This window comes from Epinephelus lanceolatus, chromosome 21, assembly GCF_041903045.1.
Source record: "Epinephelus lanceolatus isolate andai-2023 chromosome 21, ASM4190304v1, whole genome shotgun sequence".
Classification (NCBI taxonomy): domain Eukaryota; kingdom Metazoa; phylum Chordata; class Actinopteri; order Perciformes; family Serranidae; genus Epinephelus; species Epinephelus lanceolatus.
In genome coordinates, this window is record NC_135754.1 from 13633850 (window position 1) to 13922207 (window position 288358).

A 288358-nucleotide genomic window follows, 5' to 3' on the forward strand; every position below is an offset into this window, starting at 1 on the left:
ATAAAGCAGTTTCATGAAAAAGAAATCAGTGTTTTTCCGATGCTGTTTGGCTTGTTGCGGAGGGGCTGCTAGCTACAGTGGCTGATGCAAGAACCCATTTAGAGCCATTGTTTGGTTTGTCTGTTCTGGGCTACTGTAGAAGCATTGCAGTGCAACATGGGGGACTCTGTGGACAAAAACCATAGAGTGCTCCAGGGATGACGTTTTTCTGTAGGCCAACGAGGAAGTTATATCGCCCTGGTTCCTTTGTCAAAAACCCTCTGGAATTTTTCCATTGGATTTGAACTATTGCAGCAAATAGGCTCTGTGGTAAATAAACATCTATGATACATTTTGTTTCAGAATGATAATCTGTAGTAGCGTTTCCCCTGCAGGCCTAAGAGTTACTGCTTACGTCACGGACTTTACATTGTGATGACATCACAAATTTTAAGTTGCTTTTTCTGTGCTTGAGGAAAGTTATACAAATATAAAACCTCCAAAGATCAAAATGGAATAATACAAAGAGTCATACTTGACCTTGTTTACAGCTTGAGGTGTCCCGTCAACAGTTTTACAGTGGTGATCTATGGGTAAAGTGCCTTTTTTGCCGCAGCTGAATTCTTTCACTGCAGTTTTGCTAGTTGCCACTGATGAAAAATTCAAAGCAAAGCTAAGCTGCATTCCTGGGAACTGACGAAGACCCAGTCCCTTTGTAGATAAAAGCGCCTCATTGTAAGGTAACAAAAACACAACAATCCTTAATTCCAGGTGATAATACACAAAAGAAAACGTCCTTATTACATTTCATTTCTGCCAGTATATCCCCCTAAATCCTACACACTGGACCTTTAAGCAGACTGCAATGAACTTCTCAGGTCACTGACCACTGATCAGGTTACATGATACCCATAACTGAGTGGTCTTGTCTGAATGAGTTCTGGGAAAAGGAAATGAAATGCCGCACATACTGTAGCTTAATGGCTGTTTACTAACCACAGTGGTTTGGTCTGCATTTGCAGGAACAAAGGCTCTCTGAGCTCACAGAATAATGTGTTAACACAGGAGCCAAAGTCACAGACATACAGCTGAGGATGATGGAAATGCCATTGGTTTTGAATGTATTTGCTACAAACCAATGTATCGGACAAATAGAAATTAAACCTAATGATGCTGCTGGATTCACTGGCCTGATCCTGATCCCACCCCCAGAGGTTGATTGACAAGCATCAGCCTCAAAGAGATACACCATGACATAAACAAAAGAAGAAGAAAACCTGCAGTAAAATGAATAAAAAAGCCAGCCATCAAAAATAAAAAGGTCTACTCAGAATATAACAAAGCATGTGAACTCCATCCTCCACTCCTTTGCCATCCACATTGACGACACTGACCTCAACAGCCAGGGCTCCAACACCCGCAACGTGGGCTGGACGAAGAACAATCACAGACTACAAAGATGAAAATCAGCAGTGCTGAGGCAATGTCTGCATCTTTCCCAGAGTAACTGAATAAGTTCTATGCACAGTTTGCATAGAACTTATTCAAACCGTTTCATTATATTTCTAAAATCCACAGGATGCTGTAGTGCTAAGTCCTGAAAGCGTATGAGGTAGGGTTTGCCCCACTTACAACTGTTGCCATTTTATTCTCTAAAAAGTTCTCCAAATCTAAAATTACTGGCATTAACCAGAAACTAATTTGATAATCAATTCATGACTCATTATTTACTAGAAAATGTGTAATTTATTGGAAAAATGCCAAACATTTTGCATGACATATAAGTGACATAGTGTATGAAAACAGCAAAAAGGCGGCACATTAACATTTAATAGAGCTTAACAGTGATGTCACTCACTCTCAAATGTTACATTTACTTCTCACAAAGATGTGCAGGAGGCTTCATATAGAACAGTGGTTCCCAACTGGTCCAGCCACGGGGTCCAGATTTCTCCTTAGTCACTAGTTCAAGGTCCACACAGTTAAATATATTCAGCATCATGCGTGTGTTTGCCCATGTCATGCAGCTAGTTTGCTGTCTCTGTTAAGTAGCTGTCCATTAGTCACTAACTCTGCAGCAGAACACGACACTTCAAAATAAAAGCTCTGTGCTGCAACCCACTTTTGGACCCCGACCCACCAGCTGGGAACCACTGATACAGAACAATCAAAACAACTTGAGGTACATGGATTTTAAGTTCTTGTTAAACTTCGAACTAAAAGTGATTCTAATGTACTTAATTAACGGACATTTGGCACAACTGAACACAAACAAGATCCCACATGAGGTAGGGTTTGTTCCATTTACACTTGCCGGCATTTTATTCTCTACAATTAATTGGCATTAACCATGAACTAATTCAACAATCAATTAACCATTTGTAATCTATGGAGGAAAAATGCCAACAATTTGGCTAGCATATAAATGGCGTAGTGTATGAAAACAGCAAAAAGGAGGCACATTAACATTTAATAGAACTTAATATATGGTAATAAATAAACAGTGATGTCAGTCACTCTCAAACGGAAAATTCCCTTCTCGCAAACATGCGGAGGGCTTCATATAGAACGATCAAAACAACTCGAGGTACGTGGATTTAAGTCCTTGTTATAGTTTAAACTAAAAGTGAGTCTGACATACTTCATTAACGGATATTTGACAAAACTGAACACAATCATGAGTCATGACCCCACCATCACTTTAAAAGCAACTACTGTGCACTCATTAATTTCGAAGGTACAACTGTTTGCTAGGTAATACAGTCACATGAAGGGAACCTTTCACCTTTTCAAGAATGTGATTTAAGAAAAACTTTTGCCACAAGTGCTGCGATTATGTGGCTCCTCACATCTGTCAGTTCTTGTAGGTTTTGACCATGAAGTGACACAACTGACCTGTCTCACACATATGTTGCCAACACGGGGCTACTGGTTTGTATGTCATCTTATATGCTTTGCTGTACGAGACAAAACAAGAATGTTTTTCTGCAGATCTTGACGGGTACATCTACTCACCAGCGTGGCTTTTCATGTGTCTTTTCAGGGAATTAAGATGTCTGAAATCTTTGACACACATTTTGCACTTATATGGTCTCTCACCACTGTGGATTCTCATGTGGCTTTTCAATCTTGCATTGTCCAAGAATCCTTTCCCGCAGGTCTTGCAAATGCACGACTTCACGCCTGTGTGGATTCTCACGTGGACTCTAAGGTCATGATAACATTTGAAAGCGCTGCCACATGTCGTGCAAGCGTACGGCCTCCTATCAGTGTGGGCTCGTATCATATGGATTCTCATGTCACCACTAGTTATGAAACCTTTTCCACAGTTTTTGCAAGTATGCGGTCTCTCACCAGTGTGGGTTTTCATATGCATGTTAAAGTTTGTATGGTGGGTGAATGTTTTCCCGCAGGTCTTGCAAACGTACGGCTTCTCACCTGTGTGGGTCCTCATGTGGACCAACAAGGTTTCCAAACGCGCAAAATCTTGTCCACATGTTTTGCAAGAATATGGCTTCTCACCTGTGTGGATTCTCATGTGGGCTGTCAAGTGAGTGCTACGTCTGAAACATTTCCCACAATCTTTGCAAGTAAATGGCTTCTCACCAGTGTGGATCCTTTCGTGTTTTTTCAATGCTGAAATGCGTGAGAAGGAGGTCCCGCAGGTCTTGCAAGGGTACGGCTTCACACCTGTGTGGGTACTTGCGTGGATTTTCAGGTCCCCACTAAGTCTGAAACTTTTCCCACATGTTTTGCACGTATACGGCTTCTCACCAGTGTGGATCATCATGTGCTTTTTCAAGCCTGTAAGGGCAAAGAAGCTTTTCTCGCAGGTCTTGCAAATGTGCAGCTTCTCACCTATGTGGATTCTTTTCATGTGGGATGACAAAGCAGAACGTACTGTGAAATCTTTCCCACATATTTTGCAAGAGAATGGCTTCTCACCAGTGTGGCTTCTCATGTGGACTGTCAATGTTGAAACATCCCAGAATTTTTTCCCACAGGTCTTGCAAACGCACTGCCTCTCACCTGTGTGGATTCTTTTAATGTGGACCGACAAGGCACCGTTTGTTGTGAAATCTTTTCCACACGTTTTGCAAACATACGGCTTCTCACCTGAGTGGACCCTTTGAGTGTGGACCTTCAGGGCACTATTTGTTATGAAATCTTTTCCACAGGTCTTGCAAGCATACTGCTTCTCACCTGTGTGGGTTTTGAGGTGTGTCTGCAGTCGTGAATTGAGCTTAAAATCTTTCCCGCACGTGTCACATTTGAAGGGTTTTTCATTACTGTCACTTTTGCTTTTGTGGCATCTCTTCTTTAGTTTTGTCTCCGCACTCCTGATTGATCCTGCGTCTCCATGCTCTCCTCCTTCCTGAGTTTGGCTCTCAGCTTCGTCAGAGTTGTCAGAGAGGAGCTGGTGGTCACTGTCTGCTTCTGATACCACAGATGTTGTATCCGGCATGTTGATGACAGGCTCTTCCTCTGTTCTGCAAGTGTACTTCTTCTTGCCTGTGTGGGTTTTGAGGTGCCTCTGCAATATTGAATTGTACTTAAAATCTTTTCCACATGTGTCACATTTTAAAGGTTTTTTAGGTGTGGGAGTATTACGGCGGATCTCTGACAAATTACGGCTGTCTACGTTGTTACTGTGACTTTTGGTTTTGTGTGAGTGTCTCTTCTTCGGTTTTGGCTTCGCACTCCTAACTAATCCTGCGTCTTTATCCTCGCATCCTTTCTGAGTGTGGCCCTCAGTTTCATGAGCGTTGTGAGAGAGGAACTGGTGGTCACTGTTTGCTTCTGATACCACAGAGATTATAACTGGCATGTTGAAGACAGAATCTTTCTCTTCTGAACTTGTGTCATCAGTACTAAAGTTCAGATTCTCATCGTTACTGTGGTCCCTTTCCTCATTTGTATGAGCCAACTTTAAGTCATCAGTCTTGTGCTTCTCTTTAACCTGTGGAGGCTCTGGGCCCTCCTGGTCCACAATGGAGCTCCTCTCCTGAACACACAGCTGCTGGTCAGTGAGACCCTCCTCCTCCTCCTTAAAGGCATGTTGCTGTGGGAGCTCTGGAGGGACAGAGAACAACAGGACTGTTAATGTATTTATACATAATACTGTGAGAGTAAAGAAGAAATAATTAAGTGTAGCCTCACCTATCCTGTGTAGCTTTATTTCAGGGTTCCAAACGATGTCCAACAGTATGCGCTGACGCTTGATCTCTTGCTCGTACTCGACGATAGTTTTGTTAACAGCTCTGAATATTTCTTTAGCAGCAGCGGTTAGTCGCTCGGTGACCAACTCTCTCAGACTCTCAGCTGAAGACATGCTTGTTAAATGACAGCTGAAAAAATTATCTGCGCTACAATATCGTCTTCTCGCTCATTCAAAGTATGTGTGCATGTAACCAAACATTGTTATATACAGTATCTTTGATGTAACTCGCTGCGGCGCTGGGTGTCACACTGTTAGAGTTCCGAAGGTGGAAGTGAGGGAGCTTTTTGTTCCGCTTTCAACTAATGGCAGTCAGCTATTTTACTTCAACTTTTTCCCGCTAAAAGCACCTAGCAACAAATTTACCTGCTTATAGACCATTTCAAACTGGACAACATAAACATTCTAAATGGGTCCCTTTGTATTTCCTGTTTGAATGTATGTTAAGATGTTAATATGCAGTAAACAGGGACCAAAGTTGTTGCCCCAGCAACAGAATAGCAATGAAACGGTCCATAAAATACATCTGGAAACTTTTAGCAACTTTTAAAAACAGACTCAAACCCTAAAATGTATTTATTTCAATACACTATTTAAAACTGATTGGTCAGAATGTGTAGTTTGACTGAGAAATAACAAAATAAACATACATTTATGATACTAAGTTTGAGCCTGATAGTTGATATTCAACAAAAATCAAAAATCGTCTAGATTTTGACAGTAAAAAGAGGGTGCATGTTTTTTAAGTTAAAAAAACAAACAAAAACAAACAAACAAACAAAAAAAAAACCGTGTAAAGTAATTTTTGTAACTATAGCTATCAAATATTTGGGGTCAAAGGTGATAAAGAATTACCATACTACAAATAATTATTCAGTCACAATAGTGATGTATTGTTGTTGTTGTTTTTCCTCCATTTTTCTATCTTGTTCATCAAACTGTTTCTAGATCAGTGTGTCAGTGTTTGAACTGATTGCTCACAAGGACAACTAACAAAAACAACAGGATGCTGGTCTTTAAAAGAATGCTACTTATCCACACAGCAATCAGTCGTACACATCACCCCACTAGCTTAACAGCCATTACTGCACACTCACTGAGACAAAAGTTATGTCCCATATCGCTGAATCGCAGCCAGAGTGATCCAATCTGTAAATTTACAATGTGGGAATTTTGCAAGTGGACATCCAAGACTTTTATTGGACTGCGACTGCTATATGGCTAATTATTAGCAGTACTCAAATACAGATATGCAGTACACACACACACATTCATTTCACAGTATGCATATCAAGCAGCTCTTCCAACAACTGTCACAAATGTCGTTTTATTAAATTTCTTAAATCCGCTGGATGTTACAGTGCTCAAGTCTGTTTATGAGGTAGAGTTTGTTCCATTTAGACTTGCTGGCATTTTATTTTCTACAATTCATTGGCATTAATCATTTGTAATTTACAAAGGAAAAATGCAAAAAAAATTGGCCAGACATAAAAGTGACGTAGTGTATGAAAATAGCAAAAAGAAGGCACTTTAACGTTTCATATATGGTAATAAATAAAAGGTGATGTTGGTCACACTCAAACGGAAAATTCACTTCTTGCAAACGTGACAACAATCAAAGCAACTTGAGGCACATGGATTTTAAGTCCTTGTTATCCTTTAAACCAAAAGTGATTCTGACATACTTCATTAATAGATAGACAAAACTGTACACAAACAAGATCCACTAATGTGCACTCACTGTGAAACTTAAATTTGTTCATTAATTAGGAAGATAACAACTGTTTCAAAGAAATACAGTTGCTAACAGAAATATAAGTGGTACAGTGAACCTTTACATTATGATATGAACATCTCCTCTTTGTGGAAAACATTTTACATTCAGTTACAGAAACAAAGCTACTGCAAAAGTGTATTACATTCAGGTGGTGAAGACGTCTCCACGGCAGTCTCAGCTTGATAGTCTCTCCTGTGTTTGTTGATCCTCAGGTGTTTTTCAAGGCCCAGTGACGATGAATGGTGAACGCACCGCCTCTCACCTATGTGGATTCTTTTGATGTGGACTGACAAGACACCTCTTGCTGTAAAATCTTTTCCACACGTTTTACAAGAATATGGCTTTTCACCTGAGTGGATTCCTTTGATATGGACCAACAAGGAGCTATTTGTTGTGAAATTTTTTCCACACGTTGTGCAAGAGAATGGCCTCTCACCAGTGTGGGTTCTCATATGGTTTGTCAACAATGAAACGTGACAGAATGTTTTCCAGCAGGTCTTGCAAGCAAACAGCTTCACACCTGCGTAGGTCCTCATGTGGACTTTCAGGTCAAAACTAAATCTGAAATCTTTCCCACATGTTTTGCAGGTATACGGCTTCTCACCAGTGTGGATCATCATGTGCTTTTTCAAACCTGAAAAATACAGAATCTCTTCCCGCAGGTCTTGCAAATGTACAGCTTCTCACCTGTGTGGATTCTTTTGATGTGGGCCAACAAGGCAGTACTTGTTGTGAAATCTTTTCCACATCTTTTGCAGGAATACGGCATCTCACCAGTGTGGACTCTCATATGGACTGTCAGTGCTGACACACCCCAGAATCTTTTCCCGCAGGTCTTGCAAACATGCGGCTTCTCACCTGTGTGGATTCTCATGCGGACCATCAAGGTTCTACTACGTTTGAAACCTCTTACAAGTCTTACAAGTATACTTCTCACCTGTGTGGGTTTTGAGGTGTTTCTGCAATCGTGAATTGTGCTTAAAATCTTTTCCACATGTGTCACATTTTAAAGGCTTTTAGCTGTGGGAGTATGATGGCCAATCTCTGATGAGTTACAGCTGTCTACGTTGTTACTGTGACTTTTGGTTTTGTGATGTCTCTTCTTTGGTTTTGGCTCTGCATTCCTAACCCATCCTGAGTTTTCATGCTTGCCTCCTTTCTGAATTTGGCTCTCAGCTTCATGAGCGTTATAAGAGAGGAGCTGGTGGTCACTGTTTGCTTCTGATATCACAGAGATTATAACAGGCATGTTGACCACAGGCTCTTTCTCTTCTGCACTTGGAGTGTCATCAGGACTCAAGTCCAGAGTCTGATCTTCACGTGGTCCCTTTCCTCATTTTCATGAGCTAACTTTAGGGCATCAGTCTCCTGCTTCAATACAAGCTGCTCTCCCTCCTGACTGCTGCAGAGTTTCTCCTGTTCCTCTTTAACCTGTGGAGGCTCTGGGCCCTCCTGGTCCACAATGGAGCTCCTGTCCTGAACACACAGCTGCTGGTCAGTGAGACCCTCCTCCTCCTCCTTAAAGGCATGTTGCTGTGGGAGCTCTGGAGGGACAGAGAACAACAGGACTGATATGTATTTATACATAATACTGTGAGAGTAAAGAAGAAATAATTAAGTTTATCCCCACCTATCCTGTGTAGCTTTATTTCAGGTTTCCAAATGATGTCCAACAGTCTGCGCTGACGCTTGATCTCTTCCTCGTACTCGACGACAGGTTTTGTTAACAGCTCTGAATATTTCTTCAGCAGCGGTTAGTCGCTCGGTGACCCACTTCCCTGGGGCATGGAAATAACACATTGGAATTCTTACTTTAGGTGGTGTTTCCATTTAAGTTCAAATATCTCCAGTGAGGAAGCTGTGAACAAGACAAGAATGACCATGAACACTTACATAAAAATATGTATATTTTCCATTTTAAATGTAAAGGAGGGTAAGATGTGTCAATGTTGTATCACCCTGTTAAAATGACAGGGAATACACAGACACATAGAGGCTAAACCTGAGCAAATTGGTGTGTTTTTTTCAAAAACACGGCAATAAGCAACTTGATAAGAAATGTCCCACAAATTGCGCCCCCCCCCCCAAAAAAAAAACCCAAACAAAAAACAAACAAATAAACAAAAAACAATACAAAACAAACAAAAAATATTACTACTACTGCTAATGATAGTAATAAAATAATAATTATTAAATGGATTTAGAAAATACTTAGATTTAAAAAATAGGGAAAAAAGAAAAAAAGGGGGGAAAACTATATCAATTATAGTAATTATTAATACATTTTTATTAATTATGTTACAGAATACAATGATAAATGCTCTTGTAAAGAAATAGGAATGTTTACTCATCTTGTCTGCCTTTTCTTTTCCCCTCCATTCAAGGTCAGTTGAGTGGAAAATGGATAATAAGACTCATCGATTTATTCCCACTGTAATGTGTGTGGCTGTGTGTGTGATTGTGTGTGTGTCTGGTGTCTGTGTGTCTGTGTGTGCCTTTGTGGGTCTATGTGTGTATGGATGGGTGAGAGTGTTTAGATAGCTCGGTGTGTGATTGTGTATCTCTAGGCTTATGCTAAGATACGCATGTATATGTGTAATGCATTTGTACTTTGTATTATATTGTCTCTGTTTTGTCTTCTATGTGTGTTATGATTTTTCTCTTGTGAAAAATGAAAAACAATAAAAAAAAGAATTATACAAAAAAAAAAGAATTATTATAATTTCTTTTAGCATTCTCTCTTGGTTATTTCCTTGATTTCCTTGTTTGTCATTGTTCTTTTTGTTTTATTTTATTTATTATTTATTTTATTTATTGTATTTATTTGACTTATTTATTATATTTATTTTTTTATTTTGTATTTATTATTTATCTAAATTTTCTTGTTTTTCTTTTTATTATTTTCTTGCTTAATTCTTTCTTTTTTTGGGTCATTTCGTATTTCGTTTCTCATTGCCTTCTTCCTATGTTTTTTTTTTTTGAAGAAATAAAGCCAATTTGCTGAGGTTTCAAAAAGATAAGAGGCTATTTTAGTTTTGTAGTTCCACAACACGTTTACAAAAAAGACTACAACTCCCACAAGGCCTTTCCTATCATATGATAGCTGTGTGTTTTGTCATGTGACCTTGACACCGCTCAGTCAGTACTCGGTTTCCCCTTTCGCAGTGCCACAGGCTCCAAACTGAAAACACTTCAGTCCTCCTCAAAACGGACCTCCACATTTTACACGTATGACTTCACGGCTGTGAAAATAAACTCCGGCTCGTGCTCAGTTGAGTTTATCTGCGTGTCAGGCTCCGTACAACTCCTCCATGTCCCACTGTGGTAGACTCACAGCCCCAGCGGCTCCCCGGCAGGCCTCTCTGTTCACCGTGTGAGCATCAGTCCTCACGCCGCGGTTGGGTGGGTCCAGCTCGGCCACAGAGGCAGCATGGGCCCGGTGCATCGCTAGCCTCCGCTCTGAAAGCTATCACACCGGTGGGAAGCAGTTTTAGCTTGGATGTCACTGCTACCGGAGTTTGTCTGTCAGAATGAACGGTGAGTTTTGTTGTGTCATCATTCTCCCACAGAAACACAACATGTCTAATGATGCATGCTAGAGGAGGCTCAGTCACTTGTTAGTGCTATCTGTGTCCAGACAGTAAGTTGGGGATTTCTGCTGACATGTTAACTGCACTGCAGCCACTTCCCTAATGTTATTATCCAGCAAATGGCCATTATGGTCTGTCAAACATTAGTGAGTTAGTGGATCAAAGAGAAAATGAAAGCATTTCAACAGCAGTCAACTGCAAATTGGAAAACACATGAGAGTTTGTCATGTTAACATGAGAAGCAGTCATGGTGAGGGTGTAAGCAGCCTTGAGGTTACACAAGTGTAGTTATGACAAGCTCATGTAAACATATGGGTGGAGTAAAGTGACTGCTCCTGCTTCCACCTGTCTACAGCTGTTTAGATGCCCTTCAGCAAAGCACATGGCTGGGACAGCTTGTACAAGATTGTCAGAGAACTAAAAAACTCCTGTTTTTATATCTACAAAAATATATAACAATATAATCAGAGAAATCCTGAACAGTAAACATTAAAATACCAGATGGTGTCACTGCAGTTGCTAATATGCATGAATGGATTACTGAATGAGCCTACCAGGCACAGGTCCAGTGGCCCAAAGTGTCAGGGCCCCCCCTTGGCCTTCACCTGCAAAATGTCAGTGAAATAGACATGTACCAATCAACGCGAGACTCAAAATGAACACAAAAAGATGCAAAGGAACTGCAAAGAGGCACAAAATATCTACTGAAAGGGGCAAAAAACCCCAAACCAAAACAAAAAAAGACACAAAATGACCCAAGAAACCCACAAAATTACTTCACAGAGACACAAAAAACTACAAATATGCTTCAGGACTACATAGAGAAGCAAAGCAACAACAAAAAAAACCAACACAAAATCTGTGTTTCTTGCACCTATATAGGAGAGGTGGTGGGGCCTTTTGCATATCTGTGCCCAGATCTGTGTTTCTCACAATCTGCCCTTGCTAACATGATGAATCAATCATTTGTCATGTCAATAAAATGTCAGCAAATGGTGAAGCATGTCCATCACTGTGTCCTCAGAGGCTTAAAGCTACTCTTACCTTTCTTGCATTTCACACAGCACTTAGAAAAAAATTGAACATCCACAACTCCCGCCTCCCTCCAAAGTCCCATCCCCCTCCTCCTGCAACTCCACCTCCCTCCAAAGGCCTACTCCCCCCTCCTCCATTATGTCCTCATTACGTCTATGATAGACGTAGGCGTTGGCAAGGTAACGTTAGATACACGTAAGAGGAGGGCGAGTGTAACGTTACAAATGCAAACCCGGAGTTTTAAAACTCAACCAGAGTCAGTGATGACTGATGAGTTTCAGAATAAGGTTACAGTGCTAACGTTAGATCGTAGCGTTAACGTTTCTAGTACGTGGAAACGCACAAGGAAGATAACGTTAATGTTTCAGAGGCTACGCTACAGTAGGCTAACGTTAGCTATTAGCAACTGGATGCTGTGTTGTCATATAATGTCCTGCACTGTCAAACACAACCCCCAAGTTTTGAAACTTATTCGGGGTCAGTGATGACTGATGAGTTTTATAATATAACGTAAACGCTAACGTTAAATAGTACTGGTGACTGGCAACAAACAAGGAAGATAATACAGAGGCTCAGACAACGTTAGGCTACAGTAGGCTAACTGGTAGCAACTGGATGCTGTGTTGTCATATATAACGTTATAGCTTATGTTATATTAGAGGGGGGAAGATGTTACGCGAGCGGTTATGTCCGTCAGAGGCCTCCACGTGGGGAAGACAGACAGGACGCTTGGCCAATCATTGCATTCGGTCTGAATGCAATGATTGGCCGGAGTTTTCTTAAAACCATATGAGAATGGTATAATTATGAGTTTTTATCTCTGGTGGAATTCACTTATATTTTATCGTGCCATCAGCTTATTAATAGCATTTTAACCTAAACAAAGAAAAGCATACAATTTCCAGAAAGGTAAGTGTTCCTTTAAGTGATGCCTTCAGATGTCTGACCCACGGTCTATGCTATTTATAATAATATCAAACAGAGAAAAACAGCAGATCTTCCCATTGAAGAAGCTGGAACCCCAATTATTTTACCAAAATTGTTTCAGATTGTTTTTCTGTACATTGTTTAACGTAATCTTATTGTAACTTTGTAACAGACTCGTCATAGAAGGTCACTATAGAAATACTATAACAAAAACAGAGAGGTACATACAACATACCTAAGCAGCCAAATGTATTTATTTATTGGTTTATTTATCAGGGACTCAGTCTGTGTGTTTGTTTATGTGCTGGATTGTAATACAGGTGAGATTTTTCATGCTGTAGTGATTCACAAAAAAAGGTTTCTCCCTTATAAACACACTGTGTTTATAATCAGTCTGTGATAGCCACGGCTTTCTTCAGTAGTTCATTTCCTCCCTCTCCTCTCTGGCATGCATAATTAATACAGGAACAAGCAATGACCGGGTAATTGATTTTCTTAATCCACCAACAAACCAAATTTGGGTCATTTCCTGTGTTTGTCTGTTTCCATCTGCAGGCACTCAGCAGAGTGATACAAAGAGACAGAACCTCCTGGAGAGGCTGCTGGATGCTGTCAAACAGGTGAGTCACCCCATGTCTTCACAGTCTGTAACATGGGAGACAGCATAGTACCAAACTTTATTGAAAAATCTGCTAGGGCCTTTGCATGGTCAAGAAATCAGCTCACCTCAGAAGCTTGTAATGTTGGCAATAATCTTTATACTGGAACAAGGAAATTATTTAATACTGGTTTGTGGTTTCAGAATACCTTCTAGTTCCTTTATCTACCGTGTACAATTTAAGGAAGTAAAACTGAGTGTTATATATAACTTTTCCAAGTTGATCTTTTGATGAATTGAGTGCAAATCTTGTGTGAAGAAGTACTGTGCCCAAATAATCAGGCTTGACTGTACTAAACTCCACATAGTTCCTGTTCAATCCTGACCTGAGCTTGACCCATGGCAGCAGATCTGGGCCAGATCACGATTAAGAACCCAAACTTCCTCGTGAACAATGAATAAATAAACTGAAAACACTTATTACATGCCAAAGTCAACTGTGATCTTTTAAATGTGGTAACAGACGCATTACACAGGCTATAAGGTCAGCAATTTAAAAAAAACCAAAAACCTGGTGAGATTCATGCCCGAGGAAATTTTGAGAAATTTCAGCCCACTCAGGTTTGGACAGACACCAAAACATAGAATTTCAGTGGTTTCAAAAAGTGAATAGGGATAGGAATTGATAAGATTTTGTTCTGGTCCTGTTGTTTATCAGTTACCTTGTTGATTCTTGATCAATTTTTTTGTGTGGAAATAAAGTAGGCCTACACAGGTTTTCAACATCAACACAGCTGTTTTATAATCTCTGTGTCTGGACACAGTGTAGCCGTTTGACGAGATTAAAACAGAGGATATTTACCCACGGTAATGGACGTGCTGCTCGGTTGGGAAGCAGTAGAGTGTCAAATACATGCCATTCAGCCCATGTTGCGTAGAAAGATGATACTTGAAATCTGACATATTACAGACATTACAAGCAGCATTTGTGAAAAAAAGCCATGCTTTGGACTGTTTCTTTCTCTTGGCCTTGACTCCTTATTGTGGCCAGTTTCAAGCAGCATAGACGCATGAGTATAATGTCATCGTTTTGCAGTTTGGAACTGTCCGAAAAACATGTTGGCATTGATATAAGGAATTGATAAGCTCCGAGGCATACAATCTAATGAATTGGACAATGTATAACCAGTTCTCGGATTCCTATCCCTATCTATTGTGCAAGGGAACACATAATTTACTGATGTGGTTTGACAGGATGTCCATACATAGAGGGAAAAAGACAGAAAGTAGGGACTATGTGTACAGAAGTGTGGCTGGCCTGTACTATGTATGATATGAACATTTAAAAAAAAAAGAAAACTTGAGCCACTCAGTCAGGAATATCCTCACAAATACAAAGCAACAAACAAACAAAATACATACACACAGAGAGGGTAGAGGGTGTACTGTTGGGTATACTTGTCAGTCCATTACAATCTACTACTCTTGAGGTACTCGAGTACGGGGCTTCAAGTTCTGACGAATATTTGAGTCTTATTCTTATTAGAGAACCTTAACCTTTCTAAGTACAATACATTCATCAAGTCTGTTATCCACACATCATATTTTGGTGCCCAGTCTGACTTCCACATAAGAAGAATAAGTTTGATTGCCATAGGTAACATAGTCATGTCACCTCGGACAGCGACGAGTGGTTTAAGTTCCCAGTTCTTCTCAAAGGCTTTAGAGAAACACTGATGTACACTCAGTTAAGGTTTTAACAGGAAATGAAAACTGAGATCAGTGCTGTGCATCAGAGACATTTTTAACCCTAAAGATTAAAAAGAGCCTCAAGTAACAGAGCCATAAGCTTCCAAATAGAGGCTTCTCATGATGTGTCAATGCAGGCTTTGCTCCTAACTTACCAGCTATTAGCCAAATGATAGGCTGCTAGGTCACATACATCAGTACTGTTCATAAAGAGACTGTGTTTATTCTGTGGCTACTTGAGCGATTTAGGCCCCTTGAAGTCTTAGAAATGTGCTCACTGTGCAGTGTGCACTGGAGTAAAGTTTGAACCTGGCAGGCAAACACTGGAGAAGGAGGTATTTCATGGGCGGCTATTATCATTCCCTTCATATCTTTCCAGTGCCAAATACGCTTTGGAGGAAGAAAGGAGATTGCCACGGACTCAGACAGCAGGTAAGCGAAGCTGCCTGTTACCAGGAAATTCTTAAGTTATATATCTGTGTTTATTTAGCACCCAGGAGGCTGTTTGATTCGTGTGTGTAGTTCCAGGGGACTTGATGGGGTGGTGCTTTAAGCTCTGGTATCTTAACCTTCTGCCTCCTCTGTACAGTGAGCTGGCGATATGCCCAGCTTGAGGATCGATTTCTTTCCTCTGCTATGTAATAAATGACCTTATTTTTCAGGGTTGAGAGCTTTACAATATTTTCCTTAAAATATAAGCAATAAGAATGTGTTTATGACAAAAAGGAAAAATGGGGTATGTATGAAAAATTATGTATCAATCTTGTTTCATTAGCGCTTTATGCTGTCAATATTTCATCAAAATTTCATATCCTGTGCTGCTCAGGTCTTTTTTTAAGGGTTGTAGCTACAGTTTTTAGACACAAGTTACCATTTGCTGTCTTGTTGATAAAGGGTTCTTCAGTGGCATTATAAATAATCATATGATGAAGCATATATTCATATTCAGAAAACATGATCGTGGACTGTTTGGAACCTAGTGGTTCATCTTTTATCCAGAACTCTAAATAATTATACTTCTATCAGGTTTTAAAGTGTGCCCATAAATTTAAGTGGCATATAAACATTTAAGGAGTTCACATACTCCACTAAGTATCTTGTCTTGGTCTCTACAGGGTGATCTGTCTGTGTGCCCAGTTTGAAGCGGTGCTGCAACATGGTCTGAGGAAGAGCCGAGGTCTGGCTCTCACCGCTGCCGCTCTCAAGCAGGCTGCAGGCTTCAGCTCCAAAACTGAAGCAGGTACGGTGCTTAACTGGCTGCATGGTCTGTTAAACTCGGGTCTAGAGTCGAAAATCAAGGCAGCAACTTGACTTTAACCTCCAGCCTTTACCTTGGAAAAAGCAGAGCTGGGAATGCTAACCTTGCTACAGGGGAGCTTGGCTTGTTATTTTAAAAGTCATGGAGGATTGGAGGACACAGGTGTGTCACCGGAAAGCTCAGAGCTGTAGGATAACCACATGCACACACATACACACAACCTGGCTGTGAGACCAGATGGTTAGACTACAGACAGGCTACAGTTCAAAATGACATGCACAGGAAGGTCTCTGCCTCCCTGTTTCACTCTCCCAGTTGTGCTCACCTGTCTGTCTTTAAACCTCTGTGTCTTTGTGTCTCTCTGTGGTGGGCGGCACACCTGCTGCGGCATGTCACTCATAAAAAGTACATGTTGCCATTTTAAATGCATGTTGTGTGCTCGAACATTATTCAGACGCACAGACGTTTGTTTTAAATTCCAGTCGACATCCTAGAGATGCCAAACAGCCTATGGCATGCTGAACCATGGGGAGATGAAATGAGAGCTGGTAAATGCAGAAGACATCTGGGATATTGATGTAATGGTGCAGCCATAAAAAGACAACTTGGCTGAATATTTCATTCAATGTAATATAATTGATATAGCTGTTATGAATAGTTGGAATATGCAGATAGATAATATACAGTATGTGATACAGTTGCACAAACAGGTAATCTCCTTTTTCCCTCTTCTTACTTTCAGGCTTCTTTTTTGACATTTAATTGAAATGTTTTGCAAGAAAGGAGTCTTTAGCTGTCTTTATCCCACAAGTTTCTTATTTTTATTTGTTGCTGCTGAGATTAGCGCTCCAATGCAGTCGTTCCCAACCCTATTTGTCGAGATGAATTGAGTACCCCTGCACTGACATCACCCATCATGTTACAAATCTGTGAATTTGAATTGATTTTGAACTGGATATTATTTAACTACTGATGATATAAAAGTTTATATAATAGTAGAGGTTACGATGAAATTTCCATACAGTTGAACTGACAATGTTTAGGTTGGTTTGGTTAAGTTTACATTTGTAATTTTACCACATGGTGTGGCAGAAACTGCGCGTTTTAATTATGAATCTATTTCTTCATTACTTTTTGCTAACTATTTCAACCATTTATTAATTACTTTTCGCTTAGTCTCGCCACCAGACAATCAGAGATCTCCGCCTTCTGATAGTCTGGGGACACTCCTTTCTAAAGTGTGTTTAAGAGGCCGTTTACACGTACACGGTGATTTTGATAAACGGAGACATCTTCCTTCGTTTGTGCCCTTCGTTTACACGCAAACGGAGATTTCTCCCCTGAAAACGAGTCTTTCTAAAAACTCCGGCCAGAGTGGAGATTTTGGAAAACTGTATGCACCAGAACTTGCACCTGTGTCAAAAGTGTGACCTATGTTGCTATGGTGACAATGGATACATGGAAGGCTTGAGCTTCTCGTTACACTGCCACCTACAGGTTTGGCATGCTCTTGGGTATATATACACGGGTAAGTGTAAACGAAGATCTTGTTGAAAATGCAGACGGTGAAATGTCCGTTTATGAAAATAGCCGGCCATGTGTAAACGGCCTCTCACACACCGGCGAAAACGGCCGGCAACAGAGCAGCGCCTGCATTTTTGAAAAGGACATGCCTTCTCGGAAATGTGCGCTCCTCCTTTTCTCGTCCGCAAGGAAACAAACACAGAGAGAGCTTGCAAATGGATGCCGAGAGATTTAACTCCGTTTTATCAAATCTGTGCTCATCTGTGAAGAAAATATTTTTTCCAGCGGATGTCTTAGTTACAACATGATTGAGGTAACTGGAGTAGTTTCATGTTGTATCCGACAACAGGAGGCTTTTAACAGATGATGTCCTGATGTTAGCTTTGCTGCTGCTGTTAGCTGTCCCTGTCAGCTGCAGCCACTGATGCTTTCTAGACATCGTGATTTCCCAAAACTGAATAAATACCACACATAGCAACACAAAACTGCTTTGCTAGCTCAATCATGTTGTAACTAAGATATCCGCTGGAAAAGATATTTTTTTCACGGACCGTTTAATGAGTTATTACCTATTACAGACACTGCTAACGGCTAACAGGGCTAACAGCTAACGGTTAGCCCAGCTAAACGTGCACACAGAAATAGTAATGTTTGTTCAATCATTGTGTTTATAGACTTTACAAACATCGGATTAGTCCAAACGGTGATACAGTGATGTGAAAAATGTGATATATAGGCTATATATATATATAGCTAAAAGCTCTGGTGGTTTTCTACCCGGAAGTATTTGTAAACAACAAGGTGATTCCCTCTATAGTCCGGCCGGACGGATTAGTCATGGCCTTGTAAACGATTGTTTGTTTCTTTTAGTTGGCGAGAATGTGTCGCCGCAAACGCGACAAACACCCGCTAACTTTGACGGCATTTTCTGCGAGCACGGCGGAGCCATTTTGTAACGCTACACGTGTTTCTAGTGGGACTATGTTTACAAGCACAAGAGTTCAGCGAGCCACTGAAGGACCGCCCTGCAGATTTACTATTGGTTCTGCGATGTAGGGAGTTTTTTTAAACTCTGAAATTGTATCCGCCCATCTAAACACAAAATCAGGGAGAAAATCATCAGTCTTTAGTTAAGCAAAGCGTCTTAAGACTGACTTGCGAGTCTACTTTTCGCTAGTCCAACCATTTAGTCATTATACTAACTATTTTAGCAATTTTTCTGTTACTTTTTGCGAAATTTCAACCATTTATCTATCAAGCAGGGCCTCTTTCAATAGTGCCACTTTTAGCTATTTCAACAATGTATTTCTTGTGGTAATGTCAACCGCATATTCATTATCCTATTTCAACCATTTATCCATCACTTTTAGCTAACTAACAATTAATTCATTAGTTTTAGCTAACTATTTTAACCATTTACCCATTTAGCTGACTATTTCAACCATTTATCCATTAGTTTTAGCTAAGAATTTTAACCATTTATCCATTTAGCTATTTCAACCATTAACCCATTACTTTTAGCTAACTATTTCAATTGTTTATCCATTACCTTTAACTATTTCAATTGTTTACACGTTAGTTATAGCTAATTATTTTAACCATTTATCCGTTTAGCTATTTCAATAATTTAGTCATTAGTTTTAGCTAACTACTTTAACTATTTATCCATACTTTAATTTATGTATTTCAACCATTTATCCATTCGCTTTAGCTAACTATTTTAACCATTTATCTATGTAGCTATGTAACTATTGTAACCATGTATCCATTCGTTTTAGCTAAGTATTTTTACCATTTATCCATTTAGCTAACTATTTCAATAATTTCATCGTTAGTGTTAGCTAACTATTTTAACCATTTATCCATTACTTTAAGTATTTCAACCACTAATCATTCACTTTAGCTAACTATTGTAACCATTGTCCATTTAGCTAACTATTTCGAACATTTATCCATTGGTTTTAGCTAACCATTTATCCATTTGTTTTTATCCAACTATTTTAACCATTTGTAGCTAACTATTTCAAACATTTATCAATTTTTTTTAGCTAACTAACCATTTATCCATTAGTTTAGCTAATCATTTTAACCATTTATCCATTACTTTAATCTATGTATTTCAACCATTTATCCAATCGCTTTAGCCAACTATTTTAACCATTTATCCATTTAGCTAACTATTTCGAACATTTATCCATTAGTTTTAGCTAACCATTTATCCATTTGTTTTAGTTAACTATTTTAATCATTTATCAATTTGTTTTAGCTAACTAACCATTTATCCATTAGTTGTAGCTAATCATTTTAACCATTTATCCATTACTTTTATCTATGTATTTCAACCATTTATCCATTCTCTTTAGCCAACTATTTTAACCATTTATCCATTTAGCAAACTATTTCAATTATTTTGTCATTCATTTTAGCTAACTATTTTAACCATTTATCCATTACTTTAAGTATTTCAACCACTAATCATTCACTTTAGCTAACTATTGTAACCATTGTCTATCTAGCTAACCATTTAACCATTTATCATTTAGCTAACTATTTTAACCATTTATCAATTTAGCTAACTATTTTAACCATTTATCATGTAGCTAACTATTTCGAACATTTATCCATTCGTTTTAGCTAACCATTTTAACCATTTAAATACATTAGTTTTAGCTGAATATTTTAACCATTTATCCATTTGTTTTAGCTAACTATTTAACCATTTATCCATTAGTTTTAGCTAATCATTTTAACCATTTATCAATTTGTTTTAGCTAACTATTTTAACCATTTATCCATTAGTTTTAGCTAATCATTTTAACCATTTATCAATTTGTTTTAGCTAACTATTTAACCATTTATCCATTAGTTTTAGCCAATCATTTTAACCATTTATCAATTTGTTATCTATTTCTCCATTACATTTTATTAACTATATTGCTTTTAGCTATTAATGTAAATTTTCCATTACTTCTTTTTGCAGCCATTCATCTGCTAACATTACTTTTTATTTTTATATCATATCATATATTTATATAGTTTATAATTTATTAAGCTAACTGTTTTTTATTGCTTCTCTGCTTGCTGACTATTTTTCATACACTGAGTTGCCACTTGTGCTGTAGGTGTTGTAGTTCATTCAATATATGGACACATAAATCAAACTGTAATTTCTATTTTTATCAAATTATGAGCTGCAGAAGTACCCCTAGGGGTAAAGTGCCCCTGACTGGGAGTCTCTGCTGTATCTACATGAGCAAATGAACAGTATGAGAAGCTTAAAGATTCAGTTTTATTTGCAGCCATCAGAGCTTATAAAGATATTACAGACATTAGTTTCACATTATACTAAATTGTTTCTACTGTGTCCTATTTAGTAACCTCATGGCTATTAATTCCAGATGGAGGGAAAATGCATGAATTCTGTAATGGCTACCACGTCATAACCATTAGCATTTCTGACGTTTTCCTGTATTTCACAGTCAATTAGCAGAAAGGATTGTGGCTGAACTCATGGATTTGGAGCTCCCTAATGAAGTCAAGCCCTCTGACAAAGCCAGAAATAGCAGCCATACTTTTAACACATTGTTCTGAGGTTATATGCTAATCGTATGCATTACACTCATTCCTATTAATTACCACACCTCAGAAAACTTAACATTGAAATAGACCCACATAAGTTTTTTGTCTTTTATCTGTGTTATGTGTTAAAGAAAAGAATAAAATTGTTTGTGTTGTGGAGAGACGACAGTTGGGAGGTCAGGTTGGTGCTGTATGAAAAAAGGTGTGGATATTTGTTAATGAGACAATGTGCTGACTCTCAAGACTCTTGAGCTGTTTTTGCCACTGCTTCGCTGACCTTCTGAACCTCCTGTGTAACTCAAGAACAGTTGTTTTTCCACAAATGAGGTAGAACTGATTCTCTCCTTCTTTGTCTCTTTTCTACTTCCTCTCTTTCTCTTCCTCCTTGCTCTTTTTATCCCCCCACCAGAGCTGACTTTCTGGTTCTACGTGAAGGAACATCTGAACCGCCATGAGCTCCAGCGGTTCTACTCTCTACGTCACATCTCCTCAGAGCTGGGCCGAGGTCGTGCCTGGCTGCGCTGCGCCCTCAACGAGCACTCACTGGAGCGCTACCTGCACACACTGCTGGCTGACCGCCCACGCCTGGGGTAAGTACATTGTATGTGTGTGTGTGTGTGTGTGTGTGTGTGGCTTATGTATGATTTCTTTTTTACTTTCACAACACTTTCAAAAACATTTGCAATTTCATAAAACAAAGTTAATTAAATGTATGCATATCACTGTGATCTTGCATGCATGCTCTTTTCATACATTACACTGAAACTCCAGAACCCATTCACCTCCACAGTTATGCTCTTACATCTGCTCAGGTATGCAGGGCTTTCTTCTCTTTGTCTTGATAAGAGATATTACTTCACCTCTTCTCTGTTTTCTAGAACCTACTATGAAGAGTGGGCTTTTATTCTTGATGAAGAGAGAGCAAGTATGCTCCCCACCATGGCTGCAGGTGAGTTTTTGTTTTAATGTTGCAGGCAATATAGTGCTACTAGAATGAGTCCTAAACCCGGAAATGAGTTGGCATTTTAGCCTTCCCAGTTCTCTTGTCTTGAGGTCAGTGGGTTTTTTTTTTTTAAATGGATTTTTGGGTTGATGCCTGGAATAAGGCCTGTGGTTACCACAAGCTGAAGAGACTTTCACGTTTTGTTCTACAACATAAAATATGTCAGTAAATACCCCACTTGTGAATTATAAAGTTTTTAGGTGCCTTAAAAAAGGCAGTTGCTAACACGTGGCTAAATGAGACTACAGAGGACTATGTTATCATGCCAAACACGGCTTTACAGGTGTGGTAGCGACACTGAGTCATACAGCTTAAGTGTAGTTTGTATAAAGCCTAACGTTAGTGTTTTACTTCTGGCAATTGCATTTGTGCTTCAAAAATCCTAAAAGTGTTGTTCATTTATAAAGATTATCTTGCTGAACAAAACAAGTATGCAAGGATGATAAACTTGTGTTTGCTACAGATCTTATTTTCTGCAATAATACAAAAATCCAGTGGAAACATCACATTGTCTTTTTGACGAGGGAACCAGGGCAATGCTAACTTCGGCTTCGGCCTGCAAGAAAACGTCAGCCCTGCAGCACTCTATTATGGATAAACCAGACTGTAGTAGGGACAGGATAAACCCGACTGTAGCAGGGACATGCTAGTGCTGTAGCTAAATGTTAGCATTATTGTAATTTGAAATGCCACCCGAAGAGAAGTGAACACCTTTTAACATGCTAACGTTGCATGTTATGCTAACATAGCATGCTAATATGGTTAGCAGTTAGTGTTGTGTTCTAATGTTAGTGTAGTGTAACTGTAGCATAAATATAGCATGATATCATGGTAATTTTAGCATACTGAAATGCATTCAGTTGGCATAAAATGTTGCAGTTAGTTTGTTAGCACTTAGCATGCATTTTAGCAGTAAGTTTAAAAGGCCCAGTGTGAAGGTTTAAAGGGAATCCATGGCAGAAATGGTATATAATATTTATAACTATGCCTTTATTATATTATAATCACCTTAAAATAAAAGTCTGTGTTTTCAGTACATTAGAATGAGCCATTTTCTCTCCTATGAAGTCTGCCATGTTGTTTCTACCGTAGCCCAGAACAGACAAACCAAACACTGGCTCTAGGTAGGGCCACTCGCATTTTTTGCGTCAACCACTATAGTTCTCCTACATGCTTCAGTTCTGCAACCTCACCGCTAGATGCCACTTAGTCCTACACACTAGACCTTTTAATGGATTCATGTCTGGCCAGTGTACATAGGGTCGTGTCCCCATGTTTTATCCATACAGAAATTGAATCTTGTGATGTGTAATAAGCATTACAGCCTCACTTTCAGTCTCATGGAAATTTAAACATGCTTCACACAAACGGAGCTGCTGCAAAAGCAGTAAATTCACTGACTTTACACTCTACTTGTTTAGTATGACTAGATATGGTGGGACTTAAAGTCCTAACCCTATTAGTGTTAATGGCTGTGCTCTTACTGTTGAACTATTGATGAGTGCAACTCAGATGAGGACAAACTCTAAAATATTAAGAATACAGACCACTGATCTCATGCCAGAGCTTTTCCTCTGTTCATACACAAGCAGATAGCCTGAGTTCATCTTAGGTTGCCCAGTCTAACTGTGTGCTCCCAGAACAGCTTACAGAGCACTCTGCAGAAGTTCAAAAGCTTTATATGATTTAACTAGACTGATCTGTAATAAATTGCATTTTGCCTCTCTCTTTCTGCTGCGTCGTTCAGGTCTGAACTCCATCCTGTTTGCCATCAACATCGACAACACTGACCTGAACGGCGGGGTGATGCAAAGAGGAGGCTCCTCTGTGTCCCACCTCCTTAAGGAGTCAACGCAGGGCATCGGCAGCCTGTGGAAAGAGTCGACTCAGGGGGTCAGCAGCCTGCTGCGAGAGATCAGCACTGCCACGGCTGTGGTGCCCGGGTTTACTCCTAGAGTGGACGGAGCCTCAGACCCGCTACCTGTCCTGCCACGTAGCAGCTCTGCTGGTAGGAAACAGCAGTCTTTAGTATAGACTTGTTTGTTTTGCTGCAACACACACACTCACACACACACACACACACACACACACACAATAATTCATAATACAATAGCCATGCAAGAACTACCAAGTAGCATCATTTTTTGCCTTTTTTCTCTCACAGATTACATAATTTAGCAGTTTTTGAAATTTATACACCAGCTGCACTGGCATAAGGAAGTTACGACAGGCCCCAGTGAACGCTATAATGATGGGCCAAAGTGCACACTAGCACCAACATTGTGTTTGATTGAGTTACTTACTGCTTTCTCTTCCTGTTTTTTTCCTCTCTTGTCTTTTCATATTGCTGCTTTTATGCTTTGCTGTGCTTGTTGATGTGCTCAGCAGACAGATCTGTCAGTCTTGACAGATTTTGTGCCTAAACTAGCTACCGTATATAGTAGCATTTCATTGCATGATGAAAGAGGGTCTTGACATTGGACAACATACCTAACAATCGTAAACAATTGTTAATAGTTTATGTATAGTTTTTACAGCTATATGTATATAACAAATGGCACAATTTTTTTTAATTTAGCTTGAGTTCCTTTTTGAACACAGATGTATTTCCAAGGTGGCCATCTAAATCACTTACAAGAGCCCACTCTCTGCTCTCTCTATGGGCCCGCCAGTGCAACTGCACTGCCTGCGCAGCCTGTATTTATGCCCCTGACCAGCAGCAAAAATCAAACATTTCCTCAGAATTTCAGTGTATTGTTCAGTGTAAGGTGTTTCTGTTATTTTGTCCACCCCTTGATGGACACATAATATATTTTAGTATTACAGCATATTGTATATTTAGTCCTAGAAATAGAAAAAAAGTGTTTACGTCACAAAAATGATCACAGAAGCAGCACAAACAGTAAAACAACATATGGTTCAGTCGGAGCATGTGTAATGAATGCACTGGTAGAACAAATCTAGTGGATGCAACACAAGGCGTCTGCAGCAAAGTGCTGCGGCGGTGATGAAATCCCCCGTGAAATGAGTAAACCCCTAGAATGTCAGTTCCTTGTTTGACCTCATTTGGCTGTCTGGCCCGGTCCAACCCATCAGGGAACTTACACCGTTTTCCCTCCCTCTGCTCAGTGGGATGAACAAGCTTTTAAATTTTAACTGTGTGGTGCTAAAACTTTTCACTGGACTGAATGTAAATGAAATTCTAAGCTGGAGTGCAAGCTCCTCAAAGTGGGAACCCATTCAGATCATTCACTGGCTGAAGACTCGCTAATGCACAGCCAGGCTTTTTGGCTCTGAAAAAGAAGAGAGTTGAACCGCAGATAGTCTTATTAGACATGCACTTTTAAAGGCTTAATTGAAAAAAACTTAAGATGCTGATGTCACCAGTACTAAACTTTGCTGGATGAACATTTGGAGGCAGCTAGTCTAGACAGGTGAAATGCACTGACTTCATTTTCACTTTGTACAAGGTTGAAATTGAGGTTTTGTTCACTTCTTTTTCATCTTTCCTCGTCAGACTCAGGGCTGAGGAAAGAGCGCCGGAGGAAAAAGAAAATCACCAACATCATTTCCTTTGATGACGATTTGGACGGAGGTGCGGAGGATGAGGAGGAGGGAGAGGACGACTCCCAGAAGATAGGCGCAATGAGGAAGAGCCACACTGCTCCTGCTCAGAGCAGCGTAGAGGAAGGCATAGATCCTTTGGAGCCGGCCTTCTCCGAGTTGCCCGCCCAGAATGGCCTGGCTGAGCCGGGCATAGTCAGCTGGGTGGGGTCCCCCCATCCTTCTCGCACTCCACCAACTACTACACCTCCTCTGCCTGACAGTAAGAGTATAGACAACGAGGAGGAGGAAGAAGAGGAGGAGATGTACAAACCCAGAGCACAAACCCAGGAGGAGGAGAGGGGCAGCGCTGATCAGTGAGTCAGATGACTTCAGTTGAATGTCAGGTTATAAAAAGTAGGAAGAGAAATATTTGCCATTTTTGATTTATTTTACAAAAGTCAATATGGGCTCGGGGCAAAGTACCCTCGGAGGCTGTTCATTAAGTGCAGGTGACATTAAATAGGAGACCATAAAAAATACAGTTAATTAAAAAGTGCTCATATTTCGTTTCACACTGTTTTTATTCTGCTACTGATAAACTTTTTTTATTGCTTTTCATTTATGGAAAGATCCCATATACATAAAAAAGTAAACATGAAAAGATCTGCATTGCCCTGTCTCCTCAAAACCTGTTTATTCCTGTGACATGGATACATTGGGTATGTCATTGCTCAGAATTTTGATAATAAGCATGTAACATTTCCCCAAAATGTACAATGTCAGGACAAAGCTGCACAGGAATGATCTTCATTTATTGCTCCACATTTTTTCCAGCACGGTTTGACAATTATTTGCACCTAATTTTGGGGGTTTTCTCCTGTTTTATCTGTTGAGTTTTCAAATTACAGGCTGCTGGAGGTGATTAGTAGAATCCAAAAATTAGTTTCCTCCAGGTGTCTTTAGTCAGACAATAGATGCATGCACAACCTGCAGAGGAACAAACTCAACCAACATTATGAAAAGGGTTGCATTACTTTGAGGTTCAGTTAAATTATCCCCACAAAGGACCAAAAGTCCTGAAAAATAAGAGTAAAGGACAAAACAATGCTATGAAGTTTTAAAAATTTCTCAAGCTGCAGCAGCAAAGTGTGTCTTCATCGTAATGATTACATTTTTCCACAGCTGGGGGTTGTGTTCATGTGTTTAATGTGGCAAGACATTCTTTGTAACATGGGTCAACATGTCACAGGAGTCACAGGACGCTGTTTACTGATTGACTGCGGGTATTCTCTGGCCGCTGTTCGCCGCAGAATTAAATGGTTGCAGCTTGCTTAGCTCGGAGTGACCACCGGAGCATTTTGTAGGCCATACATGGCAGCATTTTGCTGCTGCTTGGTGTGTTTTCAGCATTACTTTGGTCCTGACATTTGTTGATTACACAAGAAAGACTTTCCCAGCAAGGCACGGCGGAGAGAGAGATATGAGGCAAAGATGCTGTGTGAGGTGACAGGGACAGGTGCATTCCCAGAAGTTAGTTACTGCGGTTTTTGCCTCACTGATTTGGCCCGTTGACAGCAGTTTCAGAGTGACTGTGACACATAGTCAATGTACTTAAGCTACAGACACACAGACATGAGTCCAGCGTGAATAAATTTCCATAAAACTGCTCAGATCCTAAAAAAAATGCTCTTTATAACTCCAGAAAGTGCCTGAAAATTATCAGCTTTTTAAGTTTTCTTCTGGAACAAAGTAATTCAGTGACACATGTGCATATCTGTGGGCACACTGCACAAAGGAGCTCCTAATAGCTAATTCGGCATACTTTTAATGATGCTAGTTTGCTAAAATGTAAACAAAATAAGCCTTAAAAACTGGGCTCAAATTGTAGCCCACAGCGTAACTCACTGAAACCATGGTAACACTGTTTCCTGTTTACATCCCCTAAAACGGGATTGGGAGGCAAAGTTGTCTTGATTTCTTTCTGAGGGGAGACTCAAAGTGTCAGACTTTGAAAATCCTGGGACTAGACTACAAAATTTGTTGTGCAGCTGACCCTGGGAGTGAAATGTAGTCATTGCTCTGTAAAAAAGCCAAATTGACTGAGGTTGAAACTGTCTTGTTTCAGGGTGGTGGTTGGCAGCCTGTCCAGTGTGTCCACGTGGAGCCCTCTACAGGTGATGACTGACCACAGCAGTTCGGACATCCTCATTCCTGTGAACCCTGCAGACTCGCAGCCAGGTACTGTAGTCCTGAAATCATCAAACAAAAGCTGCAGACTTAATTCTGGATCATGCAACTTCGCATTTAATGCTCTCTGTTCCCAGATTAGTATATTTCTTGACAGCCTTTAGTTGACATTGCTGCACTGATCCCCAAACCAGCACTCTAAGAGTTCTTTCCCTGTTAAAGACTCTCCTGTTTTTATGTTTTTGCTGCTGACAGCAGCTGCTTATGGCTTCAGTGTAGGGATCAGATGTTTATCAGATGAATTCTCGGGACTTTCTCTGTAAGTCTGTACCTTCACTTTCACTTCTGTTTTGTTTCAGTGAGCTCTGTGGAAGACACAGCTGCATTTCCTGCTCAGTGCGAGTCAACAGGCCCGGCGGGAAACTGTGAGAGCAGCAGATCGCCTTTAACATTTAAGTAAGCTGCTATCATTTCAGGCGGGACTGATGTGCTGCAGTTTAGTTGCTATCAAAATATTCATCAGGTTTAGTCACAGGACTAAACAGGCAAGTCAAGTCTGTGTGCCTTTGTGCTGCAGCTTCAGCTTTCTTCACAAAGATGAATTATGAAATGTGTTGCAGTATGGAGTCCAGTCCACCGACGCAGTCTGCTCCACTCTCCAGTGTGCTGCCAACATCTGGTCTGCCAGAGTCCATGACAGTGGGTGAGTGTTGCTACTTTTTCTTCCTGTCTGACTCTTACTATTTTCACTCTCTCCTGCTCTTCTAGTTGGGTTTGTTCTCAAACTGGTTCAGTGTTATGAATCATCACTTTATACCACATGTGAGTGAGCACTGACAGACGAACAGCGCCTTTGAACGGGACGTCAATCAAAGCTGTTATATCACTTGAACTGCAAAGAATCATGTTGTTGGTATCATTACAATCACTGACTGCTTTGGAGTTCGTTACACTCTGAGGTTAGATTATCTTCTGATAAAACCTCAAGAGGACCTGGAGAGTCGTGCACTGCAGAAACTCCACTAGAAATGACACAGAATCCTCTATAAACTAGTAAAATTTGCAAAGATTTTCTTCAAACTGATGAACATGTAGCTGCTACAAAACCTCAGAACAAGTAAATAAGACTTATTAAAGCTTCATTTAAGGCTTTAATCACCAGAAATTAAAGTTAAAGATGCTTGAAACTAGATTTTTTCCTATAGACTGCAGTTACTTTGCACATTTCTGCTCAGCAAGCAGCAAACAGTGCACAGAAAACAGGTTAAGCGTAGGGCCTAATACAGTAAAAGTTTCATTTGGTGGAACTCCTTAATTTCTTTGCACATCTGAGGATAAATGATTTACATAAGATATGACAGCACAAATCACAAGTGTTGAATCACCAAGCTTCTCTTGAGGCTTTATAGGACGACAATCTAATCTCAGAGTGTTTTCCAAAGAAGTTTTGTGATGGTAATGAATCCTGTGGAAGTCCTGACATGTCTTTGTCTGGAAATCTCACCACCAGCTGTCGTCTGCAGCAAATTAAATCAGACTCGCTGATTAGTATTTTCAAACCTTGTTGTGTTTCTGTGCGGTTAAAGTAATCTAATTTCTTCGAGTGCCAAGAGATTGTTCAGTTCCATATTATTTTCATCATGGCAAATGGTCCACCAGGTGGCACTGTTGGTCCAGTGTACACACACATTACAGTCTAAACACACTTGTCTGCTCCCCTCAAAGGATTTTGCTTGAAAGAAAAAAATGGGAGAGTGTGACACAAAGTCAGATTGTGTGAATGCCTGGTGTATACATCAGCTATGTGATTTAAGCTGTGGATAAAACACAGTTGATGAGCACTTAAAGGTGTGTGTGACTCAGCACACGCAGGTTTTGCTCTGGCCTGGAGTGTGGGTGGTGTTTTGCTTGGTGCCCTGGAGCTAATTGGACCACAAGATGCTCACACTGATGCAGTTTGATTCCTTGGATTGTGTGTGTGTGTGTGTGTGTGTGTGTGAGGGGGTCGAGAGAGGGAAAGTGATGGAGAACTAGGGTAGGAAAGGTGAGTGGAGCTGCCTGTAAGCGCCTTCGTCCAATCTATTAGCCCTCGCTAAGAGGAGGTCGCAGCGCTACAGAGAGAGCTGGCGAAAAAAATCTCTGCTGTAAAGGCAGAGAAAACGGTCCTCTACATACGGAGCTCCAGGAGGCCGTAGAAAGATGTAAAACAGCAGATCACAGTCACTGAGCTTTTAGTTAAAAGTCGCCCTCACACACTGTAACATTACTGTAATGTCAGTTTTTTGTGTCAGTCCCCCGGAATCAAAGAGCAAAGAGCTCCTCTCCAGACTCACTGACATCCAACAGTCTCACAGGAAAAAAACCCCATCGCCACAGAGGCAGAGATACCAATTTTTTACGCCTACTGTCGGCTCAGTAGACCAGAATGCAATGCAGCCAAAACAGATTTTGCATTTTGACTAAAAGACCATGACTTCTTCTCGACTGGAAAAACCTCTCTCTCTCTTTCGCTGGTGGTGTTGCTTTTGCTCTCCCCGCCTACTCTCGTAACCCAAAGCAACAAGTACAGGAGCCTTTCTCGAGAGGCTGTGCAAAGTCATTGTGGAAAAACGTAGGAAACCACTGAGGAAGAAGAAGATGAGGCAGGTTGAGGGATAGTAACTTGGGAGAACAATTCTTGGAAAGCACCAAGTTTATTTAAATATCTCATTGTAGATTTTGCCTTTAAGCAGTTTAAACTTAATTTGCATTTGTCTAATCTGAAGCTTAACTTATATCTTCATAAAGGCCACGTTAAAGGGGCACTCCACGAATTGTGCATATGAAGTTCAGGTTGCTCACTAGGAAGAGTACTACTCAGCCTGTGAAAACAGTTGTATAATTTCATCTGTAGCTGTGGGGAGGCCTTTAGAAAAAATACTTTAGAAAAAATATCCCCGATGATGTCATTGTTATGTCATGAGGGTCATCTCAGCTTGAGACTTGAAATGACAGCTTGAAATGTTAACAGAACTCTACACTTAATCTGAATGTGAAGGGTTTGGAAGAAGTCGGTTGTTTGGAAGCACTGGAGACATAATAAAAGATGCTAATGAGATGCATTGTGGGGAATGTAGGACCTAGTGTTTTTGCTTCTTGACACATGTTAAGGACTAAACATCTTAGTCTTTGTTTCAAGAAAAACAAAGCGGATATGAGAAAGCAGACAATGGCAGACAGTCCAAGGACATGGACCTTAAGCTGCTCGAATAAAAATTCAATGAAATGAAAGTTCAGTGTTGATATTCTGGCAGTCACACACAAATAAATCAATGTTTGGGAAAAACTGCAAGCTTGATGAACAGGAAAGCTAGATGTAGCAGTTTATGTTTACTTCCAAATGTATTTTTTCCCATTGTATTGTACATGTAGTGTACATTATATTAAGTAAGTAAAAGTTTATTTAATATAGCACCGTTTACAGAGCAAGGTCACAAAGTGCTTCATAGGAATAAAATGATTACAAATAGGACCATAAAAACATTAGTTTAATTACCGCTTTTCTATAGAGTTCTAATGCTGCTGAAATAACAGCCAGAGAGATTGACTGGCACCTGATGTGTATTGTTTTTGGAAATATATCTCATTATGTAAAGTCTCTAGAAGTGTATTATTCAACTTTTCCCATGGGATAGTGTTAAAAAAGGGAACAAAAATCGCAAACAAATTGTAATATTGAATCGCAATACTTAAAAAATGGCAATACATATTGAATCAGCACCCAAGTATTGGGATAGTATTAACTCAGGAGATACGCATATCATCTCAGCTCTCATGTCTGGACCTCTGCTGATTTGATTTTGACCATTCTTTTTGTTGCAGCTCCTTAGCTCACAGTGTTGGTTGATTGGTTTGCAGTTCCACAAAAACTTTCCCACCTTTGGCAGAAAGTTTTTGCCCCAAGAGGCTGACATTTGGCACAGAGGTCAAGTATGTGTGTGTGAAGGTGGGTGTTTGTGTTCATGCCAGTTGGCTTAAAGGGTGGGTGGCCATTTGGCAAACATGGGCAACATGTGGACGTGTGTGGTCGCAGCGAATGCATATTTGCACTGGTTTAAAAATCCGACTCTTGTCAGTTGATGAAACGTCCGCAGACAATACGAAAAAGCTTGAGCATGTTGATTCATTCAGGAATCAGAATGAGCAGTTGATTGGCTCACATCCTGATGCAAGAGAATAATAAGACCTTCTATGAATAGAAAAATTTGCAATGTATCATTATAGCGTGTGTATGTTTAGTGCTAAAGAATAGTAAAAACAGCTAATGACAGTGTTTGCCCTTTTCATGATTAAGGCTTTGTGAAACACACACACACACACACACACACACACACACACACACACACACAGATGATTGCAAAGCATGCTGGATTTTAAAGATATGTGTGAGAAACTGAGAGGAAGAATGGTGTTGAGAGGAAGAAGAGTGTCGTGCAAGCTGTCCCTCACCGATTGCCACCCTGCCGACCTAACAGCGTGTGAGGCCAAGCCGTCCATTGATTGGAGAGTATGGAGTCTATAATTCACAAGGCACCTCGATTACATGGCCAAGCTCTCTGCTAATGCATCTATTATTGGAACAATTGAGTAAGCGCGCAGGTTCCGGTGGAAACAGACAGACAGACACACAGACACAGACACAGACACACACACACACACACACACACACACACACATACTCGTCCCATTAAAGATGTCTCTTATACACACGAGGACAAAGTTGCTCACACATGTATTTCCCCTCACACTCACACTTGTGCTGTAATTTGACCACATCCCCCTGCGAGGCCGGAGGGGCGTCTGGGTCCACTGAAGTCCCTAATGGCTTGTCTGTGGCACCCGCTGTGAACGCGTGGTCGGACGTAAGGTCACATTTATTCCTGGCCTGCTGATGTGGAGAGTGAAGCCGTGGAGATAATAGACTTCCTCTTTTCTCCTCTGCTCTCTGTTGCACTCTTCATCACACTCCTCCTCTTCTTCCTCCTCCTCCCCCCAACCTGGCACTTAGCTCGGGGCTGGTGGAGACCTACTTGTGTCTGGGGCTACGTCGACACCCTACATTAGTTATGAGAATAGGAGTCGTGGTCTCTGCATGTTGTGTGATGGTGGAATGCACAGTGCAGGGAAGATTAACTCCTTGTCTCGTGGTTGTTATTTTTGGAAGTCCTGGTAACAGCCTAGTTAGGGGCTTTGAAACCTTCATGTGCACCTCCAAGCGTAACTACGGAGATGACTCACTGTACCACCACACATCCCGGCCCAAATCTGTCCTTTACATCAGGATGGACATTAACATCAGCCAGCAGCTGACTGCTAGCAGACTTTGGCTGTAGCTGATACAGTTCAGCTGACTGTTGCTTTAAGGCTGGAAAAGATACTGAGGATTTCTAGACTGGAGTTGCTGCTGTCTTGTATTAAATTTGACCAGGCTCCACAGCGAAAAAATGACACTTAGTACTGCAACTTTTATCATCGTATTCATTGTTAATTAACATGTTAGTACAATACTTTTTTCCTACATAGTGATCCCAGAATTGTCAGTGTTTAGGCTTGTTCTTATTTTAGCCATCAGCGTGTCTGTTGGTCCACCACTTTGGTCCAGACTGAAATGGATTGCCATGAAATTTTGTGCAGACATTCACAGCCGCTGGACGATGAAGCCTAAGAATTTGGTGATCCCCATCCTGCGCCACCAGGAGGCTGAAGTTTTCACAAATCCTGTGAAATATATGGGGCTGTACTTGACTCAGAGTTTTGTCAGTCGAATCAGATTTGGCTGTTCAATACAAATATTTGACTATTTGTTACAGCCTCTCTAAACCAATGGTTCCCAACAGGTGGGTCACGCTCTTAAAGTGGGTCAGGAGTCCATCCTGAATGGACAGCAAGTGACTCGCAAACATGTCAAGGTTCTAAAAAAGGCACTTTATGTGGAAGTACGGTGAATTTCTGGAGCGTAGCTTTTATTGTCAAGTGCCATTTCCTGCTGTAAAATAAACGACTAATGGACAGCTACTTGACAGAGACAGCAATCTAGCTCGACGACATGGCCAAACACAAATATGACGCTGAATATATTAAACTTTGGACCTTGAACTAATGACAAAGGAGAAATCTGGACCCCATGGCTGGACCAGTTGCGAACCACTGTTCTAAACAAACCAAGGTACTACAAGAAACCGAACATACCAAAAAGAACGCCACAAACAGGGGTTGGAGATCTCAGCCAAACCAAACAAAAGATGGGGCTGGGCCAACCATTGTGTTGGCCGTCGCACCCAGCTCATCCCCCAAACCACACAAAATTCAGAAACTAAACTATTGGCAATCTCCATCCCACACTCCGCCCCTCAGCTCCCGTTTATTCTAGCCTGCCAATTTCTCTCAGGTGCAGCGCTACTGCTGAAGGAGTGAGACAAGTAGTGTGGAGTCAGAGAGAGAAAGACAGAGAGCAAAACAAGAAGTACACCCAGCGGTGCATAATACAAGATATACAGGGCCACACGTAACATAGACGATCATGCAAGGCTTTACTGAACTGCTGGATTTTTGAATGGAGTTCCACTTGATATTCAGGATGGTAGTGACGTTTACGTAATATGGTAAATAAGCCAAGTTAGCCCTCTGAGCTAATGCGTACTAACTATTAGGACCCCCTCGAAAACGAGATGATGCATCTCAAGGGGTTTATCTTACCCTACAATAAATTTCTTCTATGCTAACGATAAATTTAGAAAATGCAACATCTTTTGCCGACACTAGATACCAAACAGAAGCCAGAGACGGTATTAAGTTGTGTGAGCTGTAAATTCACCACTTCTGATAATGTTGTCTCTGAGCCTGACCGGGCAAAGCTTGTCTTCCTCCGGGAGGCTTCTTTTGTCTCACTCAGACTCACCCTGGGTCTGGGTCCACGTCCAACTGAAATTTTGTACAGACATTCATGGTTCCCACATGATGTCTCGTAATGACTTTGGTGGTCCCCTTTCTCGACCTCCAGCGCTTTTATGAGGTCTTTTAGTGAAATGTCTCGACTACTTTCGGAGGGATTGCCATGACATTTGTTACACACATTCATGTGCCCTTCAGGTTCAATTTTAATAACTTTGGTAATCCCGTAAGCTTTCCTCGAGGTCAACATTTTAATTTGGAATTAGACTGCTGATGCCTCGTAAAGACACCTTGAGAAAAAAATGAACTCTTTATGGACTTTCCAGAGTTTAAGTATTCAGCATTTCTTTTTTTCAAGATGGAAAAGCAGCATTTAATATCATCACATGATGCAATAACTCTCCATTATTGGGCATTATGGGCATTGTCAAGAAAACATAATTCAGTCAATAGATGACTGAACAAGCCGTCTGTAGAGACATGATTTTAATTTATTGTTTGTGGACATTCCATTATTTTTTGAAACAGCTGATCTACGGCATCAGCTTATTTCACCCACGTTCAAGTCAGAGTACTTTACAAAACATGAGCTCAGTAATCATAACGGCTTTAGAGAAATGTCAGAATCCATTACTCCGGAAATTGTTTTGGGTGACAGCTTTGTAACATGAACAATTTTGAGATATTGTTTAATATTTTATTTTGCTGTAGTCAGGGAGGAGCTGCCATTATATCAGAGATGGGCGAGAGTAACAGCCCATAATATGTTATTAAGGGCAAACATCAGCTGAATATATCAGTGGATTCATAAAAGGGCTATGGCTGATAACTGTCCTGAGTGGTTGTAATTGGCACTCTAACTCATTGTGTGTGGTCGAGCCATAAAGCTGAGGTACTGGTCCAATGTGCTATCTGATATGGAAAAAAAAAATGGATTTGGAACTGGAGATAAGGGACCTTCTGTCCCACATCCTGGGCCAACCAGGCAGATATGTAACATCAAAAACAATAAAGGGTTGTACTAAAATCTTACTTATGCTATGAGGAAGAACATTTTACTGCAGCAGATAAATTAAAGTCAGAGAGTGCTGTTTGATTTACTGCCATTACATGGTGCCTGCCATCATGCTGCAGGGATTTTCTTGATTGTTCTCATTGTACATTGCCATTGACTACATTTACATGCACACTAATAATTTCCACTATTATTCCTAATGTAACAATGTTCTGAATTTGACACAGGTCACATAAACAGCATACTCTGTTTGGATAATCAGTATTAAGTCTTTTTCCAAATGTAGCATTTTCCAGTTAAGACATGTGGAATTTTCATTCATTCATTCATTCATTCATTTTCCACTTATCCTGTTGGGGGTTGCAGAGGGGCTGGAGCCTATCCCAGCTGACATTGGGCGAGGGGCGGGGTACACCCTGGACAGGTCACCAGACTATCACAGAGCTGACACATAGAGACAGACAACCACTCACATTCACACCTACGGACAATTTAGAGTCACCAATTAACCTGCATGTCTTTGGACTGTGGGAGGAAGCTGGAGTACCCAGAGAAAACCCACACTGACACGGGGAGAACATGCAAACTCCACACAGAAGTGCCGCCTACATGTGGAATATACTGATGTAATTTGGATTTAAGAGTGCTCTTAAGGCATGTATACAGTGCTTTCAGATTTTGCATCACAACTGGGGTTTTACCACAGTTTGCGAGACACTGCCTCTTGCCTGTTTACAGTCAGCTCCGTACGTTGTCATGGTTATGTTTTACACAGTCCGACTGACTAACATTTTGCAAGGCTGAAGGGTAGAGATGCATGGCTGAAAGAAAAGCCTGTACCTCTGGTCAGATAAAGAAGCATACCTGTGTTTAAACATCATGAAAGACATGGATATTAACAGGTTCTTGGATAATGTGCAAATATCACAACACTGACTTGCAGCTACATGAGATGTTTCACCCGGCCTGACCTGGCTAACGTGCATTACGCGGTTGATGCCACAGCGTCCTTTGTTGTGTTCAGAATCAGAATCAGAATCAGAAATACTTTATTGATCCCCAAGGGGAAATTATTTATGTTACAGGTGCTCCTTGCAAGACAGGAAAGATACATGAAAATATGAGAAATTTAAACAATAGTATTAACAAATATATAGTTAAATAAACAGGAATTATTAACAAACATAAACGTAAATTGTATAAATTATATATGTGTGTGTATGTATGTATATATATATATATATATATATATATATATATATATATATATATATATATGTATATATTCTGTTTGTGTAAATTTTGTTTACAATATATATATATGTATGTGTATTGTAAACAAAATTTACACAAACAGAATATATACAGTCAGGGTGAACGGGGTTATTGCACAAGTTAAATTAAGTTATTGCAGTGTGTGAGGGCCACTCAGAGGGAGGAGTTGTACAGTTTGATGGCCACAGGCAGGAATGATTTCCTGTGGCGCTCAGTGGTACATCTTGGTGGTATGAGTCTCCCACTGAAAGTACTCTTGTGCCTGACCAGCACATGGTGGAGTGGGTGTAAGACATTGTCCAAGATAGTTCGTAGCTTAGACAGCATCCTCCTCTCTGACACCACCATCAGAGAGTCACACTCCGTTCCCACAACGTCACTGGCCTTGCGGATCAGTTTGTTAAGTCTGTTGGCGTCCGCCACCCTCAGCCTGCTGCCCCAGCACACAACAGCATAGAGGATAGCACTGGCCACCACAGACTCATAGAAAATCCTCAGCATAGTCCGGCAGATGTTGAAGGACCTCAGTCGCCTCAGAAAATAGAGACGGCTCTGGCCCTTCCTGTAGAGAGCGTTAGTGTTCTTAACCCAGTCCAGTTTACTGTCAATGTGTACCCCCAGGTATTTATAGTCCTCTACAATGTCCACACTGACCCCTTGGATGGAAACAGGGGTCACCGATGTCTTGGTCCTCCTCAGATCCACAGCCAGTTCCTTTGTCTTTGCCACGTTGAGCTGCAGATGGTTCTACTCACACCATGTGACAAAGTTATCCACAACAGCCCTGTACTCATCCTCATCACCCTTGGTGATACATCCAACTATAGCAGAGTCATCAGAAAACTTCTGAAGATGGCAGGTCTCAGTGCAATAGCTGAAGTCCGTGGTGTAGAGGGTGAAGAGGAAGGGAGAGAGGACAGTCCCCTGCGGGGCCCCGGTATTGCTGACCACTCTGTCTGACACACAGCGTTGCAAGCGCACATACTGTGGTCTGCCAGTCAAGTAGTCTACAATCCAGGACACCAGGGGGCCATCCATCTGCATTGCTGTCAGCTTGTCACCCAGTAGAGCTGGACGGATGGTGTTGAATGCACTAGAGAAGTCAAAAAACATGACCCTCACAGTGCTCGCCGGCTTATCCAAATGGGCGTAGACGCGGTTGAGCAGGTAGATGATGGCGTCCTCAACTCCAAGTCGGGGCTGATAGGCGAACTGGAGGGGGTCCAAAAGTGGCTTGACCATGGGCCGGAGCTGCTCCAAGACGAGTCTCTCCAGGGTCTTCATGATGTGGGAGGTCAATGCCACGGGTCTGTAGTCCTTGGAGCCACTGGGACGTGACGTCTTTGGCACAGGAACAAGGCAGGATGTCTTCCACAGCAAGGGGACCCTCTGGAGACTCAGGCTCATGTTGAAGACATGCTGAAGTACTCCACATAGCTGGGGGGCACAGGCTTTGAGCACCCTGGGGCTGACACCATCAGGGCCTGCAGCCTTATTTGAGTGGAGTCTCATCAGCTGTCTTCTCACATGGTCAGCAGTGAAGCACATTGTGGAGGTGACGACACATGGGGGAGGGGTGTAGTCCTCATGATGGAGAGAGCAGTCAGTCTGACCATGGGGGGATGAGGTGTGAGGAGGAGGAGGAGGAGGAGGAGGGGGGGTCAAGCAGGAGGGTGTTGAGGTGTGAGAGGGAGGAGTGGGGGAGGAGGGCAGAGTGGGAGATGGTTGACCAAGACAGACAGCAGAAGAGTCAGGGGGGGGGATGGGCAGGGCCATGTTGCGTTCCGTACAATAAACTGCAGGTTCCAGTTGCAAAACTATAAGTATTTATTCATAGCGCCAAACACAGGTTGAATAAATGTCCATCTTCAATGTTAATGTCAATGTCAACCTTTCATTCAAACTGAACACACAGCATGTTACACACTGTCCTGCACCACAGCGGTCAAAAACCTATTGCTCTTCCGGGTTGAAACACCTGATAGCATCAATGTTGTTCCTACCGTTATACCCTTATGTTCAAAATATCAACACAGCGCCACCCAGTGTGCATCCATGGTAACTTATGTTTCAGATCTACTGAGTGAATGACAGGCCCGTTTCCACTGAAGAAGTTCCTGGTACTATTTGCGGGGCAGGAACTTTACAGGAACATCCTTTCGCTCGGCCCTCTCAACTGCCGTGTCTCCACTGAGAGGGCGGAGTAGGAGGAAGGTTCCTGTAAAGTCACCGGACTCTGGATGTGACGTAATCGTTGCGTGACCATTTTGACCGGGGTGACTCCTTTTAAAAATGCGACTCCTCGTCTGCTGAGTTTTAAAAATGCTGGCTATTTTGTCGCTTTCTGTTGATGTCACATCCCGCCTTGAGTATATCCAATCAGCACCAAGTAAACCCCAAGCCCCACCCAGGAGTTTTCCGGGGCTGTCCTGAGTACCTACTCCGAGGCAGGGACTTGTTTAGCCCCTGTAAAAGTTTCGGAACTCTTTCCTTCAGGGGTGGTTCCTGCGGTGGAGACACGCACCAATGGCCCCGGCCCCGTAAAATTACCCTGAAGTTCCTGTGGTGGAAACAGGCCTTATTTGGCTCTTACTGACCTTTTCAAGAAAGTGGTTGAAGGAATGAAAGACGGAGCCCGTGTTCGCATGGTCTTACAAGTACTCCACTGGTGGAAAACTTAAAAAAAAAAATCCTATCTTTGACACAAAGACGCAAAATAGGACAAGTGGCTCCAGCTGTTATACTTTTCCAATATTACAGTCTTAGCCATATAAACAGCTTAGTAGGAATATTGTCTTATTTGTAATAAGGGCAAAAACTTGAATATAACAGAAAAGAAAACCCAGAATATTTTGTGCACGTAAACATAATGTGCATCATTGTAACTTCTTCGTTGTGTGTATGAATCTAAGCTGGTGTTCTTTTTCTTTTTGTTTGTTTGTTTCTATTATTTAGAAACTCCTGTAGATTTCATAATGTGTCCATCTTCTACTTGTCGTTAAAGTGAAAACTAGTAAATACATTGTCGAAAAAAAAGGTTTTGAGTGGTAACACAATAAAAATGGCTGGTGTTGGTGTTGAGGTGTATGAGCCAAAATGACGGGACAAGCGAATGGTGGTTTTCTTGTCCTGCCGTCGGCTGTGCTCAACTGTATGATCAGTTGAGTAGAATAACACTGCCCACAATTCACTTATAAAAGTTGTTTTGAGTTTGGTTTCATATTTTCTTGATACATAGTTTAATGTAAGTGGTAGCCAGTGTTTGCCTCCCAAAATTTATCTTGGATTAGGCTCTCTCTTCAGGGTTTTTTAGCAGCTTCCAGAAAATGTTTTACTGTAGCAATAAAAGTGTTCTCTGTGAGTCAGATAGATATTATGCATAAGTTCTGTCATCTTAAAAAAGTAAAAACCTGATTTTATCAAAGCAGTTCATCTTAAAGATGGAACAAAAGAGCAGCATTAAAAAGTTGGATTCCATTATTTCTACATTTGAAGACTGTACGTTATTAGTTTTTGCATATTGCTGTGTGTAGTGTCTGTGTGTGTTTTGTGTCTTTGAAGTAGTTTTAGTATATAAGTCTCACTGTGGTCTCTCTCCTCTGCAGTGGAGCTGCGTCAGGCCATTGTAGCCATGATGAACAGGAAGGACGAACTGGAGGAACAGAACACGTACGTTACGGGTTATATTCTCCTTATCTGCCGCCCGCAAACCCCCAAACACATACACACTTACACTCAGACTGGAGGAAGATATCGAATGACCTTTCTGTATAAATTGTGTCAGCTTGTTTTCCTTTTATCCTGAGACGAGAGGGTTTTTTTTGTGGTGACTTGGGGGCAGGAAACTGTTTTGTTGTGTTTTGTTTTTAGCATCAAGCCACCAGAGACTTATGATTTACACTCATTTAACAGCTGCTAAAAAGGAGCGTTGTGCAAACAGCAAAGCACAGTTCAATAAAAATCTGTTGTAAAGACCAAAATGCACAGTGATATGTTTACACACCTATGGAATTAATCATAAATAAATGTGAATCTTCTGGCAGGCAGTATTAAGATTTTAAAGATAAACTGCGATTTGTGCTCGTGGCTTTAAAATAACAGCGATGCAATCACAGATGTGTTGATTAAATGTTTTGTATCAGAGCTGAGTGTGACTGCAATTAAAGAAGCTTAATACTGTTTATCCAATCTACTGTTTATCAAAATTACCAGAATGTAAACATTTAGTATGTCTCAGTGTGGAGGATAAGGTCTGTGCAAGACGCATCACCTGAATGTAAATGGGACATAAAACGTATACTAAGATGTGTGATGTGCTTGATGTCTTTGACAGGTCTCTTCGCAGTCTGCTGGATGGGGAGATGGAGCACTCAGCAGGCCTGAGGCAGGAAACTGATCTGCTCAAGAGGAAGCTGGCAGAGCTGGAGGAGAGACACACAGCCAAGGTCCAGGCACTGGCCAGGTAAGACGCAGCTGGGATGTCTGTCGAACGAACATTATTACTGTCATTTCTGCTTGGAATGTGGAAGGTTAAAGCCGCAGTTGCCAAACTGACCCATTTTATTCACCATTAAAGTGACGATAGACAAGATTTTTTGCTTTATCTTATCACTGTAAAGTATACGCTGATAGCACAGTGTAATAGCTATTGAATGATAACACCATCACATTGAGATCGTTTCCCTATGTCTCGCTGTCACTATGCAGTACTGTCTGCCACCGGGTACAATCCCCTGGGAAAATAAAGGCTCAATTTATGGCACAAAGGAAAGTGCATCAACTATTGCTCAGCCAAAACAGGAAGAAGATAGCACTTTTTTCATTGGTAGCTATTGGCAGCTATCCCCAGTTACAAAGTATCAGGTTCTTTGCTGTTGAAGTAATTAACATGACAGTAGCTGCATCCTCATTGACAGTGTTGATCTTCCCAGTTTTTAGTATATAAAATTAGGAACAGGAAATCACACAAGCAACTATTTACATGGAACAGTGGGAGATTATGTTGCCAGCCAGGTCGGATAATGGAGTGAAAAGAAGTAATAGAACAAAATAAAATAGATTAAAGTAAAGTCTGATGGACCATAGGCTCAGATAAAGTCACCTCTGATAGAGGTTATATATGCGATCCATTTGTTCCAAATCAGATAGAATTTATTTTTTTGGGTTCTTAAACAATATGTTATTTTTTCCATTTTGAATATTTGTAAAACTATTCCAAGCCAATCGTCTATTGTTGGTGGTGCTGGATTTAGCCATCTCATAGTGGTATCTTTTTTAGTTGCCGTTAAGAGAATTTGTAGTAGTCTTATATCCTTCCCTTGGTCCAAAAAACAAACACGGCCCAGATACAGAGTTTCAAAGTCCAGAGGAACCTGTGTGCTAAAAGTTTTACCAAGAGAGTCATGAACGCCCTTCCAAAACAATTTCAGTTTGGGGCAGTCCCAGAATATGTGATAATGGTTTGCCAACTGCACTGCCTCCAGCATGGCATATTAGCATCGCTATATTTCTCTTGGTTGGGTGTCTTAAAGTACTTGATTATGTTTTCCAGCAGTGTTCTCTCCAGTCCATGGAGTTAGTTGAGGACCATTGAAATTGCCAAATATTCCCCTCAGGCCTCTTCTGACAATCTAATCCCCATCTCTCGTTCCCACTTCTCTTTAATATAATTAGTGTTGTCGTTCTTAGCATGAGATAGAGCACTTATTACATTTTCAACAGTGTAACTAGTAATCTGTTCTGTAAGCCATTACATTTAAGAAGTAACCTTCTGTACACTGGTTATACGTTTACAACAAATATCTTTGAGTCTATCTTTGAAAAAAAAAAATGCATTTGAAGATGAAACCTTTTAATTTTTAAAATAGGCTTCTTATATTTTATAGACCAAATGGTTAAAAGTTCTGTATGTGCCATTCATAGTATTATTATAGCAGCAAGCAACTATTTGCTATGTAAAGATAAAGTGGAATGATGGCATCCCCAGTAGAGAATGATGTGACACGCCCTCTGTGTGTGTTGTAATCTGAGCTTCTCTGTGGTTTGTTGTGGTAGACGGTCTGGCTGCTTGTGCATGTTTGTGCATATGTGTATCCCACTGGCTCATCACCACCTCTCTGCATTGTGCTCATGTGGTGTCTACTGCTGATATTGGCACAGTGGGGTTGCAGAAGCTTTGTGTCCACCCTCTGGTTAACACTGTTAGCTCTGTCAGCACCATTTCTTCTTTTTTTTTAAGATTATTTTTTGGGCTTTTTGCCCAAAAACAGGACAGTGTGAAACGGGGACAAAGAGAGAGTTGGGGGATGACATGCAGCAAAGGGTTGCAAGCCGGAATCGAACCTGCGACCACTGCAGCGAGGCATTGCCTCTGTACATGGGGCGCCAGCACTATCCACTACGCTACCGACGCCCCGTCAGCACCATTTCTGATGCTTCTTCATGGAGTTAGCACCATTAGCTACTTGCTGCTGGCTCAGCCACCTCTATGTTAAGAACTACCTCCAGACAAGAGCGCATTTAATTGATTTATCAAGAAAATAATCAGCAGATCAATGGATAATGAAAAAAGATTGTTGATTACCACTGCTGAAATAACAAGTCAAAAGGAAAACAAAGCTTCCACAGACCACAGGTCCCAGTGGACCCACTAATAATAGCTGAATATGCTGCCAGAAGATTTTCCTTCAGAGTTTTAAACAGACAAATTGTCTCCTGTTTCCACTTGTAGAAGCTAAAGCGTGAAGTTTCTTAATGTAGCTCCATATGGCCATTACTATCTTCTACTGTTATACATCTGCAACCAAGAAATGACAATGCTGAGAGTTATCTGGCACATTTTGCGGTTTCAGTGTAGGAGGAAATCCAGTGCAAACGATCTAGTGAAGAGGGAGCATATCTAATATTCAGTATTACAGCTTTTACTTTTTAGTCTGACTACCAAAAGTTACTTGGACGTCGTTTCCTCCCCCATCAGCTGGAAATGAGAGTAGGTGTGTAGTGCTGGTGGGAGGATTTTTTGTCCAAAGCAGAGTGCTGGAAAACATTTTAGAAAAGCCAGAATTCGAATCACTTGACATTGTAATGATTGTTTCATTGGTACTGACCATTAACCCATCAACCCCTTACAGATACATGATGGCTGTTTTGTTCTGTGCAACTTTTTACATCGTGCAGTCTTAATAGCTCGGCCATCCAGGCCATTTGAACAGACCTTCCTCACATCAGGCAATTTGACTTGTCACAACAGGAAACACACACACACACAGGTGGCACAAATAACATCAATAATTAACGATTAACACCCATTGTTGTAAGGTTATCACAGTACTTGCACCTGTGTCAAAGAGGACGAGCCAGTATGGGAAGTTTTGTCCGATGTATGTATAAATTGGAGCCAAAAAGTTTCAGTAGTAAACACTATGTAAAAGCTGTAATAGCCCAGAGGACCTTCGTGTCTTGTGATTAAAGCTGCTTTGTCGCTGCTGATTGTGCTGGGCTGTGCCTCTGTACCTACAGTAGCTGCATCAGTGTTTTACACATAATCACAGTAATTACCACCACATCACCTAATGGCAAAAGCCTTACTCAGACAGATGGAGGAACTATATTTGTGCAACTATCACTGTTAAGCCTCCACATCAAGTTTAGGCTGCTCATGATGAAAAGTCTTGGAGGACTACACTTGCCAACCCTCCTGTTTTCACCAGGAGTCTTTTAATTGCTCTCTCTCGGTTTCCTCCCAGGGTTGCAATTCTACTGTATGCCTCCTGATTTACAACAAACTTTCAAATTTATTGTACTGTATAGTGTGTATAAGCCGTATGACTCTACCCGTTAGCGCTTTCCCCTCCATCCATTCTTCTCCGACCCTCTGACCTTGCTCAAGTCAGGCCAGCTGCCGATGGACATCTCATCCCAGTGCTGGTCGTTACACATGTGTAAGTCCGATTGGATGTTCTAGCGGGGGGTTTTAGGGGTACCTCAGGGGTTAGAGAGGGATCCTCTATTGCTATGTCTTCCAGAGACTGTGAGCCTCTCGTTTCACCTGCACAGACATCCAGGACCCAGGAGTGTGTGGTCCAGGGAGACACTCTGGCTCCCTCCAATCCTCCTGGTTCTCTGTGGGGGTCCCAGGGTCATGAACCAAAAACTAAACCAAATTAAATGTATTTAACATAAAAATGCTGATGCAGTGTACTTATTACTTTGTTTTTAGTTTTAGTTTTTGTTCGTTAAAAGTCATCAGAATGCAGGTTAGGTTTCAGAATCCTCCGTATTTTTGAGGTCTTAAGGTTGGCAAGTACGGAGAAGACGATTGTGAGGAAAACTTTTTTCCCTCTGCTCTTTTATCCCAATAACTAACCACCTACAGTTTCCCCTGAAAGTGAATTGCGTCACCTCAGCATTGACAGTTGATTGCCTGTATGCCACAAGTCTTCAGTCGAGCCCTGAGCCCTTTAAATAGAGGATTAGTCATCCTCCAACAGTCTAAACAGAAAGCCCCAGCAAGACTGTGCTCAGATAGTAGCCTCCTCCAGTAAGTCAGGCCACCAGCTAGGATTGATTGAGTGACTCAAGTTAAGTGTGTAGGGACTGCTGAGGCTGATGGGTGTGCAGCTTGGCGAGGACAGTAGTGCAGCTGCTGATGGGGGCTTTTTAATGTGTTATCATTTTCATGTTCACATGGAAGGGTTTAATGGAGCTGAGAGGGAAATGGAAAGCGTGAACAAGGAACATGGGACGGCCTCATGACTGCCTCGCTCTCTCCACAGGTGATGGTGACATACAGTGTGCTTTTTTTCCCCCACACAACCAAATGTGCACACTCAGACACACAAAGCCTATTCTATAGTCGGCCGCTAAATCTCAAGTGCTGCTTTTCCTTCTCAGCCAAATCTGTCTCGATCAATAGCGGCTATAAATACCACTGAAGGAGCAGCTAGCCACTGAATGAGGGCTGGAAGCTGTCAGCATCATTCAGTGAAAGAGGCTACTGGCAACGGTTGCTATGAATCCCACAATTCTTTTCACTCGCACTAAGGGTGAACTGGGAGTCAGTAAGCCTGACATAAAATGTGACACCGAACAATAACAACTTAACATTTTAAAGGACAGTTGGCTCACTTGTTGACCAACGGCTCGCTGAAGTGCTTTACAGCTTTTAAGTTAATTGCAGTGTTATTGAGACAGATTGTTTAATCTGCTCTTTAAACTTTGACAGGTTTCACTTTGCTGAGTGCTGAAAATTTCCAGGTTAAATGTTTATCTTCAGCACCGGATGGTCCCGCTGTTTGAGGAAGATGCCGCCAGTCATCTGCTTATTTTTGTGCCTCTCCTAGTAGTAGCACAGCGCCCAAGCCCAAAGGAAGTGGCATGTGTGTGAATGTGTGTGTGTCTTGAGCCCGGCTGTATATGGGGGTGGCAGAGGATGAGCGAGCCGCCATAGATAGATTTCGGCTGACGTAGACTCCGGCAGAGGGGAGTGGGCTAAAACGAGCCCGCTGCTCACTTACCGAGTTACTCACACATAAAACTCGGATATACAGCAGGACCCTTACTCACACACGCATCCAAATATAACATGAGAATGTAAGACTCTCACTCACACGTTGACACATAGCAGCCCACATCCTCGCTCTCAACTTATACCAGACTATAGAAATCTGAGCGTACATGCAACGGTCCATATGTATGTTCGTATGCACATGGTGCCTTAAATCAATCTGCCAAACTGTACATGAGATCAATATTAGTGTTTTCATTACATACAGTACTTACAATGGGCTGTATTTAAAGATGGACGGAGCGTCTTGACACTTTGCTAAGTCCCACCCCAGGACACAGACTGGCTAATCATAAGATGGCATCAGGCCGGCTCAGACCAGGGTCTGACAACAACAGTCTTTTCGGATTTCTTTCATTTTCAGGCTGGTTTTGTGGATTTGAAGCTAAATGTTGTGCCTGGGGCACGTCGCGTATTAATGATACTCGTTACCTGGAGAGGTTGGAAAAAGATATACGTTTCTTCCCTGTTCCAAAATCAAACCCTGAAAAGTGTAGGGTTAGCTAGCTAGCTACTGAAGATTTAGCCTACTGAATGTATACACACGCTGCTTTTGCTTTTTAATGATTATAACAGTGAAAAAAAGACCGACCCTGCTGTACAGGAAGCAGGGAAACTTTGCTGATATTCAACCAGCTCTGTGTCGTCACATTGTGCACAGATGAATGTTGTTTGACTTTCCCTGGAGATTCCTGCCCGTCTGGCAGTGGAGGTCCCGGCGCTGGCAGTGGGTGAAGCCAAACACCATTCATCTGCACACACTGTGATGCCACACAGCTGGTTCACTATCAGCAAAGTTTCCCTTTATATTCATTGTCTTCTGTGGCGATCAGCAGTGATGTGGTAGTTCACTTTTACACTGTGATCTGTAGCCTATAGTTCGGCTTTAGCTTCTAACTATCTTTGTCTTTTTAACCAGTTGTTGCTGCTGAGTCAGTTTGACATCCTGGATATATCCTTCAAACACAGACTGTAGACCCCTCTGTCTGCTTCTCTCTGGAATCACTATTTCATTTTTCCAAAAACATGATAATATTTCTTCAGGGAGTGCAGTTAGTTACAGTGTGGGCTCCATGCTTACTGTGACAGCTTGGTGGACCATCACAGAGGGGCGGGGCTTAGCGAAAGGTCAATTATTCCCACCAAAATAGATAAAAAAAATTAAAAAATGGAGCCAAAATATTCTGGGTACTGCTGCCATTTTGCACTGGTAACTTGCACTATAAACCTGTCTTCTTTAATGTTATGTAGACCACCAATGGAATTTTAATTTGTAGAAAAAGAGACTATCTGCAATTGGAAATATATGAAGTCAAAATAGTGTCAAAGGTATTGCAGCTGAGTATGATTATACCTGAACTTGTGAGAACATTTTGTATTCAGCTATGTGAATGTGTAAAAACGTCTTGAACAAATGAATTCATATGTTTGAATGTGTATCTGAACAAATAGGTTTAATATTTGAATCCACGAGGAGAGCCATAGCTCGCATGACATTTTTGAGTAAATGAAAAAGATATGTGAGTTCATAAAGAAGATCTGCAGAAAGGTCTACAGTTACAAAAACGGTCTCCAGTCACACATCCATCTGTCTGTTGGTGATGGGAATTCACACAGAACTCAGCTGAATGTGTGAATCCTAGGTTTACAGCAAGAAATCATACCTACAGGTACAAATCCTTCTGTCTCACATCTGATGCTCCCTCCTGAACAGCCAGTGGTGAGGCTTATATTCATTTTTAACACATGAAACATTTAAATTCTTTGATCAAATGTTTTTACACATTCACACAGAATGTTTTCACACTTTCAGATATGATCATACACAGCTACAACACTTCTGACCCTATTTTGACTTGTTAGAAATTGACAAGTGTCCAACTTATCATTATGAAGTAAATATTGATTGCACAATGTAATGGCTATAGAATTCTTACATCATCTGAATTTAGATTGTGTGGAGTTATGGAGTTTTTGACCACTAGTAACACTAACGACCAATGTTTTTATGAATGGCTCACACTTTTGTGCAAGGCACAAACGCACAGGCGATGTGATACAAATCATTCAGCCCTATTTTAGGTTTAAATATCTTATGATAATCAAAATCCCACATGATCTGTCCTCACATCTCAGTGTCTTCATCAAACAACTCCTTTTATTGAGTCACTATCATTACTAATGATAAAAGACACTGAGTTGTTTGAAAACTGTCACTTAAAAATTAGCAACAGTCCAAAACCAAAATGGCCTTGCTCCAAAATTCTAACCCTCAAACTCCTTCCCTCAAGGATAGCAGTTAACACACACGCACACACACACACACACACACATGCACAAACTCTTTCCCCCACAACTACATCTTGTCCCCCTTTTTAGACGTCAGTTGGCAGAGCAGAAAGCAGGCCTCTCGCAGCATGAACACGGGAAAGCGGCCAGTCAAGTGGGCTCGGGCCAGGAAGTGGTACCTCGTCACTGGGAGAGGGGGCGGTTGGACAGGCGGACACATACGCGCACACGCTCACACACATGCACAAAAGAAACGGGAGCAGATGCCTTTTTCTTAGCTGGCAGAGCTGCCGTCTTTTCTCCAGGCAGTCTGGTGCAGCTGATCTAAGAAGTGGCAAAGCGAGCTCCTGTGAAGTTTGCCTAGTTTACTTGTTGGGAGTGTTTAGGCTCGCTGTTTTCTTTCTTTAGGAAGTCAATTATGTCACTCTGCCCAGAGGGGCCTTTTTCCTTCAGTGCTGAAGTTGTAACAACCCGGCCCTGCACCCTATTGCCTTGTTGTGCCTGAGTGTGGATATATATGTGCGTGTGTGTGTTTCTGCAGCTCTGGGCACTGAGCCTTTGGAAGTATGACACAAGAGTGCATGCTTGAAGTTTTTTTTTTTTTCAAAGAGGCTGAGCAGTAAATTGCACTCAGGAGTATTACGCGGCGGCTGAGCTGTCTGTCTCTGAAGGCGTCTTTGTACTTCTCATTTGCTGCTTCCCAACAAAACCAGATCATACCTGAAGAACAGCCAGTTTAGCTGTGTTTATTACACATTAAGATGACTACAGAGCACGAGGATGATAAAGGAAGGGGTGGCGGGGAATATAAGAGAGAGAGGGGAAAAAAATCACCCCAGGGCTTCTGTTAAGTAATTACTGCGTGTAGTTTAAGTTTAAGCTTACCTCTTGAGATACTTTTTGTGCTCCTTCTTCAGAGACGATAAGATCCTACATCCTTCCTCTCTTTCTAATAGTCTCTTACTGTATTTGCTTTATTTAAAACACACACACAAACTAAACAGTCGTCACAAGCTTTCTCTCTTGCCCACAAAATATTTGGAATATCTTTATCTCTCAAATGCACACTGTTTCCTGCTCTTTCACCATCTCCTTTATTTGCACACAGCTAGAATTCCTTCAAATCTATCTCTAAGGCAGGCAGCCTGTCTTACACTCCTTGTTTCTCTTGCACACAAAAACCATCACCAACTCTTTCATAAATCTCCTCATGCACAAACACCGCTCGTCTTCCCTGCTCGTCTCTCACATGCAAGGAGATGAGATGACTTCAACAGTTTTATTAACAAACATAGTTAATAGGCTTATCCTCTGAGCAGGCATCGCACTAACAATATTTCTGGGTCAGACTATTGCCCTTAATGAGAAAGCGGTTTGTGGCCGGTCCCATATCAGCCGGACGAAGGATGCAGTTTTCACAACAGAGATGCCGAGCAAGTACTTCACTTTGGACACACTCATTTAAAACTTTACTGTCCCTCAAGGCAGAGGAGACATTTAAGAGTTTCAGATGACTTTCAAACACACAGCATTTTCAGCGATCCAGCATTCACTGGAAGCAAAGCATCAAACAACTTAATGGATCGCTCTCAATTGGAAAGCATTAACAGACAGCCAAAGCTGCAGTTTCTTGCTACAGTTTCAGGGAAGAGAAAATTGGTCCAATGTTGTCACTCCCAGGGGGCTTTGTAGTTTAGATTTGTTTGGTATCTATCATTCATGGTCTGTCCTGTGGGTCTGAAGGCTGTCCACTAAACTGAGTTTGTAATGATGGACTCGCCAGAGGTGTTGAGGAAGTGTGTGCAACAGAAATTTGGGCCTAAGTGGGTATTTAATAGCATACAGCTATTCAAATGTATGGGCACAATATAAACACTGTGCGCGCAAGGTAGTTTACTCAATGGTTTCCATATATGAAGCAGAATTTAGCAGGGAATACAACAGAGAATGTTCCCTTTACTGTGTAAAATTTCAGTCATCTGTATGGTTAATGTAGAAATAGTGCTAGAACTTTTGGTCGATTTGTGGTTGACATGATGGGCTGGACCAAAAAGTGGTTCACAAGGTGAATGTAAGTTGTTGCAAGATGATTAACAAGATGCCATGCTAGCAGCTAGTCTCTTGGTCGGTCTACCTCTTTGTTCCAGACTGAAATACCTCTACTGTTGGATGAACCGCCATGAAATCTGGTACATACATATTCATGGTGCCCAGAGGATGACTCCTAAGTACTTTTGTATTTGTCTGACTTTGGTGTGACAACATCAGCAGGTCAACAATTTTCACCTCATCCTGTGAAATTTCTTAATGTCTAAGAGATGGATTGGTACAAAATTGTGTACACACTTTCATGGTCTCTTCACGATGTATCTTAATGACCGATTCCCTGGCTCCGCAAATTGTCAGTCACTGTTTTAAACATGCCCTGTATTAGATAATGGTTGTGATTGGCCTAGAGCAGGCCAGACTGGCTTGAAATGTGTCTGAACGGGACCAGGACCAGACACATTTACTAGTACAAATTAAGCATAAGCTTGCAGATTTGTCTGGGTCCCAGGCTAATCAGTTAGTTGATTGACAGAAAATTGATCACCAACTGTTTCAATAATCAATTAATCATTCAAAATCATTCAGTTCATTCAATTGTGTCCTTGTAAATTGCATACATTTTGGGTTTGGCCTGTTGATTGCACAAAACAAGGATTTTCAAAGATGTCACCTTCAGGGCCATTTTTCGCATTAACTGACTGAATCATGAATTGTAAAAAATAATTGATTGAAAATTACTCAATAATATATATAATCGCTATTTGAGGCCCTAAAGGGAAGTTAAATTAAATGGATGAAATGACATGCATTAGGAGAAACAGCCTGTGTCTTTGAGCTTTGATGGGATACATAATGTGGAGCATGGCATGCATTTTCTCCGAACAATGACCGAGCGCACACAAGATACATTAAGAAAAGTAATGTCTTGGATGTTGAGGCATGAGGCGGAGAGTTTTCTTGTCAGTAATGAGTAGGTTAATCGCTCATGGGGGAAAAAACAAGAAATTCTGTGTTTGATTTAGCATGTGTACAACCTGGGGGGAGTCGCTCCAACACAGACGGGACACAGAGGGTGTATTTCACACCTCCAGGTTGTGCTTTACCAGGCTGCTCTAAAATTGGACTCGAAAATGTACCCAGCAAGTGAGGCTCTTGTTAGTTTGATGTTTCCTCATAACCTGTACGACACTTGCTTATTTACATTGTCCCACTGACAGCTCCAGTAATATCAGCTGACAGCAGCCCGTGTACACTTCCCTAAATTTCACTCAAGACCGCTTATTTTGGAGATGCATGTCGTAACGTTGGTGTGATCTACACCTGTGTCAAGATTTTGTTTTGTGCAAGTGTGTCTGTATCCATCATCTGATGTAATGATGCAGAGAATTTTGTATTCTGGTTACTGTATTAGTACAACTTTTCATACCAGAGGTGGCATACTGGGAACATGCATATTTCTCTTTGCAAGGAGCCATGGGTATGGTTACATTTTTGCTGTAGGAAAGTCAGCTTAAAAATGTTTTAATAAATCTACGATTGGAGTCAATACTTAAAACGTGACCTATTAACAACAAACTAGGCTATGTCCGATCACTGATAATTCCCATTCAGTGGCCAACAAGGCAGAGGTCGGTCCAGTATATTGCACATGGTGACATTTTTCTAGTTTAAACCTTCCTCCTGTTTGACATATTGTCCATAGTCGACTGCCTTAAATAATGCAGAGAACAAGCACATTACACCAGCAGAGTGATCAATAATTTAGCAAACTGTGTTCATTATCAGGCTGTTGTAACCTGAAAAAGAAATTAAAGTATTCTTTGTTCAGAGAATTATTTATTCACAGCAAAGGAAGCTCGCTGTGAATAAATAATTCTCTGAACAAAGAAGACTGAGCAAACAGTAGTGTTGCTGATTAACTGAAGAGCTTTTGGGAAATGATTTCTGTTGGCTGCGTCTTAGAGTGTATTGAGTCATTACAACTATTGAAATCATTTAGGTACATAATGGACTGAAAACTTTTTAAAAACCTGGACTGATGGAGGAGGGTAGAAATGACTCATAGTACATAGTTACAACAAGTCAAAATGATGGATCAGTAACCCTGTCAACCCTGGTTTCTTATGCTGTTTGTTACTGGTATGTGTCAGCATTTGAACCTAAGAAAAAATACTTGAACAGTGCTATGTTATAGAGATATAATTAATTAGACTATTAAAAAATAAATAAAGCAAAAGTATTTAAATGTAAAATAGAAGCATGAGTAATTGTAATAGACTGTTTAATAGTGGATATTTGGTGTTTTTTCTTCCGCCTCTTTTTAATTTCAATGTGTGCTGGTTGTTTCTGCATTTTCAATTTGTGCTTAAAAAAAAAAACTCTGTGTGGTAACGCAAAAAAGAAAAAAAAATATTGCAACTTGTTACGCTCAGGGGGAGGTGAAGGAGTTGGTGCATCATTAAAAGTTAAACGCAATTAAGTGAAAATGAAATGAAATTAAAACAGAGAAGCAATGAAAAAACAGTGAGTCAGTGAATAAATGATGATATATAGTCATGACGCACTGTCATTGCATTAGCTAAGGCAACCTCTCTTTGTCATCTCTGGAAGGCTTTTGACACCCTTATGTGTGCACACAGGGCTGTTACCAGAACACTTTTTAAACCACATAGCTCTAATAGAAGTTTCTCAAAACTCCTAATTTCCATTGTCCAGTGGGCTTTCCATTATACATCCATTGATTTACTTTGTTTTAAGTTTTGACTGGTGCACTTTTATATTGATAAACCAAGTCACAATATTTGCATAACAGTAGTAGATGGAAAAGCACATAAATTTGCAGTTTCTTTTGCCCATTTTCTAAAACTTTTGGCTAAAATTTGCACTACATTTGGATGGAAGCTCAACTATTTTGACATGCTCTTGCAGAAAAAGCGGTAAGGTGAGCCAGCTCAAGACCCATTGTTAATGTTGTTGGTAACGCCTGTGCTTTTCCTGCTATGACAAGTCAAAATGTCTGCTGTGAAGCTGGTAAATTTTTATGTCTTGCCTGTGCTGGTTGTTTTGCTATTTTGGAGGCAGCAGAACAGGCTGTAACTACACCTTATTGGCTGATACGGCTAATGTGTTAGCAAAAAATTCCTTTTCAACTCATCCAGCAAATACAGAGCAACATTACCATGCATTCTGAGTCGTGCTTCTGGACACCTGATGAATATTAATCCAATATTTTGTGTCCTTTTATCTCTGTTTTTGGTCTCCACCAACCTCTGAGGGAACTATCTGTCTCTTCAGCAGCACTATGTATGCTAACTGGCTGTTTGGTGCTGCCAGAGTTGCCAGATTGGGCAGTTTTCCACCCACTTGGACTACTTTTTATTTGATAGGTTGTTGAAATGTTTAGGGACACACATTCGGTATTCGGTGGAATAAGTTAAAAGCAAGGCCGAATAATAGCGGCGTGTTTTGATAACACAATCAAACAGTGTGCCTTGACGGGTGGAGTAAAATGTCAGCAGTGTGGCGATCCATCCGTCACCGCACTCGCATTTGCGACTAAAAATAGTTTTGAGCGAGCAAAATAGGCTTAAATCATTCAGCACACTGTGCGAGCAGCCTACAGATTTCAACCACCAGCAGAAACGAAAGGCGAATCCCATCGGTTGTGGGTTGAACAGGGGTCACAGACATGGACAGTAATGCATTCCTGTCAATTACGGCGGCCATCGGTTTACCAGGCGACAGACAAGTCGGCTCCAATAATATCCTCTTCTTGGCGTGTGGGCTGCCCAGAAGTACCTGAACAGCTGAGCCAGCCGAACACAGACCATACGTGATGTGTCAGAGGAGAAACAAGCCATTCACAGCCCACAAACCTCACCACACTTTAGGGACTGTTCGTTACTTATGAAGGGACTGTCAGGGGAGGAGGGTGGCTGGTTGATTTTTATTTTATTTATTTATTTTATTTTGATCCCCCCTATGTTAATCACTTATTGATGCTGTTTTTGAAGTATGAATAAGTCAATAAGTAATTTATTCCATTGAAATATCATTGATGTATTATAAAAAAGTGATTTATCTTTTTATAAATGACAAAAGGCACATCTGCCTCATTTTCGCTGTGGTATCGTGATACTACTCAGAACCATAATATTTTCATTGGTATTGTACAGTGGGTCCTAATTTTGGTACCGTGACAACACTAATCTGGAGGGGGTTCATCTGCAAAAACTAATGAAAAACTAAACAACGATATTCGGTATTCGGTATTCGGCCAAGCGCTTAATATTATTCGGCTTCGGCTTCGGCCGCAAATTTTCATTTCGGTGCATCCCTAGAAATGTTATTTGGCGATTTGAAAATTTGGGCTTTTTTTTGTACGGTTGGGTCATTTCCCCAAATTGTTAGTTACACTGTGTTCCGCTGAATCGGTTCCTCCTCCTTATCTAGTTGGTATTATTGAGATTGGCTCATCAAGCAGTTACTGATATGACAGACAAAACCAAATCACAATAAAGGTCATTCTAAACTAAGCCCTTTACAAAGCTTACATCTGAAATTCAGACTTGTTTTTATGTTGATTTTGTTGTGTAAAAGACTTGGTGAAGACCAACTTTCATTATTGCAACCATGGATTAAAGTTTACTCATAAAACAGAAGACCAGAAGTGCGTCACAGGACTCGTATATAGCCACAGAGCTACGTATATATGGGCGGGTGTGAGGTTTTAATTGGGTTACTTAGTGTCAGTCAAATCTTGCCACTGAGTGTCGGGCATGTAGTGTATACTTAGTCTATCAGAGTTTCTTTTTTCTAAAAAGAGCTGCCTGCTGTGTCTTCGAATAGGGTTGATGTGAGGTCAATTCCTGAGCTGATAACGCAAAACTAAAAAGCTAAAAAGCTATGTAGACCTGAATGTAAGAGCAGAATTGGGTGGCAATTGTAAGTTCTAATTCTAAAGTTTGATTATTGCAGCTTTAATAATGTCTTTAATGGGTTGACAAACAAAAAGAGTTGAAGTAATCAAGTATTAATAGGCCAAAGCTCTACATTTGCTAAAAGTACGTTGTTTACCTGAGCGTCGAGTATCAGTGCCACTTCACTCACATTTTGTCAAATGCTGTAATCTGCCTGCTGGTATAACAACAGACACAAGACTCATTCTCAGTAAAATGAGACGCATCAGAATGTCTGCATATCTCCCAGAGCTCCTACACAAACACACACTTAGAGCAAGCGGCGTGTATTAGCTATAATTTAATCAGGCTGGAACAGCGTCTGGGCTGCGGGTGGTTCTGATAACAACGACGTGGACGGCTCCTCGGAGAGCTCGTCATGTGGATTCAGGAGGTCTCCCGGCAGGCGCCTCTTTTGTTGGTGGGGAATGAGGGCTGATAAGCAGGGCACCAAAAATCACCCATGGAGAATGAGGGGTGGGGGGACGGCGGCGGAGCAAGACAAAGGCTGTTAAATTTAACTGCCGAGGGCGTAAAGCCACACTCCAACTCTGATTGATTTCCTCCCCAAAGTCGATGATGTTCAACCGGTTAAGGCTTGTAAAGAGACTGCCTCTGTCTTTCACTCAGTTTCTTTATCACTCTGTCTTTGTGTTTGAGTCCTCATCTGCAGTCCAACACACACACCGCCACTGCTCTGAGCAGTACGAGTGTAGAACTGTGGCTCAACTGGGCCGTAACTCTGACCATTAACTTGTGTCTTGTTGAAATTACATTTACAAGAGCTCTTAAAATGCATCTTGGAGATACTGAACACTGAAATTCAGTTTTGCTCTCACTTGCTAAACGGAGGTCAGAACACACACTGCTGCCTCTTTTAATATCTGCATGGAGGCAGACATAGAAGAAGACTTATTCATAGAGAGCTTTCTTGGATACTGCACATACATTAACCTCCTTCCAGCCTGCAGATTTTAATATGAGCATTATGCAAGAGATGAAGTTTTTGCTTGGGTTTGTGCACTTTATTTCAGCTTCCCAGATGTTTGTGCAACATTTTGCTCACTTTTATTTATACTTGTATAAATGCATATTGTAATTATTATTTCCTGACTGTTTCTGTATGAATTGATGTTTAGTTTTGTGATATTTTGTTTGTGGAGTTTGTAGAACTACGATTGAATTGATATTTGAATGACTTAATTACGTGTAGGCTCTAAGGGTGTAACGTAACACAAACATCACGGTTCAGTTCATTGCCCAGTTTAGGAGTCATGGTTCAGTGAGAGTCAGGTACAGTGGGGAAAAAACCCAAATACACATGTTTGTTTTTAATGATTTTGAACAGACAAAGTGCAAGAGCAGCAGTCAGTCAGTCCATCACTTCAAACTAGGAAAGCCATTTCTTTTTATTGGCTTTTTAGGGGGATGCAAGGGGGTTTGTGAGAGGAATCAAACAACCTGGGATGTTGTGGTAACTGTACATATCTGTATGTACAGTATATATCTTAGCTACTTAGCCAACGGGGTGGCCCCATAAAACTATTTCTTTAGATTATTTTTTGGGTGTTCTTACCTTATTGATAGGACAGCTATAGATAAACAGGTGAGCTAGAGGTTGCCCTGGAAAGCCATTTCTGTACGGAACATGACATTGTGGATGAGGGAATGATCATTTTCAAAGAGATCTCTCCCAAACTGTCACCTCAAAGTTGGATGCAAACTATCTTAAATATCATTGTTTGTCGTCACACAAGATTTTTCTTAGTAGGAATCAAAAACTTCTAACAAGGACGAACAGCTACAGTATTTAAAAGTATCTGGACAGTAGTGTTCACCACATAGCGTACTTGTGTTGGACCTAATTCTTGATATTCACATGTTTTATAAAGCACAATTAAAACCTTGCCTTGCTTGCTGTTCTAACATCAGTATCTAGACAGACACTTTTGGACTGAAGCTGGAGCTCTGCTTCTACAGGATGCACCTAGGCGAACATGCATGGGGTCACTTGAAGATGTTTCTTTTGTACTTGTATAAACAGCTACTTTTATTTGGTCTCTGCTTTGGTGGTGGATCAGCCAATCAGCTTTCTTGACGCACAGGTTCACATCAGTCATGGAAAAGTAAAGATGCCACAGTATAAAAATACTCTGTTACAAGTGAAAGTCCTGTATTCAAAATCGTACTTATTTAAAAGTATAAAAGTATTAGCATCAAAATACACTTAAAGCAAAAATAAGAGTACTCATTATGCAGAATGGCCCTTTCCAGAATCATATCTGTGATATTACTGGATTCAAATTGGTGATGCATGCTCATGTGCCTGCTGGGTAGTTTAATCTTAGTGTGTCATAATTTGTAGTTGATTTATCTTTTGAATTATTAATCTGAATCTGCAAAGTAACTAAAACTTTCAAATAAATGTAGTGGAGTAGAAAGTACAATATTGGCTTCCAAAATGTAGAAGTATAAAGTAGCCTGAAATGAAGATACTAAAGTTCGTACAAGTTCCTCAAAACTGTACTTAGCCCACAGAACATTACACCACTGGTCTGCATAACACATTGTTGAGATTTGGAAGTTGTGTGTGTTGGCACTGCGAGCCCCTGTCATCTATTACCCATAATTCCCTTCTTTGCGTAGGCTCTCAGAGACGTGTGTCACAGAAAAGCATAATTCCAGTTTAATATGTTACTACCCAAACTGCAATTTCCTTACTATTGGACTCACATGCAGAAGTTATTTATCTGTTTGTGCAGCTCATCTGTATGTAGTCTAAAAATGTTTGTCCAGATATGTCTCAGTCCACCTCAGTATGTGATCTCAATGCATCTTTGGTGCATATCTTCCTGGAATTTCTGCCTTTTGTGAATAAAATCCCATTACAGTCTAACTTTCAAAGATCCTGTTACAGGAAAAGTTCACCCCAAAATCAAAAGTACATATTTTTCATCTCACCTGTCGTGCTATTTATCCATCTAATTTGTTTCTTTCCAAGTTGAGTTGGTGCATCTCCTATTAGCTCACCTAGCAACACTGAGCTAGCTAATGTTACAGCTCAGCTGAGGAGGATGCCATTAATGTTTACATCTCACGCTGTCATGAGTGGATTCATGTCTTTGCGGTGATTCGGTTGGCGGGTGTAGTTTGGAAGAAAGAAAATAGTTCCTATGTGAAACTGCTCACAACAAGGTCTGTGGATTATCGTAAGTAACCAGATCATGATTTCTGGAGAGACACATTGCTGTTGAGTTTTTCAAGTGTATTTTTTGGGCGCTTTGAGCACCACAAGCCGAGTGCCATCTAGTTCTATTATATTTTAGAGAAGGCAGACATCTTGGCTGATATCCCCAACACTCAGCAACTCACACCAAAACAATCTAGATTGATAAATAGCACTACAGGTGAGAGGAAAAATATGTATTTGTGATTCTGGGGTGAACTGTCCGTTCCAATTTCTGGTGTAAAGTCGGTCCACTTGTTACTGGCCTGACTGCTGTTGTCCTGTGGGTGGCCTGAAAAGCAAGCCGAGCCACATCTCTGTAAATATAACTCAGTCTGACCACCTGGATTAGATTTCAAATGTTTTTATTTTCACCGGACCTCAGGTGACAAGATGTCACAACAAGTTTCACACTGTCTTCCCCTACCACATGCTGTCATGAAAACACAGTAAACAACTTCCTGTTACTGGCTCGATGTGGCTCCCAGAGATGTTGGACAGAGAATGTACTGTGGTCACTTTGTGCATGGTAGCATCTTTACTGTGACAACCACAGCGTGCAGATGATTATTTTGTCTAAATGCACCAGTCTGAATGTAATCTGTTATGAGTTATGGCAAGGATATCTGACATTAAAAGGTCTGAAATGTTACAGTGTGTTAAAGTCATCCTTACTGTTTGTGTTCTCTGGTTATAAACTGAGTGTGTCTGTCTGTGCAGGGAGAATGAGGTCCTGAAGGTCCAGTTGAAGAAGTATGTGGGGGCGGTGCAGATGCTGAAGAGAGAGGGGAGCCAGGGCAATGATGGTAAACCACACACACACATACACACACACGCACACACACTCTGCATCATTATGACCTGAAATTAGATTTCATATCTGTGTCCCAGTCCATCTATTTTGCTCTCAAACAGAAATGCTTATAGATGAGAAATAAGGTCATCAGTTTCCTCCACATCCCAGATCAGTTCAGATGCATTTCTCAGGGGCTCCGATGACTAACCTACCTTTTCACGGTGCGAACCCTTCTCTCACCCTGACTTATCCTTCCTTTTAGTTTTTGCGTCGATTTGATAACTTTGACTTTGTTTTCGTGTTGCCAGGGGGATGTAAGCGGTCGCTCTGTGTAAAGACTGGCGAGATAAGCCCCAGCTGTATCAAAGGCAAATAAAATGAACATGGCAGATTATGGAGGGCCACATAATGGCTAATTGCATTTTGGGGGATAGAAAGGAGAGCGGTTATCTGTGACGCCCTGGAGGGTTTATGTGTTTGTGAGTTTTATTGTATGTTCTTTGTGAGACAGAGGTAAAGGGATACGTGGAACTTTGTAATATCAAGTTAATCATGTTTTATTTTCTTAAGAGGTCATAAGAACAAATAGCTATTTGGTGCTAAAAGCCTTTTTAATAACACAAGATAAATTCAGGGTAGAATTATTTATTTATTTAGGCGAAAGAATACATAGGAAGGAAAAATTCAGTTTTTGTCAGGATGCGATAAAAACACTGCAACACTGATGCATCAAACAGTGCAGGAAGCAAGCTATGGCGAGTATGGTAGGTCAAAATTGATACTGACATTGGGTGTGTACAGTTATGTAAGGTCAGGTGATATAGATAAAATCCTTTTGCACATAATGTGTACGTTCATGTCTTGATATCATGATTAAGATAGAGATATCTAGGCATAAATGACATGGCAAAAACTTTATGTCATCATAAATGAAAATGAAAATAAAATCAGTCACTCACTACATATGAGGGCTGGGTATCATTCAAAAAATTTACAATACCAGTATCCATACGGTGATACTAATACCCATTAAGTACTCCTTTAATACGTTTTTTTTTTCGACTTTATATGATACCCAATATGTGAATTGAAGCATTCAGTTGTGTAAAATGCCACCAGACACCACAGGCGTAAAGTAAAGCCATACTTTCAAACATTTTGATTTGCTCTCTGCAGGCTGAGCTGCCAACTCCGTAAATACACAACACTCAACTGTATGGCTTGTAGCTGCTGTGGCAGTAGGCCAATCACACGTCACATTCAAATGAGGAATGCTTGCAGTGATTGGCTGCCAGCAACACCGTACAAGGTGTACAGGGTGTATCCTGCCTCTCGCCCAATGTCAGCTGGGATAGGCCCCAGCCCCGCGACCCTCAAGAGGATAAGCAGTTACAGAAAATGAATGATGAGTGTTTCAGCTGACACCTTAAAGTTATCGAGTATTGATACCCAGCCCTGCTACTCACTGAAAAAGTAATAACATTACTTACTTTTTGTTATATTTAATAGTAGAAAAGTAGTATAGTATTCTAGTAGTAGTACTATACGTATGACACACTCTACAACTGAACAGAACCAGGTGATTCCTGATTGAAGGTTTACCAGCTGAATATAGGCAAAGCTATTGCGCCAGTTACTAGCTGGCAGCTAAGATGCCATGATATTTAACAACTTTCATCTCAGAATTTAAGGAGGTGCATTTCATCAGCCTCCTCAGAGGAGAAATTGATGTCAAGCCTCCATCAATCTCCCAGTAAAATACAGTACAAGCAGTGACAAGGTGTTTCTGGGATTAGCAATTATGATGTAATTATTTGTATTTAACTTGTAGTGGTTCACAATTCAGTTCAGTTCAATTCAATTCAATTCAAGTCAAGTCAATTCAAGTCAATAGAGCTTTATTTATCCCGAAGGAAATTCTTGTGCCAGAGAATGCTTCAAATCACAGTAACACTAAGTACAAGTACTACATTTTTAACGATTGACAACTGGTACCAACCAGACACCCAGTGGACTGCCCGGGTCAGGGTCGATCACTGGGCCCAGTTCTAGAACAATAGAGTTTTCAATATCTAGAAAAATATACAAATATACAAGATAAAAGTGACACTACAAAAACAAAACAATCACATAACTGTCCAACAGTGACCGTCATATCACCCAACCATGCTGTGATGATAGTTTGGGTCATCATTTTCTCATGTCTTCCACATAAGTTTGGTTAAATGTACAGTTTTGCTCCAAGCTTGTCTGATGCTCTGACTGCTCATGTTTGTTCCTAGATGAATAAAGGTGAATGCAATGGTATTATAGATTCAGGGAATGATGGGTGAAATAACTAAAACAAGATGCAATTAGTATGAAAGTGGACTTCCCATTTAACGTGCAAATTCACTACCAACCAGTGTCCAAAAAGCTGGGTCAGTGCTTTTTTTTACCTTCTTTTAGAGTCAGTTATTGTTCTCAGGTGCGTCGTCAACCCCCACTTGTTAACCAAGTGTAGGCCTGTGCATCTTCATCATGTTTAAAACATCACAACCGCCTCACATTTCACTCCTGTGGTTCCCAGCAATTACTGTGTTCAGGCTGTCAAACACGGCCACCTGGCCCGCTGACACTGGAGAGCACGGCCAGGAGAAACACTGAAGGGAGATGATTAGAGGTAGAGATGGTGATTCCCTCACACGTGAAAAGCCATATATATAATTAGGAAATAACCAGAATGTAAAGTCTTAACAAATCTGCTCTGGTGTGGTTTGTCATCAGGACCTCGATCATGAGTTTGTAGGTCTCCTCTTGTTTGTTTTTTGCCCTTCTTGTTTTACCGCCACTCATTATCCCTCTCCCTCATGTTGACTTTTTACTCTCCCATCATTTGTACCCTTTTCCCCTCTTCCTTTTTCACCCCTCCTTCATCCCTCTTGTCTTTCCCTCTCCTTCCATCCCCTGCTCCCCTCATCCCGACAGGCGTAGTAATTCCCTCTCCACAGCGGCGTCTAAATGATTTCATCCTCCCTCGCCTCTGTCTTCTCCTGCTAATGATGTGCCTCGTTCCATCATGCTTTGATGATGACTACCACAGTCTGCTGGTGTGTGTGAGTGTGTGTGTGTGTGTGTATAGGGAGTAGAGGAGGAGGAATAATGTGTGAGCAGTTTAGGGGGAGCAAAAATCAGGGTAAAAAAAAAAAAAAAAGATGGATGAATTTATATGCAAGCGCCCCTTTTTCATGTGCTGTCAGTACGTGTTCCCCGGGATCAGTGCGATGCCTTTTTGAAACCCCTCCTGTCTAATGATAGCGCTGCAGACGTGATCTCTTGAACGCTCCTCAGGCGCTGTCAGCCCCACTGACATCCCACAAAAGACGGTTCTTCTTTCTACTGTTTCAGAAGAGTGATAATTATTGTTGCATGATGTCATCAATCTCTGTTCGTTTGGGGGATTTCCCCTCTCCTCTCGAAATTTGCATATGAGAGATTAGTATGTGTGATCTTTATATCAACGTATATTACAATACTGCAGGAACACGTACTGCATATGTCCCTATAGTAGACGACAGGGTGTACTTATACTTTACATGCCACATTAGCGTAGCTCCAATTTGTGTACCGTCAAAGTGAACATATAAGTGCTCCAGATAGGTGTGTGTACGTACATGTGTGTCTATGTGCACTAGTGTATGTCATTAAGAGAAACCATTAGCCGAACCCCAGAGGACTTGTAGTGTTACAGTGACAGTCATGTTTACTGTAAAGCAGAATTAGATGAAGAGAAATCTCCAGGGAGAGTCACAGAGCAGCCCATCTAGAATTATCACACCCACGCTAACCCAGTTTTACACAGTTCCCATGGCTCTTGAAGATTCTTGAAGATTTGCACAAACATAATAAGTCTGAACAAGTTTTTGAACGTATATCGGTGGCCTTGAAAGAGCGGCATAGAGTATGCAAGTCACCTGCACACCTGCAGTATTCACTATATCTGTACAGATGTTTGCAGGAGGTTAGAGCTTTGCAGTGCATTTGGAATTAACTCTCCTCAGTGCAATCTGACATCATTAGCGCAAGTTAGTGTGCGCTTTGGTTTTAAAGCTTTTGTCATGTGACACAATCAACAACAGTGAAATACAATCTTTCAACAGATGCTGTGTGTTTGCAGCCAGTTTCATCATGTTGCCCTGGCTCATGCATCTTTCCCTGTCTGGGACCCAATCCAAGACGGACCTGTTGAAAATCTACACCGAACCTGACACGCATGAATTCACTTTCAAAAACTTAGAGTGCCAAAGTGAGTGCAGTCAGACTGACTTTGAATACACCCAAGGATAAGAAGTAGACAAGTGCAATCAAGTAAAATAAACCCAACTAGAGAAAACTCCAATGATAGTGATGACACGTGTAATCAGAGCTGAGAGCAGGTATGCTGGAATCCACTTGGGATGTGGTTCACAGTGGGATCCTACTCGACCCCATTTAAGCGGAAACAGACCGCTTTTCCCCCCCTAGTGTTTCCAAGTGGTAGTATTGCTGGTGCCGTTGTTGTTAAGACAACTGGATCGCTTTCTGTTTTCCCTCGGAGCCTAGCAGCTACAGGATTTTGTTTCAGTTGTTCCACCATCCACCATTTCTGTCACTGCATATAGTTACTGCGAAGGCACTATCCTCTTCCTGTTTTTGTTGCACAGTTGTTGATGCACTTCCTTTGCGCTGTAAATCAAGCCTACATTTTCCCACAAGATCGCACCCCGTGGCAGACAGAATTGCATACAGAAAGCAAGGCTACGTAAACTCCAGTCGTATCATTATTATAGCCATTGCATTGTGTAATCAACATTTACTTTGTGGGTTGAGTCATACTAGGAAATGATTGGACCTGTGAAGACCTCTACTCCATTTATCAGTGATTTACATCTTCAGGAGAACTTTGTGATGGACTTTTGAGCAACATCATGCCATACAATTAAAACAGGTAGGGTGGGTTGGGGAGACGAGGACTCTTGCAATTGCACTTGATGCAAGGCCCTGTTTGATCACATGTTGGCGATGCAATCTGAAGCTTGTGTTTCTTGGTTGCTGTTAGCATAAATATTAGGGCTGCCACGATTAGTCGACAAATCGATGACTAATCGACTATTAAAATAATCGGTGACTATTTTAGTAGTCGACTAATCAGTTTGAGTCATTTTTCATAGAAAAGTACTATAAAAGTACCCCAAAATACTCTTACTGCAGCTTCTTACGTTCAGATATTGGCAGCTTTACACACTCTCCCGTGACAGAGAACTAAAACCCTTTGGCGTGAGTATGAAACAAAACCTTAGATGATGTAATTTTGGGGTTTGGGCAAGACAGGCCGACATTTTTCAACATTTTAACACATTTTTCGATGAAATGATTAGTCGACTAATCGAAGAAATAATCGACAGATTAGTCGACAATGAAAATAATCGTTAGTGGCAGCCCTAATAAATATTGCTGTCTTCTGAGCTACAGTAATTCTTTTTTAAGATTTTTTGGCATTATTGCCTTTATTAGATTGGAAGGTCTAGCATGAAATGGTCTAGCGAGAGGGGATGACATGCAGCAAAGGGCTGGAGTTGGAATTGAACCTGCAGCTGCTGTGGCAAGGACATAGCCTTTGTACATGGGGCTCCTGCTCTACCAGGTGAGCTAGTGTGTTCCCCAGAGCTACAATCATTCTGACCTTGTCCAAAGTTACCTAACCTTAGCTCTGTTTGTCCATGCAATAGGGGCTACACATTGGAAAACCCTATTGATTTTCATGGTGTGTCTGATATGTGCTACAAGCATTATTAAAAGATGTTACAGTATGTTCAGTGGACCTGAATTTTCTGGTCAAAGCTATTCGACATCCTCAAGTGTAGCAGAACCAAGGAGAGAGGTGGTCAAGGAAGAAAAGGTGTAAAAAAAGGTAACAAGCTCTTGAAATCCTGGTACACACCACAAGACAGAAAATTATAAGGGTTGCAACTTTGTTATTTTTTAATTTTTTGATTAGTCTGTAATATGTCAGATGAAAAATCACAGTCTTCCGGAACCCCAGGTGACTTCTTCAAATGTCTTGTTTCGGCATTCAGTCTAAAACCTTAAGACAATTAAATTTACGGTGATATAAAACAGTATGGAGGGGGGTATGTTGAAGTGAATGTTGCAGCTCTGGATGTATAGCTCACTTTGAAAAAGACAGGTTCTAAAGGTGGCAGTCTATTGACTTAAGCCCGGTTAGTGTATGAGAAGCAGTAAAGGTTCAGGGCTGTGCGACTCGAGATGGAGCACTTTTGTCTGAAGCCAAGTGGTGCAATGATAGAGGGCTGGGGTTGGAAACAAGGGCACTGACTGGATAAGAAAACATTGGTTTTCCTGGAGAACCTGTGCTGTCTTAGTCCTCAGTGGAAGCTCTTTGTCTCTCGAGACATAATGTTTTAAGACGTTTCATTCTCCCAGGGGGAGGTTTAATGGCTCACTGGTTGACCGGCTGCTGTTTGACTGACCGCTTTACCCGGGGGATTGATTCCCCGGGGGATAGACTCCAAACCGGGGGAAACGGGTTTCACCTCCTCCCTCTGAGATGCCTGATCGCTTCACATGGTCAGCTGAAATTGGCCTGCCGTGCTGTATATAAAAAAGATTGGCCTGCCAGTGGCGGGATAGGGATCAGGAGTTATTAACCTGTTAAGTGCTGGCTGGGCACGCCGAGGACACTCGAGGAGATCGATAGCGGGTCAGAGGGCAGTTAGTCCGGCAAGATGGAATTCCCTCTCCTCCATTTTCTTGTCAAGAGCTCTTTGATACCTCTATTTCCACTCATTTTTATCCAGACAGCCCATTATTCCTTTACATTAATGCTATTTCCCCGTAGAAACAGTGAAAATGGAAAGGAGTGACCTTAAGGTATAAAAGGAAAATTGACCATGGGGGTTAGCTTTGTTTGTTTTAACTATTGCATTCTTTTTTGTAGCTTTAAAATAATATTAAAAACATGCCAGTCAAACTAAACCCCTCCTGTTTACCCCCTGCTAACTGTGTTTTCCAAGCCAGAATTAGATGTGAACCTGCGCTTTGCTTCATTTTGCTTTTTGCCTGTCACTGCGTACGTGTTTAATTTGTCCATAAATAAATCTGCCGCGGACGGCAGCTTATTCATCTCCAATAAGGAAATGGATTACATGGCCGTTTAAATCCCAATAAGCATCCCCTTGCTGCGCCTTGGTCTCTCCTGCTTCCTCTCGACAGCCAGTGGCCTAATGAGTGAATGAGAGGCATTTGTCACCGCTGCCTGGCCTAATAGGAGTGTGTAACTTATTCATTACACACATAGATCTGCATTTATCGTCCCTCTGTACGCTCCGCTTTGCCCTTGTAGGGCCTCGGGGAGGTCAGGGAACCTGCTGCGAGGTGTCAGCTGTGTGTGTGTGTGTGTGTGTGTGTTTGTTTGTTTATATGCACAAGCCTCCCTTCATATGCATAAAAGTGTGAAGTTGTGCTAGCATGTTAATAAAAAACTTTGTGTGTAGCTTTGTTGAAGCAACAATATGTTGTGTATGTGTGTGTATATGGAGGTGGATTTTAATTACTTGTTAACTCATGAGTATCAGAGTATGTTCAGGAGTTAGTGTGAGAAAAGCAGGTCATGGTGGCGATGGGTTGGGGGGTCATTATTAAGGAAATGTGTGTAGGTATGTGTTTTGTCAGGACAAATGTGCATAAGTGTGCACATTCATGTATTGCATCAGTGTTAATTGTCATTTTGTGGATGAGTCCCATGTCCCGCGAGTGAGTGAAGGTGAGACAAAGTGTGTACGGACGCGTGTGTGAGGCCTAAATTAAACTGTGCATTAGCGGCTGTAGGTGGGTATGAAACTGTTGTAACTGGTGTGTAAGTGGTTTATGTTATGAAGTTATTTACGTCCCAGTAGGCCGACTGTAAAAGAGCAAATGATGAGTCACTCTCTATGTGAGTTGAGCTTAATTGTGCCCACACGTTTTAGCCGCAGATCATAACAGCTCACATTGTTTAGCCTCTCAGGTCTTAATCCAACAGATTGGGTATGTTTACCAGCTCAAAGGTGTGAGGGACTTTCATTTGTTCAGCGGAGGGTGGTCTGTCTGTGTACATATATGACAATGAATGCAACGGATACTGTTTATTTACCTGGCACAAGAGAGGTGACACCGCGTATTGTTTGTCCCAGGTGGGGCCAGGTGGTCACCGTGCGTTGGCTTCTGCAGCGTCATATCTCGCAGGTTTCCATGTGGGCACAGCAGGGGTGTGTGACAGATTTCATCACCTGGACTGATCGGTGTTAATGAACATTTTAATCATCTCGCTGAACGCCAGAGCCTGCTGGGTGTCATCTCGTCCGCCTTTTCCCAGAGATAAATATGGAAAAATGCGGCTGAGGAGGGAAAGCACTCCAGCGGAGTGTAGATTCCCATCTGATGTATCTTTTGGCTCTCATGCAATCAGTGGGTAGCATTTGTTTGACTTTACTGCCTTTTTGTCACAGTACTTGGTAACACAAACATTTATACTCTCTGCCACTAAATCAGTGGTTTCCCAACACTTTTGCTGTCCTTCATAAGATTTTAGTATTTTCACAGACTCAGGGTTGGTTGACTTAGGTCGCATTCACACTGGCACCATTTGGTTCACTTTAAATGAACCCTGGTCCTCTGCCATGGATAGTTCGGTTCGTTTGGAGTGGTGTGAACGCTCATTCGAGCTCTGTTGCGGACTAAATGAGCAAACCCTAGTCCGCTTGAAAACTGGGAGTCTTGGTTCACTTGCAAGTGAACCCTGGTGCGGTTCGCTTACAGTGGGAAATGCAAACGGACTATCCAGCGAACCAAAGAGAGGATGTGAACTAAAGAGAGGAAGTGACGTAGAGCGCAAAAAGTGCGGTGTGAAAGTGAACCAAACCAAATGAAGGTGTGAAATTTTTCGGCATTCCTCGCCCAATCGAACCAAGACTCCCAGACTATCCTGGTGTGAATGCGCCCTTAGACTGTATCAGACGTGTATCAGCGTTTGTTTGAGATTGATTTGATTACAAATCTCTTCATTGCTTGCTCTGATACTCTTTGTACCTGGAAAACTCACAAGCCAGAAAGCACTGTAACCTTACAATGACACCAGGCTACCATGAGATGTCATATCACTGGCTGCTGCATATTTAAAATGTGTTTTTAATATGATAATTTTGGTCTTTGTTTGCTCTTTTCTTTTGATATGCAGTGTAATGTTGGCTCATCCTTTAAACATCCACTTTAGGAACCACTGCACTAAATGATGTAACACAGGCAGATACAGAAGGTTTGTAGTTTTATGCTTCTAACAGGAGCAGCTTATGGGAATGGGTAGAGTAAACTGGGTTGACCAGACGACTGTTGATGGCTTTACAGAGCTGGAAAAGAACGCCACCTAAAGTAACTTCATCTATAAAAAAAAAAAAAACAAAAAACAAAACCCAGTCAAGTAGATGTCACAGTTTTTATCTGTTGATCTGTTGTAAGAGGGATCAGCAGTGCAAGAAACATCCCAGCAATACCTCAGAATTTAAAGATGCCAAAAACAAAAACACAAAAAGCAAGAAATTCCACTCTGCAGGCAGCACTGTGTAAACCGTAGGATTGAAATCAGCGTCACGATATTAATAATATGCCAGCATCAGGTGGCTTTATTGACATTAAAAGCAGAAGCTTTGGCCACATTATAACAGGAGGTTGTAACCTCTACTGTTCAAAGGTTGTCTCTGGGCTCGGATCTCTCTCTCACTGTCTCACGGCTAATGACCTTCAACTCTACCTTGCCTCAGGTGATGATGTTATCTGTTTCTGGAGCTAATGTGGCCTCTAGTCCAGGGACTTTGCCATTTTTAAACCATAAAATTATCATATTGACGTATTAACAAGCAGAAAAAGGATAAAAGATATGAATTTTTAGGTAGTTACTTTAGCTGTAGCTGTCACTTTACCTTACCATTTGCAATTATTACCACAAATTTATGTTGCTTTATTTCAAATTGTATATATGTTACATTTTTTCTCTGTATTTTAACTTGCACTGTTTCATGTCAGTGGTTGTAGTTTTTCTACTGTTGTGATTTTCTTTATAAATATTCTGTGAGACCGTTGTTACAATGAGCCTGAGATCTACGGTTTTCATGGCCAACAGTGTTTTTTCTGTAATTGTTGTGCATATGACAATAAATAATTTGAAAGTTGGAAGAGGGAGAAATACAGCAGGTGTTTTCCCCGACAAAAAAAAAAAAGTAGTGTATAGTGTCAGTTGTGCTTTCTGCAAAGACAGTCGCCGTGGGCGGATTGTGAAATAATGGGTTCCTGGGCACAGACATGGAAAAGGCCCACACCACCTCTTCCACATAGAAGCGCCTTTTTGTAGTCATTTTGCATCTCTTTGGAGTTGTTTAGTGTTTGCAGGTGAAGGCCCCTGAGACTTTGGGCCCCTGGGCCTGTGCTCTTTCATTAATCCATCCATTACAGTTGCACAGACATGAGCTGACGCAGAATCTTGCCAAAGAAAAGTTTGGATTTTTTAAAAAGATTATTTCTGGGGCCCATTTGCCTTCATTATAGGACAGCTCAGGAATGACAGGATAGGGGGCAGAGAAAAGGGGGATGACACGCAGCAAAGGGCCTCAGCATGGGATTGAACCTGCGTCCCTGCAAGGACTCTACCAGGTCAGCCAGAGGTTGCTCCACATTAGGGTCTTTAAGTCTGTGGGGGTATTCTGAAAATGGCGTGTCTGATGGTGTGACCTGGGACCCTTGCAGACGTGTCAAGCATAACTCAAGCATAAGACCTTGCCCGACTTCCTTCCCCATTGCCTGCACTTGAATGAAAACCTGAGAGCTGTCGGGGAGTCTGTCACTGTCTCAGTTTGTCCAAATCCTTCTATGAATACATTTGCTGAAAGTCCCCTTGAACATAAACTATGTTCCTCACAATAGCCTCAACAGGTAAATGTAAGTGAAAGCTAAGATCTCGCACTTGTTTCAACTATGAAATCATCTTCAAAAAGGGATCAGCGAAGAGCTTATAGAGGTACCGAGAGGATTTTCAAGCATTCAGCCGAGCCGAGGCATTGTGTGCAAAATTTGAGAGCAACTCAATTTGAGGAGGATGTTTCTAATATTTGTGCTCGCTCAATCCTCTTGAAGCTTTGTAATGGAGTGAGACGTCTGTCTCTGACATGGGATTAAGTAAAGCGAGAGCTATGACTATGAGTCTGGAGACAGGGAAGACGGAGGCAGAGGAGGGGAGGGAGGGGAAGCCTTCAGGTGATGCATCTGGAGATTCACCTTTTCTCTTGCCTCAGGGTGTTTTGAATCCACACACTCATACACACACACATGCCTCCAGGCCATTACTGTACCTGGTACACAAAGTCTCCACAAGTTGCATCCCCACTGTCCCGCAACCACACAGGTTAACGTGTGTGAGACTGGGTGTGTTTTGCAAAACCACCTCTAAACTAGCACAACACACAATCTCTCTTTTTAACATCTCCTCTTTCTCCCTCCTCCTCCTCTTCCCTTCTGCCTCCTTCCTCTATCTTGGGAATGATTACATCTGGTCCCAGCTCGCCCACCTGCCTCCTAGCCAGTGTAGTTTAGGAACTGATGCTGTATTAGCTCAGAGCCAGGCTAGCCAGTCTTTTGCTGCATGGCTGCCTGCGCTGATGATGATAACACAGCACAGACCTGCTTCAGCATTTCGGCGGGGCGGAGCACGGGCTAAGCGGTCCGGGTTGTATAGACCAGATGTCGGGGACAGAGGGGCGACATGATGGCCGCTTGTCACGCCGGCTGTTGTTTTACTTTGACACATGTTTCTGCTGCGGCGGCGGGCGCGCGGCGGAGCTGCGAGGTGGTGTGACAGCCGGGTGTGTGTTTCACTAAGTACAGAAGGAGAGTTTGAGGTTAAGTGTGTGTGTGTGCTGAATCACAGAAGAGTGACTGCACACTTGTTTAAAGGGGGCGGTTTTTAATTACAACAGCAGCTGTATGTCGGGTACCTGCGGCAGTCCCACCGATTTTCACACCTCCTCTCACTGTTGTTGCAATGCACTCTGGGTAGGAGGTAGAGGCTTACAAGGATACTTCAGTGGCAGTGATGTCATTGGCTTGGTTGGACCGAGGGGGATATTAATCAGAGCTGATCGGTGCTCTGTGACAGCCAGCCTACGCAGCGTCCCACACACAGAGCTGATAATGAAATTGTAGGAGCATCTGTCTCTGTTGTCCTTTCTCCTGTTAGTGTTGTCTTCTCTTGCTTGTAAACACTGTGGTTGAACATGAGGACTGTTACAGGAAAGTTGTGGTTATTTCTCACCTTCTGCTTTTTATCTAGAAGAGGCAGCGTGTCATTTTGTGGCTTGAACTTAAAAGTGTTCATATGTTTAATTTGAATCAGCGGCATCAGAAAAAAAAGCCAAAACAAAAACAGACATCCTCCAGTGAATTTAAAATGAACCGTAAATGAACTGCAGCAGATGTTGCCCACTTTTCAAAAGTAGGGTGTGAATAAATTAGTTTGAATGTGGATGGTAATGTTGATGTTTATGACTTCAGACAGCTGACATCAGTTCAATCCCTGTTATGTTAAATGTGTCTTTCTCTTTCATTTTCACAATTTGCGGTGCCAGGTGGAAAATATCAGAACGGGCTGAACATCTTCAAACGCACCGCTGGTGTTGCCTCTACTTTTTATTTTCCCTGACATCATGATGGGCTGCTCTGATTAATTACCGCAAAGCGAATGCACATTGTGATCAATCGTTCATTGTTAGTTGACAGATCGTGACGCATCTCGTCCCATGATCAATTTAATTACTAGATGACTGTCAAAACAAATTCCTCACTCATTGAATATACGGCCTTTTTTGTTGTCATCCTGTTGATCTCCTTTGTCTCTCCAAAGGTTAATGTTATATTTCCTAAAATTGCAATAATTTCTTTTGATATTAATGGAAGCTGTCTTTATTTTAGACAAGGAGCCTCCACTTTAACGTGCTTCAGGAAAACACAAGAACATTGATGTTAATGTATTTTTACAGTCTGCAGTTCTTAGGTATGAAGAAAAATATGACTAAGGGGGTTACCTTTCAGCGTGTTATGTACTAACTTGCGTAGTGTGTGAGTTTCCATAGGGTAGTGTGCACTTCCTCTTCTTCTTCCTTTTCTTCTTCTTCGTCTTCTTTGTCCTCTCCTTCATAATGGCATATTGTTACCTGACAGAGCATTACCTCCCACACTGGACTGGGATTGTTGCCCACAAAATTATCAGCTGGCTTGTTTTTTACACCAGAGCAACCGCAACTGCTGCAGACTCCTCAGCCACCATTTTCACAACTTTGTAGCTGCTACGTAGCCAAGATGGCGACCAATTTTCCACACTGAACTTTTTGATTGTTACGAATACACCATTCGGATACTCCTAGTGCACTGCATTTTGCCATACTTGTCAGTGTGAAGCACTTATGCATTCAAAATAGCAAATTCATGTATGAAAGAACAGGAATTAAGGCACAGCGTAAGAATCTACACCCATGATAGCAGCGTTGTCGGACTGCACTTTTACATGGTGCCTTAAGATAAATGCTAATGCTGACTTGCTTACAGTGAGAATGCTATCATGCTGATGCATAGCAAGTATAAAGTTTACCAAGTTCACCATCTTTCCTTAGTGTATTAAAGTCCCACTGATTGTCACACACCTGAGTGTGTGAAATTTGTTCTCCGCATTTGACCCATCCCCTGAGGGAGCGGTGAGCAGCAGCGGTGCCACGTTTGGGAATCATGTAGTGATCTAACCCCCCAATGGGGGTGGGGCGGCATTAGCTCAGTCCATAGGGACTTGGGTTGGGAACCGGAGGGTCGCCTGTTCGAGTCCCCGTCCGGACCAAAATATGGAGCGTGGTGGCTGGAGAGGTGCCAGTTCACCTCCTGGGCACTGCCCTTGACCAAGGCACGACCCCCCAACCGCTCAGGGCGCCTCACGAAGGGCAGCCCCCTCACTCTGACATCTCTCCACTTTGTGCATGTATAGGTCCTGTTTGTGTATGTGTGTGTCTTTCGGACCTGTGTGTAATTGACAAGCAAGAGTGAAAACATTGAATTTCCCCTGAGGGGGATTAATAAAGTAAATAAACCTAAACTTAAACTTATAAACAATTGCAACCCCTGATGCTGAGTGCCAACAAGGGAGGCAGTGGGTCCCATTTTTATAGCCTTTGGTATGACCCCGGCCGGGGATTGAACCCATGACCTCCCAGTCTCAGGGCGGACAGTCTACCGCTAGGCCACTGAGCTGAAACCCTAGCATGCTAACATCTTTCTAATTAGGGAGAAACACAAAACACAACTGAGGCTGATGGGAAGTTTTGCAGGCATGTGAACATAAACTTACCTGGGTCCAGACCTTTAAATCCACGAGTTCAAGTTGACTGATTCATCTGGCATCGGGACATGAAACATAGGTTTCTTGATAAAAATAAAAGACGATCCAGTGAGCGCTGCGGAGGGACTCGACTAGTCAGTTAGTGCCTTGGGCGAGACTAATGCAGTTGTCAAGCTGTTGTCAGATGTTTTTTAAGCGAGCCCTGGAACCAATGAGAAGCAGTAACAACAAAGACGGGTGCTTTAGACAAGATAGACACAGCTATCGAGGCTGTTCGTATTGTGTTTTACTTTGCTCTGCTCCACTCTTAAACCCTAGCAAAATGGGTATGTTGGCATGGCTATGGATTTGTGTGAACCTAACATGACATTAGATTTAGTCAGATACGTTGGTCTCTTATGATTGGTCGGGAAATGTTGAATCCCCCTCTACCACAGAAATCAGTTAGAGTGGATGCAATGTCAGACTGAAAATGGAAACTAAGTGTATCAAGTTTGCAGTCCTGTCTGATATCAGGCAAATCATAAATCTAAGTATTGGGCAAATAGGAATTTGACTTGGTAATAGTGAAAGTCAGAGAATCACGTACTTTTTCAAATTCAACCTGGGGGCTCAGTAATGTTTGTAATTTTCACTCAAAACCAGAAATGTCATCCTCATGGTGTTGCTAGAGGAAAAGGGAGAGAATCACCAAAGGGATCAGGTTCATCCTCTCAGCACCATGGACACATGTACCAAATTTAATGGCAGGCCAACCAGTACTTTTTGATATTTCAGTCTGGACGCAGGAGGCATACCAACCAACCAACATCACCATCCTTGGAGCCTCTAGTGTGGCTAAAAATGGAACATTTTGATTTTCATTTTTGCTGTGTTAGACTTCTCTGGAGAGCGGTGGTCTCTGTAAATTCAAAGGGAAATAATTGTACAGTGACGTAAATCATGATTAGAAGTGACTGGTGTAATGGCAGGAACAAGGAAAATAATGGAAGTTTGAAAAAAATAATCATCCTGTTCTTATCCAGGGTAATTTTCAGCAAGTACAGACCGATGAGCTTCCGTTCTTTGATCAGCGAGATTACAAGCAGACAGAATAAGGACTGCAAAGGTCAAACCTACAATGCCATGACAAATTGCTGCAACCAGAGCAGGTTCAAGTAGCAGTGCTAAGAGTCGACTAAGTGCTAAGAAAATAGCAGAAAAAAGAGCCACATAGAGAAAGACATTCCAATTTATTCTGCTCAGCAGCATTCCTGTAATGATAATAATAATAATAAATTTCGTTTGGAGTGCCTTTCAAGGAACCCAAGGATGCTGCACAACACAAAAGAATCATTCTTCTTGTCTCGTCTCAGATTGAGTCTCCAAACATGTGGGAGTAATCTGTTTTGAGTGATATGTCTCGGCTTGATTATGAGTTTTCTTTTTCTTTTTTGGAGCACTGCTGGGATTTGGATATGAATATTTAGAGTCTTACACAGATAACTATCCACGCTCGTTTGGAGCCTTTTCATTTCAAACCCCATGGAGCCTTTGAGAAGCCGCCGCAACTCTCTCCTGAATAAGTGCCACCAGCAACCCAGCAAATCTCTATCTCTTTATCGCTGCCTCGCAGCGTATCTACCCCCCCCCCCCCCCCCCCCCGCACTGAATCGCTGCTCCCTCTAAGACCCCCCCACCCCCACCCCTTTATTTATGTGTGTGTGTTTGTGTGTTCAACTAATGTCTGAGTGTTTAGCTTGTTAATGTGCTATGTGATAAGAGCCCAGCTCTATAAACAACTTAATCCTGCATCTTATATGCCGGGGAGCACCGCTCTCTGCTCCTTCAAAGACCTGGAGGCTTAAGAGGAGAGGTGCAGGTGAGTGGGGGTAGGGGTGTGTGTGTGTGTGTGTGTGTGTGTGTGTGTGTTAAATGCTGTTTCGGAGGCTAAAGTAAAGGGAAACAAGAATTATTGCCTTGTGGTTGTTTTCCTCCGTAAACCAGTCAAGTTGCAGTTACAGTTTATATCTGTGTCTGTCCAGACTCATATCACTAACGTTAGTGCCAAATTTGAAGAAATTCCCTCAAGTTTGTCTTTAGATACTGCGTAAACGACAATGAGATAAACGCAAGGCCATGGTGACCTTGACCACCAAAATCTATTTAGTTCACTGTTGAGGTCAAGTGGACATTTGTGCCAGATTTGAAGAAATTCCATCAAAGTTTTAAGCTTAGGTTTTGATTATTTGTGCATGAGAATGGGACGTATGCACAGTCAACTTGATAACACGATGCCACCAGTGAACTGAAATTACAATACATTTTGGTCATAAGTTAGTATGTATGTCCTTAGTGTTTGTGTTAACTGGTTTTGGTCAAAATTGTAATTTTGTATGTAATCGTGAGAGTGTGCAGGAGCTGTTGATAACTCAGCAGGTGTTGAATTTACATGAACAAAAAGTAACAAGTGGTTATCAGGGCTAATTTTAGTAAGCTAGGCTAACTAGCTTCCAATTTCCAAGTGTAATACAAAATAAACAGCATGATGGGTCCTCCCAATAGTTGACCGTTGTAAAGGGACAGACGTCTTAATGGAATTGTTCACCTGAAAACAATATAAATTGTATATAGTACGCAGCTCCCTAGTCTCTCCATGGTTCCACAACAAAAATCTATCAAAAGGCATTGAGGTGAACGGGGCACCTGAACAATGAAAGCATATCAGTGCACACAGATGGACGCCAAATGAAAGACAATAAAAAAGTTAAGAAACGTCTGAAAATCTTTTCTAAAAAGATTGTGGGCTCATGAATTCCAAAGTTTTTTTGTTTAGAAAAATCTTTCTTTTTAACGTTTATAAACCAAGCAAACCAAGCAAGGAATTTGTTGTGCGCATGTATAGTTGCGTTTGGATTTTGATGAGCCCACAAATGGAGACGAGACACTTGGATATTGCTGCACAATGATTTTCAGAAAGTTTTCTGGATGTTTTACAGTGTTATTTTATTTTTTCCTCTGTCTTTTGTCCGGCTTCAGTCACAGTCTGTTTGCACTGATATGCTTTCATTTTTTGTCCAGTCTGCTCTCCTTAACACCGTTTATAAAACTTTTCTGGGAATCAGGAGTTGAGCACAATATGCAATACTATACATTTATACAATTTATATTGTTTTTGGGTTAACTATTTCTTTCAATAACTTTCATACTTAACCAGGGCTATGTATGCTTGTTGAAAGAAAGTCTTGTATCAGTGTTTATTGGCTGTAAAAAGCTGACATGTTCCGGTTGGTGCTTCTCCTAGCAGAGCTGGACCTCACATGTCTCAGATGCAGTGGAAAACGCCCACCCAGAGGCTTGAAACTTAGATGCTCTTTCCACAAATATGCCCAAAATGATTTTCTCCTCTCCTCTATGCACAAAAGCTGTAGTTTTGTCGACCAGTTTAAATGTACTGGAATTCAGTTAAAGACTTTTGGGAATGTTCGATATCGTCACGATCTCTGGTGCTTTAATGCCACTCTGCTATTATTCAGTGTCAATAACACTGGCGCTATGCAATCTTTGTCAAACAGTTTCAATACATCGAACATCTAAACTTTAAAGCTTCTACCAAGTGTGCTCCTGAAATAGAATTAAACTTGCAGCACACATTTGCAGAAAGAATCAGTAGTGTGTAAAATTGAATATTGTATTAAATTGTCTTCAGCAACATCAGAGTAGTATTGACATGCCACTGCTCTTGACTATGCTGGAGGAGGGTAGGGGGTGTAGGAGGATGATGAGGGATGCTGCGGAGCTTCTTACTCTAACGGCTTCCAGAAGCTCTTTTTATATTGGTCAAATACCTGTGCAGAGGATAAGGAGAGCTCTAAAGGCCTTTGCTGCACTTCCTCTCATTTCCTTTCCCTCCTCTGGGACGGGACACAGGCTTTACCGCTCTGTCCAACCAGCTGTACCACACCGGGCCCGGAATACTGATGAAGAGGTGAAATGGTTCGTCTGCTGGGCAGCATATTCTGCAGCAGCACACGATTGAGGGAAGGGACGAGTCATTTACGGGTAATTTATGTTCTCCTTTGACTCTAACATGCGTCAAGGGTAATCAGATTCTAATTTGCGAGCTCAAGAATGAATAAAATCCAGGTGTAAATGCACCCAAGATGTATTGAAGATCGGGTTATCTACTCAGCTGCAGTGGATTTGACACGTCTGAAAGACACAATTGAGACAGAAGTAACAGTGCATTTTCTGTTAAAGTCAACAGCCAATATTTCGGTTTTGGACAGCCAACACTGATACATGATTCATCTGAGCTACTTTAATCGTGGATCTGAATATATTCTGCTTTGAGTGTACTGTTAATATGATTGAGGTAAATATAATTTTTTTTGGCTCCAGCTGATTATGATATTAGTTTAAATCAACGGGTTTAGAGATGGTGGGGTTTTGAGATTAACTTGATCCGCGGTTTGTTTTTAGCATGACAATTAAGTCCATGTATTCTCTGGGTTCTAGTATTCAAAATCGAATTCTAATTTTTTTTCTTTCACATCTTGCTCCCATCTTACATCATCTGTGTTAACATTGACATGCATACAAATGCAAACAATCCTTTTTTCAGCTTCATAATTGCATTACAGATACGGTTATGAGATTGATGAAAAAACAACAACCTAAAAATAAGCATAGATATTCAAATTGTGTACACTCTAAAAAGTAAAAGTGCCTCTGGGAAACCACTGGGGATCCTCATATTGTAACCACATAAGGTTACAACGGACAAAGTCTTTACTTAAAAGCTTCACGGCCCCTGATGAGATGGCCATCAGTCTCAAATGCTGCTGGAGTCAAAGGAAGGAATAGTTTGATGTTTTTTGAAATACAATCATCAGCTGAAAACAGTGTCTGCAGATAACTTTAAAAACATATACCACTAATTATTACTGAATACAGGCCTGGAAATGTAAAATGTTAATACCTTGGACTACTTCTGAAATACTTCAAAATTGTCCTGCTGAGCTCATTTGTCTTATATTTCCATGCCAAAAACACACAAAAATGTCCTGGCTGTGCATCTCCTCTCCCATTGTTGTGTGGCAGGTGCACTGCACACACTGTATGTTAAATTTGTTAACTGTGCTTCATATGAACTTTACACCATGCACAAAAATCAAGTGAGCATCACTTTCTGTCCACACTGAATCTGTTAAACATGTACTTTTGTTGTGTCATGTAAACAAACTACTTACCTATCAGCTGTGTGCTTAACTGCAGATGTAACCACTTAAAAGATTGGTGAGTGCTTGCTATCTATCTAGGTTTGTACTTTTTAAACAAAAATCACATGTTTTATAGTGTGAATTTACTGGAAATGACATAGCTAATATAGCCAAAAGCAAGAAGGTTGTTGTTAGCGATGATCATTTACCAGAAACTTTCCGTGTCTTTGCAGTCTCCCTTCAGCTGGTAGGTACCTTGTTTAGGTTTAATAAGTGAAATGAGGTTCAAACCCTGGGTGGGGAGCCCTTCTGTGCAGAGTTTGCATGTTCTCCCTGTGTTAGCATGGGATTTCTGTGGGTACTCCAGCTTCCTCCCACAGTCCAAAGACATGCAGGTTAACTGGTGACTCTAACTTGGCCGTAGGTGTGAATGTGAGTGTGAATGGTTGTCTGTCTCTATGTGTCAGCCCTGCGATAGTCTGGCGACCTGTCCAGGGTGTACCCTGCCTCTCGGCCAATGTCAGCTGGGATAGGCTCCAGCCCCCCCCCCCCCCGCGACCCCTAACAGGAAAGTGGTTATGGAAAATGAAAGATTGAATGAAGTGAAATGAGGAGGTCACATATAGATAAATCCTCTTTTCAACTTCAGGAATCAGCCCTTCCTCGTGGCCTCGTCCACTGAGGAGCAACAGGAATGAATAGAAAAGCTCAGCTCAAACCACAAGGTCTAGATTTGCCCTTAGTCATTAGGTCAAGGTCCACACAGTTTACTATATTCAGCGGAAATTTGACACGTTCGCGAGTCAAGTTGTGTTCTATTTTATGGAACTATGTACTGTAACCACTGCTAGGCTGGGCCAGTGATTTAATGGAGTCTTAGAAAGTTAAAAGTTAGTAAGCTTTAGAGTTGCTGGTAGGTGTATTATTTTGTTGTTTTTTACCATTAGACAGAGCCTGACTAGCTGTTTCCCCCTGCCTCCAATCTTTACCCTAAGCTAACCTAATTGGCTACTGGCTGTAGCTTCATATTTAATGGACAGACATGAGAGTGCTGTTGATCTCCTCATCTAACTCTGAGCAAGAAAACAAAAAGGCATATTTCTCAAAATGTTGACTATTCTTTAGGTGTTTATTGGCTCTCATTAACAGGTATTAACTGTTAAGTAATGTATATAAAGTAATCCTCAAGTAATGTTGGATGTTAGATCCTGTAAGGACTCCAAAATAACCCATACAGGAGGTCTTTTCTACAAATGAGCTGCTTCAAGTGCTGTTAAATTTTTACTTTATGATGAAAGAAATAATCAGACTCTTTCCCTTAGCTTGTTTTAGTTCCTTGTATGTAATTTCTACAGGCTTTCACAATTTTACACCACATCCGATGTAGACACTTTGGGTTCATTAATGTGAAATGTCGACTGAATTCAAAACCAAAAGCTTCATTATGGTGTTATCCTCTGCGTGCCCTCCTGCTACTGCCCGTCTTGTCTTTTAAATTGGAAAACTCCGCTGCACTGATTAAAATGAGTCCTCAAGAATTAGCGTGTTCCCAGCACTTCATATACATGCAAAACTCATGGCATCTTTTTATCTTGGAATGAGAACAAAACTGCTGAAAGATGAAGAAAAAATAACTTTCTACAACATAATGAAGATAACTCACTTGGAGAATCCACTTAGTGAGAAAAGTTTTTTTTTTTTTTTTTTTCCTTCAGAGCATTTTTTTGGAGTTTTTCCCTCGGTGAATCCCACTGTGCTGCAGCCAACTCAAAGAAATGCTTGTTTTGTAAAAGTCCTTTGGAGTCTGGATCAAAAGCATTTTCATAGCAACTCAATCTGTGATTGAAATATTTAATGCTGGCACAGAGCCTCGCGCAATCGCTTTCTCTCTCACGCCACCTCTTTCTTCACTCACTATCATTTCCTTTACGTTTCGTTCCTCCTCAGCTGTCCCTCTGCCTCTTATCCTCACTCGCTCACATTTATTCTCTTCCTCACAACCTACCGTGTTGTATTAATAATCCACACTAATGCAGAGTGGATATGGAGATATATATATAAGAGGCTCTATGTATATTTGATCGTCTTCCAGACCTTTGACCTCGTGTAGACAGCAGCTGTAGCAGCTGGCATCAGAGCTGCTGCCATATCTGAGCTGCTGAAAAAATAATGGAAGTATTTGTAGAAAAAAAAATGGAAACACAAAAGTACACTTTAGAGAGTCTTTGCTGCACTCTGCGTCCCTTTCATCCTCCTGCATGTGTGAGAAGCTTCTGAAGTGCTGTTTTTTTTTTCTTCTCTCCTTGTTGTGTAAATATGAATATGGAACGAAGTGTCAGGATGTTTTTGGGGGGGGGGGGCTGTTGACATCAGAGAAGTTGCAGACTTCTTCCTGGAAGATCACTGCCTAATGATTGTCTGTGTACTTTGCATATGTCAGGGACAAGACAGGTGATCTGTTTTGTGTTGGAGAAATCGCGGGCTTAATGCAGCTCCCTTGCATCAACACTGCAGCAGGGGTCATTTCTGCGTTTCACAAGCCCGCAGACTTTTATTTGTTCCCCCTGTTGTCTGCGGGACGACTCTTCTGATTAGGCTCAACCAGGAGAAAGCTTGGATGTCTGCAGATAAGTCAGCATGATTAGAGGCCACCTGATAAACTTTGACAAGTTTTGGTGTCAGAACTTATTAGCGGCAGAGCCCTAATCGGTTTGTGGTAATGAACGAGCCAGGCTTCTGACGTGCATGCAGGGTGAAGTTTACAAAAACAAAATCTAGCACGGCACACAGTTGTTTTCAAGATGAGTGACAATGAGTGACGAGCAGGTGGTGCTGATTGAAACTTGCTGTCAACTCCAGTGATTAGCCACGTCTCAACTTCAGTGTGTAATAGCACCCTCATCTCCTGCGTAATTGGCTCTCATATTGATTAAATAACATATGCAGTCAGTAGTGTTTGTTTATGAGTTCAGGAAGTTGAAGTTGTTGAACTTTTGTGTTTGAAGTGTTTAACGTCCTCTCAGACACCGGGGTTCAGCGTGAGTGGCAGAGAGTAACTTGAGGGTGTAAGCAGGAGGGTGTGACTCTTTCCACTTCAGAGAAAAGTAAATGTTGCACCACTAAGGGCTGAACAATGGTTGAAATATCATCATGATATTAGAAATGTTTTACAATATAAGTATACATGTCACAATACTGTACATGCATTCAAAACCAGACGTAAAATAATATTGGAAGTAAAAAACTGTGTATCACAGTTATGCAGTACATGAGATCAATCTCTTTTACATGTGTCAAACAAATACAACAATTGTGTACATATCGAATATGATGTGTTGATGTGTTAGTAGTTGTTGTTTTAAAATAGCAGCTTTGTGAAGAAGCTGTTGCTCCTCAAGTCAGAGAAACTGACACCAAAACCTGTCAATGCTTCAAATTGCAGAAATACTTTGTTATTAAATTCTGTTTTAGCAGGAAGTTGAAATGTTGCTGAAAAGGGAACTCTGCTTATTTTACACTTTCAAGAATGTTTACAGGTCTCGGGGAAAACTACTGCATTTGTCAAAAAAATGTTATGTAAAGCCTTTTGTGGCTTCAGAGGGAGCTGTGTAAAATATAAGAAATAGCCTCAAGTGATGTCATTTGAGTCACACTACTTTATGTATTTGTCTTTGGCAGCAATTTATCCTATTTTAGCACTTGAGTATTCTTTCAGGCAACTGTTGAATATGAAAGATGAAGATCAAATACTGTATGTGTGGTTCATTACATAGGGAAACTTTTTATCAAGCCTGTTGTCATCACAGAGTGTGCAGGTGAACATTGTTTGGCTTCCCCCTGTGCCAAAACACCCGGAACTCCCTGTTCATTTGCTGGCGGAGGTCTGTATTTTGCTGGCTGGCAGATGAGCAGGGAGATGCGGGCACTCACGGGATGAGGTGGAAGCTAAACAACATTCATCCGCCCTCACTGTAATGACAGAGAGCTGGTTTAAAATTAGCAACGTTTTATTAAAGTTTGGATGTTTTCAATTGGATTTCTGAAGCAAAAGCTTCCCTGGCCCTCTCTTTTTTCCTAGACTTAAACACAGTGACTTGTGACTTCGCTTGGACTTGAGCCTTTTGACTTGAAAATACTTGATACCTTCCCCCAAACCCAAAGAATACAATATATTTTATAGGGATGCACCGAATATTCGGTAACTGAATATATTCGGCCGAATATTGCAAAAAACCACACATTCGGTATTCGGTGGAATAAGTGAAAAGCAAGGCTGAATAATAGCGGCGTGTTTTGATAACGCAATCAAACAGCGTGCGGTGACGGACGGAGTAACATGTAGGCAATGTGGCGATATTTTACTCCGTCCGTTACCGCACTCGCATTTGTGACTAAAAATAGTTTTGTGCGGGTAAAATAAATCATTCAGCATGCTGTGTGAGTACAGATTTCAACCAGCAGCAGAAACTAAACGGCGAATCCTGCCAGTTGTGGGTTGAACGGGGGTCACAGACACAGACACGGACAGGAGTACGTATTCCTGTCAAATACGGCGGTGCATGATAACGGCTTACCGGCGACGGAGAAGTCCGGCTCCAGGTGAATAACTTGTTGTCATGACTGCCCAGTAGTACCTGAACAGCTGAGCCGTGGCGGCACACAGTATGTGGCATATCAGAGGAGAAACGAGCCATTCACATTTCTCTCTTTTAGTCTTTCAGTGGCAGGTAATGGCCCACAAACCTCACCGCACTTTAGGGACTGTTCTTTACTTATGGAGGGACTGTTCTTTACAGGGGAGGAGGGTGGCTGGTTGATTTTTATTTCATTTATTTATTTTATTTTGATCCCCCCTATGTTCATCACTTATTGATAATGTTTTTGAAGTATGAATAAGTCAATAATATAAGTAAATAAAGTATAATATAAATAAATATAATATAAATAAAAAAAGTATAAGTAATAAGTAATTTATTCCACTGAAATATCATTGATGTATTATAGAAAAGTGATTTATCTTTTTATAAATGACAAAAGGCACATCTGCCTCATTTTTGCTGTTTAGAACCGTGATACTTTCACTGGTATCGTACCGTGGGTCCCAATTTTGGTACCGTGACAACACTAATCTGGAGGGGGTTCATCTGCAAAAACTAATGAAAAACTAAAAAACGGCATTCGGTATTCGGTACTCGGTATTTGGCCAAGCGTTTAATATTATTCGGCTTCGGCTTCGGCCACAAATTTTCATTTCGGTGCATCCCTAGTATTTTATTTAAAAAAATGATCCTAAAAATTAATTTCTGACAATTAATTCACTCATTTCCCCAGCTTGTTTGAACCAATCTGACAGCATCTAATCAAGTTGCAGGGAGAGAACCGTGAAGAACTTTAGGTTACTTGCGCAACCCCGGTTCTCTGAGTAGCATGAGTGAATGTCTCACCTTGGTAACACCTCGAATGCTGTGAAAGAGAACTAATGTGATGTTACTGCCAGTTGGAAAAATTGATTTCAAAGATAATTTTGTTTGTGTACAAAAACTACGCTGTGGTCAACAAATAAATAAAATAAATAAATAAATACAAAATTTAAAAGCATTCATGATTTTTGTAAATTTAATATATTATTACCCTCTTGTTGAGATGGCATTACATTTTCTGAAAAGTGCATTATGACTGTTTAGGACTCGAAGCTCAAAGTTTAGGACTTAAGACTTGAGTGCAAAGGCTTGAGACTTGCAAAGTAATGACCTTGTCCCACCTCTGCTTGATACCTCTTTTGAAACTACAGCAGAAAGAGAAAAAAAAAGCACACAAGACACACAAAAAAGATTTTTTTTTGTGGTTAACAACCTGCACTCAGTGCTGGTACAGAGAAAGTCACTGAACACAAAGGAAATATCAATACTTTTGGCTCTTACTCTGTAGTCCACTCCTCATCTCTGCTTGAGGCTAATGGCTTACAGCAACATTATCCGCTACTAGAACACACCCAAACCCCCTAAGCGAACTGATGGTGGTTGAATTGCATTGTGGGTAGTGTAGGTGCCATGGAATAAGAAATACAATACCTCCAGTTCTGTTGCCTTGAACCACAAGGTGTGTTCTGTATAATGACCTCAACAGAGGAGGCAAATGCAGAGGCACATTAGTCAAAAAACTATTGACAATCTGCACCATGAACAGCAGTCGTGACAGGAAATATCTTGATGGGATGTCTTGTCAGCTGGTTATTTTAGAAGGCCTCAATTTAACATTGTTTGGGATTATCGGATGGATTATTTCTGTAGTTGTGATTTGGCTGGAGATTTTGACTTTAATGGCAAGCTGTCACAGCAGATTTACTTGTTTCCTTGCAACAGCAGATAAGATACTGCACCAGCAGAACAGAATAAGGAGTAAAATCCTCAACAGAAGAGAAAAGCACAAAATCTCTAATCCACTGTCATCAGTTTTTCTTCTTTTAGCAGCTAAAAACACTAATGACAAAACAAACTCTTTTCTCTGTATAGTGCTGATAATATCTACTGTGCTGTGTGTCTGCATATACACAGAACACACAGACTAAATATTTAATTCCAGTGTGACCTACAGTACGATGAAAATGCAGGTAGGAGCTCAGCTATGAATGTTGATTGCTTTTCATTAGTAGAACGTAGATGCACCAGCTCTCTCCAGGCCTGTATCTTTTACCCATAGATGGCAGTGTGTCCATGAGTCTCCAGCATGGCGTCTGTGTGTCTGCTAGTCTGTAATGGTGTGAGGAGAGGCAGACGGCCACTGACAGGCCTCCGTAATGCAGATTTACAGTAATGGCCTGCAAGGAAATGAGATGTACACTGTTAAATAGTTTGGAAAGACATCTTGCTCCGCTCTGCCGTGGCCTGACCTCGCTCTACGAGCCAGCGAAACACCAGACCAGATCATTGATTTGACAAAGGCTTTGACTAATGATGCTGGGAGAGAAGTGGGAAGAGAGGACAAAAGAGAAAAATAAGACGTCCCGGTGTGTCTTTCTTTTTTATCTCCGCTCTTCTGTCAAGACGTGGGATGAAGTGATCCGAACCTGTTGATAAGGTCACGGCGGCGGAGGGGTTGTACATTAACGAGTGCCATTGGCACATGCTCTCACCCCGTCTGCTGTGAATTCACCACCTCTTTCCTCTGCCACCTCCTCTTTCGTCCTTTTACTTGGATCCCTCAATTAAGGCTGCCTTTTGTTCCGGAGGCTCATATGGAGCCAGTGGTCTGTGTCATTCTGCTCATCCATTATGGATCAGCACCAAGAGGAGTAAGAGCAGCGTTTGGCTGTTATAATAGAAAGATGTCTTCCGTTCTTGTGGAAGCGTGATAGACTTGATTTCTTTCCTGTGATTGGATTATTGTGATGATAATGATGAAGTTGATCATGGTGAAGATAATGACACCTTTCGGCATACATCTGTGTGTTAGGTTGAAATTGAATTAAAGTCCAGTTGATATTCAAAAGCAAAGAAAAAGAAAGACACAGTTGGCCGGTTTCACAAAGATTGGCTTTGACCGTGCCTTAGATTTTAATGAGTCAGACTGCAGATAGATGTCTGAATTCACCCGTTGCACAAAACTGTCAATTTCATAACAAGTGGCAACAGTGTCCAAAATTAAGTGATTGACTCACTGACCAAGGGGACTGGCGGATGAAAATATCCAGAAGAGGCCAGAGCTAAATTTGAAGCTAAATTATTTAATATATTAAACAACTCATCACCACAGCCTCAGCCTGTGAATTAGTACACTCTGGTAAGCAGAGATGCAGTGAATATGTTTCAGGCTTTTTTTTGTGAAAGGTAAGAACAGAAGGAGTGAAACTGTGATGCACTGCTGTTGATAGTGTGGGAGGCAATAAAGAGTTTGCAGTCTTGGTTCAGACTACATAGCCTTCTTATTTTATTAACTTTATTGTATGTATTGGCGCAATGGTAGCTAGCAGCAGACCAATGGCAAGAGATAGTTTAGCATATCCGATGATGTCCGGTACTGTAAATGGTGCAGCAAGACAAGGGGCGCTCGAGACATTCAGTTTCGCACCACCATAAAAACATCTGTTGTGTGTGTGTGTGTTTTCTAGAGACTTAAAGCATAGTTTTTATGACATAACTATTTTGGCACAAACATTTTCCCAACAGTGTGGTGATAGCCTTTCAACATTTACTCTTCAAGCAGAAAATCTACTTGCATTTAACGCCTGGTGGGTGTTCATGTCAGACCCTAAGTAGCAAAACTAAGTCAACACAAAGAGCCAAAAACTGCAATTCCTCTAATGGCCACTTGAGGCTGGCTCCTAAAGTAAGTCAGTCCCCAGAGACCCCTCCTCCTAATGCTGTTTTCGGGTCACCTCTTGCTCCAACATTCCAAGATGGTGACAGCCAAATGCCAAACTCAGAGCTTCAAAACGGCAATCCACAAACCAATGGCTGGATACCTCCATTATTTTCATACAGTCTATGGTTCTTGACTATCTTAAGTAGGATTATTTGCAATGCATTATGGATAAATTAAGCCATTTTTTCAAACTAAAAAATGTGACTGACTGAACAACTGTATCCACCCACTCAGCTCTGTTTCACCCCTAGCAGAAAAGATTTGCAATCTACATAAAAGTCAACAGTTACAAAAACATTTTAGTGCGAAAATTGAGAGTGTAACAATCCAATAAAAGAAAACTGGTTTGTGAAAAAAATCCTACGACAGGAAATGGTTGACGCAGCATGAAAAACAGTTTCAGGATAGATGTCACTGCTGCACTGTACATTTAAAACAGGTTATTGCGTCTTTTCAAAACTCTTAAATTAAGTATTCCACAAATTCTGAGTCATGTTTCCTCTTTTCAGTCAGTCAACACCACTGGTCAGTAAGTGTCAGTACTTGTTACCATGGAAACATGACTCTTAGTTCTGGGTTAGCCTGTGGGTAGGGCTCTAAACTGTCTATTTTACACTAAACTAATCTAAGAGCAAAATTAAGAACGTCCTAACACTAAAGACCTGTCTGAAGTCTTTGTGAAACCACACAGATATGTCTTGACATGTCTCTTTAGCTCACACGGTACCACAGCTGAAGCCGAGGCATTTTTGTGTCAGACAGTTTCCCCTGTCCTTGAAAAGCCATAAACCAAGTAGTGTTTATTTTACAGCCTGATCTCAGTACTTTTGGTCAGCTCAGGTACAATCATCTCAGACTGAATTGAGATCTGAGATGTATCCACGTTTCCTTGACCTCTTTTCACAGTGACAAATCTTGTTGTTGTTTGCTGTGACAGTCAGTATCTCTGACTGCTGTGTACATGGAAAACTTGTGCGCCAGAAAGCACATTTATTGACAACGACAACTGGCAACTGTGAACTGTTGTCATCCCTCATAGCTGCACCATTAATTTAACAATATGCTGGTACAAAAAAATGCAGTTAATGTAAATATTGCCTCGCATTATTGATGTGGTGAAACATTAAGAATGTAAAAAAAAAAAAACTAAATCTGGAGGCACTCACTATAGGAATACACTACTGTGTGTTTTTTTTTCTGCTACTCTCTGGCAGCAATTTATTGTGGTTTAGCATGTGAGTCTTCTTCTAGACAACCTTTAGATATGAAAATTAAAAAAGATACAGATCACATACTGTATGTGTGGGTCTTTACTTCACTTAGGGAAACGTTGCCAATTTTTAACTGGCTCTGTGTCATTGCAGAGTGTGCAGATGAACATTGCTTGGCTTCCTCCTGTGCCATAACAGTCAGAACTCCCTGCTCATTTGCTAGCGGAGGTCTGTATTTTGCTGCTGGTGGATGAGCGGGGAGATGCGGGTGCTCATGGCACGAGGTGGAAGCTAAACAACGTTCAGATCTGCCCTCACTATGATGACAGAGAGCTGGTTTAAAATTGGCAAAGTTTCCCTTAAAGTTTGGATGTTTTTAATTGGATTTCTGAAGCAAAAGTTTCCTTGGTCCTCTCTTTTTTTCGGGCTGATTTTTCCCTTATCAATGTGTGTGTCTGTATGACAGTTTCATGGCACTGCCTTTTCAGGTAACACTCATAATAGCCCGCTGATAGTGTCAGAAACAAAGACCTCCTGGCCGATTTTGATAACAACCTCTGTCCTGTTGCTTTCTCTCTCTGCCTCTCATTTTCAGTCCCTTATATCTCATCATCTCTGGCTTTTGGTCTAATTCTTCCTCTTTCATATCTCCATCAATCTGGGTAGCCTCCCTCTGTCACCATCCCTCTGGCTTTCCCTCAGCTCTAAAATAGGAAATGTCTAAATTACACTTGCTAATAGGTTGCAGCAGCAATGGTTTCTCTCCCTCCCACCCTCTGTCTTGTTCTTTTTATTTTAGTGATAGGAACAGAACACATTTCATTTCATACTAAATGAAAGGATATCAACCCTTGAAAAAAGAGGGTAGGATTTCCTCTCCTCTCCTCTCCTATCCTCTCCTCTCCTCTCCTCTCCTCTCCTCTCCTCTCCATCTCTCCAGATGGGAACATCAATTCTTAATGCTCATTCTGCCATGCTGGTACCCGTCTCCCCCCTGGGCGTACAAAACCAGAGCACAGGGCACCATCTCAAATGCTCAGTTGCTCGCTTCGCTCATCAGAAGCACCTACAAGATGTAGTCTTCTCTTTTTAATAAACACTCTCAAGACACCTGAGCCAAATCCTCATTAAAAGTGCGTCATGCAGCGCACACACACCAACAGATCATTAACATATTAATATTGAGACATAACAATAACTACTCTCAACAAACGAGACAATCACTGAGAAGTCTGGCAGCCTGCTTTGGCCTTTACAGTGTGTTCTTTCGTTTTGTGCTGATGGGTTTGATTTTGTTGGAGCTTGGCTTTAATTTATTAGGGTTGAGAGAAAATGTGTTTTTGACACAAAAATGAAAAAGCACAATTTCTCAAGCACAAATGGAACTGAAAGTCTGAGTGGCTTAAAGTGGCAGATACTGAGAGAAGTAACAGAGAAATTAGTTTTGACATGTTCATCCAAAACCAAAGAATTCCTCACAGTCTTGAGGAATGTATCACAAAATGAAAGCTGCAACTATCAGTTGTTTTCATCAAAGAGCAACGTAACACTAAGTGAAATTATTGTTTTTGCTAATCCTCAGTAATTTAAGTTCTCACATTGCTGTATTTATGTAGTTAGTTAATTCTGTGACATCACTATTGGGTGCAGTCAAAGGTGCCGCAGACCTGATGCTTTCAAAAGGCAAAGGCAGAGAAACGTCTTTTAAGATACATTTTTTAGTTTTGCTGTTAATGAATTATTTTGTCGATCTGAGGTTATTCGGTTTCATGATAGTTAACTCTCTGACCTGTTGAAAGTGAGCTATCTGAGTTACGAAATGATTCTGTGCAAACTGTTCTTCTATCTTGTTGCGGCTGTCCTGTTGCCACATTTTATTCACTGATTCTTGGTCAAACATCTCTAAAGGCTCTGATGGATGCGAAAAACAAAGAAAATCAAACGTGTTCTGAAGATTTTAATGAGGGACGAAAGTTTCAGAATCATTGTGCAAATATGATTGACACAACATGGGGTTGTATTTATTTTTAGATGGCGCAATTTTTGGACGAAAAAAACGACTCAGTATGCAAAGGCTTTTAGTTGCAGGTGATTTTTTTTTTTTTTCCATTTTTCATCTTGTGCCACCATCAGGTCAACATTTCAGTTAATCTTAGGGTGGGGCCACACATGAGTGAAACTAAGGGCCATACATCGGCCACACATCTCAACGCGAGTTATCGTGACGCGTGCGTGAGATGCAATATTGACATGACCGCTAGAGGCGCTCATGCGAATGAACACGGTGCACTGACCAACATACGGAAGTATTCCCGGTGTTTCTCCTCATCGATCGTGCGCATCGGTAGGACAAGGGAAACAAATTACCCATTCTCTCGACTCTCTGATTGAGGGGCCACACGTACCACCTCTGATGGCGACAACGTTTTTTTTCTGCTGCAATCGCAAAAGAAGTAAAATTATAATTTCTTCTTCCTCATCAAGCATATCAAGGGCATCCATGTTTGTTTACAACACCCGATTTCCGGGTTATATTTCTGTTGCCTGCCCCAAGTGGAGACCACCAGTATTGTGCGTTTTGGCTGCGTATTGCTGCAGCAAGTATATACACAGACACGGCGCATTGTGAACTCGTACGTTTGATCAAGCAGCAAGTCTTCTATGGCCCTAACACTTGCAAATTTTTGCTTCCCGTTCAATTCAGTGCCAGCAGAGTGGTGGATAAAACATTTGCTTCAAGTGGCAAAGCAAATTCACATCTTTGCATCATGTGGAGTTCATTTTGGTAAAATCTGCCCAGCGAAGTCACAGCTTCAACCAATAGCAAATGAGTATGTGTAGTTGACTCCGCTTGATGCCAGGTCTAACTAGCCAAAATTATATAATGTTGGCCACGAAAATACAAACTGTTGCACACGAGAGATGCTGCCTGGCTGGTGGTAAGTTTGGGAATGTAACACAATAAAATAGAAAATGTACAAATACACTGTCACGTCCGACACCATGTTAAACATTTTACCTGCTAAACCTCCTTTGTTGGCATTGTCATTGTGAGCTTGTTAGCATGCTGATATTAGCATTTAGCTAAAAGCACCACTGTGCCCAAGTTTAGCATTTCAGAGCTGCTCCTAAGGCTGTAAGAATGATTCTTGTTACTTTATAAATGGATTAAGTGATGAATAAGTCATCAGAATTGTCATTAATTTATTTTCTGCTGATCTGCTAATGAAATTATGAAGTCATTCCAGTGCTACTAACAACACAATAATAGGTATTAGTCATTTCTGCCATAATTTCATTTATTTATCACAGTTATGCCAATGTAACACAGTCTGCCAGTCATGTCAGACTCTGCTAAAATATTTATTTTTTTCCACCAACATTTCCTGGACTCACGAGTGTACTTTCATTGTATTTTCTGTCAGACTGGCAGTCGAGTGTGTTAAACTGGCAGTGGTTGAATCACAGTAGATGCTGTTACCTCAATGTATGCTTGGGCAGCGATCCATGGCAGACAGGATGGCTAGACGTGCTCATTTGTTACTATGGATTCATGTTGCCTTTTAAGTGCGCAAGCAACTCAGCCGTTATCCACCTGTAAATGTCAGGGATGGATGTTTTCTGGTTGCACAGTTCCATTTTATTCTGCCATGATGATGTATGGCATGTGTTCTCACATTGCATTTTGTATCCATTTTCTGTCTATGCAGTATTGCATGCAGAGACAAGGAGAATCACACATGCAGTTACTGTGAGAGCAAAGCGGCTGCACTGACCAGAATATGAACTCTTCAGTCCTTTTCCATCCTACAAGTATTTTAACCTTTATTCCACCAGGGAAGGCAGGCTGAGCATGGACAGCTCTTTTTTTTCATAAGCTACACACTTACAGCTTTTACTGCGTGATGCTTTCTTTTTTCTGGCACTAAGGGCACCTTGACAGTACTTTTTGAGAGGTGAGATTGGCCTCCATTAACTTTTCCCACCCAGATTTTTCCATTCTGTCCGTAAACCCAAATATCCTCAAGTCAAATTTTCTCAACTCTCACATGCTTCCTGTACTAACCATCTAATTGTGGTTTAGAGGTTTTGCTACGGAGGAGTTACCTAATGTAGATTGTTAATAATTTGACCCCTTTAACCTTTCTCATTAGTCATCATTGCTAAATGGTGGTTGGGCAGTGGGCGGCTTCAAACAGCCAGAGCTGCAGAGAACAAATGGTCTGTGTCATTAAGTTGAATGTAAGCAGCGCAGGTGCCCTTTAACAGCGCAGAGACTATTAACACAATAACCAAAAAGCAATTAGATTGACTTTCTAAAATGGCAGTCAATTAGCAGAGCTGCTGCGCTGCATGGTGAGAGAGAAAGACTTAGAGGCCTGGGACACTGGGTGATACAGCTGATCGCCAACAAGAAAAGCTGCTGTTTGCCTTTACTTTATGTGATGAGAGGAACACGGCACGCTGGGTGGCTGCTGCTGATGCCTTAGTCTAGCCTGGAAACCAGACAAAACTGTGAGCTCATGTTTTATTTGTTCTGGCAAATGCTTCTACTGTTTAGACATATTTCCAGCTGGCCTGGCCCACTTCGGGCCAATGTTAACAGTTAATTCAGTGTGGCGGGTGTTTCAAATGATGACTGACAACTTGTGGAGCCTTTATGCTTCACATACAATGTATGAAGATGTCATTTTTGGGTCCCGAACTGGGGACACAACGGCAAGCACCAACCTAGTCTAATTAGGAGTAGTGCTGGTTAGGCATTTTCGAACAACCAAGATGGCTGCAGCTCACGTGGAACTTTATGTTGAAGTACGATTTTCAAATTCCTATGGCAAAAACAGCAACGCTTATTTACAGACATGATGCTACACCATGACAGCTTATCTCTGCACACTCTAATGTGTTTACATTTGTCCGTTACTAATGCCCCTTGGAAAATTAAATGAACTGATAGGTTCCAGACTTACTCACATTTGCTATTTAGTTTGGCAATATCAGGTTGGCTGTAGTATTGACAGTCGGGAAACTTACTGTTTTGAAGGAAAAAATGTCTGATTGTAATTGTCCTCAGATTTACCTATATCATTGTTTTTATATACTATAAATTCTCAGAGAGAACCAGACCTTTAATTGGCCTATATTACAGACAGGCTTTTATTCCTAATTTCCTGTGCTTCAATGCCCTTCATATTTACCTGTGTTGTTTATTAAATAGCGATGATGTGAAGGTGATGAAGGAGACTCCCCTGACTCTGTCTTGCTTGTATGTAGAAAGGTTTAATACAAGAAGTACAGCATCAAATCAAGCACCTAAGATTGCCTGAGAGAGGGTTCAAAGCCAATATGAACTGCTCTGAATAACAGGCCCAACTACCCTACTTATATAGGTTGGTTGTTTTTATGAAATGTGAGACAAAGATAAACAGGCGACAGAGAGACACCCTAGTTGGACTTCACCAATCCTTGACCTGGGCTATGAATACCCTCTTGACCCTGGCCATATATACCTTCTTGACCCTGGGCCCCTAACTGGTCACCTGACCCAGGACATTACAGTAGTGCTTTAGACACCACACCTGTTTTCATGCCTTTGCACAACAGCATTATGTTTCCTGGTTGTCTGTCTGTCTGTTCATTCTTGTGAATGCGATATATCAAGAACACCTTGAGGGAATTTCTTCAAAATTGGCACAAACATCCAATTAAGACTTAATGATGAACTGATTAGATTTTGGTGCTCAAAGGTCAAGGTCACTGTGATCTTATGTCCATCCCATTCTTGTGAACGGGATGTCTCAAAAACGCCTTGAAGGATTTCCTCAAATCTGACACAGACATCCACTGGGACTCAACGATGAACTGTTTAGAATTTGGTTGTGAACGGCCAAAGGTCAAGGTTACTGTGACCTCACAAAACATGTTCTTGTTTAACTAAAGAATTCATACGATAATTGCGACAAAATTTCACACAAACATGTTATGGTATGTCATGTTAACATTTGCTAATTAGCACTAAACACAAATGGTTAAAATGATGAAGTGATGACATTTTATATCCAAAAGGTCAAGCATTAGCTCTACTGTGACACCACAACATTCTGTAGTAATACATTTCTGGCTATTACTCAACATCATAACTCAGGAACAGAAGGGAAGACATTTGGTCAGACACTGAACTGGTGACACTAATCTTGGGTGCCCACCTTGAAGCTGTGGTGATTGTCTCCGTCTTCTGTGCTGCCGGGGGCAAGATGTGAGTGAAGCATCCACATTGTAGAATTTGTAGCTTCTTTGCAGAAACATCCATATTTGAAGCATTTTCTACTGTCGTGTCTACATGAGTCTGGGAAGACATGGATGTAAACTTTACCTGGACTGGTGGAGGCATACAACCCTGAGGCGGTAATTCCAGTTTTACCATTAATTCAGTTTAATGCATATTTCCACAACACTAATTCCATCATGTCATATGTGCCACTTTGCTGCTCTGAGTTTATCTTCTCCCAGGGGAAATACTGTTTTCATTCACCAGTTAACTTCAGTCCTTTCACTTTTTGTTTTTCCCAATGAATGTAAGCCACTGTAAGATGAATGCAACCCAACACTTTCAGCAGTGTTCCCATTAAAAGTCTTTTAACCTTCCTTTTATTGGTGGGCTTTTAATGTGAAAAAAATACATTCTATGTTTTATTGACACTAGTCTACCATCAATTACACATAAAGAAATGTGGAAGATCTGGAATAAAGAGATGAAAGTTTTTTTGTGAGTGGTGAGTATGCTCTGACTTCTGTTTACTATTTACTGGCATTTCAGTTAATAGACAACATAGACATAGATAGACTGACATTGATAGTCCCTTTTCTCACACTCAAGAGCTGTGTTGAATAAAACAAAGTTTATTCTCGCAAGACTCAGGTTTGGTTCTCTTAGAAGTACACTAAAGAAAGAAGGAAAAAATCCGCTCAAAGCGCTTTCTGTAAGATGCTGAAAATATTTTTTCAGTCTTGGAAGTCAACATCACCCGGCCTGTTCTCACAAAGTGTCTTTGTTTGTAGCTTAAAATTGTTGAACTTTTGTTGTTGTTGTGCAGACATCTGTCTTTGTCTTATGTCTCCTGTCAGAACAAAGACAGGGCCACACTGACCGTAATAGATGAATCGTAAATTTTGAAATTTCAAATGAAGTCGATATGACGCTGACTCAGATTTGTAAGTTGACTCTTCCACTGCTTTTCCCACCCATTGGCCGAACATGCTTTGCCTAAAGAACACTTCTGTCTGCGTGCCTGTCCGTCTGTGAGGACCAATCTGTTTGTTATTAAAGGGAGAAGTGGACAGAATTTTTAAAGAAAATGATGAAAAAGGGACTTTTCTCTCCATGCAAATGGAAAGTATGTACTTTCCGAGATGTTTTGGTTGTATTCTGTTAGAATGTGTGAACACTCTCCGACCTGGAGGATAAATCGAGAATATGTGATGTGAGGACATCTCCAGGTGTGGTTGTACGCTTTTGTACATGTAATGACTTCTCACAGTGTGCTACTATCAGGAAGCAGACTTGACAGGAAATAAGGAATTCATGTTGTGATGGGAATAGACAAAATAATGGCAAGGTATGAAAGACTCATACTTGTACTGAAGGTTGGCTGGCTCTCCATGTAAGTCAGCATAGTCAATAACTTTCCTCATGAGTGATCCAAAAGTAGTTGTAGGATCTGCTGTAGTAACAAAACCCGATTTCAAGGCAGTGAGGGACACAGTATGTGCACGCACAGTACACTGTGTCAAACCTGTATGTCACGGACCTCAGTAAAGGTTCACAAAGATCCGTAAAGACAGAGTTAAAAGCTCACTGTGGACTGATGTGCAGTCTACGGTAAATTATCCTGGAAAATCATCAGATTTAAAAGAAACATTGGTACATATAAAACTACAGAAAGCCTCGATCACTTAAGCAAGTTGCATTTTCTTGGGACAGTGGCATTTGTAATCTAATTTATTTATGTTGGAGCAGTGTAGGGCTGCAACGAACAATCATTTAATTATTGATCAACTGTGTGGACTTGCATAAGAATAATAGGCAAGGGTGTTTTACCATGCTCTTTAAACTAGCAAGCATTGTCTTTGTTCTAATTAACATCAATTTAGCCATTTAAAGCATTTCAATTGCCTGACTTACAATACAGCTGGTCTTTTTCTCAGGCCCTCCTAGGTTCTGTCGAAGCCAATGAAAATATTAATTAAGTGAGACAGATTATGCTTGTCAGGTTCATATTTGGATTTTGGGTTTCTATTAAAATGTTTACATGCCTAAATTTAAAAAAGAGTTTAGAGTCACCAGTTACCTATCCCTAACCTGCATGTCTTTGGATTGTGGGAGGAAGCTGGAGTACCCGGAGAAAACCCACGCTGACACGGGGAGAACATGCAAACTCCGCACGGAAGGGCCAGGAACCGTCTTGCTGTGAGGCAACAGTGCTAACCACCGTGCTGCCGGAAAAAGCATAACAGGCCCCCTTCAAAGACCCAACTTTAACACAGTTGAACTACAAAGGAGCTAAAACCTGGTTTGGGTCAAGTCTTTGGGTTTTTCGGGGGTTTGGTTCTGCAACAAGACTTCAAGTCTTTACCTGTGCCAGGGCACCAAATACCCAGGCTAACACCTTAAAGCTTTTGTGCCAGTATTCAGAATCTATGTATTTTTATTGTCATGTCCAGAATGGCAAATACTCAGAATATCATGTTAGCAGGAAAAGCCTCTGATACAGTATTCACTGATGTCTTGAACTTACAGTAAAGAAATTGCAGGTTTCAACCCTCCTCACCAGCTCAGTAGTGAGAGAAGTGGAGCCCACTTCTGAGCTATTTAAAAGAAAATGTAAAAAGAAACCTACATTTAACTGCAGGTTCTTACAGAATAAAGACCTGATACATCAATCCAACTTCAACAATACTTGTAAGACTTGAAATTACATTTGTGATACAGCTCTGCACTTCTCAGCACTATTTTTCGATGTGTAAGTCAGAGCTGCGCAGTAAGGATCACAGACTTTAATATGCATGGAGTGTACTTTCTATATGAATAACAAATCATCTACTCCACATGTAAAAGGGGACTTGTACTGCAGTGCTTTTGCTTTGGTAAAAGCTGTTTGTTCCTGAGCTGTCTAGACTAGGATATATCACCTACATGTGAAAAGTTTATGCATGGGTACGCAGTTATGTGCATACAACATTTCATGCGTAACTGAATGCACAATAAATGTCCACATGCTGCACTATGTGAGTGGTTTTATAAGTCAATTAAATTGGTGGGTATTGTGTTGTTGTGGGTCACTATGTAAGTATGTGAGCACAGTGAACAGTACATGCGTTTTAAGTAAACCGGCTCACACGTGCGATTGGTTCTGTAAATGTGTGCATTTCGTCACGCATGAGTGTGCAAGCGCTGTGTGAACACTTGATAACTCTTTTAATAGGTTGCTGCAGATTCAGCTGTGATGCTTTCCAGCTGAGACGTTTTTGGGTCAGAGTCTCATTTTTTCTAATAATTGCTTTGATCACAGGAATAATTAGGTTTTCTTCTTTCTTCCTGCTCAAAACACACACACACATTAGAAAGCACCTGCTCACACACATTTCTCTCCCGTCTTTCAGTATACGATGACACACCCTTTAAGATGCACTGTAAAAGGGTACACAGATTTTGGATCAGGCAACAAAACCAAGTGTGCCACTGTCAGGTCAAAGATTTAGCGGAAACTCAATCTTCATGCACGCGCTAAAGATAATGTGAATTTTAAATAGAAACTTCACTTAACGAGTGCCAGGATAAGAAGCAATAATCGCTCTCTTGAAGCTGCTGTACTAAATGTTGTCTACCTATTTGTCGAATAGAGCAGGGCCTGCTGTGCTCAAGGTGGAGACTTATAAAACCCAAATTCAATTACAACACCCCCCATGGTGTTTCTTTCCTCCTGAGTCTTTTTTTATCTTGGAAGTACAATCAGATTGTGCAGTGAGGTTCATTTTTGGAGGCACGTGTGTTTAGTGTGTATTTTTTGGTAATTTTCAAGTTGGTAATGATGTAATCTTGATCATGCAACATTGAGGCAACCAAAACTAATTAACTCTGCATTCATGTGGTGTTGGAATATTAAAAAAACGAGTTTCAGAATGGAAAAATTCACATGAACACCCTTCAAGTTGAAATAGTACACAAGTTGCTGAGTTGGCATTATACGTATATGCAAAAACATGGTGAATGAAAGAAAATGTTTGGTTGACGCATCCAGCAGGCAGATACAGTGGCCGAAATGAGTTTTCTCCGTGGGGTGGCTGGGCCCAACCTCAGAGAGGGTGAGGAGCTCGGACATCCAGAGGGAGCTCGGAGTAGAAAAGCTGCTCCTTTGCGTGAAAAGAGGTCAGTTGTGGTGGTTCAGGCATCTAATCAGGATACGTCCTGGGCACCTCCTGCTGGAGGTGTGTCGGGCACGTCCCACTGGTAGGAGGCTGGAGGGATTCCATATTTCATAATTCAAGAGGAGCTGGAAAGTGTTGCTGTTGAGAGGGATACCTGGGGTACGTTGCTTGGCCTGCTGCCCTTGTGACCTGGCCCCAGATAAGCTGATGAAAATGAATGGATATTAGTTGTTGTCCAGATTTTAAATGGCCACTGGCTTGTCTTTCAAAACATACCCTATGTGGCCCACCATACAATAACGGTTAATCAAGCAAGATCAGATTTTTTTCGTTTACCTCTCAATGGCAGAACTGTCATACAGTTTTTAGAGATGCACCAAGTAGGAAGTACGTGAGTCGAACGAATGAGTTTTCATAAACGGATGGAACACAAGCAAACTAATGGTTATCTAACAGCAGACATTTCCTGCTAGGTAGCAGATGTGGCCACAGCAAGGAAGCGTAAAGTCACCAGCGAGGGCCGCTGCTTTCAAGAGCAATGGAAAGTCAAATACTTTTAACTGAAAGAAAAGACAGTTAATGTTTGTTTCATTCAGTGGCGCCGGCAGGATTATATTTCGTAGTACGCACAGGAATTGCCCGCCCACTTGTAGGGTACCTTTAACACATAGGTTCCCACGCATGGACATACGCAGTCTACTTAGTGAGTGAGCAAGATATTAACATTAATGTTACCGACACAACACCACCATAAAACTCTGATTAGCCTACCACATGCATGTCAAAGACAAGCCAACAGACCTGACAACAACAGCCAGAGAAAAAATACAATGCAACATAAAACAGATAGCCCAGAGAGACGTACAGTCAGTTAAAAAATATACAGCAACAATATGTAACATAAAGCCCAAACCAAGCTGCTACAATAAACAATAAAAAGGCCAGATGAGAAAATTAATTAGTATTCCTCCCTATTTAAAGGTAATTCTGTGTCTCCCTGTTGCATCAAACTCCTGCAGAACAGCCTCCGCATCAATTCCAATATCATGATGATTACGAGGTTTATAGCTTTGCGGTGCAGGTGGAACCTGGACATGTAGCTGGCTGCTAGCCTCTGTCGTTGTAACATTAATGCTAGCAGCAGTAACGTTAGCAAACTCGGTGCTCGTACTGCTGCTGCTCTGCATATTCTTCGCTGCTAAGGCTTGTTCGAAAGCCTGAAAAATGCTCAGTTATTTTCGTTTGCTCATTTCTAACTACTTTGCTTGCTAACAAATAAGATAAGTACTGTGCCAGGAATGTTTATCATACACTGACCTCTGGCCCGTGACATGTGCACCAATCATTGGCATCCAAATTTATTTGCGTCATATTGAGAGGACAGAGCCAAACACTGCACCCAGGCACATTCATCAGTAAAAAAGAACCCAAAGACATGATCTGATGCGTTTGTCAAAATTTTATTTTCAAGATAGGATGATAAATTATTGAAAAAATGCATGCACAGTGCATACAGGATTACAGCTGTCAGCGCCACTGGTCTCATTTATGTTTTTTTTTTTAAACCCATAGGATGCAGGAAGCAGCTGGCTCCTACATATTTTCACATCAACCTATCTGGAACCCATTGACCTAGAGTAACCTAGATTAGTTAGAAAGGTTCCTAATTAGCCATAACCCTGATAACAAGTCAGGTTAAGCAATATTTTAGTAACTGGCATAGCAACAAGTCTGGAGCAAAATCACTTTGTAGTAAAAAGCTTCAAAATGATATTAAAGTGTTGCTTAAATGCTCTTTGAAACAAAATACAACACATCTTTGTAGCGTCCACATTACGACTTAAAGCTCATGAACAAACTACAGTCAGGAGGACCACTTTTCAACTCAGGAAATGGGACCATCCGAGGATCACCTGAATGCAGCGTTATATAATGTTTGTCCTTATGTCTGAGTTAACTGCAGTAACTCCATATTATGTGAGGTGAAATAAATTCACAGTTTGCTGGGAGAAGACAGTTTTTTATTATGAATGTGATAAAAAAGTTTGGACCACCATAGCAAAATGGCTTATTTTCTCCCGAGTTCTGACACAACTGAGTTTCCCCCTGCGGAAACTTAAGCCATCAAGGTGCTAAATATGCAGTGAATGAAGAAAGTTTTTCCACAGGTTTAATTTAGTGAAATGAGATTTTACACTGCAGAGTTGAAGAAGTGAGCCGTTTGGTTTTGGATTCTCTATATGTATCTGTGAAACATGTGCTCGTGATGTGTCTGTGCTTTTATGATATTGACAGTGACACGTGTTTGCTATAATCCAATTTTTGTTCTCACTCTGATTGTGAGAATTCATGATTAAGCCTGTAACATTTCCTATAAATATTTATTAAATCATTCCACGACATAATCCGAATATTGATTGCCCACCCCTCCCCTACACAAGCAGTGTCCCATCTTCTTGTTTCCACCGCACAGTGTTGCATGCTGCTCACATGCAGCTGTACTCTATCACCACAGTGAGTGTTCATGTAATGCTGCGAGGTGCAAAGGCTAAACAAAGGCTGACTACTTCAGATTAGAGCAGATGATAAAATGAAACTTTAATAATCCCCGTGGGGAAAGTGGGTCATTGCAGAGGGAAGAATAGAAGACAAGAAGGGAGAAAATGGAGACCTGCAGATAATGCAAGTAATTACAACCAGAGACGGAGGGTAAAACACATATACGGATACGTTAAGATAGGACATATTTGTTGGCAGCAGCAGGGTAGAAACGTTTGGACAGAGTTTAGAAAATATGGTCAAAACTTATGTTCAAAGATTTAAGCCAACCATTTGCAGTTTAATAAAAGCTATGAAATAATCTTGTCAAAAAACAAACCAAGTGCTTAACACACATACCAGGTTGCAGCGTGTTCAGGTCACAGTGACGGATTTACTCAGATTATGCGCTTGTCCAAACAATCACCCCGCTGATTTGATCAGTATTGCCGTAGACGCGCAGTTTGATTGCAGGCTGAATCTCTCATTATAACCTCGGTGTAACATAATCAGATTTAATCGTCCGAGTCCTCATAAGAGCGTCAGATGAACTTTATTGATCCTGGCAGCTAAATTGGGTCATTACAGTAGCAGTGATTAGAGGTGTATGCTGGGGAACGCGAAACAAACTAATTTTCTGATTCTGTGTTGATCCCTGAAGGTGAAAATCATCTTTTTGTGTGACCTTCAATACATGGAGCTGTTTACTAATATTGTATTGAAATTCAAGTAGGGGGAGTTTTTAGCTGTCTCAAAGCACTCATTCTTTACTCTGTAATGCAGCCTTGGGTACCTTGAGAGGCGCTATATAATCCAAGTTATTATTACTATATAGTAGTGGTATATATGATATGTGGCCTTCAGGTAACTTAAAAACATAAAGGCTCTCTATGGAGCCAGTGTTTGTCCGTTGTTCTGGGTTACTGGAGGAACATGGAGGTGCAACATGGCCGGCTCAGAGGTGGACCCATTCCCTCTGTAGATATGAAGGGCTCATTCTAAGGTGACGAAAATACAACAATTCTTTGTTTTCAGGTGATTGTACGCTAATGAAACATAATAATGCATATTATATGCCATTTCTGTCAATCGATCTCTGTAAATCATACATGCATACATATATTATTACTATTTTGTGCCATAAATTGTTGCTTTCTGCACCTTAAAGCTGCACTAATTGATTTGTCAGCCATTTCAGCAGTGCGACAAGCTGTAATCACAACATTGACAAATTACCACCTTATAAAGTTGTCACATTTTTGGCTGCTTTTGAAAGTTCCACAAACACCTGATGGAAATTTCTGGCTCTTTAGCTGCTAAATGCTCCACTGTGTCGGACTGAAATTTTGGTGCTTGTTCACTGAAAACAGCTGCCTGCTAAGGCTGTTAACAAGATGGGAATTGTGAGAGTGATCCAAAACAGGATCGTTGTGGGCTGTGAAACCAAAACCATGAGCCCAAAGGTGCTTGAAGGCCTGCCTACATGGAGCTTTAAAGGGAGGTGTAGGGCAGTGGTAGTGGAAATGATGAAGAGTACCAAGTCTCAAGCCACAGGGAGACTTTGAACATGTGTTATTGACTGTACCCACACTCTATCATCAACAAAACTCACCAACACACTGTTGATGTTTTCGTACCATTACAAATGTTCTGCATGAGTCATGGCCATCGTTTGACGCTGTTATGTCTCCAGGCCTGCGACATCTCCTCTTGTTACTATGAATGGCCTCTAAATAGGAAACGTTTGTCCATTAGTATTCCTTACCATCTGCCAATGTCTGATGTTACACTTACATTTTACATCTCAGTTGTTGATCCTGTGAAACTAATGAGACATTGTGTTAAGGGAGCAGCTCCATGTACAGTCAAAAAGTATTTTGCACCGTTACATTTCCAGGAAGAAAAAATTGCTTTCAGATTTCTATTCAAAGGGCTGGGACATAATTTGACCTGGTGTGTGGTGTGAAAAAGGATATTCAGGGGGCAGAGGAAAAGTACTTTCAACTGCTTTTCACCTTTTGTGTGATTCAGGGCTGGGAGCTGGCTTTGGCTTGGTTCTGTTAGATGGTGGATGGCAGTGGTTTGCTGTGATTGGAGCTATTTTGGACACAGAGAAAAAAAAGAAAGAAAAAAAGCTCAAAGAGCACTCTCGAAATGGAAGTAGAGCATACACACAAACAGCCAGATGGTTTTTGAAATGATAGGTCTGAGTGTGTGTGTGTGTGTGTGTGTGTGTGTGTGTGTGTGTTGTGGGCATATTTTTGTACATACAGAGATGTTTTTACAGTGGAAACATTAACTTAAATCATTAACATGACGCAAAGCAGCGTAGTTACACTTGATAATCCACATCCTGTAAATATAATTTGTTGAGTAGTTTACTCTGAGGAGGATCTGATGTTTTTAGTTTCAGATGCATCAGAGGTTTCATAAGTTCACATTTCTTAGTATTCTTTGTTGAAGTGAAATCCCTTACTAGAGCCACGTTCCCACTGGACAAAAAACCCATTAACACCCACTAACATCTGGCTTTTGTATTTAATGAGAAAGGTTAAAGTCAGCGTTCACCCCTGTGACAAAAGACTCTGCAGTAGTCATGAGTATTTATCGACTCTTGCTTCAATTGGATCCAATTGCCAGTGGTAGAGAAATGACACCTTGGTGGGTGCACAGATTTCAGCTCCTTTTACAGGGTGATACAGTAATGAGCCGCCAAACAATACAGTCAATCTCAGTTCAAGTAGCGCTGGAACATCTTTCTGAATAAATCTGCAGTTTAAAAGAGAGTCTGAATAAGTAAGAGATGTGTAAAAAGAGGTAACCACTGTAACATTTTCACTGGCCCCCATGCCGCTTTCTTAACAAACATTAACATGTTTTCCGGTCCATTTGTGACCTTGAATGTGGCACACCAGGAAACAAAACAAAAACAGAAAGCCAACACGTTATGCCAAAAACTGCAGTTTCTTGAATGGCCACTTGAGGCTGGCTCCAGAAATCAATCAATCCCCATAGACCTTCATGTTAAAACGCCCAACTTTACAGAAGAAATAAACATGTGTACAGCCTGGTACAAAATACGGTTTTGGTCTCTATAACCAGTTTTCCCCTTCATGACAACTGCACAGGGTGAGAACTTTTATACAACTCGCCCGTTAACATTCTATTAGGCTTAAAGTCACGCATAATTAAGAGTGGGCTGCTTTGAGCAACAGGCTGTCTGATCATCGTGTCCTCGGCTTCTTAGTCAGATCAACCTCTTGCTCCTCCACAGCTCCAGTGTCTTGCCCAAATATGGTCACTTCTGGCTCCATGAAACAAAGATGGCAACTGCAAAAATGCCAAACTCGAGGCTTCAAATGGGAGTCCAGAACCAGTGGGTGATGTTACAGTGCCTACGTCCATTATTTCTGAGTTTTAAAATATGGCATATGCCCAAATTTTGGTCAAAAAGGGCCATAAGACATTGTTCTCTCGCTTTACACATCTTTCCCCCCTCATAATAGGGCATTATCTTTCATGCCACCTCAGACAACTTAGGAAAACTGTAGACGGGTGTAAATTAGTCACCATGTGTTTGTGTGTACACATGTGTGATCAGAACGTCGTGATCAGCAGGGCTCTGAGTGACCAGGCCGGCACAAAAGCTCCCTGATTGGAGCCATCATAGCAAGGAGAGAAGTAATTTCCACACCCTCTACCTCACACGTGTGTTAACGAAAACCTGTTTGTCCCATGTAGCAGCAGTGCGCCGGCCTGATCTCTCCACATACATGGGCCGATACACAAAGGCCTCTGTTATCTGAAGGAGGGGAACGCGAGAAATGAGCTATCAACGATTAGAAAATGAAGGAAGATTGTTTTTGATTAGCACTCATTAATTAAGTCAGTCAGCCGCCTGCCTGCTCCCCAGCCAGCCTATCAACAGTGTATGGCCTGACTTCGTGATTAACTCACCTTTGTGTTGACGGTGTGTGTATGTGTGGAGGGAACGCATGCTATTGTTAGTGCAGTGAGGCACAAAGACATATTTTTCGCCTTCTCTGGATTTTTTGATCTTGTAGTTTCATAATGAAAAACAGATGAACCCTGAACCTCAATTTGCTTTGATGTCTGACTGCATGTGTTTATGTATGAAAAATCTTTTTATGCATGTTTTCATTGATATGCATGGCATAAAGTGGTTGGCCTTCACAACATGCATGATTAGTGGCGTGGGACTGGTGTAACACCACAGCGGAGTGCTCTGCCGAGTTGAATTGAATGGTGATGAATGATTGATGCGAGGAAAAAAGAAATTAAAGGAGAGACGAGAAAAAGACGGAAGATTTCAAAGGTAAGGTAGGCATGAAGATAAAGGATGAATGAAGGTTGCATAAATCAGTAGAAGGTGTAAAAGAGTTTGAAAGAAAGACGCAACAAAGATAAAAAAATAGGAAACCGAATCAATACTTCATAGAGGGGACTACTCAACAAAAAACAAGGACATGTTTTCTGAGCGAAAAGAGATGAAAGAAAGTTAGCGGCACAAAAACAAAAAAGAACAAAGGATGGGAAGCAGGAGCTGGGAGGGATGGAGCGATTTCATAAGAAGATAAGATATGGAAGACGAGATTCGGAAGAGCCCCAATTTCACAGTGGTGTGAGTGCCGCGGGTTTTGCCGTTACAAGGAGCGCTCCACTTGATTGCGCATTAGTCCTATTGTGGTGGGAGCCCTGCACATGTTTTATTTAGCAGGCTTGCTTCGCCTCGGCTGGAGCGGGACGGACGTTTTGTTTGCTCTTCAGCCCGCTGTGTGCTCGGGGTCGCGGATGCAGAGCCACGTCTCCTTACTGCTAATGGACGGAGCAGCATTAAGTCAAGTGTGTCAGCCTCTGCCCCGCTTTCTCCACAACTGGCACCGACGTCATTATCACCCGTCAAAGCTTCCACTTTGGAGAGGATATTTGAGGGTTTTCTTGATTTCACAGGAGTGTTAGGATACAAGTAATTTCTGAAGATTTCTCTGTTCCTGCCTTTCCTCTATCTTTAAGCATGACAACAAGACTGCAGTATTGGCTGTATATGAACCTGCTACTATATGTAATGCTCCCAAGGTGAACCTGACTTAATCGGTCTCCCTCCTACTTACAGAGAGTGGAAATGTCTCAGCTCATCCATGTTTCACCCTTTGTCATCACAGTTCTGTGGCCAGTCTTTCTCTTAACCTCCTGACTGGCAGGCAGTAGGCAGTTTCCAGCAGCTTGCCCTCATATTAACTTCCCATGCCGGATAAATGAGAAAGACTTTGCTGCAGACTGCAGTTTGTTCTGTAAGCTGTGATAACCATCTGCTCCATGGTTCATAATTAGAATATCTTCAATCTGTGAGTGAAAACAACAGAAATGTGGTGTTACTGCTGGCTCAAACACCAGACATAATAATGGACACGATACCAGGAAAGAAGTTTACTGCGTGTAACTTTATTGGAATAAATGAATGAATGACTAAAAACCAGGCAACACAATGGTGTTGCTGCAGCAGGATGGAGACAAAGAGGTAAACAAAGAGGCCTGCCTATACAGACTCAGCCCACTGGTCAGCACAGGTGCCTGCCAATCAGATGATCAACCTAGAGGGGTCAACAGGAAACACCAAAATAAACAAGGGTGTAGCAGTGGAGGATGCACTGAATGGGAAATTCTGAAATCCTAGTTATCAAGCACAAATAAAGGACCATTATTTCAGCCTGGTCTCTTTCCCAGGACATCAAAATATGCCACTTGATCAGTGGACCTTGACGACAGATATGAAGGCACAATGCACCTGTGTCTGTATGAGACACACTAGGCTTTCAACCTACTCCAGTGTGAACCCATTTGTGTCATTATTAGACATTCAGAGCAACAGGCGCAGTATAAATAGCAAGAAAGTCCACTGAGGGCCAGGGATAGGGAGGTGGATGTGTCCAACAAGCACAGGACTTTGACCCAGGACACTGGTGTTTGCGTCCCATGTGAAACTAAAAGTCGGTGTTGAGTTATATTGCCACGTGCCACTCATTAGTCAGTCATTAGTGACCTGAGTTGACTGACGTGACAAACGTCAACCAAGATCTTTTTCTAACCCTAACCAAGTAGTTGTTTTGCCTAACCCCCAACCCCCTGCATCACAATATAACTCTAGAAGCTGCCCTGGCATCATCATAATCATACTAGGGGCTAGTAGGGATGAGATCATGTTGATTATTTCTAACTGACCAATGAGCACGGTCTTACTCCGAAGTCCGGCGCTTGGGCAGTGACTTGCAGCATCAGAAACCAATGAAAAAAGGCGTCCTTTAACGTCAGCATGATACGCGGCCAGTTGCCGTTATAGTTTAACAGCGCCTGGTGGTGTCAGGGGGAAAGGCTTTGGGACAAGGACGAAAGTCAAGGCGGCGAAAATCTGAGTGGGGTGGGCAGGAAGGGTGGTGGATGGGTCCAACAAACACTGACTTTCACCCGAGAGAGCAGTATGTGCATCTCAGTGTTTGCATCCTGTTGTCAATGTTGTCACAAACGTCAATTTGTGGTGTTGTACCAACGTAGTGTGATTATTTTGAAAGAGACTATATGTAAGCGTTATATTTCCTGTGAAAACGGAAGTGTATCATGAAAGAAGAGAACTTAACGTGGTGTCCCAGAACGTTATCAACCAATGCACCCAGGGTACCTTGGATGTCGTATGTGGACGTGGAAAGTCCATGACCAAAACATCAATATGTGACGAGGTCAGAGTGAGAAAGTGTCCGACCACTCTCATTAACAGTAAAGATATGTACCCCCCACCACAACAAACAAAAACTTGATAAGGCATTTCGACACAAGTATTGGTATCTGCCGTACCGATGACCACCCTTGGTTGCCTCTTCTTCCTCTTTAAATGTGTTTCACTCTCCCTGCCTTTTCTGTGGTCTGAGGGGAATCCACTCTGTGTGTACTGTAGATCATTATCTATGGATGATAGTCATCTTGCTTCTCGCTCTCTCAGCTCTGTGCTCCTCTGAGGCAAAACCCAAGAAAACAACAGGATGACGGTCACAAGAAGGAAGGGATGATTTGACATAGTAATTCAGTAGAGCCCTAAATGAATTGGCAGTGGATAGTCCCTTGCTAATACTTTACCTGCAAGACTGTTTAATTGTGAAAAGATGAACACATATTAATGTTCAATTAAAGCTAATTGGGAGTTAAAAGGCTTTTATTGAGAGTATGATGGCAGCGCCTTGTTCTGCCTCTTATGGGCAACGTCAGCGAAACTGAAATTGAAAATGTGAATAAGCTCCTTTTTCCATGTTAAAATTGTTCAGCGCAGGTTATTATGCTGTCACTGATACTGTGTTGTTGTGTGTCAGCTTGTCTCTCCCACGGATGAAAAGACATAAAAGGACATCATTCTGTTTGAGATGATGGATTGTAGTTAAAGAGATCTGCACTATGACCCAGTCCCATTTTTAAAATGAGACTTTCTGATGTCCACCAAATAATTAGGTAAAGAACAAAGCTGTTTTTACATATCTTTTTCCTTCTTTTGCTTTCTGCTTTAGTTTTTTAAAGTTTCACTGCTCAGAAATGCCTTTTGTTCGTTGTTCTCTTGGATATTTGACCTTCGCTGTGCAGAATGATGTAATGTGCAGAGTTTGACACCTGAAGGTTGTTTTTATATTCATGTGATGAAGGGGGAACGTTTGTCTGTGCTCATCTTAAAATCTCATTTTAACTTGTGTACGTGTGAGCCTGATTTTGTGACATCACAACTAGTTTGGAAGCCAGTCCAAAATGCACAAAGCTCTGCGTAAATGTTATGTGGGAAACTTTCAGCACACACATACACACACACTGAGAAAGGACTTTTTAATTGAAACAGGAGACATCTTGTGTCCAGCAGGTGAACTTTGTAAATAAACAGTATTTACATATTTATAAGTCCTGGATTTTTAAATGAGGGAGAAGGGGTAGATGTGACGTTAAGAATATTTTAAGGGAATTATGATTTCTTTCGTGTGTATAAATGAAATCAGACTCAAAAGATTTTTCCAAGCAGAGTGTTTTTGTATGTCTTTAAAGGGGCACTTCGCTGATTTTCAACCAGCTTTGTATCAAAACAGTGTGAGTAGTATGTGTAAATGAACTGTGGTAAACTACCCTCCACCTAGATGCAGTGCTTTGAACATTCAGTCCAGTTTCTGGGAAATTCCTCTCAGTGTGTTGATGCAGCCACTGCTGGTCTGTGTGTGTCCGTCTCTCAGTGGACGTCCCCACTAAACTGGCTCATTATCTCACACACTGTGATCATTAGAGAGACGTCTCTAGAGTGGCACTCTCTCAGGTAAAAACCCAGGGGGATGCACACTTCTGGGAATGGGACAGCACGGCACAACACACACACGCACACACACGCACACACACACACACACGAACATTTAATATAATCAGATACGATTACTGCAGCAGTTGCACCTACAATGCAGCATATTTCCTATATGTAGCTCAACACTCCTGACGTTTACATGACACACACACACACACACACCCCCACACACACACACACACACACACACACACACACACACAGCTGCTAAGGAGCGGTACTCAGTTAGTTTTGTTATTACAGACCAGCTGTCTGCCCAATTTTCCTAGACTCAGGAACATCTGTGCGTGCCCCCTTCTCTCTCTCATTCACCCACCCACCTCTTTCGCTCACTCCTGTTCACCAACACATCCCGTATATGTTTCATTATTAAGAGCCTATCAATGTGACAGGTAACAGAAATCCAACTGAAGGGGAAAAAAAACCTCAGAGCTCAGGCAAATTGGTGCCACGAGAGCAACCGTCAGCAATCCTGTGTGTGTGTCTGTGTGTGTGTGTTCAGGTGTTTGTTAGTCACCTTTATGCCATTGTTCCCATTTTTGTATGTTGGTGTATTCTTGAGTTTCTCTCCCACTGGGGAAGTACATCTTTTTGTATTTTGTACAGTATGTATATGTTTTCATTCTGTGTGTGTGTGTGTGTGTGTGTGTGTGTGCGCCTGCGTGTACATGTACAGTAGTTGTCTAGGCTATTAGGCTGCTGACTGAGGTATACACTACAGAGCTATTGGTGGGCCAAAGATAAGCTTGGGGATTGCTGTGCTGCTGGGCCCTTTGCAGGAGCAGTGATAATGCATTTCTGTCAGCCTGTGTGTGTGCGTGTGTGTGTGTGTGTGTATGAGAGTGAGTGCATGTGTCTATACAAAATTCTATACGTGTTTGAAGGATGGCTTGTGTGTGTGTAACTTTCTTGCTGTGCCAGTAATTTAGTTTCTAGCATGACAGAACTGTCATTTTGGTTTGAGGTCTATATCTCTGTGTGTGTTCTATATGTGTATCTGTATTTTTATTCTATTGAGGGTTCTAAAATAATACTGAAACAACAAATAGATAAGCTGATTACTTTAAAATAATTAATCAGCAATTTCAAAAGCATTTTTTAGCCAATCAATTAAATGAATATACCAAATCTTTAAATTTCCAGCTTTCTTCCACTTCATACCATCATAAACAGAACCCCTTTGGGTATTTTAATCATTATGGGTTCACAGAGTATTTGACAATTGATGTGCAACTTACCTATTTGAGAGTGGAGAATATGGTTCTCATATGTCTCATTTCCACTGTATGGTTCGGCTCAACTCGTCTCACTTTTAGTACCAGGCGTCTCTCGATTTTGTTTTCTGTTACAGGTAGTATCCTGTCTATGTAGGCAGGAGTCTTAGCTGATTGTTATAGCGACGCCGCATGAAACTGCCATGACATCACTTTCAATGCAACACAGCACTTATTGCTACATCCAGTTCTTGTTGGATCCTTTCATCTGCAGCTGAACAGAGAAACATCTGCATTTCATCAATCGACAGTGAAAACTTTGTGGTAGCTAGTAACAGTAGTTTGACTATTCTAAACGGGTGGGTTTGGATGTCTTTATGTCATGCTAGTGACCGTTCTATTTGACCAACCAGTAGGACCAACCTGTGGTGTTTTAACTCCACCCTTTTGTATCAACTCAGCTCATCTGGAACCTTGACCAAGATAGTACCAAAAAAGCACAAGGTACTATCTATAACTTTCCAAAGAGTCCAAAAAAGAGTTGAGCCTTACCGGTACTATATATTTTAAATAAGCCTAAGTTTGTGATTGCCTATTTCAAACGCTGTATGATTTCTCCATTGAAGTATTCTCACCCCAGTTTCGGAAACCCTTAGCTATCGATGTGATGACGATAAGCTTCGGCGGGGGGCTAGGGGCAATATTTTGGACTGATCTGATGTAGCAAGAGGAGATCAAGGAGGAGCCAGGTCATTTCAGCTAATCTCTATAAATAGATGGCTGCATATGATTGCAGATTAAGAAAAACTAATAGAAAGCTAAATTGTCATCAGACAAAGCCGATGGTTTCTGAGATTGCATTCCGTTACTTGGGCTACAAATGGAAATGAAAACACTTCTGATATCAAAATTTTGTCCCGTTGCCTACAGACTCTGCATACATATGCTGAATCTGTTTAAAGAGATTGCGCTCACCCTGTAGCACCTCAGTAGCCGAATCATTTGGAATGGTTAAAGCGCATGACGCGTAACCGCAACATTTCCTTATTGATTCCAGCTGTGGGACCTTTGTTGCATGTCATACCCCTCTTTGTCTCCCTCTCTATTCTCTCTTATCAGTCTGCCTTGACACTTTTCATCTTTCCAATAAAGGCAAATAATGCTGAAAATAATAATATGAAAAACAAACAAAACAATGATTCTCACCCTCATGATGACTGCTGCTGGACTGATCGGCTGCTGGAGAAGTGGCCTATGAAGTTTAAAGAACATGATTTTAAATGTAATGTGATTCAGCCCTCTTCCCTTTTTCCTCAAAATATATTGGCAAGTTGCCTTTGAGTGAAGCGTTAAACCCCGCTGGTACCCTGTGCCTTTCAGTACAGCACAAAAGAGATGCAAACATCGTCTGAGAAATAAAGTGCAATGAATGGACAAATGGACAAAAAGTCTCACCGGGAAGGCCAATCTATTAGTCTGAGAATGCACATATAGAGTGCATGGTTGTGTGTGTGAGTATGTGTGTATCTGCAGTCCACTGGGCTGACTTTATCAAACAGTGCTCTTTTTTGTATCCATGCCTGCTATTGATTCTTAGCAGCTATTCCCCCTACAGTCCCATCTATTTGGAACTACAATGAGCCAGCCTCCTTCATCAATACCTGCCTCACTCCGTCTAGACATTCAGACACTTGCTGGGGGTTCGCATTTTTCTATTCACAGTCCAACTGTATATTTTCTAAAACTCCTCCCTAAACTGCTGTTGCCACACTTTTATTTGGGCCCCGTGCAGCTCTTGGACATCCTGAATCTCTACTTCTGTACTTCCCTCTCTCCTCTTGTCTCTGCTCATATATCTCTCCCTGTCTCCTTCTCCTCTTAGCCTCAGTGTGTTTGTCAAGGTGTTAACTGTGCACTGTATGGTGACAGTGATATAACAGTGATAATTTGCTTTTGCAGAGGTTAAAAAAAACCCATCCGTCTCCCAAGCACCCCTCTGCAAAAAAACATACAGACTTCTGCTAAGTTCTGCCATTCTTCGGTGAGGGAACCCGATTAGTTGATGTTTATGGCCTCAGAAGTGGTGCTTTAGGCTCCGCTGTGATGACTTCAGCCGGTTAGCAAACTACAGTAGTGCAAAGAAACAATAAGCGCTGTCTGAATGGAAAAGTCAGAGTAAAACAGGCGATGGTGAAAGAGTTCATCATATTGACAGGACAGTAAAGAGTTTTCCCAGAAGGATAAATGTGTGTGTTACAGCATTTTATAATGTATGTGTGCCGCTCTGTGTGTGTGTGTGTGTGTGTGTTTGTATGCCTCTTCCTATCTGGTTATATGTTGTTTGTGTAATGTGCATGAGTCAGATCTATTTCAATTTGTGATGTTAATGAGATAAAATGGAAATTCATGGCTCTTGCCCGGCTGGTAATGTTTATATTATATAGATCTGCTGCTCCCTGCATTGTTGTCTCGCTGCTTAAACAAAACCCATCAAACAGCCGCCGGTGACACAGCTTGCTACAGAAGACGACACAATGTGCATAATTCGCAGAAACGCACCCTTTCTAGATGGTTGTAAGAAGAGTTTTTCTTTCGCAGTGTGTGTCATTGACATGTCACAATATCTGCACGTCTGTTTAAACTAACCCGCTCTCTCTCTTTCTCTTTTATCTGCAGCCCTGTCAGTGTTGCGGTCAAGTGAAGAGCAGGCCCCTGTCCCACAGAATAAGTTCATGGGAGACGTCGAGGAGCTGGCTGCCAGCTATGAACGCAAACTCATAGAGGTGAGTGTGATCTCTTTTTAATCTTTACTGTGTATTAGTTATGATGATGCTCGTCAAGGAAGTGCCACAGTTCTGCTGTCTATATGTTCATTTTTTCCAGTGGATAACTAACTGTAAATTGGACAGTTGTCAAAAAATTATATTACAAGTACTGCCTACAGCATTTAAAGGAACAGTTCAGCACTTTGAGAAATAATCATATTCATTTTTTTCTTTTGCCAAGAGTTAGACGAGAATATCAATACTGTTTTCATGTCTAAGTATGAAGCTAGAGCCAGCAGGTGATTAGCTTAGTTTAGCATAGCATAAAGACTGCAAAACAGCTAGCGTGAAGCCTTGCGTGTCCACTGGTTGCCTGGCAACCTCATGGGAATGACAAAACTCAGCTAAGAGCTAGTCCAGAACATAACTCGCTGTAACAACCACGAATTGTAGCTTTTATATTTTGGTTTGTGTATAGCTTAAACAAACAACATATAACGTGCAAACCAGAGGATCCATGATACGATATTATCATGATACTTAAGTCATGATACAATATTATTGTGATTTTAAATATGTTGCGATATGTTGAGTGTTGCAATAAAACATAGAGCGATATATTGTGATTTATTACATTTTTTTGGACTGTAAATTATGCAACATCTGTTCATCACACCTGAACATTTTTTTTGCAGCAGAATGTTTCTTGTGGACTGAATAAGCAATTGATTATATTACTCTTGTAGGCTGCGTAAAGTTTATCTTGTATTTATAATATTCATAATTTCTTTAATTATAAAAAAAAAAATATACTATGCTGTATCAATTTTTCCCCACTCCTATAAGCTACACCAACTGTCTGCAGGCTCTACCTTCATTCATCTTTTTTTTTTTTTTATGAGCGATTCTATCGTATTTTTTATTAGTGTAATATAACCCTACAGAACGACTCCGGATAATTGGTGCAATAAAACATCACAAAAAGACAATTGGATGATGTAGAGCATACAGACAGTGGAACATTAAAATAGGTACACGTAAGTACAGTAGTTAACGTTAAACTGGGAGGTTGAGTTTGGCAAGTGTTGTGACATGACGTATGATTGGGTGAGGTATGTTTGTAACGAGGGTGGCTAACGAGTAATGATAAGAGAACAGGGAGAGATGAGGTAGGGAGAACAATGAATAATAATAAGTAATAATGATAATGAAAATGGATGATGTGGATGATTTTAGTCTTGTGGGGTTGTAAATTGACCTTGTATGACCATAGGGCAGGCTCAAGGGATTGCAGCAGGGGCCCTCACAGAAGTAGCATCATCAAATGATTTTATTTTTGTTGAGAAAGCTTTAATTTTAGAAAGGGAAAAAACAAAAAAAAATGTGAGTTGACAGTTGGGCTACCACCAATCCCACTGAAGGGGATCGGCCCACCAACAAACTTTCCATCAGGGATCGCCCCCATTCCCCCCCCCCCCCCCCCCCCCCCTTTGTTGCTGTTTCTTAATTTATTCCTTCATGTGTCCTACAGACATGAGTAGTATCAAACCTGTTTCCCGAAATGTCAAACATATCTTTATGAAATTCAGTGCGACACCTTCATATAGTTTCTGTTCATTAACAAACCAGGGTTTTTCACTCCAGCACAGACCACATAAACCTTGTTGTTTCTTGTTCCAAAGAGGAAGTTGATTCTTCAGTCTAAAGTTTATCCTGTTTGTTTAACTGAAGAGGAAAAACATTTTTCTATCTGCATTCCATTCATTGTATCATCTGCCAGCGCCAGAACCTCAGATAACATTAGCTCTGTTTAGTATAGATGAACGCTGCAATCCACTACATTTCTGTCCAAGCACCAGCTGCTGCCACACAATGCAAAAAAATGTGTAGAGGCCAATAATGTTGTTTGTTGACAGTAATTTAATTTATATGTGGTAATGATTTATTGATGTCACAGAGCCACTCGGGGCTTTGCACAGAGAAATACCTGAATTAATACATTAGCAGGCAAAGATAAAGAAAGAATGAAAAAACAGTTTTTCGGCCATGTGAGAGCTGTGCAGGGGAAAATCCTCACCAAGCTACTCGATCTAAATAAAGCAGAGAATTGCACTTTCTGCAGCTGCATTGATTTCAAAATCTCAACAGTGCCAAGAGCTATTCCCTGAGCAGGATCTTCTCAATGATATCGATTGCAGCACTTGGTGAAGATCTTTAATAACTGGACAGCAGGCGTAATGTTACCAACTGTGTGACAGGTGATGGGAGCTATTTCCAGTTTCTTCCCAGTTAAAGTGACAAGCAGAGAGAAATAAAGACTTTTAATGGGTAGCGAGATGTGAGGGGCGTCTACATGAATAATGAATCCACATTTTTATATTTCTTTAATAAGAAATAATCCCGCCTGTGTTTGGCCAAACTATGTTTTCACTTATTTATACACATGTATGTGTGGTTCATTTTTAATGGTGTTTACTTATTTATTTGTTCATTTGCTTGGCTGTCAGTCTCGATTGAGCTTTCGCAGCGAGCATGGAGGACCAGTGCGGGACACGTTCGCAGCACAGCCTCTCTTTTGGTCCCAGGCCAGCCAGGCTTTGATGACTTTGTTTGAATAGGCCGGTCATGCAGAACAAAAGTGTTTTCCTCATCCCTGACATGTGACAAATTGTCCAGCAGAAATACTGTGAAATGGCTGGGCTGGTGCTGCCTGACAATATCAACATGTTTCTTAACCACAGAGGAGAGAGAACAAACAGGAGATGCAGGCTTTTGTCATCATTGTCCACGATCTGTTTTCAACAATCTGATTTAATAGGAGTTGCCTTAATATTCAGAGTGTGTATCAGTGTGTGTATGTGTGCGTCCATTCAGGGTCAGCGGCACTACTGTCGGTCCTGATGTGAGGATTCAGAAATTGTGCGATTTAACATGAGCAGCTGTCAGCAGTCCTGATTCAGCTGTCTTGCTTCAGCGACTGAGACAAAATCTGACTCACCAGGTTATTGATTTTTTGAAAATGTCACATCGAGCCTTGTTGGATACATACAGGCCTGCCAGACACAAATAAATATTGGACGGAGCTCAGCCTTCATTAACCTGGGAAACACGCCCGTGTTTGTGACCCAGTTCAGTTTTAATTTAATGATGCTAATGCATTGTATTGACTTTGACTTTGTTTATATTTGAGCCAAATCTCAAGGCACTCTATGCTCTTTTCATCGTCTTCAGTTCACTTGTACTGCTAAGTGGACACCAGGCTGTAAAAAGTCACGAGATAAATGATCTGAATGAGTCATTTAAAAGTAAGTTTGGGCAATAGGGCAGCCTGTCACCGCTTTAAAAGGAAACTTTACCGATTTTTAACCAGCTCTGTGTCATCGCTGTGTGTGCACGCAGTGTTTTGCTGCCCCCCTGCACTGCAAGTTACTGCCACTGACCGACCAGTAAATTTTGGTTGAGAGTAAGGGGGTTTTAAATGGAACATCTCCCATGTGATGTCTTGTGAAAAGCCACAGTGTTGCTTTTGCACTGTTGCAGAGTAGCTTTATGCTTTGTAGGACATTGTGCAGGCACAGGCCACACACTATATCCAGACATCCAGTTTTGATCTCAAACAACTCCTGAACAGTAGGCAGCTCTTGAGGTACTGAATACCACTATATTAACCAGCTAGTTACTACTTTTGTCTGGCAGCCCTTTGATATGTCAGTGTACAGTTGGTTTATCCAAACTTTTTTGGCTGTCAGGCTGGAAAACCAAAACAGTGAGCTCAAAAGAGAAAAAAATGCTGTGGAACTGAGGGGAATGGGAGAGTTGGGCGATAATTCTCTGCAGGTTTTGTACTATGAGCTACCCCTTTTCAAGTACACAATCACTTGATCAGTTGAAAATTGTTATTAAGTGCAGCTTTGCTGGCAGTTTCATTGAACTGTATCTCCATTTGCAAATGAGTATAGAATACGATTAGTGCTATAGTGTGCATCCTTTCTAATTAAAACAAGGTACTGGTGAAATTTTCTGAGCACCTGCTTACAGATTCATGAATTTTGCTAACTGTGCCAGAAGGAGGGCTTAGTACTTAGAAGTGTCGCTAAAAAGCAAGAAGGTCTGTGATTTAATCAGCAGGGCCAAGTTATTGGAGTTTAATATTTTTCCAGTGTTTGTGTTTTGGTTTGTGCAGGTCCCCTCTTCCTGTCCAAACACACACACAGATGATTTACAAATTGGCTGGAGTGTTATTGTGAGTGTGACTAATATGTGAACTCACCTCCAGTGATCCCAGTCTTCCTTTCCACTCTCAGGCCACTCATTTTTTGTTTCCACCTGATTTCTGGTGTGATTTATGTTTTATCATCACTTCCCTCAGCTGACTAAGAATGTGGCGTGATACACTGCAGCAACTTGAGGAGGAAGCATTTATTTTTACTCTCTAATGACTCCAGGACCTTCTCTCTTCTTCTCCTGCCGCCCTCTTACTTGCTGCTTCACGCTCCCGACTCCTTCACTCCTTGGCTGCAACAGCGAGAAAGCGATATGAGGTGTGTTAATGTACGCGTGCACGCACTCACCAGATGTGCGGAGTCTTGTCCGGATAAGTGGGATTTCTCACATGAATCTTCATGGATGTCTGATCTAAGTGGGTTTAAAAAGCTATCAGAGTGGGAGGGCACTTGAACATATCCCCAATGCACCGGTGCTTGTCTGAAATAAAAGAAAAGACAGTGAAATGATAAGAAAGAAAGAAATGAGTGAAAAACTGACAGAGAGATCAAAACAAAGAGGGAAGAAAGAGAAACTACTCAACAACTCAAGGGGATAGAGGCGTAAGCATTTTAATTTTCAGCCTTATTGCATGGTGCTTTTCATTGTCTGTGTGTAATAAAAACAAATTACATAATGCAGTTAACATGTCCACTGAGATTTCCGAGAAACCGCAAAACTGCCATGACATTGATCTGTGAGGCTCGAGTGATGAGGAAAAGGTGGGCAGGGAGTGATGTAACACATCCTCTTATCAGTGCACACAAGCTGTTGGTGTCAGACTCAAGGTATACAGTGCAGAGGCACCTCTCTGAACTCTTGGGCCAGCAAACCATTCACACTCACTGGCATGTGACTGTTTTTAATTACAGTTTTATCGATTACGACAATAAAATGAACAGCATGGATCTGGCATTACCTTGTTACTATTGCATGTCTTGCCCTGTGTGATAGAGTGATATCAGGGTGTTGTCAGTATTGCTATTGTCAATGTCTTTTAGTTGTCATAGGCTCAGAATACATTTCCAGAACAACTAAAGCAGCCGCAGTCAAGCAAGCTGAAAATAATGAAGGAGGGAGTCCTAGAAAAGGAGGATTTCTCAGCTGCGGTTTTTAGATGAAACACAGACAAATGTAGAGGCTTACCTCTCCTCAGGCACTTCAGATTTTCAAACTCACCTAGATTTTTTTTTTTTTTTGAAGCCACTTCTGGCTGTTGCGAAACAAGACATTCAAGGACTCCTCTCAAGTGATGTCGGGATGTCTTTGTGTTTCTGAAAAGCCAAATTTAAATCTTTTGAAGAACTTTTCAAGAACCAAGCTGCTGGTTAAAAAAACAAAGTGAAGTTCAAGGAAAAGCTGGCAACAAAAGACTGCTGTTTGTCTGACTAAATCCAACTACAAATATATACAACTACATCTACAATACTACCATCTGATATCACCTTCCATACGTGGTCACGTGACAGCTGACCCAACACCACGACAACCCAGCAAAGTTTATTCACTCATGAAGACTGAAATGCAATTGTTCTTGCTTTATTAGGCATGAAGGTTTTCAGGGGCTTTAAAGATACATGACGTAGTTTGTATGACCGTTATCAATCTCTGATGATGGCCATCCGGTCCTGATCTCTATAAACATATAACTACATAGGAAGATTTTGATATTGGAAACGTTGTGGTTTTCTTTTAGTCCGAGTAGTATTGACCATTCACATTTGGTTGCCCACTAGTAAACACTCTCCACATGGAGAGCAAACGAGGTAGAACACATTTGGCTGATATGGAATCTCTTAGCCCATCATCTATTGTCAGATGATTTAGCTTTATATTCACTTTTTAAAAAAAAGTCTGCATTCAAATGCAGGTATCTGTTTATAGAAATTGGTTGTCCTTCAACTCAGGCTCCATTCTCACATCTCTTGCTACACGAACTGTAAATAATGAGCGTGGAAGAGGAAGTCTTGGATATCTGTTATTCGGGTATTCTGTGGCTACACCAGAACCCTGTAAAATTATGGCTGCTCATCACACTCAGTAGCCGAGCTAAGCTCATGGCTTGGCTAATAAGTCAAGTCAGATTTCCGGTCTTGTCTGAGTATACATGCAGAAGAGAAAATCAAATTTCTGACAAAGTACGTCTGACTCCGCCTAGATAGGCCTTTTTAATATAGAGCTAGTTCCGGTTGGCCCGAAGAGGAAGCTAATGACGAATGAAGATGGTGGAGATGGATGTAGTTTCCTCGTCCGTCCAGAAGTGCATCTTCTGCTTCTCTGTCGCCATGGTGTTTGTTTGCTTGTTTGTTTGTTCATTTTTCCGGGAGTTGCTGCACTGCTATATACAGAACTGCTTCTCCTTCTTCTTCTGGGTGAAAGCCCGCAAAAGAAAAAGTGGTGCATGCGCAGAATGCCGAGTCAGACTCCAGTCGGACTAAGTGGATACATGCAGCAATAGTTCGATTTTCGATCATATTATCTAGGTGTGTTAGTCGAGCTACGGATAGTCCAATTTCAGTCAGACTAAGCTGTTTACATGCATTTAAAAGTCCGGTTTCAGTCAGACTAAGCCAATAATTCCATTTTTTCAAGCTGCATGTAAACGTACTGACTGATGCCAATGAGTTCTGAGATTGAGCCAGTCCAAGATACAGCCTAGTATAATACAGGCATATTTTCAGTAGAATGGGTTTGCCAGAGATCCGGTAGAATTGCCTTAAGAGATAATATCACTATGCAAACTAATCCTGCCCATTTGGCTTGTTAACAAAACGTGTTACGATGCTTGAATGTGTTAACCATAACACAGGCTGGAAGATGAGTTTCTAAAAGGCAGAAATCTGAGCAGCTGCTGTAAAATAACCCGATCAAACCTGTGCAGAGGCAGTATGTTGCGGTCAGTCATTGCTGTGGAACAGCATAGTCTTACTCAAGACTCCTGCAAATGTGAGTCATGAGAAAGTGCCTTGAAAATTCATGAAGTTTAGATTTAGAAAGCAGGTCTTTTCGCCTCAAATTGAGGCCTCATTACATCATACAGTAGTGCTATAAACTAACTCGTCTGTAGCTCAAAGGCTGGATCATCCTAACCCAAATTGTTCAGCAGACGTCTGACTCACACCCAATAAACAAACAGACACTCACTACATTAGAAGTCTTGTGACTATGCAGTTACAATTACAGCAGATCTCTTTTTTGTTGTTTTGTTTTCCCATGGTGTATTTTTATATCTGCTGTGTTGTATTGATAAGTAGAGGGAGAGTGCTTTTGGAGGATAGAGAGGAGATATGGGTCGAAACTTCCAGTGGGATCGGGGATTCTCCCTTTGATCCGCAAGCTCATTAATTAACCACAAACAACATCAAGAACAAGAACAACAATTACAAGCCACCGACTCAGAATCTCCTCTGTTCAGAGAGGGGGATGCAGCAAAAACTAGGAGAATACGAACAGTATAATGCCTGTTGTCTTTGCTGTGTAATGCACCAGCATGTGACCCTTGAGAAGCCAAAATACTGCATAATGCGTGCTATTAAATTCTTCTCGGAATAATGCAGGTGAATCTGCTTTGGGGTACATGGTCTAAGTGCAAGAGCCTTTCTAGGCTTAAATTTGGTTTTACTTGAATTATTGTAGGTATAAACTGATTAATGTCCATAACCAGATTGGAAAAGTTGCACATTTTTTTATGCCTTTGAATGCAAAAGCATTACGCAATAATGATTTCACTGTTTCAGTTACAATTTGTGGGCATTTAATTTCTATGTGGATGAATAATTAAAGACCCACAGTGCAGTAAAATCATCACAACAGTATTAAAACTTAATGTTTCTGCGATGTAGCTTAAGGATTTACATGTGTGTAAAAGCTTATCTCTGCTACTTTTAGCATGGAGCTCAGTGGGGGAACGACTGCTAGAGTCATGCATGTTGCTGCAGTTTACAGAGAAAACAGTGGCAGATTTACTGCTCGAAATTCCTAGTAATTTGTAAAACAATTGGTCCTTGAGGTCAAACATAGGTAGACAAATGCACCTGCCTATTTCGCACCACCACTGTTAATTATCTTTCTTGCTAGTGAGTGTTGTCACCTGTAGCTATAACTACATTAGCTCAATGAATTGGTTGAGAACATAGCCGCTGGCCGACTCTTTAATGTCTCTAGGTAACTCGTTTCACAATTGATGGCTACACACATGATAACCTACTAAAATATTGAGGCTAAAGCTGGAAACATGTAACTCTGAATGAAGAAACAGCATTGTTCTTGGAGCATCGCAACATAGAGCTTATTATTTATTTATTTCATTCCAACGTTGCTCTGTTTGGCTGATTGGTTCACATATTTGTTCAGTTTGAATTTGAAATAGCATGTTTTTTTATTGACATCAGAAAATCGTTGGGTATCGTTGGGTTGCTTGAGTGTAAATGTCCCCAATCCAACAAAGAGCAGAACAGAGCTGCTAATGTTAGCTTAAACCCTGACAGCATTCAGGACCAGTGCACACTGTGGAGAATATACTTACATACTCTGTAACGTTAAGCCCAACCCAACAAACTAATGTGGTGAGTTGATGATGAGCTCCTCATTCTTAAATGTCATGCTCAGTTACTACTAGAAAGCTGGTTAGTCGGACATGCCAACGACTTGCACGTTTCCACCCCAAACAATACAATACCTTTTTTTACTCAAAATAGGAGCATGATTTACAAAATCAACATCATGCTGTATTAAAGAAGACTGAAAACTAGCAATTAAACCCATAAACTCATTAGGAAAATGTTTACCCGAGGTAATAAATCAAGTGAGAGGTAGGGTCTTTTTCTCGTAGGCTTCTATACAATCTGACTTCTTTTTTGCAACTAGTGAAGTTGCCCCCTGCTGGCCATTAGAAAGAATGCAGGTTTAAAGCATTGCTGCTTGGAGTGCTGCAAGAATGAGTCCTAAAACGACAAAATGAGTTAGCATTTTAGCACTCCTGGTCCCCTTGTCATTTAGTTAATGGGTTTTTTTGAATGGGTTTTTGGTTAGATTCCTGAAATAAGGTCCGTGGCTAACACAAACTTAAGAGACTTTAATTTTTTGCCCTATGACGTAAAATACATCAGTAAATACCCCACTCATAAATTTTAATGCGCTTACATGTCTTAAAAAAGATGGTTGCCACATGAGTGTCTACATGAGACTACAGAGCGTCATCTAAATCCAATGGAAAAATCCCATTGAGAAAAACGTCAGTAAAACCTCATCCCTGCACCACTCTATTGACTTTACTTTTCAGACCTTGGGTCTATGTCAACTTCTTTAATAGTCTGTGTTGCTAAACCATGATGTTGTAGCCCCTTTAGCATCATGGACGCACAGGTTCATGCACAAATAACTAAAAAGCATACTGTACCATGTGCTGCGATTATCTATAGCTACCAGCAGACTGTCATTTAATCTGCTGTTTTCATACAAAGTCCTGTCAGTGTACATTAAAATTCAGACTCTTGATGGTGAAAGTGACTTCTTTTCAAATGTAAACCTAATCTTAATCTGTCCAAATACTTCTGGCACCCGTAGACCAGAAGAACATGCACTAAGAGAGGGCTTTAGTTCTCTCAACGTTGATCCGGTTGTGATGAAAACACCCCAGAATTAAAGCTGACAGACTGTACTTTAACATTGTCATCACTGCGGCGTTTCAAAGTAATAATACTACACAACCCAAAAAATGTGTGATCCAAGTGCTCACGGAGCTCGCCGTGTGATGCAGCAGTGACAAAGAGCTGTGTCTCTACCATGGGCCAGATTTAGCCTTTTTTTTTTTTCCCTCTTTTCTATAAACCATTTCTGTCTTTTCTATTGGTCCATCTGCTGCTCTCATGTGTTCACACTTCTTAACTCATCTCTCTTTGTATCTTTTTTTCACCTCAGTTCAGAGTGGACAGCACAGCTTGTGATGTCTATATTGGTCCTTTCTCACCCTCTTTTTCTTCCTTTTTTCCCGTCTCTCAGCCGTGTCTCTTCCCGGAGCAGCTGTGTTGAAGTGAGTCAGAAACGCAGATTGAGACACAAGCTCCATTTAGATTTACAAAGTAACCCAGTATTAGCCATATTCTGGTTGAGGCCTCACCCAGTTTAAGATGTTTAAATGAACCTTTGATGCCCTGCGGCTGGGTCTCCCTTCTGCCATGAATAAAAAAAAGATGAAAGCGTTTTCCTTTCAAGTCACAGTGTCCTTGCCGACTATGAAATGGTCCCAGTTGTAATATGAGAACTAAGAACCACCTGCCACGAGGCTTTATGTAACATCACAGTACATGATTACATATTCTGAAAATGTGGACATGTAATATTTTAAAGAAACTCTTCAGTTAAATTGGAAAGCAGACAAGCGGCCTGGATTTCACTTCAGGATGTATTGCATGAAATATTTTCAAAGAAGTAATTATATCAGAAAGAAGCATGTGAAAACTGAGTTATGGATTATTGTATAACTTTGAAGAAATTAGAATTCTACATAAGCAAAGATAAAGTGTCTGTTTTTGTAACCCATACATGGATCTAATATACATAGCCTAACAGTAACTTTGGTACCAGTCCGGCTAATGATCCCCTTCTTTTTTCAGACGTGTCCAGTTGATCTCTGCTTTCAACTTTTAGATATCAGCAACAATGTCCAAAAATGATTGTTAAAAAATGCTTCTTCGCATTGCCACAAGGGCAGCAAACAGAATCGACTTTGAACTTTGTTAATCAAACATATTGATGTGCAGATTCCACACACTGACATAACGAAGTACATACAAAGTGTGCAAAAATATAAATGCAAGCAGAATACACAATGAAAGGACGTTGTGTTTATCAGTCAGTACGTTAAGCGCAGTTTAGACCAGAGATTTGCGACGGAATAAAACCATTTTAGAATGTTGCAGAGAAACGTAGCAGCGGTGTGAACTTGCTCGACTCAAGCCTTCTGATGGTGTTACCTGCGACTCAACTGGTTTTAGAACGTGAGGCGTGTCACCAGTTTCAACAGCCAATTGGCTTGTAGCGAAGTCAGCTGGCAAAGTCTGCTACAAACTGTCATCAGTCGGCGTGTTCACTTGCGGTGGCTTTCTCTGACAACAGCCCTCCATTCCCACTGGGCCTGAGTCTGTCTCATTTACATCCCTGTGGCTATTGACACATATGTCAGTCTCTGCCCTCATGGTATATCGGTTGTCGGATGGTGGGTCCCTGCTGCTCCTCACTGTATGTGCATATGCCATACACACATACTCACTGACAGATTAATTGGCGCTGGTTATCTGAATTATTGTGGCGTATTTAGGAATTCAGTCCGTCTGAAGCTCAGGTTATTTGTTTTTTCATCAATGCAACTGAATTAAATATTTCACTACCCTCATTTATATTTAAGAGGCTACAAATTATATTCAGGAGCCTGAAAAGCTGGAAGTTAGAACAGAGGGTTGTTGCTATCGACATGATGTACTGTCTCATCTTGTCACTTTGGTGTAAAATGGCAGATATTAAGAACGTTGCTGACTGGCATATTGCAAGTAGCTGCAAGTTTCAAATTGTTTTATTGCGAATCTTTGGTCTTAGATTCAATTGCTGTACCTGCTTGTTAATCATCTTCAGTAAACTCAATGTCACACTTCAACTCAACTTCCACCTCGCCAGAAACCCTCAAGTAGAGCTGTCGGATAGGGTTGGGGCGATACACTTACTCCAGGGTTGACCTGGAGTGGGTGTATCGTAGCAGGTGTTATTTTTTCCCTTATGCATGCTCTTTTTTGATAGCCTTGCACCTACTTGATGTGCATATACTTACTCTCTTTGAACAAAGGGTTGGGCAATATGTCAAGATTTTCCAACCAGTCAGTTTCAGCCCAACAGCGAGCACAAGTAGCTCTTTTAGTCTAATAAATAAACAAAATTAACTCACAAGAAGTCAAGAAAGGAAGTATTGTTACACCTATTTTTATTATATATACCCCTTCGGAATTCCAGTTTTTTGTCTTTCAACAAACTAGACGAGCTAAATTGCCTTGTGAACTCATTGTAGAAACAGAAACCATCTTGCTAAGTCTTTCCAACAATCACCAAAACTAGCTTGGTTGAAATAAACTCTTAATTCGCTGAGGTAGATATCAACATAAGTTGCCACTGTCTCTCTCTGCCATTGCTGGCCTCGTTGTGTGACTTGGTTAGCCTTCAAGACACTGTAGTTGAGTAGTCTTGCATAGCTAGACCTAGGTATCTTACTTCCTTTTAATACTGTGCCAGCTCATACTCGTTCCTCAGAGGCAGACCATTAAATTTATAAAAGGACAAAAATCACCTAAAAAATCACCCAGAAGAACGAACTGCCGATGCACTCAGTCAGCAGCCAATATATTCGTCCAGTCACCCAACCCTAGTGTCGAGGTGTGCAGTAGTTAACTACAGTGTCCCTTATTAGAGTTCAGACAGGGACTCCTGATGCATGTCTCTATATAGTGGCAATAAAAACTAATTCCTCTGTGCTGTATGTGATCCCCAAGCACTGCTATCAGATCTCCCTTGTCCTCCCGTCCAGTCCCACTCTGTCTCTGTCCTTATCTATTTTCTGTCTGTTTGAGCATTTACATATTTTTATATTCTTTTCCTCCTGTTTACCTCATATGGCTTCACCCCATTCATCCTACGTGTCCTGTCTAATTAGGGTTATTAGGTTTTGGGTCAGCTATACCACAGCTGCTCTTGCTCTCCTCACTCAGCCAGGGCTTTCTTAGCCTTTTTATTCAGGCCAGCTCAGCTTGGCGCAGCTCAGATCAGATCATACACTGGGGAAGAGGAGAGGAAAAGGCACAAAGAGATTCTGTAAAGATGGCAGAGGAGCGCAGAGGAGGAGGATAAGACATTGTGTGAAGGAGGAGACTGTGTGTGTGTCTGCATGTGTGTTTTTTTTAAAGTGTGATAGAGGGTGTTTTATGTGAGAGGGCGTGTGGTCAGCATCACTTGGGTGGCAGTCGGCTGTGATGACTGCAGCAGTGCCGACAGTTGCATCATACTAAAGCAGCCCTGCAGGCCAGACTAAGTGTCTGACAGCAAACAACAATTTGCATCAGTCCTCTGCTTTGGCCCCATTTTCAGTCATATCAGGTACAAATTTGTTTTTGCAACTATAAAACATGAATGATTCTTTTTCATTTTCCACAATATATAATAGTTCTGTTTGTCCTGACAGACTCTGGAGTTTTGTATTTGCTCTTTAAGGTGTGTAGTTCTACTCCGCAGTGCATTAAATAAATGACACTAATTTGTCTTTGTTACATCGAGAATAACCAACATGGATGGTAATGTTTACTGCAGAGCATGAAATATGTATTACATTTGTCATTATTAATCATATTGAGGTCAGATAACTGCAGCATTTTTTCTTTTCCAGTTAACTTTTAGCTCTCGTACTCTCACTTAGTTAAATTAGGTATACTCTGAACAGAACAAATTATAACTATTCCATAGAAACTGAAATGAAAGCAACGAGAAAACATGGAAAGAGTTGCAGTCAAGTTTCTTTGTGTTCGGCCAAGTACAGAAGAATAAGTTTGTTTGCATTGTTACATTACAACATTACTTTCTGAAGAAAAAGTCTATCAAAAGGCAGTATATATTTGTGTATAGTGTATAAAGTGTTTGCGAGATCATTTTTATCTGATTTCAGTATTCTTGCTATAGATCCACTGACCATTTGCCCTGTTTATTTCTACATAAGAAATCTAATAGATTGCAAAGTAACTACGTTGTTTACTACCATGTTTGCTAGCCAGAGATACGAGATACAAACAAGGATGCAGAAAAATTGGGGCCCCACTTATACAAACCTGATTCCAAAAAAGTTGGGACACTTTGTAAAACATAAATAAAAAGAATGCAATGACTTGCAAATCTTTATTGACCCATATTCTATTGAATACAGTACAAGGGTAAGATATTTAATGTTCAAACTGGTAAACTTTATTGTTTTTTGTTAATATACACTCAATCATGTACCCAACACACATGAATTCAAACACTTGATCTAACATTATGAAATCTTGTTGAAATCTGAAGCCGTTGTGACATGAATATGTTCTTTTTTGTAACTGCGGTTTTTATACAATAGTGTCTTTTAGCAGAGCAATTATTCTTTGTTTCCTGCCCAGGGACTGCAGATTTATTAAATTAGCTTATAGCTAACTCTTGTGCAGCTAAGTAGCTGTGCACTGTCCCAGTTGAATAAATAAATAAAATTCAGAATTTGATGCCTGCAACACGTTAAAACAAGTTCGGACAGGTGCACATTGACCACTGTGTTACATCACCTTTTCTTTCAGCAACACTCAGTAAGAGTTTGGGAACTGAGGACACTAATTATTCAAGTTTTGAAAATGAAATTTATTCCTATTGTTGCTTGATATACGACTTCAGTTACTCAGCAGGTCGGGGTCTCTGCTGTCATACTGTAAAGCATTGCTCCTCGCAATACAAGTGGTCAAACGTGTTAGAGGTTACCTTTAAATCTGCTATACATACAAGTTCATTACAATAATGGCTTACAGTTAGGCTCTAGGGTTTAATTTGAAAAGTTTTCATGTCAGACCTATGACTAGGACATTGTACTAACAAAGTATTTAACAACTAAGTCACTAGCTGCATAAAATGGTAAGTTTTATTTATATAGCCTTTATATAGCCTCACAATGGATAAGGAACCCTCCACACCCACAAAAAAAACCCCCTAAAATCCGATCCGTGGGAACCTGCAAAATAAGGGAAGAATAAGCTCAAGGGAAGTCAATAACATGAATTAATGGGACATGACTGTGTGCAGATAATAAGACAGAGGAGAGAGGAGCTCAGTGTCATAAGAAGTCCCCTGACAGACTAGGTGTATATAAGCCTGACTAGGGGCTGGTCCAAGGTAAGCCTGAGCCAGCCCTGACTTTAAGCTTTATCAAAGAGGAATGTCTTAACCCTACTCTCAAATGCGGAGACAGTGTCTGCCTCCCGGCCCAAAACTGGAACGTGGTTTTAGAGAAGAGGAACCTAATAATCAAATGCTCTTGCTCCCATTCTACTTTTAGAGACTCTAGGAACCTCAAGTAAGCCTGCATTCTCAGAGCGCAGTGTTTTAGTGGGATAATAGGGCACTATGAGCTTTCTAAGATATGATGGTGCTTGACCATTTAGAGCTTTGATTGTGAGGGGAAGGAGTTTAAATTCAATACTGGATTTTACTGCTATTTTCAGTCACCAAACTGGGAAAGGTGCTTCTTTTCACAGGACTGCAAAAAACAAACAAAAACAGAACAGTTATAGCAGTTTGTAACCAAGCTGTCAATTTTGCTTGTCCCAGCTCCCCAAACAGAACATTTCAACCCACGCTGGTCACTTTTGGTCCTGATCTTTGATCATGGCCTTGGGAGCTCCCTGCGTGAGCCACTCAGCCACTGCTTCAAGCCTCGAGATCGGCTGTAGCCTAAAGCAGACAACACCAGCCTGTCAGGCGTCTACTTGGCTGACTTGTTGAGCTGTCAGGTTATTGTGATGTTTTTATGGTTTCACACTGAAAGCTTTTCAACTTGAAACTGTACCGGCTTGAAGGATGTTGTAAGCCAGTCCATCACCTTCAAGACTAACAAGTTCCTGTTCTGGTTGTGAGTGTCAGGAGAAAAAGAGTTAGTGAAAAGTAGACACACATGCTGTATTCTCAAGCACATGCACACACCCACACATCTTACAATGGACTCCACTGTGCTCCTGTTGGCATTAACATTGTTTCCGCAGCCTGTGTTTTAGTTTGTATGCCATGTTCTTGGATCCAGTTTATGCCATCGTCTGTCATGTCATTTCTTGACTTTGTTGTTTAAATCATTTGTGCAGTTAAACTTAACTTTAACTTAACTCGTTCTGACGGTGCCCTTTAGCTTTTTGAAGTTTCTTAACTACCTTGTGCTGCACTGATCTCCTTTTCTCCTCGTATATATTGTCTTGTTTGTTTTGATTCCTGCAGCCTCTAATTAGCCCTTGTCCTGCAGATGTTTATTGGCCGAGGCAAGCCTGAAGCGAGCCTTTCGGTGGCCTCCACTTGAGAAAGGTCAGCTGGAGAGTGGGATAATGCAACTGAATAATGCCCACTGCATGTAAGGTCCAGGCATGAGTGAATGAACACTGGAACCTGGCTGTGCATCTTAATGAACTCGCGCTAATAACAGTAGAGAAGATGAACTTGTTTAAACAAATTGACAATGCTAGCACGTAGCCGCACAGCCGCTGCTTAATATAGACCTCTGTTTGGTGTGTAGAATTAGCATGCACACTCTCAAATATACATTCACCCAAGCCAACACACATGTGCATGCACAAACACTTACTATACTGTACATCTGACACACACACACGCACGGCGGGAGAATGACAAACTGATTAGCTCCCTCTCACTGAGATTTAATTGGGTTTCTTCACGCTTAAAATTAATTCCCTCTTTTATAATGTCCTATTTAAGAGTTGTGGTGGCTAAATTATAAGAGGTGATGAATGACGTTGAGTGTTTAAGAGTGGACTTCCTGTTCCCTGACTTGAATAAGACAGGATGTGACATGTGCCTGTTGGACCAGGGGCATAAACTGGATTTAAAAGCGTGTGTTTGTTGTGTTTTTTGAAACAAATGTCAGGCTTCTCTCAGGATACAAACAGAAACATTAAGCTGTCAGGTTGGAGGATTAATGCTGGAGTCGGAGTCTATTGTGTTTTATGTTCTAAGATTACCGTCAGCTGTGTTTTATGGCTTGGCGGCCCTATCTGATCCAGCGATTTCTAAAGTCTCAGCTGTTTAGAGACATGTAGATATTGACTGAGCAGTTCAGTTTGATTAATTTTGACTCCTGGTCTCAGTTTAGCAGAATTCAGATTTTTGATGTGTGGGCCTCAAAGTGAAATACGTAAGTTATTTTGTAGTATTTAGCACCCTTAAGTAAAAAAAACAAACAAACTTGCAGTCTTTTATGTTTTCAAAAAGTGCTCAAATGATTATTGTCGAAATCAGCTGCAAGGGATTGAAGGCCTTCAAAAAAGCCCAGACTTGTTGCAACTCATTTACTTTATACTTTAGATGGATTACTGCCTATAGAGCTCAGGTTGTGTTTGACAGAGGAGAGATTTAACAGCCTGCCTGAGGATACACACATCATTATTCACTTCATAACGTCTGAGCTGCAGTTAAGCAGTAATATGGAGAAACAAAGACAGACAGACACGTAAAACTTCCCTTCACTACAGCAGCTTTTGCGTTTGAGAGGAATGATGAGAGAGACTAGAGGCTCCATTTACAAGTGCTGTTATATGGACAATGTTGGTCGTTACTGTTATTTGTGGTATGATTAATTTTATTTTGTGAGAGCTTTAGTATACTATATTTGATGCGTAACATTGGATGAAATGTAATTGTGTGTTTTGTCCAATGTATTAAACATTCTGTCTCAGTCCTCTCATGCTTTTTGGTTTCTGTTAATATGAATCCAACAATGAATGCCTTCGCTCGTCTAAAACCCTTTTAATTAAACATAGACATTAACATTTCAGCGACAAGTAATTGAAGCAGTGTTATCTGAATACAAGCAACACTTTGGCATCTCCACCGGGGTTAGCGACGCCATGCGAAAGTTGTCACATTTCAAGGCAAACACACTGCCAACCTCCTGATTCAGAGTGTGATCTGTGCTCCTGTGGCCTTGCTGTGTGGCGATGAATACTGCATTTGAGGATGAAGACTAAATCGGATTAGTCTTTTGCCATGAGGGCCCCCGTCATACTGAATACCTTGCCTCAGGAGCTAGGCTAAGTTAATTCAGCATCGTCTTTTAGAACGGTCATGAGCAGGCTCATTTTTATTTAGCACATACGGTTTAACTCATGCACTGAACAAAAATATAAACACTTTTGTTTTTCCTCCCATTTTTAATGAGTTGAAATTAAAGATCTAATACTTTTTCTAGGCACTTATTTCTCTCACATTTTGTTCACAAATTTGTTGAAGTCCGTGTTAGTGAGCACTTTGCCAACATAATCCATCCACCTGACAGGTATGGTAAATCAAGATGCTGGCTTAACAGCATGATTACTGCACAGGTATGCCTCAGGCTGGTTGTCATAAAAAGCCAGATGTGTAAAATGTGCGGTTTTATCACACAACATAATGTCACAGATGTCACAAGTCTTGAGGGAGCTTGCTATTGGCATGCTGACTGCAGGAATGTCCATCAGAGCTGTTGCTCGTGAACTGAATGTTCATTTCACTACTATAAGCCGTCTCCAGTGGTGTCTCTGTGAATTTGGCAGTACATCCACCTGGCGTAGTGAGCCAGCCCTGGACCTCCACATCAGGCTGAGATGAGCTTCTCTGATACAGTTTCTGTGCAGGTATTCTTAAATTTTGCAATCAACTGTTGGATCAGCGGTCTGGGTGGCGGGTCTCGGACGATTTTGCAGGTGAAGAAACCCGATGGGGAGGTCCTGGACTGGTGTGGTTACATGTGGTTGAGGGTTGTAAGGATGGTTGGATGTACTGCCAAACTCACAGAAAGGACATTGGAGATGGCTTAATAATGGCTTAGTAAGTTTGGTGGACTCTCTTGTAGTCGGCATGCCAATGGCACCCCCCATCAAAACTTGGGACATCTGAGGCATTGTGTATGTTGAAGAAATTTTCAAAGCTGATGATTTAATAGATGAAAAAGACCTCAGGAGACTTCAATCGATCACTATCAGTATTTAATGAAGACTGGATCGAGGAGAATCACAGCTCAACATACAGAGTATCACACATGTATGCCGTCCAGAGATTCTGAGGGTGTCCTTTCCCACTTCTTGCATTTAACCCAAACAGTATTTCCTTGTGAGTTACTCCACATTCCCAAATACGTTTCTATTGGTCACTAACTTTAAACAGCAAGCACGCTAACCTTGCTCACTCTAAACCACCTCGACTGTTTCTCACAAAATGAAAATATCTAAACAAAGACTCTCGTCTGTAGAGCCTGGAGCATAGGGCAACCCCCCTTCCCATTAGCCTTGGGAGCTATGGCAACGGAGCCAGCAGTAGTAATGGTTATGTTTAATCAGCAATGATGTGCCACACCTGTCAGGGGGGTGGATTATGGATTATGATGGCAAAGTGCTCACTAACACTGATTTTAACAAATTAATGAAAAATGGAGAGAACAAAGCCTTTTGTGTGCCAAGAAAAAGGATAAGATCTGTCATTTTAACTCGTGAAAAATAAAAGCATAACCAAGTGTTGCATTTATGTTTTTGTTAAGTGTTCTTTTTGTCAGTTTTTATTTGTGTATCTGTATTGTGCCTCTGTATCTGTCAATCACAGGGATGTTTTGAATGCCAGTCTTTGGCTCAGAGGAAGGCATTCAGCTTTTGGATTGCAGGAGGATACATATTTGTTATTACTTGGCCCAGAGGCAGTCTGCCCCAGAGGTGGGGGACAACACATGTACTGGAGCCTGGCTTTCTGTATTTTAGAAATAGGGTTGCTATGGCAACTGAAGGCTTGAAACTACCTCAGTACCACTGGCAATGAATTCAGTCAATTTTATAAAAATTTAAAGCATTCATTAAATCTGTTCGCCTGAGATTCCACAGCAGCATCACCTCCAGAGAGCACCAGTGTTTGGCTGGGTCATACTGGGGAGATTGGAGTGTAATCCAGCACAGACTCTTGGATGGCTTTGCATGTTTTTAAGTCTGTCTTTTTCAACATTCATATGCCAATATATAGATTTAGGCGTGCTTCTGGTTGCTGTGATTGCCATGAAGAGACCCCCTCAAGGTAAAGCCATGGAAACACAAAGAGGGAACCTCTTATGTTCAAATCACAACATGAAGGAAGTGAGTGTTGTATTAAAGGGATAGTTAAACATTTTGGGAAATTTGCTATCTGAAATCAATTCACTTTCTTAAAGAGAGTTTGTATCCAAAGGTCAGTTCCACTCTCATGTCTGTCTGTTGTATAAAAGAAGTGCTCAAAGTTGAGGGGGAAAAGTGCCGATACTCCTTTCATTCACATGTTGGCATGTGTATTGGTGAGTGATGGGAGATGGGGCAGTCGTATTCTGACTCAGTCCATGCCCTCTTTGCGAGAATGGAAACAGGTGAGCATCACATAGTGCCACTTGTTAGCTTACATAGTGCCCCCAGTGCCCTCTGGGTGATGCAGTTTATTGAAGGCCATTGTGAATCACCTAGAGAATCTAAAAAGGAGAGGGCAGGGAAGAGTACCGGCAGCTTGTGAGAAATGCCGGTGCACTAGAGACAGACTCGGTACAGTACAAAGAAAATTGTCCAAGTGCTGGTAGTGCGTACCGCCGAGTACATGCCCACAGCATTTTAGAAAAGGCTGCAGCCAGCAGCTGGTTTGCTTAGCTTCACAAAAAGACTGAAAGCAAGGGGGGAAAGCTAGTCTGGCTCTGATCAAAGGTAACAAAATCCATCTACCAACATCTCTAAAGCTCACTAATGAGCACTTTATATTTTTTTGTTTATCCTGGAAGTCACTGCTCCCGGCCAAGACACAATTATAAAGATAGTCTTGAGCCTGCTCTTTGTTTAGCCAGGAGTAAAATGGCCAGGTCTACCTTGCAAAACAGGTTTCCAACCTCAATGTAACGGACCTTAACAAAGGCTATATAAGGAAAAATATAGAACAGTTGTCCTTATAGAGCCAACATAGCAATAAAAAAAAATAACAACCAACAGTCACTCACTTTACAGCAGGAAACAGCACTTCAAAATAAAAGCTCTGTGTCAGAAATTGACTGTGCTTCAAAATAAAGTGTATTTTTAACACATCTGAAACATTGAGGTCTACTCAGAATGGACCCTTGACCCACTTTTGGACTGCGACCCACCAGTTGGGAACCACTGCACTGTAATTTTAGCACAGGCCTTCTGCTCTTATCATTAAATATTTGATATAAACTGGTATCAAAACAGACATTTACTTCAGAGTGTTTGATAAATCAAGTTTACTATGATCACCATCACTGTTGTTATTACATAAGGAGCTTCTCCACCTCCTCATCCTCCTCCTCCTCCTCTTTCATGGCAGTGTGTGGGCTCTTAAATGGGATGTGAATAAGTTAATGTATGAAGGCCGGTGTTGGAGCAACAGCGGCGCAGTGGCTCAGCTCACCTGTCAGCCGGAGATGGCGCTCTGCAGAAGAGGCTGTGACAGCAGGTGTCCTCCATACAGCACAGTGTGTGTCACAGCTGTCAGTCTCCTGACAGAGACCTGTCCACGCTGTCCAGCCTGGTTAGGCAGACAGGCCGAGAAACACACACACACACACACACAGAACAACTTAGCCATATTTTCATGAGCACACATGCACACAGATGTGAATAACACCGCGTCAAGGTTAGTTAGAGCTGATGACAATTGATTAGCAGGCTGGCAGGAGTCTGACTGTTTAGGATATGAACTGGTTTCACCCCCGCACTTTCTCTCCATGTCTCTCACCCCTCTCTCTTCCACCAACCCTCCCATACCTGTCAGGCATTCCCAGAATCTGTCCCGCTGTCAGCATCCATTACATCATTACATTCATAACCTGGAGTGCTTGTTGCCTTTTGTGTGTTTAACGGAAACAGAGAATTGTATTTTAATTGCTCTCACGCTGTACATAATATCTTTACATGATTTTCTATTGCCCATTTTTTACTGTAATTGTGTGTTATATAAGCTTGTAAATGCTCTTTTTGTGTGTCTTGTTTCTGTGTGTGTGTATGCTGCAGGTGGCCGAGATGCACGGTGAATTGATAGAGTTTAATGAGCGCCTGTATCGTTCCCTCATGGCCAAAGACCACCTCATTGTCCAGATGAGACAGGAGCTCATTGACCTGAGAGGCCCGGTAAGTGACTGGACAGACACACACACACACACACACACACACACACACTGATGTCCCTTCTCATCTTATTTCTCTGTAGGTTTTCTTTCCCCCCCCAGCCTCCTGTCTCTGTCACCCTGCCATTTTCTCGGCTCTCCTCCTAGTGATTTTGTTTGATTTTCATCTCCACTTCCCCCCTGTTTGTTTTGCAGGGGTCCTCTGCTCATTTTTCTCCACGGTCAATGTCTGCCAATAACGCTTAACTGCATTTTCCTTGAAGTTGTCTCCTGCAAGATTCCTCTGTTTTCATTTTTCGGCGGTGCTTCTTGCACCGCTGTTCCCGTAGATAATCTGTCAAACAGTGTGTGCTCACATCTTTCTACTTTTCTGTTGATGAGGTTTGATTTTCTGTAGGTGGTGCTCTTTTGGTGCCTGTTCAACACTGGTGTCCATCACTCCTAACACTAACTATCCAAAGTGTAGTTCAAACTAAGTACTTTTTCTCAGCACTTTCAAAGTGGTCCTCTACAAGAGCAACAAACACACACACACACACAGAATGCCAACATATGGTTATGCTCAGGAGAGCTTGAAGCAGTATGGACACACAAACAGTGTGGGTTGATACAGCGGCAGTGATGGGAGCCCCAGGCTGAAGATAGAACCTCTTATCCCCAGCTTCAGCCCTGCTCTGCTGGACCACTCACTCTGTGTGTGTGAGTGTGAGTGTGTCCATCTCTGGCACCTGATTGCTGCATTCTTCCAGCTTTCAATAGCTGCTGCAGATGACCGAACCCTGATCACTTTCTCTCTACCTCTCTACCGTCTCTCACTCTTCCTCCCAATCCTCTATTACTTTCACAGTGTGTGTGTGTGTGTGTGTGTGTGTGTGTCTGTGCGTCTCTGTGTGTGCCACTCTTGGAGAGTTTGATCAAAGCTTGCGGGCTGGAGACCCCACTGAAGAGGGCTGCGGTGACAGTGTTTCAGCCCAGGTTTAAATAGTCTCTCTGGGAGAGCTGAGAAGCTGACAGGCCAGCTCTGGACGAGAGATGGAGTAGAGACGGACACACACACACGCTCTCTTTTTCACACACAGACACACTCTCATCCAGAAGGCCAACATCTGGGCCTGGTCATGTGGTTCCTCAAGGGACCTGGAAGCATGCAGAGTGAAACAAATCACAGGGTTGATGAACTCTCACACACAAACATTTGCATAAAGGGTGTCATATTAGGTAACCACTGCTAACTGAGGATAGTCATCAGCAAAAATAGCGTTGGACACAAAACACATACGTGCATGAAGAGGCATTCCAGCTGTGTGCTTCAGATGAGTAAACAGGGTACTGTGTATTGCGGCGGTTCTCAGAGCCCTGTCAGATGAACTCAAGTAGCCCTTGATCAACACCACCAGTCATGTTCCAAATTTGTCCGTTTCAAATAGTGGTGGTTTTTTCATGCAAGTGAACTGTGAATGTTTAGGTTGGTATGGTTTAGTTTGTACTTCAACCACATGGAGTTACAGGAACTGGATGTTTTAATCTTTTCCCTAGGTATTAAGCTATGAGCTTTAGCTATTCTAACCGTAAAGTTTACTATTTAAATTGGTAATAGATTACTTTCAGATACAGTAACAATTTCAACCATTCATTACTTTAAGCTAACTGTTTAAACCTTTTTTCCACCGTACATTTAGCTAACTTTTTAGCATTTTAACTATTAGGTATTTATGATTTTCAATTACGTTAGCTACTGCACCTATTCAATTGTTTTTCTAGTGTATTCAGTCACAGTTTATGAATTACTATTAGCTAACCTATTTAATCAGTAACCATTACTTTTAATTAACTATTTTAACTGATTATTCATAACTTTTAGCCAGCTATTTCAGCTGTTCATTACTTTTAGCAAAGAACCGATAATGGCATTGTATTGTTATTTTATTATTATTGATTTCGATAATTGTTTCAATTGATTATTACTTTTCGCTATTTTACTTGTTTATTTATTACTTTTAGTGAACTATATCAACTGTACATTATGTTTTGCTGTTTCAGTTGTTAATTCATTACTTTAAGCTAACTATTTCAAATGGGTTTTTTTCACTTTAGCTAACTCTTTTAGATGTCTGTTGATTACTTGTAGCTATTTCCATTGTTTATTACTTTTTGCTAACTGTGTCAACTGTTTGTTCTTCAGTTTTAGCAAAGAGCTTACATGATATTGTATTGTTATTGTGTTATTTAACTATTTCAACTGATTATCTATCATTTTTAGCTGTTTTAACTGTATTCATTTCTTTCAGCTATTTTAATTGTTTATTTATAACTTTTAGCTAACTATTTTAATTGTTTATTTATTACTTTTAGTTAACTATTTTAACTGTTTATTTATTACTTTTAGCTAACTATTTTGTTGTTTATTTATTACTTTTAGTTAACTATTTTAATTGTTTATTTAGATCTTTTAGCTAACTATTTTAGTTCTTTATTTATTACTTTCAGCTAACTTTTTTAATTGTTTATTTATAACTTTTAGCTAACTATTTTAATTGTTTATTACTTTTAGTTAACTATTTTAATTGTTTATTTAGATCTTTTAGCTAACTATTTTAGTTGTTTATTTATTACTTTCAGCTAACTTTTTTAATTGTTTATTTATAATTGATAGCTAACTATTTTAATTGTTATTTATTACTTTTACTTGACTATTTTAATTGTTTATTTATTACTTTTAGCTAACTATTTTAATTGTTAATTATTACTTTTAGCTAACTGTTTTGTTTGTTTATTTATAACTTTTAGTTAACTATTTTGATTGTCTATTTTCTACTTTTCATTAACTATTTTAATTGTTTATTTATTACTTTTAGCTAGCTGTTTTAATTGTTAATTATTACTTTTAGCTAACTATTTTAATTGTTTATTTATAACTTTTAGCTAACTGTTTTAATGATATATTTATAACGTTTCGCTAACTATTTTAATTGTCAATTATTACTTTAAACTAATTGTTTTAATTGTTTATTTATTACTTTTATTTAACTATTTCAACTGTTTATTCCACATTTTTTTCTATTTCAAGATGTTTTTCACCTTAAGCTAACTATTCCAACTGTTCTTTCATTACTTGTAGCTAACTATTTCCATTGTTTATTACTTTTTGCTATGTAATCAGTTCATTACTTTTAGCGAAGAGCTTTCAATGATATTGTATTGTTATTGTATTATTATTATTATTGATTTAGCAAACTATTTTAACTAATTATTCATAACTTTTAGCTAACTATTTCAACTGTTTATTCATGACTGTTTATTTTAGCTATCTACTCTATTTTCAATCATTATTTTGTTAACATTATTTTTAGCTAACTATTACAACTTCTCTGTTTGTTTGCTGGGTTTCGTGTGTTTTCAGTCACTGTGTTCATGTGTTACTGACTCACCTCAAAAGGAGACTTGTACTGCGTGGTTGACCTATGACTGCGTGTTCTTTACTGGTTTATTGTGACAATACATTTACTCAAGTCTTTTTACGTAGTCTCTGGAAACTGTCACAGTACCCTTTGGTTTGGAATAACTTGCATGTTGGACACCATGTGTATGTGTCTGTATAAATGCTATATTTGTACATTAGTTTGTATTGCATTGTAATAAATTTCTTTCATTTGTTTTTGTCTTGCTTGTTATCAATCTCCCACTCTCTAATCTACTCCAGGTTCCAGGTGATTTAAGCCAGACGTCGGATGACCCCAGCCTGTCAGATTTTGAGACGTAAGAATATTTCTCTTTTATTAAACCTCTGTTACTCTCTTCCCCTCACCCTCTTTCTCTCACTTCTCTTCCGACCTTCCCTCTTTTTATATTAATCAACTCTTACCTCTGGAGTTTCTCTGGGTTTGTACCTTGCAAGAGCTACTCAAATAAAATATCTGTTCTCCCAGTGTAATTGTATCTATAAGATCTCAAGTTTACCTGTGAACAAAGCTTGAACACTGTTTGATTTCATACATTCATTGATTGCCTCCACTCTCAGATCAAGACCAAATTAGATTTGGAGGAGTTTTACCAGAGTGAGCTGTAATTTGCTGTAGTTGTCCAAGCATTGCGCTGACGCACTGTTGATGTTGCTGTGATAATGATAATGATGATGATGATAATGGCGATGACAGTGAGGATGGTTTGTTGTTTGTGTCACTCAGGGCTCATCGCGCTCTCATCAATGTGTGGATCCCCTCTGTGTTCCTGCAGGGCAGAGCTGCCAATGCCTACCATGTCTACCAGGTACGTTCAGCCTCTTTAATATCTATGTCCTCTGTTTACCAGGTAAAACTAGCAAGTCACTCACCATATGACAGTACTTGCTGTTGGAATATGTGGGAAACTTTACCCCCAGGACTATGAAGCTGATGAAAACAAAGTAGGTTTCTGTGATCAATTACTTTGAATTAAACCAAACAACAGTACAAGTTCATTAAGCCAAAGAGCGAGGCAACAAATGAGCAAGCTCTGAAATAATTAAACATTAAACCAAGTTTGCATTAATACCTCATTATCAGTGCTCATTAGGATTGTTGCACTCAGAGCCTTTTCCCCTAGTCAACTCTGCTCAAGTGGTCAAACAAAGCATTTTGCTAGACAGGGACAAACATGATTGTAGCCATGCTAGCAGTGTGTCCTGCTTGTGAGTCCACCACTTTGGTCCACACTGAACTCAACAACTATTTGACGGATTGCCATGAAATTTGGTGCAGATATCTACGGTGCACACAGAATGATTGCAAGTAAATTTGGAGATCCCTGACTTTTCCTGTAGCACCACCAGGAGGTCAGAGTCATCACTTATCCAGTTTGCCATATTAGTGATGTAGGTGGTCCTCTGACTTTTCCTCTAGAGCCACCATTAGTTTGACATATGTTGTTTTGTGGAGTCAATTGTCTCAATTATTGAATTATTGGCTTTAGACTACTAATCTTGTTTTCTAAAGCCTGTCATGTGAATATGTGAACAGATCGTTGTTGGCTGAGAGTCCACGCAATGTCTTTTTTCAGTTGTTCCCAATGAGGACAAAGTGTATGCAGCCTCTTCGAGAAAAGGTTCTACGACCAGCGTCTTTGTCAGAGCGCTCCAACTTTTTTGTTTAGCTGCTCAGAGTGCTTGCAGTAAAAAATCTCTGACCTTTTTGGAAAGGCGCTGGTGTTGTCACTGCTGCACCTTTACTATCTATCCCGAGCTTTATGTCAGTCATAAACTACAGCAAAGACAGAAAAGCACATTTGTGGGTTCAGATCGGCTGGACACCAAATATTGCTGGTACCACACGCTTTGTAAGCTTGTTGTTGTCTGTGTAGTTAACCCTCTGTTGACGTAGCATTACCTTAGCCACCTAGCTAATGTTAATGTCAAGATGGTGTTGTCATAGCAACAAAACCCATGGACAGCGCTACATCAAAGTAGTTCTCCAGCACTTTTCTGTTAGACAGAAAGGCTATATGGACGCAGGTCCTTAGGCTTAGAAATGGGTTGTCTAGAATCTGTATCATGACAAAACATTTCTAGACCCAAATCAAAATAGTGACTGCACTTCCCACTTCTAAGTTTGTAACCGAACTTAACTATATAGTTTAGAGAATGTTATAGAGGCGAGACTGAACAGACAGAAGGGCAGAACTCAAATTACAAATCCGTCTGCTGCTTCAGCACCATGGACAGCGCCAAGGATTTATCCCCACACAGCACAGTTAGACTGCTGATATTTCAGAGCCATGGTCAGAGCCATAGATTCAAACTTGCACAAACCTTGGTCAGATAAAGGATCAATAAGTCAGGCCAGCTAAACTAACTTATTCAACTAAGAAAACCCTCTGACCCCACACTCTCCAAACTACTATTGGATGGAGACAGATGGCCTTCATATTACCTACTGCTTGTGGTATTTACAGCAAAGATAATAACACATTTCCACTTGTGCCAAGCACTTATCTAAGTAAGGTGTGTTGGGAACTGAACTCGAGAGCGGCTTAACAAACCGAATTGCTGCTTCTTTTTGTATTTGTCAAGTTATCGAGCAAAGTAGACAACGACGGCTCATTCCCTCGGTGACTGTTTTACTGTGTCTGTCACATTAACAAGGTGTTACACCTCAACTCCCTCACCGCAGCCGTCCACCGGTTCCCCCCTCTGAGACAGAAGCACACACACACGCACACACACATGCACACTGAACAGTCCCCTGGTTCAGCTTTGTGAGACAGACAGAGAAACACACACACATACACACACAGTGGCACTGGCACATGTGGATGTAGTGGGACGAACACAAACATCATGTTCACTGGCTGAAATACGACACACACTCAGACACAAGAAAACACACACATACCTGCTCATAGGGATTTACAGAGACTGATACAAATGTAAGTAATACACACATACTCACACAAAGTCATGCATTCACACATGGATAGACACACAAACACATGCGAGCTCAGGTACAGTAGACACTTCTTTATGCTTTACAGAACCACTTGACAGAATAACAAACACACACACACACACACACACTGTGCTGTTATCTGCTCTCTAGCCAGGAGGTACAGCGGTAACGTTAGTCAGGGGAAACCATATGGGACGGGAAGAGACAGGTGACACATCCTCAGCTCTAAGTGATAGTCAGGACTGGCTGGCTACCGAGCTCAGCCCGCCTTACCTTATACATAATAAATGTAAATTCAGAACTCGGGGCTCGAGCTGAGAGCTGTCTGACATCTTTTTTGTCTGAAATTATCTCAGGAAAGGACAGAAGCACAACAATGGCAAATAAGGTGCATTGTTTTAGTCCCTCTCATTCCTGTCATTTACATCTTTAGTGGTCAGTGTCCTTTACTGAAAAGCAAAGATCCTGATAAATATATCTTGGCTCTTGTGAACACATCTGATTTAATGATTTAGAATTGGCATATTCTGGCATCCGTGGTGGAAAAAACAGCTCAATTTTAAAATTGAAGCACAGTGTTGAGAAAGTGACTTGTTCCCTGCGCTTTGGGAGCTTATTCGTGCTGCACAATTTACAGGTGGGTGCATTATGACAGTGCTGGCATCAAAGCAGAGTTTGGGAGGATTCATTACAGGCTGATGTGGTAAACTAGCTTCAGTGTATCATATCTTCTCATTTATTTACATTATTTTAAAGTAATACAGGTAAGAATCAGATTTTCTGAAAAGAAGACACTCTGATTTTTCTTATATCTTCAAAGACTTTTCTAACCTTCTGGTGGCAAAAATGCTCCATCAGCTGTGTGACAAATATGATCATAATGTGTGTCTCAAGTTGTGCCTTTTTTCCCAATCCAAACAAAGATGGAAGCCAGAAATTGCACACCCTTTTTGCTCACTTTGTACAGAGGGAACCAAAATTATAAAATGTATTGATAGTTTTCTTGCTTCATTGGCTTATAGATGTTTCATTCCAATATTTTATATTTTTGTTTGAAGTTACATTTTACAAAAAGAGCCAGGACATATGGTAGTTGTGGCTACCTGGATGAAGAAACAGTCCAGATGGTTAAAAAAAGACTTCTAGAAATTCTTGAAATACCTTCAGAACAGTGGTAGGTGTGGTGAAATGACAAAGACTGCTAGGTGTTTAAGTTTTATACATTAGATGGTAATACATTAGAGCAGTGGCTCTCAAATGGTGTGCCGTGATGCCAGTCCAGGTATGCCGTAGAATTTTATGATAACCATACATTACTATTGTGATATTCAACTGGGCCTATACAACAAGTTATGAATTAGTTTTTTAACTGATTGTATCAGTATGTTGTGAGCACCCATTTCCCAATACAGAGGCAACTCTAGATAATAAAATGTGATTTAATTCAATTTAATTTTATTTCATTTTGTTCTATTTCATTTTATTTTATTTTATTTCACTTCATTTCATTTTATTTTATGAAAAAAACTTTTAGGGAAACGTACAGTATTTGTCGCCATTGGCACGTAGTAATTCTAAATGTGTGACACATCAAAAGCCCTGATTGGCAGCCAGTGTGAGGGATGATAAAATTTAAAAGGAGAAAGCCGTGAGTGGGTCAATGGAGTGCTTTATTGTGCAGAGCAAATTACAACAAAGCACCAGCAAAAAATGACCTCCCACTGAAAGAAAAGTGAAAAAAAAAAAAACCCTGTAAAACAGTATCACGAAAGCTACCTGTCTTATTTTTTCTTATCTTTATTGACTTAAATCATGATAAGAATGATAACATACGATAAAGAAGCTATGTGTACAGATATTAAATACAGGAGTGCCTTGAGATTTTGGCTTGCCCTTTGCCTTGGGCAAAAAAGTTTGAAAACCACTGCATTAGGGGCTAAAGGCATAGTATTTGTTTCAACATTGGGGGAATGCATATGAAATGGCGGGATTTGGACACTTAATTTCCTGCATTCTGGTGATTTTTATGCTCCAATTTGTGCATTTTTTTGCAGTAATTTATGGTGTGTATGTCTTTCATTTCGGCAAAAAAAAAAAACAAGTCATCTGCTACTTATGTGTTTTTATTCGAGGGGGATGAGGCTCAAACTGGGGCTCATCTCCAACATTAAGGTAGAAATTTCCTATTAACAAATAATAAAAGGAATCTGTCTTCTTGAGGGTTCACTTTTCAAATGAATTTGATAACTAGTTTGATTGAAAATATGTGGAACATATTGGAGTGTGCAGATATCTGTAATGCTTTGGGCAATAATCAGTGTCCACCTGCAGTTTTACATTCTTGGACGGACTCCAGCATCGAACCTGAACATTTTCCATGTGTTGCACCGATTTAGCCTAATTTCTCCCTCCCAGTAACGGTCTGTGAGACTGCTGTCCAGCCCTGGAGCTGGTATAAAGCGCAGCCCATCTGGTGTATTGGATACTTCCCTTCCCAGAGCTATATTCGTCTAATGGCTCCCTATGGAAACAGCTTTTGTTCTTAGACAGGCTAATGGATGGCCAAGGTTACTGGAGTCATTGTTGTTAAGGTGAGGTTGTTGTGGTGATTGAACACCGAGCCAACAGTCTTAAAGACCAGAGAGTATCATGAGGAGAAGGCAAGGGTCTCTTTAAAATACCCTCAAGCGGTTGTATAGACTTTTTAGCTCAGTGTTTTTCTCCTTCTCTCTGTCTCTCTCTCTCACACACACACACACACACACACACACACACACACACACATACACACACACGCATATGCTTGCAAAATTGAACCAATGATGAGAGCAATGAGCCATAGCCGAAGCTAGAGAGGGTTTTGGGAGGCTCGGAGAGTGAATGGGATTTTCGAAACCGGAGCCTAAGTTAGGTCACAGCAACCTTGTGGTTGAAAATAAGCACGCTAACAGCTCTACGTTGCCGCTAAACTCACCCAGAGAGGAAAAGAGGCTGATCTAACCTCCACCTCTCACACTGTGTGTCCCTTAATGTCTGCTTCTTACTCTCCTCTCTCGTTCTCCTGCGTCATCCCTCCTTCTCTCTGCCCTTCTTTTTCAGCCTCCTTTTCCGCCTCCCCCCGTCTGCCAGATTGCATGGCATTATGGCGCCGCTAAAACGGCTTGTACTCCATTTTCTCTCTTTGCATTTCTTCAGAGCTACTTTCCTCTCCAAGCTTTCCGAAATGACTTCCATCTAAAGCTCAGTAAGGCCTGTGGGATGGATGACGAGAGTCAGACAGAGATGGAGAGCAGGAGACTGATGGATTTGCTCCATTATCAGTCGGGTTTTGCTCTTTTGTGGCACGCCGTGCCTCTGGGTCTTCATCCCTCCATCGCTCCATCCCTCCCCGTGCGTCTTTTCCCCTTCTGAACTCATAATGAGAGAATTATACCGGCCGCGGCACACTGTCTCCCTCCCACACAATACCAACAATAGAGGCTATCATGAGAGGAGGGAAGGAAGCGTCCTTTGCACGCCATCAACGAACACAAGGAGTCATTTAGTGTGTGCAGGAGTGTCTGTGTTTTCATTACCTGTGTATTTTATTCTGGCAGTGTGCCGTGAAAAGAGCATCAGTCAGAAGCTGATGAGGAACTGTTTTCTTTTCCAAAGAAATGAGGTTCTGGCTGTTGTATGTTATCAGGATCGAGTTCTGTGTGTAATAAGCAGGTTAGTTAAAACTCATATAGAGAAAAAATGAGGACTTTGGGAATGCTAAGAACTAAAGGAGAGGTTTCTGGGTCTATGGATGGCAAGGACAGTCGGTTGGAGGGTCCAGTTGGGTTTGGTCCAGACTGAAATATTTTAGCAACTGTTAAATGGATTGCAGTGAAATTTGATACAGATATTTGAGGGCATCTGGTAATTACTGTTTTTGTTTTGTTTTTTTAACCAGAAAAATCAGTCATTTTTAATTACTCCAGTCAAAATGGAGGAAAAATAATTCCCTCTGAGAATATGGGGGCCATGTCCTAACAGCAAGCAAGTGTCCAACCTTTGTGTCCCGTAGCATGACTGTGAACATGATTAGCATTACACTTGCTAAACATCAACATGTTAGAACTGCCATCGTGAACATGTTAGCATGCTAACATTAGACGCTCAAAACACTGCAGTTTATTACAGCCTCACAAGGACGGTAATATGGCTGTAGACTTCAGCTGTATCTTTTGGTTGTGGTACCGAACATGCTACCTTATGTTTGATACTTACATTTTAGAGTTAAGGCTCGTTTACATTCTCTTTATGTACAAAAATAGATATGTTCATTTCAAATGTCATGACTGTCTCTGCCCACGTTCTTCGTTGTGTCCTTTATGTTGGCAAAATACATCCAGTAGATGGCACCAGAGGGCCGAATCAAAGGTTTCTGACAATAGAAAGAAAAAAAGACGAAAGTGGAGGAGGGCAGTGTTGTGGATAGCAAACGTTTGTGAGGCCATCGAATACATTGCAACAAGTGGACAGAGAATTCTTTTCACTGTATTACCCATTTGTTTGGTTGCACCATTCGAAAAATGTCTAGCTATGAGTGGGTCCAAAAAATCAGGCCGGACCTTACATGAGCCTGTATGGTTCCTGTCCAAGCTTTTTCCCAAGCTTGACCCATGGCAGCAGTTTGGGCCCAAGCCTGATTAAAAGCCCAAATTACTAAAACATTTATTACAACCTAAGGGGCTGGCGCGTTCCCTTGCACCACTCTCCTTCTCTACTGTCTTCTGTTACTTCAGTAGTCTATTGTCTTGTGCATGACAGGTTCAGCAGAGCAGGCTGCGCCACTCGGTGTGCCTAGTGCGCACGGAGGTCAATGGTGATGAGGCACGCAGATGATGATCCCCGCTTTTTGCTGCACGTTAGGCACATCTCTCCCACGGCTGCTAGGCAGAAGCAAACACTGCCAAACAAGTTGCCTACCCCCTTGTCTTTCTCTCGTTTTCCGTCCCTCTCCTACGCACTCCATCTCTCTCCCCCTCTTCTCCTCTATATTGCTTTGTTGTTCAGTCACTTTTTCCTTCTTCCTCTTAGTCATCCTCTCTTTCTTTCTCTTTCCCTCTTGATTCAGTCTAGTAAAACCCCTGCCATTTCAGCATGAGAACTTACAGTGACATAAAAAAAAAAAAGGTAAATATGGCGATACCGACCTGATTCACAGCCTGGTCGGGTCGGGTCAGGCTCAATCGGGCTCCGGTAAAGAATCAGAGCTCTACTATGGTAGTATCTCACTTCAACTACACTTTACTGCCCCTACAGTCTCCAATGGTACTGCTTCATTTTGTCCATATTCATTAGCTTTCAGAAAATGTGCCCAAACATGGATGAAATGAACGCAGAGCAGGGACAGAAGGCTCCATCTGTGTCCAGATATGTATTAACATAAATGAGCCATTGAAAGATTAATATGCCTTTTATATATGCTGGTTTCACAAGGGCAACACAAGCCCTTTACACACATGAAACAGTTTCACTGCAGTTCCATGCTCGAGACACTACTCACATTGGCACAGTTGAAGTTCTGTGAGAGTCACTGAAGTTCAGCTCGTGTTCATATACAACGCAACTTTAAATACTTTAACTCTGATTCGTGCTATTTGGCTGAAGCTATTTAACATTTTTCTTGTCAGACACTCTGGGGTATCCCTGCTGAGAAACTCACTGCTGTGCCGCTGTCTGATGGGAGCTTTCAGGTCGTTGATTACTAGGTGTCATACCTGTGGCGTCGCAGCAGCAGGAGGGATATACTCTTCGCACAGCAGCTGACACCGTTGAGCTATGATAAAGTTTTGTTTGCTAACAAAGACGAGACAGACATAATTGTGATTACTTGTTGACTTGTGTGTAGTTGTATGATCTGATTGAGGTTCTGAATAACTTCGCAACTTGCGTGTTGTGTGAACTCCTAATAAATGCTGTCTCCTCTGCCGAATTAGGGCGTCGCTATCCAGAAACACTTCACACATCAGTTTACACCAGAAGAAGGGAAAGCTGATATACACAGAGTTTTAAAAGGCCTGATTAGAGACCGCTCCAAACACACATACACACTGCTAACACGCCAGTGATGATAGGGCAGCGTGAAGCAGAAAGATAAGTCACCTTCATCTTTTTCTTCTTAATGACTCAGCTGCAATGGAGCTAAATGTTATTTAAGAGTTTTGGTCCAACAAACTCATTGTGTTTACTGCCCCTTTCATGGATTTAGCCCTTCATCATCATCCATCTCTCCACCTCTCTCCCCCTCCTACTTTACTCTCCTTTCTTTATTATCTGTCTCTTGTTCTTTTTTTATCAATCAGTCTCTCCTTTTATCCTCCGTCTTTCATCTTTCTGCTCCCTTCTTCTCTCTTTTGTCAATCTTCTCCCAATCATTTTCCATTCTTAGACAAGGCTGGGAGAGGGTGGTGTTGCTCCTGATGATGAGTTGCAGGGCAGACCCTCCCTCCTCCCACCGCAGTTTGACAACAACAGTGAATCACAAATTTGTCTTTACACCACTTCCCAGATGAAACAAAGGCCAACACTTCTCAGATGTGTTTTATCCGTGGAGGAGAAAATGAGGGACTTTCCATCACAAACACCCTCTTGACCAAATCTGCATGTACTTGTGCATCCATCCATCCATGCATGCACGTACAAACACCACCTAAGCACCGAGCATAAATGAAATGCAGTGTGAATGAAGTGAATCGCAGTTTGCCGATGTTGAGAAGTAGCACCTCTCATCTACAACTCTGTTTTACATATACATTTGATAGATACACAGTATGTACATATATTCCAAATGAGCAATTCTCTTTGATCAGCAAAAAGCTGAGCCTATCATTTCCACACGCAGTCACTGCAAACTTCTCACTATTTTAATTATGCAAATGAGGCTAGATATAATGTCTATTGTAACTTTTCTCTTTCTCATTCTTTTCCGCTCTCTGTCCTTCACACTGTTTTTGTTTTATCGAAAGAGCTGGACTTTATTTAAGAGATACTGTGGGTAAATGTGTCTGCTGCTTTTTTTTTATTTAGTTGACTCTACTGCATATGCTTGTCTTCATGCATAGTACAGTACCTTTAAGCTGTTTGTGTACTCCGAGAGAAAGAGAATGATAGAGGCGTCCAATTAATAGCGGTTACATAAACCATCTTTCGCTTCCCTGCGCCTCCCAAAGCCTTTAATATGCACCATATGAAACCACATAAATCAGCCACTCAATGAATAATTGAGACGTCCTCGTTGACACTCTTTCAGATGTGTGCACCGCTGCCTGCAACGGACTCACGTCCCCCAGAGAAATGCAATGTGGGCAATGTTTTAGCACCCTTAATTTCTATATTAGCTATTGCGTATGGCCGGGTTAGCCTGGGAGACTTGTGGCCGCTGAGGCAGTAAGATTTTACTTCCAGACCTGCTCAGTGTGAGCTGCTCTGATTAGCCAGAGGCTCAGACCGCATGGTGATGGGCTGCTTTAGCTATGCAGATGAGATAATACATCCATATGTATTAATGTGAACTTAGTGTGTGCAGTTAGCTGTGTGCCGGTGTTGCATTCAAAGACAGATAGATGTTCTGTTTTTTAATGTAATACTGATGATCTTATGTGCATTTTCTCTATATGTGCGTGTTGCCACGCACATACAGGAATCCGAGTGTGTGCGGACGCGCATGCGGGTGATTATGGTTATGATAATGGCTGGTTGGCGACAGAGGGAGATAACTATTATGTTGATGATGGTAATGATGAATGTTTTACAATGATGATGATGATAATTACAATCGTTGTCTTGGTGTTACATCCATCAGTCATAGATTAAACACCCTCGGGAAGACACAGAGGCTGCTTTTACTGCTGCAGCATGGGTAGCGCATCAACTACAACATCAGTGTGATTTACATTACATTTCCATTTTAGGCACTTAAGTCAGTGCTCTTATCCAGAGTGATTCACAATGGGGAGGTTGTGGTTCAGTATCTCGTTCAATGGCACTTAAACAAGATGCATAACTGTTGATAGGCATGTGTTGGCAAAGGGCTCCAAACTGTGACCTTGTGGCTAACGGGGGAGGATATAATAAAGCCTGTAATGCTATACAGTACAATATACCTGCAGTAAATACCTCTTTGAGCCTAAATGATACTCAATTTTTGAGGCCTTTATGAATATTCACACTTAATAAAAACATAAAAATAAAATAAAAAGCACCCTCTATTACTGTAACAAACTTGTATGTCAACATACCCAATTCTGGAGTTATATCAAGGAAATTTTGTTTTAATGAGATACATTAATTTTTGTAAAACCATGAGAATGTTACACAGTGTAACAAGATAAAGTGATATGTTGTTTTAACAATGAAAGTCCTTATAAAAAATATTTATTTCTGAGAAAATTAAATGTCAGTTTAAGTTGTTTTCAGTGATAATGTTTAGTTAAAATACAACAATTGTAAACTTAATCTAAAAATGCAGAGAATGAAACATTTTGCACTTTAAATCACAAGTTTCATTTATGGTATTATTACTATTATTCGTTCATTCATTTTCTGTAACCACTTATCTTGGTACAGGGTTGCAGGTGTGCTGGAGCCTATCCCAGCTGTCACTGGGTAAGAGGCTGGGTACACCCTGGACAGGTTGCCAGACTATCACAGGGCTGACACATTAAGACAGACAACTACAGGCAATTAAGCATAACCAGTTAACCGTACATGCATGTCTTTGCATGTGTGAGGGAGCCAGAGAAAACCCACGCTGACATGGGGAGAACGTGTAAACTCCATACAGAAGGGTCCTGGCTGGCTGGTGGATTTGAAACTTCTTGCTGTGAGGCAACAGTGCTAACCACTGCGTCACTGTGTCACCCTTTTTCTATCATTATTATTATTATTTAATTATCTATTAAATTGATTCCACTAAACAAACGTGACACATGGGCGTAACAACAAGAGCATTTACACATTTTTATACACCTTTGCACCTAACCTTACCAGTATCAGTCTTGTAAAGCCAGAAGGAGTATTTCCTCTCTGACAGCCGCGATGGATCAAAACCTGTCTGTCTGTGCTTGTCAGAGGTGCAGTCGTGTCAGCAGGAGAGCTGGTGCTTTACATGCCTCCCATCAGCAGCAGAGCTGCTAGGAACGTTTGGGGCAGTTGACTGCTGTCCATCTTTGGTTTTTGGGAGCAGGCTGTTCTTGCACATTATGTAACAAGTTGTCGTCGAAGTCACGTTCACTTCGCCTGTCTCTCTCTGCTCCATTCGGTGTGTGTGGACGGGCAAAGCCATGAGTGGAACTACCATGACCATAAATGACAGCAAAATGACATTAGTGCATATGAATTGCCTTTTAGAACAGTGCTGCACAGAGGCCCCCAAATCATGAAGGAATGGATGTTTGGCGTTATTTCTAGCTTTTTTTTTTGTCTGCCGGGGGTTCCTGTACAATGCTGCTGCAACACCAAGCCCACTGTATATTGGCCTGTTGGGCTCTCTGTTTAATTCACATTGACACTGTGTCAGAAAGGTGCTAATAAAACTCTGTGACCATTAGGGGGTATCTGTTCACATTTGAACAGATGCAGTACCAGTTTCAGTACCTGGAATTCAGCACAGGTACACAAAGGTAGTTTTTTCTGGTAGTTTACTGTCTCTGTAAAAACAAAGATTTAAATTTTGAACAAGCTGCAGGGGTGACGTAGTCAACTAGAGAGCAGTTATGCTCCTCTGCTCTTTACTAATCACACAAACAGCCAGTCTTCTGTTTCTGTCTGTCTGTCTGTCTGTCTGTCTGTCTGTCTGCTTGTGTGTGTTTGCTCATCTAGCCATGATACTAGGCCATTATTGATATGATAGAAATTAGACCAGACGACAAACTGTTGAGGCAGATTGGCACTGCAGTGATGGTTTGGGCTCGCTGGTAAGTCAGCAGAGTGGCTGTGAAGCTCAATGGATGGTTTGCCGGGTTTAGGGGCGCTTCTGCCTCCTGTCGGAAGTTGAGCCCGGTGGCTCTGCAGAGCTCTGTTACCAGCCCCAGAACTCCCTGGCTGGCTTCCAGGCCTCCCAGGAACTCTGCAGCACTGATGGATTTAACATTAATCTGTACTTAACGTGAGTTGATACCCAAATTACCTTGAGCACCATCCAATACTGTCAGTACATAATTTGGTAATTTGTAATTCGACGTAATTTATCGAGCTACTTCAGTAGTAATGACATAATTTCATTGGTACCCTTAAAGTTCCAGAGTTCAGAACCCAATTCTGTGGTTATTTGTAATACTGTTTTTGGTGTCTGGACAAGATATTACATAGACGTTACAATTCTCTGCTGTCCAGTACAAAACACCACACATACCAACACATTCTTACCCCGACCTCGTCACATATTGACATGCTTGGTCATGGACTTTCCACATCCACATATGACATGCAGCGTACCCTGAGTGTGTTGGTTGTTGACGTTCTGGGACACCGTGTCAAGTTCTTCTTTCAAAATACTCTTCCATTTTCACAGGAATTTTTTTTTTCCCCTCAACAACTAACACACATGGTTGGGTTTAGGCAACAAAAACACGGCTAGGTTTAGGCAACAAAAGGAACTGGTTGCTTTAGGAAAAAATAACAGGGTTTGGCTTTAGAGTCTTACGGGACGCGAACACCGCTCTCTCGGGTGAAAGTCAATATTTGTTGGACCCAACCACCACCACTCCCATCCGCCCCACTCTGACTTTTGCCACCTTAACTTTCATCCTTGTCCTGCTGTGTTTCCCCCTGACGCTGCCAGGTGCTGGTATCATGCCAACATTAAAGGACACCTTTTTTCGTTAGTTTCTGACGCCGCATGTCACTGCCCAAGCGTTGGACGACTTCGGAGTGAGACTGTGCTCCAAATACAGCTTCTAAAAAAGTCACAACTAAATTCCCACATTTTAAGTCTCACATGACTATGTTATTGGTTTCAATGACATTGTACAGGTTTTGATTACTACTCACTATACAGCTCTAGTGCCAAGGCATGAATCCCTAAACATCCTGTAATTCAGAGTAATGGTGTCTGTGTTCAGGGGGATTTTTAATTTATGCTGCACCATGCCTCAAAACTGTATTTCTAGTTGAGGTGTCACTGCTGCAGTCTATTTCATCATGCCTCATCTTTTTGTCTGCACATCATCTGGATTTTAACTTTGCTTAACATGGCAAAGACAAATAGAGCTGCAAGGTCCCTTGAGGGTGTTTCTGAGGTGAAGTCCTGCTGTGTCACTTCAGCAGCGAGCTGCCCTCCAATAAAAACTTCAAAGGTGTGTCGTAAGCTGGTGGAAATGAGATGTGAGAGGTGGGGTGGGGACTTGGCTCGGCCCTCGAGGGTGGCGGAATCAGGATTCGGCTGGTGACGCTGTTGTCCCTTTGAGGGAGTCGGGAGGGAGTGTGATGATCTCTGCTTTAGCCGCAAAACATCTGATTAGATCTTGGGCCGGAGCATAATTTGTCAGTCTGCCTCACCTCCCTTCTCTGCTCTGCTCTCTATGCTCCCTCTCCCTTGTTCCTCTCAATTTATATTTACCCATTTTGTTTGTGTCTCTAATTGTCCGCCTCTCCCTCTTGTGCTTCATTTTTTCCTATCACGCCATTTTCCCCTCCCCTCTTCCTTTCAATCTCAGTCAGGTCTACGCTGCTCTACATCCTCCACTCCCCGCCTTTACCCTCAATCATTTGCTCACTGGCTTCTTTACTACGCTCAAAGCCAATTTTCAGGACTTGTCAGTGACTCATTCATTCAAATGAAAGAGGGAAGAGAGTAAGAGTCTCCTATCGTGACTGAGTTTTTAGTTTGAGGAGGGACACACAAAGAGGAGTGGGAGGGAGGGGGTTGACAGGAGAAGGGGAGTGGGAGATAAAGAGAACAGAATAAGGGAGGCAGTTGTGATAAAAGACGCAGATAAGAGCCACGGCTTGTCCCGTTTTCCTCCTGCTGCGGCGTCAGGCAGTTTTTCCAAGGTAGCCTCCAACTTAAAAGTTGAGTGCTCATATCTGGTTACCACCCGCCGGTCTTAAAGAACTTGTGCTGAGTCCTCAAGTGATAAAAAGCTTACAGTGTCTGGTGTATTGATGGCTGTACTGTGTAAGGAAGAGAGAAAAAAATAACGAGCTGTTTTTTCCAATAGGCCTGCAAAGCCACATGGCCACATCGCAGGATTCTTTGTCCAGCATGCTATACAGTATGAGCGGTTAACCTCCTGACAATTAGCACCTGAGTGTACACTTACTAGAAGTGCTCAGACTTTTTCACAGACTTTATTGTATATGTCTTTACTTCTCTCTTTGGATTAAGCAAGATAATCAGGTGCTGCTGTAAATTTTGACATTTCAGTGCTATATTGAAACCGGCAAAACAATACAGGCCTCCAAGACTTTACCTTTGCAGTAACTTATCATCTTGTAAATTTTGCTCGAAAGGCTCTGCTCTATCTGTTTCTTATATCCTTGTCGGTTTCAAATTCTGATTGCTGTTTGTCTTTGACAGTGTAGTTTATCTGTGCTTTTCGTGAATCTTAGATCCCTTCCTATTTTAAAGTTGCTACAAACAACGTTTCTGCATTATCAAGGGATCACATGATAACTCGAAAATGAAAAGGGGTTGCCCTTGAGGCTTGGACGGTATTACAGTATACCAGGGTATTAAGTCAAAAGTACAAATGCTCTTCTTTCTGTTAAGCTAATCCTGAGATGCTGTATTGAGGTGATCAATTGTAGTGCACAGCACACGCCACCAGAGGTCAGGGTTTGGAACTGGCAGCTAAGCTGATAAAGATGGTGACTACAAATGGTGGGGATAACGCTACAGGACTAGTAGAAAGCCAGCCAGCAATGGCAGAGAGAGACAGCATGGAAAAGCAGCGCTACAGCCAGCATATTTTCACATTGCACTCAGTGAATTCAGGGTTTGTTTCAACCAAACCAAAGTTGGTGATTGTTAAAACAATAGGAAGACAACCAGGATGGTTTTATTTTGTTTAAAAATTTAGGGTGCTTTCACACCTGCCCTGTTTGGTTTGGTTCAATCGAACTGAAGTTCGCTTGCTCTCTAAGTGTGGTTGGTTAGGGCAGGTGTGAACACAGCAATTGCACTTGGGTGCGCAACAAAATAACCGGACCAAGACCTTCTTGAAGAGGTGATCTTGGTCTGGTTACAAACAAACTGGTGCGGTTTTGTTTGTGGTGAGAACGTGTTCTGACCTAGATCCGGACCAACTGCAGTCACATCATAATTGTTTGGGTTGAACAAACATGAGCATGTTACAGTTCCAGAGGATTATTAATGTTCACCTCCTCCTGTACTGCCTTAATATGAGCATTTGGCACATACATACAAAAATGTTTTTTATTTGGAGTTACGCCTTGTTTTCAAACTGCAACAATGCAAGCAATATAGTAGGCCTACACGATGACCAGCGCTAAAATCAACCTGCCTAGTTGTCCCTCCATTGTGACATTAGGAAGTGTCGGATTTATCTAAGTGTACTCTGCTTCAACGTTTAGTTTGCTTCCTATTTTCCCACATGGAAATTCTGACCAATCAAGAGCAGCTTTCTCGCGCAAGGCATTTTATCTGGTCTGCTTGTAAATGCTGCCGTGAGAACACGAACCAACTCTGGCAATAATGCAACTCTGTAACAAAATCAGTCCCTGATTTGGACCAAAGCAAGACAACTCTAGGTCTGAAAGCACCCTTAATGAAGGGTGTTTTAGAGAGAAGTAAACAACGAGAAATTAACACAGCAATTAAGCTAGTCATCATTCTGTGAAAGAGAGAAACTTGAGTTACGAAGGTGTACCTTTGTATTTACTTTTCAGTAAGGAAAAAGGTGTAAGAATACTCCCTGTCTTAACAGTTTATGAGGTGGTTTGAGTAGCAACTTTCAGCTCATTGTTTTGGTTTTCCGACCCACAACCTCAAATGGTAAATGGACTTGCACTTGTATAGTACCTTTCTAGTCATGTGGACTGGAGGAACTGGGGGTCGAATCCCTGATTTGCCAGTCAGTGGACAACCTGCTCTACCTCCTGAGTCACAAGCCACTGTTTTACTTTTTACCGCTGTACTGTTCCACTTTATGACTCACTCTCACTGCTCTCATCAGCGTAGATTTCTGCTGACAATGATTTTAGGGAAAAAAACAAAACAAAAAAACATCCACTGCACACTGCCTGCCCAGCACCAAAAGGCAGACAGACCCAGTCAGTGACTAGCTGGTGAACATAGTGGAGCATTTAGCAGCTAAAGAAATATTGCCCCTTAGGGTTGGTTGAGACCAAAAGCAGAGCTAAAGGAGAGTGAATATCAGACTTACATTCATCAGTTGGACACAAATAAGACTCTCAATGAATGCTCATGTTGCTCCATATCTGCTGGAGGTGTACACAGGCAAGTGTTTGCTTACAAATTCACCACATCATACGATAATATAAGTGGGGTGGTCACAGCTTTTTTTTTTGCTGCCCCCAAGTGGCCAAAAACTGAGTTCTTGCGTGTTTAAATGCAGTATATATCAAAGTTTGTTGCAAATGACTTTCAGTGAGGTCACAGAGGATTTGTCTTAATCATCTTGCTTTAAGACTGCACAGTTCTAAGTGCTAATCGCCCGAATGCTGTTATGGCAAAGAAATGCTGCAAACGATGCATTAAGTCTAATATAACCAATGTCTGTGGTCAGTGTTTGTAACTGGGATTATATTCCTTCTGAGCTGACATCGTTTTCTATGAGATGCTTGCATAATTTTGTCTCCTCTTTGCATTTTGAATCACACAACTGATAATGCATTCTGATTATGCTGCAGATGTACATGCAGCCGGCTAACCAGCACTATTCTTCTCAGCAAAACTCTGTCTTTCAAAAGCACCAATATGCACTCAGGGATTGGTAGCAGGCTCGCTGTTGTTTGCCAAGATTTGTAGAGTGATGTGACATTTTCTTCAATTCAAACAGTAAAACAGAAAACAGAATATTTTAATAATAAGTCCCTTTCACATTTAAGAGTTGTTTTTTCACAGGGATGGAGGAGAAGCTTGGGTAGTCAGTAAAATGTGTAGAAATACCCTCTCTTGTCACTCTCTTTTAGTTTCAGTTATTACATTTTAATGAGAAGGATCCTCCTTGAAATACCAGCTGCTTCTTTTTTTCATATGTCACAGACTAATGGAAGCAACACAGAAGAGATCTATTGATGTGTGTGCTGCATATTCACAGTATATAGGAGATGGCTTGTTAAATAACATAAAATGAAAATATATTCCCTGCTTTGGTCAGTTATCAGAGTAACTCCTTATTTGCCACTGAACTCTTAATCCTGGTATATTTTCTTGCCGTGTTAGAGCAAGTCAAGGGTAAGGTAATTGGTGAGGCAGATTTGAGAGATGGCCGCCTCTCCCCTCTGCATTTAAGAGCTCACCTCTACCTCATAAACCTCCGGCAACCTCCCTCGAGCAGAGACAGAGGGTGTAGGACACACTAAAGGTGAATGCCTTTATTTTATCTGCCAAAATAAATATCTCAGCCTTTATCGGAAGACAGGGAGTAGTTATACGTGCATGACCGAGGACCTAAGGGGAGGTGGAAAGGGGAGCTTGCTGTAGACAGAGTCTTATATTCCCGGCAGCACCACTGAATCCATGAATCACTTTAAACAAAATGATGCACAGTGGTCTTTTTGTATTTTTTGTTAAGTGTAGCAGCTGCTATTTGCTTCCACTCAGCAACACAATTGTTTGAGTTATTTTGGTTCAAGATTATAGATTAGATGTATTATCGTCACTCGTTGCTTCATCACGCCGCCACAGTGACGCTTGAAGTTGTTTTGCTTGTTGATTTCTTTGTGGACAGTCATTAATTTCCCGCATTTAATCATTTATTCATTCATATAATTTAAAAAGCCAACACTCAGCACAAGAATGTTTGGTTTATTTTCTGTCCACATGCCTCCGTTATCTCCTCCTCTTCACTCTTCCTTTTCTTGCCCTTCCACCTGTTTTTCTTGTGTTCCTTTAACTGTAGTTGCCCCTTGTCTTGAATGTCTTTAGATCCTCTTCCAACAGCATTCTTCCACCTCCGCCCTCCTCTTCCTCCTCCTCCTCCTCCTCCTTGTCTCTTCCTCATCTGCATCCACTGGCTCTTCTCCTCACAGTGTTTAATTCAGTGGGATGCCAGGAGCAGCAGAGCTCTAAAATAAACATCTTTACTGCAGTCAAGGTAGTAATCACCCTCTCTCTGTCTTTGGCATTGTCTCCCCCAGTCTGTTTTTCCTCTATTTCTTCTATTTTTCTAGATTTATCTTTCAGTTTCACTCATTTAAGGAGGTTCTTGTTTTATTCATTCATTCTCTTCATCAGTTATTTCTTCTTGGCAGATTGGCATGGTCATGTTGGGCGCCCCAAACCCTCGGCCATCAGTCTACACCATCTCTAAATGTTTTAGCAGTGATTTGTTGAATCTTGATCGTATGAATTAGTTGACGTCTTTAGTGCTCAGTGCTCATGTCTGTGGCGTCATGGCACCACATTTCCCAGAGATCACTTGTCAATCACAGTGTGTGCACTCTCCTGTGATTTACATCACATTTACATGGATTTTAACATTTTAGACAGACTTTCTGTAACTTTTCCGCTCATCCATGTTGGATGGTTTTACTCTTGTTTATTCCAAACCAAGATCAGTAGTCTACAGCCAGTTGGTGGCTCTGTGAGGCTGCACTAAGGCACAGCAGCATCTTGAGATAAGTGCTCACCATCTTGGTTTAAAGGAGTTAGCTTGCTAACTTGGGGTGTAACAATACATTGATCTGGATGGATATATGCAGTCAGTGATCAATGATCCAATATCGTTGATACATATCGTCATCTTTAAGATACTTTAAGATATTCTTTATTTTGAAATTCCAGTGGCAAATCTGTGTCACCATTTCTGTCCAAGCACACCTTCTTCCTAAACATTCAAACAGTACTAGTGGCCAGTGCCAGGCCAATGGTAAGCAGCCAAGAAGCAGACGATTCTCAGTCATCCAGGTTATGGTAATCGGAAGTGCTATATTGTAGGCAACTGGACTTGCTTGAGTTTCTTGAAGACATTTCACCTCTCATCCAAGGAGCTTCTTTAGTTCTAACTGACTGATGCAGGGTCACAGGCTTATAACTTTGTGTGGGTGTTCTCAAAGTAGGTCTTCTTCGAGGACAGCAATGTTCACATCTTGGCCTGAGAAGACAGATAGTTTGAAAGAGATGTGAAAGAAGCCATCTATGTCATACTTGAACGACCATCATTAAACAGAGGAGGTGGCCTCCAACACCACTTACACACCTGGAACCATCTAACCCTTATGACACACAAAATGGCTGGGTGGGTCAACGACTCACATGTCACTTTGATGACTCTGTAAGGGTTCACACCCACTCAGGGTTTAAAGCCTGCAACTCTGCACCAGTCCATCAGAACTGGAGAAGCCTTTTGGACAAGAGGCGGATTGTCTTCAAGAAACTCAAGCAAGTTAAGTTGCCCTACGATATAGCACTTATGAATGTCTCCTAATGATTGCAGACGCCTTGAATTGAATCATATCAAAATTGTTGTGAGGCAGTTTTTATGATGCTAGCAAATATTGTGTTATTGCCCAAAGAATCAGTTTAATATCTTATTGTAATGGAACTTGTGCTTTACACCCCTGCTGCTAACTAGTACAATGTTCTAGTACAGCTGAAGGAGATGGAAATTAGTTCAGGCTATAAATGGACAAACTCAAATTTAGATGGAACTAGATGTCAGGGTGTTACTGAACTTATCAGAGTTCATCCTCTCTGGGACACGAATAACTGTATCAAAGTTCATAGTAATCCATCCAAAAATTGTGGCGACATTTTACTTCAAACCACAAGTGTCAACCTCACGGCACTGCTACAGAAAAAAGTCAGGGGTTCACCAAAGTTTGTAGAATTCGTCCTCTAGGGACTATGAATGTCTGTTAAATGTCATGGCAATCCATCCAGAAGCTGTTGGGATTTTTCAGTCTGGACCAAAATGGTGGACCAAGCAACTAACTGACATTGTTAACCCGACGCTGCTAACATGGATAAAAATTACATTGCTTGCCTGGAAAGGGTTTGCAGGCACAAAGTAGGGATGCACACATACATTCATGTTCATCTATTCTCGTGGTCCTTTGCTACGTCCCCTCTTTCCAGACTTCTAAATGGATTCTATTTTCTGCCTAATTGGGCAAATGTTTTGGCCTACAATGATCTGTGAAGAGTGATGGGGAAAATGAGGCTCTGCTGCCTTTGCTTTGGTTTGATTTGATTTGACTCACTCATCCTCTCTCCTTCACTAGAAACATACATTTAAAGACATCCTGGTATCTCTTATGTCCTGCCATGCCAAAGCTTTTCTCTGTCATTTCCTTCCCTCTTTTCTAATTGTTTTTCATGGGTTCCAATCATGGCTGATGAAAATCTGCCAATTTGTATCTACAATTTGTTGTTTTTTCTGGTTGTTTCTTTATTTCTTGCTTCCCTCTGGTCTGATCAACACCTTCAACAAGTGTATACTTTCTTTAAACTCAGCCAGAACATGTTGAAACAGGTCAGAAGCAGATGGATTTTTGGTTCATTGGGTTTTTAAATGTATGTGGTAGCTCTCATTACTATATGCTAATGTAGCACACATCAGCTACCTCCAAACACTAGTCACTTTGGTGATATCATACATCGGTCAAAGCTATCTTGTGCCTGGCAAGTGCATAGTCTTCTAACTGCATAGTGAGCAAGAAGGCTCTGTGTGTGGGTCTCCTGCGGTGTTGGAAATGGGTTTGCACACAGTTTTAACCACAGTGGGAACTCCTACAGTTAGCCTGCTTGTCAGATGGGGGAACAACAGACCAGGGTCTTCTCAGAGAGATTCAGCAGGGAGAGAGACATCATTATCATCTGCACTTTCTGCATTTCTCAGCTGTGGCTCACGAATACTCCTAGTTCCACCTGCTTGTTGGAATACCCTCAGGCTAAAGATCCAGTTAAATGTCAAGCAAAGAAAAAGCTGCAATTATCCGTTCACAGACTTCCCGTCTCAGATCTTTATTTCTGTCGTTATTTCACAGTATGCAAGTACACTTTTCCTGTCGTGCTGTGCCTGTTACCACTGGAGAAGGCCACAGAGACATAGGGTTGGTTTCCTGCGTGCAGTTTGCATGTTCTCCCCAGCTTCATGTGGCTTTCTACCAGGTGCTTGCATCATTGTGGATGCGTGTATGTAAACCTCAGAGCGGCGTCTGGTGCAGAGGTGTCTGATAATGGGGATCTTAATGAATAAGTTAAAGTTCATGCTAGCCCTTTTACATCCAAGCAGTCTGGGAAAACAGCACAGCTTTACGGGCGCTTGCGGGCGTAGTTAATGTCATTTAACAAACGCTATCTGACATCGATTGTTGTAATGAATTATCACCCAGTGGAAGGATGTGTACAAAAGATAACACATATACTCACTCTCACAAGAGGGGAACAGATTTATATCCATTTTATATCCACCGTCTTTATCATTTTGGTGTCAAAGAGTATGGATTGAGCCTCAGCTAAAAGCGAGCATCCTGTTCTCGCTTACTGACATTCTGTCTTAAATGTCACAACTGATCAATCGGAATTAGTCCAACTCACTGAAGTGAGGATGTAAGAAAAAAGCCCAGTGTTAATATTTCAAGACACAACAGAGAACAAATAACAGTTAATCATAGGGGAGATACGTTTCTGTGATGAAAGATCTATTTTTTAAATAACGTGAAGGTTTCTGACGTTTTCTCGGGGCTATAGAAAAGGATGACAGTCCACTTCAGAAGTGCTTATTTGTAACATTTTGAGTTGCAGTTTGGAGTTTGAAAGAATAATTGGGCCTCATTTAAGAACCACTCATATGAACTGGTTTGTTCTAAAGTGGCACACACAAGACATTTAAGAGAACTTGCAGCATTCACCAATTTTCTTGTACTTTTCTCTTAAAGTACAAGAAAATTGACGAGTGCCTCAGACCTGTCAGATGAGTCACGTACTCGTGTGACTTAAAAATGTTAAGTTTTGAATCTTAAAGGAAAAAAAGGGAAAGGTCAATGGTGATGATACAAATTACATAGATTTAACCTGATGAAAACAAAAGCAAGTTTGAGGCATTTTTTTACCCTTTTGGCATTCAGTAGTTGTTAAGACATTTCTCTCACTCCGTCAGCTGCCTCAGGGTCTTTATGCAGGTTGCTTTCCAGGGTAAAACCTTCCATTGCAACATCCAACACTGTTAAGTTGCCTGCTTTATAATATTACCTCATCCCTTTCCACAACTGTCACATCCCCAGTTACTACCTCTGATTTAACACTTTGTAATAACCATCATTAATATATGGTAAATTGATAATTAATAGTTATTTTACTCTTAACAAATAAGAAAATAATAATTCACAATATTTATAAACTACACTCACCAGCCACTTTATTAGGTACCACTGTTCGACTGCTTGTTAACACAAATAGTGAATCATGTGGCAGCAACTCAGTGCATTTAGGCTTGTAGACATGGTCAAGACGACCTGCTGAAGTTCAACCTGAGCATCAGAATGTGGAAGAAAGGTGATTTAAGTGACTTTGAACGTGACATGGTTGTTGGTGCCAGATGGGCTGATCTGAGTGTTTCAGAAACAGCACAACCATCTCTAGGGTTTACAGAGGATGGTCCGAAAAAGAGAAAATATCCAGTGAGTGGCAGTTCTCTGGGCGAAAATGCCTTGTTGATGCCAGAGGTCAGAGGAGAATGGCCAGACTAGTTCAAGATGATAGAAAGGCAACAGTGACTCAAATAACCACTCATTTCAACCAAGGTACGTAGAAGACCTCTGAACCAACAACACGTCAAACCTTGAAGCAGATCGACTACAGCAGCAGAAGACCACACTGGGTGCCGCTCCTGTCAGCTAACAACAGAAAACTGAGGCTACAGTACAATTCTCACGGGCTCACAAAAATTGGACAATTGGTGTGATGACTCTCGATTCCTGCTGTGACATTCAGATGGTAGGGTTAGAATCTGGTGTAAACAACATGAAAGCATGGATCCATCCTGCCTTGTATCAACGGTTCAGGCTGCTGCTGGTGGTGTAATGGTGTGGGGGATATTTTCTTGGCATACTTTGGGCCCCTTAGTACCAACTGAGCATGGTTTAAACACCACAGCCTACCTGAGTATTGTTGCTGACCGTGTCCATCCCTTTATGACCACAGTGTACCCATCTTCTGATGGCTACTTCCAGCAGGATAACGCACCATGTCACAAAGCTCAAATCATCTCAAACTGGTTTCTTGAACATGACACTGAGTTCACTGTACTCCAGTGGCCTCCACAGTCACCAGATCTCAATCCAATAGAGCACCTTTGGGATAGTGGAGCGGGAGATTCGCATCATGGATGTGCAGCTGACAAATCTGCAGCGACTGTGTGATGCTATCATGTCAATATGGACCAAAATTTCTGGGCAATGTTTCCAGCACCTTGTTGAATCTATGCCACCAAGAATTAAGGCAGTTCTGAAGACAAATGGCACCAACCCAGTACTAGCAAGGTGTACCTCAGGAACTGGCTCGTGAGTGTATTAATAATGTGTAATAATAGTAATAATACTTTGTTATTCAAACAGTTTATTGTTGCACACATTAGGCTTTAATATTACAAATACTTTAGTATTTGGTAATGTTTAATAACTGGATGTAAACCATTTGTGAAAATTATTTTCATGGCTGTTATAAAATGTTTATAGATGCACTACACAGTCTTTATCAACCTTTTAACAACATATGGTCATCAGCTGCTACATTATACTAACCATTAAAATAATGTACATAGGAAGTTAAAAGAAAAAAAATCCTTAACAAATATTTCATAAAGTATAGAAAGTTTTATAATGTGTGCAATAATAAATTGTTAAAATTACAAGTTATAGCATCAATAATGATAAGTAAACATCATTTATTATCAGTTCATTGTAGCAGTTAGCATCTAACTTCGTGTCAGTCCACTCCGTCTTAACTTCTATCAAAGTACAACATTGTTCTACATGTCATTAGCAGATGTATTATTAATATTTTCAAATTGTTTCAGGTCCTCTAACACGACTACTGACACTCCTGGGTTTATTTTGTTTTCATCTGCTGAGGCGTATTTTTACACTTCAAGTCTATTTTCTTGCATCTTTTGTGTGTAACCACAGTAATTGTGTGTTTTGCTCCGAGTGCTGCAAAATACAGGTGTCAGAACAGTTAAGGATAAGAATATGAAATTGTTCCTGCATGAGGCCTGTGTTGTTGTTGTTAAGCATTATGTTACAGTCTGTACATTTACAGACACAGCTCCACAGCTAAGTCTTTTGATGAGGTACCCTGTTATTTCTGCGCTCATTTTGTCCGGTGGATTAATGCTCGAATGTAGATAACACATTTTCTAGTGAAGATAAGAAAGTTTGATGCGCGCCAGAAATGTCATCCAAAAATGTCAACAGTAAACAAACAGAGAAGACAGCTCCTCAGATTCAAGACAGTGAGCACTTCCTTCTAGACTCCTTTTTCTGCGATGATGTTCTGCATCATAGAGTGAGACATCCACCGTGCAAGAGGCAGAGACCCGTTTTCCGCACATGCATTAGTCTCAATAGACAAAAGTGCAATGCAGTTACTGTGTAAGACATGTAGTGACGGAGGAGCAGCACTTTCTCCTGACCTTTGATTTTGCCACAGTGCGGCCTGAAGCTGAGTTTGCAACTGAAGTAGGTGAGTCGATTTTTTGGGAAAAGTGGGTACACTGAAGAAGTAAATTACAGCACTTTACTGCCAAAAAAACATTTCCCAGCATCATAAATTGCTGATACTTCAGTCCCAAAGGTGGATTTTCCTTTTTATATTGACTCATTGAGGTTATATTTTCATCAAACGTATTATTATGCTTTCTCAGATACTCTCATAAGCCATTTAAATACTGACAATAGGACCGTGTCCATCACAGTCGGGCTTTCAACAACAGCCAAAACCCATCAACCCTTCTTCCATGAGGTCCCTCTGAACCATGATTAGAGGACCTGTCCCTGTTTGAAGACGGCTTTTATTGGAAGTATCAAAGCGCCGGTGCTCAAATATTCAAGGATGCCGCAGTTCGGATGTCGCCAAGATTTTTATCCGAGATAATGAAAGACTATTTGTGATTAGTCAGGAGGAGGGAGCTGGTAGCTGTGCGTGTTGCCATAAATAAGTATGCCAACGAGACGGTGTAAAGTGGATTAAGCTCGCTGCGCTAATACATCCATATGTGTGAAGTCATTTGATGTCTGAGAAGCTACAGACACTGTGGGACTGATTCTATCAGCACATCTCTGCTAATGCAGCGCTTAATGTGTATTCAGACCCAAGAGACTACATGTGAATAATATCATGAAGTACACGAAGACATTCTCAGCCACTGTCATCTGGTTTTTGAAGCATGCGATACAGCCCCATTCATCATGGCTTATGTATTATTATATATTATTATTTACATTATGATGAGGTTTTGTCTATTTTTGGCTCAAGATACATTTTAATCCAGAACATTACACTGAAACACATTCACTAAATTTGATTTAAAGGTCTGCAGCCGTGGAAGAAGCAATCATGTCTTTTATATTTGGGTAAAAGTAACAGTACCGCTCTCAGTATTGGGTACGTTTACGCTTTATAGTCCAGTAACCCAGATGACAATGAAGCGTTGAGATTTGTTTGGTCCTGAAAAAATGAACTAGTGTACGTTACAAAAAAAAAAAAAAAGAATCGCAGATATTTCCCAAGACCAGTGCTTCAACTCCATTTGTTGTTTCAAATTTGTTTATTCTTCAAATATACATATGAACAGGTTTCCACAGATTGCTAGCATTGTGTGTTGTGTCAGTATGCGGGGTGTCATAAAATTAGCATTGCCAACTGTCCAGATAGTGAGCAACACTCCACTTAAGTTCATAAGTTGCCAACTGATGTGTTCAGTTCACAGTCCATAATTAACACCCGCCAAGTGCCAAATGTGGGTAGATATTTTCCGTTTGGTGAGTAAATGTCTAAGGGCTACCCGCCACACTGGTGGGTAGATGTTTGTACCAAAATAGTCATGTAATAAAAAGTAAATAAATAAAGAGTCTTCACCGCATGTTGGTGTCATCAGGGGTGTTTCACAGACACACAAACATACAGGCACACACTTACAGATGTGTTTTTATGCATGTCTAATGGTCTCGCGAGCTGATTGTCTCAAGCGCTCCTAGCTTTTGGACACTGTTTGAGTTCACAATTCACCAAAAATATGAGCATGTTGAATGAATGTGCTCTTAAAGCATGTTCATGCACAACACTGTCCACTCTGTAAAAATACTCGGTTACAGGTAAGGTCTTACATTCAAGATTTATAAAAGTAAAACTACAAAAGTATTAACAGAAAAATATACCTAAAGTATTGAAATACAAGTCCATAATATAATGTATGTACTTTGAGGCTACACAGTATGTGGAAAATACACAGTAATGGTGTCGAATATCGCGATAACAAAACCATTTGGGTAAAACTCTTGCAGGAGTTTGTGTGAAAGTTGGGCAGGTTTATGTGTTGTATGGTTGAACATGTCATATTTACACAAGACAGATCCCTTATAGCCATAATCTGGGAAGCCAGAAATAGAAGATACTTAATGTATCCTGATTTACTGTTGGCAATGAAAAACAATATAGTCACTGCGAGGTTGCCTGCTGAACCAAACAACGCATGAATTCGGGAGAGTTAATCCCTTGCTTCAACGCCGCTAAAGTTTTAAAACAGCGTAACAGACAGAATGTAATGTAGAAGTTATTAGTTAATTATATCTAAAGTACAACATCACAGTCTTTCCTGATGCGTTTATCACACAAGTTGACATCACAATGATGCTTAAAACAAAAAAGATATATTGTATAGCCCTAATAAATTACTATATAGCTATCGCTATAGCTATCAGACAAATGTAGTGGAGTAAAAAGTACAATATTTCCCCCTAAAATTGTGTCGAGTAGAGAGATAAAGTAGCATACTCAGGTAAAGTAAAAGTACCTTGAAACTACTTGAGTAGATGTACTTATTTGCTTTTCACCACTGTAGGTCTGCGTAGTGGATTGTCTCCGATATTAGAAGTGAAATTAGATTTGTTTGCATTAATTTGTTTGGAAAGCTACTTATTTGTCATGCCTGTCAGGGCTTTATGTTCAGCAGGGTATTTCAGCCGACCATATGGAATTCTTAAAAGCACCAACCCGCTTTTCTCAGTTGAAAAATAGCACATGATTGAATGTAATAGGAAATGTCTAGCCCTCCACCCTAATGCTACAGTAATTGCTTCACGTTGCCTTGACTTTGACGTGGCATGTTTTTACAGTGATGGAGTGGATGTGTGGACATTTCTTTAAATGAGCTTATTAAGGTGACGGAAATGTCACAGTGATTATTTTTTCACTTAAAACTTGTGACAAGTCCAGACTAAAAGTTGTGAATTATGAAATATTAATTTAGACGATATTTGAAAAAACTATCTACCTGTGAACACTGTACAATAATTGTTTTTCCTCACAATTTTGTTATCTGCTAAAGCCTTGAAATGCCAAAATGTTACTTGCTTTTTAAATGTAGTCACACAGAGAACTCCGAAATAAAACCAGATACTTCAGTTTAAACCTGAATGAGGAATTCACTATGACCCAGTTTAGCCAGCTATAAAGGAAGCTATATGAGGGCATAACTAACACACACACACACACACAACCAGACCACACAGAGTCCATCTCTTAACTTGCAAAAAAGAAGTTGGTAAAAACTTAGATGTGTTTCTGTAGGTCAAACAGAAACGCTGATGTGACAAGTCTCCTGTCCATTAGCGGCCTTGTCTGCTCCCATCTCGTCAACCACCACTGTCATTCACCGGATTCGAGTCTTTCCTTTAATGCAGTAGCTGCTCCTTATACAGCAAGTTAATATATATATATGGGATTTTTGAAGTGTGACCCTGAGGGCAATTATTGCTTTACGTCAGAGAGTGTTTTTCATTCAGGATATATGTGTTTATTCCACTGTTAAAAATCTCTTACCCATAAGCATACTATTCAGTAATTGTGCTGTGGATAAAGTGAGCATCAATTGATAAAGACATAAAGAAGCAAGCATAGATAAAAACATTTTCTCTCGCCTCTCACTCACTCAGCACATGTCCATTTAAATAATGGCACATGCTTTTAGATCATTTTATTTAACTACACTGTAAAGCGTCATTTTCTGATATCTTTTTATGACATTAACGATGTCTAGACGTGTCTGTCAGCGAGGCATTTAGGACGGCTAACAAAGCTTCAGCTGTCATTTTTTCTCTTAATGGCTGTCCAAAATGTCACATTTTTTGTGTTTGGCATGTAACCTAGACTGCACAGTAGCATGCCTGCTGACAAAAGATCACTCAGTAAAAGAACAGTCACCTCACAGCAACCCCCCCAAAAAACAAAAAACTGTCATCTCCTTGTTCCGGTGTCCGTCAAAATGTCTTTGAGGTTGACATGAAGACAAAATGTAGTAAGAGTTCCTGTACTGAAGCTCTGACAGTTTGTTGTTACACCTCTGAACAGGGCATTCTATGACATTACATGTCTTTTCACAAGTGTCAAATCCAAATAATGACAGTCACAGCCCCAAATGTCTTTATTCATGTCATACCAATCAGCATGTGTAGAATGGTAACTTCTTTTTTTAACCATGCTAGCAGCTCAGATCTGTGAATGGAAACTATATGATGGATTGTCAAGAAATTTTGTGCAGATATTCCTGATCCCAAGAGGATAAATTCTAAGGATTTAAAGGGAAACTTGTATTTTTTTTAACCTAGACCATAGTTTTTCATGTTTTTGTGGCTTAGACTGATGGGAACAACAGCTTTTGAACTTGGTCCAGTGCGGAGTGAGAGCGGTGCAGCTGGCAGTTGCAAAATGGCCTGCAATGTAATTCTTTGGGGCAATCGCGCACAGTCAGTGTACATCCACGAAAAGTGCTTGTTTTTGCCACTGACAGGCTCATATTGTTATTATACATGTCTGACAACATTATGGAAAGGACCCTACAAGAAATAAAATGTTGTCTTTACCTTCAGTCCGGTCTGTTTGTTGTTGTGTCTGGCTCAAAAGAGAAGAGTTGAGTTGTTGCAGAAAGTCATTAACAAACAGACCGGATCAGGTGAAAGGTAAAAAGAAAAACGTTTTATTTCTCTGCGGGACCTTTCCATAATATTGTCAGACACTTCATCAGAGTCTGAAACCTTTTGCTTTATTCGGTCTGTTTGTTAATGTCTTCCTGCAACAACTCAATTTGCGAGACTTCAGAAAGAGTTTTTCTTTTTAGTTGGACACAATAACAAACAGACCAGGTAAAGGGTAAAGACAACTTTTTATTTCAGTGTAGGGTCCTTTCCATAAAGTTGACAGACACCTGTTATAATTTGAGCCTGCGAGTGGCAAAAACAAACACTTTTAGTGGACGCACATTGACAGTGAGCGATTGCCTTGAGGGCTTACATTGCAACCCATTTTGCAACAGCCAGCTGCAGGGCTCTTACTCTATACTGGAACGGTTTTAATTTTACACCTGTAGTTCAGTACACCTGGTCCGACCAGGGGGAAAAACCATGACGTTCTACTGGCTGACAAGTAACTTGTTGATTGGACAGTTTTGGCATTTGTCATCCTGCATCGTTGGTGCATCCTCAGGACCCACATGGGGACATCTAAGTCTAGTGACTGACAATTGTTAATGCACCAGGACTTTGATGCATGTTTATATTTTTGTTATTTGGTGTGACAAAGAGCTCAAAGAGAAATAACTAATTATAAGCATTATAAGGAGGCTGTTTCTAGACTGCAAATCGATCTCATGTTATGAATAATGACAAAGATAGAGACAGGATAAAAAGAAGGCCTCTTGTACAGTCATGACTCGGGGCTTAACTGTGACAAAGTACGTGGAGTCAGGTATAATCATGGCAGTTGTAACAACTTTTTAATCAGGGAAAATACCCTCGCCGATGTGCATATGTCTTATGAGATCGTAGACAGATTTCACAATCAGCAAATAAATTGAATATTGGTGTAGCTGTTGCTAAAATCACATCTGCCATCATAAATTCCTGTGGTTGGTTTGTTTTCTTTCACCCTACTAATGAACTGCACCAGAGTCCGTTCAGAAACGGAATGAGACCCACCTTTTTGAGCAGTCTCAGTTCGGTTGTTAAGTCCACTGCAGGGTTTGATTGCCAGCTTTCACACCAGACATAACGAACCATACTAACCACGCAAACTGACCTGAGTTCATTATAACCAAACCAAGCAGGTTAGGTGTCAAAGCACCCTTAGGGACAAAAACATGAGAATATATTCAGTCCAGGTTGAAAAATACCAAAGTTTTCTTGTAGCACCACTAGTGTGTCAGAGTTTTTACTTACCCAGTGATATAGCTCAATGTCGACTGAATGAATCGGCTCAAAATGTAGCATAGATCTGATAATTGTTGTGATAATTAGTCTCTCTTAATGGTGTCTTGTAAGCCTGTTTGGGCTGGGCGTGTTATGTATGCATGACACAATAATAAAATCAAATCAGCAACACCACAGAGCTTTAGACAGTCTCTCCCGAAAGGCATTTATAGTGTTGCACTTGTTTGTAGCTTGATAGAAAAGTTCAAACCTTGTGTACTGTCTCACCTCTGTTGAGCAGCTCAGGGGCTGAACTGGGCACTGCTGTGGGAACAAATAGCTTGTATGCTCAGTCGGCTTATTCTGAAAAGCCTAAATTAAGGTTTGAGAAACGAAAAGTAATGTTAAAGATAACTAACACTGTGAAGTTGAATGTTTCTGCTCAGGGTTTGTTGTTGTTGAAGTCAGTCATCTTAAGATAAAAAAACGACCTCTAAAAATCCATGTTCTCACCTAATGATAATGGAGCAGGAGGAAGGGAACATGCAGTCCGACATTATAAAACAGTTTTGAAGTTCTCGGCTTTTATTTACTTTATTTTTTGATTTGCCTGGCGGGGGGCAGCTATGCCTAGGTACATTTGGTCGATCCTTAAATCAATTTCTGTTTTCATGTACCTGAATCGAGTCTGTATTTTTTGTTGTTGGCCATTTTTGAAATTGAATTCTCAAAAGTCGTTCTGCTCCCTCTCTTTTGTCTCTGTGTATTCCCTGTTTTCTGCTGTGAAAATGGAAACCCATCTCTAGCTCTCATCCCTCCCTCTCTTTCTTGTAATAGGCTCATCTCTCCTTTTCCCTCTCTGCTCCCTCTATCTTTCGTGAGTCTGAATAAAGCAGCTAATGGTGCATGGAAATGGTGGCACCACAGTCACGCCTATAGACAGATTCTTTCTCTGTTATGTGTTGCAGTATGTAAGTGAAAATACACATTTACAAGGATGAGAGGAAGTCGTTCTTTCACCCATCTCATCAATTTATTGTATGGCAACGTAAGAGCTTAATGACAAACGTGAACTGCAAAAAAATACGAAAGGCTATTATTATACAACAACCTGCTGTTTGTGTTTTTTCTTTATTTTTGCGAAATATGTGATAACTTAGTTCTGGTTTAGTTAGTTTCTCATCGGACGTTTCAGTTTCTCTTTACAGTATTACAATGTATTAATGATTTGAGGGCAAGCTACCGCTGATGATGAATGTGATGATGATGATGTTGTCTCTTATCTGTGCTCAGGTGTACATCCGTATCCTGGACAATGAGTGGAATGTGTACAGGCGCTACACCGAGTTCAGGGAGCTCCACAACCACCTGAGGACCCAGTTTCCACAGGTGGACGCCTTCAACTTTCCACCCAAGAAAGCCATAGGGAACAAGGTGAGCTGCAAGTAACCATGTCCTGTTTGTCTGACAGACTGTTGGCCTTTCTCTGTCAAACACTCCTGTAGAGCAGTCACACATAAAGAATAATGTTTGAGCCCCCTTTGATAATTAGGGAGTGAAACAATGGATCCTTCATTTCCTTGATCCATGAGGTAGACACAAGCAGAATCATTGTATCTACTCAACTGTGGACTTTGTTATAGATCAAATAAGCTGTAGCGAGCTAATTGAGCTAATATTAGCTGTGGGAGTCGAGTAGGAGGTATAGCTGCCACTGTTGCAGCTACGTGACCCGCCCACCAGTTACATGACTCACCCACCATCATTCCACAATCAGCTCCTGCTGCTTGGTCCTGAAGCATAAGCCCTCAAGAAAATGCTACAGCAAGATACATTTAGCAGTATCAGGTTAAAAGAGAGGCGGTTAACGTTAGGGTTAAGGGTTATATCTTGCTACTTATATGGTGAGTCACATCTTCATGTATGATGAATGAAGTAAATGAATAAGGTGGATTATTGCGACATTGGGCCTCATATTTATTCAGTAATTCCCATTGCAGGTTTCAAATGGCTGCCATGTTGGTGGGTTTGCTGCCTGTGGGCGTGGTTTGTAGGGGCATGTCATGTAGGCGTCAAACAGAATGTGACTGCAGGTATACATGTCTTGAGATGATTTTGTGCTAAAAGATTGAGGCAAATAAGTCAATGAGGAAATGACCCTACTTTATACTTGATTTATTACCACAGTTTACATTTTGCTGGTGAGTTTCTGGTCGTAATCACTAGTTTCAAGTCTTCTCCAAAACAGCATGATGGTATGGTCCCATTTAGAATCAAGTAGACAATAAAGCAGGGTATGCTTTTGGGCGTGGCTACTTTGTGATTGACAGGTTACCATCACAGCTACCTGTCAGTCAGGATAGAGGCATAGATATGCACATCCAAAGCACTGTACACATTTAAATAGCTATGAACTTATTTTTGGTTGTTGCTAGTGTTTTCGTTTGAGAGGTTTGACCCTTTTTTTTTCAGTTCATGAAAGTTAATTGTAATGTTTTGGTCACCCTTAACCGAATTGTTAAGCATTCAGTTGTACTAAAAGACAATCTAAGGAGACTGCTGCATCTTTTTTTTTTTTTTTTTTAGTATATTTTGTTGTTCTAGCCAAAATTAGCTTTCTTAGTAGCAACTTTGTATGGTATAGCCAGGAGCCAGGTGCAGTCAGGTCGCCGTATAAGTTGGGGTGCATAGAGACCTTGGGTTCTCAGTCAGATCAACTCTACGCTCCTCCACAGCTCCACCCTCTCGTCCAAATACAGTCAGTTCTGGCTCCCCAAAAACAAGATGGCAGTGACCAAAATGCAAGGATTCACAATGGTAGTCCACAAACCAATGGATGACATCATGGCAGCTATGTCCCCTTCTTTTATACGGTCTATGTGATTAACAGTGTTCACACTTTTGCTCTTGTGATTTTGGTTTTGGATTTGCCAAAAAAAACACCACCTTTCAGTCCCCATGTGCACCGGTTTGGCATGTGGACAAATCCAAAGCTTCACAGACTTGCTGTGCCGAGTTATGGTTGTGAAGCTTTTCCTGAAGGGGATGGCTTTGGTTTACGTTGTTTGAACCCTTTTCATCCCTATAAAAGACCCTCTCCCCACATGACTTTCACCAGTTATTATAAAAATGTATATCAGCCTGTAGAGAAGGTAAACCCTCTTGGTCAGATGGGTATAACTACTGCGATTTCCCTGCTAGCACTCCATCACTCTTCCTCTACTTCCATCTTTTTTTGTTTTGCTGACACACACACACACACACACACACACACACACACACACAGCCTCACTTTTCATCTACAGGGGACAATCGCCGCTCCAGGCCCCCATGGCTCACTCACCTGTCTAGTTAGGAGAACTGCCATCTCTCTCTCTCCTCCTTCTCCTCACCCCTCTTCTCTTTCCATCCTTTCATCCTGTTCTCCTCTGTCTCCCTCCAACCTTTGGGAGATAATTTGGTTCTGACCCCGATTCTCTGGCTGGTTGGATTTGACGCGGCCACAGCCCAAAGCTGTGGTCTGACTCTCCTACCTTCAAAGACACTGCTCTTTCACGGCTAGAAACTGGACTGAACGCTGATGTGCAGGGGCTGCAAATGTGAGAAGAGCTTCAGTGTGTATGTGTGTTTCTGTGTGTGTGTGGTGGGTCTGTGTTGGTCTGTAAGACTGTGTGGGATCATGTGGAAGTGCAAGTGTCTATCAAAGGCCCAGCCAGTCTGTGTCATTGCGTCCTGGAAAGCTCTCTGAAAGCCCATTACACTGCAGGTTTGTGTGAATTATTGGTTTTCGCCAGCTCCAGGAAGTCGGCCATCACTGCAGATAGCAGCTCTGGCTTTGTTGCTCTCTGACCACATTTTAAAGCAGGAGCACCACACGCTGCTGGAAAGTCCAACACAAACTGAACCCTTGTCTTACACTTCCTGTAAAGTCTTAACGGGTATATCTGTGCATCTTAAAACCAAACATTTTTTGTCCTGACCTTGCTTCACTTATGTGGAGGTGTACTCATGGTATCGTCAGAGCACCATGATGGCACTGTTGCATGTGGTCAGAGGGGTTGCAGATTGGAAACCTTCTTTGAAACAGTGATTTTCAGGGCTTAATACATTACATCGATAATGTAATCCTTTTGAATAACTGGCAGGAATAGTAGAGTTTGTCAACCAGCCTTTTCCTCTCTGTTAATTTTATTATTTCCAGTTGCGCTCACTCAATATTTTCTTCTCATAATACACAAACATTAGATTTTTATTTGTGCTCTTCTCAATAAATTTTAATGTAATTTTCCTTTTATACCCAAATTACCTTTACCTCCGTTTGCCATCATGTTTTTGTGTTTCGAGTGCATTTTTATAAGCCTCCTGAGGTGTAATCCTCACCCACACAGTTTGTATTTGCGCTCTCTATTAACAGTTTATATTACTTTACAAATAAACTGTGCCTACAGTGATGTTCAAGTTAGGTTGCACTGTGGAGACCAGCTTCCCTGTTGATTCTTTTGTCTTTCAGTTTGATACTAAAACCTAAAATGATGGAGACAGAATCCAAAATCTTTCTCCCTTTTTTTGTTCCATCTTTAAGCAACCAGCGGCCCATTTCACAGAAGCCTTTTGCAAGCGCTGCCTACACACGTCACGTTTCATAATAGGTTGTTCTAAACAAAATTCTATCACATTTGGTGGGACCTTCAGGGCTCTCGCATGGGCCTCAAGCATGGTATTTGTTTTGTCATGTTGCAGAGCAGCTTGTGTGCTGAAAATCTGGTGAAACCAAGCTGCAAAGCTTTCACTTTGAGCATACAGTATACTTCTATTGTACATGTAGTTGCCTCATATCAGCTATGTCTTGTTTTTGTCTTTATTAGTCCCATATTCTTCAATTGTCTTCTAATGTTCATTCAGTCAGTTCATTCCTATTAGGGGTCGCGGGGGGAGCTGATTCTAGCTGACATTGGGCGAGAGGCAGGGTACACCCTGAACAGGTCACCAGACTATCACAGGGCTGATACATAGAGACAGATAACCATTCACATACATTCACACTTCCCGCCAATTTAGAGTCACCAATTAGCCTAACCTGCATGTCTTTGGATTACGGGAGGAAGCCAGAGTACCCAGAGAAAACCCCTAATGTGCAAGAACAGATTCAAGTCAGATTCCCTTCAAATCCAATGTGTACATGACAAAAAAAGTCCACTCTGACAATCTGGATATAGTTATTCTGCCCTTCTGTGTTTAAGGATTTGCAGCACATTGCCACTGTGTTTTTAATTTCTTTAAACAGATATCACATATGAATGTCGAATCTATAGGAAACTTGCCAAGGATTTGGGTATCGGATGCATTCTGGTCTGCATTTGTACTGCAGTCCATTTGTAGTCCAAGTAGTATTGATCAATCATGTTTCAGCAGGCTTTAAACAGTCTGTGTGGAGAGCAATAAAAGCGAAGTTCATTGGCTATCATCTGACAACAATTTAGCTTTTTATTAGCATTTTTTAAATGTTTCTGCTTTCATATGCAGATATCTGTTTACAGACATTAGTAAACAATGACTGGTGCATGGAAAATAAAGTCTTGGCCCGGTTATTCGCTGGCTTTGTTGGCCATTGCTCTCAGAGACTAAATCATCTGCAGGCCGATAGCTGATGGTTTCCGACATTGTAGTGTTCTCTACCAGAAACACGAGCCTCTACCTCACCCATTCACCAACCTGTTTTTCTGCACATTTTACAATTGCAGCTGCAAAAATAGTTAGAAAAAATTCCATTGTCGCAAAAAGTTATATTTGATAGAAAATTGGTGAATTAGAAGCCGTACAAAAGGGTGACGGAAAAATAATTTTAATTGACTAGTTTGTCATGAATGCAGTATTGTGAGGAATGCAGAAAAGAAATGACATGGTTGACCATGAGTTGCAGAAGAGTTAAGCGAGCAGCTTAATGTTTTGGCTGGCATTTTCATGGACAAAAAGAAATCACACATTTTTGCACAGAGGTTTGGTCCACCACAAACCTGTGCTCATATCAGAGTGAATTTCTCTCGAAGGTGAGGCTGTAGTAACTATCATAAGATCAACATTTTAAAAATTAATGTAACATCACCTATGCATGCTACAGCCTTTCAACTTTCAACAAAGATATTTATTACTCGGTTGAGGAGAGTCGTTCATACACCACAAACTAAGTGAATTTTATGAAGTCCTTCAAGCTGTAAAATTAATTAAATTTAATAATTTCCTCAAATTTCTAAAATGAGCTGCTATAGCAACAGAAGTTCTGGAGAAACATTGCCAACAAAAAACAGAGCTGAAGGCCTTAGGGCCAGACTGAAATGAAATGAGGGAGCAGGTGGAGGGCTTTATAGCTCAAAGATGTGATAAGTACCAGATTGGTGAAGTATGTGTGTGTAGGTTTAATGTGTAAGTGTGCTTTCAAAACATGAATTTCTCAGTGAAAACTGAGGCTGCACAGCATAAAAAAAGCAGTGTGTGTGTGTTTGAGAGAAAGGAGTTGTATTGGCTGTGTGTGTAAAACACTGCTGTTCTCCCTGAAACTGTGGGTGTGTGTGTTTGTGCGTGTGTGTGTGTGTGTGTGTGTGTGTGTGTACAACTATGTTTTTATGCCTCAGAAGTGAGTCTCTGCAGCACGGAGTGTGTATTTTGTAAATTCAGGTGTGTTTATTGTGTGTGTGGCGTTCTTAGTAATCAGCAGGCCTGCCGTGCTGAGTTTCCCTGTTATTTCAATCCAGTCAGTGTTTGTTTCTGGCTCTCTAGGAGCACTTTTGAGTGTCGGCAGCAGCGAAGGCCTTCTTCTTCAGGTGAAGTGAGGGAGCGGTGCTGCTGTAGAGAGCAGGAGTGAAGCATGCCAAGATACTTTACTGAAACAGAAATGCTGAAATTTGAAGCAGGTCTGGGGATAGTGAATATTACTGATTTAAAATAATACTTATAGTGTCGAAAGCAATAATTAAAACACATAAAAAGAGCAGTATCCTTGCCCTCAGGACTGCTGCTGGCCATTTGGGTGCAAAAGTGCAATTGCTTTGTTGTGCATGCGATTTAAGTTACGCCTACAATTACCATTTCTCATCAAAATGTGTATTCAGAGGCCTAATAGAAGAATGGACTTCCTTCCCCATAAAAAAATGGGCAAAGGTGGTGTTTTGACTGTCACTTTTTCAAAAATTGAAGTTGCAACATATGATGTTACAGCACATATAGCATAATACCACCTCCAACTGTTGATCAGGAGGATAGTGTGGAACCAGCAGCAGGACTGTATGAGTCCTATGCTGTGTCTCAAATCGCGTACTTCTGTACTTACACTTAATATTTTGAGTGCATAAGTGCGTTCACACTGAGAAGTATGGAAAAATTCAGTGCACTGTGAGTACCTGGATAGTGCACTCAAAACGGTCAAGAAGTTGAGTGTGGAACTATGGACACTTCTCGCCCTCAATGGTCGCCATCTTGGATACGTAGCGGAAGGAGAGGGACCACTTTTCAAACTGTAAATGGCGGCCGAGGACAATACTACTGTGAACGTCACTGCATTGTACAAATACATGTGTTTTTTGCACTAAGCACCGCTATACTGTTGTCGGGTATAAGCCAGCAGTATGTTTATTGGGTTAATTTAGCAGTCTGAAATGATTTGGTACCACGAACAATAATGCAAATGCTAATGCTAGTTTGCTAACTAGCTCATTTGCGGTCGTCATTTCAGGTGACAGCACAACGGCCGTGTTTGGTTTGAGACAACACTACCCTGTCGAAATTCACGCGCTACGCCAATGAGTACATAGTGCATATAGTATAATACATGGAAGTGCACTAACGGAAGTATGCAATTTGTGACACACCACTTGTGTGTGAGTACAAGATACATGCAAAACACTTATTTAACTGGCGCTTTTATTCAAAACGACTTACAGAAGGTACATTCAACCCCAAAGTGCAAGAATCATGCAAGTACATTAACCATCAAATGTGCTAATCTACTTAAAATGCTACATCTAGAGACTATAGGAGATCATCCCAGTTGCCAGAGGAAAGTGTTGGCATTGTTTGTTTCTACAAACCACGGATATGTTACATTTGTACGTTTCATACAAACCATATCAATGTTTGTAAAGTGACATAGTTCTGAGCTGACTTTGGAAAGTAGAGGGGATGGTAGATAGCATGACACCTAGGTTAGACAGCTATTAAGCAGCAGACCACTGGGCACCACTGTTCAAGGCAAAAAACAAACAAAAAAACAGTTGTTATTTAGCTAGACATCAAGGGCATTGTCAGTAGTGACTGTGCCACCAAAACCAGCTCTTATGTAGCACGACATTGGCAGCAACAGGTGGTATAGTATAGTATTACTATCGGTCAAAACTACACAGGGTACCTTCAAGGTTTAAGGTTTGCCTATTTTTGTGATGCATTTACTGTTGTGTCTTCCAAAAGGTACAAGAGCATAGAAAATCTTCAATATATATGAAGAGATTCATGACATAGGGTAATGTCAGTGTGCTAGGAAAGGTAGTATCGGCACGGTCACTACCTAGAGCTCGCATAAACAGAGCCTGGGTTTGTTGAAGGTGGCAGTGCTGTTTGGGCTGAGAAAGCCATGTGTAGTGTAAGGTAAAGGAGGTTGTTGGGTTGGTGCGGGGAGCAGTGAGACCTGGCATTAGGGGAGTGTCTCTGGACGCCAGAGATCACTGTCTAGCCTTCTGGAGGTGTCAACTGGACGAAACACTGGTGAAAGGAGGTTCCCACCTGATGACCTCAAGGACATGTTAGTTATCACTGCTCATTGGTCTGTATAGTTCAGCCTTGCCATAATAGCTTATCATAGGGCTTAGGAGGTGATTCACTGAGTGCTGATCCTTTATTTAGAGCACAAACTTCTTGTGTTTATTTGAATATCTATCCATCCATCCATTTTCGTAACAGCTTATCCTCTTGAGGGTTGTGGGGGGGCTGGAGCCTATCCCAGCTGACACCGGGCAAGAAGCATGGTACACTCTGGACATATCACCAGACTATCACAGAACACATAGAGACAGACAACCATGCACTTACATTCACACCTACAGATAATTTAGAGTCACCAATTAACCTGCATGTCTTTGGACTATGGGAGGAAGCTGGAGTACCCAGAGAAAACCCAAGCTGACATGGGGAGAACATGCAAACTCTGCACAGAAGGGCTCCTTCCTGGGATCAAACCAGGAGCCCTCTTGCTGTGAGGCGACAGTGCTAACCACCACACCACCGTGGTGCCCTGAAGAGATTCAGTGATAACAAATTTATTTACTTGCAGCTTTGGTTGACAGCTTCTCAAAACATTTATTTAAGGACGATGACAAAACCTCTGTCAATAAAAGCTGTTGAATCTTTCCCCCCAGTCCCTCTGTTTCTGTTTTTGTCTCTTTCTCTGTTCATGTGTATTTGAATTGTTTTCTTATCTTTGTCTCCCTGTTTTTGCTACAGACTGTCTTTTAGCCTCTATCTTGCTTTCATCCATTACAAAGTGACACTTTCACTACAGTTTTGCAAAATTCAAAGCTGATTTTGATACACACACACACACATCCACATACACACAGGGCCTCTCACTATTATGTGCGACTAATGATGGAGAAATGTTAATGTCAGGAATGATGTGAGAGGTAGAGACCTTCAAAAGCCTTTTAACAGCACCGTGAATATCTGCTCCGCTGCAGTTCACTTTGGAAAGGATGAAACATACAAACTGTCAGTGGAGATCAGGTAGTAGACGATATGTATGCACACACAACCCTCACTAACTGTATTACATGCCAAGGACACTCTCGGTTTCATCATCATTGCACACACACATACGCACTTTTCAAAATGATTGACAGCGTAGCAGGAAACTCAGCTGCTCTGTTATGGATTTAAGTCATTAGAAATCCTATGGAAAAACGTCACACACATACTTTTCACATGTAACAGGTACCTACATATACATATACACACTTTTATGAGATTATCTATGCTAACACTTAGCTGACTTCTCAGGCAGTATGCATGCCAGTGCCCTGTGATGGGACTGTTCAGCTAATCTCCTGCCTTGTGTGTTGTCAAGACTCGTCACTACAGGAAGGGAAGGTGAATCACAGAGGTGAAAACCAGATGTGGGCTTAACTCTCTGCATAGAACGTATGAATTTTAGCTTATATGAAGTAAATTTGTGTGCCAATGTCTGATTTGGTTGTAGAAGTATTTTTAAGCACATTATCAATGTTCTCAACCTTCTTCCAGTCAGGGACCCTTAGAACCTTCAGTGATTATTGCTGCTTTCCCATTTTTATATTGCAATGGTCCAAATATTTTAAGGGATGCACAAATTTATCGGCTGAACATTGGTATCAGTCGATATTTGCCTTGTTGACTGCCATCAGCCTATCTGTACATATGATGACATTAACCAGTGGCAGTGGTCGATGTTTTCCTGTTGTGTCACATCAGTTTTGCCCAGGCTACAAAGCGGGGTTTGAGACAAATGCAGACAAACTTAAATTAATGAGCAGGTACAAGAAGAGTACAGTGACTGGCAAATGGGCTCTGTGATCTCACTGTCATGTCAAGGTGGCTATTAGCAGCTGGCATCCCGGCCGGACGAACAGAAACCTTACCTGGAGCACCATCATTACAAAAGGAAGTAGTAAACACACTATCATTGTGTCAGAGGACACACCCTGTTGTTTTCTTAATAATGCTATGTTGTGAACAACAAATCTGTATTAAATTCAGCAGAAGAGCTAGTTAATGTTAGCTCTGAGCAGCCAGTAGCTCAAACTGACTGCTGACAGAAGTTGCACCGAGTTACATTTTGATGTGTTGAAGGAGAAATTTGTTGATATTTTAATGGCAATTGTGAATGAATTATTTTATATATAGTAAAAAAGCATTTGAAGCAGCCAAAGATGTTTTTCATGTGAAAGGTTATATTAAAGGTTGTTTGATGGATTTGTATGATTGAATTTGTGCTTATTCAAAGATAGTGTAATGAAGGACTTTAAATCAGTAATGTTTTATAGTGTAGATTTAATTTCCCTGGCACAAAAGGGGAATAAATAACAACAAAAACCAAATAAACAACAATATAAAATTTCAAAATCGTTGCATGCCTAAATATTTTTTTAAAGAAACTTTGCCTTATTTTTCAGAATGTTTTCATTGTAGGAGGCAGTGCAGTGTAGTAAATACAAATTATGATGAGTTTGTGTCAATGCGTACCAGGATTTCTTGTTACTTTACCATCTGCCCATTGCTTTGATATTTTAGTGACTGTATTCATCTATCGTTTACTTGCCTGCCATTGCCAAGCCAAGCTGCAGTAAAGTTTATGACATGACTTTAAAAACTACTCTTCCCGGGTCGACCTCTAGCTCAATAGGTAGGGTGTGCACCCCACGTAGGCTGAGTCCTTTCAAGCGGCCCGGAATCTATTCCAACCTGCAGCACGGTCATCCCCATTCTCACTCCCCGTTTCCTGTCTCTCTCCAGCTGTCCTCAGATAAAGGCAAGAAAAGAATGATCTTTGAAAAACAAGTACTCGTTCCTTAATTCAGATGAAGCGAAGAATTGGAGTGGAGAACCATTTCCTTTAACTTGTCGATGTTTATCCTGCTACTGTTTGAGTTTACATTGACACCTTATTATAGCCAGTTTGGAGTCAGCCAAATTTTACACCAAGCTAAGAGTTTTTTTCCCATGGATCCCCTTTCTATATAGGAATCCAGGTTGTAGGTGAAAGGAGATAAGCCGCCATACTGTAGTGGCACCTCTCTTGTAAACCTGCATTTAACACTAATCCATGTAAAGGATTTAAATTTTTAAGCACATTTGCCAAGAAATGTGTCCAAGAGATTACGTTGAAGCAGTTAAATGTTGAAACTATCATCAAATGCCATTAAAATAATTTTTAAATCTGCAGTAGTTAAACTTTGCAATAAAATGTTGTCCAGTTTTAACATATGGCTGGGTGACTTTCCTGAGCTGTGCTGCTTTATGAACAAACTAAGACTTTAGGGGGAAAAGGAACGTAAAAGCCACAAAATGGTCCACGAAATCAATTTTACTTTCATAAGTCTCCATTAAACCCTCATGTTTTGCTCGCATTCTGAGTGGAGTCCAAGGGATCTGCCTACACAGAGCCAACGGTGAGCTGCTACCCCACACATCTCTTCATAGCTAGATGAAATGGTGCGTTTCTTACAATGCAAGAAATCATGGAGTTCAATGATCTAAATCATAAGATAGCAACTCCTGCTGCATTTAATTAGCTTCTCCACACAGCACTTTCACATCCAGACCGTGGAGGTCGAACAGAAGTAGTACATTAGTGATATTTTGTCCCAAAATCTGAACCGTAATAACCAATTTCAGGCTAGTGCTTTATTCAGACTGAGTAACTTCGACATTCACATAGACGACCTTCATCTGTTGGAGGGGGCGACTGCTGCTCATGAACAAATCTGCCTCCACTGTCAGTGTAACTCTGTTCAGGTGGTAACATGATTAATGTGTCTTTTTTTTTTAGGCACCGAAGTTTTTCATTCCAAAGTTAACTCTTTAAAGCATTTTTAGTATAAGTCTCACAACTTTCATAAATACCTCAATTTCCCCTTGAACAGTGAAGCGAAATAATGTGAAAACCTGTGATTGCATTTTGGAGAAAAGCTTCATTACATTTTTAATATGTGCGACTCCAGGCTGAATTATGGCAAGTGAAGTTTGAAATTGCGCAGTTGACAGTAGTGAGACATAATTCTCTTTTTTCTTTGGGATTAATGTAGGATAGATACAGGACTAAAACATGGAGCCAAATGGTATATGTGTTGACATGTGGACTTGAGCCCTGTTTCCACTTAACACTTTCGGTATGGTATCTTTGGAACTTAAACCCTTCAGACGTAGTACCTAGACCCTTGTGTTTCCACTGCAAACAGTACTCTTAAATATGGGCGGGGTTGTTGTCACTCACTACTCCGTCCAGCACTCACTGTATTTCCTCATTATTGGTGACACAGATGGAAGACTGCACCCCATTTATCGTCCACAGAACGAGGCTGCATGCCGACATTTTCAGAACAAAATAAAACAGGCTGCAGTGAGAGTCTCTCTCCATGGGATACTTTAAAATAGCGGGTTTGTTTAGTCCTTCTAAGTTAAGCTTGTTATCAGCCCATCTAATATCCATTATTATGTTAGCAGCTTTGTTAGGTTAGGTTTCAGTTTCACCTTCATTTGGTTTAGCCACCATCATCATCATAACTTTGTGGCAAGGCTTAGGAAAAGATTGTGGCCTTGGAACATTGAAATATTGACTTTCCCCTCAGGGGGTTTAATAAAGTATATATTAAAAAAAAATACATGATAAAATTATATTTTACGTCAACATTGACTTTTGTATGTCACTAAACTGCTTTCTTAATTATGTTGTTGTGACAGAGTAATCACTGCCTGTATTAGAGATGATGTTTCTTTCAGGCAAAACACTACATTCGTGTACCATTTAGGCTTCACTGGGAGGTGGTTTGGGAATGTGTAGGGTGTACAAAGTGCAGGGCCTTGACACCAGAACCTCGGGTTTGTGTCTTAGGTTAAGGCAATAAAAACACTTCACTTAAGGTGATGGAAAGATTGTAATTTCGGTTAAATGTTAATTAAGAAAAAGGTAATAAAAAAATGCTGTAGTTGCCAAAGAAGAAAAAACTGATATATGTTGTCAGTGTTGTTCAGTATCGACATTTTGGTGACTTGCAAGGTAAGATAATAAGTGATATTTCCTCATTATCTGAATTAAAAAATTGGCTCTGTATTATCTTTCCTTCCTTCAAAGTAATTGTATATAAACAGAATTTTTAGGGGTCAGCTGAGGTGAAAGTCCTGTGTTTGCTTGACCCATCCTTCCCCCCCAACTTCATCCCTACATGGACTTTGTTGCTCATTTTATTGTGTCACCTGACTTCTTCTTTTGCTCCAGCCATACTTTCAATGGCCACTAGAGGTCGCTTCCTTAAACATAAACATAACTAATAATAGCCTTCTGAACCTGAATAGTAGCGCTAACAGGTCCCTTCTAACTCATGTGTAAGGGCGATAACCACTGATAACGCCCACTCTGTCAAGGCGTAAGTTGGTGCAGATTGACTCTTTCTGTACACTCACCTTTATGACTTTTAGGCATGTCTGAGAGATCATGCGTGTGTGTGTGTGTGTGTGTGTGTGTGTGTAACAGAACTCCTCATTAACATTGCTGACTGTGGTTTATTTTTGACGAGACACCTTCAGTTAAGTGGCAACCATGTAAACACTGTTGAGGGAAACATCATTTGGATTCATTTCATTTAGAAATTGGCTAATGCCACATCAGCCTGTGGCAGAGTTGACCCCTGACAGCGGGAGCCGCGGCCCCGCGAGGCCTCATGGTCATCAAGACTTTGCCTCTTTGACTCATTTGTGCATCTGTGTCTCTCCATCCTGCTAATGAGCTAACAAGACTCTCCCTCTCTGTGTCTCCGAGCGCTTCAGGCCAGACTGTCCAGCTGCGTGACCTAACAATACAGATGATGTTACACACACACAAACACACAGTTACAGAGACACACACAAACACGCACGCAGCCTGTGACAGCTCTTAACCAGCTGATTTGTCAGGGGCCTGGCCATGCATACAGGCTAAATGTTCCCAAGTCGCGCCTGTCAAATCCCTCCTGATGCTAACACTGAGGCAGAAGGGGGCAGAATGATTACATCAAAGACACGTTGTTGTCAGACCCCAGAGTCCAGCTGTCAGCTTTTCTTACTGGCCGCACCTCATCCAGATTTGATGACTTGTGTCGAAATGCGTTTGCTATTCTTTTTTTTTTTTCTTTTTCTTTTTTTTTCTCATCCCTCAATATCAATTTCTCTCATTTGCCCACTTGCATCACTGTCTCCTCTCCTGCTCACTTAAGTCACTCATCCGCCTTAGGCTTCAATACAAATCACTTCATTTTTCGGTTTATATCTCTCTCCCTTTTTTCTTTCAAGGCCGCGAATGGAGAGACGACGTGGTTTTCTTTTCCCAGGAGCTGCAGATTAAAAGAAAGGCACAATGTAAAAGAATCTTTTAGGTGAATGTTGATTCTTCTACAGGCGAAGCCGCTCTCCATCACCACGTCCATGTTCAGTGAGCAGTCGTATAAGACTGTGTAGATGACTGTGCAGAAGTTTTGACCCCAACAATTGCATACTAATACAATTTGTCTGCAACATTTACATATTATCTTCCTGCCCAAGCCACTAAGCTGCATTGTTGTGGTCTTGCTTGGTAGCAGCAGGGCCATGTGCTTTGTGCTAGTGACCGGAGAGAGAGTCTTGTTTTTAAAAGTCTGTCTGTGTTCAGCATCTCTGTAATTTAGTTTCACTCCTGGCGTCTGTGCTGTTTGCTGTCGGCAGTTAAGTTACAGCTGACGCAAACCCAACGTTTCCTGCTGCTGCTTCACATTTAAATCGTTCCACCACCAAATCAAGAGGCTTTAATTGTGAAGCGGCTATCGGAAATGTAATATGTTTATCATTTTGCTCAGTGCAAGTTTCCCACCAGTATTAAAATGGCCACTGGAGACCAGACTAGTGTCACTGAATCTGACTGTTCATTTTAGGCTCTGATTTTGCTTTCAGTCTATGTTAATCCCACAGTTTATGAAGATGTGTATGCAGCTTTACATTGGTATGCAAAGACGGTCCTGCTTGCAGCCTGTAAGGTGATGAGTATTTTTAAAGCAAAAGTTCCACATTTAGGAAAATTTGCTTATTTGCCTTCTGGCAGAGAGTTAGATGAGAAGATCAATACCTCTCTCATATCTTTCAGTTAAATCCAAGGCTACAGCCAGCAGCCAGTTAGCTTAGCTTGTAACAAAGGGCATATCAGCTTGGCTCTGTCCTGGAGCTCACTAATTACCACACTATATGTGGTTTGTTTAATCCATACAAAATGGATGTTAAAATGACAGGTTTACTGCTTTACAGGGTGCTGTGTGGCCAACTATTTCAAGGCTCTGAGCACCAACTTCCTGGAGTCTCAGATAGTTGCCTGGCAACGGCCTCAGCAAAGAAATACACCTATTTAACATACTTTTGTGTAAATAAACAGTAGTATGACATTTCTGGGTGGTACCGAGCCGCAATTACCGCATAACTTCCTGAAAGCCTCCCTGCCAGTTGGAGGTGCGTTACCATGGTAACTTCTGCTGCACGGTCAATTAAATGTGAAATCTTCTACAAATACATTTAAATTGAAGCTTCATTGAGGTTAGAGAGCTGCCATGGTCACTGTCCGCCATTGTCTGTTATGAATGTTGTCGTCAACCGCATTGCATTGTGGGATATGCTGTTGATGCTGGTGTAGTGTCCAATGATAGCATACTGTAACTTTTCACTGGAAATAGTATGCAATTCATGTACTATTAGTTTCATATTAAAGTTTTGGATAAGGGCGTAGGGTTTGTTTGAACATTGGGGTGGACCTGTATGAAAGTGGGGGTTTGGGGGTCCTCCAACAGAAAATTTAAAGCATCAAAAACCTAATTTCCTGCATTCTGGCCAACTATTATGCACCAATTTGTACCTCTTTTGCATCAGTTACTGGTGTATATGTATTTAATTTTGTCAAAACAGAAGTCTTCTGCTACTAAGGAAAGTCAAAGCTATTTGGGAGGGACAAATGTACATGTACTAAATACTGAGAGGGTTGTGTCCCCTGCGTCCACTTCCAAAGTCTACACCTATTGTTTCAGACATACTAAGCAATCTCCCATACTGTTTAAGCCTAATAAAAAGCATGATAGTATGGAAACTCAGATGCAGCCATAGTTGCTAGTCTTTGTTGACACTGGGATTGCGGATCATTTTGATCCCCAGCACGTTCGAACTTGTGATCAAACATAATTATCATATCATCGTTCATGTTAAATTGCATGCCTTTCTGATGTTTGGTTCACTTGATCATCACCATCAGCCGATCATATGCTTTATTCATTATTAATAATATAATATTGAAGTCTAATACACAGAAACGCTTACTTAAACAGGATGACATTTACACAGGGGAGTAGAGGCAAGATGGTAACAATGATTAAAATCAACAATTGAGGCTTTCTTAAATACAAGATATTTGTTTCAGTGCAAGAAAACGTATTGGCTTTAGATGATTGTAATTACAGTAGCATTACATTAGAGTCCCTTAAGGTAATCATAACAGAAAAAATGGCACATGCACAACCACCACTTGCCCTCGGCAGTCGCCCCATCTGCACATACAGTGCGAGAGAGGAGTGCCAAGGCTGCCCTGATTAATTAATCAGAAACAAAGTGAATTATTAATCAGTCTTAGTATGTTGTATTCACATATTATGCAATATACATGTTTTACGCTTTTAATTATGACAAGAAGACATTGTGGAGGTCTTGTATGAGCATTCCTGAATTGCCTGTGATGTTTTATGCATGGCCTGGACCCGCGGTTTGGTATGTGTTTAGAGAACAGTGGTCCGGTGTGGGCTGACTTGGTGGAAAAGCGTTGACCTTGTTTTGTTGCCAGCGTGTACCAACGCTGTCCACTCTCATTTAATTCAAGTGTACTGCAGGTTCAAATCAGCGCTCAGGTTGATGTTCCCATTTAAAGTGGCAAGCTGGGAGGTGCTTTTTAATTTCTATGCATATGTTAAGCTAAGAAACTTTTTGTTTCCCGTAAATATACCAGGCACCAAGGGAGCGATTCACATAGAAAATCCTTAAATTTGTTCACAGTCTGCTCCTTATAAGTATCTGAATTGCCAAGACGGCAGCTTATTATGCAACCAGCGAATCTGGCCTGGGACTTCCATTACACGGCATCCCTACATCCCTCCTGCCTCCCCCACTGTAAAGAAATAAAACCAAAAAGAATATGTATCACTGTAAACACTCCCAGTTTTTATCTCCAGAATTTTAAGCAGGATCGAAGTCTTGGTCAAAAGCATTGATTTTCTGTTGGGAGAAAAAAAAAGTTGTTGATACCGGAGGGTGTAGTTACTTTTCACTTCTGAAAGTGTTTTTTGTTGCCAGGCAACATTTAGTTCTTCAGACACGCTATTTGGAGGGGTTTTTTTTCATCCCCCAGAACTGAAAGGCATAAAGCTGGCAGCAAATTCACTGAGCAGTTGTGGAGAACCCGACGCATATGTGACTACGCTTTTCTTCCATTGACTTCTCCGCTCTCCTGCTTATCTTCTCTCGCTGGAACGTGACATTTCGCTGTGGTGTAGATATATATATATATATATATATATATATATATATATATATATATGTGTGTGTGTGTGTGTGTGTTTGTGCCTTTCCATGTATATATACATTCACTTTATCTCTCTGTCATTACATGTCCATTTTATGATCCCCTATCACCCATACCCCATATGCTGCTGATAAGCATGCATATAGAAATGTCTTATCTTGCAACCAGAATTCATGACATGCATGACAACTAGAGGTGAAGGCAGAAGGAATGGACAGAAGTCTATAAACCATCTATATTCCCCTGCAAAGACAGACAGTATAAATTACTGAAGCTGTGGAGAAAAAACAAGTTCAACCATAAAACCCACATCATACCTAAAAAAATACAGACACTTCATTCTGCCTTTGAATAATCTTCACAAAACCTGATGCGAAAAGCTGATGGGATCCAACTTTTCATTTTTACTTCTTTGTATTACAAAAATAAACATATTGTTTTATTGTGTACATCCCATAGAGTGCTGCAGGAATGAGTCCTAATACCCAGAAATCAGTTAGGATTATTGTACTTCCAGTTCCCTCGTCTCAGAGTCTGTGGGTTTTTTGAGTGGGTTTTGGTTGGATGCCTAAAATAAGGTCTCTGGTTAACACAAGCTTAAGAGACTTTCATGGTTTCTTCCATTACAAAAAATATATCAGTAAATACCCAACCTGTGAATTTTTAAGCTTGTTAGCCTTATGATTGCTAACAAATGACTAGATGAGACTACAGAAGTTGTCAGGAACCTTAAACGTTATCACGATGATCATGGTGGGGTTTTTTTAGCCTAACATTAGCATTTTACTTTCATTTACGTTACAAAAATCATAAAAGTGGTGTTGATGTTTGAAGATTATCTTGCTGAAAAACGTGCAAGTATCATGAACTTTTGCTTGGCTCAGGGTTTATTTTCTGCAGTAATCCAAACTCCAGTTGAAAAGTCCCAATTGCTTTCTGATGAGGGAATCAGCGCAATGCTAATTTCCTGGTTGAGCTACAAAAAAACTTCATTGTAGAAAAAAAAGCGTTGCATGCTTGTCGATATTGAAGAAGGCCCAAAGGCTGAAACATCATCAAAATAAAAGAAATGTATATGGAGCCAGAGTGTGCGACACTTTTCTACAATCAAGTCTGTTGCCAGTGATCAGCATTTCAGTATAATTCTTGATGTGCATTGCTTTTATATTTTAAATATGGCTTACAGAAAACGTTGTCCCTTTAGCACTCTATAGCTTAGGTTACATAGGATATAAATGTATTTCTGTTTTGCTACGTGGCTGTCTGTCTTTCTACCTTTAATATTTATTGTAAATATCAATAAATTAACTAAATTTACTGGTAAATATATTTAATTATTACACGGCTCTATTAAATGCTGCATTCTGATTGGTCAGTCGCGGCATTCTGCGGTCTGATATTACTGTGTAATGACCGCTGCTAGTAGCAACGGTCATTACAAACAGTTGCTATGTAGCCCGGCGTTGCTATAGGGACGCTGCCCTGAAAACAGTTACTTTTTTTATCGGGCTAAAGTAGCCGTTACCGCTTACAAAATAATAATTTACAAAATACAAAGATGGACTATTTTCATGAGATAACTTTTAATATATTTGGTGAGCATGAAAATCTTGAGACATGGTTACTGGCTGAAGATGAGAAGAATGCCGGAGAAGAGGGATGCTCAGAGGCGCACGGGAAAGAGAGGAGACACAAGATTGTGGATGACAGGGAGGTTGATCGCATCAAAGAATGCCGTTGCCGGCAGTTTGTTTTTTCTCTCCTCCCGATTTAATTTATAACTCAATAAAATTGTATAATTAATCAATATTCTGTCTATTCAACTGATAATTAGCCGTGTAATAAGCGGGATAATGTATAATGAGCCGGTGCGCGTCGGGGTTCTATTCCCCTGTCGGGAGTTATTTTCCCAGTACTCACCGGCTCATTATACATTATCCCTTACATATATTATTTAAAGGTAGCTAACTACACCATATTGCATACATTTACAAAAGCTAGGAAAGCAGCTGAGATGCGCTAAGCTAGTCACCCTTAGCAGGTGTTTTTGTTTTCCTTTTTTATTAACTGTTGTGATTGGATTGAGCCTTCTTACTGCCTCATTTAGTAATGTGGTATTGCTGACATAATGAACTAAGGTGCCAGCTCAACAAAATTAATATTTGTCATTTACAGACAGGGGAAAAATAAATACGTTAGCTTTAGCATTAGCTAAGGCACGCTGTTGCTATGTCTCTAGCTAGCTTTCCCTTCGTTGAGCCCTCTTGGTGTAGCTGTCTAGTCTGGTGTTTTTTCTGTTTAGCTTGTCTTTTAGCCACTGGAACTTTAAAAATCTTTTTGATGTTTCTTTTTATATGGCATAAAATTTATAGTACAACAAATGTTTTTTTTTACTGAATATGTAGTTAACTGCCTTTATAGAGCTTCCCATATCTTCCTGGTAAAACAGGATGTGTGGGATTTATGGAGCTCCTTTAGAGGACAGAAATAGGCCTCGCTCACCTTCATGTTTATTATGTGCCGGTACATGTCCCTTCCCATATGATGAATAATAATAGACTGATTTAGGCTTCCTGTCATATCAGTATAGCGGTGTGGAAAGGAGGAGAGGGAGGGAGAGGGGCTGGGAAGGAGCAGTGTTGAGATAGCTTGATATAAGCAGACAGATGTAAGAGGACAGAATCAGCCTTGTACCTGCATCAGTATGCCACAGTAGTTTCTGCTCTGCCCTCTCGTTCCTCTCTGCAAACATGAGACAGCACCTGGCCTCTTCGGCCCTCCTCTCTGTCTCCACAAGAGGATGAATCTGTCATGATGTCCATTAGTGTTATTACCACTCTGACATCCATGAAAGCAGTCGGGGTGTCCCTTATTGTGTTGACATAGCATGAAACCCACGCTGGCACGCACAGCCTAATCTGACACATCAGATTTACCCACTCCTACTGCTGCCTGTTTCACCCTGCACGTGGCAGAGTTTAGTTATACACTCCTACTCCCCTAAATTCACACACTTATCCACTACTTGGGGCAACACTGAACAACTTATGGACTCCCCCATTTTAAAGTTCTCTCTGGCCATTACACTGCACATCATCTACCAAATTTTGGTAGGTTCCCAGTAGAAAAATGGAAATACACTGTGCCATGAATAAGCAGCGAAAGGCAGCTAAGGTGCCTCTGGAAAATCAGTATGCATTTATGGAGATATTGAAATTATTCTCACCAAATGTACCATCTGTTGTTACACACAGATTTATTTAGATAAGCAATGATCCATGTACAGTTGCTGACTCGTAGTTAAAATATTCACAGTTGTCTATAATTTGTTTTTGTGATGAATGAGGTTGCTTGCACTTACGTTTGGTTAAGTTTATGTGTGCCACTGCCACAGTAGTCTGCTTACAACTCTTAGAGAGTTGGGGATATTTCTTTCTTGAATCACAGCAATTAAATTGAACCAAAACAGTCATAAGTCATAAATCTTTTGACATCATATCATAGTTAAAGGGTTAGTTAGGGTGGCTATACAGATCTGTGTAGAGCTGGGAGAACAGCACAAAATTCCTCATGCATTAAACTTTCTGTGGTTCTTTCCAATTTGTTTGCATTTATATGAAACATGTTGCACTGACAGAATAAAAATATATTTTATGGAAATTTAAAAATATGTAGAAAACTTGAAGGAGCTGCTGATTGTGCACCAGAGTCTCTGTCAGGAAGTAAGTAAGGAAACAAAGGGTTAAACTACTGACTATTTGATTTTTTTTTTTACACATAGTTTTTTATTTCAATTCCAGCAACTAATACAATCATTTTCAGAATTGCCATGCTATTTTTTTTTTCTTTTTACAGCTGTGCCAACATGGCTTACAGGCAAATGACAATAAGTTAACCCTTTGAAACCTGAGCAAATTGGCTTGAATTCCTTAAAAAACATGGGAAGAGGCAATGAGCAACAAAAGAAATGACCCCTCAAAAATGACAAGAAATTAGTAAAAAGAGAAAATTAAAAACAAGAAAATTAGTTTAAAAAAAGTGAAAAATATAAAATTAAATAAATTAAATTATAAATTAAAATATAATAATAATAATATTTATGAATACAGTTTTTACCTAGCTTTTTTCTTTTTTTCCTCCAGTTTTTGTTTTTAATGTATTTTTTTTTTAAATCTATTAATTTGTTTACAATTTGTGGGACATTTATTGCTCATTGCCTTTTCCCCAGTACCACTGCCAGTTTGCTCAGGGTTCAGAGGTTTAAAATAAACCAAACACACCCTAGCTTAAAGTATTAATTTTGAAATAACACAAAAGGTACAAATTAGGAAAAAGTAAAGTTGGACAAAAAACAAAGGAAAAAGGTAAAGGTCAGGGAGGGGAGTTGCATGTGTGTATACAATGGCGTGAGTGTATGTATATGCATTAAGAGGTGAGTCAGATTGGCGAAATAAAGGTACATATGTGCTGTAAAATATGTTGGTGGATTTTGATCACTTCATTATGTTAGTATGGCAATGGCAGGGCACCATCTTTTAATAAATATTTCTTTTTGGAGTCTCAAGGAGTGTGTTACATGTTCCTTTGGTAAATTTCCCATGAGCAAATTGCTTTTTTATTTATTCATTTTTTTTAAATTTTATTCAGATTTTAAGAGTTTAACTCTACTCATTTATATTTTTTTAATTAAAAAAACCCCGGAACGAATGGACTCTGAATGTTGCAGACACTTCCTGCAAATCCTACTTCCCGGTGATTACTTTAAAAAAACAAAACAAAAAAAACCCCACGATTTTTGTTGCTATATATTGTCTCTTTAATGGCTGTTATGGATTGTGGTGACTACCTTATTTTCAAATTAGTGGCAGTACAATTTTGAGTTTCATCATATTTTTTTTCCAGAAAAACTGCTCGTGGTGTGAGTGTAAATATAAATGTCCCTACTCCAGGTAACCTGAGATGTTAACATTTAATAAACAAGCATTCATTTCATTGCACTCATTGATTAATAAATTTGAACCAACCTCAGCTTTGTGTTCTCACCACTTCACTTGTGAAAGTCTTTGTGGTTTAAGAGCTCTTGTACACAAGAACCACATTTGTATTTCAAGACAATTCACTTGGCTGTTTGTATTTTTACATCAAAAGAGAAGCAATAGTCTCAAAACCAGGAAAATGTTGGCCTCCTATAGTGGCTGCTTGTTCCAGTCCCCAGCACCAGAGAGTAAAACAGATCATTGCCCAGGCTTTGTTCTGAGCTTTGCTGGACACCGATTAGCCACGCTAGCACTCGCCATGTGGCTCTGTGCCTTTGCCTCCATAGTCGCTCTGCGAGGGAAGTCTGAGTGCTCACATGAATATGTTGAATTTTTCTTAAACATCAGCAACCAAGTGACACAATAAACACAACTACTGAGTGTGTTAATCTTTGGAAATGCATGTTTTTATCAAGTGTGGAGCATTACTTGTCATGGGATTTGGAGTCCTGGTCATTGGCAGCATAGTGGATGATTTTTAAGAGTACTTGTTTTCAACTGCAAACACACAGTAGCTCAGCATAAATTACATGGGACACCTATGCAAGATTTGGTCTTGGCACAGCAGCAAACGCAGTCTTTAAGTCACTATATGCAATTTTTTGCCTTAAGACAGCATGTGTATGTAAGACACACCTTAATTTATGAATATCTATAATAGCTGCTTTAATATATGCCACTAATATATTATTTTAATGTCATAAAAAGTTGTGTGTGGCAGCTTTAACCTCAACTTTTCCAAGCACCATTTTATCAGCAACTAACTTGTGTTTCTTTCCCGCCTCTGTTTGTCTCTCTCTCTTTGTCTGCAGGATGCCAAGTTTGTGGAGGAGAGGAGGAAGCAGCTGCAGGGCTACCTTCGCATGGTGATGAACAAACTGATCCAGACACTGCCGGAGTTCGCAGCCCGCCCCACCAAAGAGACCCTGCTGTCTCTGCTGCCTTTCTGTCTGTAAGTGGACACACACGGGCACGCTCAATACCGGTTCTAAGCCTTTCATGCGAGCATGTGTAGATGTGTGTGTGTGGGTGAGAGAGATTCAGGGGAAGGATGCCAGCACATGTGTTCAGGTGCAGGGCTTCTGTCTGTGAGAGATTACTGCGGTGTTACAGGCATGTTGGTGGTAGAATCCAAACACGAGGAGTCAGGGAAGAAATATCTGTGTTTATATATAAATAGCATTATAGTCATAGTATTAGACAATGGTTTTTCATTTTGTTTGTCCAACTCAAACATAGTGGAATCCACATTATTTACTTCAAAACAAATGTGGAGCTTTCTTTTAGCATTGCAGAAATCCCACTGAATGCTCACAGGACATCTTAAAAAGAAAAAACATCAATTTTTGGCAGTAGTTTGCATGTATTATAGCAATTAAATCTACAAGATTTTCAGAAAGAATTAGCTGCCACGGCTGTTGTGGTAGTAGCTGTTACAGGGTACAAACAGGGAGGATTAATGTCACTGACAATGCCAAATCCCTTATAAACAAACTTCAGCGTTTCCCTTCATTTTACACTCATAACTCACACATACAGAGTATATGTTCTCTCACACACGTTCAGGCGAGCAAGTGTGAAAGGGCATGATGCCTCAGCTACCACCTGCCTGCCAGGCTACGTCTGAAGATGTCCCAGTCATTTCCTGTCAATAGTCACATCGGTTTCCACTTACTGCGATCCGTCAGCTGGCGTGACCCGTCACACTGTCTGACTGGAATGTCATTTCCTCTCTAGAGATGTCTGAGTCATCAGGCCACTGCAACAACAACAACAACAATATAGTTAACATAGATGTCGGCTCATCACTTTGTGACCTTGTTTAAAGCCACTTTGTGTTGGATGCTTATGTGATGATAGCACTTTTAAATCTCATGGCATATGTTTTTATTGGTAGAAAAATGAGACCAGTGCAGTCTATGTGTTGCTCTCAGCCCATTGATTTCAGTGTCCTCAGGATGGGGTCTAGAATGAGACGTCTCGATGAGGCAGGTCTCAGTCTGGTTCTGTATCAGACTCTAGTGCAGTTTGTTTGCGGTATAAAGGCAAAACAGATTAACTGCAGTACTGTGTTATGATAGATATGTGATCTTATAATTAATTCAAAGGATAAACAACTAAATCCACCTGATTATCGTGAGAACTGTCTAGGAAGCAATCTCCTAAGATTACAGAATTATCCGAGATCATTTGGTAACCATGGTAACGTGTATGCACATCATTTTTAGTCATTTTCCCAGATACATCAGAAGGAAAGGAAGTTAAATGGAGGTGTTTCTTCTTTGTGTAGTTCATCTCCCTTGTATTATAAATGATTCATCTTACTTCTACCTGTTCTACATTATTAATGACATATATGGTCATGTTACAGCTCTGATCAGATAATGCTGATAAATCAATTTCTTCATGTGTTCATGAGAGACAATAAATAATTTATAAGCTGAATTACAGTGCAGCATCACAGCAGAAGTACCACAGTGTTGGAATACAAATTACAAGTTAAACTCCTGCATCCAAAGTACATATTATAGGATGAGTGTCAAAATATTAAAGTATTAAAAGTGAGAGTACTCATTATGCAAATATCCCATTATGGAGTCTTATATATTGTACTAGTCCATACCCATTGGTAGCTCTGTCACCTTCTACCTATGCCAATCCTCAATACCTATGTGCAGTTTCACATAGATTGACCACGTCAGTGAGTAGAAAAACGTGGGACAGACAGAATGACTGACTGACAGAATGACATATTGACAGTTTCCGTGATTATGTACAGCATACCATACCATGACTTTGTCATACCAAAAATTAGGAAAAAAACAAACATTGGGCCACAGGGGGAGCCACAGCAATCAGTCGCATTTGAGCCATTTTTAAGCATTTTTCGGTTGTTATAGCGCCACCCAGTTGCCAATTAGAGTTAAATTTCTGCAGTCACCTTGAGGCGTCCTGTTCTACATATCTACCAAGTTTAGTAAAAATCGATATGGCGGTTAGGCCTAGATAAGAAATTAGCTCTCTAGCGCCCCCATTTTGTTTGATGGGGTCAATAATGGAGGGGTCCTCTCAGATTATGTGTGGTCATATGACTACAAAGTTGCCTGGTGATCGGTGAAACCCTTGAGATGTTATACACCTTTATGTGATGAGCCACGCCCTCCGCAATATTCATTGCCTTATAGAAGCTCAGTTTTAGTAAGTTTTCCAACTTTTGCCAAGAGGGAACTTTAGATATTGGTCCCTAGATTATGTTCACAGTTTCATGCAGATCAGTCAAACTTCCTAGGAAGAGATCGATTTTAAGTGTTTTTCAAAAAATTCAAAATGGCGGAAAATCTATATAACCGGAAGTTATGGGTTCTTGTGGCAAATTTGTTCCTCATGAGGAGAGGCATCTATATGCAAAGTTTCATGTCTCTACGACATATGGGGCATGAGATATGCCCATTCAAAGTTTGCAATTTCAGTCGGTTACTATAGCGCCCCCCTTTGGCCAATTGATGTAATATTGCTTCATTCGCATCCTCCCATGACCCTCTACCACTGTGCCAAATTTCACATGGATTGACCAAGTCAGTGAGGAGAAAATCGTGAAACAGAGACACACGCCCACAGACACACAGAGTTTTTTGTCATTATATAATAAGATTACTGGGTTAAAACTGTGGATGCAGAAATGATTGAGCACCACTTCAATGTCGCAGCTGGTAAAGGTGATGCTAATTGTAACTACTGAATATACTGCTGGGTAGCTCCACTTCAGGCAAGGTGTTTTTTAAAATAGTTTTTCGTTTCGTAGTTTTTTTTACTACCAGTGTCAAAACATGCACGTTTCATTTCCACTTTAATACATTATAATGTATTAATACATGTTATGGACCAAGCAGTCAAAGCAAAAAAACAGAGGTTTAAAGTTTAAAAAAAAAAGGTGGTTTTATTTTCCCAAAGATCAAATTTATAAAGCTAATGACTAAAGATAACAGAATTGGAATTACAGGGCCACTGAAAGAGGTCAACAATACATTATTTTACTGAAAAATAAGGCTAACAATACTAGACATAAACTCAACAAACCGAACTAACAGAATGGAACAATGGGGCAACATATATACTGGCTGATCAGACCAAATTAAACACAAAGGGAAGAACTTACATAGACAATAACTGCAGCTAGCAGAAAGAAACCCCTAGATCCTTGCATTTAAGAAGTGTGTTCCACACAAGGATAGTCTGGGATTGAGATAAACTCTCATGGGAAGTTGTGGAGTATCACAGAACGTTAGAAACTGCTGAATTTCGGAGGTTACAGGAATATACAGTGAGAACGGCTTATAGTGATGGAAAAGCTTTGGACAGAATCATCCCTATGCAAATAGTTTGCCAACCGAAATCAAGTAGTCTGCTAATGGTGTACGTTTCAGGTCTTTTCATACATAACAACTAGGGAAATCCTATAATATTGGCACGTCATTGGCTGACATTGGCTTTAAAATGAAATATCGGAACTAGCCAACATGCTGATAATAACGGTGTGTCATCTGTATAGGAAAATATTGGCTTTAAAATGAACAGATCAGAATCGGCCAACATGCTTTTTATTATTTTGCCCAGCGAATGTATATTACATACATTGAAAAGCATCCTATTACATGTCTCCATCTAATGGTGGGTTAATGGTGGATATGTTGAAATCGGTATCAGCTATCGGCCAAATGAGTTGTTTCATATCGGCATATCGGATATCAGCAAAAAATCCAATATCGTGCATCCCTAATAACAACGTATGGAACAGCAATTTAAAACTACAGTAAATACTTTTTTTTTTTGTTTTTTTACTTTACTCCCATGATACTGTGCTTAATGCTAACACATCTGCTTCCAGCTGGCTACCTGAGGCTGGTGCTGCATGTACATTGAAATCATGATGGGAAAACGAAAGTCATTTTCTCTCAGTGAAAAAAATGTAGTCTCCTTGAAGCTTATGGCTGCCAGTCATGGTCACTAGTGAAGGAGGCAGAAAATGAGCGCCCACAGGGAAAGCACCCGTAGTAGCAGCCGTCCTTGTCATGTAGATTGATAATGCCCAGTAATGTAATGCCCCTGTAATAAAACAGCTGCACTGTATTTTGAATAGCGTAGCTGCCTGTTTTATGACTTAATATTCATGTAGCACACAGCTGACAATTAGATGGTAATCTGCATGAGAAATAAAGAAAAAGGAAAAAAAAATCAATTAATCGTCCACTTAAAGTGATCAATTTGACCCGATAGACGTGAGCACTGCAAGCGGTTTCCATTGTACAAGAATGCAAACTAAAAGTGGAAGCAGAACTTAAAAGGTGCTGCACACCCACACAGATGTTTTCATTTACTCTGGCTGATTAGACCTCTGCTCAGGTTGAAGCCAGGTGGAGCTTTCCTGGGAATTACTTACTGAATTAAATAAGAAGTTGAATTTTAAATCCTTTTCTTTTTCTAACCACGTACTAAACCAAGAAAAATAGCATCTGCACAGCCATTTGAAAAACTCTATTTTCCACGTTGTACATATAAAGAGATCAACTAGAATTGAAAGGAACATAGTCCAGCAGATTCGGAGTACAACACAGCCTGTGTAAACCTCCAAAGCTCAGACTGCTCATTATTTAGTCTGCCCTCGGAGCCTTAACAATCCTATCTCTCCTTCTCATAACTCGGAGCTGAAATAGAAACCTTTCTACTGCACGTCTGAATGGCATGAAGTATTACAGTGTCAGGCCTCATTACTTTCCTCTGTTCTTCCTGCACTGAAATATTGTTACTCAGAGTTTAATAAGTCTTCATTCATACATGCATCTACTCTTACCCAATTACTGCAAGTTTGTGATTGTAGATGCCTGCTTATGTATCAACTACTTGTTAACCCCAGGCAGGGTGGCCATAAAGCATCTGAGGGCCTGTTTTAAGAGCTGTTGTAGGGCCCTTCTGGGACTGTCATTGTGTGGTGCTTGTTCATTAAGAGGATGGCACTGGCATGGCGACTTTAAGGGGTGGCAGAGTTATATACTGTATGTGATGATTAAATCACAGTGTAGTCACCTACACCTTTCAGCCAAAACATTAAAACCACAGACAGGTGAAGTGAAAAACTTTGATTATTTTGTTATTTTTGTTCCAATGCATTGTTCTGCTAGGATATCTTTGGTTCTGGCACTCATGTGGATACCACTTGACATGTTCCACCCACTCAAACACCGTTGCAGACCAAGTACCAGTGCGCTGGCGGCAAACATTGCTCAGGAGTGGCCCAAGGAATGTGACAAAGACCTCAAAGTGTCGACCTGGCCTCCAAATTCCCCAGATCCCAATCTGAATGAGCATCTGTGGCACGTGCCATTAACCCACCTCACAACCCACTGGACTAAATGGATCTGCCGCCAACGCCCTGGTGCCAGACACCACAGGACACTCCCAGACATCCTGTGTCCATGCCTCGACAGGTCAGAGCCAAGTCCAATCCAAGGAGGCCCCACCTTGGATTAGGGGTACATCTGGTGTACCGGCACATCACATGACTCCTTGAGCTGTGTGGCATGCTGCTTTTTTTCTGCTGGGGGGGCACTGCCATTGGGGAGTACTGTTGCCACGAGGGGGGGGGTTTGAGAGGGTGGAACATGTCAGGTGGTATCCACATGAATGCCAGAACCAAAGGTTTCCCAGCAGAACAATGCATTGGAACAAATCTAATCTTAGTTCTTTAGCATGTTATATCTTGCACTCGGACAGCGGAGATTTACCAAATTTCCGACCAATCATAATTTTTTATATATATATTTTTGCATGTAAGTCAGCGGCCATTGGGAGAGCAGGGCCTGTTTCACTTGAAATAAGTGATTTGTAGCTAAAGCCATTTATTATTGCAGGAACACAGCAGGTTAACCATTAGTGTTTGAACAAATCAACTGGAGACACTAGCAAAACTCTGCTCTAATTGGTAGTGTGGGTACACACTCTTTGGCTGTTTGACCAAAAAGTCACCTCAGAAAAGGTTAGCATTGAAGTTGAGATGATCCAGCAGAGAAACAAAACTGTTAACATGTTTGCACAACAATATCTTGAGCGTCATTTCAAGTAACTTCGACTTGATGGTTGAGGACTTTCACTTGCATATGCAGGTCTGTCTCAGCCTGCTGTGATCTGTGCTGACACTGGAATTCTCACTTAAGCAATGGAATAGCAGCCGACATTGGATCAACATCGATCAGCATACCATAATATTCCTGGCTCGTGTGCGTAAGCGCATGCAGTATTCACCAATACTGCTCTGAGGCTGGTGTTGTCATGATGTCTAATGGTTTAACATGATGTTACTGTCTAACTGCCTGCTCAGTTGGCATGATCAAACCTGCGCTGGTCTAATATCTTCAGCGAGGGATGAAAGCCTGATTAGTCTGGTCATTAACTTGATGAGGGGGCGGGAAGAGATGTAAAGAGGAAGCAGAGGTAAGCAAGAAAACCTTAAATAGAAACCATACATTGCGTTGTTATGTAACAACCGTGTCGGATCTAAATTAATTGAATGCTCTCAAATAGTGGCCAAGTCTCATATAGCCAGTACAGATTTCAAAAAGGCATGTCATTAATATAGGCTGGGGAAAAACATGGTAAATTCAGCATAATGCTTATTTCTTACAGCCCCTAAATGGACATTAATGGACTATACATCAGATCTACTTCCTCAGGTTGTTCACTTTTAGTATGAGTGTATGTACATGAATCCATACCCATTAACTAGCAATATTCTTTCTATTTTAATGCTAATTTATTCTCCATTATCTGTGTAATTATCCTCTGGGCCTCCACGATGCCACCAGATTTTGTTGCTTTGTATCACAATGGCAGAGCCTTTATAACGGGGAAAAGACCCAAACACAAAATGACAGATGTTCTGGTGCATTGAGAGAATTTGAAGCCAGCGGAGAGAGAAAATGACAGGAGGCAGTTTAGTGAGAAAGATGAAGGGAAAGAGGCAGCAGAGGATGGAAGGACAGAAAGTTGGTCTGAGGAGGAGACAGGGGAAAGAAACAAAAGACAAAGAGAGAAAAGACAGATTGGAGTTCAACACTTCAGAGCTCCAGCACTTGGTGCTCAAAGGCCAGATGGATCTTATAACTCCTTAACGTTGCCGCACTGTCCCAAATGCCTTATCATGATATGTTCGGTGATATTCCTGTTGCAAAGCCAAAAAAGTGAATACTCTCCTTTTAATATCAGCTTGAAGTTGAGTCATTTTTAAAAACTATGTAACATGCCAATCACCTGGTTGTATTTTATTGTAATTGGATACTCCGATGGATGTGAGCTGACAGAAAACGTACTTGGAAAGGTTCCCACTGCTTTGATTTACCTTAGCAGTAGTTTGACAAAGATAGTAACACCAGACGTTGCTGTTAAATCTTACTGATCTTTCTCAGAGGAGATAGGAAGCTAAGAGTAGATGACATTTTGTTTTTCACAAGATCAAATAACTGCTCCCAGGAACAATAATGATACTCACTGTAGTGTAAGGAGTGTACAGTTATGCATGACATTTAAAGGAATACTTTACCCACAAAATTGCTTTTTAAAATTAAATTCTCCTCTTAAATTATAACCCCCTCCCTGTCACAAAACGTTTTTTGAATGTTGCCCAGAAGTAGAGTACAAGTCGTGCAGTATGATCCAAGTCTCATTTATTCAGTAGTGTGCGCAGCTATACCCATACACATGCATTTTCACTAAAACCATGCTATTTAAAACACTTACACATACAAGTAGCGCAAATGGGCAAGTGCATGCTTTTGAACTCTACTCGTGCATTTCACTGGGCAGAGTTCAAACGCAAACACGTGCCCAGGTTAGCTACTCATCCATTTGTGACCCTGTTTATGCAGGAGTGGTTAAATAGAGATGTTTTAGTGAAATTGCATGTATTTGGGAAGTACTGAGCATACAACTGTATAAATGAGACTTGGATTATACTGCATGAGTTGTGTAAGAGTTTATAAACAAATGTTTTCATATAGTTTTTCAGTTGTTGAACGCAGCCCCCTTTTGCTTCAATTTATCAGTTTGTGTCCATTACTTCAGTTTATAACCAAATACCTGGAAAACAAATGATGTCCCCATCAGCCTCAGTTAGCGCTGATTAGCAAACTTTAGCATGCTAACACCCTAAAGTAAGGGTGTTTTCACACTTGGTCCTTTTCAGCCCTCTAAACGGACTCAGAGTGGTGACTCAGCATTTTTGTGCATATGTGAACGCTCCAAGAGAACTCACACCCCTCTAAAGCTACTACTGAACTAAGACCACTTCGGGACAGGCTTTGAGTTGGGTTCGTTTCAAATCCATGGTTCAGTTCACTTAACCTGTGCCTTGTGAACACAAAGCACTCCAGGTTTGCTTTGCAAACATCACACCTGCTAAACATCAGCATGTTAGCATGTAGCCATTAGCATTAAGCTCATTTTAGATCATTAACCCACCTTTTAGGACAATGATATATAATCTGTACTTGAGTAGGAAGTCTGTATTCACATACTCATGTGTACAGATCTCTTCACGCCTCACTTCTCATTTCTTTGGACTCACATGCTGCAATTTTCCTCACCTGTCTACAACAGCAACTTGGTCACACCTCTCTCCCTAGATCCACCACCACTTAGCATGCAGCTCTACCTCTACACAAAGTACTCTCTCTCAGTCTTGGCTCTTGCCTTATTGACCTGCTGCCTCCGAGAAGAGTGTTACAGACCTTTGTCTCACGGTCAAGAGCAGTTTGCGGCAGTTTGACTTCAGAATGAGGGTGTTACCTTTTATTGTGATGGCCTGAGACAATTTATCTGTCTCTCCCTGTACACATGCATGTTGGTTTTGCCTTAGAGGTGTACTGTGTGTGTGTGTATGTGTGTGTAAAACAGAGGAAATGTAGAGGGAATGGTTTATTATTCAGACTATTATTCACAGCACACCGCCTTTTGCTGTTAGACAATCAATTTGATGCATGCTTGTGTTTGTGTACCTGTTTACTCTAATTATGCCACTGCAGTCAAATTATTAATATTCCAACAGTGCCTGGAAAAGTTATTATCCTGCACAAGTCAATATCACATCCAAATGGAGGACAAGCACATGCTGAGAGCCAGAGAAAAAACTTATAAGCCTAATTAATTTAGCACATTTAGCTACTTTACCCAGTTTGATATGAATAAATGAGATGGCTTGTGGTTTCCACTCTGCACGCTGGCCCCAATTTAGTGTGATTTTTGCTGATATAACTCCCCCATCGCATCACTGTTTGGCCAACCTTGGTCAAGTTCAAATTATGTGACTGCACTTGATTGAGCTTGCCTGGTGCGGCAGAGATATGGGAATAAGTGGTGCTTGAGCCACTGATGAATGTACATTTTGTGCCACAGAGAACGGAATAATGTTCACCATATTAACAAAGCCCCGGCTGTTCGCATAATACTGGTCACATCGGCCCCTGAAGAGCAAGATTCATCTAGTTCCATTATGTCTCCAACACTCTGCAACTTACACCTAAACAATCTAGATTGATAAGTAGCACTACAGGTAAAAGGGAAAATGTGTATTTTCTGATTTTGGGGTGAACTGTCTCTTTAAGCTTGAATCTGTGTTTACAGGTCAGTGCTGTGACTGTCTCTTCAGTGTTTCCAGCCTATTTTAACATGACAGAGCATTTCTGCCCTCTCACTGTGCTGCTTTTTTAGCCCCTGCTGCATCACATACAAGCATATGGCCCGCAGTGACACTTTCAGCCAAAGCACGTCACCATGAGTGCACTTATTTTTAGCACGTGTTGTCCAAGTGGGAATCAAACTCCAGGACCACCCAGATGCCCCAGATAACCTTAATCACAGCCAGAGTAGCTGGGGTGCTTCATTAAAGAGGCCAGTTGGACCTCAACAGGGAAATGCCCTCTGCACTGTTTTTAATATTTATTGAAAACCCCTTTGTCCAAGAGGCACTTGAACTTAGTGCTCCTATTACAGAATCATGGCTTCATCACAGGCAGTAGGTCAGAGGTCACTGTCTTGGCGATGAGATGCCTCAGAAGAATGCAACAAGAAAGCATTTAACTCCAGGCATTCAATCTCCCTGCTTTTCATTTCCTTCCTTTTGACAAGTGCCTCTCGTTCATCCTCATCGTTATCAGATAGGGCTGTGGGATCAGGGGTTCACATGTCATGTAGACGGTTGTCAGGGTAACTAGCTAGGGCAGTGATGTCACCAAGAGGCCAGGATTAGTTGCTCCTGTGCAATGAGAGGCGTAAACATCACCATCAGAAATAACTGTAATTTGTTTCCTTGTGTCGCAAATAATGGCTTCCAGTGGCCAGGGCAGACATAGCGCTAATTTTAGACAAAGTAAACAAAGTCATAAACGCACCCAAAGCTAACCTGGAACAACAAAAGCATTAAAAGCAGAAAATTGTGACGTGTACACCATACTGTTTTTCAAGAGGCTGTACACTTTCTGCATCTTTAACTGTCTGGAAAACATGAGGTCAGGCACGGGGTGCTACTCTCGTGCCCTTTCTGTGCCAGAGTATGGCGGCGAATTGCATCTGAGGCTGCTAAACAACAGTATCATAACATAGCCTATTTACCTGACACCCTGAGTGCAGAGCTGATCTTCTTTCAGGCACTCTTTGTATGGATGCCTATTGTTCGTGGGCCAGATGTAAACTCTGGCAGCCCTTCACTTAAATGATCATCATCTCCTCCATATTTACCAGAGACTGATATTTACGGAAGAAGGGAAAGATATCTGTTGGCTGTGATTGGTTGGTCCTCATCACATGACATGTGGTGCACACTGCTGCGTTACGAAAGCTGAACCTTTTTTAATCTCAAAGCATCTACATTAAAAACACGGCATGTGTACGGCCCTAAGTCCCTTCCCTGAAGAGTGATCATCCAATCATATCAGTAACCGTAACTAGGCACTATATAGAGTGGTGCAGGGGTGACGTTCTTTTAAGGCCAACATACAAGTTAGCGTCAGCCTGGTTCCCTTGTCAAAAAAACTGTTGTTTTGTTTTCATTGGATTATTTATTATTGCAGAAAACAAGCTCTGTGGCAAACAAACGTTTATGATACTTACTTATACATTTTGTTCAGCAAGATAATCTTCACAAATGAATTCCACTTTGATTGCTAAAGCATAAATGCAGTTGCCAGAAGTAAAAAGCTAAACAAACTACAACATGGGTGCATGGCTTCAACATTGCCACCTCAACAAGGCTGCAAAGCCAGGTTTGGCAGGGTTTGGTGTAGCCACTCAGCCGCCTTTTTTAAGACACTGAAAAGCAATAAAATTCACAAATTGGGTATTTTCTGATGTATTTAATGTCATAGAACAAAACATGAAAGTCTTTTAAGTATGTAGTAACCACAGACATCATTTCAGTCATCTAACCAAAAACCCACTCAACAAACCCATTGATTTCAAGACGAGGAAACAGGAAGTGCTAAAATGCTAACTCATTTTTGGGTTTTAGGACTCAATCCTGCAGCACTCTATGGGCCCTTCTCCTCATACTAAATCAAATTTTTTGGAGCTGAAGTAACAACAGTTTACATCATTCAAAGAGTTTGAACAATGGTGTCTTGTTTAAGTCTTTCCATAACAAAACATAACAGAAAAAGTTAACAAACAAATCAGTTTGTATAGCTGTTCTAACAGAAGCTACAATCATTAGCATGTCCTGCTAACTAGCTTACTGCCTACATTAATCTAGCATTATGTCCAAAACCAACTACTAACCTTTGTGGAGTTACAGGATAAAAGAAGCACCTTTCACAAGTAGCACCTTCACTGTGTAGTATTTCCCCTCTGTGTTGAAGCCAGTCCTGGTATGGTCCATGTTAGCAGCTCTGTAGCCTACTGTTCTATGTTGGAAATATGGAAGTTAACATTCCAGCAACACCAGTGTTCAATAAGTCCTCATCCTAGGGTTTTCTGTAATGTTAAAAGTGAAAAATGTCAGCTAAGCAGCCAAACATTGTTATGCTAGTTCACCAAAGATGGCATTCTCAATTAATTCATAGAGCTAACATTAGCTTGATGAGCCAGCTAACTACAACTAATAAAATCAGAATTTTGAGTGGTAAATCTGCCTCCATTATCTGTGTAAACTGCACATGCTTTTAGAGAAAAAAAAAAAAAACTTGGCATGCATAGTAATAGAAATAAAGGGAGGTTAACGGTGAATTGGATACATTTTCATTTTACCACTCTGTTTGCAAATTGATGGTGAATAATTGAGACTCAGCTCATTTCATGAGAGCTTCTTTGTTTGCTGTTTTGACTAATGTTGGGTTTTCTAAGAAAAAGTGCTCTGGCAGAAGGAAAATGGTGCATTTAACTGTCCAGATGCAGCATCAGTGGTTTGTTTGAATAATAAAATTGGTAATAAACTTCGCCAGATGTTCACTGAAAGTCCATGGCTCTTCTCTTCTCTCTCTCTTTCCTGCTGTCTCCCCACATCCAGAGACACTCCCCAGGCCAATGACAGCGGAGCAAAGACGCCCCGGTCCAAAACTTCATCCCGCTTCCCCAGACTGGGCCGCAGCCGCAACCAGGAAGCCAGACCTGAACCCCAGAGCGGCGACCTTTAACCCCCCAGAGCCTATAAACTAATACTCTCGCTGTATAGGCTGAAGACAACCATGTTCCCATGTCCACCCTGGACTGTGACACACGGGCTCACACTGTGTGAGGACATAAAGGGCGTCAAACGGACCTTCAAAGCCTTACAGATAAAAGGCCTCAGTCGAGGAGGGGAGATGGATGCATTCACATAGCAGGCCTCTCTAGGAGATATGTAAATGTTGCTGTGCATCACCTGGCTGAGAGAAGGATAAATGACTCCCCCGAGGCTGCCTATCGATGGACCCAATCATACAGCACCTCTTACCTCACTGAGAGACAAAAAGACTCTCTGTTAACTGCACATGAACTCGCCAGGACTGCTCTCTCTAATCTCAAACACAGTGAGATGATGGAGATTTTTTTTTTTTTTTACTCTGCTCAGTTTTGTAGTGAAAGTGTATCATGGTCACAGTGCCTACAGTGTTTTGTAGCTGCTTTCCTGCTCTGGGTGAAGAGGGGTATATTAAAGTAATATCTTGGGGAATGAAGGTTGTTTTTCAGCTAATGTGTCAGCATTATGGTGCCATTACATTTAAGACGACGATGATTCACTATCTCTGGCAACGGGCATTCCTTTTTCCTACTTCTGTTATTTTATTATGGCTATTACAGATAATCTGCAGAAAGTGTTACATATCTCAGTGTCACCAGGGATGCAGTAATTATCAAAGACATCTTCGGGTTCCACATAATGATCATATTAAAGGATTAGAGTTAAGCACCACTGATGAACCAAAATCTCTTTGGGACTGCACAAAAATCATTGGAGTGGGGAAGGAGGTTTGAATCTTATATTTTACTTTTTGAAAAAGACACCCCCCCCCCCCCTTAGCATTTTTAGTACTTTCTTTGTACCCCTGCTATTGGCTTGGAGAAAAAACTAATTGCATCAACCTTACTAACTAAAAGAGGCAAAGTATAGAGATGCTAACTTGGAATTGTTTTTGTTACTGATAGCCGACCCTCTTTAACTGATCATTAACCGTTTTCAACTTATCATGACACTACTGCAGGAGTGCGAGCTCCACATAGGGGATACTGAAAGTCCACCGGCCCCGCACACATAGTGACAGAGCTAACTGTTAGCATCACATGGCTAACATTACCTGATGGATTTAACGACAGAGTCAAGGCCGTTTTGGTGTCAGTGTGAGTTTGTTGGGACTGTTTAACAGCTTGGTTTCAGATGTTAGCTGTGTTAGATAATGCTAACCTGGCAGACGTTGAACTGACCGTTCTGTGTAACAGAAAGTTTGCTGAAAGTGTGCGGACTTTCTTCTTCTTTTCTACCACAGAAAAGATTAGTACCCAACAAAGGTCTCTTATACTGTATAGGTGTCCATGTCTGCCACTTGGTTATTGGCTTATTAAAGGGTGCTGTGGTCGTCATTGAACTACTCTGGCCTGGGCAGCGGCAGACTTTGATGTCTTGTTATCATCCCCGGTAGCACTAGTCTTATATTTTTAACTGTTTAACCTAAAGTATTAAGGGGTCGAAATTCATTTTTCGGTAAAGGGTTAAACAGTTAATTATTAACATCTCTAACTTAAACCTTGAAAGGGTTGAAAAAAATAGGTATATATTAATAGAATAATAATAGTCACAATAGCCACTAATGCATACAAGTCCCAGCCACAGCCTAAGAGATGCTAAATAAAAGGCTAAACTTGAATTATATTGTAGGCCAACATAATTTGACACTGCAGATTAAATCAATGGCGGACAATAGCAGTTGGTAGAGATAACATTTAATCACCAATATCAATAAAAATCCACAAGTATTTGTGTTTTTATTCATTCATTCATTATCTGTAACCCCTCACCTGTTTTAAGTCGCGAGGGGACTGGAGTCCTAAATCTTAAAAATAAGTGACAAGAGCATTGTTGTCTTTTGCATATGGGGAAGCACACATTTATAACCCACTTTGTAAACTAAAGCCATCACTTTTTTGACCTCTCCTCACTCCCTAATAATTTTTGGACGGTCCCTTAATGTGAAAGTTCATAAATAAGCATCAATTCTTGCAGTCGTATTCAAAAAGTATTCCTTTCCACATGTCTAGGATCAATTTTGAACACCTGCTGTGATGTGTATGATAAATTTGTGTCGTAAATATTTGTCAGCAGAAATTAAGGGAAACACTGTGTTACCATTTTAATGGATGGGTAAGCTGTGTTTTAGTTGGTTTCCCTTTAACCCCATTACACTTATACGCAACAACTGAGGGTCTTCATCAAAGAAAAGGCTATACTGAAAAATTTGATTGTTTAACTAATGTGTCTTAGCAGGATTTAATGCAGCCTTATGTTGCAAATGAATGTTTTAACGAGGACTAAACACTTGAAGAAAAGCTGCTTGTTAGAGTGCAAGGAAAGGGCTGCCAAGCATCAAGTGTGTGTAAAACAGAAGCTCATGCATATGTATGGATTTACCCAAGAGTAGTCAGAGACTATGTTCAAACGAGGAGTGATTGTGTTAGAAGGGTGTCGGAAAACTTGAATCAAAGGGTCGGCTCGCAGAATGGTAAACAGTGTTCGCCGTCTGTGAGGGGAGGTGAACAAACAGGGCTTGTGGGTTTTAATTAAGTTGTTATTCTCACACAAAAGTGACCCGCACAAGTATCCATCAACTGGTAAACACTGCACAGCGTTGTTAAGAAATTCTCGCAGGGATGCCGTCAAATAAAGATTTTTATCCGGCTTCCCTGGGACCTTTTACTGAGAGATTCTGTCTGTGGTCAACATGTGGTGAGCTGGCCAATAAAACAGCATCTTGGGAAAGAAAATAAGATATACTATCAAAACTTTTTAAATTATATTACACACAGAAACTCTTGTTTCTTAATCTGACAAATGGCACCGCTGTTGCTTCAATCAACAACATGTATTGTAACTTAAATATGAATTTCTGTCACTTTTTATTAAAGACTATTACCAGCTGTGATACAGTAAACAGTAGAATGGTGATATTTTAAGTGTAGCACTGCCTTATATGCATTTGAAAAGCCAGCCCACAGCATCATAGTATACTCTGCACAGCTGACAAACACTGTCATCATGTAGTCCTGTATAACAAGTAGCCTTTTCTCTCTGGTTGGTCTAACTTCTCTGCAAAATTATCCATATTGTATGTGTGGTAATGCACAGTAATTATGCACAGTCTGTAAAAGAGTACTCCACAGATATAGCATTGCACTCCTATAACACTGTCGCATTCACAATGGGCAGCTTTTAAAAAAGGATCAAAATCGATGCAGCAGAACCACAATTATCGTCTTTTTTATTCCAGGCATTTCTACTTCCTTGTCAAAGCTTGACGGGTACATTACCCACAATGCAACCTGAATCGTTGACAGTCTGGTCAGAGATACTGGTGTGTTATTCTAGTATCTGCTAATGTAGCCCCGAGCCGCTAGCCTCAAGCAGAAATGATGAGCCGGCTACAGAGGTCTGGTAAACAAAATTATTTTTAAATTCTCATCAATAGATTTTTAAGATTTTCAAAATTGTAGTCCTCAGCCCAAACTGAAGCTGACTCCAGTTTATCTGACTTCATGCAGCTCCCACTTGAGCCACAAAAGCCTTTATAGAATTTTCCTCACATATGCAGTAGTACTACCCAACACCTGTAAACAGACTTTGATGTGTAAAATCAGTAGGGTTCACCTTTAAGAAACCCTGAAGCAAAATTCAAGGTACCCCGTGGAGTTTTAGACCACCAATAGTGCCATAGAGTAATGTTTATGTGTGGGGCACCACCACCTGGGCGACATGATACACAGTCCTGCTGCTTGTTTTCAGAATTGTCAGACTAGAGTCACAAATTTAATGACTTTAGACTCAACTTGACAAAATCAAAAAGATTTGCAACTTGACTTGGACTTTAACACCAATATCTCATCACTCGGACTTGAGCATTTTGACTTGAAAATACTTGATCCCTTACCCTAAGCCCATGGATTAAAAAGTTTGACTTGAATGCAATGACTTGAGACTTAGGCCATGTTTATACGATAACGGTCCACTGTGAACGGAATTGTTTCTCATTTTCATTTTGAAAAAAGTTCCACGTTCAGACAACGTTTCGATAACAATCACTGTGCACGTGGATCTGCAAAAATGACCAAAAAGCTGTAGTATACATGTATAAACAAACAAAATGGCAACCACACGAATGTTTGTCTGGACAGACAGCGAGGTGGAGTTGCCGTAAATCTACACTTTGCTGGAGAAGCATTGATAAATTCAATCGGGTTAAGAGCACAAACAGAGCTTGGGACTGCATATTGCAAGTTTACATGACAACGGCGACGGTGCTGTTTCCAAAAAATTGCACTCTGAACCCTTTTTCCAAACGTTGCATTTTCAAGTACCCAAAACGCCGCTGTTGTGTAAACGATCAGCCAAAACGCAGCTAAAGTTTACCATTTTCGGTTGAAATCGTCTATGAGAAGGACCTTATGTGTGATTTACAAAACAAAGACTTGGTCCCAAGTGTGCTTGTCTCATACAAGTCTGCTAATAGACAGTTGGGGCTGTTGATGCACAAAGTCACGTTACAATATGCCACCAAAGGAAGAGAAGACGAAAAGTGCCAGCAAACAATGAAGGATTGAAAATATTCAAAAACTGAGCTTTGCAAATGTTTTATGATGGAAGAAACACATTGAACACATTTGCTGAACCTCGCCGTGTTTTACAAGTAACACTGAATTTAAAACAAACTTTTGTGTGATTAAAGCAAAACTCCACGAGGCACCTTTAAACCTGAAACTTTCTGCTCCAGAACAAAGTGCTGATCTTTTCACCCTGCGGTTGCTAAGCACTTATTTAACAGCAGTGTGAATCACGATTGTTTTGCTAAAAGTCAAAATGTGGTCTCTTCTACAGCTTGAAGCTCTAGATGCTAAAAATATCTCAGGTGCTGTTGAGGATACACAAGTAGCCTCCGAGCCTTTTATTGACAATAGTAAGAGAGAACGGAGAGCTCCTGGCGGACATGCAGGTTTACTCCTCTGTCTTGGGGGTGTAGAAGTTTTCACGATATGATCACAAACATCCCTATTCTTTCAAATGGCTCTATCTCCTTCCCTCAAGAATACTCCCGACGCTGGATGAATTGAATCTCACTGTACCTCGGGGCCGGTAATCAGAGCGATGACAAGCAAAGCAAGTGGGTTTAGTTTATTGAGATGCAGCCGAAGTGTTCTCTTGCAGTGTGTCTGTTCTAGTGTACCTTTCTGTCCTTGCCTTAGTCAGCAGTCAGGCCTTATCTATCAGTGTCACAGCAAAGAGGGGTTTAACAATAAAGTACAGTGTGTACAATACAGTACCATCACCTGTGTGTCAGTGTTGTCATTGTTAACCTTCTTGTTTAATGGCAAATGGTTTTACACAACTCTGCTGCAACTGTAAGCTTTCCATGTCTGTATATTGACTCATTCATGCATGTGTAGACACATCCAGTAAATTTGTATAGTGTCATGCACATGTTTATGCGATGGGGTGAACGCATCAACGCCTGCATTATAGTGTGCATAGCGCAGAAATGGATGGATAGATTCTGTGAATTCCATCTAGGCATCTGTGGCCCTCGTTGCATCTGTTGTGCTTGTAGGATGCTTATTTAACCTTCACTGCTTCACTAAGCAGTCTGAGCTTTTATTCAAACCATTCAAAGCCATTTTGGGAAAAGCCTGCATTTTTTTTTTCCTGTGCTGGGCACGCTGTACCAGGTCGGTAGAGAGAAGAATGGCGAGGGTCTACTAAATGCTCATTGTCCATTGACCAGAAAATTGGTTACAAGCCTGTCTAAGGATGTGGATGGTTGCTTTTGGCAATGTTAGATGTTTTACACACACACACACACACACACACACACACACACACATGGAAGCTAAGTACTCAGAGTGCTGACACCACACATCCCCTGCAGTGTTTCTATTGTTCAAACAGAATGGATTAGAAAAGTCTGGCTTGACTTTGACAGTTATTAGTTAGAAAAGAGCTGATAAAGTGTATCAAACTTTATTGTATCAAGAAATGTATATTATGGGATGCTTGGCCTGCAGATTAGTCTTATGATAAGACTTGTAATTTGGTAGATTTGGTGTGCAGAAGTAGACTGGAGGGTCAGAATGGATGTCACACATCAGAGGACATGTCTGATTTCTAATTAGCCACTAATGCAAAACACCTGGGAGACGCCAGGAAAGCAACTGTGCATGGGTAAACTGCTAGACTTGATTTTTTTGCCCTTTGCAACAATTTAGAACTTCTGCAGCCAATATTTTATCCATCAAATCAAACCTGAACTACCCTCATCAAGAGAAGAGAGGGATATCTAAAGAAAGAAGAGGCCCTACCAGCTGGGCCACCATGAATGACCACGGGTGAGTCAAACTTGTCCCACTCAGGTCAGGATAAGAGAACGCAGTAGTGTGCTTAACACAAATTCATGTCAGCTATAACAAAACAGTCTCTAGTTTCCACTCACAAATGACTAACTCAATATGTACTCACATTTAATTTACTTTATTTAATGCAATAAATGTGTGGCAAGTGACTTGAGCAAGTGTTTCCTAAAGCAGCTCTTTTGCCCTGAGTTTAGCCTTACAGGCAGTGCGTCCTCCCAGATACTGACTACATTTACACACACAAAATATTTCAGGTTTTGGCCTTATTCTGAAAAAGACAGTGTTCCTTCTAAGTTGTTTACATGGCTGATGAAAATGAATATTCAATTAATATTTACGTTAACATGAACCATTGCATACAGATTAGGGGCCTCCCTAGTGTAGTTGTTAGAGCACTCGTCTTCCATGCAGAAGGGTCGAATCCTGTCAGCAAAGGCATGCGGTCACAAGAGGTTCCCACCGCCAAAGCAAACAGGATCAGTAACTCCGGAATCTGAGCCAAGTCCTCAAAACGAGGGTGCGTCTCAGGCCCGCTGTAGACAGGAGATTCCAAATGTAAACATGGATTAGTGCATACTCAGATTAATGTAAAACTCCACCATGATGCATGTCCTATAGTTCCAATATTTTGCCAGTCAGTAGTGCTAGGGATCAGCACGCCTGCAGCCCCGCCACTGCCTGCCGCCCAGCCCACAATGCACTGAACCCTGAATCCTGTCCGTGGTGGACCCATGGGGCGATGGCTCCATGTTATCTCTTCGGGCTTCATGGCTTAAGACCTGGCCACGAGACGCTCGCTGGTGAGCTCCCCTCCCAGGTCTGGATCCAGGGGGGTGCCCCAGTGTCCCCATACCAGGCGAAGTCCTCAAAGTCCAAATGGCATCAAGGTCTTCTTCATCTGGCCTGGGAATGCCTTGGGGTGCCCCAGGAGGAGCTGGAAAGCATTGCAGGGGAGAGGGATGTCTGGGGTGCTTTGCTTGGCCTGCTGCCCCCACAACCGGGCCCCAGATAAGCAGATGAAAATGGATGAATGGACAATATTTTGCATATCCCAAAAATTGTTGATATCCAAGTGAGAGCACACACCCCATAGTACAGTATCAAGGTACTGGTGTGCTTCTCCTTCCAACAAGAAATGTTGGCTTTTCTTTTGGGCATGGATCTCTACCCCAGCGTTGCCAGCAAGTGTTGGCAAATTGTCTTGTGTACAGTGCATCCATGACAAGGAACAGAACTGACCATAAACAGGTAAGAGGCTGTGTGTCACAAACTGCTGTAAAAACCCCTATTGAGACTTATATTCTGAAATGCAGCGTATACATGTCCATAGAATGCTCAAAAACCCGAGTAATATTGACATATTCCACGTCTTAATCGGAAAATGCTTCATTCGGAAAAAACCCTAGTTTGGAAAATCTAAAGAGAATATGCTGTTTACATGACCCGTATCAAATTCAGAATATTGTAATATTTGGAATAATGGTGAAACAGTAGTTTTCATGTACACGTAGTCACTGAATAAATTTAAGTTATACAGTAAAGGCTGTACATAGTTACAGTTTGGGTACACCTATCCTGCTGACTGAGGCATAAAGTGTACAGCATACAGCCTACTATATTCACACTGACACACATAACTGTACATTTTGTCTATGTCCTTGAGCTGCTTGGTATACTGTCTGTGTGGGAAAATTTTGACAACCCCATTTGTAGCAAAAATGTGTGTAGGAACTTGTCATGCGTAGTTCAGGCGCTGCATTTTCCAGACTGCCAGAAAATACATTTTGGACCATACATTTTTGAAAGATAAAAGTAAGAATCCTTGACTTTAACTCCTACTCGTACACTCAACACTAAAAGCTTTTTAAGCACATTTTTTAAGGACTAAAGAATATTCTTTAATTGAGCTTCAGATCAGAGCCAGGTCTTTTATGATGCATTCAGAGTAGAGATGAATGCAGTATAGAAACAGAGGTGAGCACCTTCTGAGAAGTGTTTTAGAGAGACAAGAGCCTTAAGTACAGTTTGGGTATGGTAAGTTGAGCCCATTACTTTCCTTTCATTGGAATATTTGATAGGATGTTATACCACCTTTTTTTTGTTGTTTAAATTCATCAAGGGTTCACACAAAGTGGATAAAGAAGCAAACTAAAGGAACACCTCCTCCACTAGAGAGTTAGTCTTGAACCAACACTGTCCTTGGGACAACATCAGTCCGTGTGGATACATTTGCCATGTTTCACCTCCTCATCCATGTCTTTTCTGTCTTTGTACACTCTCCTGCCTCTCCTTGAAGATGTGGAGGTCCCTCTTTGCTCATTTTATAGGACTGCATGCAATTACCAAGCTCTTAGGTTTTGTGTGAGGAACATCAATGAGACAGGGACCCTGGTTTAAACAAGGTCACTGTATAAGCAGCGCTCCTATCTCTGCAACACACAATGCCGGCTTGGCATCGGGATGCATGTTCATTATAATGATAAGGAACTGGGCTGATGTCTCAGGCACCCTATAGACAGCAAGCCCTTCAGGAAGGAGCTTCCTAATAGAAACCGAGATTAGCATGTGCTTCATATTAATGCTTACAAGAAGGGCAACAGAAGATGTTCCTCAGAGACGGAGGAGCTCTGCTGAGCTGCATCTATCTGAAATGCTTGTGTCAGTAATTACAGTAACTTTAGCTGCTGTTACTTTTGATTGGTGGGGCATTTTGCTTGCTCATAGAGGATACCTTTCTATACCTCCGTTTCCTTATACAAAGTACTGTGGTCTGCGCTATGTAGGGCAATGAACGCTGAGAGATTACAGGTTAGTTAAAGATTTAAAGGGAAATTTCTGGGTATTTTGGATATTACAGTAGTCATTTCAAATACCTTGGAAACTTTTTGGCGCAAACCATTTTTCTCATATTTCTCCAACGCACAAGTTAAATTGAAAGCAAGCCAGCTCCTCACACTGCATATATTACAGCATCAAATTCTTGATCATTAATATTGTTTTCTTAATTCTTTGTTGATAATTTAATGTTCCTGAAATTAAGCCTTGTGTTGGTTCATATCTATTAACATATGTATTCAAATGAATGCAGAATCTACAGGCGACGGGACAAGAGTTTTGAATCTGAAGCATTCTGGTTGTCGTTTCAAGTCCAAGTAGTTTTGACCAATTCTGTTTGAATGGGCTTTGGTTGCGGCTATCATCTGATTTAGCTTTATTTTAGCTTTTTTTCATATGATGATATTTGTTTATAGAGCATCAACGCTCTCAGATAGCGTCTCAACTTGCTAATTGGACTGTAAACAATGACCAGCACATGGAAGAGGAAGTCTTGGCCTGGATATCCATCTGCTGTATCAGATCCCCTATGATATTGGCTGCTGCCCCCAGAGGCTAAAATGTCTTCAGACCGATAGCCGATGGGTTTTGAGATTGGTTCAGGCAGAACCCTGAAGTTGCAGTTCCTCTGTCTCATTCATGCACAGTATCATCAGGTTGTTGATGCACCATCTGGCTTCCAGCTGACTGATAACATCCAGTCACAGTTCCCTCCACCACCCCAACTGCCTCCTAAGGTGGTTTATGTTGTGCTACATTTGTAATGGGAAGTCAGAATTTCCAAGTTCAGGTCAGAATTTTCAACTCGATTCCCCCTAAAGTCAGATTTCCAACTCAGAATGTTGTAAGAAACCTCACAGAATCCTCAAAATCCAATATGTCTGCTCCATGCATCAACAGTAGTGAAAGCTGTGGTGATAGAGTCTGCCAGGAATGAGTCCTGAAAACCCATAAAAGAGTTAGCATTTTACCAATCCTGGTTCCCTTGTCTCACGTTCAATGTTTTTTTTTTGTTTTTTTTGGTTAGATGCCTGAAATAAGGTCTGTGGTTAACACAAGCTGGAGAGACTTTCACGTTTTGTTCTATGACATAAAAAACCTCAGTTAACATCCCACTCATGAACTTCTATGTGTCTTTAAAAAGGGTAGCCTATAGCCTAACATTAGCTTTTTACTTCTGGTGATTGCATTTAGGCCTCAATAATCATAAAAGTGGTGTTCACTTGTGAAGATCTTCTTGCTGAACGAAATGTGTAAGTAGCATAAACGTTTGTTTGGAACAGAGCTTATTTTTCACAGGAATCCAAAATCCAATGTAAAAATCCCTGCCGTTTTACGAGGGAACCAGTGTGATGCTAGCCTCCATGTCAGCCCTCTATATACTGTTTATTGGCACCTCTTTCTTACCATCTGTCTTACCAACCTGGTCTCACTCTTGAGTTTCTGAAATCTGCCGCATGAGCAATGACTTCCTACAAAGCTGTCCTGTCACGTCAGCATTATACGCAGCCAGTTGCCCTTAAAGTTTAACAGTGTTCGGAGAGTCAGGGGGAAATGTGGTAGGACAGGAATGAAAGTGAAGGTGATGAAAGTCGGAAAGGGGCAGGTAGGAGGGTCTTGTAAGGTTAGAAAGCTTAACACTGTTCTTTTTTCCTGAACCTAACCAGGTGATTTTGTTGCCTAAACCCAACCATGTGTATCAATTCCTGGGCTGTACTGACGTAGTGCATTTATTTTGAAAGAGACTGTGTGTAAACGGTAAATTTCCTGTGAAAACGGAAGTGTATTTTGAGAGAAGACAATGTATGTAACAGGCAGAACTTGACACAGCATCCCAGAATGTCAGCAACCAATGCACCTTGGGTACCTTGCACATCTGGACATGGAAAGTCCATGACCAAACGTCAGTATGTGACGAGGTTGGAGTGAGAATGTGTTGGTCTTACTTGTGTCTCACCAAAACAGTCTTACACACAGTCCTGTCTAACTTCTATCCAACAGCTGTGGATATGTTGGTGTTTGCGCAAAATAAAGCGTAATTCTTTCAACTGGTATTGCTAACAATGGCTTACGAGGCTAGACCTGGTATTGTTAGCCACATCTTGGTTTTGTACAGTTGTACTGGAACATGTTTGATTTGGGTGAGGTGTCATTCCAAGCTCCAACCTTCAACTACCATGGTAAATGAATAGTACTGATTTGTTGCTAATCTAGAATGTGTCCTCTCTAGCTAATCTAATTGTATAACCATTTGTGATAAAATATAAATGTAAAGTAATGTACTGTAAAGGTGAGATACTTGATAAAATGTTCATTATTATTTGTTGAAATTACATTTTAATGTCAATACTGCAGACAGTTTTGCTTTATTAGGGCTGTGGAGCAACTCAAACACACGGTATGATGCCAGAAATACAATATGTGCTGTGACCTGTATCTGTGCAGCAGAAGTGACATACTTGGCTTGAATTTGTGACTTCATCTTTGTTTCTGGTGTCATCTTCCAGCAGCCTGTACTGTATTTCAGCACGGCTGTTTGTTTTCTTAATTTTTTTTTCCCAGGTTTTGAATTATTTGTCAGAAAACAAGCATGTGAGCAACTTTTTTTTTGTCGTACTCACAGGCTCCTGTTCTCCAGCTGGCAGAAGTTGAATTGAAGGTTCGCCATATTCCCTGTAGATGGTGAAAAGCTCCTCCTCTGTACTTTGAGCACACAACACCTCAATCTCTCTCTGTCTCTATCCTGCTCATTTTTCTATATTCTCATATTGTACCTCTTGTTTATTCCAGCCTTCCCTCTCCTTCTCGTTGCTACATTTCCCTTGCTTTTTTCATCTCCCTGTCTTTTCATCACTTTCTCTCTCTGCCCCTTTCCTTCCTTTAATTTTCTTCTCCTCTTACTCTCGTCCTTCTCTCTTCTACAGGTTGCCCCTTTCATTATGTTCTCCTCCAGCCTCTCACTCCCTGCATCCCCCCTTACTCTGATCTTTTCTACCCTCACTTCATCTCCCAATTATCTCTGTACCTTCATCCTTCTCTCGCTGCCTTCTCTCCCTCTCTCCTCCAATCACCACCTCATCCCCTTTCTCTCCATCTCCCGCTCCCTCCGAGACTCAGCCTGCTTGGCACATTGTATTTACTCAACCCGTCACTGGCTGCCTCTGTTTATTACCTATTCAGCGATGAGGCAGCAGAGACAGAGACAACCAGCCCTTCGGAGGATTTTCCTCCCAACTCTCCCGCTGCTGTCTGTCGCTGAATCTTAAAACGCTGCCTTGGAAAATTGATTGTTTCAGGGGGTTTTTTCTCATCTTTTTCAATTTATTCAGTATCGAGCGAAGGCTCCTGTCCGTTATGTCAAACAAAGTCCACATGACCTGTAGTTACAGGGAGCGGGATGGGGTGGATTGTGAAAACGGATCACCTAAGGTTCTGAACAGAGGATACATTTCTGTTGTATCTTATCTGAATGAAATCCCAAATTAAGCTGTAATGGATTATGTTAATTAATATGCTATCACTTCTGGAAACATGAGAAATAAACTGTGTGATTTATCCCTAAGCTGTTTGGAAACTTCTTCAGTATTAAGGCAACATACAGCACTGTTAACATCAACTTAATCAGATAACAGATATGCCAATTCCCTCCATGCTGGGGCTCAGATAAGAGCAGAGAGGCATGCGACATGGCATGTTAATTTTGAGATAATGTTTTGGGTAAACAGGTAGGATGAACTGTTTGTAGCTTTCACATTTATCTGTCATGAAAGCTCCAGCTTGGTCTTCAGACCAACACATCCTTGAATCTCACAAGGCCTTTCTTTTTGTTCTTGTCCGCTCATTTGACTTTATTTCCTCTCCCTGCAGGCTGCCTCTCCTTCACAATGCAATCGGATCCTGAAGTGTGTTCTGCCTGCCCCTCAGAGCTATCACAGGCTTTCACAATAGCCTGTGGCACTCTTTTGATCAGCCCAGGAGCTTGATCTGAACACCTGTAAGTGCGGTATAAACTGCAGCAGGGGAGGAAGTGCAAGGTGAGCGATGGTGAGATGTAGCTGCGTCAAGCTAACGACAGAACTGTCAAAGATGGCGGGGACTTTTGTAGGAGTCTGGAAACTTTATCAAACCAGAAGTAGAACTAAAACTCAATCATAAATACATTAAAACAGATTCAACACCCTTGTGTCACAATTCAACATGAAAGGAAATGGCCACTTCAGAATGAAAATGCAGACCGCACTGACCCTCATGCCGACAAGAAGTCCAGTGTAGTTTTTTAATCTACAAAACTCGTTCGGGGTATCGGAGGATAACAGCTAGCCGCAATAACAGCTACACTTGAAGTGCATGGTACCCACATTTTGAAAATGTAATAAAACTCTGCTAATGCATTTCAAAAACATCAGAACGGCTCGTCCTGTTTACATTGCAACTCACGCAAGATTCAAGAACTAGCACCACCACTAGCCATCAGCTAGTCTCGCACGAGTTGCCATGTAAACACAGCATGCGTACAGGGCAGGCTAACTGATCATGGTGAGAAATGATGCTATAAAAGTGGAGTAAATTACGTCTTTTCAAGTCAATTTTGCATGCCATGGCTTCAGGGCACTTGGATTACGACGGATGAGCCGTTCTGACGTTTTTGAAATGCATTAGCAGAGTTTTATTACATTTTCAAAATGTGGGTTCCATGCACTTCAAGTGTAGCTGTTATTCCGGCTAGCTGTTATCCTCTGATACCCTGAACAAGTTTTGTGGATTAAAAAACTACACTGGACTTCTTGTCGGCATGAGGGTCAGTAAGTACTGTCTGTATTTTCATTCTAAAGTGGCCATTTCCTTTAAAGCAGTTAGCCAGTGGAGGAATGCCATGAGGTCAGTTTATCCTTATACAACGGTTTGCATGATATCCACAAAACTAGTGCCCCACGAATGACGTTCCATACATTACAGAAAGTTAAATAGGTTATGTTTAAGATAAGAAAGATGGTGTCAACTTACCTTGGAAAAGTTCAGAGTTCACTTGGTTTCACACAGTCCTGAACACCAATCTCCTTGGTCTTTTCACAGAAACTATAAAAGACGAAGAGGACATGATGTCATCGACTGTATTTGAGGAGCCAGAGACTGGCAGCAGCTCTATTGGAGTCAATGGGGTAGGCACAGCGAATCACTCTATAACCCATTGTATCATTGCTGTATCACCTTTGACCTCAAAATCCTTCCACTAGTTTAGAAATACACATTGCATGATGCTGACTGACCTTTTCTTATCTAAATGTGTTTGTTTGTTTTCCTTGGGTTTTTTTTTCGGTCTCCAAAGAGATCATGTCGCTGTCCGTCAGCTGCATCCCAAGCCCCAGTTGGGTCCAAGATAGCTAACATACCTGCTCTTAGCAGGTACATGTTTTTGGTTATCAATAACTAACCAAACTTTAAATGGCTGCTGATGCTTGAAGTAAATTTTGCGGACACAGTAATACTTCTGTCCTTTAACTTAAATGAGGATTTAAATGCAGAACCTTAACTTGTAATGGATTGTCTTTATGTTGTTGCATTTCTACATTTACTTTACTTATGTAAATGCTCAGCAGAGAAACAGGTTTGGATGGCTGTGGCTCAGAAGGTAGAGCGGGTCGTCCACCTCTTGGAAGATTACCGGTTCCTCCAGTCTGCATGTCTTAATATCCTTGATCAAGATACTGAACTCCAAATTGTTCCTGATGGCCGCTCCATCGGTGTGTGAGTGTGTTAAAAAAACTAAGTAGCAGGTGGCACCTTGTATGGTCTTGGCCACCGGTGAATGCATGTGTGTGTGAATGGGTGAATGTGACTCGTAGTGTAAAAAAGCGCTTTGAGTGGTCGGAAGACTAGAAAGGCGCTATACAAGTGCAGGTCCATTTACCAACTCAGATGCACGGCTCCGAGAAAGGCAGGGTTGTTAAAAAGTTCATTTGTAGTCAAGGATGAGGCTAAAGTCCAAAACCAGGCAGGCAGATGAAACAGGCAAACTTATCCAAAAGGGTTGGGCAGAGGAGAAAAGGTCCAATGGGCAAGGGATCAAACTGGCAAGTCAGGCAGGACAGAAGGCTGGGAAGACAATCTGGCAGGGATGGGAATGGAGTGGTATACATACTGTAGGAGTGACAGGGAAAGTAAGAACAGGTGTGCAGGTGGCGAAAGGCCAGATGTTCATACCTGCAGGCAGTTGTTAACTTAGTTTCACAAAACCCAAAGGGGACACAGGATGGTATTTATGGGATCAAATTATTTTTAATTTAGGAAACTAATTTTAGAGTAAAAGATTTAAGATTTATAATTCATCAAAGTATCTTCACAGTTTTTATGGAATTTAGATTCCCTTTAAATTATTGGTTAATGGTGAAAATATTGGACATGAAAATATAAGAACCTAGATTATCCTTCTCCTATAGCTATAAGGCTATATTGAAAATGTAAACTCATGTCTCATTCTTTCTTAATATGTTATATATGCTATCCATGCTCATAAGGTGTTATTAAATATAATTTATAACCCATATAAGTCAATGCGTGCTTTTTTTTTAACCAAAAAATAGTTCTTTTGGGGATTTTGTTTATTTGTATTTAATTTTACAACTGAAACATCTACGTTGGCCCAAAACATAATTATCACAAGAGTTCAGTGACTTCATCTGAAGGCATGTCAGATTTACCATACATTGGTGCAAATGACCCGGGAATGACTCAGGTCTCAGGTCTCAGGTCGTCAAAAACCGACACATTGTCACACTTAAGCATCTCATAGGGACGCACAGGGCCCCCTTTAGTGTAGCTATCTGTGTGGTGCACAAAAAACACATTTTAATATCTGGTTAATGTTGTAAAATGGTTGCGGTTAGGTTTGGGCAGCAAACTTCTTGGTTAGGTGTAGAAAAAAAGATCATGTTTTAACTTAAAATAAGTACACTTGTTACGCAAAGTAAGATGATGTAAACTGATCATGTGACTGACATCAATGCACCACAACTGCACCTAAGTTGCGTAATGTTAACTCTTAGCTTTACACGGGACATGAACTGGGGTCTCCTGGATGAAAGTCCAGTTTTGTTTGACCCATCCAGCTCCTGCCCTATGTGGACTCTGTCATTCTTTATACCACATCAGTTGCTCTGAGAATCAAATTTGCTTACACTGAAGCCCAGTGTGTCTAATAAAGACGCTAGAGGGTGCCTTTGGTGTTGATATTACACGATCAGGGGCTTGTGGCCTATTGTGTAAGGATAACTAATAGCAATGTAGCTTAATACTCTAAAAGTAGAATATTTTGGATATAACTTTATAACATTAACTAAAAATGATTTAAAAATGACTATTTGTGGTAAAACATGTTTAGTAACTGAAAGGATTGTGCTAACTTTTGATCAGATATGTCACTCCCAACATGATGTTCTTTGGAAATCTTCCATTTGTTCAATTTCTGAAAAATCTTTATGTATGTATGCATGTATATACATTAATATTCAAAAGATAAAAACGTTTCTAACTCCACCTCTTGTTTTGTCATGCCTATTTCTCGTCTGGCAATTTTAATGTCAAAAACTTGTCACTATTTGGTTGAAGACAATCTGCGTAATTGTTATATTACAGCCCGTGATCACATAATTATTAAAGACATCATCTCAGTCTTGAACTTGACATGAGAGGTGAAAATGATCCTGAAGCGTTCAAGTCAAACCTTCATTCTGGATTTTCTCCACCTGCTTAATCCTTTTCCAGGGTTAAAGGGGCTGCAGCCAATCCCAGCATCCATTGTGTGGAGGGCAGGTACACACTCTGCAGGTGGTGATTCCTCTGCAGAGCTACACACAGACGGGCACACACTCACATTTATATCCACGAGCCATACACGCTACATTCACAACTCTGGACCTCAAGGTCAGCTCTGGATAGCTTAGAGGACTGCTTACATCTGTTCAAGGACACAGCGCTCACCGCTAATACAACCTGGCAGGGATTTAAAAACGCATGTGTGCACGGAGTAACAATAACCAAAGCATCTTCAAAACTCCAAGGTAGTCTTCTGCTCATATGTCTTGATTAACCCTCTGTTGGATCCACACCTTTTATCACTCTCTCTTTGTTCTATGCTTTAACACCACCTGGCCCCAGGTTTACTGTGTGGTAATTACATTTCATAAAAGTTTGACACATTAAAGTTTTTCTTCAGGGATTTCACACATATCTGCCAACTATGTTCTAAGATCACAAATGCCTTCACTTTACTTTCCATAGTTTCTGCTTCTTTAAAAACAGTTTCTCTTTATTTTTCTCACGGTGTTCACATAGAAAACATGCTCTACAAACAGTGGTGGGAAGAAAATCTACTCAAGTACAGTTTTGAGGTACTTGTACTTTACTTGGGTATTTCCATTTTCTGCTACTCTTTACTTCTCCTCCACCACAATTCGGAGGTAAATATTCAACTTATTATGCCCTTATATTAATCTGACAGTGCCTGCTTTCACCCTCTGTCTGAGACGCTCAGATTTAGCATCTGTCTCTTAAAGCCCCCCTCCCAAAAAAGCCCAGTCTGCTCTGATTGGTCAGGTCAAATGATCTTTCGCATTTGCACTTTCAGCATGTCTGTACCATCACTACAGCCAGGGAATGACTGTAACCTAGAATGGTGGTCATTTCTACTGTGAAAAATCACCAACAAAAGCTTCTAAACCAAAATATTCACAACTGGACATGTTCTAGTAGAAATATTATCCTAAATCAGGGAGAAATTAACAACATCGACAACCAAGATTATGGGTTTCCCTGATGTTAGCATGTAGCTACATGTAGTAGTGTTGGTGATATTGTAAACAGAGTATTCAGAACGGTCTGAGAGTTTTGCTCACTGGGATTATTTTTTCATACGTTTATTGTCATGACCCATCAAGCTACCTCAAATCATGTTTATTTGTCATCCCTGTGTTTCCTGTTTTATTTTGGTAACCATTGCCTTGTCTCATTTTAGATCCCACATCCTGTCATGTTCCCTTGTTTGTGATTACTTGCCCCGCCCTAATGTGTTTTACCTGTGTCTCATTGTTTCTCTTGACTTAGTTTATTTAACCAATCAATCAATCAATCAATCAATCAATTTTATTTATAAAGTCCAATATCACAAATCACAATTTGCCTTACAGGGCTTTACAGCATACAACATCCCTCTGTCCTTTGGACCCTCACAGCGGATAAGGAAAAACTCCCCCAAAAAAACCCCTTTAACGGGGAAAAAAAAGGGTAAAAACCTCAGGAAGAGCAACTGAGGAGGGATCCCTCTTCCAGGATGGACAGACGTGCAATAGATGTCGTACAGAACAGATCAACATAATAAATTAACAGTAATCCATATGACACAATGAGACAGAGAGAGAGAGAGAGAGAGAGACAGAGAGAGACAGAGAGAGAGAGAGAGAGAGAGAGAGACAGAGAGAGAGAGAGACAGAGACAGAGACAGAGAGAGATGCAGGACAGATGGTAATGACAATAGCTTACAACAACATTAATGAAAGTAATAATATTATAGTTATAGTTCTGGCTACTGTGGTACAATATGTTGAAAGTATATGTTAATATCTGATAGTATACATATGTGACTAATCATATGTGTATAATAACAGTAGAAGTATGACTAATGATAACAGCAGCAGCAGGAGGCATCTGGCAGGACCACGGCAGAAGCACAACCACACACGTCACGCTGTCCAGGCACCGCTGCGATATGAGTTAATCTGAGAGACAGTGGAGCACAAAGGCTCCGGAGAAGAAGCCGAGTTAGTGACATCCGGGGGCTGGTACAAGGCAAGCCTGAGCCAGCCCTAACTATAAGCTATAAGTCCCTGTCTTCCCCTTGTTTGTCGCCAGATTGTCTTTACCTTTGAGTGAGAGTTCCAGCGTTTCTCTCGTGTTCCTTGTGAGTGTGTTTTTGACTGTTTTTGCTTTTTGACCACCCTTTTTGCCTTTTAAATTGGATACCTTTGCCTGTGTTACTGATCACCCATGTACCGACCTGAGCGTGATTAAAGACCTCAATCTTTTATCCGAGTCTGTGAGTCTGCTTAGTGAATCCATCTCTAGTTTGTGCTTGATAGTTTACCTCATTATTTGAGACTTTGGCCATTTGCTGACACTGAACCATTATAAATATGACAGAAAATAAGGAAAAGCATAATAGATCCTTTTGAACAGATTCAGATTAATGATACAAATTAAAGTCAACACATAAATTATGATGTAACATCATAGATTAATATGAAACTATTGATCCTAGAGGGGAATTCATTCCTGCAGTATATAAAGTAAAAAGCTCTATATCAGGTGCAACATCAAAGTCAATGCATTGGTAATTATAATCCAGTTATATTGTTCTGATGGACCATTTTGATTAATGTTTACTTTTAATTTTGGTACTATGAGTATTTTTTTATGCCAAATTTGAGTAAAATTTTGAATGTAGGACTTTTACTTGTAACAGAGTATTTCTGCATCCTGGCACTACTACTTTTACTTGAGTACAATATCTGAATACTTGTTTCACCACTGTCTGCAAAACATCAAACATAAGTTCAGATCAAGAGATGCCTTAAGCCACTTAACCAATATCAGCAACTCTCCTCAGTTAAAGATTAAAGAAGTGAAAGTCTGGCTGACCGGCGGACAGTGCGCACACGTCACCAAAACCTCACAGGCAGGTTTCCAGAATGTCAGGCACATTAACAATGCAATAAATACCCAAAAACCACTATTCAATGCAACTATCTGCTATCAGCACATAAATGTATCTCTATATCGACTGTCCCGTCACATCTGATGTCAGATCAAAGGGGATTGGCACTGTTTGGCACGTTTGGCACGTGTAATGGAAACCCAACCTGATTTGATTAACACAGCTGCAAACTCATGAGTTCACATCCCTCTCAGCCAACCACAAACAGCCACAGCATCAGATAGGGAGTATATATTCAGCATCTTTCGTCATCTTAGAAAAGTCAAAAGAAAAGAAACAGAGTGAGACTGCGAGAGAGAAAGAGAGAGAGCGCGCGCGCACGAGAGAAACGCAACATTGATTTACAATTGTGGTGACCTCCTCCCAGGCTACCTTTGCATCATCAGCCCGTGGAGGTCTGCTCGCAGTTCCGTATATTCGGACACTGCGAGCTTGGACCTCCCGGACCAAAACATCAGTTTCCTCCTGGGAGAAGTCTGGCCGTCTGACGCTGCTGCTTTCTTCTGCCATGGCGAATTGAGTAAACTCTCATTACGCTTTCGCGCGGCGCATTTAAGGGCGAGGAGAGGGGCTCATTTGATTGGTGTGATGTGTGTAAAACCCACTCCACGCCTTCTCTCCTCCCTCTTTCCGATTTGCGCAGGTAGGAGGGATGGAGGTGGGAAAAAGGAGTAGCTGCGGCAGCACACACCGTGTGCCAAACTTGCAAAATCCGCCTGGCCACACCCAGTTGGCGAAGCGCAGGTGCGCTGCGCCCCCACCTCGCCCGGTCTGCGAAACTGGAGCCCTCTGTTTTAAATCCCATGTCTGACTCTGAGATCACCAGCAGGAATGTTACAGTAAGTGTGATGTGATGTAAATTATGAGATAAGGAGCAGTAAACAGACGGCCTAAAATACGTTGTTCATCACCACTGTGGTGATAAGTGTAGGTTTGAACTTTGGATGCACCGTGCTGAAGGGGAAAGAAGGCCGTTGTCTTTTTGCTCTTTTGTGTGAGCAGTTTTGTTGCAGTACTTTCTTTGTAGACACTAATGTGTGATTTGATGTGAGAGTGTTGAGAACACAACACCTTTTAGGGCATGAATTTGCTGAGCTGCAAACAGAAAAAGACAGTTTTTATAGACAGTTTAGTTCTTTTGTGTCTAACCCTGAATTAAAACAATGGAGGAATAACTGCTATTAGAAAGACCAGTGTGTAGGATTTAGGGGCATCTATTGGTAGAAACAGTATATGTTTTCATTTGCATATAATCATCTGAAAATAACAAATGTTGGGTTTTCGTAACATTAGAATGAGCCATTTACCTACATACATAGCTGGTCCTCTGCCAGCAAGTCTCCCATGTTGTGCTTCAGTAGCCCAGAACACACAAACTAAACACCAGCTCTAGATAGGGGCATTTGCATTTTCGTGTCGGCCGCAGTAGTTCTCCTACACAATTTGCACATGGGAGAAGTTTCAGCTCTGTAACCCTTACCTCTAGGTGGAGAAACACATTGAACCTTTAAAAATATGCAACAAATAAGCACAAAACAGAAATAATGAAGGTCTTAGAACTAGATTTTGATACAATGGGGGTTGAAGACAGGACCTCAAGATTAGGTAGAGATTCACCTCCTGCCAGTGTGTAGGTTTCAGTGATGCAGCCATGCCCTGGGGTTCAGTTGGTAATGCTAACACCCTAAAACCTCAGTCTTTCTTTATGTTAGATGAAAGTACTGATCACACAATCCCGTGCTGCTCCTTGAGGTAAATTCGATCTGTAAAGTCAGGAAGTACACAGGTTTTTTTCCACCAATTGGACTCAATCGATAACAGAGGCTGTGACCCATCCACCCTGCGTGACTCGAAATCCCCTCTAATGCAATGAGTGAGAGGAGGCACGGAAGGAGAATGGGATCGTAATTGGACACTTAATCATGGGAAGTGGTGTTTTACGGCCAGAACTGATGACCCTTAATAGAAGCGAAGATTGGGTGTAGTGGTAGAGGAAAGAAAAAGACTATCGCTGATGACCCTATTGTAGAGGGACTGGCCAGTTGAGTTGAAATAGTGCTGGTGTCGCCCTAAAGAAAGCGAAATATAACTAAGTTTTAGTGCTTCCCACTTCTCCTTTCTCACTCTCAGTCTCCATCTCCCTTGTCTCACCTGGTCCCATTTTCTGGCTACAACATGCCATTTTTAGTAGTAAGCTCTGAGGCAGAAATCATTGACCCTGGACAGTGACCCCTGTCATTACCACTGAGACTCTATATCTCTTCTCTTTTCTGCCGGAGCACACAGACAGAAAGCAAAAAAGGGAGAAGAGAAGTTGGAAGGGCACAGACAGAGTAGCAAACGACAAATGTGAAGTGCAGGAACAGAAGAGAAGGAGGGGAAGTGAGAAGGAAAAGAGAGGAAGTTAAGAGAAAAAGCAGAGCAAGAAATGAGCAGAGACGAGGACAGTGGGTGGAAAGAAAAGGAGAAAATTGAGATCCTGACATTGAGACAAATATGGAGAGAGCGGACAGTGAGAGGCTTCCCTCCTCTTCAGAAACGGAAATGGGGCGTACCAAGGAGACGGGATTCAAAGCCACGCCACAGCGGATCCATCTTGTATGCGTCGAACGAAGGTCAGCCTCATTTGTTCTCCGCGGAGACAAGGGGGTCCTTCATGTGACTAAAGAGGGAGGTAGCGGGAGCACAGGAGGGGATGAAAGATGGGGCCGTCAGCGATGGCAAACATGAAGGTTGATTCCATCTCGTGTGTTCTTGTAACAAGTAGACACACACAATTGACAAAGGGGAATACATTTGACTGTCAAACAGGTGCTTCTCATGAATGTGTAATGGCGTGTCCTGTGCTGCGCTGGATATATAAAAAGACGGCCTTCAGCTGCGGAAAAATGACACAGTTTGAAGGCATTTGCAAAGTCCTTGCCAAGGTTCTTCATCCCCAGGTCGCTCTTCAAGGCTGAACAAGGCAACTTTTACACGACTGGAGCCCAAAGTGACAGCGAGAACTTTTGAATTCTAAATAAATCAAGCCTCAAAATGTATTCAGGGTGAGAAAATAACAAGGGACGGGGTGAAAGTGCTTGTGAAATCAAAAACGAGATGAAAACAGTCTTTCATTCACTTGATCACTTTAATCACCTGGGGCATCAAACCTCCACACCTGACTGACACTCATGCCTCTCTTTGGCTCATTCTTTTTCAGTTTATTGAGAATGAGACACATCAACACTTTTTTTGGTGTATCCAGACTGATTTACCAAAGTCCAAAGTACCAAAGCAAAAACCCAAAACATTCTCACTCGGACCTTGTCACATACTGACGTTTCCATGTCTAGTTATAATGTGAAAGGTACCCTTGGTGCATTGGTTGCTGACGTTCTGGGACGCTGTGTCAAGTTATGCCTCTTACATACATTGTCTTCTTTCAAAAAAAAATGCACTATGTCAGTACAGCATCTGCCTTGTGAGGCTGGGTTCAGGCAACAACAGCACGTGGTTGGATTTAGGCTACAAAAGCACGTGGCTGGGTTTTGGAAAAAAGAGCAGGGTTTGGAGTTATAATCTTATGGGACACAAACACCGCTCTCCTAGGTGAAAATCGGTGGTTGTTGGAACCATCCAACACCACTCCCACCTGACCTACTCGGACTTTCGCCACCTTAACTTTTGTTCTTGTCTTGCTGTGTTTCCCCCTGACACGGCTAAGCACCATTAAATTATAATGGCAACCGGCTACATATCATGCAGACGTTAAAGGACGGCTTTTTCCGTCTGTGTCTGACGCCGCAAGTCACTCCCAAAGCACTGGATTTCGACGACTTTGGAGTGAGACGGGGTTGGATCCAAACCAGATTTGGAGGTTGTTTTAAGTGTGATTTTCAATCAGATTTCCACAGATACGTCTTAGTCCAGACGCTCTGGCCGTTAAAATCAGATTTCAAAGTGTCTTTTTGTGAAACTTCACTGAAGCGGAGCTGCTCCAGCTGAACTCCAGCTGTCGCCACCAAGTGTTAAACAGAACTGATTAGAAAAATCAGTGATATACTGGACACTTGAGAAGTAAACTCTGGGCCAGCGATGTCATGTACAACATAACGTTATCAACATCAAATATTTCTGCAATGCTACATGAGAGAGATTTACTTAATTTTGCCCAGAAGCTAATGTTAAACTTTGTGCGGTTCCCATGAGGGCTCTGGTGCAATTGTATCCCTTTCAGAAGCTTTTAAATCCAGCCTTGAGCAGCATTGTCTTTTTAGAGACATCCATAATGATAAATCAGACATTGAGTATTGTCTGTGATTCATCTTTTATTTCCATTTTGAAAACAATTCATTTTAGCCTCCATTTCTCATGTTCTGCTTTGAAAAGCCATCATGTCCTCCTAGTTACTGACGCCATGCCATTACCACAGTAACCAATGCTGATGTCTGGACTCTTAAATCTGATCTGATCACTTGTAAGTAACAGTGCACTCAGTCTGTGTTAAAGATCTGATTTGGAAAAACAAAATTTGATTTGCCTGCAGTCTGAGCGTGGCCTCACCACCGTCATTTCTTTCTCAAAGTCGAAGGTGTCACTTATTAAACACGGGTATAACTAATGACATGATTCAGCAGCTGCGCTCAAGTCACTTGTGTCAGCTCAAGGTCCCTGCTAATATTCATGCTGCTTTACCAACATGGCTCCAAGCTATCATTAATGTTATTAATTACACCTGTGCGCCTTTTGCAATAAAAGTCAGAATCTGTGTCCCAGCTCCACACATACATACACACTGCTGATTCTGAGCAGGTTCTGTGACATGGCTCTGCACCACTGAAGTACCCACTTTTCAGATGTGTTCACAGATTCAAATAGAGAGGAAAAAAAAGCTGAATTAAGAACGGGAAAAGGCACTTTTGTATGAAAATCAGGCTATATGTTATGGGCAGTTGCTATGCACACAACATACTATAATGCCTTCAAAAATGACATGAAGGAGCTCAAAAAGCCCAAAGAAGATCTCACATCACAAACAAAGGGCCTCAATTAAGAGCCAGTCTCATGCAGCATGTAGCAGCGATTTAACACAATTTTTGGTGTTTACCAATTTTCGTGTACTTACAATTTTCTCCTCCGTACAACTGAAATCACACTCGATCCAGTGCTGTTGTAGAAGTCATGTAGAGATCTCGTCCACGGGGGAAAACACATGTTTTCAATGCCAACATTTATTCAGGTGATTGGGCTTACAGGGACATTTGAATTGAACAAAGCCATTGTTAATGTCATTAGTAGCAGCTGTGCTTTTCCTGCTGTGACAATCAAAATGTCTGCCGTGAAGAACACCTGTTGAAATGCACAAATGAAATGGAGGAGCCACTCACTCACAGCTGCAAACATTCAAACTAATTGTGAATGTTTTTTCAACCAAATTAATTTAGCTGGGCTTTGCCTCTTGGTAGAGAGATTGATTTGGCAGAGTTGCAGTCTGATTGATGGCTGTAGTTGCTCATCATTTTCAGTTTGTACAAAATGGAAAACTAAATTAATTTCTAAATAATGAGATCAGTGGTAGAAATAATTGTCTTTTTAATACAATGGATTAGAGAGTGTAAGCCTGACTTTTTGCTGTGCTGGAGCCCGGACACTCCAAGCCAACGATCAGCCGTCGATTAACAATGGGCCATCGGTGAGTGTTTGTCGCCCTAGTGTTTGTGGTGAATGAAATCACTCTGACTGGCAGTTCAGCTTAGCGCATGAGAAGAGAAACGGAAGTGAAGAAAGCAAACATACGGCTGAAGTCAAGAGGGCGACACATCGAATCAAACTTGTTGTATTGGGTAAGATTGGGTAAGCAAAAACGGTCTGTATTTATTTGTGTTATTGTTCGCTAGCACACAGTAAATGTCCTTTCCTCTTTCAACATTAGGTTGTGTTCTTAATGTGCTAACTGCCTAACAAGTGTCTTGAATCCGTCCTGTCGTTTTCCCAGTTTCCCTTTTTCAATATCAAATACAGACTACCACCACCTGCTGGTCTGCAGAGTTATTTCCTCTCACAGGTGCAATGGACTGCTAGTTGGCAGTTGACTGGAGTCTTTGCGGTGTGTTCAAGTGCAACATTTTTGGCTGTGACACCAACAGTCAGCCTTCATCACCACTAGATTTTTGATGTCAGTTTGGTGTGTCTGGGTTTAAAGCTGACGAAAAACCCCGAAAGGATTCAAAGTTGAGAACATCTTGATCTCTGCTGTATGTTTCACTTTAGGTGTGTTTTGAAAAGGTGTGTTTATGCGCAGAGAGCGTCTTTAATGCAAGTAAGTGACAGATTTTCATTTGGGGAGAACATCGATGGCAGAAGTTTACTAACTACTGAGTCACAGTGCCGTGAGAGACAACACGCTAAGCTGTTAAATATCACACTCTTAGTACTGTAGATTCCCTCCTCGCCCACACAAGGCTTCCCTCACGTGCTGCAAGTGTTGGTGCTTCGTTAGGAGAAGGTGCATCTCGCAGTGTGTGCATGTACTTTGCTGTTGCTGTTTTTAATTTGAGTGCCTGGGTGAGAATTTTTATTGTTTGTTCATGTGCACAAACAATATATGTGCGTGTGTGTGTCTGTAGCATTCTGCCGCTTGTGCTAATTACCTTTATTTCTCAGCAACAGTGGCGTCTGCTGCTATTTCAGAGAGGTGCAACATCGCACCATCTCGGGTCGGCCGGGCTGCTTGCGCCTCATTTTCACAGGTTATCTGCACATTTTTTCCCTAGTATTTCAATGCATCGTTATCGCAGCTGACAATTGGCTGTTCAGTTCCATTTTTAACAGGCTTGTGACTTTATTTTTTCCTTTTTTTTGCAAAGCAGGTGGCTTTCACACAGACAGGCGACAGTACATCTAGCATCCTTTTTAACACATCAAAATTATGTCAATTTATATCCCTGAGCGCTTGTTTATTTCAAGAAACATTTATTGCAACGTTGATTTTTTTATTTAAGCGTGAGAATGAAGCTTTTTATCCAAAGCTGGCATTTCTTGCAACACCAGCTACTCATCCTCCTTTGTGAAGCGGCTAAAAATGTGAAGGGAAAGCTGGGGGGGATTAGGAGCCGCTCAAAAAAAGTTTTATTCAAAAATAGATTACGGACCAGAAAGTTAGAAATCTCAGTTCTTAGAGAAGCAATTATTGAGCCGTCAGTATTGACGTTCACCCCTATTAAACCAAACAGTCTGCGGGTATCTGTAAAAGTACAGTAGCTCCAGCTGTGACTCTTGTTAACAGTAGGCTAACTCTGGCTGGGAATGTTCGCCTAGCCCCATTTTTCCAGTCTCTCGGATTACATAAGACTCTCTCCACTCTCCATGAACCATTGTGCTCCCAGAAAACCTCCGGGACTCCCAACGGCGCTGTTGTTGTTGTTGTTGTGCGGCAATCCGCATGTTGTGTCTGTGTTTGCATGTGTGTGTACGGCGACTTTTGTGAACCAACTGAGTCATGTGAAGCTGAGGGAGCTTGTGTTGTTTCGGTTCATTATTTATGTATGTGTATATGAGAGAGGAAAAAAGGAGATAAAGTGGAAGAGACAGCGCAGGGAAAAGACAAATTCTGGGACTGAGAGAGACGGATAAGACGAGAGTTTGTCTCTTTTCCAGCCAGCCTGGCAGCCTCTTCTCCTCTGCTCACTTGTGCTTTTTGTTGTGGGAGTAATTACATGCGGCCCAGGGCAGAGGGTGTCTCCTCTTTGTCAGATCTGGTAGATGGCCACCGCTCCACCTACAGCTGGAACAGGACGTCTGCTCCAGCATGGTGCGAGAGATGAGAGAACAGATACATGGAAGAGCTCGGCCAAAAGCTGTTTTATGGCTGTTATGTGGTCCTTGTCAACCAGGGCAAAGTCTACAGCAGACAGCAGGCCCTTGATGCTTGGTAAAGATGCACAGTAACAGTCTGGTGATTTACTGCAATTTCACTGACTGTGAGTCTTGTTTGGCTCAGTTTCAAGAAGACACTACTGAGGTCAAAGCAGACTTGAAGATGTGGTTTTCTAGATGTCTGAAGTCAAAACATGTCTGAACAAAACATTGTCCCTTTATCTTAATGGAAAACATCACAAAGGAAAAATAAAGGACACTCTTACTGCAAGTCACTTTGGTCAAAAATGTCTGCTGAACTAATATATAGTGATGTAAAGGAGATGCAAGAGACTAGGAAGGACTAAGTGGACATGGAGAATAAATTTAACCATATGATGTAACACCAAAAATTCAGCAAAGACAAGAAAGATAAAATTGCTTTCTTTTATCAGGATTAGAGTTGCAATGATTGGTCGATTAGTCGACTGAAAGAAAATTAATTGGCAACTATTTTCATAATGGATTAATTGTTTCAGGAAAAATGTCAAATATTTGTTGGTTCCACTTTCTCAAATCTGAGACTTTGGTGCTATTCTTCGTCATTTATGATGGTAAATAAAGACTCTTTGGATTTTTGACTGTCGGTTGGGAAACTTTGATGAGCCCTTTTAACTGTTTTTATTTTCTATTTTGACATTCTAAAGGCTAAATGAATGAGAGGGACCAATGTCTCAAAGGCTGAGGAATATTCAGCACAAAACACGTCTGGGAACATAGAAGTAGCTAATACAAGTCACATAAGACAAACCAATAAACAGGGACACAAAGTACAAATATACTACCACACTAAACACAAATGGGGTATCACATTTTTTAAATGAATATGTTACTTTTTTAACTTCCTTTTATGTGTCTTTACACACATTAAAATGAGACCAAACTTCATAACATGTTCTGTGGTAATTCTTTGCAATTAGAGAAACAAAAATACAATGCCCATCGTTAATTTTAACCATTTAGCAAAATGAAGAGGGAGAACAATTTGTTGACTGCCAATAAAGTCTGCCAGTGCACATCCAGATCCCTGTGTGGACACACCTGGTGGCAGGAGACCTGAGTCCTCATAAACACAGCTGGGGAGACTCTGAAAATGCTTTATGCAATCAATCTCCCATACTCCTGATTGCTACAAGAAATAGAACAATGTTCCCACATTACGTGCTTTATTCTTACACTTCCAAATGTAACTATGCCAGTTTTAAAAGTTTAGCAGGTGTATGCTGAAGGAATATCTGTGTATACTGTGGCGATATGGAAATGAGCCCACTGCATCTCACTAATAACTTTCCATTCTGTATCTTCCTCTATGTTTGAAGTACTCTTGTAATCATTTCTTGTCATTTTCACTCCCCTTCACCCAAAAAATGGCCATTAACATTACAGTTATTGTTAGATGGTGACCTGAATTGGCTGTAATAATTATGAGGTATGAATTATGAAGTATGAAGAGCGTCAAAGTCTGCGTAGGGAGTAGGAGGTTGGGGTGGATGGATGGATGGGTGCAGGACTCTCACCCAGGAGACTGCCGTTTGACTTATTTTAAGTCAACTCATATACATATTGTGACATATGTTACATATATTATGTGGTTGTGTAAGTTATGTAACAAACTTATTTATTTTAACCCAAACTATAATCTTTTTTTATAAACTTAACCAAATAGATGTATTGCCTAAACCTAAATGTTAACCACATGTTTAAAACTGTGACTGTTTCACATCACTAAAAAGTGCCTGCCACTGGTACTCTTTATGTTGTTTTGGGATTCATCTGTAAATTAACTATTCAGTCATTTCAGCATGACGACATGTTGGTTGTTCCTGGCCCTGTCATGCCTCACCTGTCCACCAGTCACACCTGTTCACCCAGTTGGGCACCAAGGTCATAGCACTGATATTTAGCTTTAGTTAAATTGTGATGTCAGGTGACCAAAATTCGATGTCTAATGCCAACATCTGACTTAGAATCTGACAGATGACATTCATATTTGTTGTGTTGTTAAGTAACCAAAGTCAAATGTCTTCCAAACGTCTCATGCTTACCTTTGTCTTGACGTACAATATTGGCATTTAGTCTTAAGATATCAAGACCAAAACCCGTCTGCAAAACATCATAATGTTAACGTCCACATAGTCTCGCTCACCAGACCTTTCTCAAGAAAAGAAAGGTCTGGCTGGGCCGACTCTCACGTTAAGATTGGAGAAAAAAAACGCCCCGGCTGCTTGTATTTCTTTCAACCAATCACAATCGTTCTTGGCTGTGCCACAGCAACGGTGCGCTTGCAAAAATATTGCCGGGGTGAAACAAGTTTTGGTGTAACACGCCCACAAAAATATCGTCTACAGGACTCGAACCATGGCAGAAAAATGGCTACATCCCCGCAAGATCAAACACTGCAAAAGTTAGTAAAGGACGTGTTGAAAACTGCTACACAACCGGAGGTGGTAGGGTGGGACTTTCAGCAGGTGGCTCGTTCCGCCCAATGAGAGGCTGATCTATGCAGCGAACTTCCACCCACTCAGACTAATGTCCACACAACATGAAATCCTAACATTATTAGATATTTAGATTATTTTCATTCCAACCAAAATTTAACGTCTGTTCGACGTCCTTCTGACATCATGTTGACATCTGGTGCCAGCTGGGTCTCACTCCTGCTTCCCATGAGTCATTAATCACACCAGAATGTATAGATGACATTTCAGATCATCTTTGTCTGGTGCGTCATTTGACTCTTCGACTGCGCAAATGGACATGTCATGTGCCGCCCTACTTTAGTCATGAGGAGCAGGTTGTTATTATGGACTGCTATGAAGAACACAAAAATGCGCACACACACAAAATACAGCAAACAGCAACACTGTCACTGCAAATCAGGCATGAGGAATGCTGGCAGAAAAGTCGGCCAATATTGGAGAGGATCCAAGGTCTGAGATCCAGTACGATCAGTGCTGGCAGCTCCAACCAACAACTGCTTGTCCAGAGTAAGTCTCTTGGTCGATAAATACTAAATGCATATTTAAACTATCAATGACATGCTTGTGGTGGTCTGCATTAAGTCTTAACTGCTCCAGGTGACCACAACAATGTCAAGTAACTAAGTAGCTTAGCTTGCTGATGTATTTCACAGGGAGAGAAAAATGTGCAACACTCCACTGAGCCTTTGGCCTCCACCTCCAGGCCTCCAACAATATATTCTAGTAACCCTGTGTCCATCTTCTAAAGTGAGCCTTCCAAGAAAGCCCCATGCTTATTATGAGCACAACACCAAGTCATCTGAGTCATTCGTGTTGCTTGTTAAACACCTCAAGAATTGGTCTTTCTACAAATTGGAGCAATCAGTGAAAGGGCTCTATAAAAGGAACCTGAAGCCAGACAGTAGAAAAGAAGTGGCGATTAAAAAACTCAAACTAGAGATTGAGCAAGTTGAGTATGAGAAAGTATTGCAGTAAATGGTGCTGTATTTGTTTTGGTGACTCATGATCGACCTTGTATACTTGTGACTTTCTTTTCCCGGCAAATGCAGACATTTTAATGAAGAAGTCACACACATCCTGTGTTTGGTCTGTTCTTTTACTTTTTATTGCATAAAAAATGATTCAGTGATGACCTGTCTGATTGCTGTGTCAGTGAGGTGACCAAGGGCACTGGGGTCCACAACGTCTAGTGCCACCAATGGTACATGGTGGTCTCTTTCCTTATAGTGGCATCACACATGTCGACGTCGTTTGACAAGCCTGCTGGGGTAACACCCTCAGTCCATGGAGACAGGACTTGCTAGACTGGCAAGACAAAATGTCCTGCAAAACGGTAATTACTTGATCAATGTCACAATTACACAAGCTATAGATTTGTGTATATTTGCCATATCTTGCTCAAACAGGTGTCTCTGTAAAGACTCTCGGAAAATGCAGGAGTTGCCAAGAGAGCCAGGTCATCTCTCCACACCTGTGACCATTAATTGGTCACAAAGTCATCTGTGAAGGCATTTCAGGTTAATTTGACCATGAAAACACTGAAACTAAGGTACTGGTGAAGGCTTTTTGAAGGGAATCCATTGTGCGTATCAAGGATGGCACAGTTCTGTAACCAAGGCTGTACAAAGTCTGACAAAAAATAACACAAATACCGTAAATTGATCTTGTGAAAGGACTTTCTATTAACAAATAGTTGGTCCCTAAACTCTCTCACCCTCTGAAGAGAACCTTGTACAATTCTGGCACCCAAATCAAGATTCTGCAGGAATGGTAATGCCATTTCCAAAGGAGCTGGCTAGTGAAAGTAGGTGTGCAGTATGAGTGACCATGGTGATCCAGCCAGGTTAAAAGAAAGCCACCTTTGCGACATTGAAAACTTAAGGCTTTAGGATCAACATACCTTGCTTACCCTCTAATCTCACTCTGACTCATCTCACTCTCATATAATGGTTCATCCAACCACTCTCCAATTCTTCCTCATTTAAAAGAAAAAAACAGAGAAACATTCACACATTAAATGCTTATTTCTTTACACCTCCAACAGTTTGAAAAACCCTTTGTCATCTTTTATGAACCATCTCTTATCACCTCTGTTCAGTTCCCAGCTCCTGTGATCACCTGACCCAGTCAGATGGCTGCCCAGCTGCTTCCCATGACTCATTAGTCACACCAGTATATATAGATGACAGTTCATCACTGCTGCCTCTCAGATGATCTGTGTTACCTCTGCATTTTACCCTTTGTACTTTGCTCCTTTTTATTTTCTTGCTGAGTTTAGATTGAAGTCTCACTTGCTCTGCCTACAGTCAGTTTTTATACACCTTTTTGTAGTTCAATCTCTGCATCCTCCCATGACTATTGCTGATAGTTTTTTTTTTACCTTCATTTGAAATAAATAAATACAAAGGACTTGTCTCATAAAACATTGGTGGTAATGAGTGCAGGAACTATGATGGAGAAGTTACGGTTGGGGGTAGCTGTTGAGGGAAGGCTCCTCTGAGTTTATCTGCTGACAGCAGTGTAGCAGATGATTTGTATTTGACTGATTGACTCATCCTGTGAATTGACTGACGCTTCATTGGAGACTCTTACACAGGTGCTTTTACTTATTCTGCATGATTAGACTTCTGCCACAAAATTAGGTGCAGATGTAGTATGTTTAAGATGAGCTGCAATGACTTTGGTTATCCCGGATCCTGACTTTCTATCTATTGTCATCGGGTCCAATGTTGAATTTGTCTGGCGCCTTTTGTAGGTACGTGTTGGGCTGGCGTTCCCATCAGCCTTGGCTGTACTTTGTTTTTAGCAGCTATTTATAATGTTAGCATGCTAACACTCCAAGCTAAAAGGACAGCCATGGTAAAAAGTATACCTGCTAACATTTGCATGCAAGCATTGTCATTGTGAGCATGCTGAAGTCAACTCAAAGCACCACTGAGCCTAAGGGCAACCTCACAGAGCTGCTTGCACGACCGTACACTCTTATTTTTCTTTCAAGTTTTGGCAACACTGAGTGTGGGTCATACACGCACAGTGTCTCCAGAGTGATGAGCAGCTGCAACCTCCAAGAAAGGTCTGTGTGTGGATTTGTAACCTGAAATCAAGAGGATTAGGGAGGACAATTGACCTGGCCTTTAGAAAATCACTGTGAGCTGTTTGCTCAAGAAGCCACAGAGGAGAAAACCTTGAACAAACTTACAGCAGCTGACCTGAGGGGGAGACTGGAAATAAATGTAAAATGTTGAAGAAAATACTGGCTGCCGGCAAAACTGGATGACCTGACTTAATAAATCAGCGGTTAGGCTGTTAATTAAAGGTTGAATACAACCTTAAACACATTTAAAGGATTTCAAACATTACAGATGAATGCGTTTTTCAAACCTTTCATAGCTTATACAGTACCTTGACTGTGTGAGGTTTTCATATCAAATTATTGCTTTTGAATTCTGCTTTTTGGTGACAAAGATTTTTAAATCAGTGTCCTCCAAAGGAAAAAGAATTTTGTCAGTGTTGCGTGAAAAAATAAAGAATACCCTGTCAGAAGGTCACAAATTAACAAGTTTCTCAACGATTTTCTCTCAACAATAGGCTGGACAAATGAAGCAAAATCTTTCCATGAAGTCCTCCTGTAAAGCAATTTGTTCTTCCTCCTAATTAAATCAAGATTAAAAGGAATTGTCAGATTTATTAAGCAGCTGCTTCATATCATTTTTATAAGGCAGCTTCCCTCCCTTCCTGACGTCTCTCACCATGACATGCGGCTTTAAACAGAAAAAGTAAAGCCAGACTTTAAAGCAAATCAGATGTTGATACATTTGGAAATCTATAATTACGCCCGATTTCTCTAGTGATTGACATACCCCTGTGTTTAAGCATGTTCACTCTGTCAGTCTGTGTGTGTGTGTATGTGTGTTATCCTCACTGTTATATCCCAGGAGACCGCTGAGTGTGTTGACAGTGTATTTAGGGAGCTTTTAACTCAATATACGCCTCAAACCCCATGGCAACCAGGCCTTTTCATTCCTTTGCACATCACCATGGAAACGCTGATGTTCATTAAATTTCACCCTCTCTTTGAAGATATTAAGACAAAATGGGAAAAAAGAGACTGTATTTATGCAAACAACTTTAACCCCAAATGTACATTCAACAACAGTGCTAAGCTGTAAAAGCGTGACGGTTCTGCTCTGGGATGTCTTGTAAGAAGCAAGGATGCTGATTGTGGTAAAACCCATGAGCCTGTGCTGTAGGCAAACACATGGACACCTACAGTCTTCCTCATGGGACGTGAAGAGTGAAATGGTGACAGCTCTGTACTGTATTTGCAGACTTTACGTAGATTCCAGCCTCGCTTCGCCGCTGTGGCCCCAGTATGACACACAAACACACACACATGAATGAACAGTTAGCCGCAGGAACATTACGGTCAAGCAGCTGAAAGGCTGACTGAGACGCCCCTTTGGGAAAAATAAATTTCCATACATCTGAAGTTCTGTGTGTATGTGTGTGTGTGTGTGTGTGTGTGTGTGTGTGTGTGTGTGTGTGATGCTGTGCAGATGCATCCTTGTTTTATTCTTTCCCCAGCACTCACAGGAATTACATTAACCTCTGACAGATGCGGTGGCCACACTGCTGGGAGAAACTCTGTTTGTGAAGTGAATTGTGTGTGTGGCTGTGTGTGTATGTTAAAGTCAAAAGTGCATTATAGAAGTAATGCATCTGCTCCATATAAATGAGCAGCAGTTGGACTGTCCAAGCACTGACACACATTCACATAAGCCCCATTTCCACTGAGCAGTACGGTATGGCTGAGCTCAGTTTGGTATGCTTTTTTCTGTTTCCACTGTGAAAAATTGTGGATGGTACCAGTGGAACCATTCCATACTGTCCCCATTTTTGGACCCCCTCTGTTGGGTTACCTAGCACACAGATCTGATACTAAAAGGTGGAGCTGTGAACACTGCAGTCCGTTAATTGGTCAATAGCAGATGGTCACTCTGCTCAGGGCTGAGTTGTGGCTGGTTTTGAGGCTCATGTAACCCCGTTCTGTGGATGATAAACAAGGTGCAGATTTCCATCTGTGTCACCTATAATGAGGAAATACAATGAAACACCAAGGTCTAGGTACCATGTCTGAAGGGTTACTTTTGGTTCCCAAGGTACTATACTGAAAGTGTTTGGTGGAAACAGGGCTATATTGTCTCAAGCAGCATCCTCGGGGGCTGAAAAATTATGCCTACATGGAAGTGCCAAAAACTGCAGTTCCACAAATGGCCAGTTAAGGTTGGCTCATAGACACCCATAATAAAATGCCCAGCTTTACAGCAGAAATAGACATGTTTAGATCCTGGTATGAAAAACAGTTTTGGTCTCTAAAGCTAACTTCCCTGCTCATGACAACTGCATGGGGAGTATGTTTTTGTATAACTCAGCTTTTTACATTTTATCAAGGCTTAGGGTTGTGCATAATTAAGACTGTGGTTACTCTGAGTAACAGGCTGTCTTTGAGGTGTCACCACAATGTATAGCTCCTTTTACACTGCCTGTTCAAGGCAAGAATGTTGCACAGATATTCTGCCACACCGTTCTGTATAAAAGGTACAATTCCATAATGGGGGGGGGGGCAGAGTTGTCTCATCTTTAAGCTGCTAGTGGAGGTCATATCAGTACCAATATGACATCTGTGTAAAAGGGACAGCCAGCAATATGGAGCGGGTGTGATGTTTTGAAGAGGTGTTATGTGTGCAACCCAACCCCAGCAGATTTAAAAAGCAGCTGGTGGCAATTAACAACTAACTCAAGGAAAAAACAGCAACCTAAAATGTCTGCAAATTGGGGGGAAAATTAGATGCGGGAGCTCCTCACTCTCCGAGCAGATGACGAGATCAGCCGCCATATAACAGGGAGGGTAAATGATTGTTACTGCCATGTTATGCCATTGTTATCGTTTATAAAGCGCTGCCTAAAGCGTATGTTATATGTCACACAAGAAGCCAACACTGTTGTGTTACATGTCCCTCTTTTACTTCCAGAATGTTGACATGCTGTCTAAAATCATACACTGGGGCCACATTATGCCAAACTGGTCTCACCCCAAGCTTGTTGAATTCTGAAGCTTGGGGTCAGATACTGACGCCTAGAGGCACCCTTTGATGGCTGTTGCAGTATAAAGAGCAAGAAAGTCAGAATAGGGCGGACAGGAGCAGAGATGGATGGGTCAAACAAACTCTGAACTTTCAACTTGGAGCCTGCTGTTTGTATCCCATGTGAAATCGGAAGGCAATCCAATTATTTAATATCAAAATGTAGTGCTAGTATGTGTAGCTAGTAACATATGTCACATGATTTTACACTACATTGGTAACAACCATGATGTTTTTTTCTAAACCTAACCACATGCTTTTCTTGCCTAAACATAAGGAAGTAGACTTAAAAACAAAGTTTTTTAGCGCTGCCCTTAGTTTAGTTTGGAAAAAAAATGCAATTCAGTCAGAAACAATAGTCAAAGAAAACTTTATTTCCATTTGCAGTATTATATTTGGCGGTATGGCTCTGTTCTGGGGCCTCTCTGTCTTTTCTCGGGCCTATGCAGAGAGCCTCTTCCACAAGCCTACATGGAAAGCCCAAGGCAGAGAGAGCACACCCATCTGCCCTTCCAGGTGCAAATGAGGAGAAACTGAGGTGGAGAGAGCAAACCTCTCTGCCCTTCCATGTGCCTACATGGAAAGCCTAGGGCAGGGAGAGCAGCAGCAAAGATCTCCAGAAACAGAACAGAGCAAAATGGCATTGATAAGTCAGACACAACATGAAAAGGAGGAGCTGGGGTGGAGGCAGGTTGCAAAGCAGCTTGCAGAGGAAGCAGCAACAGTAGGCTGGCCAGAGCCTTTCAATCAGCTGCTTGCTGACTGGGCTGTTTGAGATCAGCTGAGCTTGACATTGTGTCCTGCCTGAACTAACGCTATACTCAGTTTCCTTATTTAGTGGGTATTTAGTGCAATAAATTTTGATGTTTACGGTATTTGACGTATTAGGAGTGAAAACATGTTGCCACTGTCTGGTTCTTATATAAAAAAGCAAACCTAGTGTAATGAAGGGTCTTTGTTGCAGCCTTATAGTTAGATCTCTGTGTGAAAAGGGCTTATGAGTCAAATCCACCTCTCGCTCCTCCACAGCTCCACCCTCTCATCCAAATATAGTCACTGCTGGCTCCAAAAATCCAAGATGGCGACGACCAAAATGCCCACCTCGAGGCTTGAAAATAAGAGTCTACAAACCAGTGTCTGATATCACGGTGGCTATGTCACACAGACTTATTTACACAGACATGTAGTTTACAGTACACACACTCCATACATTTGACCAGGGAGCTACATCTCCACAGGGCTCAAACCACACAGCAGCAGAAATGGAGTCTCTCTCCCGGTCTCTGTCAGCCGTCCTTGACTCATTACAGTGAAGCCACAGTGAGACTGCAGCTGGGGACCCTGGGATGCTATGTTTATCTAAAGAGGATAGAGACAGATTGAATATGTAAAGCCAGCAGCTAGTGGGATCCCATCCCACTGATTGCTTCAGACTAGCTGAGAGTCTGAGATGGATTTTCTATTGCTCTCTATAACTGAGGTTTAGTGGGACGTTAGTGGCGCCAGGGTAAACAGCAGGTGACTGTGTGTGGGGTGCAGATACCGGCTGGGGAGAGCGTGATTCATATGCATTACACCTACTATATAACACATATCACTGCCACCAAATGTAGACTATTACTACGCAGAAGGGGAGGGGAGGAATTGGTTTTTCACGTGTATTCCCAGTGGATCAGTTTCAAACCATGTTGCATAGTAAATCTATGTGGGGAATGTTTGTAATAATAAAAAACAAATAACTATGATGTATCCCTCCCCTTTGGGAGTTTTATGTCTTTATTATTCAGTGAATGGGAGTAAAATTAACGTGCCTTGTTTGACACTGACCAACACAGAAATACCAAAAAGTAAAATCTCAAAAAGTGAACTAAATGAATTCCAAATATAAAGTACAGCATGCTCAGTCTGTGTAAGTGTTCAGTCCCTACAAGTCAGTATTTAGTCAATGCAGTTTCCCCCCCTATTCTCTGTAAAACTGACCAAGCTCTGACAGGTTGCATAGGGATCGTGATTTAACAGCCACACATTCTCAATTAGCTTGAGAACTGGACTCTGACTCACTTCACACTTATTGAGCTATTCCTCTGTAGCTTTGGCTTTATGCTTGAGTCATTTGTCAAGTTTGCAAATTTGCCACAAATTTTACCTACATTTCCAGGAAATCTGGAGAGGAGAAATGTAAATGAATACGCATTTCCATACAGTACCATCATATCATAATCAGGAGTTGAGGTCATCAAGAAAACACTTGACAGTGCTTACTCTCCACTTGGCTGCCATGAAACCAATGCAGAAGAATCAATTAAATCAATTAATCAATTTTATATATAAAGCCCAATATCACAAATCACAATTTGCCTCAGAGGGGTTTACAGCATACAACATCTCTCTGTCCTTAGGACCCTCGCAGCGGATAAGGAAAAACTCCCCAAAAAAACCTTTAACGGGGGAAAAAATGGTAGAAAGCTCAGGAAGAGCAACTGAGGAGGGATCCCTCTTCCAGGACAGACAGACGTGCAATAGATGTCGTACAGAACAGAGCAACAAGAAGAGGGCGCAAACAACATTAGAAAAGCATCAGTCAAACCTCAACAAAACATGGGAAACACTTGGGTGTCGTGCCATTGTTCCTACAGCCCAGAATTCCTGAGCCCCATTTGCAGTGCGGGCCCGTAGAATAGGCAGCATAGGAGAGTGCTAAGGGCGCTGTCATCCAAAGGGGGCGCCACATATGGGGGAAGGAAAAAACACATAAATGTTTATCTTATACTACTTTTTTTTACTACTACTACTACTACTATTATTTTGAAATATTACATAAGGCCACAACAACATAACCACATAGCAAAGCCTTCTAATTAATAGAGAGACCTTTTTATCTGTGTTCCTGCCGTTACTGCTCTCTTGGGGAGATGGGTGAGTTATCCGAAGTTACGTGAACCCTGAAATCATGTCAAAACAACAAACGCTCTCTGTGTCCACTCAACTACCACTATACTACTGAGAGGAGTGGATGTGGAGAGAAAGAAAATTAAAAACCAACAAATCCATGTTGAAATAAGCAGCCGGTGGCCGCAACTAACGGCTCACGGAGGTTGCATTGATTTAGACTGTGAAGGGTTCAAGTTCTATTCAGTAAAATTGAGTATTGGGTAAAGGTGAGTTATAACGTTCTACGAGGGGGAGGCTTGCCTAGGGCACCAAATGTGCTGCCCATTAGTCTGAAAAATGTCCCATTGGAATGAAAGTCCATTTTTTAAATAGCACATTATCCCAAAGATAAACGATTATTGTTCTGAAGTCCTGTTCTCCGAAAATACCCTTTCCTGCTTTTTCAGCAGCTTTTGTGCCACCAAACGTGGCTGTTTCAAGTCAAAACATTATCTTTTCCAAACCTTTTCCGTGTTTTTTGTGCCTAAACATAACCACACATTCAACGTGAAGTTTCAGTGTATCCACTAAGGAATAATGTACACATGCAACGTGTTGATGTTTTACAGAAACTTACAATGCTAATGTTTTTCACATAGTTGGGTTGTCTAACTGCAAGGAGTGACTATTTTTGGAGAAACGGCACTTCAGAGCAAAGAGTCTGTTGGAGAAGTAAGCTATTGGTCCGGACTAATGATGCTTTGGAATTTTGGGCTGTCAAAACAATGGGCAATCCTCAACACTTGAAGGGCTTCCAAAGAGCGCAGATCTCCACCAAGACCAAATTTTCTATCTTGCAACATCAACAAAAGTGAAAAACAATTTGTGTGTCTTGCTGTGATTTGGATCCGCTCCAAAATTGCATGGATCTTCCTTTTGACCCATGCTACATCCTTCCAATTTTCAATAAAACTGAGCCAGCAGTGTTTGTGTAATCCTGCTGACAAACAACCCAAACTAAAAACATAACATCCTTGGTAGAGGTAATGATGGAAATGTGGCACTTATTTTTGTTTTATGTAATAATTTGAGGACCGTGAAAGCCTCATCTCTTCACACAGATCGGGGTGAGATGAATAAATGATGTATTGGCACTAAAAATGCTTGTAAAAACAGGTGGGTGGAAATACACTTGTTATATCACCAGTTCAAGGGGTTTTACAATGTACGACACCCTCTCTTTTTAGCCCCTTTGGATAAGAAAAGCCTCTACAGAAACCCTTTACTGGGGAAATACTCAAGAAACCTCATGAAAAGCAACATAGGGGGGGTCCCTTCCTGGATGGGCATGCAATAGATGTTAGGCGAACAGCATAAATTTCAGTTTCATCAGAACATTGAACCTTCTTTCAGCTGACTTTAGAGTCTCTGCTCAAGATGGAGACAAGTTAGGGAGACCACTGAGAGACTTGTGACAACTCTAAAAACTCTCAGCTTTGGAGGGCCTCTTTCTCAAGGCAGATTTACAGCTGTGCCAAACTCTTTGCATTTCTTAATTACTCATTTAACTGTGCTCTAAGGGAAGTTCGAGCCTCCAAACATTCCTGATAGAGCTATATTTCTACTACAATCAAGTGAAACCCCTTGACTACACGCAGGTGATCTCCATTTAAGTAATCATGTGGCTTATAAAACCAAAAGGCTGCACAAGGGATAATGTTAATGTTTAATGTTAAATTAAAAGGGTAAATCCCTGTGTAAGTGAATATCTTATTCATATTTAATGTACCTTACATTGTAGAGATCTGTTTTCACTGTGATATTAAAGGCCACATTTTCTGTTCATCACATTAAATCCCCTTGGATTCAAGGTATAACACACAAGAGATAAACTGGCTGCAGAAAGGATCGCAAAGAATTGATTGCAGCCACTGATACCACGATGAATTACGCATCACTTGTAAGTGCTATCTGCCCCATCTCAAGGTCTGATTCACAAAGGTACTGTGCTAATGATAAAGGTTTGCAGCTGCCCCTTTTGTGTCTGATTGCAGTTATCCATGTGGCAAAGTATGAATGTGGCCTCTGCAAAGAGAGAGACAAAAATGTACAGACCTCGAACAGGTCCTGACTGACATGGTGCAGAGTCCTTCCTCAAAACTTCAGGTAATGAATTTAAACATGATGGAGAGAAACCATATTTGGGTCAGTGCTGGGCATGACACTTGACACGCATTAAGTGTTCTTAAGTTATCATCAACTTGCTGAAGTTGCTAATAATTTCACTGTAACTACGTGTGGCTGTTAGCAAAGATCTTTATCAGTTTGACTGTTTTTGCCATCATCTGCATAGAAAGGTATAAAAATGCATGTGTGTTACCTTGTTTAAAGGGGAACTATGCCCATTTTAAGAATTTTTACATGTAATTCCTATGGTCTAAGATGGTCCAAGAAAAATTAGTAAACATAAACAACTCACTCCCAGATCCAAAATCTACAAACAAACATCCTGTGGGTCCATGCAATCAGTCTCCCATTCATTGTCTGTGGAGCAGTTTGAGACTTTTCTGGTTTCTGGCTTTGAGAGAGTCAATCATGTCCACAAATATCACAAATATCAAACATCCCTATGTCATGTAAATAATTTATTGTAATTCTTAATTCAGGTAGTGTTCCCCTTTAAATACCTGCGAATACCACAGGAGCACTGAGGCGCTGTTTGCTTTGCAGCACAGTTAAGGGTTCATTTTACTCTTTGAGAGTGCTTTCAGAATTACACAGTTTTTTCTGTCTTATTTATGCAGGTTTAGTGGCTGTGCAGTCTGTTTGTGAAATCGCCCCTGGGTGTTTTATTCCCAAATATGCAATGCTAATGGTTCGTAGTTCAACAAAAGTTCACCTGAAATGGGCCAAAATTGTGATCAAGGAAGGAATTCAAGGGAAACTGAAAACAGTAGCTTTCAACGTCTAGAAAATTCTCACTCATGAGCTTTTTTTTTTTTTGTGGACATTGTTTCATTTAGAGGAGCACAATGAGGCACTGATGCCGCAGTTGTTAGCAATCTGAACTTCTGAAGTTGGCTGGAATGGCAACTTTGATCCTTAATTAGCTGAAGAAATCTGCAGAAATCCTTTATCTTTGCCCTCTTGTTCTCGTTAGGGCCGCTTGTCCATACACAATGTTTTCAGACACACACACGCACACACACACACACACACACATACGCGAGCACGCACACACAAAGTCTGCCATGCAGCCATTATAATACACAGACAGGAAGGCACAGTTCATACAACATGTGCAAGTCTTTCTTAAATTCACAGAACTATATCATCCTCAATTACAGCCTGGAGCAGTTTTCCTTTGATGTAAGCACTGAAAACCCCCTAAGAGAATATATATACACACACATACACACACATATATATGAGGAGAGCTCTGATTATAATAGCCTTTTTTTAGAATCCTATTTCTAGAGTGAAGAAGCATGAGAATCCTTCCACCATTCATTGAGGCCTGGGCCTCTGAAGTATAGTCAACAGCAGCATGCGGCGATTAATTAGAGATTTGTCTGGATGAGGGGAGGTTTGGGAGGCAGAAGGATAAAGCAGGCAAATCTGCTGGCCTAATTAGGGGAATTTAATTTCTCACAGGCTCACATTGACTCAGACCTTGATGAGGCATTTTTGGGAGAAAAGGGGAGTGGAGGAAGGGAGGAGTGAAAGCAGCTCGTCCATGATGTTACATGTGGTAATAGATGGGTGAGGAGAGATTGCCAGAAGGGAAGTGCGAGACGCTGCAAAATCATGTCGTGCTTTGACAATAGGGCTCATCAGATGCGCTCGCGTATTGTCAGTGAGGGCGTTTCTCTGCACATCTGCAGCTTTAGGGGCAAAAAGTTTTGTGATGATTTGGTAACCTTTCGTATAACTTTTTTTTTAATCTCATTTAGCCCCAATTTTGTGTTATTTTACAAGCATAGGAGGGAAAATGTGTTGTTTGACATTAAGGTGGAAATAGAAAAGATTTTTGCCTTAACTTATGATTACAAAGTAAAAGTTGATTGCTCAATGTGATGGCTATACAATAATGACATCATCAACGTTTAGATTGGTTCGCCTCGCTTTTACTACGTAATTCTGTCTGCCACTGGGTACGAGTACTCCCAGGAAAAGGACGACTCATTGTTATACTGCTGTACGTGACAAGATAACAAATTACAGTTTCTGCAGTTGTTGTGTCTGTGTACCAAGCATTGTTTATTTACATACAAAGCCTGTCTTATGTCTTCTTGTCGGCATCAGATGTCATGTGTGCATGGTGCAGTGAGTGGGCTGCTAGCTCCACGGCAGCTGTGGGAATGTTGTGATTCAGCCATGTCTCAGAGAGAATCAGAATGCAACAGTTGTTTGTGCCTCGCTGCAATGTTACCGTCAGTCTTGGCTCATCTTGTTGGAAAGGGATTGTCATTTGTGAACGGGACAGTCAGAAGCAGAAGATTGTACGGCCTAGCCTTTAGCTTAGCTTGTAGCCCTGCTCAATTTCTGCGCTTTTGCTTCCACTTTCTCTGCCAGTATCTTCTTCTTGGATTCTTGGATAATGGCTCAAACTGATCCCAGTAGTGTAGCAGTCACTGCTGTTATCTGCTTGCAGTCAAACATGAAGTGACTGCATGTAGTGCCGAATCTTAGGAAATCATTGTGGTTGTATGCTATGTATACCTCAACTTGAGTGTAGCATTTTGGCCGTCGCCATCTTGGATTTGTGGAACCAGAAGTGATCTGAACGAGAGGGTGAAGCTAACCTTAATGCTAGCTGCTAGCTTGGTTAACACTGTGCATTTACAGCTATGTTGAACTGTGATAATGCTAATGCTAAAACCACTGAAACAAACAAACAAAAAAAATGATATGTTACTAACTGGAAAAAGTGATGATCCAACTCCTTAGAGGGTCTTGTAGAAGAGCCAAATGCTGAACAAGACTTTTTTAGGCAACCATAATGTTGCAATTAACTTTTATGACTTGAAAACACTGAAATGGCAATGGCTATGGGTATGCCTTTATTCTTATCCAGGGTTAAGCCATGGTTACACTACCTAACCAACACTGCCGCTGTGGTAGCGACTTGTTAACAGACTGCACCCACCTATCACTCAGTGTTGCCACACCCTTAATTTTGCATAACTTTAAGCCTTAATAACATTTAAGGGGAATTATAAAAAAGATTACCCCTCTTACAGTTGTCAGGAATGGAAAAATTATCTTTAGAGACCAAAACATTTTTTGGTTCCTGTAAACATGTTTATATCTGCTGTAAATTTGGGCTTTTAGGGATTGACTTGCTTTTGGAGCCAGCCTCAAGTGGCGATTAGAGGAACTGCAGTTTTTGGTATTGGCATCATTTGTCATGGACTCTGCTGGAGCTTCCTACTCCTCTTAACCCCACCCTCCTACTGGTCCTCGTGCACATACCCCTCTGCTCATTCTGCAGTCAGCACCTGTCAGCTTTTCCTGCCAGTACACTGTCTATACCCATTGGCACTCCCCCTGTATTGACTGTCAGCCTATCAGTGACCAGCCTGCCCAGTCTGCCACACGACTGTTGCTCTTCTGCTCCTTTACCTTTCAGTACATATACCAGTCAGTTTGCCTTTGTTGTTGTCAGATCATAGTTTGTGCCTCTGCCTGCTTCGTATCCTGTCTTTTTGGATTTTGACCTGTGTCTGCTTACCTGGTATGAACCTTTGTCTGGGGCGTCGGTAGTGTAGTGGATAGTGCCGACGCCCCATGTACAGAGGCATTGCCTCGCTGCAGCATCCGCGGGTTCAAATTCGGCTCGTGGCCCTTTGCTGCATGTCAGTCCCCACTCTCTCTCTCGCCATGTTTCCATCAGCCTGTTTAGATGCGCACCTAGAAGTATCGCATCAGAAAATTATGATGGAAACGCCAAAATTCGAATTAAAATCCCCTGATTCGCACAAACTAAAATACGCTCGCTTTAGCTGGGTTTTGGTTGATTCGAAAAAATGGGGATTCGCAAAGCGGGGGGTGGAAACAGTTATGTTCGAATTAAGTCTGACGTAGCGCACCTCTCTCCATGGTGATATCCACACTCCAGGTCGGGAAGGCGGTAACGCATTTACAAGCTGGTTGCCAACCACCAGAAAACGTAGAAGAAGAAGAATGCAAGACTTGTTTTGTTTCTGGTTCTGCAGAAAACTTGCGCAAGTTCGTAGTACACACAGGATTCGTATTTCTTATAATGCGCATTTCCCAATGATTCGAATCACTTTTGGTTGGAAACATAGCTTCTGTCTCCCCCTTTCACTAACTGTCCTGTCATTAAAGGCAAAAAGCCCACAAAAATAATCTTTAAAAAAAAAAAAACAACCTTTGTCTGATGCCTCTGTATCTCTGCCTGATAATCTGGATTTTGGTTTTGACTCCTGGAACAGTCTATACTTTGCCCTGCCTTGAAACTTCGGTAAAGCCTCAGTTTTTGTCTCACTCCTGCCTCTGCCCTGTGATTCTGTGTGTGGGTCCTCTCTGATTTATGACATCATTTTTCAGCCCGCAGGCTGCTGCTGGATTTCCATGTTAGGTCTGAGTAGAAAGTACAGTAGAAAGTCAGTCTGTCCTGTGCTAAGTCCGTTTCATTGCAACTTTATCTGTCAGGATCCTTCATGTTGTTTGGCTCATATTTAATCTACTTCCTGTTTTATTACCTCCACCAAGGAGGTTATGTTTTCACCGGCGTTGGTCTGTTTGTCTGTTTGTCTGTTTGTTTGTCTGCAAAATAACTCAAAAAGTTGATAATGGGACAAGTAACAGATGATAAAATTTTGGTTGTGATCAGTTGAAGCGAAGTGGATAAAATAATAAAATGGCGGGAAATCTGAGCTGCTTGGCGGAGGTCTGCGCTCTCCGATGTTGTGCCCGGCACCTCTGGTGCTGTGTAGCGCAGCCTTTTTTCTCCCTCTCTGCACCTTCTCTCTCCCTCTCGCTCTTCCTCTCTCTCTCTCTCCCAGGCAGCGTGCAGGCGGCAGCAGCACAGGTGTGGTGAATCCGCAATCAGGCTGCCGCACACTGGCAGCAGCGCTCCAATCAACTCACTCTGCTGCAGCATTTATGAGGAGACAGAAGCCCACTACTCGTCGCCAGTCCGTAAACCGACAAACGTCAGTGCTTTGGCTCTGTAAGTGTTCTTGATTCCGAGTATTTTCCTTGAAGTAATCCTAGTTTGTTCCGTGTGTAGATTCCTCGCTTCAGTGCTCATTCCTGTCCTGCCTTACCTGCAAACGTCTCTTCCGGATCATCTCCTCGCCTCTTGCCATACTCCACGCCTGCCTGGTTTTCCACCTCCAGCCACAGCTGCCGCCGCCTGCTCCACCACGCTGCCAGCTCCTGTCTCCTGTCTCCCCTCTGCCCTCAGTTAAGTCCCTCAGTCCGTTCAGTCTTAGCTTCCATAGTTCCTAGGTTATCTTGTTCATTTGTTTCCCTAGCATTACTTCTGGTTCCCATAGTTCCTAGTCAGGTTTGTAGTCAAGTAAAGTATAGTGTAGCCAGTTTCGTGTAGAAGTATCTTTGAGTTCTATTACCAGATCAGCGTTCCCCTTGACCTCTAGGTGGTACCCTTATTTCCTTCTTGTTTCACCCCAGCTATCCTGGGTACAATTTGTTAACTTTTCTTGTAAATAAACATTACTTATTTATACTCGTACTGTGTGTGTGTGTTGCTTGCACCTGGGTCTCGCGTGGTTCCCGTAACATCCGAGTGCTTTTCTAGTTTTGTATATTCTCTCCCTGTGTGTTGTGTCTGGTTTTACTTCCTGTCTTTATGTGTTTTCCCGCCTGTTTCCTATCACACCTGTCTCGTTAGTCCTTCCCTGTTCCCTGAGTCTTCCCTTCACACCTGTTTTGTATTAGTCTTGTCTGCTCCGCCCTTGTTGTCAGCCAATCCCTGTTTCTCTCCTTTTGCCCATGTCTTCCTTCTCCAGCTGTGTCTCGTCCTTGTGATTAGTTTTCTGTGTATTTATACCTGTGTGTTTCCCTTTATCAGTTCGTCTATGTTGATTGTGTTTTTCATCCTGGGTTCTCTTCGTCTGTGTTCCTCCAGCTTTCATCTGGCATTCATCCTGCATCCCTCCCTGTTCATTGTGTTTTTCCCAGTTGGTTTTCAGTTTGGTTTTTTGTTCTGCTTTCTTTGGACTTTGAGTTGCCTCCAGGTTCTGGATGTTTTCAACCAGCTACATTAAAGCTCGCCTTTTGTTAAGAACTTTAACCTGTCTGTTGATCTGCATTTTGGGTCCTTCTCTGAACTGAAATGTGGCCTTATCCACTTCAGCCATCCATAAAAAACTATTTAAAATCAAAAACAAACTTGAAGTACTTTTTTTATACATAAATTGAAAATCATTCTCATCTAAACAATCTACAGAATGACAGTGTATCACTCTGAGACCTGAAGATGCCTTTGGATAAAATGTCAGTCTCTAATGGCCTGCAAACTCATGGTGACAACTAGGCTATACCACAAGAAATAATCCAGTGCATAACTCCCATGAAACAAAAAATATTAGTATTACACTTTTTTGTACTGATAACAAGACAATGCCTTGATTGGTGAGCGTTAGACATGAGGGCAGGTTGAACTGCGTTGCCTTCAGACGTTGAACTAACAGAGTGGTGTCAGTCCTACCCAAGATGTTGTAACTCTTTTCTCCAGACTTCACCCTAAACTTTAACCAAAGTTTTTGAGTTGCCCTAACCTAATCTTTTTAAGTTAAAAAAGTATTTTAGACAACATAATCCATGTTACTTTGCAATCAGTAGGAAGTGATGGGTTCTCTTTGAGCCGGTACTCTTTTCATTCCTAATTCAAATTCCAATTTGCCAAGCATATTATCAAGCCTAAACATGGGGAACAGAAAGCCCCCCCAAACAGCAGGAAACAATCACTAGAGTCAGACTCTATTCCATCAGGATGATAGATACTGATTAGAGCAGAAACAAATGGTTTGTTTATTGAATTAGCTGCTTTGGTGGTGGGAGGAGCAGACAGAGATAAAGAGAGGGAGCCTTGCAGTGTCAGGTGGAGGTAATAGAGGAGCCTTATTTTTTAAAGCAGAGAATCTTGGTTCATCTGTACTTAAATGTCAATGGTGGGATGAAGCGGCAGCACAGTGAGCTTCATCTGAACCGGCAGGACAGCAGCTGGGCTCGTCTGTCTCCTTTTTTACAGGAGTAAACAGCTCATACTACAACATCTAAATACTGTAATTAGCGCAGGTCCACAAACAGACCTGACCCTTCCTCACATCATTCGCCCATCTGTGAAGATGAGTCATGCTGAGTGTGTAAGGAAGCATTTAAGTGATGCAGTCAGTCCTAATAGCACCCAGAGGACTGCTAAAGAGAGGCCCTACAGTAGAAGGGACTAATATTCTCTTTTAAAGACTAGTGGCCTTTAGTTGCCGATGGAAAGGTAACCCATCATTGCTCTCGCTCAGTCTCTTTTTCTGTAACACACGCTCACAGACACAGACACACACACATATGCAGAGCCTAATGTGTTCTCGGCCTAATAGCTCTTTCATTAGTGCCAATCCAAAGACAAATGGATTCAATAAGCAGCCCAAATCTATCTGTCTGTTTGGGTTTAGAAACACCCCTGCTCCCTTCACTCCCTGCCCACCATTTATGTACTCTGAAATGGCTGGAGAGAGAAAATAGATGAGAAAGTGGATGAAACAGACAACAGATTGAAAAAAACGGGGCATGATGACTGAAACAAGGAGGAGAAAAAAAGCGAATGTAAACAGGCTCTATGTCAAGATGCTGTTAATAGGGATATTGACAAAACCATTATGGAAAGTTTTCAAAAAAAAAAGTTTGTGTATTTTCTGGCAAATCAATGAGGATTGTTAACATTGTTTGGGTGGTGTCGAGGATAATTTTGCCAGCGGAATAACAAGGGATTTTGCTGCTTTAGCTTCCGACACAGCTGAACAGAACATTATAAATATTTCTGTGCTCAGACATTAATGGGACTCTGAGTTTCAGCACCCGTTTTGTGCTGCATTTATGGAAGCTATCAAACCAACAGAGGGAGTAATTAACGGTTCAGACACACGGGCGGATTTTAAGACAATGGGCCCATGGGCACAGACATGTAAAAGGCCCCAATACCTAACCCACACAGGACTGCAAATACACATATGCAGACTTTGTGGTGGCTTTGCTTCTTTTTGCTGTAGTCATTTTGTGTATTTTTTGGTTGTCCGTGTTTCTTTGTTGTCTCTTTGCATCTCTTTGGAGTAAATTTGTATCTTTTTGGTTGTTTTGTGTGTCTTTGAAGTCATTTTGTGTTTCTTTTAAGTTATATTGTGTCTCTTTTTGGTTGTTTTTTAGTAATTTTGTGTCGTTTTGGTTGTGTTGTGTTCCTTTGAAGTCATTTTATGTTCCTTTGAAGTCATTTTGTGTCTCTTGTTGGTTCTTGTGTAGTCATTCCGTGTTTCTTTGTTGTCATTTTGTGTCTCTTTGAAGTCATTTTGTGTCTTTTTGGTTGTTTTGTGTCTCTTAGAAGTAATTTTGTGTCACTTTTTGGTTGGTTTGTAGTCATTCCATGTTTCTTTGATGTCAGTTTGTGTCTCTTTGAGGTAATTGTGTGTCGTTTTGGTTGCTTGTGTCTCTTTGAAGTAATTTTCTGTCTCTTTTTGGTTGTTTTCTTGTCATTTTGTGTTTCTTTGTTGTCATTTTGTGTCTCTTTTGGGATGTTTTGTGTTTCTTTGAAGTCATTTTGTGTCTTTTTTTTGGTTGTTTTGCCCAATTTTGTGTATTTTTTGATTGTTTTAAGAAGGAGAAGATAAACCTATAATTCCTAAGGGGAAAATCATTTTTTTCACTCTGTCATATACACACAGGCCCCAAATACACACACATACACAAACAGGACCTACACATGCATTAAATGGAGAGATGTCAGAGTGAGGAGGCTGCCTTGGACAGGCGCCCTGAGCAGTTGGGAGTTCATTGCCTTGCTCAAGGGCACCTTGGCAGTGCTCAGAAGGCAAACTGGCGCTTTTGGTAGTGTGTTTGTTTGTGTTTTAGTATGTGTGTGTGTGTGTGTGTGTGTGTGTGTTTAAGGTACTTTTGTGCCTTTTTTGTTGTTTTGGGTCTCGTATTGGTTGTTTTGCCTCGTATTGTAGTTATTTTGTCTCTTTGTAGTCGTTTTGTGTCTATTTGTAATTTTGTGTGTGTGTATGTTTTAAGGTAATTCTGTGTCTCTTTGTGTTTGTTTTGCCCCTTTTCTAGTCATTTTGTGTCTCTTTGCAGTTCCTTTGCATCTTTTTGTTGTCTTTTTGTGTCCGTTCCTTGTTGTTACATATTAATTTGAGTGACATTTTGCAGGTGACGTTCCATTTGGGGCCCTTGACACTTTGGGCCTCTTGGTCTAGGCCCGGTAGGCCCTTTTAGTAATTCATCCATATAGATACAAAAGACCCATTTGCATGCACACACTGAATATTCATGCAACCGTGGGTAAAATGAATCTGCACCATCCTTGTCCCTGCTTGTCACTGATGAGCATCGATGGTGTGTGTTAATTACAGGCTCAACCACATGTGGGGTGAAGTGGCGCATCATTGACACGCGTGGACGGTGCTCACGGAGTCTCTAATCGAGTCTCGAATTCCAATTTCTCCGGCAATGCCCTCTCTTTGAACAGGGGTCAAGTCTCCTTCGCTAATTTGTTTGCCTGTCGGAGTGAGAGGGAATCTGGCTGGCACGACACCAAGAGGCAGCCCTGGCAAGTGTCAAATAGTAGAGTAGGATGGGTGGCTTTAAAAGAGCTAAAGATCTGTGAGTGTGTGTGTGTGTGTGTGTGTGTGTGTGTGTGTGGTGAGATTTTCCCCTATCACTGAATACTTTTGTGGATCACGGTTCCTTAAAAAGCTGCTAACTGACAGAAGAATTTCATTAGTCTGGGTTTCGGTGCAGAGTTTCATGTCTGAATGCCGTTCTGGAGGCTTTCCCACCCTGTCAGGAGTCCAATTTTTGAAGGATACATTCATATGTGCGTGTGGTGGTGTGGGTAGGATGGTGGGCGGCAGAGTGGGAGAGGGATGATTGGTGTGTGTGTATGTGTGGGTGGTTTGGCCAGTGGTGGGGGCTCTCTAAATAACAATGGTCTGTCTGAAAGCCTGGAATAAGATACCACACTCTCCCCTCTGTGTGTGCGCGAACATGCCTCTCTCTGTGCTTACGATGTGACAGGACACGAACAAAAGGATTTGGTTAGAATTAGTCAAGGATTAGACATCTATTTTAATGTCTTTTGTCGAGTCAAACATGTTATATGCCGCTCGAACGAACAAAGTGGGCCAAGCCGCCATGCTGCATACCAAGCGGTCTTCAGTGTGCTGAAAAAGCGATTGCACACGTTTCAGATGTTACAAAGCAAACACCCTACCTCACACACGAATCAAATCAACTTATTCATGACTTGTTGATGCCATCAGAAAAAAGAAAAGTGCTTACGTTTTTCTTTTTCTAATACAGATATTTTCCTGAGAGTCAGAACCTCTCACAGCACATTTTTTTTGCATCCTTCAGAACTCTTTGAGCCTTTTGAGGGCCCTGTTTCCATAGCAACAAGGGTTGGGTGTGTGTGTGTGTGTGTGTGTGTGTCCGGCTTGACTTGTTGCATTTTGTGATGCTCACAAGCGTCGAGCTGTGCCTCAGGCTTCAGAAGACAGCAGCAGAGGCTGATTTCTTTTCTGCGTAACTGCACTGTTAATTTGTACAAAACACCTCATACATATAGAGAAAAGTATGTACACATGAACACGGTGCCAGACATGGCACATTCAGCACCCTAGGCAAGCTTCTCTTGCAAGCATGTTCTGACGGTGATGATCAGGCTCTGATCAGGCTCTGATCAGGCTCTGATCAACATATCTAAAACAACTGTTTGTATGATATCCTAAGAATTATCACCCAGAGAATGGCGTTACGTACTTGATGTAAAGTTACGTACTTGGCAGTGTTACAGAGGTTAGGTTTAGACAAGTTCAGTTACCATGGTTAGGTTAAGGAAAAGAAATGTGGTGATGATGCACCTACAATCGACTCAAAGTTGATAGAGTTCCAATCACCAGTCTCCTGGAGAATATCCAGGCGCCAAGTCTGGTGTTTAGTGACCCACCGACTACCCCTACATAAAGGACCGCTTCCTTCTTTACTCCAATCAGCGAGGTGGTCATGTGATCGCAGTCTTCCCAAATATGTGGCTCAGGAATACAGAGGATATATATAAGTTTTTGTGCATTACTTTTCGTAGGAAAACGTATGAATAGTACATAGAGATCAGCCTGCACTAAAGCCCAGTTCAGACCAATGATTTGTGACGAGACGAAACTGTTTTAGAACGTTGCAGAGAAAAGTTGTGGCGGTGTGAACTGTCTGTCTGAGCTCAACTCAAGCTGGCTGATGGTGTCACCTGCAACTCAGCTGTTCAAATCGCTGGCTGATAGTTTTAGAATGTAAAGCACCTCACCTGTTTCAACAACCAGTCGGCTTATGGTGAAGTCCGGTTTTCAAGTCAAAATGCCCACGTTGTTCTCACGGTGTGCCGATGTCCGATGGTGGGCTGCTGCTGCCCCCCCAAGACACACACATTGTCATTGACTGAATAATTGGCACTGCATACTTTCATTATTGTGGCGTATTTGTTTTCGCCATTTAATCACTACTACAAATGCAACTTTAGCTGGTATCTCACTATCACTATCCTCATATCTATCTATCCTCATATTTTAAGAAGCTACAAATAATATTCAGCCACAAAATAAGACTGAAAAGCTGGAAATCAGAACTGAAGTATAGAGAGTTGTTGCATAGCGATGAAACACCATCTCACCTAGTTGCATTGGTGTGAACCGGCAGGTTTTTAGAACATTGAAGAATGGCACATTGCAAGTAGTTGCATGTTTCAACTCGTCTCATCACGAATCTTTGGTCTGAACTGGGCTCCATGAACACATTAAGGTGAACTGAGTTGCCAGGAATAGAGGTGGTACCTCTGCTACAGACCAACTGTTAGCTTTAGATCTCTTGAAATTTTTTCTCCTATGTTCAGTTTTCAAAAATAACCAAAAACATTTTTTCCTCCCTGTCTGGGTGGTGCCCTAGGTGGCCACCTGTGTCGCCTATAGGAAGATCCACCACTCTGTGAAGACCTTATACACATGCAAACCCCCAAGGGTGTAACTGTTGTAAACAACTGGCTTGGCCGGTGAATGCACTTGGTTATTCCCTTGGCTTCACCTTGTGATTTATTTCTCCATTGATCAGTGCAGCAGCAGCAGCCCTGTGCTGCCCAGCATTATGTTTACACACTGCAGTCAGTAATTTAAAGGCAGAACAACATCTCTTTCATCCTGTCAGTTATCACAGTTTACTGAGCATAGCATCTCTCGCTGTCTCGTTTTCCCCCTTCTTCTCTCTGTCTATTCTTTCACTGACTTAAATCTAGATATCAGTCTGTGTACGCACACATGTATTCCTCCGTGTGTATCCCCAGCCATTTTTTGACCCATCTATCCCTTGAAACTTCTCCTGCTTTCTTGCCCACATCACCTCACTTCCACTCAAGCCACTTTCCCTCTCTGCCTGTATCCTCCATGTGCTGCGTCCACCCCCACACGCATCCCGTCTCCCAGACTGCCATTCGTCACCTGTATCTCCTGTTGATGATAACATCTGTCTGCCTGTTGATAAATCAGTCATCTGCCACGGATCAAAGTGCAAGAAAGCTCTCAGAAACAGGTAGCTATCGTTGTCATCCGTCCACCTGTCAGAGCCAGCCCTCCCACCGTCTCCTCCCCCCTCCTCTCCTCTCTCCTGCTGCCCTTGGTTGCTGACACTAAAGTCAGAGATTGTCAAACACATACAGCAAAATGCAAATACAGTATATAAAGACAAGATCAGGGTAGCTCCTGGTTATTAGTGCCGCTATCTTTGTCAAAATGCAATAAAATGTGTCTCATAATGGAATACAAATGTCAGATATGTTAATGGCGTCAGATGATATCACCCCATTATTGAATATCAGCTATTATAATGTCATAACTGAGGTGAAATTAAATGGATGATGAAATAATACTATGCACCAATACTGAAATAAAAAGAATCAGGAACACAGACAAACAGCGTGATGGTATCTGCACACATCAAAGTCTGTTTTAAATATGAATCTAATTATCGTAAACCATTTTTTATTTTGTTATCAACTGTATTTTACATTTGAAGGAATACATTTTGTGGTTTAAACATTTCAACCAAATAGTTTTTAGCCCTGTTTCCTCAATGCTGACGATGTGAATCCATCAGCACACCTTAAATTTCACTGTGACAACTTTGACCATTACTTTAGGTTTTTTTGTCTTTCTTGGATGACATGCACATTAAGCAATGAGTGGAGGGTATGAAAATATTTATTCATTTTGACCGGATTATGTGAACTGCATATATTCTAATCCTCACTTGGAGAAAAAAAAGAGCATTGTGATGCATCGTTCCTGAGGGCTCTGGCAACACAAAACTACTGCGCTTGCCTTAGAAGGGGAGGGATTTCGCCTCTTGATGCGAATCTGTTGGTTGGTCCACCACTTTTGATCAATTCTAATATACCTCAAGAAGTGTAGGATGGATTGCCATTTTACACTTAAATTTACTTTGCAGAAACTGCTGGTCACAAGATCACATAAAAATCCATCTTGTCAGCTTTCAAGAATGTGCTCGTGCCTGAACCATCAGTTCAGACTAATTAGCATCCTTTGAGTAGCGACTGGGTGCGGTTACATGATGGCTTCTCATTCAGAATGAAATAAATCTGAATGAAATCATTCAGAATTAAAGTTTTTCCAGGTAGTTTACATGGGAAATATTCATTCCGAATGAGGGTTTACACGGGAGATCAGTTTAATCGTCTTTATTCGGGTCTGCGCATGGTTTGGGGCAGGGAAGGTTTCTGATTGGATAGGGGGCGGGGCGGATATTACGTGTTTACGTTTACCAGAAGAAATAAGAAAACACTGTAGTCCTCGCTCCGGATAACAAGATGCTTGACGACACCGTTCTTAGTGACTTTTTCAGGCTTGTTTTGCTTATATTCTTGAAGCAGCAGTACGACAACAACCTTGTTCTGCTAATGCTTCATCTGTTGAGGAGGAGAAGGGAGGTAGAAGGTTGAAGAAGGGAGATAGAAGCTTTGGTGTATGGAAACCGGTGAGTGCAACGAGTCCGACTCCTCTATCTCAGCCCGTTGCTATGCAGCCCGTTGCTATGCGCGCTACGTCATTGCGCCAGAAGGGCAAGGAAACAAGCATGCGCAGAAAGAACAGAATGGCTGGAATCGGGTAGGAGGTGTATACAAGACAGAAAAATTCTTCCATTCGGGTTCTGAAAAGGAATATTCCACCCCTGTGCACCTGATTAGATTTCCTTTCGGGTTGGCTGTTTTCATTCGGGTTGAGGTGTTTACAAGGAGCATTTCTATTTGGGTAGGGCTTCCAACCCAAATGCAAAAGGAATACACGGCTCCATGTAAACGCACGCACTGGCAGGTACAGTCATGGGTTTGGTGAGTGTGATGATACAGAGAGGCAACTGTTTATTCAAAAACAACATTGGAGGTTCTTGAAGAGGTTAGCATACATGCTGCAATCAGATCAGTAATGTCAGAACTGTAGAGTATTTATTCATTGAAAGTAGAGCAATGTTTTCACTCTTCTCCCAACTGGCTCCAGCAAGAGTTTGATTTCCGGAGCCTTTGTGCTCCACTGTCTCTCAGATTAACTCATATCGCAGCGGTGCCTGGACAGCGTGACGTGTGTGGTTGTGCTGCTGCCGTGGTCCTGCCAGATGCCTCCTGCTGCTGCTGCTGCTGCCATCATTAGTCATTAGTCATACTTCTACTGTTATTATACACATATGATTATTATCACACATGTATACTGCCAGATATTAATATATACTTTCAACATATTGTACCATAGTAGCCAGAACTATAACAATAATATTATTACTTTCATTAACGTTGTTGTAAGCTACTGTCATTACTGTCTGTCCTGCATCTCTCTCTCTCTCTCTCTCTCTCTCTCTCTCTCTCTCTCTGTCTCATTGTGTCATGCGGATTACTGTTAATTTATTATGCTGATCTGTTCTGTACGACATCTATTGCACGTCTGTCCGTCCTGGAAGAGGGATCCCTCCTCAGTTGCTCTTCCTGAGGTTTTTACCCTTTTTTTTCCCCCGTTAAAGGGTTTTTTTGGGGGAGTTTTTCCTTATCCGCTGTGAGGGTCCAAAGGACAGAGGGATGTCGTATGCTGTAAAGCCCTGTGAGGCAAATTGTGATTTGTGATATTGGGCTTTATAAATACAATTGAATTGAAATTGATTTACAAGCTGTCTCTGCTTGATCTGAAAAGTTTAACTTAGCCCTTTACTGAAGGTGACAGGTCAATAATCATCTGACAAGTATTTTTCAGAAGTACCTGTCCTTTTCCAAACAGTTTCCAATAGTTCTGTGCAACAGCAGCAGGCACTATTGGATGGACTGTCATGAAATGTGGCACAGACATTCGTTGTATTCTGATAACTTTGCTGATCCCTGAAGTGATATATTTCTAATCTGTACACCTCTTGACAAATGGTACCATGCTTACATGCTAATGTAAGATGGTGAACTTGATAAATATCACACCAGCTGAACATCAGTATGGTAGCATTGAAGTACAGCATGCTGGCCACAGTATGGGAGTTAACACTGGATACAAGTATTTTTGTATGTCTCATGGCAACAATTGGTCTTTTTTAATAGTTTCTTAACTGCAAGACATTGTTTCAGTACTAAAACTAAATGACTTTTGACCACAAGAGAGCAAAAATCAGACTACATTACTACAACAAGCCATAACAGGATAACATGCTGGCCAACAGTTGTTTAATGAATTCAGCAGATCAGATTCACAGTGCTGTCTCTTGCTACCTGTTGATTCTCACATTTCTACTCTCTCTGGCTGACTAGACAACCAAGTCTCATTTCCCATGACTCCCATTTTGTTGCGGGAGAACAGTCAGCTGGTGTGTTAGAACGAGGCAGGAGTCCCAGTAAGATTAACAGGTACATTAACAGGTGCTCGCATTAAATCTTTGTGGTCCAGTTCAGCTGATCATTATCAGTTAATGGAAGAAGAGATGTGGGACCGTTTTGGACTGAAGCCCTGATGGGAAATCAGGGTTGTTAGGATAATTGGGATATATTGGCTGGGCAGAGTTTGCCTTTTAGCCAGGCGCAGTAGGATGAAGCTCTTTTGGATGGGCTCATAATTTGGCATTTAGGTGGACAAGTCCCACACTTGGCAGCATGAAAGCAGCCAGGCAATGTGACAATTAGGCTAATGACAGTTGAGAAGAGGCTCAGTGACTGGCGTGGAGTTTGATTGTTGTGGGATTGAGGAGGCGGACGAGGGTGGCAGGGGTTTGACGTGGGGGTCACTGTAAAGACTTTGGCCCAGTCAGGTGAGCCAAACAGAGCTGAACAGTTGGCCGGACATGGTAGAGCCTGGAACAACACAGCTTGGCTCTGGGCCGATGTGACCTGCTGCCACTTCTAACAGCTAGTGCGGGAAAACGCAGGGGAGGAAGAAGACGGATGATCTCATGGAGGGATTGGAGGGTGTTACGTGAGGGATGGAGGCAAACAAGAGAGGGATAAGAAACAGAGAAGACAGAAGTGGGAGGAATTAGAAGCAGCAGGGGAAGTGGCGAAGAGTGATGAGAATTTAAGAAGGAAGACGTAATGATGGTGAGGAGACAAAGATAAATGGATCCAAGTGGAAGACAGGGAGGGAAATCAGATGGGCAGATAGTAAGGGACTACTTGTTATTTGTGGGGGGTGGCATGTCAACATTTTTTTTTCAAGCACTGGGGAGTTATGGTTTTTTTTTTATTTTGGATTAGGAGAGGGACATAAAACTTTAAATGGTTGTTTTTTGTTTATATTAAAATATCATCTGAACCTCTAAACCCACCAGCCGGTTTGAAAGCCACGCTTTCTTTAAAAATCGCACCATTTATCACAGCCAGAAACTGTAAAGACAGAAATTTTGGGATTTTCAATTCCCTGATGGTCATGCATGACAATCACTTCTGTCTGAAAACATAACCAAATATAAGCTTAAGATACTTATGCTGTGTGTTTTTCTGTCTCTGGTGTACCATCATTATTACTCACATCTGGCTTCTTTTATTAGCACCTGTTTGTCATGTTTTTAGGACAAAGTCACAAATGTGCAAAGAACAACTTGATAACTGAACCCAAAGACTACATTTTTATCTTCTAGTTTTTATATTGGTGCTAAGCATCAGATTCAATTTAACATTTGAGATGTTAAAAAATGCTGCATGTTCCCTCTTCATACATAAATCAGAAAAAATGAAATAAATAACACTGCAGTGCATCAAACACCATGTCATATAACCCCATCAAAGAAAATTCTAAGTTTACAAATATGTAGATTGTTATTTTATTTATTTTGGGTCATGAAATTTAGTAGGCATCAATGTTCCCATCAGAATGAATTATACTCACAGTAATATTTATAGCTAAATGTATTTGGCACACCAAATGAATGGCCTATAAGCATATTTAGCAGGATACAGGGTTGACTAGTGCTGATTGCTGATACAATGAAACCATCCTGCTGAGTTAGAGGTCAAACAGGTGGTTTCCTTCATCCTTCCTTTGCTGTTTGTGTGCAACCTGCAGCGGTACAAGACAGAAACATATGAGCCTGCGATGCGTGACGATCGATAGAATTGAATTAGCTGTGATACACTGACCGGACACAGGAAGGAAATCCTCTGCTGGGTATTCTTGATTAGATTGAAGATGTTTTCATCCCATTTAAGGCTGCTACAGATGGCTGTTCCCAGGTCACCTCTTACAAACATCAAAAACTTATGACTACAGCTCCCAAAGCCAGTTTTAACTATGAGACGTTTGTCTGGAAAAGAATACTGAGCAGTTGGAAGCCAGACTTCTCAGCAAAAGATGATGAGTGGTTTATGATAACAACAAACAATGCTATGTTTTTTGTGTTTCTGCAACCTGCTCTCATTCCCAACTTGTCAAATACTAAAGAGTTTGGAGTGAGACCGTCAGATACCGACGCACAGAGGCACTCTCTAATGGTGGTATGAGACAAACCAGGCAGTGGCATTTTTTATGTGCCAAGCAACTGCAACAATATAGAATAGGAAAGTTTGCCTAGAGTGAGTGGGTCAAACAAACTCTGGACTTTCACCTGCGTGCCCGCTGTTTGTGTCTCATGTGAAACCAACAGTCAATGTTGTTTTACCAACAATGTAGTGCGCTAGAATGTGTAGCGTACCTCACTAGTGATGTAACTGCAACATTATAGAATGGGAAAGTTTGCATAGAGTGGGTGGGTCAAACAAACTCTGGACTTTCACCTGCGTGCCCGCTGTTTGTGTCTCATGTGAAACCAACAGTCAGTGTTGTTTTACCAACAATGTAGTGTGCTCGAATGTGTAGCGTACCACGCTAGTGATGTATGTCACATGATTTTATATGATGAAGATAACAAACATATTTATTTTAAGCCAAACCATGTTTTTTTTTTCAGACCTTATCTCTACTGTTGCCCAAATCTTAGGAAGTAAACCTAAAAATGAAGGTTTTTTTCCTACGTTAAGTTATTTTAAAAAGAGATACAAAGATGCATTGTGTGCATTTGACAACTGAATCTGTACATTTCCTGTAAAATGGAAGTTTATTTTTAATAGACACAATTCATGTTACGCCATTCCTAAACCCCTCGAGTCACAAACCAGCACTGTAGATATATCTAGAGTGCCTTAGTATGATGTTTAGGGCCACTGACCAGAGTTGTAAGTGAGAATGTGTTGGTTTCTATACCTTGTGAGCGACTTTTACTGGATGTTGAGGATCCAAAACACAGCTGAGCACCCTGAAGGCATGTTTTTGTCTTAAATTTATTCAGAAGCTGATTTTTGTTGGCCGTTTAGTCAAGGTAAACATTGTGATGGTACCACGCTCTCGTCCAGCACTTCTCAAATCGCAGGCTGCAGGGACTTAGTTAACTGAAGGAGCTTTTCATAAAGTGTAAAGCAGCTGTGTATAACAGTCACTGTAGGAATCACACAGAAATTTATATGTATTGAAAATGCACACAGGTGCACCATTGTTCCTACTTGAGCCACACCAGACATTAGATTTTGATGTAAATTTAAACACATCAACTGGTTGGCGGGGGGTTTAATTAAAACACTTTATTTACATTTTAAGCATCATTCTGGTGTTGCTGTGAATTAGCTTAAGTATCTGGTTTTTCTTGTAGATACTTTGAACTTTGAGCTAGAAACAGATGTGGTTCTGAGACATGTATTTTCAGGGTAAGGTCTAAGATCCAATTTCCACGAGAATACAGATAAATCGCTTCATGCTACCTCATTTGAATGAACCACCCACGCCTCTCTTCCCACCTGTGTGCTCTGTACTGGGCATCAGAATGCCTCACAGATGGGCAAAGCATATTTCAAGGTCAGAGTGCAGCTTGAGCTGGTTGTTGGGCCCTAGAGCAAAACCCGAGAGTCTCACTTTGTCGATTGAGGTTGCACTTAAGGTGCAGGAAGAAATTACATTGACTTTACATTTAAACGAGCATTTGTCAGTCACCTGAGCCTTGACAGACGACAATGACCGAAGCAACATTTGTGGGCAGGCTATATGAAGTTCGTTCCAGGACACACAATCACACAACCAATTTTGTAGTGTCATCCCGGTGACAATTATTTGTAGCAAAGTGAGCTGTTTGTCCACTCATAGAGCTGATAGGGCTCCGAGGCAGCTGTTCAAATTAACTCTGATGGGTGAGGACTTAATATAAACACTGGTACTGTTGACTTTTGTGGGGCCAAATGAACACTGTCAGGTTTGCTGTTCAAAGTGACACGGATATTGCTAACACTCTGGTTAAAGAATAACAATGTCATTTAATTTTTATTACAAGCAGCATTAGTGTGATGGGTTTGCTGCAGTTTGAAGCTTCTAAGCTTGCAGAAAGACTGAAATGATGCATTGTTTTTAAATAAGATGAATATATTTAATAAAAGAAATCTAATTTAAGTGCCAGAGGGTTAGCTGTCCACCAAACTTCAGCCACATTTCTAACAGACATACTGTGAATAAAAAAACAAAAACTTTCTTCAAACTTTTTTGGCAGAGGAATTACACCACCAGTTTTAAGCTTGATGGGAATACAATTCTGCTTAATTAAATCACGTTGCACACATCAGAGGAAATCCTCAGGAGATACACCGAGTGGGTACGCACAGCCAGAAAAGGGACGAGCTGAGTTGAACCAAATTGGCTGATCTGGATGGAAGTGAGTTTGAGTTTACATTAACATACTCTGAAGAGGGGATTCTTTGAATAGATCACACAGCGGCGGATGCTCTCTCGTTTGCTGTAGTAATACCTCCCCTCTCCAACCCATTCCTTCCTCAGAGCTCTCTCTAGAGAATCATCTCTGCTCCTACCTGGGCCTGCACATCGGCTCACTGCAAGAGAGTCTGATAGAAAATCTTGCCAGGAGTTTCTCTCTCCAAAAACTTTTTTTGTCCAGTTCTTGAATTATTTAAAAGGGAAGTTGAGACTCTGCATCTGCATTCAAACTTTTTCCCCGCTGCTGGTGGAGGAGGAGGAGGAGGAAGAGGCTGTTTCGGGTGTCTGCAATGTGTTATTTTCTCTCAGCTATGCCACAAGCTGGGTATCCGCACCCAGAATTTTGCATTAAAATTAAGGTTGCAGATATTACAATGATTAATACGGCCTCACAAAGCCGAGCTCCCATTTAGCCCGACCACTTTTATGACGCCCTCCTCTCCCCTGCTCATTCTGAAAATGTCCTATTCATGCAGATGTTCCATTATGGGCCTTCTACACACGGGCATGATGATGGAGGCACTGGCGGTGTGTGTGTGCGTGTGTGTGTCTGTTTGAAAGTGATAAAGCTTCTGGGAGGAGAAGGAGCCGAAGAAGGGGGTAAAGGAGGAGGAGAGGGCATGCGGAGAGTGTGTACACAGAAACAGAGCGAGAGTGATGGTTGTGTGAATTCAGGACCTCCAACTGTCACCTCAAACACTATTCACAGGCCTATCCTCTCCTGCATGGACAATGCACAGGCCAGCCTCCCATTTCACATCTACTACAATGCTGCTGTCTTCCTCAGCCAAATGACCAACCATTCAGCCGCAGCGCCTGGCATTTTCCTTTCATAAAGCAGAAACACAAACATATGTAAATATAGCAATAACACAGTGTATTAATACTCCTCATGCAATTAAAAGAACAAAAGTACTGCCATCAAAATATAATTTTTGGTACAAAAAGTTAAAGTAGTCATTATGCAGAATGGCCCAATGGATTATAATTATTAATGCATGAATGTGTACATCATTTTAATGTTCCATCTTGTAGAAGTGGGGCTTATTTTTTACTATACTTCCAGCTTGTGAATTTCACCAAGGGATCAATAAAGTGTTATCTTAATCCATAATAACAGATCATAATTTGTTTATTGATTTATATTTTGTATTATTAATCTTAGTTATCAAATAATAATATTGGATTAAAAAGTGCAAAGTACCCCAAGATTGTAAAGAAAGGCCGTCCTCAGTAAATGTACTCAGTTAATTTTCACCACTGCATATAACACAAGTTAGTATCTTTCTTCTGCTAACATGTACGAGACAAGCAAAGTCCCATGTAATACTAAAGACGCAGACACATGGGCGGATTATGAGACAATAGGCCCCTGGGCACAGACATGCAAAGGGCTCCACCACATCTCCTCCACAACTGCGATAACATTGCAACGACTGGTATTGTTTTCACCTTGTGAGTCTGTGTGTGTCATCATGACAAAATGTGGTCCTATAGACACCTATTGTGGCAGGAACTGCCACAGAAGTGGTTTTGAGTATTTTGGCAGGTGTTTATATGTCTGCCTGTCTGTGGAAAGACAATGTGATAGCGTCACAATTGTACAAGGATTACAGGGGCAGAAAGCAGGGCTCCATGTCATTGGTCCGACAGCCCATTGGTCCGACATCCCATTAGTCCGATGGTCCGTGGTGCTGAACGGCTCCCAGCGGGTGTATTTCTGCCTTGATGTTGCACGGCGACCGGCTCTGGGTCAGCTGGGAAAGGCTTGAGGCGAAGCAGGCTCACAGCTTATGTGTTTGTCACTTTCTTTTTCATTTTAACCCACACCATGATCTTTTCCTAACCCTAACCAAGTGGTTTTTGTGCCTAAACCTAACCAGACCTTAACCACAGGGCATCATGATGATTTCGGAATGGACTTCCAAACAATGGGTTTAATATGGTCGGAACAATGGGATGTCGAACCAATGGGCTGTTGGACCAATGGGCAGTTCCCGAAAGCAGGTAAGGCACCATACATTAATTTTAAGTTGTGTATTGCTGTAGTGCGGCTGGAGGGAACCCATCGCAAGATGGCTTCTAGTTATGTTTTTCTGTCTTTTTGTGGTTGGAGGACAAAAAGATGGCAGGATGGAGATTATATGAGTAGCCAAGTTAGCACACATGAGCTAATTTGTTAACGTTTACTGCTGACCACTCTTGGCTGCAAGCTAGTTTTGTTATCTTAAATACCACACTAGCTGTGGGTTTGACACTGTGATCTAAAGCCATGCTAACACTACTGTGACGCTCTTCGTTGGCAGTGTTGTGCTTTGCGCTAAATGCTAACGTCAGCAATGTCACAATAACAGTGCTTACAGGCTGATGTAACTAGCATAATATGTATAATTTTTTTCCATCTTTCTTAAACGTAACAGTAACAATTGCAAAATAGCACTAAAGTCACTGTTTTGCTGGGGCTGATGGGAATGTTGTTCATTGCAGGTATTACCACATAAAGCATTCAATAAACTAAAATTTTAACCTCTTGATCTTGACCATTGACCTTTTGACAACAACTAGATGAAAAGTCAAGTGATTTTTCAACAACCAGAACTGCTGTTGGTGCTATAGAAAAAGTCATAAGGATATGTTGTCTGTGACGCATTAGTGTCTATACAAAGTTAGTGGCAAACCATCAGGTAGATGCTGTGATATTTCACTGAAAAAACTTTGACTTGCTGGTGGTGCTATAAGAAAAGTCACAGGAACATCAAAGTCAGCAGGATTCGTATTCTAGGGACGTTGAATTTATGTGGCAAGTTTCATAAAGATCCATCCAGTATTTGTCAAGATATTTCACTCTGAACCACAAATGTCAACCTTATTCAGTAGCTGCTGAGCTATTTCAGTCTGGACCAAAGTGGTAGACCAACTGGCATTGGCATCCCCAGAGCCATGCTGCTAAAAATTGATACATTTTAGAGGGAACTCATTATTGAAAATGATTTTTCTTCTGCCAGACATTCTGAACTGAGCTGGCGGAGGTCTTTTACTGGACTCACACATGAAACAAGAATTTGAGGGGAAAGTCTGTGATAAGAGAACTGTAATACAGAAATTTGGAAAGTGGGATATTTTGGATGGAGGTCTTGCTTCATTTAATTTGTTCACATCATAATGATTGTAATATTTGAATTGCACTGATTTGATCACAGTAATAAGCTACTGCTTTGTCCATAGAGGTGAAAGACCAAAGAAACACAGCAGGCTGATAAACCTTGACTGCACTTTTCCTTTTTCTGTTATTATTACAGCTATATTATGCACGTCTCCACTGATTAACCTCTCACAATATAACTACACAGGCTAAAAAGACAACCAAAGAGCAGCTTGTGTATGTCTGTATAAGTCTGTCATGTGTCCCTCGCCTCAGGTTGTAAAGGTCCTACAAGAGTCTCCTTGGTCAGACCGGCAGTTAGATGTAATCGCCTCTGGTTGCAAATGTGATCCTTCCTCTTTTGCTCTGTGCCAAGTTCAGTTTGAACTTTAAACTTGAAATTTTATCTGAAAAAATGTCAAATGTCCTTCAAAGTTGACCTTTCATTCATTAAATAGAGTGCCACAGGAATGAGTCCTAAAACCCATAAATGAATTAGCATTTTAGCACGTCTGGTTCTCTCGTCTCAAAGTCAATGAGTTTTTTGAATAGGGTTTTGATTAGATGCTGGAAGTAAGGTCTGTGGTTAACACAAGCTTGAGAGATTTTTACATTTTGTTCTATGGTATAAAATACGTCAGTTAATTCCCAACTCATACATTTTGAAGCCTTAATGTGTCTTAAGGCCCTGACACACCAAGCAAATGGTCGGCTGTTGGTCAATGTTGGGCCATTGGTAAGCGTCTGTCGCCCTAGTCAGCGCAGTGTATCCTGCACCATTGGCACTATTCGGCCATGTCTGCCCTTGCCAGTGTTTTATTCAGCAGGTTGAATTGGCAATGGTGACAGTGGGGCCCATCAATGAAAAAAATCACTCTGATTGGCAGTTCAGCTCAGCACTCGAGAACAGAAACAGGAGTGAGGTAAATTAACAAAAAGCTAAAGTCAAGAGGGAGTGAGACTGATACAACTTTTTTTTTTTACATAAGCTAAAATTAATTTTCTTTATCCATTAAGCTCTTCAGCAGAAATGTTTCGGAATGGTTTGTGTTGTCATTCACTGACGCACAGCAAATGTGGTCTGCTTTTTAAGATTGGAGTGAGTTGTTAATGTGCTAACGGGCTAACTAGCATAAAGACAGTTTTCCAGTTTCCCTTTTTGGAATGACAATAACAGACTACCGCCATCTGCTGGTATGGAGAGTTATTTTCTCTTACATAGGTGCAGAATGTATGTACTGGTTGGCTGTCTGTTGTAGTCTTTGCAGCTTTGGTCATGTGCAACCTTTCAGCCAAGACAGAGGCGAGAACACACAACAACCAGCTGCCACTGTTGCGAGCTTTGGTTTGGTGTTTCTGGGCCTTTAAGAAACATGGTTGCTACCAAGTGGGTAAATGACTTAAGAACGTCATCACGCCGAACATGACTTTACAAGCTTGACCTTGGTGTAGTTTGTTTATAGCCCAGCGTTAGCTTTTTACCCCTGGTGATTGCATTTACACTTAATCATTCATTTGTTCAGTTCATTTTCTGCAGCTATCTGAAATCCAATGAACAAATCTCATTGGCTTTTTGTTGAAGGAACCAGGGCGATGTTAATTTCCAGGCTACAAACAAACGTCACCACTCTGCGCTTGTTTTGTCAGTTTGGCCCTGCCTGCTTTTCACCACATCATGCATGTAACTTTTTCCTGATGAAACTAGTCACACCAAACCCTTTAGATTGGAACTTATGGGATAGTAAAGGAAATATGTGAAGAAAATAAGTGTATACCACTGTAGGTAACATAAAAGAGGCTTACTGTCCTCTTACTGTACTTAAGGGCAACATGACACAGAGTTTGAAACTTCTTATTTAGTTGTTTTTACCATGGAGGGGAAACAAACTAGAGGAGCTCTGTTAATGAATGTTACAGCAAAGTTGGAGCTGATGTCGGAGCAGCGTCTCCCAATCAAAGGAGAATGTGTCCCCGACCTGTAGCCTTGTCTGACCCACTTCAGCTCTGCACTGCACATTCACTCTCCTAATTGCCCACCTGTGGGTATCCTAATTGGCTTAGTACACTGGTTTTAATCAGGGAGAGTACTGCGATTAAGACCCCAAGACTGCCTCCACAAAGCTACGACACGGCAAGAAAGCAGAGTGAGAGAAAGGCGTCGAGAGAAAGAGAGGGACTTACCGCATCGACAGAGTTAGAAATGACTGTTTAGTAAATGAAAACAAAGTGGCATTTTGAGCCACCTCACACACAAGCGAGTGCTTAATGATGCGCATTAAAGCAGAGATTTATTAAGGAATCTGTACAAGGCCATTAGCTACGCCTTTGATTTATTCATCAGGGACTGGAGCCGCACAATAAATATGGAAATAACTCCTGGCCTTTTCAGACCACAGCTCTGGGGATCTCCTGACCAGAATGAGAATTTAGATCCAAAGGGTGTCGATATCTTGTTTGGCAATGAGCTCATGATAGCTAGTTATAGGTTTCAGTCCATGCAGACATAATCACTGATGGCAGAGGATTGCAATAAATTCACTCTGCTTCAATCCACTCTGCACACACATGAAAATCTTTGCAAATATACACAAAATGTTAACCGTAACGCAAACTGAATTACGCATAATGCAATTCATAATGCTGGTTTTTCTCTGTCCCTCTGCCCAGTCAGAAAATGTAAGAAACTGATTCATTTATTCAGATATATAAAGTCAAGGTCAAGTGGAGACAAGACATTCTGTCCCCTGAACCAAACCAGCCATCAGTATTTTTATATCAGGATCTATCTATGCTGTCTCAATCATACAGTAGATAGCTGCAATTTGAATATCACAGTTATTCCTAAAGCTGTCTTGGATTTCTCTCAGGAGTTTTATCATCTGGCAGCTTTGATTGTTTATAAGCTGATCAGGCCGAAGGAAATAATTTAGTCTGTGCTTTTACATCTGTGTATGTAATTAACCAAGGGTTAATTAAGGGTTGAGAGCTTCTGTCCATGCTAATTTAATTTGCTGATACTGCACTTCCTCAATGCATGAAGCTCTGTGTGTGTTTGCACTGTATGTACAGTATGAATACACTCCGCAGCTCCTACTGTACACTGTTATTTATTATCAGTGATGTTTAACTTCTTCAAATGTACTTTTCTGATGAGGCGTTATAATTAACTCTTTTGTTTTCCCCACTTTGCCTCAGCCTGCTTCATTTAACTACATTTTCCAGATATTCTTTCAACAGCACCCCAGACAATGAGAGTGTAATGTCTGCATGAAGATTACTCCTTATTCAAAGTCTTGTGATTGCATTGTATTCTGGTCTGTTGAGGCGACAGTGTGTACAAAATGGTATCTCTACCTCTTCAACAATGAATTTTTCCCTGTATGATCTTTGAATGATGATATGAAATGGGGAGTCTAGACCAAGCGGCATGCTCTGGGGATGAAAAAGGAAGCCAAAACAGAAGTGCCAGAAACTGCAGTTCCTTAAATGGCCACTTGAGGCTGGCTCCAGAAGTGAGTCAATCCCCATAGACCATTTAAAATGCCCAACTTTACAGGGGAAATAAATATGTTCACAGCCTGTTACAAACAATTGTTGTGGTTTCTATAGCTAATTTATTTATTCGTGACAACTGTGCAGGGGTAGAATTTTTATATAACTTACTTTAAGGTATGCATATTTAGGGGTGGGACTGCTTGTCTGTGAGGTGTTGCTACAGTCTATAAGTCAGATCCACCCCTCCACCCTCTCACCTAAATATGGTCATTTCTGGCTCCGAAAAACCAAGATGGTGACAGCCAAAATGCGGAACTCACTGTGGCCCCCCCCCCCCCCCAAAAAAAAAGATGGCCGATGTCACAGTAGCTATGTCCATTATTTTTTATGCAGTCTATGGTCTAGACCAGGGTCCAGATTCTCCTTAGTAATTTGTTCAAGGTCCACATAGTTCATCATATTCCGTGTCATACTTGCGTTTGGCCATGTCATTGAGCTAGTTTGCTCTCCCTGTCATGTAGCTGTCAATTAGTCGCTCACTCTACAACAGGAAACAACACTTCAAAGTAAAAGCTGTGTGCCGAAATTCACTGTACTTAAAATTAGTGTGCATTTTACAAACTTTACATGTTTGCGAGTCACTTACGGTCAATTCAGAATGGACGTGGGACCCACCTTTGGACCAGGACCCACCAGTTGGGCACCACTCCAATGGACTCCAATGAAATGACACAATATCTCAACATTTACTGAAATACTTTTCTTTAGTCACAATAATCAAAGCATTTATGGTAGCCCTATTTTTAAAGCTGCACTTAGCGTTTTTTTTTGACATATATATTAACAAAGGATCAAATGGCTAGATGTAATGTGAATAGGGTCGCTGCTATTGCTGAATCCACAGACTTATCACCCAAATCTGCAGTTCCTGATAGGTCATTTCATTCAGCTCAGTGTTATGACTTTTCAGCCTTCCATTTTTTTTGGTTAACCACTCTCATCAACATTGTTTTCAGCCACAGCTTCTTTGTTTTCCTCAAAAATGGCTGAACACCCATTGCACATAAACCAAGTTATTCCCTAGACACATGATTAAGATGAACCTAAGGTAAGCTGCTTAAGATTAACTTTGTTTAGTTATTGGTAATTCTCCTCTTGAATGTGTGTGTGTGTGTGTGTGTGTGTGTGTGTGTGTGTGTGTGCGTGTGTGCGCGTGTGTGTGTGGGTCTGAGTGGGTGGTTTTTTTTGTTTGTTTTTTGGGGGGTATTGATTTGTGTTTTTGTGTGGTTTATGTGTTTTCACAATTTGCCAATAAAAATAATATTTTCACATCTGACTTGGTAAATTAGACTACTCCTACCTTCCTGGAGCTGATTATTGTTTACTTTTTTTTTTTTTTCTTTTTTTAACCAATTGTTAAAACACATGTCTTGAAACTTCCACCCATCCAACCTTAAACACGAATCAGTCACTGACATTCATTCTCCAACATCATGTCTTTGTGCGGGGTCTGGCCAGAGGACTTCATCCACATCACAGGCAATATTTTCACTTGCCAGACAACAGGGGGAAACCCTTTGGTGTGCCAAACCCAGCCTTGACAGGACTCCACAGTTACATCATCACAGGCCTCTTCCATTGCCTCCATTAAAGTTTCCCTGGTGTAGGGCTCGGTCATAGACCTTTCACTGCCACGCAGAGAAAAACTCCTCTATTGGATTCAGGAAGGGGCTGTGAGGTGGAAGGAAAACCTTGATGAAGTGCTGGCTGTTGGTAAACCACTCACATATCAGGACAACACGGTGAAAGCTCATACTGTCCCAAACTATAACGTATACAGGATGCACTGCTTGCTGATCCAGCTGCTAACATGCAGCCATACAGCCAGTAAAAATAATATTGTAATGAACATTACAGTATTTACAGTATAGTATTCTGTATGTCAAATGCTGTACAACAAGAAACAATTACCTGTTCTCTTCTCTGAATGTCCTGATGATGCTGGCCACGGAGAATCTGCTCAAATTGGGTTGGACCTTTTGTCCTGTTTCTCTCATTGTCATCCCATGAACAACGACATGGTGGACAATAGTTGTCCGAATTTAATCAGTAATGATTGTTCGGTAACACTTTACTTGAAGGTATCTACATAAGAGTGACATGACACTGTCATAACTATGACATGACACGGTCATGAACCTGTCATGAACATTATGTACATGTCATAAACATTTATGACTGCTGTCATTAAATGTCATTCGGTTTTTCTAATGACAAGTTGACATTAATCAAAGTGACATTACCAGAAGATGTCTTTGTCATGACAAGTTGACATTAAATTTGTTTGGGATGTCCTTATTATTACAACTCGGCATTAACCAGGATGACATTACCAGAAGTTGTCTTTGTCATGACAAGCTGACATTAAATTTGTTTGGGATGTCCTTATAATGACAACTCGGCATTAACCAGGATGACATTACCAGAAGATGTCTTTGTCATAACAACTTGACATTAACAAAAAAAATGTACCTCTTTTTGTGCTTATGACAAGTTGACATAATGATTATTATTGTTATGACAAAGACATCCTCTGGAAATGTCATCCTGGTTAATGTCAAGTTGTCATTATGAGGACATCCCAAACAATGTCAACTTGTCATTACAAAAACCAAATGACACTTAATGACAGCAGTCATAAGTGTTTATGACTTGTACATAATGTTTATGACAAGTTCATAACAGTGTCATGTCACCCTTATGTAGATACCTTCAAGTAAAGTGTTACCGATTGGTCTTGGTGTTCCTTGGCCTCTTCCTCGTCCCCTTCCTCCTCGTCCACCACCTCTCACATGAACTCTTCCTCCTCTGCCTCTCTGTATGTTTCTGTCCATTGTAGATGGATACACATGTGCCACCTGTGCACTCTGAACTGACTTTTATCCTGCCCAGTTGGTCTGATCACATTATTAGAAATATGTGTGTTCAATTTTGAGTTGTTGTGTGTAAAAGATGACAGCTGTGTTGGAGTTGTGTTCACATTTTGCTGCCAGTGTTTACAATTTTACAACACCAGTGTATCACTGTATGAAATGTGTTTAGTGCAGTGAGCAAAAACGAGCAGATGAGTTTTGCAAATTGAATCTAAGTACCTGAACAGTGTTTAAGATATGGCCAAAATGAGTTTAGGCCACTGAGAATATGGTTCAGAGAATGAGGGTTTAGTGTTTTAGCAATTGTGAAAAACGGTGAAAGCAGGATCAGTCAAAGTGTGTTGTGATGAGGATTTAAGGCGTATGGGTTTTATTTGGTTTGTTTAATAAAGGAAATGGAAATAAGAATATTTTCTTTTCTGACATTTAGTTTATTTTGTTTAAATTATGTATCTGTGTAGATAAAAGAGCATATGGCTGGTGAGAAACACAACTATGCTGCCACTTGAAGTAGCATTTGTGGAGTAAAACGGTTTATTTCTATTGTTAATTGTGAAGTTTTACAAGGACTACAGCTAAAAAGACTATTTTTGTTATCAGGCTCTTTTTCCCTCATGGGAGAGTTTTCCAGAAGATTGAACACAGAGACGGATCCTTTGAGGTGTGTTTGGTAGCAGGAAAAAAACACACATGCACAAGACAGCCAAGCCTCACCGAAGGAATTTGTATCTGCAAGAAGTGAAAACACATCCCAGTGAGCGGATCACCTGCATTCGGTTCCTGAAACAAAGCTTTGCTGGAGAACTGGACTCTTCCTCACTCTCAGTGTTGAGCTGACACTGAACTGAGATAGTGAACTGCACATTAGCTGAAACTAAAAGGAATATCCAGTGTGACATTGCATTTAATGGACTCAGACTGCCAAGGTTGTACTGTGAGTTGAGTGGTCTCCAAATGGACGATACTTCCTGTCTTTTGGATGTGTAAATATCCAGCATGTTCACCAACAACCACCCACTACTGCACACAACTCAAATGTAATTCCAGAAAACCTTTGCTCTGCTTTAATCATTTAAAGCAACTCTCACCTTTCTTACATTTCACACAGCGCTTAGAAAATTTTTTAACATCCACAACTCCCACCTCCCTCCAAAGTCCCATCCCCCTCTTCCTGCAACTCCACCTCCCTCCAAAGACTTACTCCCCCCTCCTCATTACGTCCTCATTATGTAGGCGTTGGCAAGGTAACATAGATACACGGAAGAGGAAAGTGAGCGTAACGTTACAACCAAGACAGTCAAACGCCACCCCAGAGTTTTAAAACTCAACCAGAGTCAGTGATGACTGATGACTTTTAGAAGAAGGTTACAGTGCTAACATTAGATAGTAGCGTTAACATTACTAGTAAGTGGAAACGCACAAGGACGATAGCGTGAATGTTTCAGAGGCTATGCAGTAGGCTAACGTTAGCCATTAGCAACTGGATGCTGTGTTGTCATATAACGTTATATGTTAATTAGAAGCAAACTAAACATAACGTTACCTGTCCTGCACAGTCGAACGTAACCCCGGAGTTTTGAAACTTATCCGGGGTCAGTGATGACTGATGAGTTTTATGATATAACGTAAATGCTAACGTTAAATAGTACTGGTGACTGGCAACAAACAAGGAATAATACAGAGGCTCAGGTAACGTTAGGCTACAGTAGGCTAACCGTTAGCAACTGGATGCTGTGTTGTCATATATAACGTTATAGCCTATGTTACATTAGAGGCAAACTAAAAATACCTGTCCAGCAGAAACTCTGCGACCATCTCATCCCACGAGATGTTACGTAAGTCGTAGGCCTCCACGTGGAGACAGACAAGACACTCGGCCAATCATTGCATTCATCTGAGTTTTCTTAGAACTATACGAGAATGGTACAATTATGAGTTTGTATCTCTGGTGGCATTCACTTAGAGTCATTGGTCCGACAGCCCATTGGTCCAACATCCCATTAGTCCGACAGGCCGCGGTGCTGAACGGCTCCCGGCGGGCGTATTTCTACCTTGATGGTGCGCCACGACCGGCTCTGGGTCAGCTGGGAAAGGCTTGAGGCGAAGCAGGCTCACAGCTTATGTGTTTGTCACTTTCTTTTTCATTTTAACCCACACCATGATCTTTTCCTGACCCTAACCAGTGGTTTTTGTGCCTAAACCTAACCAGACCTTAACCACAGGGCATCATGATGATTTCGGAACGGACATTGGAACAATGGGTTTAATGTGGTCGGAACAATGGGATGTCGGACCAATGGGCTGTCGGACCAATGGGTAGTTCCCCTTAGAGTTTAGTGTGCCATCAGCTTATTAACAGCATTTTAACCTAAACAAAGAAAAGCATAAAATTTCCAGATCGGTAAGTGTCGCTTTAAGGAGCCCTTAGTTCTCAGAACCTTATCCTCGGCACCATCATGAAGCACGTCTTTCCCAGCGTCACAAGTCCACTCTTTATAGAGCAATACATCACTGTGACAGATCTCATCACTGACCAGGGACAGGGCAAGTGCTTCCTTTGTTTCTACCAAACTAGATAACTGCCTGCCACTGCATGTGAACTGCTGCGCTCTGGCATTCAGAAGTTTGATGTCACACTGTAACAGGCAGGTTTTACTCCTTCTAGTCTTGTTACATGTGATGTTTGATGTGATGGATGTGTGCAATGGGAAATTTTATAGTTGTTTAAATATTAGTCCAGTCCTTTCTTATCCCTTGGAAAGCATATCTTAACACCGTCTGTCTCCTCTGATATCTGTGTAGAAGTGCAGCACGGGCCCCATCTCATCCCCTGAACTGCACAGCTATGAGTGATAAAATAGGAGGGCATATGAGGGTTGTTCTTGACATTGTCTCCAAAACAATAGTAGACATAATGACAAGGTCGACTCATTGTATGGGCCCTCGGATTGGTGCGCTTTTTTGGCACTGTAGCGACAACATAAACACATGTCACATAGATGATGACGCAAGTGTATTCAGAACAACAGAACATTACTGATGTGAAAGCTGTGCGGTGGGGGATTGGAGAGGAAGGAGAGGATCCTACCCACGAAGCAATTGCACCTATATTAAAAAGCAGGCAGTTTCTAACTGCTTTTGGCTGCATTATATACAATGTAGGATGCAGCATTGTTGAGGCTTGAGTCCAGAGGGACAAAAAGTATATCTCTTCCTCTGCTGCATCCATTTTAACCATTCTTATTTTATATGTAACACTCTCTTGGGAAATGAAAGGCAAGTTCATGTACAATAAAGAAGAAACAAGGTTATGAATCCCCCAACTGTATGGAAGTGTTATACTAAAGTGCTGGAGTACCACTTTATCATTGCATTTGGTCATCCAGGGCCTTGTATTTTCCTGTATATCACCAGAAGTACATAAAGAAATCTGCACATCTGATATCAAACCAGAACATGAGCCACAGTGTGATCAATGCGTGACCTCTCTGAAGTTTTTCTTGGCAGACGAACAAACTCACTGATGGTTTTCCATGTGTTGCCCTTCAAGTTCATCTTTCATGAGGCTCTGAAGAATTGTCTTCTGAATCTTTGTACTCCTCATGCTGCACGTTACATCAGAGCCTTCCCACGTCATATTGCCAATTGAACTGTGTGCAGTACGTCTTTATGTTTGTCTTTCACAGCTACTCAGCATCCACGCATCGATCCCAGAGGGGCCGAGCGATACTCCATATGTACGTTCCCTACAGTCATTTGCATTCTGTGAGTGGAGGCGTGTCTCGTGATGCCGTAGCCTGCAGAGGATCCTCTCTGAGTCTTGTGCTTCTCCATCTTTCCATATGTCTCTGAGCACATTCACATAGGATGCACACCCAAACACACTTTCTACATGCACAAACAATCACAAAACCCATCCACCTTATATCCACACACCCACCAGCCTTCTCCTTTCCCCCCTTGCCTCTAAGGAAATCTAAATAATAATTCTGTGTGTATTAATGCCAGTAATGCCAATCCACACCGGAGCGAGAGCAGGGCGTCCTGCGGGAGTGCTGCCTCGCACGCACATCAAAGCCATAATAAAGAGATTGGCATCCAGGCGGGCTGCTCTGTTTGTCTATATGTGTCTATTACATACAGTAATGTGGATCCAGATGCTCCCGTGTGAGCGTCCTGCAGGGCATAAACCTAACTCTGCAATAATCAGATGAATCCTGCATCATTAGGGGCTTCTTGTTTTTTTTGGGGAGGATCAAGGCACAAGACGGATGTTGTACTTTGATCAGGATCATGTGGCTCCAGTGCACAAGGCCAACATGAATATCTCTTTCAATAGTAAAGAAGCTGAACATGTTATTTACCCATGAGAATGCACCCGAGGAAATACACGAGATAATATCTGCAACATTTTACTGATGTATATTGGAATTCTTTTCTTTTCAGGCACGATCCATCCGTGGCATCTGACTCCAACAGACAGAGGGCTTCAAAGCAATACAGCTGCAAAGCGAATATCTGCAAAAAAGGCCACAAATGCACACAAACACACACAATAACGTAACTGTTCAGATATCATTGTTTGCAAATTGCACTATCAAAAACAAACAGTAGACCTGCAATATCAAATAGACTGAGGGATGGGATGTGAGCATATTTACACAGAGCTCCATGCACGACAACTACATATCTCTGAGCCAGTGTTGATGCAGCATTGCACCGCGAGTGCATGTTTACATATGCATATGCAAACGCCACGTGGCTCTCCAAAGCCACCGCTTTCCTGGAATGGGAATGGATCCAGCTGTTGCCCTTGGCTACAGATTAATATGTGTGTGCATGTGCGAGTGTGTGAAGTGCATAAAAGAACCATATCTATCTCTCAAACACCTGTGATCCACTCTCTAATACCCCCCACTTCCTTTGTGCACACAGAGGGAGCTTGAAATAAAGTCAGAGGGAAAATTCCAGCACAAAGTTTGTGATCTTCTCTTTGACTTTCGCCGCTCAGAGATCTATCACACACGAGCACGTGGGATGCACCGCAAGAGTGATTTCACAGCGTCGCAATGCACGTATTGATTTGTGAAGATGGACTGCCGACAATATACGAAGCTTGATCAATGACATCAAAGCCAGGTAAGCTCTTGAATATAATGCAGAGGTCACAACCAGCCATTAGTCACCTCACATGCTGAAAGACATGATTATGGAGGGTCTTTCATGAAGGTTATGGAGCCAGAATACTAACTGCGGGAGGACAAGTATTTATAACAGCACACTTGAAGAACTAGCATGAAGTTGATTAGCAAGGTAAAATGCTTGTGTCCCACAGATCAGAGGAAAACTCTCATGTTCCTCTTAAAGTCTGGGGATCCAATTTTCTCAGCCTGCATTTAACATTAGATTGTCACAATTTATTCATTTTCCCTTCAGGGTTTGAACTTTTTTAAAAGCTAATTGTTTCACTTTGGATTGAAGCACTCCAGCAGTTGATAAGTTCAACTTAATGCAGTGAATAAAAAGTGAAAATGAGAAAAACAGATATGCAGATATTTGCTCATAAAACAAAGTACTGGACAACAATTAAGTATTTTAACCTGTCGGTGAAAAGTTAAAGGTCCAGTGTGCTGCATTTAGGGAGACATATTGGCAAAAATAAAACCCACAAGGCAAGCGAGGCAGAGGAAGGCCCAAAAACACCTGGAGATGGAACACAGAGCAAGAATTCAAGAAGAAGGGACAGACGTGAAAACAGCTAGAAAGGAAGGTGGAAACAATTCATCAATGGCCTATGTTCTGAAAGGAATACAAAGGCCTAAGTAAGTAAAGTAAGTACTGGCAAAAATGGAATGTAATATGATTAGTATGTTTCCTTTAGTATATGATACCTGAAAATAAAAATGCAGTTTTGTTACCTTTAAATGAGCCAGTTATATCTACATAAGAAGTGAGCCCTTGTCTATGGAATCCATCATGCTGCACCAACATGTTTCTACAGTAGCCCAGAATGGACAAACCAAAAATCTGACTCTAGATAGGGCCATTGGGACATTTTTGCATAGGCCACCTTAGTTTTAATCACCCCGTGTGTTTGTTTTGGAGAGGAGCAGACCTCTGCAAATAATTCGTCTCCCTGTAAAAATCTCCTGAACATCTGGATCTTAAGTTATTAGAGAAAAGAAGTGAGCACACAGTAACAGGTGCTGGGCTAGCGGCCTGTCTGTGACGAGCCGAACAGTGTCAGAAAAACACTAACTTGTACCATGAAACTGATTTATTCAATGTCTCTACCAGTTTTAATCACCTTGTCTGTCTGATTTGAAGAGGGAGACACCCCTGTGGATAATTTGGCTCCTGGCAAAAACCTCCTGAACAATCAACACTGAAGGAATTCTAACCAGGAGTGGGCGCTTTACACACAGGAGAAGTTACAGCTGGTTGCAATCTGCAGCCGTCACCACTACACGCCAAAAAATCCTACAAATCCTTTAATTAGGGGATCACAAAAGTTGTTACAATTCATCTGTAGAGAAATATAAATGTCTAGATTTTATAGTAATCCATCCAATTGTTGTTGTGACATTTCGCTTAGATCTACAAATGTCAGACTCATGGTGGCACTAGAGAAAAAAATCTCACCACCAGATGTTAAGATATTTCATTGGAAGGGTAAGAATTCTTTAACCTGCTGGTGGTACTGGATGAAAAGTCAGAGGATCACCAAAGTAGTTAAGGTTTATGTACGTACCAAATTTCATGGCAGTCAAGCCAATAATTGTCCATGACATTTCACTGGACCTGGCTACCTGCTGCTGGTGCTAGAGGAATAGTCAGGGTATCACTGAAGTCAGAGGGATTCATCCTCTGGGGACCATGAACATCTGGACTAAATTTCATGGCAATCCATCCAATAGTTGTACCCTGGAAATCCAGAGTTCTCGCGAGAGCACAATTTGAATTTGCTCAGCGAGTCACTCTGGCAATCAGTAATGATGCTCATTACCCATGCCGTTGGAGCTGAGCTGCACCAATCACATCGGTGTATCTGATATAGGCAGGCCAGAGGCGAGCTAAACAGATGACGACAGCGCTGGGACGACGAAGTCCGGAATCAGTCAGTAAACATTGCAAGATGGCTAGGGATGAACACCAGTTGTTTGAAACGGCTTTGTCCGCTACAATGAACGAGTTAGACTTGGCTTTTTCTCTAAAAGAGGAACAGAAGACGGTGCTCGAATCTTTCACTTTGCAAGAAGGACGTTTTTGCTGTTTTGCTGACCAGATACGGCAAGAGTCTAATCTACCAGTTAGCTCCGCTGGTAGCTAAGCTCTGGATACGTCACCCCATGTATTGTTCTGATTGGTCGTAGTGTTATCCAATTGCGTGCAGTGATATTTTCAAATGCAGACTTGGTGCCGCCCCTCGAGTTGGGCCATTTTCATTACTCATAGCCAGACCCTAAATCTTTCTAGATTTGGGTCTGGATTTCCAGGCTACAATAGTTGTTGGTTAACCCTAAACCATGCTATAGACAACCACATCTAAAAGTCTAACCAGTCCTTTCTCCATTTGGGATCTAAAGGATTCGCAGTTATTTCAATCAGCGCCATCATCATGATCATAATCATGATAAAAGTCACACATACCCTCTCGTCCTCTTTATCCTCCTCATTACCACCATCAGTATCAGTTTTATCATCAGCAAACTTCTGATCCTCCATCTCTTCCTCCTCCTGATCTTCACATTTGTCTCCATTATTACATTTTTATGTCATCATCGGGTTATCAAGCGACAGTTGCATGCAGATGCCGCCTCAAAGTCACCTTTATCCTGCAGATCAAAGCTGCCATCAGTGACTGAAGACCAGTGACTGATATTTGTGGCCTTCACAGACTGCAAACTTTCTCATTGTGTGGAAG

General features: G+C 41.2%; 2 protein-coding genes across 2 annotated transcripts; one reads left to right on the forward strand and one right to left on the reverse strand.

Annotated features, from left to right (window-relative positions):
• Positions 1-1688: 1688 nt before the first annotated feature.
• Positions 1689-5435, reverse strand: LOC117246805 (uncharacterized). Its single transcript, XM_033610785.2, has 2 exons — positions 5140-5435; positions 1689-5052 (listed from the first exon to the last, which is right to left on the reverse strand). Exons 1-2 carry the CDS (start codon positions 5309-5311, stop codon positions 2987-2989), a joined length of 2238 nt encoding a protein of 745 aa, XP_033466676.2. The 5' UTR covers positions 5312-5435; the 3' UTR covers positions 1689-2986.
• Positions 5436-10107: 4672 nt separating this feature from the next.
• Positions 10108-213029, forward strand: snx29 (sorting nexin 29). The gene is made up of 21 exons (XM_078163261.1): positions 10108-10511; positions 13082-13146; positions 15253-15305; positions 15989-16113; positions 21644-21824; positions 22113-22183; positions 23985-24245; positions 25755-26157; positions 27909-28021; positions 28330-28426; positions 28591-28673; positions 40796-40859; positions 41524-41652; positions 59998-60083; positions 114532-114638; positions 136700-136816; positions 140513-140568; positions 140997-141078; positions 173106-173246; positions 196007-196146; positions 208738-213029. The coding sequence occupies exons 1-21, from the start codon at positions 10505-10507 to the stop codon at positions 208862-208864; spliced, it is 2508 nt and encodes an 835-aa protein (XP_078019387.1). The 5' UTR covers positions 10108-10504; the 3' UTR covers positions 208865-213029.
• The last annotated feature ends 75329 nt before the right edge of the window (positions 213030-288358 follow it).

Bases quoted from the DNA above. Each gene is read 5' to 3' on its own strand.
- snx29 (XM_078163261.1), top strand. The intron at 26,158-27,908 runs GTGAGTCAGATG...GTCTTGTTTCAG, and splicing joins GAGAGGGGCAGCGCTGATCA to GGTGGTGGTTGGCAGCCTGT. The intron at 40,860-41,523 runs GTACGTTACGGG...TGTCTTTGACAG, and splicing joins GAACTGGAGGAACAGAACAC to GTCTCTTCGCAGTCTGCTGG.
- LOC117246805 (XM_033610785.2), bottom strand. From the start codon at position 5,311: ATGTCTTCAGCTGAGAGTCTGAGAGAGTTGGTCACCGAGCGACTAACC. The intron at 5,053-5,139 runs GTGAGGCTACAC...CTGTCCCTCCAG, and splicing joins AATAAAGCTACACAGGATAG to AGCTCCCACAGCAACATGCC.